Genomic DNA, 258306 nt, shown 5'->3' on the forward strand with positions numbered 1-258306 from the left:
GATTATATATGACCATTGTAAGAACCCATTCTATTTTGAGAGGTCAAAGTAACAAAAAATGTAAAAAAATGCATAATTGACCATTACTTCGGAACAAATTGAGATACATTGCTCAACTTCATTTTGGGTGGAGGTTTGGGCTTTACCGTGTGTCCATTATAGTTGAAATATAGGATCCATAATGTTAAGGCTTTTCTTGAGTTCAATATATACAAGCTTTCGAGTACAAGTCAAATATCGAGTCCTTAATTGTGAGTTCACGTCGAGTTATAAGTTTTTAAAATATGAACTAAAGTCGAGTCGTAAGTCACGAGTCCAAGGCCCAAACCTTTGGAAAATATAAAGTCAGAAAATGTAATAATTGGTCAGACTGAGTTCCACTGAAGTAAACATTATAGTATTGCATTTACTCCATCTGACCAAGGGATTGTCTTTGAAGTCAATATAAATTATGTATTTCCTTCTCTAGGAAAGACGCATTGAGTTCAAGACAATAATTTCTCAGGAGCGTATTGTCCATTGAGGTACATCGTTCCAATTTTTATTTCTAGGACTGTGTAGATACTTGATCTAAGAAATAATAATAAAATCCAGCAGGCGAGTCATATTTTAAAAAAAGGAGTATATACGCATAGAGTGTTATAAAAATTTTAATAGCAAGTGTTTGTGGGCAGCTAAAGCTCATATTAAAAAGGAAAAGGGAAGTACATTTAAAAAAATAATCAATGTGACTTTAGGTTAGGTTCAGCAACGAGCGTGTGTAGCTAAAGCTAGGTTAGGGAACGCTCTAGAGACTAAAGAACTCCCTGGCTCATCAGTCATGACGTAATATTATTAAAGAAAAGATTAGGAGGGTAAATATATTATTTGGAGTAGTAAATATTATACATTCTTTTGAGTGTGGGATTAGTTGTTGTTGTTGGCAGCCGGAAGAATGGTTTTTTTTTTTAAATTTTATTATTGAGGAGAAAACATTGAGGAACTAAGTATGAATATGCTCATGAAAATGGAGAGTAACACTGAGGATTTGATGGGCCGTTATTTTTTATATTAATGAAGCTTAGTTTCCTCGAAACCTAATATCTTCGAGCAATGTCGGGTACTACTACTAGTATAATATTGATATATTTTTGGAGATTAAACAAGGGGTATCTAAAGGAGTTAAAGAGATATCACTTAAATTAATTGCATCCTCTCATGATGCATAAATTCAGTTTAAAAACTATAGTTTCTAAGAAATTGTTGAAACAATTTAACATAGTTAAATCTTATTTTGAATTAAAAATATGTATAGTTTAATTATATGTATATTCAATTAATATCTGAACAAATATTTTGATGAACATATTTAAAGACAGATGGGATTAAATATAACGCTTTAGAAATGGTACAGGTATTTAAAACGATTAACATTGCAGTAGAACAACCTAATCAATCAGTAATCACAAATTCTCAATGTGCAAATCTTACAGTCTAATTATGCATATTGAATAATAGTCAAAGAAATTAAGCAGGTCCGATTTGGCCGTGCAGAGGGCATATGGTAAGGATAAATGTGCGGGCCCCATTTTTATTTTTAAATTCGATTTCTAATTATGTTTGTTTCTTTCAACAATAAATTTTGATTCTTTTGTTTTTAAAGAAAATAATTTCACGCTAAACACCTATTTTTACGTTAAAGTGTGAGTCCTCGAGCAAGGGCTCTCAATGCCCCCTATAAAACCGACATTGTAGGTGGGACATGTGTCTGTATAGATGTATCTAATTTCATCTCATTGTAAGATAAATTTTGAATCACAAATCGTTTTAAGCAGCTTTTATTTGATAAATTGAAATGAACAGTGGTTCTCAAACAGTGATCCTCATACCACTAACTATTTTTAGTGGTACTTAATAAATAGGTTAAGCCTTGGCTATTGTATAATTAGTTTGGATATTAAAATTGTCGAAATCCTCGCGATTGTAAATAATAATAAAAGTTTATGTTGGTAACTTGCATGAGATTAGTGTCCTTATCAATTAGTAGCAGGAGTAACAGATATGGTTCGGAGTTATTAGGCGTTGACAACAGACAGAGATACTTTGATTTATTAATAAAGATAATATGCACTCCTAATTTCTATTTAAATATACTTTATCATCTAACGTATAACTTATAATGATTTAAAATATATATTAACATGACACGCTGATCTTTATCTAGACGTAAGTTGTTAGATTGTTATTTCTTAGTTCAAGTAGTTCCACAGTTTTTAAGATATTATACGCTTATTCAAAAATTATGTATCTTCAAAGTGAGGACTCAAAAATTAGAATCAAGGCCGTCTAGCCTCATTTCTAAAAGTCTGATAATTTTGTACTTGGCGCCATTCAAAAGAACTGACGAAAAGCTACAATTTGATGTTTTTTTTCTTTTGTGCAATCAAAAATGTCACAGCAAAAAGCAAAACCGTAGAGGGTGTGCGATCTCGGACAAGAAGATCTTCACAGTGGACGCTGTTCTGAAGAGGAGAAATGATCGCTCTTGGCTGAATTAAGGGATCAGGTCGAGGGAACCTTCAGGACCAAACATCCAGCTCAGGCCATGGTCCTCGGTGTAGTGGTGTCTACTTCAAGGTCCTCAGGTACCCTGTCTTTTCATGGTTGAAGGGCACGTTCCCCAGGGACAACTATGTGTTTACTTAAGACGACGTCCCGACACACACGTCCAAGAAAGTGCATCATGATTGCAAGGAGAACATTGCTACCTTCTAGCTGGCAAGCTTCTGGACTTTGTCTTCACCCAACGTGAACCATTGGACTTCACTGTTTGGTGTGTCTTGGAGGCTAAGACGAACAAGACTTCTCACCCAATTATCGATGCCCTGAAAGCCATGACCACGGAGGAGTGTAACAACTTATCCTCAGACTTCATCGAGGCCAGCTGTGCTTCTGTTTGTCACCGTATTGAAGCCATCATTCCCAATGGAGAGGTACATATTGAATAAAAAGTGCAGAGAATTGTTTAATTACCAACTTTTGATCAAAAAGTTTGCCATAAAATTGACACAAAATAAAAATATGTAGAAGTGAGATTGGAGTAGATTTTTTTTATATTTATTTCTTTTCATAAGTGCTTCGTGTAGCTAGTATAGTGAAACGTCATGACAGTTAAGCTGCTCACCTCTCAAAAATCCTTTAAATTTTGAGGGGTTATCATGTTAATTTTCAGTTAATTTTTTTTAATATCGGTAAGCCATATTTTTATGTTGTTGTTTTTTTTAAAATATGGAACTTGCTAACGATTCACAACTATAGGGCTCTGCAGGGGATGAAAAGCTTGGGAATTATTGAATAAAGTAGTGATGGGACGATTCCAAAATAAAATTTGTTGCCGATTCCGATTCTTTAATATTTTAAATAGTAGTTAAAAATACCATTTTGCTATCAGGGCCGTTCACAGGACTCAATGTTTGGGGGAGGGGGGAGGCTTGGTTTTGTATTTTAAAAAAAAATGAAAAATTAATTTTTTTGGAAAAAAAAATTCAAATATACAATTTGATATTTAATTTTTTCTCAAAAATTTGCAACTATTCACAAAATTAAATTTTTTGGAAAAGAAATTCAAAAATCTATAGCTATTCAAAAAAATTCAGTTATTAACAGAAAATTAAATTTATTTTATTTTAAATATTAAATTTTCTTGTAAAAAGCAAAACTTCCATATTTTGACGGAGGGTGGGGAGGAATTCTTTGTTTTTATTACTTATAAAGTAATAAATTGTTAACAGTAATAAATAATAATAAAAAAGAATCGGAATTGCAAATTAAACATTATTTTCCCAATGTAATTCCAGAAAAACACCCGATTTGGATTAATTGCCCCATCACTAATCTAAAAGCAAATATAAATAAACGAGGAAATACCAAGGTTTATCATATTTTGATCAAATGGTCTACCAAGAGGAATTTGAGCCTTAATTATGCAAATACTGGTATTTCCTGTCGTTATTAGAAGATATCACACAAGACAGAAAATAAGGGTGTATGCCTAGAGAAGTTCTTGTGAAAGACGGCGCCAAATATTGAGTAGAAATAAACTACAGGCATTTTTTTTCTTATCGCCACTGAGAAAACGAAGCACATAGAAGAATACATAGTTATCATTGTACATACATACATATTATAGAATTCTTAAGAAAGACGCGTATTTTAAAGAAGACATATAAAGTTAGTCAATGATTTTGTAAAATGATGTTGAGCCAATTAGTTTCTTGAAAATTGTGGAAAAGTGAAAGAGTTTTTGTGTGGGGATGTCAAACATCAATCAATTACTAAAAAAATCGTCCCTCCATCGACTGGCCGTCATATTGATTTGTTGTGTATTTAATGTCAATTCATTCAAGGAGTTTCGCTCAGCGTAAATCTCATTTTCCAAATTTGTTTGCTTTATTATTTTAATAATTAATAAGGTGGTCATATTTTGATTTCCAAAAAGGAGATGATTTATTTTGGTGTAAACATTTTGAAATTAATTAAGTTAAGAATAAAATTTTAGATATACACTATTTTTTTTAAAATCGAACAGAACAAAGCAAGTTTTTTTTTCTAAATTCAACATTGTTTTCATCATTGAGAACATTTTTAGTCTTTTAAATGTACCAAATTTACTGTATAAAGTATTATTTTTATTGATTATTCAGTGATACATATGTAAATATTTACAATTAGGGGCTGCGTAACTTTTATAGAATTTACAAAGTTGCATATATCTGCAAAAAAAAAAAAAAAATCTTTTTGTAAAATATTACAGTTATTGGCCAATGTTTTCTATAAAGGTTTATGGAGACTATTGTCACATATAATTTGATGATGGAACTCAGAATCAGATAAAGCCATTCCTAGATCAGATTCTCCCAAAATTACGGTAGCCTTGGCTGATTGTGTCACGTGCTTCAATTTTGTGAGACATTGAGTTTGGTGTGTGATAAGGGCAGGAAACTAGTTGATACAAATGATAAAGATAATAAATAGAGCGAAAACGTGATTAAAAGACCTTACAATTGAATAATTGAAGGTTCAATTAATTATTATATTCTAAAAAATTTATTTTTACTCCAATTGGTATCTGAATTTCACTTTTTTTTGTTCATTGAATGATTATTTTATTTCCAATATAACAGTGCAGCTGTCATTTCTCACCTAATTCAAGTATTTTTATACTTTTTTGTCCCTGGCATTTGGGAACATTACCTTCTTCTAAACGTTCCCTGTTTCCCTCATGTATAACTAAATGTGCAAGTCCGCCGGAATAGGGGAACCGAAGAAGATATTTGGCCTTTTAATTAGGGGTAGTTATATGATTTTTCTGGTGGGGATAATATTTTTGGTCTAGTTTTCCTACTGATATCTCATTTTTTCTACTCAAAGATGAGGTGACTCTTTTTAAACTAAGATATGAGCCTTTTCATTTTTCTTAAAGATAATAAAAGGCATTCATAAATAAGTAATTTATTTCATTTTTAATGGAATACCTTTTTGTAAGAATATCAATGTTTTATTCATATTTTTTAGACCTTTTTTTAAAAAGGTCAATCATTTTTAGTCCCTTTTAATAAACTGTGTAAATATTATTTAATTTATTTCTAAACAGTCTTTATTATAGAAATAGATCAATTTTATTTGTTCAAAAGGTCTTTTTCAATTTATTTTAAAATCACTACGAAATAATCCTAAAAATTCCGATTGAACATTCCATTTTTTAGACTCTAATACTCCATGGGTAATTCCCCGCCCCCTCTACCCGTTTTAACGGCCCTGCCACAAATAATGATAATATATCCTTTTTTTTTTATTATGAAAAGATAATTAGTATTTCATTAATAGCCCTTCATCAATGCAATTTTCCTCTCCAAAGTTTTAGACATTACATATCTCTTGTTGTAGACATATTATCATGACGTGTACAATAGACCAGTTTGATTTTCAACTTTTTTTCGAATTTCGGGTAGTGTGAAAAAGTTGCTATATGGTATAAAACTGACCTATGCAAATTTGCATTATCCTACGTGGTCATCTTTAAGTTGCACATCTCCATCAAATTATGAAAAAGGCAAAAACTCTTCACTTAGATCTATAGATACTAAGAGGAATTTTTTTGTTAATTTGCAAAAAAATAATTTTGTAATTTAATATTTTTTCTACCTATATTAAGTGTTTATAAAGTTTTTTTTCTAAAATAGTCCTACGAAATAAAAAAGAGAAAAAAGTTAGAAAAGTTTGATGATCCACGTATTGCGCGCATCCTTTTTTATACATTTTCAGGAAGGAAAGAACTAAATTTTCTTATATTATTTTATCTTTTTCTTCCAAAGGGTAGCTTTAGAAAAAAAACTTTATTAATGTTTTTCATAGGTTACAATAATTCTTATCATAATTAATCAATGCAAAATAATGATTATTTCTCTATTTTAATCCCTATTGGTGAAATTAAGAATTTTTGGCTCCTTTCAAACACAGAATCAAGATGATTTACCTAAAGATGGCATCGTAGAAAATGAAACTTTGCATAGGTAATTTTTCTACTATATGACAAATTTTTCGCTCCACTCTTATTCGAAATTCGACAAAGTTGAAAATCGAACCTGGCTAGTGTACAAAAAGGAACTTATAGAAGCAAAATACGAGATGAAAAAAACTATATACATTGAATAAATATTAATTATGAATAAATGATTCGTGAGCGTTATTTATTTTTATTAGATTGTTTTATTATTTAATATATTTATTATTTTTAAATTCAAAATTGTCTTTATTTATATTGCCACCCCCTCCAAACTACATACTATTGTCACACCACCTTGCGGATAATATTTATTTTTTTAGTTTGCCTCATGCTCCATTGATATTGGATTAAATCCTTTATATCTTAATAGTTTATAATCATTATTGGTTTTTTATATATAATGAAAAATTTATATTCATTTTATAACTTTATAGAATTTTTAATTTTTCTTTGATTATTTATTTCAAAATTAAATGATCGTCTCAATTTAAATATACTCCTAGCGTACTAAATCAGTAAATTAGTCCTAGTGAGTTAGGTACGAATCAAAAGTGTACACAGCATAATATGTATGTTTAGATATTTGTTTTAGGTTAAGAGGAAGTCATTTTGATAAATAATCACTGAGCAATAACAGTCATATAATATGTTAATATTAAAGGGTCAATTTTTCCCCTAATGAAGCAAACAAATTTCCTACTAAAAAGTTATTATTTTGTAAAGAAAACTCGACTACAAGAAAGGGGGACCATTATCCTTCTTCGATTCAAGTTTACATCCAAAATTCGGTCGCTTGCATGAACTGGTCCATAAAATAAATACTTCTTATGATGTGCAGTCCTACTTAAGAACATATCATGATCGACTAGAGGAAACAACAGCCATGGACTTTGCTCAAAGCACAATAAGTCAAAGAAGTAACTCAATTCGATCTTACTTGGAAGAGATGCACTATCTTATTGTTCCTTCCAAAGGTTTATTTCATGAAAAAGGAGTTCTTGAATTATTTGCAAGGTTTCTACAGGTAAGAGCCTCATCTATAGTTTTAAAATTTAGTTTACCTATATTAGAGTATCTACAATTACGTATTACTAAATATTGGAAGAGAATTACAATGTTTCGTCTCAGGATCCAAAAATTGGACAACAGTATCGTCGTTGTGATTCTACGACGATACTGTGGTATAAAAAGAATAGAAAATCTAGACACTTAAGTCTTTTTAGTTTTTAATACCCTCGAGGTGGTAGGGGTTCTATGGAGGGCTTAGGGCAAGAGCTCCAAATAGACGCTTAAACGAAAAAATAGAGCCCCCCACATTGTATCTACATAAAGGTAGTGGTTATGAAAAACTTTTACAAAATTCGTCAAAAAATATAAATAAGTTGTCTAAAAGTTAGCATAAAACATGTCAAAAATTGAAATTAATGATGCCAATTTTTTTTTTTTTGACAAAAAAATTATTTGGCAAAATTTGTCTTTGGAAAAAACTCGCCGGTCAACGAATTGCTTCCTTTATTTAATGCAGGGTTTCCCAAACTTTTTCCAGCTGGCGCCCCCTTGGCTTCTATATAAGCTTCTAGCACCCCCAGGCCCCATAAACACATACAAGTTTTTCTTCCAAAATGAAAATAATGGGAAGGGTATATTTGGTGTAGGGATAGTAATATTAGTTCCTCCATATCAGGTTTAAACTGACTAAAAAGAAGACATACATATATACCCAAGTTCGTTAATTTTAAGCTTTTAAGCAAGTCACTGAAGGTGCGTTGTACTAAATATGATGTTGAAAAAGCAATAAAATGTATTTTCCACTTATTTCTTAATACTCGATAAAGTCAGATACATTTTTTTTTCTATCTAAAAATCTTGGTATGATATCTTGAGCTTTGGACTTAGCTATGTATATGTAGTTCTGGGGTACGTAGTATAAGCTTGCTGTACGCCATACTTTCCTTTTCCATCTCGAAATTGGAGAAAACGACAGCGGCTAGTCTAAAAATCAATTATTGCGATCTTTTAATGTAATAAAATAACTTCGAAACGAAGAATATATTATAGGAGTATGAAGAGAGGGATATTGACTCCATCTCTTAAATTTGCTCGAATAAGTTTCCCCGTATGATTAGACAATCAATAAAGATTGTCCTGTACATTTCTATTTATTTATGTTTATAGTAATTTTCTGTTACAGGAATTATTGGATTTAATGACATAGAAGCTCCTCTCCATGATACCTATTCGTTCATCCTGTAATTATACAGTAATGTTTCATGGTAGATACAAGAAAAAGTTGTAGCCCTTTACTAATTTAGGTGTAATCTCCTCTAGCCTCATCCTTCAGTCCACGGGTAACCCCCTTCACATAATGAGACTTTCCATTTACTTTTCATGATCCCACTAAGTGCTAATTGTCCAAATATCTCTAAAAGTCAAGCACCCTCTCCTCCTAATCAATGAAATTTTCTTCGCTTTGCGAATTCATTTCCTTATTATTAATTACAATAATTGAATTTCAACTACATTTACAGTATCGTTGTCTCGAATTTCAAGATAAAAAGAGAAAGGATGACGTGCGGGTACACTTACACAATGTACCCGTCCTCTTGATTTGAAATCATTCTTTCTCTACCTCTCTTGTTTCCTCACTGCTGACTTCAAAGAATGGATTGAAAGCCCAGTCTGGTACTATTATCTATAAATATCCTAGTTCAGACATGTATCTTTACAACTCTTCCAGGAAGCAAAATACACTTGAAGGTGATAATCTGATATTTTATTTATTTTATCCAATTCAAAACGGCTTGGAAACTGGTAAAGTTCATGGAGGGCTAAATTTCGTTTGAATAACTTAAGACAGAAGAGTGGAGATATCTGATCTAACTTAGAAATTATTGGTATAATTTCCTGCAAATTACTTTGATCTAATTTTGTGAATATATCTAACAATAAGCAATGTTATCCGTGATGTATTTTAGATCATCACAATGCCCAGTTTTAGAGTCCAACAAAGAATAAAAAAGTTTCAAGAAGTTTCCCTTTGACAGCCATGTAGCTTTTGTGTCTAGTACTAAACGTTAAAACCCTTCCTCATTATCAATGCCAAGCTGTCGAATTGAGGGAATCTACCTGGATCTTATTTACTTCCGTCATAACAGTATTAATTGATTTGCAAAGTCCATCACTAAGATTTTTTATGCTACCAGATGCTGCCTGTAGATTACACAGGACACTGCAAGTACATCAGGTACGACTTTTCAAGAAACTGATGAAGCAACAATGACGACTTATCATGGATGGTGCACCATCTATTGCATCGCAAGAATATTAACATATGCGATGTTTTTCTCTTGGAAAAACTATCAATGATATCAAATACCGACTCTCCTTTAGTATTTATTATAAGATTTATTACAAATATAATTACTTGAACCAACTCTTCATCTTTTTCAAAAACAAAACTTAAACAAGAAGCACATATCATTTCCTAGCATAATGGACTCATCTAACTGCAAGATAAATTATTTTGTAGAAAGAATATAACTCAATTTATTTTCTATGTTTTTAGGTTTTTCATCTATTCTTCCTAGAACTGAGTTATTACTGAGAGGTATAGAATTAATAATTTTGGTCTGGTGACTTTTGTAAAACTGTGTCCATAATCTTTCTTACTCACAATCGTTTAAGTCTGAACATATCTAGATATCAACAAAGATATATTGTAGGAAGCACGCAAACCGTTAGTGGATTGTTGTGAAGTGATCAAAAACATATTTCCAATCATTTTTCGTCCCTTGAACTTTTTTAGAAGCAGCAGACAAATGGATTTCATGACTCTAAAGGACTTGTGGTTTAAATAGTTAAGGAAATATATATATTATTGATTCAAAGAATATTTTAATACAGTTTTATAATTACTGTACGTCCTTTAAGTAATTGCTTGAAGTTTTAAGGTACAGAATTTGGGCTATAGTTTTTGGTTCTTACTTTTCTATGATTCCACGTTTATAACAATAAGTATAACTATTTATTCTAAGTAGTTTGTTTGGATTTGAGAGTAATAATATACTGATAAGTGAGTATAGGATAAAATATAAAGGCACTAATAATGAAGTACATTAATACAATTTCTATGAAACGTACTTCTATAATATTAACCGAATAATATTCAACATATTCAATAATTATGGAATTGAAGTGTACTCGAATGAAATTTGAGGACCCGATGAAAATATTCAAAGACTTGGACTTGTAAACAAATACTTGATACTTGAGTTGGACTTACAGTCTAAGGATTTTCCCCACCTTTTCCAATGAAGCATCAGTGTGTTTTTTACTTATTTGTAGTTTGTTTAAATAGCCCATAATTGTGGTGCCGCATTGAGTTTATTATTCTTTATTAGTGACTTGTATACTTTTATATTTATGGATAAGAACTTAGTCCATCTGCGCCAACTATCGGATCCTCATGTTTTCTTTAGTTTTGAAATATTATTGTACATACATTGTCCCGTTATTTTGAGGAAAATATTAATATCGTTGTAATATTGATGAATGTGTTAATTCTCTTATTTTTAATCGTAAGGAGTCATTTTTGAGGAGTAACATAAGGATATTATTTTTGAATATAATGTGTTATTCTATTAACAATAAAAAAACTTATTTTCCAGTTCCATTGTATTAAATGAAAAAAATAACTTATTGACAAAAGGTACTAATACCACCATGGGAAAAGATTAACAGAAATATTTTTTTTTAACATAACATATTAATAAATATATATTATATTTATTGGATATACTGACCTAAACTTACACTATTATATCCACAGATATATTACATTATCCGTAGGGTGTCGGTAGAGTGATGTTTTTTTTTTAGAAAAACTTTTAAAAGTTAAATTTTTTTTGAAGAGGCTATTGACGACAAATTTCTACCCCCAAGCGCGTTACCCATAGACATGAACAGGTAGTAGTCACTTGGTCCTATGCCCGGACAGTAGGGTAGATGCATAAGAACTTTCCTTCCGAGCTCCCAGAGCTCCTGGTGTGTCATCAAAGATGTGTGCGGCTTTGTCTTGATGATATCTTGTTAAATAATTGATTTTTTTTTTTGCTATCAATTGATTTGATTTTGTAAATTCTCTTCTATTTACAAATGTTGGCCACTTCTGTTTAATCGCCAGCTTCAAACGGTCGAGTTATTCACAGTAGAAGACAAAATTGACCTAAAAAAACAAAACAAAAAAAGTTCCTCAAACCACTGGTGTGCAACAAGAATCGAAAGAGTATCAGCCCCGTATGCATCGGAAATTTTGTTTTGTCGCTTCTGACTCGTTTTTCTTTTTCAGGTAGTAGAAATGTAAAATTGGGGAATTTTTTCCTTTTCCACACTCGGTGCACGATAATTCATGACTAAACCCTGCAAACGTCATACTGTCCAAATAGCTTGTAGAATGCCCTCACGGCTTCACAACACCATATTGTATGATTCAATGTGAACAATAATGAACAAGGTATACTTATTTAAAAAAACGGGCGGGGTAATACGAAATTACTTTTTCTCCAACCTTATATATTGGAAATTAATAATTCAACACCTTAAAAGGCTAGGTTATTTATTTCTGAAAAATATTATTTTTTCTGGTTTACTTTATTTCCAACCCAAAATCGATTTTTATAACGAATGGCAATGGGGACAGTAATTACATTTGAAGAATTGAATTCAAATGCAATTTGTGTAATAACTACTGAATAGTATCATCTCTAAATATATTTAAACAATAACAGACAGATGTAGGTATGTTGAGTTAAATTTAGACACATCTAAGCATAATGATATTTGAGTAAAAATAAAAAACGAACTCGACAATAGACGTAATACATAAGAACAGGGTAAAGAGATAATTCTTTAAAAACCATGAACATCCGATAAGCATGGAAAGGGAAGCGTTGGATAATAACGTTATTTCAATTCATGATGTTAAATATGATTATATTTTATCGAAAGGGAAGTCTTTTTTTTTCTTTGCAAAGGACAGCAGCAACACACTGTATGCTGACTCCTTGGTCTATGAAAATGGGCAAATTTAAAAAATTATCAGCCGGAGCCATCACGAGTTGTAGAAAATACACTCTGCCTTCTAAGTTTGAAGGACGAACGGACAAGCCATATAATCAATTCACCAAAAGGAATTGCCGAGGGTGGGTAATTCACTGTCAAAATTCTAGTGTCTACGGGTTGTATAATATTTAATGATTATTGCAATTATTTTAATTCTGTTGTTCATGATTTTGCTGAGTGCCCTTTTTTGTTGTTATTGAGGAAGTTTGTTGAATCGAACTTAGAAGCTCATATAAACACCTCACCAAACCATATCTCGGCCATAATTATGTTTGGGGTTCCCAAAAGTAAGTTAATTCCTTCGTAGAAAGTTAAAGCAATCGGGTTTGGCAACCTTAACTCTAAGTCTTATATTACAAAAAAAGTTGACCTTGAAGGAACTAACGGATAGTATGGAGTTAAGAAGCATACTTATTGCGTCTGTGTCAAGATACTTGGCTTTTGAATTGAAAATACCTAAGGACGATACATTCACATTCAATTTGGCGTTGGATATTATAAGGCATTTTTCGGAAACCCCAATCAAATACATTAAAATTTTAAATCACATTATCAAGATATTCAGTAGACATAAAAATAGGCAAATCCTAGATACTTAGTTTTGGATTTCTGGTTTTTTTGGTTATATTATGTTTTTCTTTGTTGTTAGGTTTTTTCTTTGTTAGTTTGTTTTTAATGGAAATATTAATATAGGAAATGAATGATACTGCAATTTTTTATTTCTCTAGTTTTAATTTGAATGAGTATATGTATTATGGATATATATTTTAAACGTCTATCTTACTGTACTTATTTAATTTAAATTTTATGATAGAAATAAAACTTATACATATATCAAAAATTGTTATTTTATTTACATCAAGGTGGTGGAAGTGGTCGTTAAAAAATATCTTAGGTTTATATTGAAAACATATAAATTAGTTTCATTCATTCTTAGCTACTTCATTGATTCATACTCATTCAAATTAAAATTAGAAAAATCAAAATCGTACATAAAAAAAATACGTACACTCTGCAAAACACAAAACTGCAAAAAGAGAAGAGAGCTCATCGACTAAAGTGACATACTTTTTTTAAAGTAAAACTGACACTTCTGTTACGGTTGCATAGGTTACCCACGCTTTTCACTCAATAAAGCATCACAACAGCTACAAATCAATTGATTGCGCATCTGGTTTGCTAAGTAATATTTTCCCAGATTCGGTGACAGCTCAAAAAATCTATCTCAAGTGAGATAGCATTATGACAGAAGCCATTGTTAATGTCGTGATAGCTCCATATTTTGTCGAAATTGCTCTGACAGCACTCGAAGAAATCCCGTACTGCGGCGTGTTTACTGGTGGCTGCAATCATGGACCTAATAAAATATTCCCTCGGCTCACACAATATTTTGATTGCCAGAATGGTGGTCTGCAAAGTAAATTAATTTATATTAAAAATACCCCAAAAGAATCAGCCGACACCATTACAGAAAACATCAGAGAAACACTAGAGATATATGGCATATTTTCGAAATGTTTTGCATTTACAGGAGTCAACCGCAATACCAACTTTGGGAGAATGTGGCGTCCTGAGGAAGGGACGAATGTTTTTTCCATCTTAAAAAGGTACTTACAGAACTTTTTTTTAATTGGTGCGGGATGTCTAGTACCATTCTTAGCATTTGTGTTCACCATGGAGCAGCCACACTGGATGTCGACATTGAGAACATCATATTTAAAATGTATCAAAATTTTAATATCTCTATACTGTGTGCAAATAGAACCTGAAGCAGTACTGTGAGTTTGCTGATGTGGAGTACAGAACTCTCCTCTCTCACAGAGAGACACGGTGGCTTTCATTTTTCCAAGGTATCGAGAAATTGTTCCAAATGTATCCATCCTTGAAAGCCTTCTATTTTTCTAAGGGAAACCCACCCATGCTGCTCAAAAAGTTTTTTGAAGATGAGTTTAGTGAGATTTACCTATGGCAAATGCATTCTCTCATGTGTATATTTCAGATATGCATTCAGGAGATGGAGAGAGAGAACAATTCATTTGTGGAAGTTAAAAAAAGTCTTGAAAAGGTCCACATCATGCTTTATGAACGGAAGAAAAACAACTTGTTACCTCTTAAAGTCAAGGAAACGCCGGCACAAAAGCAAAAGAATGGGTTTGGCCAAAGATGTGCCCATTTCAGTGCTGAAGTACAGTGCGTGGCTTGGTTACTTAGAGAGGTGGATGGCGCCCATGGAGGAGTTCTCTTCTTTCATGTGGATGGATCTGAGTGAGATACCTGATTTTAATTATGTTGAGGGTTATATCAGGCACCTAGCTGAAAAGGGGGTGACAATTGATGATTCAAAATTATTCAATCAGGTCACCAATCTTAAGAAATTCATTGAGAGAATTTAACAGCTATGAAGAATTCATTGAACTTCAAGCCCACCAGAGGTGGACCAACTTCTTGGAAAAATCCAAAAGTATAGCTTTTTATTCAGAACTGCTAAAGATTGTACAGTTTTTTGTTTTCTTTGCAACACCTGCTCAGAATGCAAACGTCGAGCGAATTTTTCCATTGGTGCGAGCCCAATGGACCAAGGAGAGGAATCGGTTGTCTGTTGAATCACTGAAAGGGATTCTGTGCACCCAGTACAATTTCAACAACATGACCTGCAAGGACTTTCATACTTATATTATAGGGAATCGCTAACTCCTGGGTAAGATTCAGTCTCCAGAAAAATTTGGACAACCAAACGAGGAGGACGGAAAAGTTTTTGTTTTTTTTAATTTTCTTATTTTAATATGTGCTCGTATAAAGAATTTATTGTTTAGAATGTTTTATTTTTTATCATCATTGACACATTTAAACGCCACAAAAAATATTTGTTTTACATTTGAACTTTGCAATTTTGATAAAGTTCAATAAATAAATGTGTCATTTCATTTGTGACAATTGTATGGATTCACAGGATCATGGTGCAACATGCTATACACTACACCTCCCCGACCTACTCCCACCCTAACGTAATATGCATCATGGAGAGAAACTTCTATGTAATCAAATCCATTAACTCTTGAAACATAAAATTACTAATTCATCTCAGAAATAACAAAAAACGTGTGTAGGTAAAGTTCTGTGCATCATATAAAAAAGAAAAGAAACGGAGAGTTAAAACGGAAATCAAAGCAAATTTTCTCTCTTCATTGACACTTAATAACTATGTGCCATGCCAGGGTATCATATGTTATGATGCAAATCGGGTTTATTTTTTAGTTGGATAACTGAAGAGTGAATTTTCTTTTCCCAAGCTGTTGTCTTTATTATTTAATTCCTTAAGAATGCACTTCCTTTTCTACCACATTCAATTATATTGAAACCCCGATTGAACATCTTTGTGTTCTCTTAAAAGACGAAGACTAACCTTGTAGATTTTTTGTAGAATTATAATTCACTTTTGGACTCAATGTACATAGAATAGAGGATCGACATCGGAGTGATTCTTGCCTATGTCCTTCTGCCCCGTCCCCCTCGTCACAGCTGCTTGTAGCTGATGTAACGAAACGTCATGACAGATAAGCTTTTCTCCTCTAAAATATTATTTCAATTGTCAGCGTTAACATGCTCATTTTTGATTTTTTAACATGACCAAAATGCTCTCGATTTGCATCATTAATCATATGTAACAAGTAAGAACTACTGAATGTAAATTAAATTTAAATTAACAAATTATCCATTTTATATTTGGGTTGGCTATACATAGATCAAAAGTGGTGTCTAAATACCCTGGGGAAGTCCTCGCGTTAAGATATGAAGAGAAGTAATAAAGATTCAAATAAATCGCTATTAGATTATTCAGACATAAAATAAGTATTAAGCATAATCAAAAATCAAATGAATTTTATGTACATCTTTTTAATTGTAGGTAGTTATATACTACATATATAGTAATGCATATTTCAATTCATTGTTGCCATTCATAATACATTCTTTGAAAAGAAGAGGGAACTCTCCTTTTTAAAGATGGATTTATTCTATCACTATCATTAATTATCCGTCACCTGAGAGCTATATATCATAGAGAAAGAAATATGTACATATTCTACCTACCCAAGGTAGAAACAATTTAAAAAAAAATATTGAAACATGTTGTAGTAATATTTTAAGTTCGTACCTATTAATTTTTGGTTTTTGAATAACTCTGTAGCTCGCTCTCTCTCTCGATTTCTAATTCTAGATTAATTATTATCTACCCAAATGGATTATTTCATCCATATGTTTAGTTGTATATGTTGTGTTCAAGTTGCGATTTCCTTACAAGTTTAACTTATATAAGTAGATTGTACAAGTTATACTATGTACGTCTCATTACACTTTATTTCATTAATTAATTTATTTTAATTAATTCTGATCCATTACAATTATGTATTTACAACTAATATAACTGTGAGCATTTTAACTTTATAATGTGACATAGAATATGACTTATCAATTTGTAGTTTTCATCAAAATAGTCAGAAATTACATTATTAATATATCGACTACTATAGTTTCATCCTCTCCACGATTCTAAATTATTCATATCATTTTTTGTTGCAACTAGTACAAAGTGTGTGTACAAGTTACAACTTGTAAATGCAACATGATAAACTTATTGGGTACTTTGGTAGAAGACAGTAAATAATAAGGAGTGGCCTTTGTATCAAACACTTTTAAAAGTTATGCCAAATCATTTTGATGTTGTCCTTAATTATCGACATACGTATGATTACAATTATTAATTTTGTTTAAATACGAATATTTATACATCATTACTATTCCAAAAAATGTTTTAATTTTCTTTATTCAAAATAATAAATAACCAATAGGACTGCAAATGCCTTTTTGTACCAATGGTTTAACGGTATTAAATAATGAAGTGTTGTCTAGGATACCTACCAAACAATTGGGTTGAATGAAGCAATTAGGCATTAAGATATTGTAATAATTAATGAACCAATACATTTTTTTAAAACATTTGTTATTAATTATAATTTATTTGGATAGCATTTATGATAGAGTAGCAGTTGTAAATTGTAATAGATTATATTGCCGATTAGAAGTTGGAACGCGGGCCTACTGAGAGCTCCTAAAAAGTAAAAGACAAATTTAATCGTGTTCTTGAAACAAGAAAGAAAGAGAGCTAGCAAATACAATGAAATCAAGTCGTATTCTTCATTTCATAGTCAGTCGCAGGATTGCGTTTCATATGAGTGGATGACTGAGGTGTAATCATTTTGTAATGAAAATATCTCTCAATTTTATTTGGATACTAACATGTACATCCTGGACTGTTCAAGCATCAGAAATATCGGATGGAACAAAAAAACTACTCGAGAACTCCTTCGGTATTGTACAAAACACCGTTATCCAGGAACCAAGTTCCAAACACCTGAAACAGTATGAATTTGACGTTCCTACGCCAGATGATTTGGCTATCAATCGACTTCTTCTTAAAATTATAAACACAACCGAAAAAGTTAAAAAGACACTGGATAATCCTCAGAGAAAAGTCATCATGGAAAGAGATAATGATGGTTCTATCTCTCGAGGTATTCTCAAAATGTTTGCAGAAGTGAGAGGTGACATTTTTGCCATGAGTAATTCAATAAGTACGTCAAATGCAGAGACAACATTTAAGTCTCTGGCCAACATAGATGATGGAACTGAACTATCTGCTCGTTGGAAGGAAGCATGGAATGAAGTTTTGGTTGTTGTAGGGAAAACAGAGCTTCTCTATTCCTTTTTTGACCAATACATGGGACAAGCAACGCGAGATGAGTTTATTTCTCGTGATACACTCGTAGACTATGCCCAATCTATCATTAATCCACGAGCTGATAATACATCTCTTGTTAATGCATTGGAGAAAATGCACAAGCTCAGCGTTAAGGGAAACGACAATGATGAAGATGATATTTATTCACGGCTCAGTGCATTAGTTACCTCAGAGGTTTGTAATAAAATAGTTTTTTGATACAGTTTAGATAGCTCTCTATACACCATATATAAATTCTTCTTTTTTCCTGCATGTGATCACCGATCAGTGATCTGCGTGTATCTTGTTTATCATCGTTATTAACATAAATGCCATTTATAAGTTCATACCTATCTATAATGATTTAAAAAATAGTAATTTGATCAATTCTACCTGTGTGAAAGTTAAAATTAATAATTCAGTATTGTAATCATCAATGACATTACTCATTACGTTTACTCATTGAATATTCAAACTAAACACAATAAAAAAATTTATTTCCTTTATGAATTTATTACAATAGTATGAACGTAAATTTGACACCTCAATATGAGCGAATAAAATATGATTTATATCTTATTTTCAAAACATGAAAATACGATATTTATAATTACTGACTTGTTAAATTCTGAAAATGACTTGGTCTTTGACCTACTAATTCCCCAAAATTTTCCAAAAAAATAAACAAGTTTTTATTTATAAGAGAATCATGTTTGCCATTTGTTTATTGAAATTGTTAATATAATATTAGCTTCTTAAAAAGTTAATAACATTTTTTTTTTTTTGAAAATAGAATATTTAATTGTAGTAATTTGAGATGGAATAAAAACTCTGACAATTGAGCCCACTAATTTGTTATTTCAACTCTTATATTTGTAATTCACATGAACACAACACTCGTTACAAACATTTTTTATTTGATTATTATTAATTTATTATATTTTAAACGTTTCGTTCTAAGGAAAAACATTAATTAATTATGCATTATATTTTTAATAGAATGGAATATACAGCTGTGATTTAAACCGATCTGTTTATGACTTAACGTGGGATTTATACAATATTATAAGTCATACCGAGAAAAAGGTGATTTGTAGTTTTTTGGCTATTTGTATGTATATCGACTAATTTGACATAAATTAATCATATTTGTATAGGGATATCTCACAATAGCATTCGCATTTCAATTGTTGAGAGAATTTAATTTTGGTAATTATACAGTTGAATACAAATTTTTAGAGAACGTCTTAGCTGTTCAAAATGAGGAAAAAATGAGAACAGTTCAATATATATTACCCCAATTATCACGAGCTGTTCGCAGATGTGATCCACCAAGGCAAATAGAGGGCATAACTTTTCTTAAAATGACTCGTCTTCTTCAGGTATGTAAATGCTATCTAAATCTTGCTCATGTCTACTAATATTACATTAGCTATGTACCTATAATGTTATTTTTATCAGGGCTTCCTCATCAATGAAGTGGATATGAACGAAAAAAAGACTTGTAAAAAGGAATGCAAAGACTATAAGGTTGCCAACGTGAAGGGATGTTTTAACCAACAATTTTGTTCCAAACAGAGTGCTTGTGATGGAAGATTATTCGATTGTACCTTTTATGAAGCTGATTCTTGGGTTTGCATGTCCGATGATGAGGAGCGAAGATATGATTGGGTACATTTCGAAGAGGGTACCTTACTTGGTAAAAAAGACCAAAAATGCATAAGTAATACCACTGATTTTCTACATATTTGCTATTATGTATGGTATATATATATTTTTTTTTTTTTGATAAACAGATAAAATAAAAGTTGATAGTTGGTGGAGATGGTTATTATACCATTGTTCTTACTGTTTATGTAAATGTGACCAACCAGGAGATTTATCCGATAGATATTGGTCATTAAATCCATCTGAGTCTGATTTAAGCAATAATAAGGTTGTTACTGGTGTCCGCTTTGTAAAAAGAGGTCGTGTCCTTGGTCTAGAGATTCAACAAGCCACAGCTTTACCAGAGGCTTTCATTGATGGTCCAAGCAAGGAGTGGCTCGAAAATAAAAATGAGATAGACGTAAATAAGGCTGAGTTGAAAAATGAAGAATTTATGGAAATGTCTTATGAACAAAGAGCGATGGACATTGATATTCTTAATGCACCCGAGGGACATGTCGTAACTGGAGTTCGATTTAGAAATATTGGAGGACATTTAAATTTGGAAATGAAGGTAATATCTATTACTATAATATCTCTAATAATAGCATTTTCAATTATTCATTGCGTAGGTAACTCCAATTGACTACTCAACTGGGGAACTCTTTGTTGAAGGTTCATCTTGGATCGCCAATGATATAACACCTGCCACAGATCCATCAAGGCAATTGGTTGATATACCATATCCTGATGTGCCAACAAATTATAATGGAACATCTTTATTAATTGCCGACAACAATAAATATATTCTGTTCGACACTACTTCCGGGGACAACGATGTAATTTCATAATATATAACGTTCTAGATATCAAATCAATTATTTTTCTTTAGGTTATGCAAACAACTGTACCATTCATCGATGCTCAACCCGTTGAAACGGACACATGGCTCTCTGGTGTTGGAATTTATTATAAAGGAACTGCTGGTTACGGAGGTTATATAGGTAAAAGCTTGTATTTTTGGAATTCTTTTTTTGATAAGTTATAAATAACATTAATGTTATTTTCAGGTGCATCCGTATATAACTATGATTTTTCACAATATTTTACGAAGCTTTAATCGTATCATATCGTTTGATACTCATTCTGATTGTCATCAAGAAACCAATTCGTATACTCATTGTATTAAATAATATATATGTGTTATATGTAAAAATATTTATAATTTTTTTTTTTTGTGAAATACTAAGGAATTACAAATTCAACTAGATAAATTTAAATACTAAACATTTCGCAGACCTCCAGCGGAAGCAGATGATGAAGCCGACAATCCCCCAGCAGCATTAATCAATTTATGAATTCGCGGCTTGCGCCTACGAATACGATATTTAGTCCGGCAATATCTGTAGGAAACGAAACAAATAAAGCACAACAAACAAAAGATCCAAACAATGGACCAATGATCATCAACTTGAGTATCCTCTGCTCCAACCCAATCGACGGAATTCATATCAATGGCTTTGTTTTTAGGAGGTCCAAATATAAAATTGTGAGATTCTCTGTGATTATTCAAAACTAGAGGTGTTTCAATATTTAATGAGAGAAGCTTTTGAGCTTTATATAAATTTATTGGAGCAGTGCGATTTAAAGGACGGGATTGAGCCCACTTTAAATGTGGACAAGACGGTAGAACACGAGCTGAATGAAACCCATCGTCTAATAAATAAGAAATATTTAATTTATTTAAAAAAAATTAATATTCTGAAACTGCAATAATTTTACCTATATTGTTTTCTAAGACTTTGGAGTAGCGATATAATTGATTATTATCCATTCTAAGGGGTAGACTAGTAGAAGTTTGATTCAATAGTTCAGGACCCGAATTTTCCTTTAATATTTTTGGCATAAATGCTGTACTTGTGTATTTTAATATGGCTTCCAAAAGCCACCAGCAATCTTTGGATAAATGTGAGCTATCAACACAGTTAGAATCTCCGTATGCAACTAATCTCCCACCCCCATTTTCAGTTTGATATAGTCCTAATATAGGGATATCGCCTCTAGTAGAAGGTCCTTCGCTGTGTCCCATGAATTCTTTCCCTTGATCCTTCAAAGGTACTGAGGGATAAATTAAGATACCATTTTTAGTTGGAAATTTCACAATGCCTACACCACTCGCAAAATACATATCATGATTCCCAATAGAAAAATCACCTTCGAGTACTGTATCACCAAACGCAATATTCCAAGTGTATAATAGTTCATTTAGTGCCGGGATATTTGCCCCACCTGTTTCTGGTACCCACCACTGACGAGTATTTTCATCGTAAAACTTTGCTTTTTTTATGACACTAACATTATACCAATCAGCCAAGACTATTACACTAAGTCCATTGCTTATATCTCTTTTAAGCTTCGAAATTTCTTCGGGAAAATACTCCTCTTCAGCGTCAACTATCATTAACGTTCCGTATTGTGAAGCATCAAAGCAAGTAAAAGGTACACCCAAAACCTCGACAAAGTACCCCAATGATCTAAGTTGCGTGTACATATCTTTAAAGTTTGTATGAATGTGATCAGCATTCCAATCTAAAGGATCTGTTTTAATTTTGAGGTTATCTCTTGGAAAATAACCTGGAGGGTATCTAAGATTGTGATACTGATCCCACAATATTCTTTTGGAGCGTGGAGGAGTAGAAATTATTTTAGCCCGCACTGGAAGTCGTATTTCTGAAGTACGGGGAGACTTTTCTCCAACTTCGGGAGGAGACTCAACAGTCAGAAACACATGACCCTGCGCAATTCCATCAAAATTGGCTCCTTCTTTAGAAACAGAGATATACACTGCTAAATAACCACTCCAGGGCCAAATTAATTCGGAATAAGAGAACGCAACATCGAGCAAATTTCCTTTTTGTGGTGTGTACGGATGCCAAACAGGTTCCTTGACAATTTTTCCAGTCACACTCATTCCATTTAAAATTGTTACATTAATAATAACAGGAAATGCTCCATAGTAGAGAGGCTGAGTACAATATGGCCAAAAATATTGACATTCCGTCATATCAATGTAGTTAGGACTAAAAGATGCTTGAGGAGTATATGAGCTCAATAATTGATATGCCTTCAATAAATCTAACTTTCCGGCTCCTTGCTCAAAGACTCCTACTCCAGGTAAACGTCTCGCTGAACTCATCAAAGCCTGTTTCATACTAGCTGGATTTATTGCAGACCCTCTGTGAAGCACGCCAGAGTATAATAAAGTAATTGCACCAGCAATAACTGGCGATGCAACACTTGTTCCACTAAGCTGACGACAACCACCCTCTTTATTAGATCCTCTAACACCACTCCCATAAGTTACAATATCTGGTTTGACTCTTCCATATCCGTTAGGCAATTCCCAAGTAGTCATGCCTCTAGAAGAAAACCTAGCTATTTGATCTTCAAAATTGATCCCTCCAACACCTATCACATCCATTTGGTCTGCAGGATTGTTGAGGGTTCCATAAAGAGGCCCGTCATTACCAATGGCAGATACCATAATTATGTGATTTGCTGTGATTTCCCATACCTGAAATCAATGTTGTTGATAGAAATGAGCAGATCTAACTATATTGGGAAAAGGTATTTCATAGATACCTTATCAACGAACGGAAGATCCATAAAATCTGGACCACCGATACTCAAATTTAGAACGTTTATTTTTTTCATGATGGCGTAATTGAATGCATCTAAGAACCATGAAGTGTATGAGATTTGATTATTAGTAAAAACTCTGAATATATGGATTTCTGCATCAGGAGCAAAGCCATAACATTCGGCACTAGAGGCAATGACACCAGCGACAAAACTTCCATGTCCAAGCCCATCATCGAGTGTTTTTTCGTTCGTCCAATTCGTTCTCTCTCGAATCTTTTTTAAAATGAGGATGTGTTTTGGATAAACCAGTGTCAAAGATAGCAACCTTTACTCCTGCTCCAGTGATCCCCATCCCCCAAAGGACATCAGCTTGTAGAATCGCAGTTATTTGACGAGGAACAGCTCTGAGCAATCTTCTACTACTGTGTCTACCTGTCGAGTGCCAGAAAGCATTTCCCAGAGTAAGAGGACTTCTAAATCCATTAGTAAAACTATTCAGAGTTCGAGTGACCCTTCTTTGAGGTGTAATACTCTTAACTAGAGGATGATTTTTAAGAGTTTCAATGATTTTCTTTGAAGAAATGTGATTTTTTATGAGAATAACATCAAAGTCACTGGGATATCTGGACATAGGATTCATCCGTGGTAAAACATCAACTTCATCGGAGTCAGAGAGTGCAGCCTTTAAAAAAAATGACTACTACATCACAATAAAAACTCAAAAATGGGAATGTAGAATATTCAGTTTATATTTCTATTATTATTTGAACCCTGAAATTACTTAAAAGCAATGAAAAAAAGACAATAAGCGGCTAGTGAAAATGAAGAAAAATGTAATTTAGTAGTCATTTATGTTTCCCTGTATGAATTTTTTCCGAGAAGACTCTGGATAGAAGCCTGTGAACTGAAGGATGTACTCATGAGCAAGTGTTTGAGACTCAAAAGAGAATTCAAGAGTGGAGTTGTCCGAGGCTTCCACTCTTCTTTCCCGAGAGAAGAACAGGAGAGAAGAGAGGAAAAGAACAACTAATGGAGTCATGGTCATAATGGCCTCAGAACTTCCAATCTTGTCGACACATGGGACACAGATATTGGACCTGTTGAGATTTGAGCCATTTCATGATACAGTGCATATGAAAGCAATGTGTGCACTGTCCCCACACAAGGGGACAATCGTCGCCGGGAAGTTTGCAATCCGGACAACATCCGTCGAAGGCTACACGACAAATACCACAAGTATCATCATTCGCAACCCACTTCCAGACACCAACTCCATTCCAACCTCGAATCCTCACCTTTAATTTTGTTTTACTCTCCACTCCTCTCTCTTCTGCCATTCCATAAGCTACTCCAAACTAAAATACCCTCCAGAGCTCCCTTCAATCCAAAAAAAATAGTACCCTTTATTAATTAATAATTAATTATAAACAGAGTTCAATGTTTATCTTGGAGGACAAGCTGATTATAACAGGACGTCTCGCACGGTATCGGTCATCCAGCCTCAAACTGTAAATTAAAACTTAAAAACAAATTAACAAAACCAGGAGCACGTGATCAATATTGGTACAATGAAGTAAGTTCTAGCAACACTCTTTTTTTATCCGCTAGGAGCGTTGAATATCACTTATTAGTTATTACTAATAAGTAATATTTTTCTCTTGATTATCATTAACTAACTAAGCAGTCTCCATGAAATTACCTTTTATTTAACTGAACTAAGAAGGTAAATTCTGTAATGAGAAGAAAAAGTTGCATACGCCATACAAATGCTATTTCAGGTAACTTATAAGTTATAACGAGGTTAGTCAGTAACGTTTTTCAATTCTCAGTGAAAATTTACCAGCATAACAGATGACGTCATTGGGATCCCAAAATACAAGTTCGAATATAAAGATGAAGAGTAATTGAAAAACCTAAATATAGTTTTAATAAATAAGGAAAAAAAGTATATTTAAATTAATGAATTCTTTACTTTCTATTAATTACGTTAACCATAGAAGGAAATAATACATTTATTTAATTATGCATTTACCAAACAAATGCACTCAATGACGTCATAACAAAGAGTTATTAAATAAATCCACTGTTTTTGCCATGTGACTATATAAAAAGGACTAAAAGCAAGGTTCATGTATTTCTATTAACCTCTTGATTCCTTTCTAAGAGTTCGAAGTGTGAAACACATCTTGACGGAGTAAAATAAAGTGGACAGAGTGATCAATGGGAAGAAGATCCTCAATGCCATGAAGACAAATGATCGGTGGATCTGCTGGGATCCAGATGAAGTCAGTGATGAAAACGAAGAAACCAGCCTCATTGATGGTCTTGGGCGTGATCAGTAGCGATGGGGACGTCATGTCACCTTATTTCTTTGCAAATGGGCAAAGTGTCAACAAGGACACATACCTGGATAAATGAAGGGGCTGATAAAAGGCCTTACACGTTCCAGCAGGACTCTGCTCCTGCACACAAGGCCAAGCAGGTGCGTGACTTCTTAGCACTCAACATGCCGGATTATTGGGCACCATCATTCTTGCCAGCTAGTTCCCCGGATCTGAACCCTTGTGACTTTTACTTGTGGGGCAGGGCGGAGAGTGAGGTCTGCAACACCTATCACCCTTCTGTGGACAAGCTGAAGGACTCAATCATGAAGACCATGGCCAGCCTAGATCTGCGTGAGGTCGCCAGGCCTGTTCAAAGTTTCCGGCACCGGTTGGAGACTGTGCTCAGCAAGGATTGCTTACATTATGAGTTGTTTATTCATGACATATTAAACTTTCAAATAAATAAATCATAACACAACCTCTTCTTCTTGATCTATATAAAGTTTAACTTTGGGCGGATTTACCTGTACCACCCTGTACTATTAGTTACCCAAGGACATTATTTTCGTTTCATCCCGCCTTCCGTTCAGCGTTCCAATACCAAGGTAGTACCAGGCTTGTACAATATACATTCATAAACTTACACGCTCGTTAAATGAAGCTCTACAGTTTTTGAGGGATAAAAAAGTCTGATACTCCAAATGAGATTGCTAAATTAAATTGAATGTAGTAGAGCTAGAACGCTTTTATGTATGTATTGGGCGCCAAAGCAATACTTGGCTAAAATGTCTATGGGAATCATAAAAAAAATCAAACTCGAGTTTATAACACCGACAAAAAATTACAATATTTTATGTTCACAGAAGTAGAATAACTATGTACGTTCTGATTCAATCATATCGATCTTCTCTTAATCCCATATGTGAATATAGATTAATTAAGTCATAATTAATTATTAAAATCTATTATATATAACTTATGAGCAACTCTTAATAGAACTGAGCCATTGTAATAGAATTGCACATTTGTAGCACGTCAACCCAAAAGGAAGCTAGAATAATTTTTCTCAAAATTGACCATAGAATACATTTTTCAATAAATTATAGTTAATTTCAATGAACAAATGATTCTTCGGAGGCACCGCTAATTGTACTTAAAGTAGCTAAAATTCACCATCACATTTATAGGATTAAGAAATTAATAAATTATATTTCTAAGGCAATATTTAGACAAATTAACGTCAAATAACAGTTAACACTCTCGGGTATTTCAATTCATCCTAGAAATTTGAATTCAATGCCTTTAATTGACTGTAATATCTCTTTGAAATATTGCCTGTCATTTCATAAATATAAATGATTGAACCTTTGTATATGTCATAGTAGAGATTGAAATCTAGTAGAATCGTTGATTCTCCTAGTAGAAATCATGATCGTAATCTGTCCGAGGACAAATCATGATCTCTCCTAGGACAAATTTCAATTTCACTGAGGAGAGATAGTAGTATTGAATATTTGAAGAGGTTCCATGTTTTCGAAAATATGACGCCAAGTCATACAGTCTAAGGTACCGTGACCGGTAACTTCATCCCGTGTCTTTTCATTCCCCGATATTTTATTCCCACTTTGAAGAAGGATATTTAATGACGTCATACGGTTTATATTTCTACACTAATTACTATAGTAAGTAGTTTTTGTGTAGGACTGTAGAGGGGGGCTTGGGAGTGGCCAGTGTTATATTTTTATAATAAAAGTATAGCGAAGAAATGAATAATATATTAAGAATAAGTGAATAATATGCACTAAAACATGAAATTTTCATGTGAAAAATATAAGATCTAAATTTTTCATTTATCTTGAATATAATCAATATGGAGTTCAATGTAATTATTTTCCCCAACATAACCGAATATTTGTCTGGTGATTTTGACTATTCTCCTTAGATATTTATTTTAGTAATACGAGAGAAATCAAATTTTCTAAAGCATTCCCACTTTCATATTGGTTGGAATAATTAGTAATACAGACCAATAATATTTATTCAACTAATAATAGAAAGGATTTTGAAATTTCTTTACCAGAATCTCAATAACTAAATAGCATTTCCATGCACAAAATGAAACGGTATGAATCCATAAGATAAAAAAATAAAATGAGGGATTCATAAATAGGGAATTTAAATTTAGAGAAATATCATTGATGTTCTAATTATTTTTATTTGTTCAATTAATACTCAAACAATCGTATTATTATTTTAATACATTGTAACTATTGTCTTGAATCAAACAACTTATAATTAATTACCTTGTATGGCACAAATTTTGTATTTTTTTTTTTTTTTTTTGTTAAGAATTTAGAACTTCGATAGAGTAATATTCCAATATGCTAAGAAGCAATTTAATTGTTGAGAAGAAGATTATTGACTCAATAATTTTGGGAATTACAAATACATTCAGATATTCCAATAGAAATCTAGAGAAGTTAAGAAGTCACTTATACTTTTTTTAAAACACATAGTCACATAACTATTCCCAATAAGTATTGGGAATGTATTAGTATAATGGAATTGTGCATTACAGACCAAAATATGGAGAAAAGAGGAACATATTTTTCTTAGTGCAACTCTTCAGTTGAATAATATAAGTAGAGGATAATTCGATACAATAACTTTATATGCAATAACAGAATAGAATGTGCAATGGGCATTGTAGACAAAACTATCGGAAAAAAGAGAGGCACATTATCTTTAAGAGTCTAGAATCATCTTCCACTGTTTTCCAATCACAAGAAACTCACAACTAATAAAGAAATCACTATTGAGGGAGGAGGCTTAAAGTGTCCCGGCTATACATACTATATATCTCAAACTCCACCTTATAATTGGAATTGATATCAATGTGATTGAGATTATTTTTTTTTCTACGAGATATAATGCATCAAGAATTTCGACGAAGGAGCTGTGGATGGAGGATGAGAAGTCTCTCTGTTCTCACTGGGTCTTTCTGTCAATTATCCTGTCGCTTTATGGAATTCCAAAGTTCTTATATGTAGAAGAAGACGATGATTCCGTGGAAGATCTAGAGGAACTTATGTATTCTTGTGTATAGATGCAATGATTTATGTCCCTATCACAGAACTTGATGTGATGGGACATCTGCACAATGAAGAATTCTTCCATTAAAGGAGATGAGACCTACCAAGTTATGTACAAAGAGGATCAGAAGACGTGTTTACTAATGGAAAAATATGAATTCTTAGAAACGGGAAGGATGTGGATCCATATATACGAATCGAATGCTTCATACGAAAGATCAATCGAATTCACGATGAATTAACTCTTTCCACAGAGTTTCCAACTCTTCTCTTCTCTCGCCTTTCTCCATCTACTGAGAACTAATAAATAATAATATTTGAAATTTATACCTACACGATCCCAAAGGTTTTTTTAATCAAGAAGTTGTAAATCTCCCTTTAATATTATTATTATTTATATAGTTCCAGGTTTACCTGACGATTTTCTAGTTGCTCGACTCTGCTCTAATAACTTTGGGAAAATGAGAGTGACGTCAACTATGGTATCATAAAAAGCGATATCTTTCGTAAAAATATATAACTCTACGACCCTGTATTAGCTCAAGCTAACAGGCGCGTTTTACTACATTATTTTATAAATTATAGTTAATTTTAAGTAGTTAAGTTTAAGTTCAGCTGTATGTAAAATGTACGTCCCAAAAGACAGATTTATTACTCATTTATTACTTTTCTTTAGGAATGACTAATAGTAATATAGTAATATACTAATAACTCGTAGTACATATTAATTATTATATTATTATACGCAATGAAAGAAAAAAACAGAAAATGTAGGTATCCGTGAGGATAAGAGCAATTAATAATTTATTTATTTAGATAATACACATTACGTTGTTCCTCGCAGGTAAAATCTAAAACATCAAATAAGAACAATCATAATAATATAAATTTATTCATTATAGGAATCTAAATTTTAATTATAAAATCAATATCAGAATATGACGATAATAAATTAAGTAAACACGAAAATATCTTAATAAGACATTTGTGAACATTTTCCGAGGAAGGAATTATTGAAAAATTTGGATAGGGGGGAGGGGGAGCACAAGAGATTTTAAGTCCAATAGAATAACAAATGGCAGATACGATTAATGCATCAATTCTGTTTAACTTCTCAAAATTGATGATTTTTTTCCTATAAAAATTTATATCAAGTGAATAAAGAAAAAATATCCTATGTAATATACAAATTTACGCATTCATGCCTGGTGATACTCCCCCTACAGCCCCAGGAGGATCATCACTATCATTCTGATCTGAATAAACGTTAAGTGAACCTCCTACTACATTAAGTGCTCCAAATGCAGCTCCTCTAATGACAGGATTTCCTCCCGCGTCCAAATGGTCAATAGAAGGATCCGCGGTTGCTTCTGCTAAATTTGTGACTGACTTGGATTTTACACATTGAAAATCAACGTGACGGGACTTATTCTCTTCTTTTTCCCAAGACATATGAATGAAAGGCCTTTGTACATAGTTGTAGATGACCTCAGCCTTGCCTTTGGGTCTTCTTTTCACCTTTTCTTTGTGTGTTGGATGTCCTTCGATACCTAATTTCACTTTTTTAAGACCTCTCTTTCGAAGTACATGCTTTGCAACATCTCTATTTTCAACATATCTAAAAAATCTATACATAGGACTAGAGACAATAGTCTGAGTGTATTCTTCTCCCATTTGAGGAGGAAAGGCCTCATCCCAATCAATTTGATCTTCATCTACGAGTATAACAATGTGGCATTCTCGATCTCCCCTGGTTGCACATATAACCATCTGAGGAAGAATATATTCTTGAAGAAAGCTTTCAAATCTATTCTGAGCTCCTTCATTGCTTAATTCGTGAAGGAGACCCCTCAAATCTCTACATCGCACGGTGGAAGAGGAGAAAGGAATAAGAAAGTAGTCACAAGCTTCTCTGAGCTCAGCTACAGAGACATGGCTTGGACAATGGACGACTCCTGTCTCGTAAAATCCCAGGATGGCTTGAAAGACGGACGCCGAGATTCCTTCTCCCATTTCATACTCCCCATGGGAATTGGGGTGAAACTCGAAGTGAGAAGTCGGAGAAAACATACGGCCTAACATGGTGTCAGGGTGCGTTAAAGCAAAGACTTTGGGGTTCACCACAAAGCGTGTCTCATCCAAAACAAGTGTGATCCGCTCTTCAGATGTTGATCCAGATTTGGAAGCATTTCCAGCTCCTCCACTTCGAGGGGAAGGACCACCCCCTTTCCCAACAAACAGCCTTTTCCGCTCGAACTCTTCATCCTCCGAAGAAGAACCGTTATCTGAGAATGCATCCGCAGACATTCCTTAAGTCCAACAACGGAATTGGATTCGCCCTATACTAGTATAAACTAAAGTGATTCCTGATTTAGAAGTGATGCGTGATTACTGATCAGTGATTAGTGATTTCCGTGCATGCAGGATGGCTCAGAAAATAACAATAGTTCAAACTCATAGATCAAGGCTTGCTTCTTCTTGGTGCGTGTAGCTCACTCTTCTTCTCTCATGACGTCACTTAGGACTCCAATCACGCACTACGCACTCCATTCACTTTCCCCTCTAGGCGCTAGCTCTCCACCAGCGCAGTAAAACCTTAGAATACAATCTACCTCGCGCACTCACTCCGAATCTGAGTTAGTCGCTCGCTCGCTCATTCTCACTCTTCAAATTTCACCATCATTCATCGTGCTCTCTATCTTTACCTCCCAGCTCTTGTCTGTTAGTACGTCTTCTTCTGCCTTTTCTGAGTTCTCCGATGACGTCACAGTCCGTGCCTCATCCAACGGCAAGATTAAATTGTTATTGTATGAATCTACCGGAGACAGAGGCCTTAACACCAGGATGATGAGCCAACAGAGAAGAGGTTTATCCATTCATTGGCTCCCATTTTGTCTCTCACTCTTCTTGTTCCTCACATTAAGCCCCACGACGAGTTCCTCCGGCAAAATCTCATATGTGGAGTCCATCACGGATCACAAAGCATTCAAAAAGTTACTTCGTACAAAGAATAATGTTCTCATTCATTTTTCATCAGAGAAAGAGAACTCAGTGAATGACCTATTGGATCGCTCTTCTGTGGGAATTAAAGGGATTGGTACGATTGGGAGCGTGGATTGCTCCGCGCATGGCAAGCTCTGTAAGAAGCTCAAGATATCCTTTGACGGAGCGGAGTCTTCTTCCATTCTTAAGCATTATCAAAACGGAAAATACCATTTGGACTATAATAGATCGCTTAAGTTAGAGTCTTTGGTGTATTTCATCAAAGACCCGACTGGAGATATTCCATGGCATGAGGATCCTCATGCCTACCATGTTCATCATCTCACAGATCCTTCTTCCTTTAAAAAGTTTATTAAAAGTAGTGAAAACCAAAAAATACTTGTCATGTTTTATGCGCCATGGTGCGGATTCTGTAAGAGACTAAAGCCCATCTACCAAAAGGCGGCAGAGACAGTGATGACTGATATTCAAGGAGCAGCTATGGCTGCAATGGATGTCAACAGACCTGAAAATGCCCCTATTCGTAAGAAATTCAATATAACGGCCTTTCCCACAATATTGTATTTCGAAGGGAATGAAATGCGCTACCAATATCCTGGAGAAAATGATGCTGATTCATTTGTCAATTTTTTAAAGAATCCCTCTCCAGAAGATGAAATTATTCCGAAAAAGGCTATTCAACTAGGATGGAAGGATGAAGATACTTCTACAGTAGTTCATTTGGACAATGGTAGCTTTGATGAAGTCATTTCCAAAGAGACATCTATTAATGTTATGGTAGGGAGAATGAGACTATCCTTGTTGAATAAACATTTGTGTTTGACTTAGTTACTTATTTTATTTATAGTTTTATGCACCTTGGTGTGGTCATTGTAAAAAAATGAAGCCTCATTTTTCAGCTGCTGCAAACAGACTTCACGATGAAGGAGTTGATGGTAAACTTGGTGCAGTGGATTGTACGTCAGAAGACGCATTATGCAAGAGGTAAGGATTTAAACATGTTTGTATATTGATATTGATCTCATTTGGAAATTAAAGAAAATGGGATCAATAACCTTTGTCCAATAAATATTAACTTAAATATAATTTATATCATAAGGCTTGGAGTAAAGGGATATCCTACCGTAAAATATTTCAAGAATGGGAAATTTGAATTTGATTCTGGACATGCAAGAGAAGAAAAAACTATTGTTGAGTTTATGAAAAACCCAAATGAGCCTCCTCCGCCACCCCCTCCTGAGAAAAAATGGTCAGAAGAAATCTCAGAAGTTGTGCATTTAACCACCGGCTCTTTCAAATCCTTCCTAAAAAGGAAAAAACATGTTGTAGTCATGTTTTATGCTCCCTGGTAAGTAATAGTACTAACACTAATGGTATTCGGATTATTCATTGTTAAAATGTTACATTTTTATTGATGAAGGTGTGGTCACTGTAAGAAAGCCAAATCGGAATTTGGATCTGCTGCTGAGTTATTCAGGGATAATCCGAGAACAGAATTTGCAGCTATTGACTGTATCGATGAAAAAACGATTTGCAGTGACTACAATGTTTCTGGGTATCCAACCTTCAAATACTTTTCATATTTCAATAAGAATGGGACCCCCTTAGAGTATAATGGAGGGAGGTCAAGAAAGGACTTTATTAAATTCATGGAAGACAAAATTAAAGCATTAAAAAAAGATGAATTATAATGACGATCCTGGTGCTAATTAGTTATACCATTAATTTATTAATACTCTCCTGTTAATATCTTTTGTTAAAAATAATTAATCTTAATTTTTATATTTACGCTTGACAGACGAATTATATATCTACATAAAAGGAAATGAAAAAGTGTCCCTGTGTTCGTTTTTTATCTTTAGTAGGTATCTAATAACTAATAAGTAATATATTACTATATAGAATTGATCTCGCATAATTTACCGGCCATATACTTTTCTTCTTAATCATTAATATTATGAATGGATGATTCAGTAATGACGTCATGTAATTGAAAGACAAATGAAATAAGAAAAAAGGGGTGAAATTATTATTATACGTACTTACAATGTACAGAATAAGCCAATGGACTGAGTATTTAATATACATATTTATTAGTATGGAGTGCGGGAGAGGGGAAAGAGAGGGCAGAAAGAAAGAGAAACAGTAAGAGAAGATGAAATTATACATATTAAATAAAATAGGCAGCTGAGCATAAAAGCTGCTGCTGCTCCAGGAAGAAGCAAAAAGAAGGAAAGGAGAAAAGTGATTGAGCTGCTAGAAGTGGGTGCTGATCAGCGGTGGACGGGATTCTCTTCCCGGTGGATTCTTTAGGATATTTCTTACTCATTTTCAGTGTACACTATTCTCATTAGAATATGTTGAATTTGTTTACCTTAAAGAAAGAGAAGCAAGAGAATGCATCTGGGGCGTCTGGGGATAGTTGCAGTCAAAAGAAAAGAGCCTCAGCTGCTCAGTTGAGAATTACCAAGGACATTAACGAATTGGAGCTTCCTAAGACCTGCAAAACGGAGTTCCCTGACCCGGATGATCTTCTACAATTTAAACTCTACATTTGCCCCGATGAGGGATATTATCGGGACGGGAGATTTGTTTTTACTTTCAAAATCGGGGCCAGTTATCCCCACGAACCACCCAAGGTTCATAACATAATTTATTATCCTTCATATCACCATTCCCTTCTCGCCCTCATTTGACAATTAGTCATCCCTTTACACTTTCCATTTCATCATAATTAACCGTTTATCTGCGTTTTCATTCCAATACATTTATTTAACAACTTCTTAGCTTCACAAATTGTTGTTATTTAAATGGCTAGAACCAACTTTGTATGAAATGATGGCGAGGAATTCATTTCCTATTTCATCCCAAAAATATATATATATTTTTTTTTCTTAGGTTAAATGTGAAACCAAAGTGTACCATCCGAACATTGACTTAGAAGGAAATGTATGTCTTAATATTCTTCGTGAGGATTGGAAACCTGTACTAACAATAAACTCGATCGTTTATGGTTTACAATATTTATTCCTTGAGCCCAATCCTGAGGATCCACTTAACAAACAAGCTGCGATAGAATTGCAACGAAGTCGACGTGAATTTGAATTTAGTGTGAGATGTGCTATGAATGGTGATCCAATTAACGGGATTGTGTTCGAAAAATGTCTTAGAAATTCCTTCTTTAATTAAAATTATAATTCTTACAAATCTGTTTTTTTTAATATAAAAATCAAATTTAAAAAAATACACACCCCTATAACATATAATTTATTTAGGACAAAATGAGGACGCTAAATATAAACATGTGAATATTTTAATGTTAACGATACTCTACGAAATGAAATAACAAGGGTTTTAGGTAGGCTCAATTATTACCATTACAGACATTGCCTTATTAATGGTTCGAATCATAATATTTTTTTTTCTTTTTTTCTATGATTTGATTACTAGAAATATACGTGTTTCTTACCATCACCTCAGAACTCAAACCTTCAACTAGGCTAATAAATTATTTTATTTCTTTAAGTGGACCACATCTAAATTCCTCGTTTTCCTTATTAATTCTTGGACCCATTAGCTCATTGGATTTGAAGCAATCATTAATTGATGACGACTGAACTTTTTAATTACATAATATAAATATTCGTTCGAAAAATATCTGACCATTTGATAAAAATTAAATTTATTTCAAAATAAATTCATCTTTTCTTCCAAAAATTATTTGCCAAGTTTAATCTAAATTATGTTAATGCTAACTATGTATTGTATCTTTTTGTAAAAAAAGGGCGAGAAAACAACTAATTGACTAACTTCATAGTGCTATAATCTTGTAGGGTTATTTTATAAGGTATCCACTCTTTTTCAGTTCTCATGAATGATTTCATTTTTATTTTTTATCACTCAATGGGTGACTTTGATAAAATATTATTTACAAATATAAAATTATTCATTTTGAAGAAAAATAAACACAGCAAATTAAACACGTTCTGCATGAGTATGATATCAAACCTTACCTATTTTAAAAATTTAAATCCAAATTTGACATCTTGAAGCCATTAACTGTTGAAAATTCTAGTCTCAATTTCAAATGTAGCCAATAATTTAGCTTTACAAAAAAGATTGAACAATACCCATCAGGTTCATTTTAATATTTTCTGACAAACAGTATTTGATAATAAATAAACTTTAATTACAATAATGTGTTACAGGGTGAGAACTCAAAAATTAGAATCCTCTTCAAGCCGTCTAGCTTCAGTTCTAAATGTCTGACAATTTTGTACTTGAAGCCATTAAAAAGAACTGTCAAAAAGCAAAACGGTATGCGATCTCCGACAAGAAGATCTTCACAGTGGAAGCTGTTATGAATAGGAGAACTGATCGCTTCTTTGCTGAATCAAGAACTCGGGTAGAAGGAACCTTCAGGACCAAACATGCAGATCATGGTCGTGGCGTCCAACGGCAGCAAAATGCCTCCCTACTTCTTCAAGGCCAGCGAGAAATTCAACATATGGACGTCTACTATAAAGTCCTCAGGTACCATGTCTTGCCATGTTTGAAGAGCATGTTCCCCCGGGACAACTATGTCTCTACCCAAGATGGATCCCCGGCAAAAACGTCCAAGTAGGTGCATCATTTTTGCAGGGAGAACATGGCTGCCTTCTAGCCGGCAGACTTCGTTCTGACCCGACGTGAACCTCATGGACTTCGCTGTTTGGTGCGTCTTAGTGGGCAAGACAAACAAATTTAAAAAATTGTTGAATTAACAACTTATGCTTCAAAAGTTTGCCATAAAAATGGCACAAAAATAAAAATATGTAGAAGTGAAAACGGTTTCAATTTTCTAATTTTTGTGTCCTCACCTTGTACAGACGGCACAATATTTCAGACATATTTAAGTCAATTGTAGGCTTTGTATTAAAACATTTCTGAGATAAATTGAGATACCCAAAGATATTAACTATAGTTAAGAACCTTGATTTGATTCATGAGACTTAATTAGAACTCGTATGGTCTTACAGGTAAACTATATCAATATCTTCCTTTATCGTTGTGACGGTAAATTTTTGATACTGAAAGATCAATTTTTTGTTCCTCCAAAGGATCTATCAGAATAATTTGTCGATTGAAATAAATAGTCGAAGAATATAAATTTAAATCCAAACTCAAATTTGAGAAACATCATTCGAGTTTGTTTTTATATTAACGAACCACAAATGCATAAAAAAACAAAAAAACAATAGAAGATTAAGAAACAAGTCAAGGATGCAGAATCCGAGAAAATGATTCATGAAAAAAAAATGTGAACCGTAAGTGAGATGTTAGTATTTTTATTTCCAAAACAATGGATCTTAGACAATTTATGCTGAACGCAGTGGACGTCCAAATGAGGCGTTAACAACAGAAAACATAAAAAAAATCTACAAAATTGTTTGGAGGATCGGAAAAGGAAGTTTTTTGAGTTAGCTGATATCGTAAAAATATATACAGAACGTGTTTCCTTTATATTGCTTGATCATTTTCCATGATAAAGCTCTGTTCAATGTGGATGGCGCGTTTGCTCACTGTTGACAAAAAAAAAATCGGAATTTTTGTGTCGGTATGTGACAATGGATAATACATTGATTTATGAATTCACTCTGGAATCAAAACGATCATAGTTTGAGTGGACAGAAACTGGTTAACTTCGTCCAAAGTGCCCGAAAGCACAATATTTAGCTAGAAAGGTTATGACCTCAGTATTTTGTTATGCACATGTCATAATATTCATAGACAACCTTATAAAACCATCAACAGTGAATATATAGCGTTATTAGAGCGTTTGAAGAACGAAATTACGTGAAAACGGCTCCATTTGAAGAAGAAGAAAGTGCTGTTTCACCAGCAAAACGCACCGTGTCACAAATAAATAAATAAAAAATGGCAAAACTAAATAAATTGAACTTTTAATTGCTTCCACATCCATCTTACACTCCAGATTTGCCACACAACGACTACGGGCTGTTCGCAGACCTAAAAAATGCACAACAGCAAGAAATTTTGCTCCATAAAGAGTCTATCGCTGAAACTGAGGACTATTTTGAGGTAAAAGATAAAGTGCTTTGATAGAGCGGCGTTGGAATTATTATCTTGCTCTTGATGGATATTTTATTGATGAATAAAGCCAATTGTGAAGGAAAGAAAACGTGTTTTCTTGTTGAGCTCGGGACTTTTCAGCCTATGTGTTAAGTGATCTCAGTTAGTAGTAATGTCGCTGTTCAAAGTTACAATATTTCGCATAACATTCCCTCAGGTATGGTTTTTTCACTCACCTCAATTTAGCCAATATGCATATCCCTAAATATAAGTAACTTCTTACATCACTAAGTAATATTTCCCAATACTACTGACCATAGGCGTATAAAACAAGGAGTCATGATTTAAAAAAAATGAGTAAATGATTTTCTAACAAAGTAATTTTCGAAATAGAAAGGAATATTATTTTCTATAAAAAAACGTCGTTAAATAAAATACTAATGAACACTATTATAAAAGACAAAAATACTGAAAAAGTGTCATTCTAAAAATAAAATTAGACATTTATTTCTGAAAAAAAACGCCATTATATAAATATTACAAAAATATATATAAAGGTAGCTGAATTTCTATAGAAAAGGGTCATCTAAAAAAAAAGAAAGATCCCTGCATTTTATTTTGTAAAAAAGGGAAATTATTTTCAAATAAAAATTATCCTTATTCAGGCTTGTACCAGTTCACCCTTTTTCCGTTAAATCGTTCTTTTTTTTCTGTTCAATCGTTCATTTTTGAATTATTTAATATTTATCTAGTATAAAAATTCCAAGGTATTGTATTATAAAGGTGTGTCAGACTTTTATGATTTGACTGAAGTAAGCACCCCATTTTAATGACGTCACATAGGTGTGGAAAACACTAGCCCGTACTTGTATTTCGCTTTAAGATTACAAAGAATCTAACTCAAAATGTAAGATGTTCTACTTGCAAACTGGGCCTGACACTATATAAGGGGGAATTACATTTTATTTTCATACTATACCTTTGTAGGTATATAAAAAAATAATAAATAGGTGAACATCTAATCTACGTTTATGATTATACCGGGCCGTGCAAAATTATTTACCAATGATGTAAATATACTTTTTAAGAGGTTTTGTTGCAACAAATCTGATTGTTTCGTATTTTTACTGTTAAAAATAAACAAAAATCCTTCCTGTGAGAGCGTAACAACTTCCACACGTGAGACCATGTAACATAACAACATTAAGGAACAGGTTGGGGCCTCGTTGAAGACAATTTACAACGTTTCCAAGCGCTTGGAGGCTGGGGGTGATCTCAAGCATTCCCCTGGGGCTGGCAGGAAGCTCACTGTCTCAACAAGGCAAGTAAAGGCAGTGTTCAAGAGGCCTCCCAACAGGTCCATTGCCGACATGGCCAGAAAGATGGGAACGTCGACATCAACTGTTTTAAGGGTATTGAAAAGGGCTGGAGGAAAGTCCCTGAGGCGTACTGAACGCCCTCTGCTAACTGAACGTCAGCGAGAAGTCAGACTTGAGCGTGCCAAGAAAACCTTGAATGATATCAAGAGCTCATCTGGACGCATCATCATTTTTTCAGATGATAAAACTTTTACGGTCGATCCTGTTTTCAACAGGCAAAATGCCCGTGTTGTGAGCTTTGGAGATGTTTGGAGATCCAACGGGAAGGCCATGAAGCCGGTACGGTTCCCCACTGGCTCATATTAACAGGGGAGGATTATTTGAAGATTCTGGCGTCCAAGGTCCTTCCGTGGATCAAATCCATAGTCGGCAACTCTCCTTGGGTTTTTCAACAAGATAGAGCTCAGGAGTAGCTCAAGGACAGCATGAACTGTTGACCAAAGACTACTGGCCCCTCAGAGCCCAGATCTGAACCCACTAGACTTCCCTATCTAGGCGCACGTGGAGACCAAGGCCTGCAAAAAACGACACAAGAACAGAAAATGCCTTAAAGGCTGCTGTCAACAAGGCCTGGGCCTCCATGGACGCCGATTACATCTAGCAAGTCTGTGGCAGCTTCAGACGTCGACTGACCAGTGTCATTGAGTCAAATGGTGGCTACATTGATTAAATTTGATCACAAACTATTTTATTATTCTAAATTGTTTCTCAAGTCATTCAAATGTCATTATTGTCCGCGATATGTTCTGAACAAAAATCGGTAAATAATTCTGCACGGCCCGGTAATACAGTAGACAACTATTACTATTAGTTGCCTTGTAGTTGTAAGTTTTAACAATAGCATCGAATAATTTGTGAATATTTTTCAATTTTCTTTAGATAGGATATGTACACCATTATCTTAATATATATAGTATAGTATTATAATAGTATAGTTTTATAATAATATAAAAACAAAACAATCATTATATCGAAGAAATCAATTATATATTAAAAATAAGTGAATATTATTTTTTCTTAACATGAAACGCTCATGTGAAAAAAATAACCTTACAAATAGATCTTAATTTGTTATTTATGTTGATATAGAGTTTATCTTGCTAAAAGAACTGAAGATGATGCATGGAATAAGGCTCTGTTGCCTTCTTATTTTTACTTTTCTCTCCAGAAAGAGATATATATTTCAGTAAATATTTGAATAATGCTCGGGAAGTCCAATTTTCTAAAGATTTCCCACTTTTATATTGCTTGCAATAGTTTGCAAATCAGACTAATAATAGTTCTACAACTAATAATAGGAAGGATTTTGAAATTTCTACTCACCTGACAACAATCACAATAACAAAATAGCATTTACATGTGATGAATATCATTGACACTTTATTATTTTTCAATCAATACTAAAACAATCGTATCATTATATTGATATATTTTAACTATTGTTTTCAGTAAAACAACTCATAATTATCTAGTATAGAAAACATTTAATAATTTATTTATTCGTGTTGAGATCTTAGATCTTTGCAAGAGTAATATTCCAATATCGTGACAAGCAATTTGGTTGTTTAGAGAAGGATTCTCGACTCAATAAGTTTGGGAATTTCAATGACATTCAAATATTTCAATGTAAGTCTACAGAAGCTAAGAGGTTTGTTATATATTTTGTAAGACACATAATCACATAACAGCTCCGAATAACTATTTATATAGAATAGCAGAGTAGAATATGCTTTGCAGACTAAAATATCAAGAAAAGAGACGCAAATTATCTTTACCAGTCTAGAATAATGTTCCACTTATTTTCCAATGTCAAGTAACTCAGTTGTAATAAAGCAATCAGGCGTGAGCTTGAAGTGTAAGGATTATATAATTAGACTGTATTGTATATCACGAAGTCAAACTTATAAATGGAATTGATATAAATGTGATAGGGATGAGTGATTTCTGCGTTAGGTACATCCAGTAAACTGAAGGACTCTTATTAATGGAATAGTTTTCTTAGAGTAAGAGACGAAGTAGAGTTGACTTTCAATAATTTCAAAGAAGGAGCTGTGGTTGGGGGATGAAAACTAACTCTGCTCCTCACTGGATATCTCCGTCGATTATTCTTTCGTTTTATGGAACTCTTTTGTTCTTATATGTAGAAGTATACGATGATTCCGTGGAAGATCTGAAGGAATTTATGTTAAGGGACAATTATTAACGAGATCAGAAGTCACTAGTCACAAGTCACCTTGATATGAAGAGGTACCTGCACAATGAACGATCTTTCCATTAAAGGAGATGAGATCTACCGGTTGAAACAATTGTTCATTGTATCTTGCCTTAAGAGTTGAGATCCCCTGACCAGAGCATTACATTGAAGAGAGTTATATCATCCACCACCTTGATAAATTCTCAATTCACGTTGTTATATAAATACTATTGTTTTAGTTTTTGAGTGAATACAACATATGTGACGTCACTCAGCTCAGCCAATCAGAATGCAGACGCTAACCGACACACATATATTATCTACTGCCTTGATTGTGATACATAAAGCTGATAATCCTGTAGAGAAAAACACGTGCAAGGAGAAGGGGGGAGAAAGACTTATGGTATCATTGTTCAAAATACTGATGTGATTATCAGCTGCCTGCTTTATAATGATTTTTGAGGGTATAATGAAAATATTTATTAGCAAAATGTTTAATGAAGATTTACTACGTATAATTTACTTAGACGTTTTTTTATCCCTTACAGTAGATTTGAAAATGTCCATGAAATTGTAATTAATTATGAACCTTATTCTCAGAATAATAACTAATGAAAAGACAAAGTAGAGTATTTCGAAATATATTTGAAGTTCCAAGTTTAAAAAAGAAGGCTTAAATTAAATATAATCTACATGGTAAAAAATAAACCATCATACATTTATGTTAAATATAAAAAATTTAACAATTAGAATAAGATAACTAATAATAACAATAAATTATAAATACAGAATATTGACATAATAGATTGATCCGAATAATATTTTCTTGTTCTGACATCGGAATCCAGTTAAATATGTCAAACTTTAGGTTGCAAAACACAAACCAGACGTTGAGTTTGATCAAAAAGATAATCACCCCTTTTTCTTCATGTGGAAGTTGCTATATACAATTGTGTGCAAGATAGATGTATCTCTACCGATGAGATCTAAATAATTATTAATAATAAAGTAAATGTCAAAATCATAAAATTAGACAATAAATATACTAATAAAAAAATGTTAGAATTAAATTTATCGTAAAGATTTAGTGCAAAAGCTAATTATCTAGTAATGTCCGGCGATATTACTCCTTATTAAGGGCATCACCCCCCGTTATTTATGCTTGTATAAGAGCATACTAGTATCATGAAGGATACGCACAATTGCTAATTATAATGCTACACCCAATCTAACTAACACCGTTGTTGTGACCATTTAAGCAGTTGTTTTTGCCTTTTATGAGTTTTTTTAACACAATTTCTTGGGGCTTATCAACCATAGCTAATCCTTAAGTTATGAAAAAGTAATATTTATTTACTATGTAATATTGGAAAACCTAATGATCATACCCAAGTCTTTAAGTGAAGAAACTAGTCTCAAAAAAACTAGTTGGGAACCATCCAAAGGTACTACCCCCCATTGTTGTGACCATTTAAGCACTTGTGTTTGCCATTTAATGAGTTGTGTATCATAATTCTTGATAATTTTAGCTAAAATAGAATCATATTTTATGATTAGATTTAAAAAAAAATGAATACTTACTGTTAAATGGTTCAAAATTGAGAGTTCCATTTCGTAATTTGGTGTGGATGACTCTAAACATGCTGAAAATTATCTTATCTTCACAATTTACAATGGGGGTATTTTTATAAATGGCATCATTACCATCATCCCCCATTAGTTAATGATAGTTCCTCGGGAAGGGAAGAATTTACCCGTGTATTTCTCCATAAATTTTTTTAACGTAGGATGATTAGCAATGGATAAGGTTATATTACATGCAATAAGTATCTTTGTGAGATCAAAGTTAATGTCTGACTTGATGTATTCATCGTTAACTTGATTTTGAGTGAAATCCGACAATCTTCTTCGTTTGCTGTAGTCCTCTGTAGAAACTGAGGCTTAGCTTCATATGCTTTACTACGACGTGGAAGATCCGGGTTTGAATGTCTTTTAATGAAATGAAGACCTTGTCAAATTGTAGAATCAAGAATGTAGATTGTTTCTTTTATTATACGATAGAAAATTGTAAACAAAACACATGACGTCACTATTAAAAGCGTGGTGGAAGTCAAACATTAGTCGTAAACACGTTATGGCATAACCTTGTATTTCTATTAAACTTGGGTTTACCTTCATATTGAGAGGATTGTTACGTAAAAATCGGTTGATTGTTTAATGTTTACTGTTACTGATTATTTGATTTACCGAACTTTAGCAATTTTAATCTTGTCATTTTCACTTTTAAAGTGGTTCACGTGTGAGTGCAAATTTGTTGGGTCATCTTCAAAGCAGGCGTATCTGTGGGAGTATCGTTGTAAACAATACCCGTTCAGGAATAATTCTGAAGGGCTTAAACTTTTTTTTATCAACCCCAGGAGGCCACCATGCAAAATTTTTAACTTGGGTTTTACTGATAAACATATTTGGGTTTTTTCATGTTTTAATTATTCTTCTGGAATAAATGCGGTACTTTTACATTTGATTTAAATAAACTAACATAAATTATGAATAACATCATTTATTTGAGTTTTTAAATAATTTGACAGACAAAAACATGGACAATAATACACCACCAGCATTTTGTGTCCAAATGCTTCCCCCCCCCCCATGCGTCCGTGGAACGGGCAGGCTCATACAAGTCTTATATACAAAAAGAAACATTTGAATCTTTCCTTCTCCGCTTTTGCTGCCTAGCAACAGTTTTTGTTTTCTTCTAGCTCTATCTACAATTAAAAATAAGAAGTGAAGGGAAGATTGTGTTAGCCAGTTAATTCGTCTTGCATGAACACTTGTGAGAATTAAATCTGTTCAATAATTCTTCAGGTAGTAACATGAAGGGGAGATTGCATTAGCCAGTTAATTCGTCTTGGATTGCTGCTATTCAAATGGACACTTATTTCTGCAATGTCCAATGCAAATCCAAATGTATGCAGGATACTAATTTATTTGGAGGTAAAGTAATTTTAAAGTTGTATGTCATTGGTACATTTATTAAACGATCTTGATTTTAGGCAAGTTAGGAGTAGTTTAGCTTATTGACATGGGGTTGAATAGGGGTTTAATTTACAAAGATTATTATAATAAACTTTTTATTTGTGATAAAAAAGACATTAACAAAAAAATCAAAAAAATTAGTAATCATAAATTTGGTTTAGCTATATACTGAGAGGATTGTTACGTAGCTATCTGTTGATTGTTTACTGTTACTGATTATGTGGTACCTTTGCAATTTGTTTGTTTGTCTTCTAAGCATGCGTAACTGTGGGAGTTTCGCCGTACACAATATCTGTTAAGGATTCATTCTGACAATATAATCTTTTTTTTATCAAACCCAAGAGGCTATCAAAAATACCTTTTTTGCATTCTTGGATTTTTTAATTATTGTTCTGGAATAAATTAGGTACTTTAAAATTCGATTCAAATAGACAAACATAAGTGATGAATAACATTATTTATTTGAATTTTTAAATTACTTGACCACCACCATTTGTGTCCAAATGCGTCCACGGCCCATGCATCCGTGGAACGGGCAGGCTCATACTAGTATTTATGTACATATATAATATTATTTATTTATCTTGAGGTCTTCGATCTCATCTCTGGTTATTTTTTCTTTCTAAATAAACTTATTCCAAACATCAACTAGCGATAAATTCATATTTTTTTTACAAAGTTTGTATAGTTCGTATGTTAACAAAAAATTAAAACAGCATATTTTTGTATTTTTTATGTAATATACATTATGTAATTTTAGATGTATAATGCAATGATACCAAAATTATCTTAATTGGTTGGATATATCCAGAGTAATTGCAATTTTTCGTTGGAAAAATTAAAACCTTTGCTCGTAATCCTCTCCATTCGTTTATGAACAACTTGTGTATGTTTCATCTATTTGAATCCTAGTTGGCCCAGCAAATTTGAAATGACGTCAGAAATCATAATAAACATGACACATACTTATTATTATTAATAATAAATAAACTAATAAACTTAATGAAAGCACTCAAAAAATTTTAGAAATCTATATTATTCATGTAGTTTAATAATTATTAATTCAGTAATAATCTCTATTTACAAAAAAGTAAATACTAATTTATTGCTTAACTATTAAATATTTATATACATTCTGTAAATTATAATAATAAAAATATTGTAAGATTTAGTTAATTAAAAAGTTTTAAATTTCCAACTAAAACATCAGCTCCTAAAGCAAAACTCTGACATAACTAAATGCTGTTTTTAAATCATCCTTTTTTAATTTTCTGTTCCATGTTTTTCCTTAAACTATCTTCCTTCGATGTTTCCTTCAAAATTTTCCAGTTCAGTTGTACCAACATCTTCATAGTATGTATATATATATTTTTCTAAAATGTCTTGCAAATTTGACACTTTTTGTTCTGATGTCTTCTCAAAATGGAGTATCCATCTTTCCTATATAATGTATAGTACCATTCTTTGAAGCTCTTAATCGCCATAATATATAGTCCATAGTAGCACTTAAAGATTTATTTTTTTATTGCTGGAAACATACCAAATAAGTTCTTCAGCGTCCATGCCATGTTGTGGCACCTTGCCTACGTCATTTCTTCCTTCAATCTTTCAGATAAGTTTTCAATGTGTAATTCAAAATACTTTTTATATTTCCTCTCTAAAACAACTATTGTGGAAGAAATGCAAGCTTTCATCACATCATTGAAGGAAGAATTAATTTTAATTCTTTGAAGTTTACGAAAGGTGCTCCCCATCACTAATGGTTCTCGAAATAAATCATTATTTGATCTAATAAACTCTTTGTTAATCGTTCGAAAACTATTTGAATCGCATCAAGATAGTTCAATTGATTATCATATGAGTTGTAAAATTTCTTCATCCATTTCCCGTCAGAAGTTTGCCCAGCACAGCTAGAACATGAAGTTGGTTTAAACAAGTAGGGTAATTAAAATCTTCATAAATGGAATGTCTTAAGCCTCCATAAGAAGTCCTGGTATTAAAAATTAATCTAAATTTATCCTCATATTCTAAAAGTTTTCCAGTAATATGAAATATAATATGAAGACGATTCCATCTATATCTTGGCAAAATTTTTTTTTTTTTTTGTAGTTTATTTCTATTCAAGAAAATTACAAATCCAGTGGGGTCACTCATCTTTGTATATCAATTTGTTGATGTTATATATTAAATTGGTAGCTATACAATCTTTAAAAAATATTTTTCCCTTAGACTCCTTTAATTTCTTCAAAGCTTCCTTTATAGAAGACGTAATTGGTTTCAGGGGATGTAAATTACAGGGCAGCTCATTCAAAGATTTTCCCCAACCCTTTATTTATTTTTCTAATGGCTGCATGGTTTGAAGGACATCGATTGGTTAATGTATTCTTTATGTTGTTAATTATGTTGATTTTAGTTTTATTAAAAGAAGTAGTTTCATGGAAGAGACAGTAAATTTCCTATAATTAATTTACTGTCGAACAAACATAATTAGCGGAATTTTCAGCCCTTCCTCCCGGTAATTCGTCTACTGCAGCATAAACACAGTTTTCGTTTGTGGTAAAATAACAAAAATTAATATGAACGTCTTCTTGTGCTGTCGCATCAAATCCTAGCATAACATTGGTATTATTTAATATGAATTCAGCAGTTTGGAGACGAGAAATAGTGTAAAAACCCCAACCCATTAATTCTATAATGCTCCCTTTTGGTATATTATTATTATTAACATAGGGCAAAAACCATTTAAACAAAGTTGGAACGTTCATGGTTGGAACTTTGTTTATGATACACCAACATTCTAATTGCTGTTGGGTACGACTGCATATGTAGGACGGTATTAGAATTCCTTTTCCATAAGTCACTTGTTTCTACCTCAGAGTTAAGTTAATGCTGTTAGTATAAATTTTCTGATTTTAATTTATCAATCATAGATTGTCTTTTCCTAAGTATTAATTTTGTAAAGTTGAATGTAGCTCTTGGAACTGTGTGGAGTAATTTATTTTTAGACTTGATTCGATTATACCATATTAATTAGTAATGTTTATTTAGTATGTTTTTCAAGCTTTATTTTGTAATTTGAAGTTCTTTACTTTGTACACTTTCACACAAATTCTTCATTTTAATTTTACAAGTTTTTGTTTTCTACTCCAAGCTAACGTTTTTCTTAGTTAACTCTTTCAATTGAGATGTCAATTCTTTAACTTTGTCCTTCACTTTCTTCATTTCCTCAGTGCAGTAGTCAATTGATTGGTCCTTTGTAGCAAGAGCAAGTTCCAGTCTTTTGGACTTTGCCTTATATTTTGATACTAAAATTTCAATGTCTGGGTGAAGAAAGTGAGAAAAATATTTCATTGAATGTTGTAGGGGCACTTTGGGAAAGAGAAGCTTGGGGTTCATTTAACTCTGAGGTATTTTGAGTTGTTTTGGAGGCACTTTGAGAAAGAAAGATCTGAGAGTCATTTAAGTTTGAGGTATACGGAGAAGGATTTATAGGCCAAAAACTTGCTTTCGTTATTCGGCAAAAAGAACACTTTTAGAACCGTTTAGACTTTCTATTTTTTGCACAAAGAAATTTAGAGTTCAGATTTAGATATGAGACAAAAAAATTGTTGGAAAGACATTGGGCTGATGCTCAAACATTCAAACAACTCCAATAGCATCTCCTAAAATGTACTAAGAATTTGAAATTTCATAATTTTTATTCGATTTTCTAAATCAGCTTCTCAAAAAAATATATCTAATGAATTTTATCAGTTTTAAGCTTCTTGTTCTTAAGCTGAAAATGCTCAGAAACACACGCGTGCTTCGGTGAGAATCCCTAGTTATAGGTCTCAGTTCTTGTTGCACTCAAAGTGTAATTGAGGATCGAAAAAGGAGTAATTCCTATCTATGTCCTTGTTTGAAAAGGAGTGGGCCCCAATAGCTCCTTGCAGCTAATGTAATGAAACGTCATGATAGCTAAGTTGCTCTTTAAATTGTCAGGGTTAGGTCATGTTAATTTTCGGTTTGTTTTATTTTTACATACCCGCAGGTTGTATTCCATACAACTCTATTAATAATACTTGTGACCAATCAAAGACATATTTTACTTCAGGACGTGATTGGCTCACGCAACTTCTTGAAAGTGCATTCTGTTTCTTTAGTAACATAATACAATACATTCATTATTCACTACATAGAATTGATGCGATGAAAATATTTTTCAGTTTCTTCGGTGATCAATTTATTAAAATTATAAGTCACTTATCAGAATTGGTAACTCAGACACGGTTTGTACTTAACTTTTATTAAATTGGGACTTCAAACTCCATGAGGACTCGATTTGGACTAGAAAAAAGAAATTTCATATTCGACTAAGACTCAATGTGAAAAACTCGTAACTGGACTAGAATTCGTTGTTGGATCGACTAGGTTCAGATTTTGATATGCCTCCAGGCTTGAAACTCACGTACCCAAAAACTTGCGACTTGATTTGGACTCGTATTTGGAGATATTGGACTTTACTTTTGAGACTTCTCTCGAACTTATCTCTCAATAATTGAGATTCTACTAGTGCTCGTAAAAATTACTTGTGAACAGTTCCTTTTACGAATATGCATGTATAGATATACTCGTAACGTTGAATTTTTGTTTGATATATGTCGAAATAATTCTAAAATAAATGTTATGCATTTATTATTAATTATTATCTATTGAACCCGTAGTTCCTCACAATTTCTTCTTCTTTTTCCTATCATGTTTATATGATCTATTCATATGGGTGTTACTAAAGAACTCTAGAGAAAGAGCAGTTAAGAGGAAAATTAACAATTCAATCTAAAAACAAGGAAGAATATGTTCCTAATACCGACCTATAATATCGTGTTACTGTTGTGACGTTGTCGCCCCAATTCTTCTTTTTTCAGTAGGAGGGAGACGGCCTGTTCAAACTGGCTGCGTGCGTTGAGGAACATGTTGCAGCTTCTAATTTTAAGCCAATTAGAATTGGACACTACTAAATCCTTCCTTAATTACATTGAGTGTTCACTCTTTGCTTAGAGTCCTTTAGGTATTACTATTTATTGGTGTCTACCTATATAAACCCTTTCATCATTGTATATGATTGTACCTGATTAATAGTCCTTATGTGTATATAGAATATCTTTACCATATTCCTCCACGATAACACTATTCATTCTCTCTCGGTCATTCTGGATTCTCTATATTCCGTTTGTGTCAAGCAACCTCGTCTCTCATCAAACACAATTATTCATATGGAAATGAACTCTCTTTGCTTTTGAATTCGATTTATATATATATGTTTGAAGATAAGTCATTTGACTGATTGAGAGGAAAAAATAACGCCCTTGTTTTATCATGGTTCATCATTTCCATACAAAGTTTTATGGTGAAGACACAACCTACTAGAATTTAATATTATAGTTGTATGCAAGGTGACTATATACAAGTGTGTCGATAAGAGATTTCTTTGCTTTTGTTTACTGGTTATTTTGATGACGTCACAGAGGAGTCAATTTAGGAGGAAATTCTATAAAACAAATTGTATTAAAAATAATATAGTATTTTATTTTCTCATCGAATAATACTATTAGTGTAAATTTTTATCCTTGGCCGATTACGGTACTAAAATTATTTTGTTTTTAATGAAAAATAGGTGAAAACATAAACTTTCAAATAAATATACAAAAATAATGGGAATTTGATAGATTTTTACAGGTTGCCACAGCACAAATAAAGCCTAGTACTTCTAGAAGAAGACATAACTCTTGGAATAATATGAGTTAACACTTAACATAAGTCAGTCAAAACACTGAATTTGGCTCCGTTGTGCCGTCATCAAAAAGTTGTCAGCTAACGTCAACCAGACTGCGTTGCAAGTTTCTTATAAACACACCTTATAAGTTATATATGGTATAGTTACCTTGGTTGTATGTATGTTTGTCCACTGATAAAAAGTGTAGGGTATTTATTTTAAAAACAGAGACAGAAACTGACTTTATCACTGTTATATAAGTTGTTAATAATTCTGAGTTACATACCTAGGGCCGTATTCCATTCTGATCAGACGAGGTTCCTAGGTTCTGGACATCAAGTTTGTTTTTTAGCTAATAAGTTTTTTTTTTTTTTCATAAGTCAACATCGATTCCACATGTCTCAAAGTTTTTTTAAGGGACAAGTTGTCGATTCGAAAGAGCACAAAAAAATTAAAAATCTAAAAATGAATTATTGTCCTAACCGAAAAAGGGAGAACACATATTGAATATGAATTAATAAAGGAAATTAGGAAGAAAATTATCGAGTCTGTCCTAGTACATATCTTTATTATGGCTGAAGGAGGAACACAATTCAAATGACTATGTTGTCTATCGACAAGTTTTACTCAATTCTGGTGTTATTTCAAACGTTAATAAAATAATTTGAAATAGAATATATATGTACGTATAATACGTATACGTGTAAACAAATCAAGCTCTATAATTTATATTTTATACAATTTCTTTTAAGTGGTTGATCCCTAATAACTTCCGCACATCATTGGATAAATCAAAAAATGGTAGTGGTTTATAGTATTCTTGACATTTTGTGACTAATATAATGGGGCTTGCTATATATCCTGATATGTAAAAAACGACTCCTTTACATCTTTAACAGTGTCGTTGATGTGAATATTGGCCACACTTCATTCACTATTTGTGTAAATTCATTAGGATCTTTTAAATGCAATACTACATTATAATAGAGTAGAAGATGGCCAAATGATATTATAACAATAAAAAAATCATCACAAAATAAACACGAAGCCTTGACTAAAAACAACAAGTACTTAAACTAAAAAAATATATATTTACTTGTCCTAGATGAAGATATTAGTTGTTGAAGAAAATAACTAACACATCCAATTATATCAATAGGTTTATTCTTTGTAACTCTGGATAGATACAATAAATATTATTAATTAATAATCATATTTATACTAATTTAATTAATGAGTTTCGATGTAATTGATACTACAAGTATAATAACTAGTGCTAATTTCTTGGAATTACGATTTTCTATTTATGAATCATTATTTTCCAAGAAAACTTATCCATAAAAGCCATCCTCAGAAAGTTTGTAAACATAATATTGTTTGCTTGATTCTAAGCGAATAGTATCAGCATATTTTAAAAATATTAACTATTAATTTTATGAGAATAAAATTAATAGTCAATTAATCCAAACAAAATTGTGTTGTATGAACAGTGAATGGATAATGACCAGAGTTGAAAATAATGCTATCCACCGGTATGTAAAAAAAAATCTAAAATTAACGTGGTAGCCCTGATAATTGTAAAGTGTTTTCAAGAAGAGCAGCTTGGCTGTCATATCTGAGAGTGTTGGAAAGAAAGTACAGACAAATCTTACACTGTAAAAAAAACATTTTCAAGAATAACTTCGGAGTGGATCTTAAACTCTAGTCTTTGTCCCACATTTGTCCCCATTGGTTTTTAAGGAATAACAAGACTATAGCAAAATATTGATGAGGAAACTATATAAACCTGTTGAATTACCCTTATGATCATGATTCAAAAATGTTAAAGTAATTTTAAAGTTAATCTTGGAAAATAAATTATCAAAACAATTTTTAAATTACAAGCTTGGTATACATTTAACATCAAGTAATATACATATAAATTATAATAGTAACAACTAATACAGAAAGGAATAGCACGTAGTTCTTGTAAAATACAAACGCTCGTTTTTAGCGTTTAAATCCTGGAGTAAAAGATGTCTTAGGTATGAACGTTAAAAACTCCAAATAAATTATTTCAATTATATCGTTGTAATGTATACACTCATCCTTAAGTTTATAACTATTACTTGTCTGTTACGACATGCACAATGGTTTCCGGTAAAATGATTGTGGTAAAATGGTTGCAACAAAAACGTTGGGGTAATATCGTTGTGTACATTATCATTGTGTGACAAAAACGTTGTGAGTAAAATAATCGTGAAGCCATATGATTGTGTACAATTTCGTTGCAATTTATATTATATTCGGACGATAAAACTATTGAATGATGAAGAAACGTGCCAGGATGGAACACTTGTAATCTATAATACACCCTGACCCACATGTTGTACAGTTTAAGTGATGGGCCCCAAGGTAGTTTAAACTCTACTGCCACTGCGTTTCTATGCACCAAAGAACCCTTCCAACATACTATAATATACCCTGGCCCACAAGTTGTTTAGGTGAACTGCTGTTCCCAAATGCAAGTTAAATTTGTTTAGCCTGCTTCCTGGAGCATCAAGGACCCCTTCTAATATCCCAAAATACATCCTGGCCCACAGGTTGTACAGTTGAAGTAAATAGGCTCCTAGGCAGTTTAAACTCCGCAGCCTCTGCGTTTCTAAGAACAAAGGAACCCTTCTTATATGCTATAATATACCCTGGCCCACAGGCTATACAGTTGAAGTGCTGGGTTCCAAGGTAGTTTAAACTCCAACACTGCCGCGTTTCTAAGCACCAAGGAACCCTTCTAACATGCTATAATGTACCCTAGCCGACAGGTTGAAATGTTGGACCCCAAGGTAAGTCTAATTTTCTGTGGCCACTTTCCTGAGCATCAAGGTAACCTTCTTATATCCCAAAAAACACCCCAGCCCACAGGTTCCACAGGTGAAGTGCTGGACCCCAAGGCAGTTTAAACTCCAACGCTGCAATCTTCAATTCAGGGATATATTCTTGCACTCTATTGCCGATAGAACCCATTCTCAATTTTATAATGATTTGATATACAAATAAAGGAATACATCATGCATCTGTAAAACAGAACTTTTATTGAAAATTGTGCGGAATAGCTAAGAAGATAAAAAATGATTTATTTAGGATTGCAAAATTTAAAGGGCTAATTATACGAATGAGCACTTTCAAAAAATTTACTCTAAAGTAGAATGTAAAAATCCCGAGTCGTCTCATACAAGGGAGGGGGGGGAGGGGTCTACGTGGAAGCAAGTAGTAAATGGAAGGATGAAGGACTCAACGAATAAAATGTGTATTATTATTGGCGAGATTCCTCTACATACTAAAAAGGTCAAGATGGATTGGTAAAATTATTATAAATATAAATTGTAAGTAATATTAATATGCTACGATATACAAATATCTAAGTAAAAATACATCACACCTGACCTATCACCTATTACTAATTAATATTAGAGTTTTAACCATGAAATGTTCTTTTGTTGCACACATCAAACATAACAACCAAACCCTTAGTTGACATAATATTCAACAAGAATGTATCAAACTGAAACAACCTTGTTGGTAAGTGTGAGTAGATATTCGTATGATATTGAAGTTGCATCACCACGCGAGCTAAATAGTTAATTAGTCAATAAAATAACATTCTAGGGTTAAAGAATTTTTTTATATCTAATTTGGAATAAGTGTGACTATTTATTTTATTCTATTAAACCAATCAACATACTTGTCAATTAAGAAAAATTATCATGTGACACAATAATTTAATTATCATCCACGAATAATCAAGATTTGTCAAAAAGTTACTAAATTATTAAAAAATTCTACAAAGATAATTCCATCTAGGTCTTTCCCAGGTTTCCGATCTATATTGTATATGATAATAATCCATGATGATCCTCGCTGAAATAAATGTTGTTCAAATGAATGCACGCTGTATATGTGTCTATAATTATTATGGCCACGGGCCAGTCTATATTTATATTCATGTAATAATATTGACATTAATTTTTTTAAATCCAAAGTATTTCAATGTAAGAGACTATGAGCTCACTCCCGTGTTTAAGAAAGATTTTACATAGTTTTGAATTGTTTTATTCAAACGTTAAGCATCAACATATAAACGAATTTGGCAAGGACAACCGTTGGGCCGGGGGTATATTACATTATTCAGAAGGGCTCCTTTGTGCTTAGAAACACGGCGGCAGTGGAGTTTAAACTGTCTCGGGGCCTAGCACTTCAACTGTACAACATGTGGGCCACGATGTATTCTGGAATGTTAGAAGGGTACCTTGATGCTTCAGGAAGCAGGCCAAACAAATTTAACTTGCCTTTGGGACCAGCAGTTCACCTAAACAACTTGTGGGCCGAGGTATATTATTGCATGTTAGAAGGGTTCCTTGGTGCTTAGAAACGTGGCAGTGTTGGAGTTTAAACTACCTTGGGGCCCAGCACTTAAACTGTACAGCCTGTGGGTCAGGGTGCATTATAGATTATAAGGGTTCCATTTTGGTACGTTTCTTCATCATTCAATAGTTTTATCGTCCGAATATAATATAAATTGCAACGAAAGTGCACACGGTGATATTGTCTTACAATGAAATTACTCACAATCTTATTATTCATAATGGCATTGCTCCACGATGATATTACCCACAACGTTTTTGTCACACAATGATAATGTCCACAACGATATTACCACGTAACAATTTTACCCCAACATTTTTGTCTGCAACCTTTTTACCACAATCATTTTACAGTGAACCATGCCAATACATAATATTGAAAAATAAAATAATGACAACTTCATACATATTATAACATAAAAGTCGTGAATGTGATACCCTTAATATTTAATGGAACTAAATCCATAACATTTTTTAAATATGAAAACCCCATAAAATTCTTTTAAATGGGCTATCATCTAAAAAAACTACGACGGATTCATATTTCAAAAAACATCAAAAACATGTTTAAGATTTAATTCAGACAATTAAAAGAAGATTAATGAATAATAATAGATAATATATTATGCCAAAGATTGTGATTCGGCATAAAAATGTTATTGTAGCAGTATGGAAGCATTACAATTATCATCCATGTCCTATTTATCTAATATATATTTAGAATTAAATATATTTTGGCAAATATGTGCATGAAGGTGTCCCATAAAATTAAAAGTAATTTTTCAAAAATGCATACCCTCATTTTTTTCTATTTAATCTCAGCTACTTAAATATTTAAAAAAATGTCTTTAAGACAACGATAAAAGGTCCCGACGAGAGCTTAAAGTCAATTGGATAAATGGACCGATAAATTTACATTCAAATGAAGATTAAATCTAAAGTACCTATCATAAATGGATTTTAACTCGTTTGACTATTAGAAAATAGATGTATGTGTGTTGTGTAAAACTTTAGTTTGTGTAAAGTGATAATGTTGAGTTTATCTTTCAGAATTGATCAATAATAGGACTCAATTTCATAGATTAGGATTATTTTTACTTAATAACACAACAAAGTAATGTTTTTGGAACACTTTTCTTTTAAGTGTTTAATTTAACATCCAGGATAGGAACACAACGTAGTAGAAAATGCTTTTGTTCCTCATCCGCTGTAATTAAAACATGGAAGTCTTTTGTAAACTTTTGAAATATATCTCAGCCGTAACATTATCTGTTCTAAGTATCGACAATTTTTTCCAGCTTCAATCCAAGCAGAATTACTATCCCATAAAGATAGAGCTTCACAAAGAAAATAATCTTCAATTTTGAAACGGGAAAACAGATTCATGCTTTTGACCGATATGAAGTAATATATATTTTTTTATCTTAAATCAAATTTCATATAATGATAGACGAGTTGTTAATGAAACAATACATAAAGTTATCACTAGATTTAAAAACATTTATGCTCCAAACCAAGAACCATCAAATGTCTTTTTGCATGTCCCGAGATATTTTCATTATTCAAATTTACGACCATTTTTTCTGTAGCTTCTTGATCGACATCATCGTTGAGGAATGAATGGGCAGTAGCTTCATCAGTAAAATACCATTATTGATAACTTAGTTTCATCAATCAGCTTTTGATATTGTTTCGTCTATTTTTTCGAAAGCTTTCAATAATTTTAACAAGCACAAATTATTATATGGTGCTTTGACTGCTAAAATGCATTGAAGGCAAGGCTTGACATACATTGTTACAATTAATAGACATATATCTAATAATACTATTTTATCGTCTTTATTTATTCTAAGCTGGTAACTGAATAAAAATATTTTCAGAGAGTATAATTTGTCTGGCCATGCAACGAGGTTGGTGCATGGCACCAGGAGGTCTTTTTTTTTTGTTATTGTCTCCACCTAAAAATATAATACATAAATCTATGAGCTCCATGTAATCATCTCCCATATATATATATATTTTTTTTTTTTGATAGTTAACTGCGATAATATTCTAATAAATCTTCAATTTCCGAAAGTGATAGGTTACTTTGTAAGGAGTCTATTTTGAAGGAATCTATATTTTTCCAATTATCTTTTAATTTTTGAAGGAAATGAATATTTGAACTTGTTACATTTTTTATTTTCACTTCCGAAACATTTTTTAAAATCAATTCATGAAGATGATGACGAAAAGTAAATAAAAGTATATTTCTTTCAAATTTTTGCTCCGGCAGCATAAAGGTACCATTAAGACGACTTGTATTTGGAGCTGTGGTATCTATCAACAGTAGAAAACTTGCATATTTTCATTGAGTTCCCAGTCTAGGATTGCTTTTCATATGTAAAGACAATCGGCAAACTTTCTTCTTTCCTCTTCTAGGTATTCAAAGACGGCAGTAATTTTCCATCCCAAAGTAAAGCTACAACATCTGGTACTTTGTCTTTAGAATCAATTTTTAGGGCGTTCCCCGATATTTTCTTGGATCACTTTGTATCCGTGGGATAGAAGATTTACTAATAGGAAATTCATGAATATTCAACTCCAATGAATCAATAGTTGCTTCCGGAATAAAGACTATATCTCTCATACTTAAATGACAACTACCTAATCCAGCTACTAAGTTTGGAGTAATTGTTGTGGGTCAGGGTGTATTTTATGATATTAGATGGGTACCTTGATGCTTTGGAATGTGGCGGCAAATAAATTCAAATTCCCTCGGGGCCCAGTAGTTTATTTACACAAACTGAGGGCCATGGTGTATTATAGCATGTTAGGAGGGTTCCTTGGGGCTTAGAAACGGAGGGGCGATAGAGTTTAAACTTCTTTGGGGTCCAGTACTTCGCCCGTACAAACTGAGAGATGGGGCTTATTTTGGGACATTATAAGGGTTCCTATATGCTCAAGGAAGTGGGAGCGGATAAATTTAACTTTTCTTGGGGCCAACATTTTACCACACAACCTGTGGGCTAGGGTGATTATAGTATATTAGAAGGGTTCCATTCTGACATGTCTCATAATCATTCCATAGTTTTATCGCCCGAATATAATATAAACTGCAACGAAATTGCATACCATAATATTTTCTTGCAATGAAACTACTCACAATCATATTACTTCAGGATGTTAACCACGACGTTTTTGTCCCACAATGATAATGTACACAACAATAGAACCACACAACGATATTACCCCAACGTTATTGTCCGCAACCTTTTTACCAGACACCCATTGTACATGTTTTGTACAATTTAGAAGCTATTCAAAAAATATAATAATAATTAATTTAAACCATTTTTATAATCGTATTTAAAGATTGAAATTGGGGTGAGTGAGGATACTTGTTACGGAGTAGGCATGTTACACTGCCAATAACTTTCAAATATAAAGTTATATAACCACCCTGTTCATATACAATTGAATATCTTCCTTTGTTTATCAAATCAACATAAAATCCGAGTTGTCTTACAGTGATAGAGAATTTCGACATTGGAATTTTTGACAAAAAAAGTAAACATTTTAGGTAAGTGTTTGTTCAGATATATTTGGATTATAAAACATGGGATTTTAATTTTATTTTATTAAATGTCATAGTCTAGGATGTTGTTCATTTAATTAACAGGCTTGTAATATATTATTTGTTTCAATATTTAGTTCCCATTATTTATTTTGATTCCAACACTATGGAGGAGACTTGCTACTCCCCATTTTTATTATATATATTATATTTAATTTTCTTTTTTTAGTGTAATTTCATGTTATAGTTTAATTATCAATCATTGTAAATAGTAGATTTTTTTTTGTTAACTATGCTCTATTTCTGTTAATGTTTTATTTGTTTATCTAATATAAGTATTTGCTTTATGCTGACAAACTGTAATAAAAAGTAAAATAAATGTTTCAAAATAACAAATGCCTGTTTTGACATGTTTCCTCCTCTTGTAACATGTCTCATTGTACTCTGTATCATGTATCCTCCCTCTTACTCTTATCAAGGTTAATAGAAATACAAGGTTAGACAATTATGTAATCGGGCTTGCTAAAATTTTCAATCTGATGTATTGTATCGACTGGCGGACATGTAGGCATTCACGATATACCCATCGGATAGGCATCCTACTCTCTCTTAACAGTTGTCTTTAGGTCATTCTGTGGGAAGTATGATTAAGCTCACTACGCTCCTGATCGCGTAGTCGAGGGGTGACAAATCAGGGGAGGATGGGACCACATTTTGGAAGACCAAAATTGCATGAGGTTCTCCTTACCCCACTTTTGAGAAATGATTGTTTTATGGCCAGGAGTACTGTCTTGTTGGCAAACATACTTCTCCCCCTTGAAGTTTTCATCAATCTAAGGCTTGATAACTAATTTTACGACTTCCAGATATTCTTTGGTCACAATTTTTAGCCCATTTTGGAGCCCAATATGGGGGTATTCGCTTTCCGTTGGAGGCCACTGCCTCGAGTATAGTAGTGCGTTACCCACAAAGTAAGTGAGGTCCTCAATGCTGGCTAAGAGATCATAGATGGAAATTCCCAAGATCTCAACAATCTTGCACTTAGGCACTTGGTTTTAAACAAGATCGGTCACCCTTTGTCTTTTGGACTCCTCCTTTGTAACACTGCTGGTTATGATTATGGTGCAACTATAAAAGTTATGCTACGTAACCATTTCTATCAGATTACGATCCAAGATTGAGAACAAAGTAAGTAATTCAGAGACTATCCCAGACGCAATCGAAAGAAATAATATTAGTTTCGAGTCCATGTCGTTACCGTTATTGCATCTCTCAGCCTTTCCTTTAAAAAAGCTCAAAATCAGTTGATAGTAGTTAGCAAATTCTTTCCATCTTTAGAATTATTATTAAATAATTGTTGGGAATCATTCGGAGGATGTATTCTACCAGATATTGAACTTGGCGTTATCAATTGAATTTTCAGCAATTTAAGAGTTGTAACAATTAAGTCTTGCAAATTATTTTTTCATCGAATATGGACCTACAATTTTCGGAGATGGAATTTAGTCCGTCTACCGATTAATAATTGCTTATGACTGATGTAAAAATCTGGATATAATTAAATACTTTTTCGGACAAATTCTATCTTTACATATATGTATCTTTACCACAACGGATGTCCTTCAAGCTTACATACGCTAATTTATGAAACAAACAGAGCCCCACTGGCAATGAGTTTACTAAAGGGCGTTATTTTAACATAACCTTGTTTTACAAAGGCCAACTTTTTATTTTTAAAGCCGAAACAAACGCAACCTCGCAGCTTGGTAGGAATTTTTGATACCAAGATTGAAAGACCTAAAGCAATAATAAATAATATATATTAATAAAGCAAAGTTTATCTGTCTGAATGTATACCAAAAAGTTACCGGGTGTAACTGTATAAATTGTTCTAGTTTTGATCTAAGAAATAACAATATAGTCATATTAATGAAATACTACATGTGTGTGTACAAATAGCATCGAACACATATACAGGGTGTACTGTATATAGCGCTCTCTGACGTAAAAAAACTAATATTTTTTTATATAAGAAATATTAATTTAGTCGTATTAGTGAAATATTGCGGGCAGGCCTGTGCAGGTAACAAGATCACTGTTTCAGTTTTCTTATTGGTTTCTTACGTATACCATAATTAATATGCATTTTCAGTGTATGTTAAGATTTGAATAAAATAAAAACGCTGGTATGTCACAATGAATTTTGTTTGTTTTGTTAGTGAGGGCTTGATACACTAAAGTACTCATCACTCATCCCATCGTATTATTATTTTTTAAACTCTTATATTATTTTTTCATTCTAGAATTCAATTGATTAGATATTGCTAAAGTTGATAATATTGTAGAGAAAAACGCGTGTAAGGAGAAGGGGGGAAAATACATATGGTATCATTGTTTAAAATAAAGATGCGATTATCATCTGCCTGCTTTATTATGATTTTTGAGGGTATAACGAAAGTATTTATTAGCAAAATGTTTAATGAAGATATACTACGTATAATTGCCTTATCCGTTACAGTAGACTTGAAAGCGTCACACTCCATGAAATTGTAATTAATTATGAACCTTATTCTCAGAATAATAGCTAATGAAACGACAAAGTAGAGTATTTCGAAATATATTTGAAGTTTCAAGTTTAAAAAAGAAGGCTTTAATTAAATATAATCTACATAATAAAAAATATACCATCATACATTTATGTTAAATATACAAAATCCAACAATTAGAATAAGATAACTAATAATAACAATAAATTATATATACAGAATATTCAAATAATAGATTGATCCAAATAATATTTTCTTGTTCTGACATCGGAATCCAGTTAAATATGTCATATCTTTAGGTTGCAAGACGCAAGCGAGACGTGGAGTTTAATCAACCGATGAAATCTAACTAATTATTAATAATAAAGTAAATGTCAAAATCATAAAATTAGACAATAAATATACTAATAAAAAAAATGTTAGAAATAAATCCATCTTAAAGATTTAGAGCAAAAGCTAATTATGTAGTAAGGTCCGGCGATATTACTCTTTATTAAGAGCATCAAAAAAGATATTTTCCCTGTTATTTATGCTTATATAACAACATACTATTATCATGAAGGATATACACAATTGCTAATTATAATGCTACACCCAATGTAACTACCCCTGTTGTTGTGACCATTTAATCAGTTGTTTTTGCCTTTTATGAGTTTTCTGAACACCATTTCTTGGAGCCTATCAACCATAGCTAAGCCTTAAGTGATAAAAAAAGTAATATTTATTGACTATGTAATATTGGAAAACCTAATTATCATACCCAAGTCTTTAAGTGAAGAAACTAGTCTCAGACAAACTAGTTGCGAACCATCCAAAGCTACTACCCCAGTTGCTGTGACCATTTAAGCAGTTGTTTTTGCTATTTAATGAGTTGTGTATCATAATTCTTGATATGTTTAGCTAAAATATAATCATATTTTAGGGTTAGATTTAAGAAAAATTGAACACTTACTGTTAGATGGTACAAAATTCAGAGTTCCATTTCGAAATTAGTAAATATTTTATACTTTTTACTGATAACTTGATCGTCATTTGGTGTGGATGACTCAAAACATTTTTATATGTATTTCTATAAATGACATCAGTACCAAGATCCTCCATTAATTTAATGATGGTTCCTCGGGAAGGGATAGGTTTACCCGTTTATTTTTCCATACATTTTTTGAACTTAAATGATTAGGAATGGATAAGGTTATATTACATGCAATAAGCATCTTTGTGAGATCAGAGTTAAAGTTTGACTTGATATATTAATCTTTAACTTGATTTTATAGATGAATATCCATACTCTTGATATGAGATGAGGATAATGAGTGGCGTGTAATTCTAGACAGGGGACTAAAGGCACATTTATTTCGACAAATCCGACAAACATCTGTTTCTCATCCGGTAGGTAATTCCCAAATTCCTGGGCCTCCATTTTCAGAAATCCAGACAGAAGGCGACGTTATTTTAGACATTTTATTCAGTTCTCTATCGACTATCACCATCTAATATTATATTAATATTGAATAATAAAGGAGGGAATGATAACGTCCTTGATTGATAGAAGAAGATGTATATTATTTAATCAATGATGCCATAAGTATTTCTTCTCTTCTCCTCGCACACTTTTCTATTCTTACCAAAATTATCACCCTTAGCCCTAAGTATTTCTTCTCTTCTCCTCACACGCTTTTCTATTCTTACCAAAATTATCACCCTTAGGTATTGCTTAGTTATGTGTGAGCGTACTCATGAAGGACGGCGAAGTAACACTCATGATTTCTTGGGGAGTTATCTTCCATATTATTTTTAGCGGACGCCTAATTTCTTTGGGCAAGGCCGAGTACTACTGCTATTATTATATACTCACTATTATTTCAATGCAGAAAACGAAACTGTTCCTGCTCCAAAATACTAGAAAACGTTAGACGTTCGAAGACCCAATGCTTCCTGATGTTATTTATTCCATTTTATAATAATAATGAGTAAAAAGACTTGAAAATGAGGATTGGATGATCTACAAATTATGTTAAATTGTTATGGGAACTCTTATTTGAATGCTTAAGATATTTATATTTCCCTCCATTTGGTCACACCTGAACCAAGATAGTTAGTGAAGAACTAGCTAGGATCAATATTAAGAATAATTGTTTAATATTTGAACTCATTATTAACCTAAACGAATGCTTAATAATGCCTCTGAAAATGGGTTTATTTCTACCTTCAAACCCGGGAACGTCTGGTTACCCTAATATTAAGTAATATTATTCGAATAAATTTCAAAAACAAACTTATATTTTGAAGTTCCTGGCCTAAGCTTTTACCAACGTTTTCAACAAATTGGACAAGTTAAGCTCAAACTTTTGAAGATTTTTAATCAAACTTTCATTAACCAAGCTTATAGTGTATTTATGAACTGCAAAGCTTCCTTCTTCCATCTTCTCCCTCTTTTATTGTAATGATTTGATATGTGTTATGAAAATATATGTAAGGTACTTACTTTATAAGTCTTAGTATAAATACCATGGCAGTATTGTAGATTTCAGAGTAGTCGATAATATACATGTGGTCCTTGTCCATTGTCTTATTCCTAAGACGTTCCTCCTGTTTCTCTCAGTAGTCCTGAATTCCTGTTATTAAATAGCTTGTGTCTAACGCACCTCGTCAAGACACAACAAAGCTAATACCCAGCATAGACTTGTTTACTACTCTAACTAAAAGATTGGGGGGAAAAAGGTCTTTGCAGTTTATTTTACAGGATATAAAAATATGTTTGAAATTTTTAAAGCTCATCAAAATTCACATGTTGTGCTTGAGTTGTAGTGGGGTGGGAGGAGGTCATCCCCCATTACAATGAAAATGGTCTAAAATCATGCTTTAAAATAGCACTTTAACTAACTGTATGGAAATGTTGTCGCGAAAATCTATTTGAGAACCTTTGTGCAACATGAATCTGAACAAAGTCATAAAAAAAAAAAAAAAAAAAAAAAAAAAAAAAAAAAAAAAAAAAAATCCTAGTACAAACTTGTATAAAATATACTTGTAAACTAGGTGTAGGTACATATACTAATAACTAAGGACGATGCTAACTTTTATCATTTTGGGGGACTTAGCCCCAAAAATTATCAACACCGTAAAATAATTGCTAACATAAATAGGCTTATTTTTTAAATATATGATACAAATTCAGGGGAAGAAATTTTTTAGAGGGGATTAAACCTCTGTCCTCCCCAAGGAGCTACGGACACCCTGCCCATAACTTTACCAATAATTTAGAATTATTACTCTTGTATATACATTAGAGTGGTTTTTATTTTGGCTTTTTAAAATTGAGGTTCTTTAAAGTCTCACAATGTTCGTTATGGTCTAAAGATATCATTTGTAAATTTTGAGCTTTTTTGAAAAATATTTAGGGATTGCTCAGCGGCCCTAAAGGTTCGAAAAATTACATTTTTTTTTTTACAAAAAGTTATATTTTTGTATTTAGTATCATGTATGTACTACGTATAGCAAACAACAAATTTAATTAAAATCTTTGCTAAATAAATGGAATAATTTTGATAAAGATCCAGTTTTTTTTTGTTTTTTTTTATTCACTGCTCCCGTTATATGTACAAAGCAATTACGTAAATAAATATACATAAATAAACATTATAGTTTAAAAGATCTAGTAGTATTTGACTGATATTTACCATAATTTGAAAGTACGTATATTTTTTACTAAAATAAATTAAAATGGGTGGGGTTTGATGTCGTTTACCTTGGTGAGCTTTATTTGAGGAAAAATGTCTGTATAATCAAATTTCATAAGTAAATCAAAAAACTATGTAGAATGAAAAAAGTATGCATATAAAATTTAGTAACAGTTACTTTTATATATATATAAAAGTTACATCTTAAGTTATTTAAGGTCGAAGTCAAATGTGGGCTATACCAATATATATATATATTTTTTTCCTGAAGGTCTATGATATTTCCATCTTGATAAATATATGTATGGAGAGTTTGGTTCACTGATGGAATTTAAAAATCCCTTTTTTGTTATCATTTCAAATAGACAATAAAATTAATTATAACAAAACGAATGAGAAAATATCATAAAGTGGATTTTTCATCCCATCGGCAAACCTACCTACAGAGCAAATAAATTTTGCGAAATAGGTACATTTCACTATGGCTTGGATATTGACAAGACAATGAGCGCCGTTTCTTCTTTCTGTTCATTTGACACAAAAATCTATTAGCCATTACTATCCTTTGTGTCTTCTTGACCATCTGGATATTTCTTAAGAGCTAAACCCCAATTCGAATTGGCAAAAATTAAATTTAAAAAAATAAAATTTAACCATCTGATAAGTGCTATTCTAAATGAAATATTATATTAAGTGTCAAATTATAGTCTAAATAAGTGTCTAGACTTTCAGAAACCCTATTTAGATTTGAAGACATTTTTAGTAGAGCAGTACACTGGTTCAAAAGAAATGCCATTAAATGAACACTCTGGAATATCTTCTAAGATAACAACATCGTTATATGCGAAATGGAAATTAAATCTCGGGATCTCATAAACGAAATAACTAAGTGGCACATATTTGAAAGAATCCTCAATAAAGCACATGATCTTAAATTGTCTACTTCCATCTTAAAAACATCTAACGCAAGCCTTCGAAAGATATTCATATGAAGAATTGATTAAGTGTGCATGAACGGAAGAAAATATCTTGCAATTGATCTGCTCTATTTTAAAGAACATGAGCTTATTGAAGAGAAGGAACCCGATCAAGAGATCAACCTTATTAAGAGAGAAAATAAACGTAATAGTCCTCATCAAACCCTTCAGATTTTCCCGAAAGTCTTCAAAAAAGAAAATCAGTAAATCTTCTATTCAAAAAATCCATATAGGTTTTATAAATCAAATAACTATAGCTAAAACTCTTGGATATTTTAGCTCATCCCCAAATTTCAATACAACGCCTCTAAATGACTCAAATATAAATTAGGGGTTTGACTTTTGTTAAAGATTGATTATATGTTGACTCAACACGTATTCTGAATTAATCTTAAGCGAAATAATAAACGTTGTGTAATCACTGTGTGAGCTGAAGTAAAATAATTTGCTTTCGCCTTTTGTCATATCGACCTTAACAAATATGTTTTTTTTTGCATATAATAAAGCATTATAATAATATATTGAAAAGTGATTGAATTAAATAAATATTAAGGGAATTAATCAATACTATACTAATTAATACACCACGTGTTTACCTACATATGATTTGGTCTAAAAAACTATTTATTGGGGAGTGAGAGACAAAGCAATGACGTAGTGTTTATTATTTCTCTAAATAACAGTTTTAACTCTTTTTATTACAAAATTATAGATATTATTTCTCTTCCAACATTTTACAGAGAGTGTCGGATTGTGGATTGACTACTGTAAGTATAGGTTAACCGATTGCTATGAAAAAGTGGAGAAACCATAGAGATAAAAAACATGGAGTGATGATGTGAAGATGAAGTTGATACCATAAAAAAAGAGTATCGTTGACCAAAATATTCAAATTTTAGTTGTTATATATACATATATATATAGAAGAAAGAGGTTTTTTTAAAAATATTTGTATATTTAAAACTGTATATTTCGTTTGATTCTAATTTTTTAATGGAAATCTTCAGTTTTTATAAAAGTATAGGATGATTCCGTATTCATGATTACATTTAATTGATGTATAAATAACACTATTATCTATTGTTTTGGTCATTTAACTTTTGGATTTAAAAAAAATTCCTTACTTTTGCTTGGGGTAACTAGTCTATGTAGTTTATCTCTACGGGCACTTCCAAGGTTGAGTAGATTCCTTGTCTTATTAGTTATTAGGAGTACATATCTATAAAATTTGTCTATTTTTTTTTTTGTCAAAGCCGAGCAATATCCGAGCAACGTTGGGTACTCCAGCTTGTATTAAATAAAGCTACTAGGTGTATGATAACAACTAATTTTAATTATATTTAACTAAAAAAGTATGGAGTCTATTTTGATTTGTGAAATTTTATAATTAGTTTTGTATACAAATTCAATTGTTTTCGATATATATTATTTTGGGGTTTTTAAATGCATTCTAAATGCACCCTCGAAAGCTGACGAAAAAATTCATTTTTACAACTACATTATGCATGTATCTATTTGTTTAAATTCTAGTTATTTTAGACGGGAAGCAGCGCTGATTCATTTAAACAAAAAAAAATTCTACGTGTTGACAAAAAGCAACTGGAAAACGGAAAAAAAAAAAAAAAAAAATACTGAAAGGAAGAAGAAAAAAAAGAAGAGAATAATATCGAGTTTGCCTTCCAGTTCAAGAATTTCCTTAGTGCTCTAAGCTTCTCTCTCTCGGCTTTCTCTTAAAAGAAAGAGTGAATACTTATTTAAGACTTACTCCTTACTTTATAGGAGATGAGTATCCCCGAGGTAAACAGACTGGTTCATCCAAGCAATGCTTATTATTAAATTTATAAATATTTTCTTTAGTTTTTAGGTGGATTTACGATTAATCTTGCATTTATTACTAATGGATTTGCCTTGGCCTATCCCACAATTGCATTGAGTCAACTCACCAATAATGGTACTGAATCATGCTCATTTGTTATGAGCAAGGAAGAGGGATCCTGGTTCGGTATGAGTTTAGAGATTGATGTTTTCAAAAAAAAAAATCCTTTATCCTCTTTTTTTTAGCTGGACTTTTGGGCATCGGAGGTATTTGTGGGAGTGTGTTCTTCGGAACTTTGATTGGCCAAAGAATTGGTAATCGAAAGACTCTCCTCTTGGCAGCTATTTTAGACATTATTGGATGGCTTCTTATTGCATTTGCTGTGAATTCTCCAATGATGATGGGAGGACGATTTTTAAATGGTGTTTTTGTTGGCACAATAGGCCCTAGTGGATACACCTTCCTATCAGAAATAATGCATCGTAAACATCGAGCTTCTTGTTCACAAGCAACTTCTGTTGCAATTAGTGCTGGGATGCTAGTCACTTATGGACTAGGGTCTGTGATTTCATGGAACCTCCTTGCGATTGGATGTGGTATTTCTTCAGTTCTGTTCTTTATCATGTTACTTACAATGCCAGACTCTCCATATTGGAATGCCTCTATCGGAAAAATTGAGGAAGCCAAGAAATCTTTAAGTCATTTCAGGTCAAAGAAGGACGATGTGGAAGAAGAGTTCAAAGAAATCATGGAAGGAATACAAAAATCCATCAAAAAAGAAAAGATTACATTCTTCGAGGCCATGAAGTTACTCTTCACGGATGAGACATGCTACAAACCTTTCATAATATTAAGCGTTTTGTTCTTAATTCAAACCCTTTCTGGGTTGTATGCAGTTATTGCTTATGCTATTCAAGTATTGGAAGAGTCCAGGACTCCTATTGATACAAATTTGGGCACAATTATCTCCGGAGCAATGCGACTTTTTTTTGGAACTCTTGCAATTCCCCTCTTCTTTTATCTACCTCGTAAAACACTAATGTACATTTCCACTGGCCTTGCTTGTCTCTCTATTTCCTCTCTGGGCATTTTGGGTCTCCTAGAATTGGAAACAAATACATTTACCACATATTTTCCCGTTGGTGCAATTTCTTTATATATGGTGTCATTTACATTTGGATTCCAGAGCATTCCTTTCCTCTATCTTGGAGAGTATTATCCACCTCATGTGAGACAGCACTTGGCAGGCTTAACCTCCACCTTAAGATTCTTAGGGTTTTTTATCATGCTCAAATTATTTCCTCAAATGATGGAGTTCTTTGGACCAAATTATACATTTATTTTCCTAGGACTTGTATGTCTCTTTGCTGGAATTTACGCCAAAGTAGTTCTCCCTGAGACAAAGGGGCTTACTCTGAATCAAATTCAAGACCTATTCCGAACCAAAAAGGAATGTTCTGATGTAGAAACCAACAGATTATAAGAGGTTCTTCCATTTATATGTGATGTATTCTCCAACTTCTTGGTGCATTTTCATGAGTAGATATCGAAATAATCAATGAAGTTTTTATACAATACAGTTGCAATTAATACTGTTTATATGTTTATATTAAATTTTTTATAACACATTCATTAAATATATATCGGATTTTTGAAGAAGGTTTAAAAATGTTGATAACTTTTGTTTTGGAGATTATAACTTATTTTTGTGATTCGTTAAATTGGTGAAAAAAAGAGCTTGGAGTAATAAAGAAAGTATACTATTTTGCTAAAATATTTAATTTGTTGAATAAACCAAGATTTAGTAAAATTTTACAATTTAAGTATTGTAGCTCAAAAGAGGCATTGCAACACAAAAGATCTCTCAATAAAATTATATTTTCATGACTATAGAGTTCTATGAATGTGTTTTTCTTCATTGAAATAAATAAAGTATACATATCATAAATTGATCACAAAATTTAATATCTTTATTTTGAAAATATGATATATTGTTTGAATTTTCTTCACTCTTATATGCTTGGAAAATTCTTTTGAACCCAAATATTTAGATATTTAAATCACTTTCTAGGACATAAAAGCAAAGTTTGGGGGATTGACCATAGATAAATAATTATGTATGAGTTGGTGAATATCTTGACCTGAGTTTTAGCTTTTAACAAAGAGGAATGTAATAGTAGGGAAGATATGAAGAAGGAGAAAAGTTGGAAAGAAACGACACTCACAGTATATCCTTACAGTTAGTGAATAATGATGTATTAGTTCTTATTTAGTCCTGAAGACTGCAGTCCCGACTATTTAGGTTTATTTTTATTTTTATTTAGGTCTGTTTATTTTGGTCCTAAAGCGTAAAAATTATGAAATTCGGTCCTCGATGACGTCATTCAACTTTATTTATTTTTTTAAATCAGTTCTAGTACTGACATTCCGGAGGACTGGACCGAATAAGTAAGGACGACAGACACAACATGAATTAGAGTCAACAATCCCAATAGGCAATCATTTTTTTCTTCTTTTCGAAATATTGTTTTACATCAATTGCTCATGTTAAAAAATCAATGAGTTGAGTTAACTTGAATAGTTCAAACTTGTTCTTCAAACCAAGGGCATCCCTACTCAATCCATGTGAATAGCAGTTAAATTTTTCTACACGAGCTTTATATTAAAAAAGACGTTTTCGTCATAATGTCAAACGCAATCAAAAATAACATGAAGTATTTTTTTAAATGTGGGGGAATAATATGACAATCAGAGAGTACTTAAGAGATAAGCAGTATATGATATGATCAAAAATTGATAATCCTGTAGAGAAAAACGCGTGCAAGGAGAAGGTGGGGGGGGGGGAAGACTTATGGTATCATTGTTTAAAATACTGATGTGATTATCAGCTGCCTCCTTTTGAAAGTATAATGAAAGTATTTATCAGCAAAATGTTTAATGAAGATATACTACGTATAATTGACTTAGACGGTTTTTATCAGTTGCAGTAGATTTGAAAACGTAACACTCCATGAAATTGTAATTCATTATGAACTATATTCTCAGAATAATAACTAATGAAACGACAAAGTAGAGTATTTCGAAATATATTTGAAGTTCCAAGTTTAAAAAAGAAGGCTTTAATTAAATATAATCTACATAATAAAAAATATACCATCATACATTTATGTTAAATATACAAAATTAAACAATTGGAATCATATAACTAATAACAATAAATTATATATACAGAATATTGAAATAATAGATTGATCCAAATAATATTTTCTTTTTCTGATATGAACTCAGTTAAATATGTCATAACTTTAAGTTGCTAAACAAAAACCAGACGTGGAGTTTAATCAAAAAGATCATCACCCATTTTTCCTAATGTGGAAGTTGCTATATATGCACAGGATAGATATCGATGAGATCTAAATAATTATTAATAATAAAGTAAATGTTAAAATCATAAAATTGGACAATAAATCTACTAATAAAAAAATTATTATAATTGAATCCATCGTAAAGATTTAGTGCAAAAGCGAATTATGTAGTAATGTCCGGCCATATTACTCCTTATTAAGAGCATCAAAAAATATTTCCCCCGTTATATATGTATGCCTATCTAACAACATACTATTATCATGAAGGATACACACAATGCAACTACCCCCGTTGTTGTGCCCATTTAAGCAGTTTGTTTTTGCCTTTTATGAGTTTTCTGAGTACCATTTCTTGGAGCTTATCAACCATAGCTAATCTTGAAGTGATAAAAAAGTAATATTTATTGACTATGTATGGAAAACCTAATGATCATACCCAAGTCTTTAAGTGAAGAAACTAGTGTCAAACAAACTAGTTGTGTACCATCCAAAGTTAGTACTCCCATAGTTGTGACCACTAAAGCACTTGTTTTTGCCATTTAATGAGTTGTGTATCTTTATTCTTGATAAATTTATCTAAAATAGAATCATATTTTATGGTTAGATTTAAAATTAAAAAATGAATACTTACTGTTAGATAGAACAAAATTCAGAGTTCCATTTCGAAATTAGTAAATATTTTATACTTTTTACTGATAACTTTGATCGTAATTTGGTGTGGATGACTCAAAACATGCTGAAAATTATCTCAACTTCACAATTAACAATGGGGAATGATATCATTAACAACATCCTCCATTAATTTAATGATAGTTACTCGGGAATGGATGGGGTTACCAGTGCATTTCTCTATAATTTTTTTGAACGTAAGATGATTAGCAATGGATAAGGCTATATTACATGCAATAAGCATCTTTGTGGGATCAAAGTTAAAGTTTGACTTGATGTATTCATCATTAACTTGATGTTATAGATGAATATCCATGCTCTTGATATAAGATGAGGATAATGAGTAGCGTTTAGTTATATAAATGGACTAAAGCACATTTATATCTACAAATCCGACAAGCCATCTGTTTCTCGTCCGGTAAGTATTTCCAAATTCCTGGGCCTTCATTTCCAGAAATCCAGACAGAAGGCGACATTATTTTAGACATTTTATTCAGTTCTCTATCGACTATCAGCATCTAATATTATATTAATATTAAATAATAAAGGCGGGAATGATAACGTTCTCGATAGAGGATAATGTTCATTATTTAATCAATGATACCATCAGTATTAACTTAATTTATATTTTTAGTCTCCTTGATTTCCAAAATAATATTTTTTGTGTTTTGGTTATAGAATAATGCCCCTTATATGACCTTCCCGAAAATCAGTACCCTGTGTTAGCTTAACCAAATTCAAAAGAGGCATCTATGCATAGTTTCAGGTCCAATGGTGTGGGCATACAGGCATAAAGGGCACATACACAGACCCACACAAACTCTATTTTATATATATGTTACGGGCAATGTGGAAAATCGGGCATTTTTTAAAATGCCCCGGCAATATGTGCAAAATAACCGGGTAATCTATAAAATTTCCAATAGAATGGTCAACGGTAATTTTAACTTCTTTTACATGGTCAGGTGAAATGATTGTGGGTAATTTGATTATGATACAATTTCATTGCAAGCAATTTGATACTCTAGTTTATTTTCATTGGAATTTATATTGTATTCACACTATCAAACTATTCTATGATCAGAAATTTTCACGATAAACTCAATTTTATTTCGCAAAATAACCCAGCCAAGAGGCTGTGTAGGTGGACAGCTGGTCCCTAAGGGGATCAAAATCTATAGCTACCCCTATCATGAGTATCAAGGACTCTTTCTAATATTCTATGATATACCCAGGCCACAGGTTGTGCAAGTGAACCCTAGGTTCAATGAGTGAATCATTACCCACTTCCACCGCTTCCCTGAGCACAAGGATTACTTTTGGTATCCTATAATACAACCCACCCACGGTTTGTGCAAAATAACCGTAGGTTCAATGAGTGAATCATTACCCACTTCCACCGCTTCCCTGAGCATCAAAGATCCCTTTCAATATCCTATAATACACTCAGCTCATGGATTGTGCAAGTGAACAAGTGAGCAAGTCGAAAAGGTGTGTTATTAGCTACCGCTACCACTTCATTCAGCATCAAGAACCTTTGTTATTTACACAACTCAAGGGATTGAACTTTTTTTGGTATTATACTTAGCAGTCTCTGTAAAGGTATGTGTAACTTTGGTGAGGGTTTATGACCGTCATTCGTCTCCTCTGCAACCGGAGGGTTCAAGTGTTTTTTAATACTAAAATGTAAGCCAAAAAGGTGAGTAATATGAATTAACGTGATAAAATGGGTGTATATCAGGATGACTACAGCAACAGGTAAAGAACTAATAAAAGTTTACATTAGATTTGTGGATCCTATTTAATAATATTCGAACTTTAGGGTTGTATATTCCATATTACTTTCTTCAAAATGGTTCTAGGAGGATTCACCATTTTTACCTTGAACGTGCCTGCCTTTTACGTATTCGCCTTGTGACGTTTTCGACTTTATATTTATATAAATATATCATTTCCAAAAATGAATGTAGACCTTCATGGACGAGATCCCCATCTTGATCTATAACTCTAGTGTAATGCACAATTATCTCCGGAGCAATGCGACTTTTTTTTGGAACTCTTGCAATTCCCCTCTTCTTTTATCTACCTCGTAAAACACTAATGTACATTTCCACTGGCCTTGCTTGTCTCTCTATTTCCTCTCTGGGCATTTTGGGTCTCCTAGAATTGGAAACAAATACATTTACCACATATTTTCCCGTTGGTGCAATTTCTTTATATATGGTGTCATTTACATTTGGATTCCAGAGCATTCCTTTCCTCTATCTTGGAGAGTATTATCCACCTCATGTGAGACAGCACTTGGCAGGCTTAACCTCCACCTTAAGATTCTTAGGGTTTTTTATCATGCTCAAATTATTTCCTCAAATGATGGAGTTCTTTGGACCAAATTATACATTTATTTTCCTAGGACTTGTATGTCTCTTTGCTGGAATTTACGCCAAAGTAGTTCTCCCTGAGACAAAGGGGCTTACTCTGAATCAAATTCAAGACCTATTCCGAACCAAAAAGGAATGTTCTGATGTAGAAACCAACAGATTATAAGAGGTTCTTCAATTTATATGTGATGTATTCTCCAACTTCTTGGTGCATTTTCATTGAGTAGATATCGAAATAATCAATGAAGTTTTTATTAAACTAAAAAATAGCATGAAGGTATCACTTGACTAATTTAAACAAGGGATTTTTGGACATTTGAATGCAAAAAAAAAAAAAAATAATCTTATAGATTATTGCATTTGTACATAATATATAAAATTGAGTATTTAACGAAAAATGATGTTTTCCTTGAAAAAATAAATTTGAAGACTTCATATATCTAGCAGAAAGAAGGGAATCATTTTTTTTTGTTGCTGTTGTAATTTTGTGATATTAAGAGTCAATTTTCATCAACATGACAACGTAAACATTAAAGTTGCAATTAATTTTATTTATGTGTAGATAGAAGTTTTTATAACGCATTCATTAAATTTATATGTAATTCTGGAAGAAATTTTAAAAATGTTGATAACTTTTAATTTCGGGCTTATTACATATTTTTGTGACTTGTTAAATTGGTACATAAAAGAGCTTTGAGTAATAAAAAGAATATACTAAATTTGCTAAAATATTTAATTTGTCTAATGAACTAAGATTTTGTAAAATTTTACAATATTAGTATTTTAGTTCAAAAAAAGTATTATATCACAAAAGATCTATCAATAAAATCGTATTTTGATGACTTTGCAGTTAAAAAAATCCCTTAAGTGTAACGTTATATAATTTGATTTTTCTTCATTGAAATAAATAAAGTAGAATATCATACATAGATCATAAAGTTTTATATCCTTATTTTGAAAATATGGTATCATTCTGGGATTTTAATAATTATAAGCTCAAATATTTAGATATTAAAATCACTTTCTAGAACATACAACCAAAGTTTGAGACTTTGACCATAGATAAAGAATTATATATGAGGCAACAAGTTAGGAAATATCTTCATTAGAATTTTAGCTGTTAACAAATAGGAGCCAAATTAGTAGTCTTAACGTTGAATAGTTCAAACTTGTTGTTCAATCCAAGGTAACACCTACTCAATCTATGTGTATACTAATTGAATTCTTCTACGCGAGCTTTATATTCAAAAATTCGTTTGCTTCACAATGCCCAACACCATAAAAATAACTTGGGCTGCACAAGAGGTGCCAAATTCAGTTGAGCTCTTGAAAACTTTGCAAGGAACATGGCACACATGCTCTCTCTTTCAGCTGCGCATGCGGATGATGGGTGATATTGTGTGTGTGTCTCTCTCTCTGACCCTTGATACTCGAAACGTGTGCGAGGGTCCAATCTGTAACAGTATCGTGCGGTGCAGCGTTCCGAACGTTATGTAATGAGACACTACAAAGGGAGGCACAAGACCAGAACTAGACATTTAGAAAATCATACAATTTTCTTCACTGAAAAGTAAATGTTAACAGTATTGTATCTCATGATTGTAGTGAGAAAAACATGTATTTGCAAGGAAATTGTGATCAGATATATATTTGTTATTGCTAAATATAGACCTTGATGATACATTTTAAATAGGTTTTTTTTATTAATCCAGCTACTTTATTTTTTCATGGTGAGGTTGAAATTTGTGTGGAATTTCCCGTTCCTAGATATTCGTTGATATTCTTTACCCCACGTTGCTCGGGCCAAGAAGGGAGAGAGAAATTACACCCGTAATATTAATATTATTTCTTGTTAATGTTTAGACCCATTCGATGCGGGCGAGCATGATATATTATTATGAATTTTTTTTTAAAAGAGTGCAAAAATCTTTAAATAACATACCAACATATGAATAAATTTGTCTAGATGAGAAGTCCATACTTTATTTTTTTCAAGAAACTGTCCGAATAGGAATTCGCAAAGAGGATTTTGAATAAATTAAGAATCACTTTATCATTTATGTTTCAACCCCTTTTCTAGTCTCCATGAGCTCCAAAAAATAGCTTTCGGGTTTTGGGAATGGAATTCCCCCCCATTCTATGACCCTTCCCGAAAAATGCCCCCCCCCCCTCTTAGCCTTATGAGATTCAAAAGAGGCACCCATTTATAGTTTCAGCCTCCTAGGACCAACGGTTTGGACATCCATAAAGGATACATACAAACTCCATTTTATATATTTATACAGATTACATATTAATTGAACTAATAAATAATATTGATGGAATGAATCATCGCTTTATAAGTTAATAGATGACGTGTACTCTTCTCATCCTAAAATTATAGATATTATTTCTCTTCCAACATTTTAAAGAGAGCATACGTACAAAGTGTCAGATAACCGATTTGAATACTATCAGTATATGTGAACCTAACGCAAGGTGGCAAAACCGTAGAGTGATGATGTGTGAAAATTATGTTTACACCTTTAAAAAAAGAGTATTGTTGACCAAATCATTCAAATTATAGTTTATTTATATATATATATAGAGAGAGAGAGAGCGCTTCAAATATTTGTATATTTCTCACTGTGTATTTCATTTGATTATAATTTTCTTTATGGAAATCTTCAGTTTTTATAGCAGTATAGGATGATTCCATAGAAGATCTGGAGTAATTGATTTATAAGGAACACCATTATCTATTTTTTTGGTCATTTAACTTTTGGATTTTAAAAAAATTACTTGCTTTTGCTCGGGGTAACTAGTCTATGTAGTTTATCTCTACGGACACCTACTAGATCGAGTATATTGTTTGTCTCATTAGTAGTCTCATTCTTCATCATTCATAAGTTTTATCTTCCGAATAGAAAATAAATTACAATTAAAAATTGCACACGATATTATTGTCTTGCAATGAAGTTAATCACAATCATATTGCTTCACGATGGTATTACTCACAACGTTTCTGTATCACAATGATAATGTACACAACGATATTACCCCAATGTTTTTGTCAGCAATATTTTTACCACAATCATTTTACAGTGAACCCTATGTATTGTTGAAAGTTTTGTCTATGTACCTTTTGGTTTAAAAAATCTGTCAAGAGGCTATTTTCAGGGGGTCTGGAGACCAGACACAGAAGGAGGGGGGGGGGGTTAGGCTGGAAAAAAATCAATTTTCTAAGTCACAAAATTAATTCATTGAGTTAAACCTTCTGTACCTTATGGGTGAACTCTTCTGTCACAGGCTCCCAGAGTAGGACTGACGGTATTTTTTTCACACTTCAATAAAATTAGGGAGAAGGGGTAATATTTTTTTATTTTAAGTTCTTGTTATTATATAAATTAAATACCAATTTAAAGCTGATTTATTTACCATTAAAATCATAGATAAATCAAGTATGTAGGCCCTTCTTATTAGTAGATATGGCTATCAAAAATAGGCCAACCGCCATTGCACATAAGTTATGGAAGAAACAGCTGAAACGACAGTTTTACTTTAAAGTCTTGGCTACTATCTATCATTTTAACATAAATAATTGTATTTTGAATATACATTGTATATTTTATAGGTCTACAAATTTGGAATTTCGAAATTTTCATTTTCAAAGGAGTCATTTTTGGTCCAAATTGGTCACAAATTCACATTTCTCGGCCAAATGACACAAAATACGGGATTGAAACTTAAAAAATAATAATCTATAGACATTTCGAGAAACCGGGGTCAAATCTTCAACCATGTCTTAAATAAAAGAGTGCCAAGATACATACCAACATGCAGTGAAAATATTTGTTTTATTTTTACGTCTTTATAATTTGTTTTATATGAAGCAAAAGAGTTCAGAATTAATTTTTATTTCTTAATATCCCGGGCAAACCTAATTTAGTAAGTTATTATATACTTGTGCTGTGTATTCAAAAGGACATCAATACATTTTCTTGTTGATCCCTCGATCAACATATATATGTTTCTGGGAATATGGACAATCGGACATTTTGCCAAATTCCTGGGCAATTTATAAAAGTTCCTATAGAGTGTTCATAATGTAAAAAATATGTAGACGAGGTTTTTGCAAAACTTTTCACTCAATATGGGCATCTTCATTATCATTCACAGCCTTTACAAGTCACCTGAAGGTCATACATGAGTTGATAACAAGTTCCTATGAAATGCTGTCCCATGCAACCACTATGGAGGACTTCAGTTAGTGCACATTTGTGTGTGAGGTCCTGGTGGTTTTCCTCTCCAAAATGCCCCTTATAGAAAAGTCCATTAGGTTCAAATCTGGTGAGGAAGGAGCCCTATCTCTTTTGGCCAGAATCGAGCCATGTTATGTGCACAGAACTTTTGGCACTTGGTGGATGTGTGAGAGGGAGTAACCGTTCTCAGTCCACACATAGTTACTCTCCGGGTAGTTGGTCTTCAGTCATGGCAAGATGGTGTACCTTAGCACCTTATAGTAGGCCTCCTGGCCGATTTTCTGTCTTGAAAAAGAAAGGAGGCATCTTCTTTCCATCAGAGGCCTCAACGCCGAGGACCCTTGTAAGGGCCAGATATTTGGTGTGGTACGCCCCTTTGACCTTTTCTTTTGTTTTCGAAAGACAACGGTTGTTTCGGCGGATGTGTAATTAATCAACAGTGAAAATCTTCTTGTCTGAGAAAATTTTGACCATTGATCCATTTGCTTTCATCCATTTTAGGATTTTCTTGCATTTTTTTGAGCCTCCTTGCTTTCATGCTCTCTGTCAGAATGTGGTGTAAGGGCACTTGTGAAAAAAAAATAATCCCAAGTTGTGCTTTATATCTCTTGTGATGGTTTTAGGAGCCACAAAGAAGTCGTTGGCGAGGCGATTCATCGACTTGGTGGGATCCTCCTTTATATTCTTCTCTTAACTTAACAAGACCTTCGTATCCCTCTTTAAATTATACCCTCTCCATTTTCTTACATTCTGGAGAGGTCTTTTCCATTTTTTTCATCTTGACCAACTTAAAAACCAGGATCCTAGATCATTTAACAATGTCCGTAATCTTTATGACATCAACTCCAGCATCTAGGAGATCTGAGATGTGCTGCCTTTTCGCTTGTTGCTCGCTCATGATGATGAAATTACTAAATGATTAATACAGCTTCTTTATGTAAAAAGGATAGCGGAACCGGGGTCCAAAAAATAATCACTAAACACTTCCTTTTATTGAGAAAATAAACATTAATTAACAGTCCACGTTTTGCTACCCTATCCTGTATTATGTATATATATTGGCTATTTTAATATTCATATGAAGAAGTTTTGTCTATCATATAGAAATACAAATGTATAGCTGTACTTTTCATAAAATATTACTTATAAAATAGTATCGAATAAAGTAATATGTAAGATATTAATATTATGATATTATATACCGAACTAATTTGGTCCTCTACAGAAGTTTGGTTTAGCCCAGTCTAAAATAAAAATTCGCCCTAGATCAGTCCTAAAGATCATTCCGTCTGCATTTGTCTGTAACAGTCTAATTTAAAATTTGGTCTAGACTGATTCTCTAGATAAATCGACTCAATTGTGTTTTAAAATTGTGAACATCGAGCTACAATAACGTCAATAATGTTAAATGCGTTCCATAAATCATATTGGTGCAACCCATAAATCAGGATAAAGGACAAAAACGGTTCATAGATTAAGACCGAAAAAAATCGTTTTATACATTGCTACCAATCAATCGTTCTACAATTTGGAAAAAAAAAAATTGGGTCGTCGGCTCGTACAGAAATGTCGGTCGTAATCGGTATTCGACTGAGTCTCAACACTAAATTCTTAAATGTATGACACTAATACTATGTCATTTTCTAAAGTTACCCTACCCTCTCCTTCAGTTAGAATTACAATTTCCGAAATGGTGTTGCTAATGGTGTCTAAATGTAAGTACTCAAAAACGCATTAACAGCTGGAGCATTGATGCTCATGTAACTTGAGCATCAAGTTCGTTCTTTGAATTAAATTGATACATCATTATTATTATGTTGTTATGATATATTTCCTCATAACTAAATACAAAGTTAACTTTTAAAAACTCATAAAAAATGTTATTTTTCAACCAATACATACATATGTAGGGATCCAATTACGACTATCCATATCATCATTAAAGTATAATTAATCATATATATTCTCGCACAAAATTTTAAACATCAATATCTATAATGAAACAAATTAACAAGTGGAAATAATCTAATTGTTTAAAAAATATATAATAAAATATATATCTATTTGAATATAATTATAATATTTTAAGCAGGAAGGGGAGTTGAATGTTGTGATTATTTTTTTTATTATTATGAGGGGGACATTCAAAATTGGAGGGAGGCAATTGGGGCAATAAGTAACTGTACGCAGTGAGACTGGGACTTATCTTTCCCAAACTTCATCAACAAATAATTGATCAAAAAATCGATTCATTTTCAAACAAATGATGGTTTTTTTAGAAATTAATCTTTATTTGACCTTTTAGAAGTCCTTCTCCTAAAGTGTGTTGATCTTCATTTCTGTCTTTTCCGACTCAGATACTCCTTGCGGTCCCCCTCCCCCGGTCGCAGCGGTCTTCACTACAAACTTTTGTAAACATTACCTTTATATTTTGTGGATTGTTACTATTTTTAGAGTAATAACTAACAAGGATTGCAAGTAACTGGGACTGGAAGTGCGAGTATCAATTTATCTTTAGATTAAGGTTGTTGGTTTAAAGCCAGTTTTCTTGCTTCTGTCCCCCACTCACCTCAGAGTACAGGTTCATTAAGTATCTTACATATAGTGTAGTGTCAGTCCTTAGTTTAAAAAAAAAGTCTTCTAACTATTTGAGAAAATAAAATTTCGAGCGATCTTCTTTAATCATATTTATCTAATGTTTTTTTAAGAAACAAATGTTCCATTTAATTTTTTGAATTACGTGCTATGCCTTTTAATGACCATTTTCATAAGTTATGCTCATATTTCATTTAATGACTGTTTTTTAAAAACAATTATTATTATTTTTTAAATAACATTTAAAAAAAAAGTCTATCCTCTATCTATTTTTATGATTCTAAAAAAATTTCCCTATGTCTCATAAAACAGGCCTTGTGTACAGAGTGAGGACTCAAAAATTAAAATCCTCTTCGAAGCTGTCTAACCTCAGTTCTCAAAGAGCTGAGAAAAAGCTATGATTTGCTGTTTGTTTTGTTTTTAATGTTTGAGCAACAAGCGAAACGGCAGAGGATATGTGATCTCCTCCACGCACAAGTCCACCAGTGGACGCTGTTCTGAACAAAATAAATGATAGCTTCTTGGGTGAATTAAGAGTTCAGGTCGAGGAAATCTTCAGGAGCAAACGTCCAACTCAGGTCTGGTCCACGGCTTAGTGGGGTTCGATGGCAGCAAAATGCCTGAACGCGGGATTCAGGTCCAAATTGTCTGAATGGGGGCTCTCTCATTGTCTCCACACATCACCCTCAGTCCAATGGAATTATCAAAAACCTTCTGAGAAAAACCCTACGTTATCGTTGAACGAATTATTGTTTGGTGACTCAAGCTATTAATGGCTCGACCCATGCGTACACATCTCGATGGGCTGTTGCCCGAAACAAAGGAAAGGACATCGAAACAGATAATGTCAAATAAATGGATACCCCAAATGGATGTATGGGCTAAATATTTTGGAAAGTACCTCCTAAATGGATCCCTGGTCGACTGGTTCGACGACTGGGAAAAACTGCCTGGTTTGTCAAAGTAGGTGACGGTGAACTAACTCGCCATAATAATCAGCTTCGCCTTCGACAGTCTCGTTGATTGGGGCTGATGTCGTGTATTTTAATTAAATGACTGATCTAAACCTGTATTTACCTAATGTATTAATGCAATACTTTTAGTAATCTAGCTTTTATTGTTTTACTTTATTGTGTATGTACACGTTTGTGTTTAAACTAGTGTCTTGTAGAGATCAAGAGAATATAATCACCCTTGATCTTTATTCCTTGCCTAGTATCTCTTTTACTCCTCACTGCCACCTCATCTAGGCGACGAGAAATTATAGTAATGATATTCAAATGAACTTAATGGTAATAAACCACAAGTGACGAGGACGTGGGATAATTCTTACCCAATTTGAAGCTCGCTGAGCTCCGTGACGCGTGCGTGGACATGGAATTGGTGGATGATGTATAGGAACTGGAAGGAAAAAAAAGGCCGAATTAGTAACAATTATTCGAGACCACCTGTTTCAATGCAGGTGTGACCCAAAGAGTTTCGATTTTGCGACCGTTTGTCCTACAGTTCCCTCTACGAATGATAAAGAGCTATCCTTGACATCCACGGGACATGTAGGGGTAAGCCAACCTCAACCCTTCGATAGGAGTGGCGCTAGCAGGGTCCACCAGTGGGAGTCCTGGATGGACGAATTTAACATATATGCCTCAATTTTTTCGAGAAAACGTCTCCCACGAAAAAGAAAGCCTTGTTGTTGTACTGTGCCGAAGCAGGAGTGCAACAATGGTTCAAGACCCTCAGCGTGTTTCCAGAGATAGAGGAAGATGAGTGGGAAGCGGCAATTAGGGTGATGTCAAAGTCCCTCTGTCCTACTGAGTCAGTTATGTCTGAGCGGTTTAGGCTGTCCGAAATCAAACAGGTTATAGGGGAACCCATTGATTACTTCATCACCAGCCTGAGACGCCAAGTTAAGTTTGGGAAATTCATATATTCTGCCTCATTTGAAGACGAAATAATTGTAGGGAGTGTCCTAAAGTATATTGTGTCGGAGTACAAGGGACCTAAAGGTCTACACAAGCCGTTCAAGAAGAAGTCAGTATATAAGTCAAGCTCCACACCTAAAGCACGTAAGTGTTGTAGCTTTTGCAACGGTAGACATGTATTTATTAAGTCCGAGTGTCCTGCAACGGGACGTTAGTATAACAAGTGTGGCAAAACAGGTGATTTTGCCATTTGCTGTAAGTCTCACAGGTCGTCGGCGTCATAAATTTCATTCAAAGTATCAAAGGTAGAGTATGAGAGGGCGTATGCATATTTCAATGTTGATGGTCAAAGAATCAAGTTTTTACTGGATCTGGGGTTCCAATGTAAACATTCTTCCGAGTCAATACGTTACTGGAAGTAAAATTAATTGAAAATATAGGGCTTATTCAGGTATTTGGTGGCGGAAAGATCAACACTATTGGCTCTATCTACTTTAGCATGTCAACTGATGATGCAATTTCCGTGGCGAGACGCTTCATGATTACAGAGGTGGGTCAACCAATACTGGGGTTACGTGACTCCCTGAGTTTTGGTTTTGTTACATTACCCAACCACCCTAATATATGCCGTGCCCAACAAGAAGACATGGAAAGAGTGGAATATCTAAGAAAGAAGTACAAGGCTATTTTTGAAGAATCGTGTTCTCATACGAAACATATAAAGGTAAGGGTACACCTTAACGAGAACACATATCTGCGTTACATACGCGCGCACCCCGTACCTCTAGTGCGTGAGCACGTGGCTGATGAACTTCAGACATGGTGGATTGGCGGCACTTAGTAGAGTGCAGTCTTCAGAGTGGGTGTCTCCTATAGGCGCTGTGTTAAAGCCTAATGGCAAAGTGAGTATTGGTGCTGATTTCACAGACACGATCTCTCCCATTGTGGATAAGCATTTATACTCTATCCTCCATTCTGATGAGTTATTTGCGGATCTCGCCGAGTCTAGCTATTTTCCTCAGTTGGCCTTCCCCACTGCTATGAGTAGTACGCAAAAAAGATGTTTTGTTATTAATACCCCAATAGGGCTCTTCAGATACAATGTCCTATCATAAGGACTTGAGTCGGCTCCTGCTTTTGTGCAGGCCGCACAAGATAAGCTTTTTTAGGGAATCCCATGAGTGAAGGTCTACATTGATGACGTCCTCATCTTTTCAAAGTCAAGAGATGAGCACCTCAGGACGTTGGAGGAAGTGTATGGTCGGATTACCTAGGCTGGTGCTTGTCTGAAATTACATAAGTGTAACATATTGAAGAACGAACTGACATATTTGGGTGTCATAGTGTGTGTCAAAGCAAGGCAGGCGGCTGGATCCGTAACTTATTCGTCCCATCTTGAACTTCTCTGTATTTTCATTATGTAAGGAAGTCAAATCCTGCCTGGGTATGGATTCAAACTACGCTCACTTCGTTCCTAACCTCTCTACTGAGGCGGCTCCACTTCATGAATTGTCGAGGAAAGGTGCAAACTTTGAGTGGACGAAGGAGATGCAGGTCAGTTTTATTGGAGTTTTATGCAGTCTCTATTGGACCTATTCTTCTGCACTATGATCCGTCTCAACCATTGGTCTTGTCGACGGATGCTTCCCCTGTTGGTCTGTGAGCCGTCCTTTCGCAGATATTGAGGACTTAGTCCAACCATGCAAAGTGTGCCAAGAACTCAGCTCAATTCCTCCGTCTGAGTTTACTCTGTTCCCTCCAGCCTCTGAGTGGGAAAGAGTACATATCGACCACGCTCAATTTAAAGGTCGGTTCATTATGGTTATGATGGATGGAGGATCCAAATGGATTGAAGCAGACTATATGAAAGATACGTCCACATTAGCGACGCTGAGACAACTGATTCAATGGTTTCTCACGTTTTGGTTTCCCTAAAGTCATACACTCTGACAACGGCCCATAATTTACGAACGCAGCATTCAGGTGAAAATTGTATGAATGATATATTCAGGAAATATTGCAAACCGTATTCTTCACGCAGGGTTTACTTCCATGATTACATAGAACAAGGCCCACGAATCCCCTTTTTCATAGAAATTTGTTCAGTGGGAAGGAAAAAAACAAAAAAAATAATAACTGGAATAAAAATAAAATCACAACCAAGCATGTTGGTGGCAAAACGCTGGAAGAAACTTAACATGGAAGAGGAAGTAATCAATCCAAGAATAATACACTCAACCCCCTTTACAACATGGTCACAGAAGTGGTTTCGGTATAGGCTGGCAACATCCTCGATATACACTAGCAAATCAAATAAAACGGAACGTGAATTTTTTTTCTTGTTTATAGGATTTTTGAATTTTTTTGAAGAAAAAAATCCCCCAAAAAACCAAGACCCCTAATTATTTTGCACATTAATGGATTTCTTAGTTTAACTGCAAAATATATACAGATTAAAAAGTGATTGAACTAAAAAATATTGAGAGAATGAATCAACGCTTTATTAATTAATAGATGACGTGTTCTTTTCTCATATATACAGATAAACGCCGTGTTATGGCTTTTCTTTTAACGCCGACCTAAATAGATTTACATTTATAGGGATACATGTTTATTTATATAAAGTATGTATATTCCGGGATTGTTATATTAAAATATCTGTTGATGTTAGTGAAAACATATTTTTATGTCATTGACATCAAATTGATGATAACTAATAATTACCAATACGATAGCTTACATATATAGTAATATGTGGATCTTATTTACCTCTCAGATAAAGGATTTAAATATAAATTGATTTTTTTGAGGTGAATAAGATATTGACCGGCTTGAATTGAATTGGGGAAAAAAGGAATGATAATAGAAAAAATATTTGAAATGGGTCTGTTTCTTTGGAGCCTTTTTATTGTTTATAAAAGATATATTTTAGTTCAAGACCAAAGCTAAGGCAAGTGGCAAATTAAAGACCACAAAATCCATTTAGTTGACACCGAGAGTACTTTTTTTGTCGGCTAGTGACGCAGAAGTTTTTTGCATTTTTTGTACCTTTGTTTTGAACCTTTTTCTGCTTGAAAAGACTTCAAAAGACTTGAAAGACTTTCTTAACTCTGCATCTCAGCATCGTCATTAGTATTTTTTCTTTGAACACTCTTATAATTTGTGTTGAATATTTGAAGTAACTTTTTAATACAGATTTTCTAATAACACACAAAATTTTATAACTGTCATTCCATTTTTTCCAACTCAAATACCTCCACAACACAGACCTCTTCGTATGGACACCCTAAAGATACGCATCCTTGTTAGATATTTGAAACTAAAATAAATTTGTGAAATAAGGAAAGTGTTGGTGGTATAACCTGGGACGTCCGCAGGGTGTGGGGCTGGAGGTAAGGAGCTTAAAACAAGTTTGTAAAGGCTTCATATTCAAAATAATTGATTAATTGGTATATTTAAACGATATAATTAGATCCTCCGGAATATTAATGCAATATATATTCACACAACCTATTAAATATTCAAAACTAAATTGAACAAAAATCAATCAATTTAAAAGCATTTTTTTTAATTCAAATGTAAGGTATATTCTATAACGTCAGTCTCGATACAATGCACTTGAAGAAAAAAATGTATATATTCGCTTTTAAGTAAGGTCCTTAATTTTTGCTGTGTCTTAACGAAGGTTGACAATAAATAAAAGAATTCTTGTCGCTATTGTCTTGACGATGTTGAAGAGATACAAAATATTTATAAAAGGAATCCAGGACAACCGAGAGAAATAAAGGACAACGGGGTCAACGGGAGAGCAGTCACGTTGGAGAACCGGAACTTCATGGGACGAAATCCACATTGAATGATGTGGTCCCTAACGCGGACACACACATCACCTCTTGTCAATGACCATAGTTATCTTCCATCCTCCAAAAGGCACAAACCATAGTGCTCAGACTTTCGGAGACGGACTAGGAGTCTCCCCGTCGATGAAGAGGATTGTCTAACTCCAACAGGGCTAGCTTTGACGACGATCTCACAGTAGGAAGGTCACGTGATTCTGATCCAATCCTCGTGCCCAATGTGTTTCTTTACTAATCTTGTCTCCAGGCCAGGGGCCAGGAAGATACGAACGTCGGGAAGAAAGAATGAGGCTGGATTGAGATTTAACAAAAGGGGTAATATATTTTATATAAAGATATAATAGACAGAAGGGCTGGCAACATCCTTGTGGAGGTTCACAGACTGAAATTGCATATGTAAAATATCATAAAAGTAAGATAAGGTACACATAATCAAAGAAATAAAAGAGTAGATTTATATTAAGGGGTCAAGCGGGTTGAGTGTGTAGACACAACAATTTTACTCTATTTTTAGTGGTCATATACTTTATTATTAATTGTAATAAAGATAAAGTAATAAATTATTCATTTTTCAAATCCTTTCATTTCGAAATAAGGTACTCAATTGTAGCTATACCCTTAAAACTTGATTTTTTTTAAAGGCTGTCAAGGCCAAACTTAGGGGTTTAATGTTTTAATGGTCATTGTCGTGGTTTACGGCTTAAATAACATTAATAATTGTAGGTTTCAGCCTGTGGCTATTCCAAGACCTTTATTTTGTTGCAAAGTGTAATATCATGAATTACTCTATAACTAACAACGCAACATCCATGAATTTAACAAGTGAATTTCAAGACTAGATGTAAAATTAATAAACTATCTTAATTTTCCCTTTCATAATCGATTCCATAGAAAATTAATTAAGAGATTAAGACTATTAAATTAAAATTTTAGTATCTATTATCTTAATTTAATTCCAATATCAGTGTTTTTTTATTGTTTAATTTATTTATAAAGTCAATTAATGAAGTTACCTCATTTTTTTTTGTAATATATGTCCATTATATTCAATAAATATATCAACTTCATATAATTTATTAATATACAAATATAATTATTGCATTATTATACCTCTTTAAAGACCCAAGACTTGGGCTGGTACTAGTATTTTTCTTTCAGGTTTGAAATTTTATCTATTTTACTCTAATATGAAATGGTAATTTCATTTTTCCTAAAAATAATAGAAGACTTTTCTTAACCTTTTTAAATCGAGTTACGTTTTTTTATGAGAATATTTTTTTTCTTTTTTGTAAAAAGTAATATTTCATATTTTCAAAAGGGCTTCCAAATTAGTTTCCCGAACCTAATACTCCACGTACTCTGCCCAAGACAACAATAACATGAATGAAACTATGCAACAGCATTTTCGGACTCCAGCTTAAGTCCACATTTATTATTGTTATTTAAGTCGTAGAATGATTGGTCTTTAAAGCCTTTATTTAAAAATCAACAAATATTTTTAAGTAGTAAAATAAGGTTTATTCTTTAGTTTTAGCTCTAATACAAAACAATTGGAAAAAATATTAGCTTCAAAATGTGGTCCTTCAATTTACTGGATTTTAGTATGATTGGATACATTTTGTAAGAACTGTATGTAATATAACTTAATAAATAAACTATTTCTTGAATGCTGTAATATTTTTTTATCAGCTGCTATTAGCTTAAATTTTCATTTGTGTAGAAAAAGTACTGAGACTTGCCTCCTAGTAGTAATTAAAATACTCATAACACTGGCCAACACAATTTTTTTGTATGGGGTTTTTAAAGTGAATCTGACTCGATTTTGGGTGCTAATTCCAAATCTGTCATTAGTTTTTGCCTATCACATCAAGTTTTTGAATAACGGGGTGATGAAAAAATACTACAACACATACCAAAATCCTTAATTTATGAGAGAAAAATAATACATTATTTTTGTTTTTTGTGATTTTATTTGCATATTGGCTGCTGATTTCAATGTGTCACTAGTTGTTGGTTAACACATCAGGTTTTTGAACTATAGATTGATTAAAAGGTTTTATTTTATTTTTCAATACAAGACACAACAATCTAATTTTGTTTAAACATACAAAACTAAAAAAAATACAAACCAAGAAAGTACTAACACATATTTGACAAAATTCAATATTATTACAAACATAGAATGTTATATCAAAACATTAGATGCAGGAGCAGTGTATGATTAGTTTGTAGACAAACATATTAGCTCCTGAGCTCTCGTGGACTAAGGAGAAGTTCATCCACAATCTCTTGGTAATTGTCGTTTTTCTTGTTCCCAAGAAGACCCTGCACCACATTAGTAAATGCAGTCCACGCTCGAGATTCGACAGCGGTCATCCTCTCAATGAAATATATGACCCTGAGTAATGTTCTGATCTGGGGTCCATCGAATGTCCCCACCCTTTTTTTTCGCATCACTAAGACTCGGAAAGGTTGAACATATGTATCGAAAACAATCATCATTGTGATCAAGAGCTTTTACAAACTGCTTCATAATACCGAGTTTGATGTGCAGTGGTGGAAGGATGATGTTTTTTCGATCAACTAGTGGTTCATTAATGACATTCTTCTCTCCAGGTACCAACGCATGCCTTGATGACCATTCCATTCCAGTGATCCTTGTCAGCTCTACTATCCCAGTAGCAAAGGAAACAAGGGTATTTTGTGTAACCTCCTTGTTGACCCAAAAGGAAGTTCACCCTTTTTAAATCTACATAGATTAACCACTGGTGATCGAGGTATTTCAATCGTTCAAGTACTATTTTGATGTGTCCATACTCCTCCTTCATAATAATAGGCGAATATTAACGTATTTAATTCATTTAAATTAATTCATTGAAGGCCCAGGTGTTTTGTAATATTGTTATCAAGGCCACATAAAATTTTGATCTTCACTCACTACAGAATATTTCGTACTGAGTCTGCATCAGGTATCTTTCATTAAAGTAAATGGTATGTAAGTATATGCACTAAATATCTCTTCAACGTTTCTCTTTCTTTCTTTTTTGAAGGGGGGGGGGAATCTGAAAAAAAGTCACGAATATTACAATAATGAATTAGAATATAAATTTTTTTTACGTATTTTTTCAAATTATACACCTCATGGATTTGAACTTGAATAACTAGGAATGTCAATCAATTTGTATGTAATGGTTTTTAGCTGCATTTGAATTCATAATTAGTAGGTAAAAAAATGAAATGAAATATTTCTTACAAAGTTTTTCCAATCACTCGCACCGATATTTTTATTGTTGGTACGCTTTTTTGTAAAATCATTACGTGTTAAAAGATATTGTACTCAATTATAAAAGAATAAATTAATATTGGAACACCAAACAAATTAAACAAGTAAATATTCGCCTATTACGACTGTGAATACATAGAAAAAGGAACACTGGCCACAAAGAATGAGAATGTTTGTAAAAAAAAAAAATCTCTCAGATTCATGAAGGATTCACAACCTGGACTAAAATTTAACGAATTTTGAATATTTTACTTTCTAACTTTTAATTTGCCTCTTAAACGTTTCTAGACCTGAACCCTCTATTATTGATGCTGACCCAAGGGCGTCCGCGGGATTATATTTTGAAGAGGGCTTGGTTGTTGGAATTTTTTGAAAAAAATTCAAAAATCCATAGCTATTTCCAAAAAATTAAATTTTTTGGAAAAACAAAATCCAAAATTTTAAAAATTAAATTTCAAATATCAAATCTTTTTAGCTACGCAGTGAGGACTAAATTTTTTAGAAAAAAGATATCGATATTAAATTTTTTTGCTCTGTTGCATAATTTGCCAGAACAACGAAAACTAATTTCTAATAAAATAACAAAAATATTTTACTTTGTGAGGGATACAGCCTCTCCAGCCCGCCCCTTACGGACGCCTTTGCAAACCCAATAGGAAGTAAAATGTATCATATAACTAAAAAATTTGGTTATACTCTAGAAGTAATGTACAAAATGAGTGAAATTGGCTTTTGGGTTTTGACCCCACTAAGTGCCCAGCTGGTATATTGCACAACCTGTGGACAGAAAAAGTAAATAAAGTCTAGAATAAGAGTTTCTTTTGCCAATTACAATGATTTGGTTGTGGGTTATGAACCTACTCCGGCCATATTGAAGTATTTATTTGTACTTTAAATCCCTATTTTTCAAACGTTATTTATTTATAAGAAAGTATAAACAAACGAGTAAAATTATTGCTAATGCAGAGGAAACTCTGATAAAGACGAAAATCTGACAAAAATCATGACGAAACTCTGAGGAAGACAAAACTGTGACGAAAACAAAATTCTGACGAAGACGAAACTCTGACGAAGACGGAATAAAAGATAACTATGACGAGACAATGACGATCTCTGACGAAGACGAAATAAAAGATAACTATGACGAAACAATGACGATCTCTGACGAAGACGAGACGAAACTGAAAATAGCTGACGAAGTTAACAGTGCAACCCATCCACTCTTGTACAATATTAGTAGTATGGGCCACGTAGCTTTCTTGGAGTTCTTCATAGTCTAAGTGACCTCGGGATCACATTTTCCTTCAGCACCATCAAGTAGTAGGCCGCAGGTAACCGGTATCCTATTGGAGGCATTTTTTTCTCCAGTTGAGACCATACCCCCCCCACAAACACACATAATCACAGAGGCCGGATGTTTGGTCTTGGTGACTTTCCTGATGCTGTTGTCAGGCTTGCCAAAGCATACCAGCAGATTATTTTGCTTGTTGTAGACGGGGTCAACATTAAAGGTCTTTTCATCAGAGTAATAAGTTACCCGTTTGCTAATGTGTTTCAGATCACTAAGAGTTGTTGATATCGATGAAGACGGAGTTCTTTTTAAGTTGGGACAGGAGTGGCTTCTCAATTCTACTAAGCGACCTTCCTCCAGCATTTTGGATGGCCTTGACCAAAGTTGACCGATGCACCTTCTTCTTCTTGGCATACTCTGATGTGTTCATCATTGGGTTGACCTTAAAGGCCTCCATTATGTCTTCAGGCTTCACTTTGGTGGTTCTTCCACTCTTGGGTTTGTTCTTAAGGTTGTCCCCATCGGCCAAACGATTTCTGAACCGATGGACTTTGGCGGTGCTAACATTTGAGGTCTTCATGATGTCGGAAGTGGTACTCCCGGTACGGATTAAATTGCATATGATGGCTCTTCTTGCCTCCATCGCGACATATACATAATTTTTGTTCACAACATGTACAACAAGCAAAGGCTTAGAATCTAAGCTATTCAAAAATAATCAGAACTTTAACATTTAATATATTCAAAACTGTACCTTTAGAAGGGCTCATTACTTTTTCTACACCCAGTATATAGATAGTTATTTCATTTCAAAATATGGCTCTGAATTGAAACTATACTAAAAAAACGTTATTTAAAAAAAATAAAGCCTCTAAAGGCCAAACTTTCTGCAATTGAAAATTTTAATGGTTGTTTTCGTGTTCTATGTCTTAAATAACATTTTTTTTTTTTTACAGGAAATCTTTTTAAGTTGTAATATAAGGCTTATTCTTTAGTTTAAGCTATAATATAAAATAATTGAAAAAATATGCAAAAAACTATTAGATTCTAAATATGATCCTTCATTTTAATTGATTTTTGTATGATGAGACACATCTTGTAGGATCTGTATTCAAGAATACTTAATAAGTATTAAATTTTTCGAATTTTTTTTATAAATTGTTGTTAGCTTGAATTTTCATTTACCATACAGATATTCCACTTCAAAATATGTCCTTACATGATTACTACATAAACTCTAAAAATATGAAGAAAAAAAAAGACTCTAAAGGCCAAATCTATTGTAGTTGAAACTTTAAATTGTCATTTTTGTGTTATACAGCTTAAATAATAATAAATGTGAGTTTTAGCAAACGGAGGTTTCTAAACCTGAATTTTGTAGTATAGTGTTTTAATGCATAAATCCGAGTTGTAATCAGCGGTGGAAAAGTCACTCCAACCAGGCCCTTACAATTAAAAAAATCAGCTGCCCTCATAACAAAACCACAATTATGGAACTGTAAATATATAAAAAGATTTCATATCCACAAATCCGCTGTGTAATTTAAGAAAACTTAAAATTTATCTTTCATACTATATTTAAAAAAGGCTCTCATAGTGCATCAAAACATTGTGTTCAAATGAGGCATTTTACTAAATTTTGCACCTTAGTAAATTCAATCTATTTAACATTACACATTATACTAGCTTGTAGAAAAGCTACTTTGATTCCTTAAAATTATAGTTGTTATAAAATTAGACTGAGTCTTCAATTCTATCATTGATAAAATATCAGTTGTTGATATATACAATTACACTCCAAAGTTCCCATAGCTCAAATTTTGATATTTTAAAAACTCTCAATTGATCATTATACGTTGTATCACATGCTATATATATATGATATAAAGTAATTGTAATTCAAAGGCAAAAAAAGTTAAAATTTTGTTGACTAGTGTTATTGATATAAAATAATCTTGTTACCCAGCGTACTGTCCCGAATCAAGCGGGAGCTCAAAAAAAATGTTCCCAATACGAACATTGTTTTAAAAATGCAATAGAAGTAATATCTTGCCTTTTTAAATTAAGTATTTACTTTGGTAACGTCATGTTTCCATCTGGATTAACGTTATACACTCATTTAAAATTAAACGTGTAATATTCGGTGACTTAATCCCAGCCCTAATAAATTTAAGCAAACCTCTCAGTGCAAGGATCGTTTTCTACTTTTCAATCAATTTATAATATCCATACGTTAATGACACCTCTTGATTCTTTAGTCGTAGACAAGATCTCATAATAGAAATTTGGAGACAGATAAAAGATGGAGTTGGACACAGAGTTGTATTTGAGTCCAATTTTTCCGAATCCTAATGGTAGTGTGTTTCAGTCAAGTCCTAGTTTAAATTTATAAGCTCTGGGATTAAGTAAACAAGTATTGTGCGCTTCGTTTTAAAATCACAGCATGACGTCATTTTTAATTTAGGATAATTCAGGTTGAATCGTGAAGCCATAAATTATCAAAATTTAATTTAAAAAGGCCTGATTTTCTCAGCAATGGCTTAGTTTTTATTAATGTATATAGAAAGATATATATTCAGACTCAAGAGAGTCTAATTTATCGATTAAGGCCAACTTGTTTGAGTATGCGGGGATCCCTTTAAGTACACCATACACTAAGAAACATAGAAAATGAGTTGGCTGTAAATATATATTAATCAATCATATTTAATTAAAAATAAATTTTGTAAATAAATAAAATATATAAATGTATGTATATCTCTATGTATAATCATTCTAATCAATAAGTATTTTTTCTTCCTTTGGATGGTTTCTTTGTTTCTTTAGTGGAAGAAAGATCCTGAACAAATAAGTAGAAGAGAGTAGAGAAAGCCTATAGATTTCTTCACAGAAGAAGATGATGATGAATCATAGCTCCAAGGAACATTACAAAAATCATGACCACAAATACATCGAATAAATCCCCCATTGGAGCTTTGACAACCGAATTCCTCCCAGGAGGAATCATATTGAGACATGGAGACACAACTTCGATGAATGGATCCATCTGGGGATGTAATGTTCCTGCAATAAAGCTCTGTTTCCGATAATCCATTATTGGTGCAATCAATGATGTCAGAGATTCGATGGAAGGATGAGTTACCAATATAGCAGAGTGTAGAGGAACCTGTGAGAAGTAAATTAATATATTTTAGGTCAATTATTAACATCTCATGACAATTATGTAAATGGATTAAAGTCAAGAGGGAATTCGATTAAATTGAACTAATAATATATGCTATATGTACAATGAAGGTCCTTGCTAAAGAGACATTGGAAGGAAGACTAATGGGAGCACAAATTAGTATATGATGTACTTCAAATGTCGTCAAGGGAACATAACAAACTCAAAAGGCTTTTGGGGTTATTAATCTTGAATTAATTAATTGCCCAATTATCATTAATCGTTGTGGAAATCAGTGTATGAACGCTCAAGTATTTAGGAATAAGATATTCTAAAGAAAGATTGCTAAAAAAAATAACACAATCATTGTGGAAGGTTAATACTATGAAAATCAATCACAGCCTAGCAATGAGTATTCAAGTCCCCTATGACCCTATGTAGAAGGCTGTTAAAGTGAAGACAATTTTTTTTCCTTTTTTCGCAAATTTTTCATTACTAAATAATAAAAAATTTCCAATTTAGTCAATATTTAGAATAGGACGATAATATTTACAAATACAATTCTCAGTGAAGGTTGAGCCAGATCACTACTGATTCAAACTATCCATGGGCATTTCTAAAGCTATGTCTGTATATAAAAATATTTTATAAGTATGTAGACTTTATGTAAAACTTTTATCAACCTGATTTTCTCTTAAAAGGAATTTAAATAAAACTCTACAAAATTCAAAGTATTTACCAGTCGTCCCCAATTGGGGTTCCCAGGAGCCCTTGTTCTCCATGGTGTATCGTCAATGGAAAAATTACATCAATACTAGATAAAACATTTGGTTAAGAATATTTTATATCCAGAAAGAAATTATAAAATGATATAGGACTCCACAATTAGGAAAAAGGTTGAAAATGACTGGTATTTACTGATAGCAATACCCTGTTATTTATCTTAGAAATCACACGAATATGTTTAGTTAAAGAAGTATTTTTTCGCACTCTTTTGATAAATGGAAGTATAGTGTTTTTTGATGTATCAGACCGCAGAGGAAGAAAAAAACTTGTCCAATTTGTGTGGCGGATCAAATTCCGATCTTGTTAGGGATATGGACAATAATAAATAAATGAGGGGACATTTTTTTCAATCAAGAGCGCGACCTGATGGAAGGTACGGGACTTTGGCAGGGTAAAACAAAAATGTATTTGTAGTCAGAGATGGATGAAGTTATCATGGGGATTTGATCATCTATACTTGGAATTAGAACAAGGAAGGAAACAGTTCAATAAAAATAAAATGTGTCCCTAGAACAGTGGGTCGTCAAGGGATCCAACAAAGATTCAATTCAATGAAAGGTATAACATTTAATTGAGCATATTAAAATATATATTGTAAGATATTAAAAAAATACTATAGGTTCTCACAGTGATGAAAAGGTTGCAACTCACAGTCCTAGAGCAATAAATAACAATACAAAATAAAAGTCACTTTTACGATCCTTGAAATGGGGGATAATTTCTCTCAAAAAACAAAAATAAATAAAGTGCATAGCTCAAACGATACCTTCCTTACCTTTGTGAATAAGAAAGAACAGAGTGAATACGATAATATGATGTCCTCTCATCTTGACTCCTTACATGAATTGCACTAAGGTTACTTGGATTATATATTATGCGGATCTTTCTATCACAAAATATGTTTGTGCTCACACAACAAGGGACAAAAGAAGAATAGGATCCCGAGATCAATTCTTTTGACTACTCACTATAGGGAAAATATAACAATAAAAATGGGGAGAAAAGTCGTTCAAACGAATGATGATGTCTGTATAGTGAACAATATATTATGTGTGTGTATGTACGTCTATGTACTTATCTAACTTATAATTCCCCCTTAAGAAAAAGAAGGAAAATAAAAACATTCCTAAGAGGCTGGGCACTCAGTAAATCGAGGGAAAAGAAAGAACCTCACTTTTCTCTCTATAAATAGTTGATTTTGGCCTTGATCTATGAGGGTAAAACATCCCTAAAATACATGCACTTAATATTGACTTGAATCCTTATAAAAGACATACATAATAATAATCACAAACGAAAAGTTGAAGGTGCATTGAACCTCAATTGCATTCAACAGCAAACATAACATAGGTATACCCTAAAAAATATGACAATGTCAGATTCCACTCTTCTTTTATTTGCAACCGGAACAGTTTTCTTTATTTTCAAAGCTATCATCATTATTATTTTATTCTTGAAGAGAAAACATAGATTTTTCCAAAAAATTTAATTTTTTGTGAATAGCTTTGGATTTTTGAAATTTTTTTCCAAAAAATGTAATATTTAAAATTTTTGAATTTTTCTTCCAAAAACTTGAATTATCAAAATAAGGCACTGTAAAGAGGAGATTTTTCATTATTTAATAAATCTTTTGTCAATAGAAATTTAATAAGGAATATCTTTTCCAAAATATGTAAATTTAAAAAAACAAAACATAAAAATGGTTTTTCATTTTATTTTCTAAAACAAAATTGGAAATTAAATTTAAAAAAAAAAGGGAAAAAAGAACACCATATATTTATCTTAGCCCTGCTGATGTATGAGGTGGTATTTTCTTTTAGGGAACAACAATTGTAATTTTGCCATAATATTAATTATATGTCTTTTTTTTATTTGTGAAAGACGTTTCTTTGAATGACTGTTTTTTTTTTTTTTTGTTTTTTTACAAAATGCAATATCTTGATTTCTTCCCTTCTTTTTAAAACAAAATTAATAGCCCGAATATAACAAAGTAAATTCCCAAATTTCCTTAATTGTATCAACGTGAGTTTGACAAAAAGGAAGCTTTTTATAATATTGTATTGCATAAATGGCCTTATTGTTCAGTTGGTTGTAAATCCCCTACGTTATTCCGAGAGTTGTTAAGAGGAAAATACAAATGTATTCATAATTCTTTTACCTGTCAACTGATTATTAAAATTCAAAATTGAATAAATGCTTCGACTGATACAATTAATATATCCTTAAATTGTCTACCAAATATTAAAATTAAGTAAAAGCTTTAACTCAAATTAACTTTTTAAAAATAATCAAATAAGTAGTTCTACAACTAATTAACCCTATTATCAATTTTCAAAATAACGTAGGGTTGATGCTGACAACTGAATTTTATGGGAATTTATGTGTAGAAGTACAAAGTTGATCTTGTTTAGTGGTACACATTTTATTATTTTCAATTTTTAAGGATTCTCACTGAGCATCACATCAGTATTTATCAGTTGCCTGCTTTATTATGATTTTTGAGGGTATAACGAAAGTATTTATTAGCAAAATATTTAATGAAAATATACTACGTATAATACTACGTAGACGTTTTTTATCCGTTACAGTAGATTTGAAAAAATCACACCCCATGAAATTATAATTCATTATGAACCTTATTCTCAGAATAATAGCTAATGAAACGACAAAGTAGAGTATTTGAAATATATTTGAAGTTCAAAGTTTAAAATAGAAGGCTTAGTATGAAATATAATGTACATACTAAAAAATAAACCATCATACATTTAAGTTAAATTTACAAAATTAAACAATTAGAATCATATAACTAATAATGACAATAAATTATAAACACAGAATATTGAAATAATAGATTGATCCAAATAATATTTTCTTGTTCTAACATCGGAATTCAGTTCAATATGTCATAACTTTAGGTTGCAAAACACAAGCCAGGCGTGGAGTTTAATCAAAAAGATAATCAGCCCTCTTCTTCATGTGGAAGTTGCTATATACAATTGTGCACAGGATAGATATATCTTTACCGATGAGATCTTAATAATTATTAATAATAAAGTAAATGTCAAAATCATAAAATAATGTTAGATTTAAATCCATATCTTCTTCCAATCTTAGTACGAACAGCTTTTAGAATCCCACTTTCATTTATTTCATGTTTATCTAAAAAAAAAAAAGTTAATCCATGCAGTCAAATTTTAAACCTTAATTACTTATCTTAGATATAAAAATAAGACTCCTTTATAATTGATAAGACAATTCAGGCAACCATTCTTGATTTAATGTAGTTTTCTAACATGACATCGTAAAGATTTAGAGCAAACGCTAATTATGTAGTAATGTCCGGCGATATTACTCCTTATTAAGAGCATCAAAAAAAGATTTTTATCCGGTTATTTATGCTTGTATAACAACATACTATTATCATGAAGGATACACACAATTGCTAATTATAATGTTACACCCAATGCAACTACCCCCGTTGTTGTGACCATTTAAGCCGTTGTTTTTGCCATTTAATGAGTTGTGTATCATAATTCTTTATATGTTTAGCTAAAATAGAATCATATTTTATGGTTAGATTTTAACTGTTTACTGTTAGATGGTACAAAATCTAGAGTTCCATTTCGAAATTAGTAAATATTTTATACATTTACTGATAACTTGATCGTAATTTGGTGTAGATGACTCAAGACATGCTGAAAATTATCTCAACTTCACAATTAACAATGGGGAATGACATTAGTAACAACATCCTCCATTAATTTAATGATGGTTCCTCGGGAATGGACGTGTTTACCCGTGTATTTCTTCATAAATGTTTTTGAATGTAGGATGATTAGCAATATTACTATATTACATGTAATAAGCATCTGTGTGAGATCAGAGTTAATTCCTGACTTGATGTATTCATCATTAACTTGATTTTTTAGATGAATATCCATGCTCTTGATATGAGATGAGGATAATGAGTGGCGTGTAATTCTAGACAGGGGACTAAAGGCACATTTATATCGACAAATCCGACAAGCCATCTGTTTATCATCCGGTAAGTATTTTCAAAATTCCTGGGCTTCCATTTTCAGAAATCCAGACAGAAGGCGACGTTATTTTAAGCATTTTATTCAGTTCTCTAACGACTATCCCCATCTAATATTATATTAATATTGAATAATATAGGCGGGAATGATAACGTTCTTGATAGAAGAAGATGTATATTATTTAATCAATGATTTAATTTTGGTAAGAATCGAAAAGCGTGCGAGGAGAAGAGAAGAAATACTTATGGCATCATTGATTAAATAATATATATCTTCTTCTATCAATCAAGAACGTTATCATTCACTTGTGTTTTGTAACCTAAAGTTATGACATATTTAACTGGATTCCGATGTCAGAACGAGAAATTATTATTTGGATCAATCTATTATTTCAATATTCTATATATATAATTTATTATTATTATTTATATGATTCCAATTGTTTAATTTTGTAAATTTAACTTAAATGTATGATGGTATATTTTTTAGTATGTAGATTATATTTAATTAAAGCCTTCTTTTTTAAGCTTGGAACTTCAAATATATATCGAAATACTCTACTTTGTCGTTTCATTAGTTATTATTCTGAGAAAGTGGTTCATAATGAATGTCAATTTCATGGAGTGTGACGTTATAAAATCTACTGCAACGGATAAAAACGTCTAAGTCAATTATAAGTAGTATATCTTCATTAAACATTTTGCTAATAAATACTTTCGTTATACCCTCAAAAATCATGATAAAGCAGGCAGCTGATAATCACATCAGTATTTTATACAATGATACCATATTTATTTCCCCCCCCCCGTTTCCTTGCACGCGTTTTTCTCTACAATATTATCAACTTTAGCTATGACACAGAGCTCCGTCTTGAGTGAAAACAAAGTTTCCCCCGAAATTTTCTTTTGCCTAAGGTAGCATTTTCTTATTCAGAAGTTCGATGTAAGCATCTGCATTGAGACCCTCCTATCTCTCCACAAAAATGGGAGAGCAAACTTCGCCTGTCCTGGCCACTGGATATTTTGTTCTGAAAACAAGTCTTACTGAAGCTGAGACATTGACCGATGTTCTGTTGTGATGTAGTAGCTGTTCTGCTTATTCATAGTGGCATCAACGGGGAAATTTTATGTACAACTTTGCACGAATTTTTGTTGGCCTTGAGAAAATTTAGAATCGCCTTTGCTCTTTCTAACCGTCTCAGCTTTCTCTGTTCAGAGATAAGATGTTTTGCTGTCCTTCTCCCTGACTTTGCACTCAATGTCATTCCAGATTGAAAATAATGAAATGTGTACCACTAGATAAGATACACCCTGTATGTACATGACTATTCAGATTTTTATATAATAACTATTAAATTTTAATAGTCGATCGACTGTTTAAGGAAATGTGAACGGTTCATTAACACTTAAATCCTGCCTTCATATCTCGCAATCTTTTAAATTTTTAACCCCAATGGCAATATTAACATCTCAAAAAAATACACTTTATGTGCATTAGCTTGAATTTACATAAATGTTGTCATCCATATAAAATTCTATTGCGACTGCATTGTGAAGCAGTTTAATGTAGGGATATTGGAGTGAGGCTGGCGCCCCGCCAATTCTAAACTTGGACAAGTACTGTTTATTCTCTTTTTGGGTACTGCTTTGAACCTGTCAATATACTCGTATATCTATATTGTATATGCATTCAAATATTTCAAATCTATTAATATACATTGTATATCATGTCAGCTCATTTTGAGTGACGCTGTTTTCAGCGAGTGCCATCTTAGTTGCCTTTATTCGGGTGAGTTTCTTATCAACGATAGTAATTTCAATGACGTTTTCATATTCCTAAACATTATAAGATGAATAATACCATTTTCACAAGTCATTACTCAACAAAGGGGTGTTTAAAAACAAATGAGATAAGTCTAGTTGGATCCACTGACGCTCTTGTCAGATTGCGAATCAACTCTCTGTAAGTTTCTGCAAAGAGAAGAATTTAAAAATTTAATTGAGTATGATGGTGTTCAAACACTTCCCACGTCGTTACCTCACTAATTTAAAAATACCCTATGCATTTTGTTGTCAGTTATCGATTCCCCCCTCAGACTTGATACGTCATGGCTATTTCATAATTTCTTCTTTTTGATAAATAAACGAAGTCATAAATTATGAATACTGTATCATCAGGTAACACAGTAATTAGGCTATTAAAATGAAGAAAAATTAAGGTTCAATATGGGTATAAACATTTATTTGTTAAAAATCAAAGCATTTTTGTTTAAATTTTAGCTTCATTAAAAAATCCTCCCTTTGCCGCTATAACTGCTTTACAGACTTTTGAAATTCTTGCTGTTAGTTCATTCAAAGTATTCTTCAAAATGTTCCACAACTCATTCTTACTTGTGAGCACTTTTCCTGAACTTTTCTGTCTAGGTATTCCCATAATAGCTCTATTGGATCCAAATCAGGAGATTGAGTTAGCCATTACATTATACATAAGATGTGAGAGGGTTCTTTCTTTTCCAAGGAGTTTTTGTAGAGCTTGGATGTATATTTTGGGTCGTTGTCTTGTTGATAAACAAACTTCCTTTCAATTAATCTATGTCCAGAAGGAATGGTCTGCGTCTTCAGGATAGAATGATAACCATTCTGAAGGAATTAACTACCAATCTCTCATACCTGCCAGAGAAAAACATTACTTATGAAATTAAGGCTGACCAAAACACCTGGAATTTTATAGACAAATAATGGATCTATTTTTTTCATAATATTTTTTATAAATAAAGTCATAAACATTGATGAAAATCTCGAGAAAGTATTTTTTCCAAACTTTTTCTTGCCAGTGTATATATATATTGGTCATTTTATTACTTCTATAAAGACATTTTGGCTATTATATAGGAATATAAATGTGTTGCTACACTTTTAATAAAATATGAAAAAACAGTATTATAATACAGTATCGAATAAAATATAATCTAGGATTTTAATATTATGAAATATATATGTAATTCATTTTAAAAATTGTGGAAAAATAATATGATAATAATAGTCTGGGAGTACTTAAGAACGGAATAGCAGTTGGTGTGATTGACTAATTTGGCTTACTACCAGATGATTTCGGGCCTTTTTTCGGTTTCTTTTTGGAATAAATGTTGCATGATACAGTAAAGGTAACGGCCATTAGTCGTTAAGTCTATGTTAAGGTCTATCAGTGTAGTACCTTCATGAAAAGAGGGCAAACGTTCATTTTAAGAAGTTGAGATAAAATCTGACAAAAACGTAAATTGATCCTGCTAGAGATTCTATCATTTGATTTTAAACACTCCTCTGGTGAGTAATTGCGTCTAATAATGACATCATTCATCATGCAATGTTTATTGTATGAAATATCGCTAAAATGATCTCAAATAAATTTTCACTCTTACCAATAATGTAAGATGAAACTTGCAGAAAATAATCTCGCTCAAATGCGCAGATACGATTTTTAGGATCATAAACCTACATAACATTTAATAATAATACTCTTTCATAATTATCCTTCCTCAAATTTCATATGTTTACTTTTTATTATGTTGTTAGACTTGTTAACCAGTGTTAATTGCGTTTCAATTCTTCTCGTCTATTATTTCGTTAAAAATAATTAATATTTTTTACATTGTTACATAATACATGGTGTTTCAGGTCCCGCATCTTTTGAATTTTGTAACACAGAACATTTGATCAACTTTGAATAATATCTGGTTTTGTCAAAAAAAAATTTACCAAGTTAGCATTAAATTGTTACGGAAGGAGAATCTAGAAAATTTCAATAAACGTAGAAAAATCTGGTACAAACATTTTATTCAGTGGTTGGGTTCAAACGGGTGTACCAAAACATACCTTTTTTTTGTGTATGTAACTTTTCTTCGACCAAAACATTTACCAAGATTTTGATACTGAAATTAATTATGTTTAAGCTGAACGTTTTGTGTAGAAGTCCATTAAAAAAAAATCTTGTCAATTTTATAGTAATAAAATTTCCAGTCATTTATTTTTATAATTTTAACAATATTTTTAGTTTTATTTTACATGTGATGACATTTTTTATTTATATAACTTATTACTTGACTAAGTAATTTAATTTTGATATAATGGGGATTCTGATTGCCCTTACTGGACAATATCGAATCCAGCTCGGGGATTTGGTATTTTCTTCTGGATCCAACTATATGAGGTACGTTTATTAATGCAATCACATCTTCTCTGTAATTGAATCAATCTTCCTTTTTTTTGGCCATTTACAATGATAAATTCCAGATTTCACTATGCAGCTAATCTTGTAACTTTTCTCCACATCTTCGATGAATTTTCCCACATAGACTTCTCCTTCATATGAGATAAATTACATTCGGGATCATGTCTGCAGGTTCCCATTCCTTATTCATTTTTTCCAAAGCATTGTTTACCTCTTTATGTGAAGCTTTTGGGATCAATAACACTGAAATAATGCTATCATTTTGGATGAGCTTTTTTATGAGTGGTAACTTTTTCATCGTTTTTTTTTTTTTTTTTTTTTTTTTTTGCTGCTACGAGATTTTATACATCTTTATTTTTCTTCTAATTTCAATCACTCAAGGGTGTCTTCTTCTGTCAGCACTTCTCGCATTGATTTGTGCAGTGTTATACTCTTGGGATATTTCTGGAGAATAACCCTGAGAATAGTTTCTTTTGCATGAAGTTAAAGAAGCTGAGGCAGCTTCATTATGATTATTTCTGATGATAATAATATGTATTGATGCATCACAACGTTCATATTCACTGGATACAATCCAACGCCTTAAAATCCTGACAATCCCTACATGCTAAGGTCCTTGCCAAAACTACCTAAGAAGACTTGGAAATATAGCTTTGTCCACGGAATTATAGAATTCCTTGCCTATTCTTACGGAATCAAGTTTTCAATATTTACTGCCACGAAACTTTCAAATGCAGAAACATAGACTTTAAGCGGTTGTGGTTAAAAGGATTTTAGTACAGATAATAAATTTTGATATCATTGTCCATAGCAAGTTTGAGAGGGTTCAAAGTGATATGGCTGTTGTGTTTATCAGATGAAAAGAACAGGGTTATCAAGGTCAACAGTTTGTATGATAGAAATAAAATATTGGCTTTAAAGATGCATTTGTCATCCAGGCGGAGTTAGAGCAGTCATAATCATATGGACCACTTCTTGGATCACCACTCATCCATATTTAATAGACGTACTTTCCTTTGTACATAGTGAAACGGAAATTGAACATTCCAGTAGCAGAAACACAAAAGAGAACTCAGAAGTTGGTTTACGAGATGTTATTGATTGCAAATAGGAACTCTTTTACTGCTTCATTTAATAAAAAAAAAGAAAAAAAACTTTTTGTGAAAATTGCCTTCTGTGATGAAATAAGTGGGTTTTTTTTTGTTCTTTTAAATTGCCTTGCATTGATGTCATAATTGAGGGCGTCACCATTTTTGGGAGCTCTAAGTTGATATAGTTAGTTATATATAATGGAAAAATTGCCGATTAAAAAACTACATCAATTAACTCAATTAAGATGGAAAAAAACAAACCAGATGTATTTGATACAACTTGATTCCATTTTAAAAAAAAGTCATATTTGAATTAAATCAAAGTATTGCTCAACATAAATAAATTAAGAAGGGTATTCCCAAAAATAGATAGATTTTCACATTTATTTTATTTTATTTTTTAAATCGATTCAAGAAAAAGTAGGATAATTAGAGAAAAATATAGAATTATCTTCATCCTAATAGTTAATTTATTGGCTACACTATGGAAATAAAATTGTACAGTGATGTAATAACATATTTTCAATAAATTTTAAGGTCAGTTATTATAAAGCTAGCCAATCGAGGGATATATTTGAGATGGATAATAAAGTTTAAGTCCTTTTATTCCTTGGTCCCATTTTGACTTAAAAATACACAGCAATAGTTCACTATTTTCATTAAATGAAAAAAGGATTTCAATTATTTTAGACTTTGGTTGTTTAAAGCCCAAAATAGCTGACTTCAACAATGCTGATGTCACATAAAAAGGCTCTATGGATTTGGCTATTTAAAGAAAGGACTGAAATAATTTCGTTGACTACATGCCATTTCATGCCAGAGCAAAAAAACTTTAATAAAACTCATTTCCTTTTTTAGTGAATTGATGAAGAATGACACACTTTTATATAGGTATATAACCTTATAAATTATATAACATCAGATAAGCTTATGGTGACGGAAGTACAGAGTAAACTGTGTATATATCATCGTCACAAATAGGTGATATTGTAATCTTTCGGATCTATTTTGGAATTCTTAGATGCCAAATTAAATTTGTATCTAATAAGATAGAATTTTTAGGTTGTCAATTGATAAACATTCTGTTGGAATTTCTCTTCGAAGAAATCAATTAACTATGTAAAGATTTGACAGAATAAGTATTAACTAGATCACAGGTAATTGCACTTAACAAAAAACTTTTCAAAACGTATTTCATAATACGAATACACATTACCAAACTATAGCAATGAGTAACTGAAAATTAAGTGGTTTATTACGACCAAGAATTAGAATTACACAAAATCGCGAGAATTTTTCAATTTTCTTACAAAGAGAATCCCTTTTTCCTTAAATTTATTTGACGGTTTAAGCATTCCAAAAAATTTCTCGTTGACGTTAAAGTTTAAATGAAATAATATTAGAGTTTCTTCTATATAAATGTATACTTGCTTCAAACTAGGGGTATATTTCCCTAAAGTTTAACAATTTGTTGCTCGAGAAGCACAAATTTTAAATTACTATTGCCTTGGACCCTTTCCTGCAGAATAATATGGATAGAAAGATCCAGAGATCAAGGACCTGTGGAATCCAAGCTTTATTTTCTAAGAACTTTGATCCATATGATCCACAAGACAGGTCCCAACATAAGTGACTTCTTCTAAAGTGCCAGAAGTGTATGATGGTACGTTATCTTGCTGGAAACGAAATTTCTTTTCTGGATAGTTTTCCCTAAAACCAGGTTAACATATTCCACTACGACATCCACAATCGTTTAGTTTGAATCAATGTAAATTTCGTTTAAAGAAATGATTTCCAGAACCAAAGGGGCAGTTAAGGATGTGACTAAATAAATTATGTAAATTCTAGGACAAGGCATGTTCCAATAGCACCCATGACCTTCTGAGGAAGATTACTGTAAGGATCGAATTTAATTGGCTAGATTCTAACAATATTTCCAATTCACGCACCTTATTATTACAACTTATTTTCATTTACTTTAAAAGTTAAACAATAAAGAGTAATTCAATTATGAATTGAGACTTAGTGTCCATAAAAAATTTCTTTAAAGCAATGGAAAAACAAAAAATATTTATGTAGAATATAACTTACAATAGACTAGAATAGATAGCCTAGATACTATAAAATTAAATTCCCCGTTAAAGGACATATCTTCAAAAAATAATCATTTTCAAACACCATAGTAACAAGAACAATATTTGAAAAACAACACTTGACAAAAAGTAATAATGTGCTTAATCATTTGTTTACACTTATAAGTATTCTATTAGTATTCATTTTCAATCATTACACATTTTGAAAAGACCATAATTTACCTTATCCATACTACTTTGAACGGCATACAAAATACAAATATTATTTGCATCATAAAAAACTTATAAACATGAATACTTTAAAACATAATAATGAGGACGATTATCAATCGAATTTAATACTAAATGTGTAGCTGAATAGGAGTACATATAAAAATGTTTAACATCACAGTCCTAAAACAATATCTAAGTTCTTTAAAGTCCCTCGCGCATATGTTTTGGCTTCAACTCCTCGATTCTCTTAATGAAATCTGCCTTTTCCAAACATCCATCGCAAATCTCGTCCCAATCGTTTAAGATCTTTTTCAAATCTCTAACCTTAAGTTTCTTGAGATTAACGTTCTTAAGATCAATTTGTTTATCTGTAACATAAAACATAAATACACATTAGAGTATGATAGATCCACAAACAATGAATACATTTAGATGATGTAATAAAAGTTTAAATTTACCGTATCTAAGTTCACAAATCTGTTTATCCTTCTTCTGAATTTTGACACAAACTTTCTCTGATGGCATTCCCCAGGAAAGAGGTTTGGACATCTCTCCAAGAATACCTGTGGCAGCATCCTCAGTTCCTCCGAGATAGTAACACTATATTAATATAAAAGATATTCATGTATAAAAAGTTATGAAGAAATAATTATAATATATTATATGACTATCACTATGTAGTGTCATAAATGACGTCTTTTTAAATTTCACAGTTGAGATTTAAGATAAATTCCAAAATACATCGATTCGCCCAGCAGTGACATTTTAAATAAGAGTATAATTGTATGTACATGGAACAGATTGAGCACTAAACTTACAAATCGATTTTCTCTTAATTTGAGAGCACTGCAAAACTTTTTGAACTCCTTTTCAATGATTTCAGGCTTCGTAGCATCCTCTTTGCTCAGAGATGCCCTAAATCGGTCCAAAACATGAATACAAACTGAAAGAAATGAGTACAAATGATTAATTAGAAATCAAAAGATCCCTGATTTTTACCTTCGCATTCCCCTTCTTTGAGGGAAAAGACTTGGGAGTCGGCCACAAACACCCCCAAAAAACATAACAGTGTCGCCCAGAGCATCATGATTAATTACTAATAAGCTAATTAAAATGAAAAAGCTAAGTAGGAGGTAACTGAAGTATGTGAAGATATTAGAATGAGTAAGTAGTTGTAAGTTAAAAGTTAAGAATGAATTTGACAAGCCGGCAGATTCACAGTTTATTACTTTTCAATTTCTTTTATATTATTAATTCCTTCCCTTCCTTCTTTCATGATTTGTACTAATCTGATTGGATGACGTGTAGTATTGACGTCACATCTTTCTAAGGTGATTATTACCAATCAGAAATCATCTACAAAATATATTCAGTGTTACTAGCAAGATCCGGTCACATGGTACAAACAAACTTACTCCAGGTGTAGAGAATATGGAACAAGAAGTTCGATCCGAGATTTACGATGATAACTTTCTCAATAGCCTCTCCTTCAATGTTTTTAATGATGAAGATGATGAAGGGGAGATGTCCTCAGGTGTGAACTGCATGAATAATGACTTTTGTGACAATCTATGCATGCCATTAGCTCCTCCGTCTTTCTTTGGAAAAATACAAAAGATTAATTAATACATTTTTTTCTCCTCTATTCTCTATATTAAGTGTGAACTCCATAAATATTTGAGTGAAACCTTTGAACCTATTTTTTTATATAACCTATATAAATATTAATCCAATTAACAATTATCATATTTTTTTACAAAAAGTTGAATAAATCGAGGTTTGACTTAGTATGCTTATTTTTAGATTCTCATTTACATAGATGTTAACAATTTCTTCATTCCTATCCTATTAGTTGTTAATTTGCACTTAAAACCTAAATTGTCTTTGTTTAATTAGAGAAGATTCCTTAATCATAAGATTGATTCCCATATTAATTTAATATTCTGATTAGAATGTGAGTTTAAACTATTTAACAGTATAGTTTTTCACTTATAACTAATGAAGAGATTGATGATTTTAAATTTAATTTGATGTGTGTGTTTTTTACTAAGTCATTCGAATGATGAACGTTTATATTTCAAGATTATTGATATTGAATGAGTGTTGTTAGAACCCAATAATTAATTCCTTGTCGGTTTATTATAATTTTTTTGATCCATTGATTTGCATAAATTTGAGCACTGATTTATATTGTTTAGATCATCATCGAAGGTCAAACTTTGATTTTACCAACAAATCTGGAGAATTCTTATCGTTAGAGATATGTTAGTAATAATAATACCTGCCCATCGAATGCATTTACATTGTATTATTTTCATTCAGGTCATTATGTGAGCAGTTCTGTGGATTTAGTAGGTCTCCAAGTCTGGCGAGGTGCTCTACTCTTGTCTGACTACATTCTTGATAATCAAGATTACTTTAAACATAAATGTACTCTGGAACTAGCTGCTGGAACTGGAATAGCATCTATAGTAAGTGGACTTTTTGCTGATGAAGTCTACATAACCGATGTAGATCGAGGACAAATATTGGATATCATCAACATGAATGTTAAAAACAATAAACACTTGATCAAATCAAAGGATTTGCACGTCCAAGAACTTGACTTTTTCAATCATTCCTCTTGGAACTCTGATGTTTCCCCAGATATAATCTTAGCTGCAGATATGGTATATGATCCAAAAATTACTTTGGCTTTCTTTCAAACACTCAGATATTTGCTAGTCAAAAGTCCAGCAACAACTGTTCTGTTCGCTTTAGAGAAACGTAACCGTACGAATGAGAATTCAGAAGTTGTTGCTCCAAATTATCAAATATTTATGAATTATTTAGTTGAGCTCCTGAAGGATTGTCCTTATTTAAGCTTGGAATCCATCGAATTAAGCTTTTCAAAGTACTTTCTTCATTACGAAAGAATAAGTGAAATGGTACTGTGGAAACTGTCGCCAATGTGATATTTTTCAAACAAGATATTAGTTCGAATTATTGTTATCATGTTACAATTCTAGTCATATATATATATTCATGGCAGTATGTGTCAAATCTATTTATTTCCGATTTTGAAATGATTTTTAATGTAATGCTGAAAACTGCTCTGGTTTCTTCAGCACCATTCCTCGTGTCCACTCTTCATGTAATAACCTAACATTGATTCTACAACCAATGCTGTTTTTGAATTTCTTTTAAGTTCCTAACTCAAACATATATATTTCTGAACAAAGTGAACCCCATAGATGAGACAAGTTATTTGAGTAGTCACTCTTTTTGATCCAATATCCAGTGCGAATAATAAGGGGACGGTTTTATCGTTAGGAGGTTGGGTCTTTTTTTAATTTAATTTTGAATCTTGTTTTTTATTTTGATTATTCTTCGCCAAATCGTCCAAATTAGGTAACAAAGTTTAACTGCATAATATCTCAGAATTGGCTAAATATAGGGACTTATACCCTTGTAGGTAATAAATTATTTGATTTTAAACTTTATGCACTTTCTTATCTAATTAGTATCAAAATCTTGTAAAACAACTTAGCTAATTCTGAGATATGTGGTTTAAGTAAAATTCTTTTATTTTTTTTGGTTAAAGTACCCAATAAAACTGACATAAATAAGTAAAATAACACAGGTCATTAGCAACTTAGCTTGTTTATTTTGTATATGGCAGCATGCACATATATTCAGTAATATACATGCATTTAGATAAAAATGAATTATTCAGTTTTAAATTATAACATCATCTTTTCCACAGGTACTTTTTACCTATTTAAAATATTCTTTTATTTCACAGAAACACATGTAGTAATTAATAATAGTAATAGTAACAGTAATAAACATCAATCATATCGCGTAAAATGTGTATAAATATTATTTTTTTTTGACAATATTTCTTTGTAGCAAATTTATTTATTAAGCAGAGAAAATGCACAATTACAAAATAAATGTAGGTTTATATAGATATAGGTATATAATATTGTAAGTATGTTCTTTATTTGTTCCATAGACTAGTGTACGAGTGATGGGAGCATAGAGTCTGCATATAGTTAACACTAACATTTAACATGACTTGCTCCCACACCAAATAATTTAGGCTAAAACTGAATGGAAACCTATTTGTTGATTTTCACTTTTTAAAAATATATTATTATTCATGAACAAATTGGGTACATAAAAATAAAATACGTATGAGAAGAAAATATCGTTGTTAATAATGTGTGGTGTAAAATAATGGGTCTTTATCTCTGTATATCTCTCCATTCAAAGAGCAGCTCAGATGGGAGGGAGTTTTTTATCGATTAATAAAAAGGTAGTCATATCGTCTTTTCCTTTGACGACAATGGATCCTCTTTCTTCAAAGTTATACCATTCGCTAAGTGCGTGCATGGCTTTCTCTGAGACTTGAACACGCCCTTCAACACCCGTACTCTCCATTCTCGAGGCGATATTCACTGCATCTCCCCAAATATCAAAAAATAACTTGGTTGTCCCAATGACACCTGCAGTGACATCTCCAAAATTGAAACCAACCCGCAGAATAAGATCAAACTCGATGAGGGATTGATTAAATTCATAAATCGACTGCTGAAGCTCAAACACAAACTCCATTAATTGATGAATATGTTGATATTTGTGAATGTTTTCTTTTCGAATATATGGATTCAAACCTGAGGCTGCCATGAGTGTGGAACCAATGGTCTTTATCTTCTCCACATTGGAGAACTCAGGCCGATCTAGGATTTCGTCAAAATCCGAAATTAGCTCATTTAAAACTCTGAGGTACTCTTTGCCACCCATGTAGGATTCATCATAAAGCTCATTAAAGTTAACGAGGGATGCGAATATAATTCCGACTGCGAGGTGATTTTCTGAATACCGGAGTGACTTCTTAAGAGACTCAGATACATGACGAGGGATAATGTTGTGAAGGAGCCAATCTGCTTGATTCTTAAGATTTTGAACTTTTTTCCGATCTCTCTTCGTCAAATAACTACAATGAAAACTGAGTCTATAGGAAATTTCAAACTCCCTATTCAGAAGACAAATGAGAAAACAGAGCAGAGCCACATGAAGTGACAATTCTGCGATAGTAACACAGTTTGTTGAATCAAACAGCCAGTCTTGGGAGTCATTAATTGTCATTGTAGTAGTTGCTGCTGCTGTATTATTACTATAGTAGTTGAGTTCAGAGTCTGAGAGTAGCTGCATAGGAACCGATTTGCAGGGACATAAAGCTACTAATAAAACAAGGGTGCATCCGTTTATAAGAGCAATAATAGTTTTGACCAATGAACTAAGGGATGAGAGATTGGTAATGTGAAGCAAGGCAGCAAAAAATAGATTCAAATACTCAACGTGAACCTGTAGGCATGCAAAGTTAGCAAATATGAACATTTGTGGTAATGCGAGGAGTATGGAGCCGATAAAGTGTGATGGATACCAACTTTGGCACCATGCATAGACTCTATTCACCCATGGCTCTTGTACATTATTATTATGATTATTAGGCTTTCGTATAGAATGATGTCGATTAATTTGAGTTACGTGATGTGTAACCGAGTGATGATGATGACGAGGCGTATGACTTTTGTTGTCTTGTGACCTATTTTTTGACAAGTAAAGGCCCAGCAAAAACACAAGATAAATCGTTCCCAGACCAAAAACAATTAGCCAATGGCTTGTAATAGGAAATGAGATGAATAAAGACAATGACACAGCGACATAGAAAACAAATACAACAATGGCATCTAATAATCCATTGGATGAGGCTATGGTTGGAGGAGGTTTATTGGTATCATGATGGACAGAGCCAACAACTCGACTCTTTTGCCATGCTGTTCTCCTATAGTCAATCTCCGTCGTCCAATCCTTAAAACACAAAGTAAAGTTCCCTAAAGGAGGTCTTGTGAAATAAGAGTGATGTCCTGGATCTTCTTTGACGCACTGAATCATTACAATGTCAGAATGACGGTGCTGGCTATTTAAAGATAAGGAAGTAGATGAATCAGATAATGACGTTTTAGCGCCAGAACCTTCATTTCCACCACGAAGTAATTCATTGCAACCTTCAACAACCGAAGAACTTCCTCCCAGAGACACTATTGATTCTGAAAAACAAAGATTGAAAGAATCGGGGAAATACATGAATATAATTATTGATATTACTATGTCCTGCGAGTACAGGAAGACTGTTTGAGTAACGACGTCCAAGAATATCAACAGGAACAAAACCTGGCGGCCCATTCTCAGAAAATGATATCTGAAAAATGAGGGAAAAAAGTGAAAAAATTAAACAGACATTAATCAGGTATAATTAACTTATAAAAAATAAGATTAAGTATTGAACAAAAATTAGCAACAAACCTGTTTTTGAAAGTTATTGTTAGAGTTTGTTTCAACTTTTCTGAGTCCATCCTCAACGTCTACAATCTAAAATTGAGAGTAAATAAGGTAATCTAAATAAGAGCTAGACGAATGTATGTATACATACAATAAAAAACATCACTATTATTAAGAGAGGTAACGAATAGCCAGGCAATTAATATGTACATGATATATAATACACAAGTAACCGTTTTGTATCTTAAAATACTTAACAACAAGGCAATATATATATACAAAAAAGATGAACTTTAAATTAAATGACTATTAGTATACTATGCTTAAAAATTAATAAATAAAATTGACTACTTCCGTAATTCCCCGGTCTGACACATAAACATATAGCAAATATTTCTACAGATCCACGAAAATTCCAATTTGCACTGACCTTCAAAATCAAAATTTGATTGCATTATGACCTTAGCTTAGGGGTTTACCGTCGTTTTAGTGACCCCAGTTTTGTAATTTTCAAGACAATGGATAGAAAGGAATTTCGTTAGTTGATTAAATACTGTTTTTTTTTCTAGAGAAAATACCTTACCAGCCAAACAGTGACTTGATAAGCATTATAGGAACTATACACCAGGGATACCAACAATTATTGACTAGTATGCTAAATTTCAAAGCGGTCGTACAAGCACCGATGTTCGTCCAAAATCGGAAGTTTCGAAAAACATAAAAATTGTCCACAAAATAGTTTTAAAAGACCTTAAAATGAAATTGTGTGAAATATATTGAAGATATCTGAAGGTAGTGGCATTACAATTTTACATGAAAATATGGAGATGGGAAGTGGGTGACCAATTTGTTCACGCCGAGCTACAAACAACAACACATTTACGATTCAGAGCGCTGTTGTAAGCTGTTCAAGCGAAATAAAAATGTTTTTTTTTGCGTTCTATGTGGCACATGGATACACTAATACATACCTGAATAATAATAAAACGTCAGCTGAGTGGACAGCAGCCGATGAATCTCGTTTACAAAAAAGGATTTTAACCTCTAAACTAACGGTCAAAATCCAATGCGATTTTGACACGTACTGTTTGAACATAAGTACTAACCGTAAATGACGTCGGTCTGTCAAAAATGTTGTCATATATCTGTGAAATCGGGGGCTTATTTGAGTGATGTGTAAGTTAATATATCAGAAATGGGTTATTAAGTATCAGTCTACTTTAATCAATAACATGTATTGCAAAATATAATTTGTAGTTAATTATGATAAGAAGCAATTCCATTTTATGAAAAATTACAGAAATGTGAAGTATTTTTATAATAAGTGAGGATAAGCTATGTAATTAAGACTGTGGTCATCAAAGAAATGAATGTTAACATGATTAATCGGATGAAGTATAATATAAAAAAATACAAAACCAACCAACAGTTAAAATAATCATGAAACCACACCATAAATTAACAGATTCAATAATCTGCCTAGGTCTTAAAAATCTTACAATATATATTTTCATACTAGGCTAGTTCTTAACTTTTTTTTTTCTTTGAAATCTTGGGAGGACAAAGTCCAAAAATGTTTCTTTTGATAAAAAATGAAGAAATATGAAGTTGTAAATCAAAATCGAGTATTTTGTGATGATTAATTTTTACCTTTAATTAATTAGATGGAGTTGCACTGATAAGTAAACATTAGTATATAGTATTATAATTACTCCATTTGACCTCAGAGGCGACCGCAAGAGGAGAACTGGAGAATTAATGAACTTTTTATTCTTACTAGAAAATGTAATATTTGAAAAAAATTCAAAAAATTTAGTAATGTATTTTTTTTTAGAAATATCTTTGAAATTCTTGGCGGTACTACAAAACGTGAAATACAATTTATCCATCCCGGATCTATGAACTATCCTAGGTGGATTAAAAAAAAAGTGTACGCGCTACATTAATATATTTTATTTATCATTTTTTACAAGAGATTATCATTTTAGAGGAAAATATATAACTTTTGAAAGATTGTTTATTCTTCTAAAATAGTTATTAACTTAACTCATTTAGACTATTTCTATCTAAGAATGATGTATTTCCTTTTTAATTAAATCAAAATTAAAAATGTGTAATTTACAACTACAAAGGCCTATCGCAACCTCTTAACAATGATCAATATCGCTCAAACTTTATATTTCTTCATTTTTTTATGAAAAGGAACATTTTTGGATTAAGTCCGCCTGACATTTCCCAAAAAAATAAAACCAATCTAATGAATACATACCATAAATAATATATAGAGTGAAGAAGTTTTTCTTGAGGATGTTGTTATCGCAAAAGTTCACCTCAGCTGTTGTTGGGGGATTCATGATATACGTATACATATTTTCTCTTTTGTTTTTTCTTCATTTTCAAGTTAATATGTGATTATCATAAAGTGGGGGGAGAACAACAGTTGACGTAGACTTATAGTTATGCAAGAGCAGCAACCTCAAGCAATTTATGCTCATCAATGATATATACGCACATATACAGTGCGTTTAAAAAACCCACGGAAAATTTACCTCCAGGCCCAATTCATAGTTCATTTAAAAAGAGTTTAAATAGATCGTTCAAATGACAGCACATTAATTGGGACTGAGAAAGAAAACTGTCATATCCTACTAATTGTACCATTCTTGGCTCCTGAGGCTGACCCACATGACACTAGTATTCAAAAGGTATTTTTCCCTAATACGTTCAAAACACAATTTATGAAATAAAACGGTGGCCAGACCCAGACTTGCAACTTAGTCCTTCTCCTAACTCTATGAGTTCCTGCAGCTTTTACACAGGGATCTTACCTACGTTTCAGTCTTGCAAATGTCCTTGAATTTGTAGCATTAGCCAAGTGAGCTACAACACGTTCTCGTTACATTTCAGTTTTTCTCGTAACTTAGCTAGAGAAACTTTGATTTCAACATGAAACACCTTGTTATTACCATTTTTAAGCCTGAGTACAAGAGTTATAATCTACGAAACCCTTCATAAATCGGTCAGACCCCAGGAGCCAAGAATGGTTCAATTAGTAGCATCTGACAGCTTTTCCTCTCGACCAAAGTTTCAGCCGCATAGATCCCAGTATATGGTTGCAGCATGCAATTGAATTTGAATCCGTTAATAATACAAAATCAATATAATTCTGATCTCAAGGGATAACCAAAAGTCCGATCTCAACACCTAATGTGGCGTCATTTGAAATATCTATTTAAAATTTATTTTCAAAAAATAAATTCAAATATTAAATTTTTTGAAAGAGAAAAAAAAAAAATCAAATATTATTTATATTAAATGAAGAGGAAAAAAATTCCTTAATTTACCCTCTCCCCCTCCCCACGGATGCACCTGATTGTAAATGCTATATATCCTCTCAAGAATATTATTATTTTAGAAAGAAGTAAACTCTATGCAATAGAACCTTTTTATTGGATCCATTGGATTCACTAATGCTCTTTTTCAGCATGTTCTTTCGCTCATCCATCGTAGCTCCATTTCGGTCTGAAAATAATTTTGTTGTTATGCTTTGTTTGCCATCACCTAAGAACAAAATGAATGATGGGTATTATACATCTTCTAATAATTTAAAATGGTCTTACCGCTTCCTTTGTATGCCATATTTTTGAGAGCAAGGGAAGGAAGGGACTTTGCAGTGGACTTGGGATTAGAAGGCATGTTACTAGTATCCCCATCCTCGCCAGATATTGAATGAACCCGCTTTTTCTTTAAATAATCTATTTCTGGATGTACACGCCCAGTAATGAAGTATGTAGTGATTCCTAAGATAATGATCAAAAATAAGACAAAATTATGCAAGGAAATGTTTAAAAATAATATGTGTGATGTCTCAAGAGAACAAAAATATAAAAAAAAGAGCAAATCCCTATTTATTTTTGGTCCTTCATATTTTTCAGCTTTAAAAATACACTCTACCCTAAAGAACAAGGTCTCTGGATACTCTTCGTCAAACCTTGGGAGCCTTTGTCGAGTGCTTTTACCGTAGGTTGCCTAGACAGGGGCGTCCACAGGATTATTTTTGGTTCATGGAATTTTTGAAAGAAAGAAAAAACAACAAAGTTCAAAAATCCATAACTATTCACAAGAAATTTAAAAACTTAAATTTTTTTGAAAACAAAAATAATAATAATTAAAAATTAAATTTTCTGGGAAAAAAGCAAAAATCCATTGTTATTCACAAAAATTGAATTTTAACGCCAAAGGCAAGGATCTTTGATCTAGTTCTGAGCATTAGAGGTGTACCAGTCCTTATTTTAGGAATGAAAACTGCAGCAGCCACTTCCAGTGCAATCCAAAAAACTTATAAAGTTCAGTTCTTGATGTGCTGACAAAATCTTATTTCTTCCTTTAGTAATCAGTTCTAGTACTCACAGTCTTAAGGAATGGTTCCAAAGGCCAGTTTTAAGACTGGTTTGAACTTGAGAGTATAAATAAGGACCAACACAATACAACACCACTGTGCATATTGAAGCTTAAAATCTGTGAAACTGATATAAGAACCCTCAGCGTTGTAATTTTTTTTTCCAAAAAATTTAATTGTCTCTGAAGAGCTATGGATTTTTGAAATTTATCTCGAAAAATTTAATATTTTACAGATTTTTCAAATTATTTTATATTTTGAATTTTTTTGATTCCAAAATATTGAAGTTTTTTCTGAACAGCTCTGGATTTTGAAATTTTTTTACCAAAAAATTTAATTGTCTTTGAATAGCTATAGATTTTTGAAATTTTTTTCAAAGAAATTAAATTTTTTGAGAATAACTGTGGATTATTATAAAATTATAATTTTTTTTCCAAAAACGTATAATTATAAAAAACCAAGGCCCTTTAAAATATAATCCTGCGGACATCATCGTACTTAGAGGAGCTAAATATATTTCAAAGTTATTTTAACTAACTTAGAAAGGGATCTAAGGCTGTCTGATGTATTTCTTCATAATTGCCTAAAAATGTTATCAGGAAGAATGAATTGCGTCATCTAAGTGATGGAAGATTACATACAAAGTATAATATGTATGTAGTCTGTCTTCTTGATGACTATATCACTTTTATACATGTAGAATGTGATATAGTATAAGGTTAGTAACAGCCCACACTTAATTATTGTTTTTATTATTATTAAGATCTTCCTTTTTAAGTATATTTAGTTTACATAAATTCTATGTATATATTCAATAGAGAAGAGGAACGGTATTTCTATATTTTCCCCATAATAGTTATACTACATATTATTATTTAAACGCTCAATATTAATTATGTATACTCAATAGAGTATCCCATCTCCATTCCTTCAGATATACAGGGCAGTTTAAAAAAAAAAAAGTATTAATACGCTATTTTAACTTCCCGCACTTAGAAGCTGCTCCCACATCTTTTTTAAAATCCCTAGTGACACCCTCGCTGGGAATATTGCCTAAATATAGGTGAGCATAAATATTTAAAAAATATTATTTGTAAAAACAAAATACTGATGGCTCGATAAAAAAAAATATTTTTCTTTAAGGGAGAGGGGGATTTTTTTCCCTCATTCTAATTTTAGATGACTTTTTTCTCCCGAAAATAAGCTAAGTGTCCTTTCATTTCCCTCGAAAACAATATAGGGCCTTTCTTAATAAATAATTTCCTTAAAAAAAATCTTTTTTGGAGAAAAATCAAACCTGTCTGGATCCCCCTTTTACTGGCCTGTGTCGATGCTTATTTTAATGATTTGTTTTTAAAGTAATATTTTTCTCCATTCATAAAAAGTTATTTTTATATAAAGAAGTATACTTTATTTTTCCAAAAGGCCCTTATTTATTTTTTAAAGAGTAATAACGTAAATAATCCGAAATTTCCGACCTCCCCCACTTAATCCTTAGCATTTTTTTACCATGCAGGTTTTTATTAACAGGCTGAAGAGTGTTTTTTATTTTATTTTCTAATGCTGTTGTCATTATTTTTTCATTCTTGAGGAGATAAGATCGGGGGAAAAGTGTAACTACGAGTGCGTAAACTCATAAATGCCTGAGAGTACCGCAAAGGAGTAAAATTGATGATTGAACTACTTTGATAGACGATCTATCTGCTGGTAGAAATCATACTAAAAACTATAGTACTCCTTACTCGCTAATATGTTTGAATTTTTTCAAATTGAAAAAACTAATTGATAAGAGCACTTATGTCTTGCACCTTGCCAGCTTATACTTTTTTTTAAAATGCATGTTCAAGAGGATTTTCACAATTTTCCCATTCCTAGTTATCTCTGTCAGTAGATGTATTGTTTTTAAAAGTTACCATATTTTCTCAGCTTAATTTTTATACTCCGCTCAATTTAGCCAATATTCACATCCCTACGTGTCACCACATAAGCTGTGCCTTAACTACGGCCACTGAAATATATAGATATATATATATATTTTAAATTTCATTCTTCTATAACTACATAATTGTGACTACATTATTAACTATTATAATTATAGATAGTTTATTTTGAATGTGCCTCACAGACCAATGACCTCAGAGGGGCGTAATAATTAACCTTATTATTTAATCATTTCAAATAATAAAGGTCATTTAAGATTTTTCTTAAAAACTTTTATAATTTGTCTTTAATTTTTTTTATTATTTTCTTTCTTTTAATTTATTTAAGACATATTTTTCAAGTAAATAATCTTTCTTTTTTTTAAAGGGAAAAATGAGCTGACCTTAAGAGAAAATACATGTTTTATGATAACCAAAACATCAACCTTTAATTTGTCATATAATAACTAACTTTATCGTTAATAACACAACGATACTAAGCACTTGAATTCCCCTTCCTACAGTTTTGTTTGTGACGTGACATTTTAATCGAAATATAGAATTACTAATTTAATCCTCTGACATACACATAGTTATTATAGACTCATTGTCAGACAAACACTTAAGTTAGAATACATACACATCCAACATAAGTGAATGTAGTAATAATATTCAAATAATTAGTTAATAAATCGTTCCTATTCGTATCTCTAAAAGGGATTTTGATATGATCAAAGATTTAATTGGTGAGTCTATGTATTTAGATACATATTTTTAATGTAGCTTTTAGAGACATCAATCCATTAAAGCTCTTCTCAATTAGTCATATGAATATACTACTATATATACGTACATATATTCAAAATGAGAAACATGATCTACTAATGTACATCCATACATAGTACTTAATTTTTCAAGTCAAATTATAAGTAACAGGTATTATTGTATCTAATGTTTAAACCCGTGTTTTATCGCATGTAGCTCCTCCCTACTAGGTTTTATCTCCCGGGATATACGGGAATTTCTCGGGAAATAAAAAAAGGTATATTTAATCATTATAATTATATATGCATACCGAGTTGACTTTTTGCCCGCATGTCGGGTTGTGGATTTCGGAATTATACAACTCCACCAAAAATTATCTAGCTTACTATTTAAGTTTTTACTGGGCGTGGGATCAGGTTATGGAATTCATAAAAACAGTACCCGTGAACTCTAAAAAAACAACCTGCGCACTATTAGTCATAATTACCGAGAGCTAAATTTTAATGCTCGAGTATTTTTATGTTTATATATATATATAAATAAATAAAAAACTCGAGGAATTCCAAGCTATACTCGTTACTCAATGGAATACACATTACTCTCATAGGTATAAAACTTACAATTTTTGCACAACAGATAATTTAGAAGAGATAACGACCAAAATTTATGAATTTAGGGGGACTATAGTCCCTCCAGCCCACTCCTTGCGGACGCCCCTTATACTACCAAACACTTTCTGCACGCTAACAAATTGTGTCAGTCAAAAAAATCTTATTTTATAAAGGATTATTGAAAATTTGTCATTTAAAAATTGTTTTTCCCTTTTCTAATTGGTAATAATAAGATCCACATTCTTAACCGGCTCAGATGAAGCAACTTTCTCACTCTTGTGGAGGGAAACTTTTTTAATCCGAATATTATTTTTTTTTAAAACGTTTTTAGGATCCTTTGTAAAATGGTCTTGACTATACACATATATAAATTGTAAAAAGTTAAATAAGAACTTTTTTTCTCAATTCAAATTTGTTATGATTCGATCATACGCGTATGCATGTGGTGTTACTAAGTAAAGAGTATTGTTGTTTGTCCATTGTCCATACAGTCAATCATACGTACATATGTACTAATGTACAATTATACAGGAGGAATAGTTTGAGAACGTGAGTAAGTATAATATGTCTGTACATGTGTATAACAAGTGTTACTCATTTTACAACTTAAGTTTAGCAATAAATATTATGTAGGACTAAAAAACACTATATTGCTCATACTACGTTTGTTTATTTTGAGCTTAATCATGACAGATCTCCTCGCAGAGGTGGTGATGACTGATGGTGCATATTCATGTGTTTACTTTACTTATATTTACATATATAAGTCGTGCACAAGTTACAAATAATAAAATGAGATGCATGACTTTAAATGAAGAATTCAAAAGTATGTATGTATGTACTTGTTATGAGGATAATGCAATAATGAATATGACATGAATAGTCGATATGCATATCATCAATTTAATTTTAGACTATCTAGGTATGTTACAAGGTAAAAAAAAATCAGAATATGAATTTAAAAATGTGCTCTTACGTTGTGTATGGAGGGCTTCTTCCAATAAATACCTCAATTATTAAAATCCATTGTCTATTCACTGAGAAATCCGGAGATTCGTGGTCGAAAATTAAATCAGTCTTCTCCTTCGATCACACGACTTCAGAACAATTTTTTTAAGACTGGCTTATTATATGTATATAACGCCCAGAGTTAGTTTATTATCATTTGACTCAAATTATGTCTCTCTTCATTTAGGACTGTCATAGTTCCAATCACGGAACCTACAATTTCCTAGATGTGAATTGTACGATGTTCTGTGACCGGAAAGGAATGAGCATAACACAAACATGACATTCCTCTCATTATTTATAGCGCCAACAAACTTCTTCATTTCATAAAAACTGATTCCGTCAATCAAATCTTATATTTTTCTCAATAATGAATAGACAAATGTGCCAGCTTCCTTAGATTTAAAAAAAATATATTATGTATTAATTAAAAGGGTCATTTTTGGCACAAAATGTCGAAGCCAATTTGAAGATAAAAAAATAGTCCTGTTATTTTATAGCGACTACAAACTTCATTTTCTCAAAAAAACTGATTCCTTAATTGACTTTTATATTTTTTTCACCAATGAATAGAAAAATATGAAAGCTTTCTTAGGTGTTTTTAAAAATTTCCTTTGTCAATGTGTAGGGGTGATTTTTTGCACCAAACTGCCATGCAAATCTGAAGTTTATTACATCTTATATTCCTTAACTATTAATTAATGCTTTATCTCATACAAACTGATTATGTCTTATCAATTTATATATTTTTATCATTAATGAATAGAAAAATTTACAAAGTTCCTTAGGTTTAAAAAAAAAATTACATTAATTAGAAGTTATTTTTGGCCCAAAATGTCAAAGCCAATTTGAAAGTCATTTTAAGTTATTAAATGAAGGTGTATATTGCGATTTTTGTTTTGTTTTGAATTTTTGCAATGCCAATATAATTTAAACCCTATAGAACATTATTTTTGTAATATCTTTAAGAAGATGTCATCAAATATATAATTTAAAAGATCTATTTATGGCGTTTTATGCGTCACAAAACTTCTTATCGATCAGTTGTTTGAGCAATTTAGCACGTGGGGAGAAAAAAGATTAGAGCACTCCCTCTTTTGTAACATACCTAGACTATCTTATGACAAATTGATGAGTATTCTCTGGGAAATTATAAAGTTCAAAGGGTCACAGTTATGCTACTCGTAAATACATAATAACCTAGTAATATTAAAAGAATAAAAAATGTGCTTTTGTTGTAATTACTAAATACGATGATATTAGACATTCAATTGTGATTATTTTTAAAATATGCTTATACAAGTTACAACTCGTACAAAATAACATATATAATAAATTGTTTTTCAATTTATTTGAATTTTACAGTGTAATTTGGACAGATTCTGGCTAAGACGAATCGTTTTTGTATATTATATTTTATATAAGTAATCAAACAGTCAAATGGTTTCATATAATAATCTTTATTATACAAATGACAACAAGAAAAAATAAGGTTTCTTAAATTGAAAGGTTTAGATATAATTAGCAATAAACTAAATAGTTTTGATGGACATTCTTTTATCTATAAAAAATCTAAATTTCTAAAGTCATCCTTTGGAGTTAAAGACTTAAGATAATTTTTAACATATATTTTGATTTTTTCTTTTAGAAAACATTAAAAACAAAATGCGCGCTATACACTGATCATTTAAATTTAATCACACTACGATGCTCCCTCTTTTGGTCTATAGGATGACTTTAGAAAATCACTTTATGAATATGTTTTATACGCTATAAAAATATATATTCAAATGATTTTATACAAAGTAAAGATTTAGGCTATATTTTAATAAATTATTTTACCTTTTTACCTCTGCAACAAATTGAAATGACCATAGGCGGAGGTTTGCATTATACTGAGTGCCTATTCTAGTTAAAACTTTAATCGGGATGTGCAAACTATAGATCACATCGCGGTAGAACAATGTAATTTTGTAATGGTTAGTTTCTTGCCGCACTAATACTAATCGAAATTCGAAAAAAGTTGACCGAAAAACCCCGTCCTATTGGGCTTGTAAAAGGAACGACCCAGTGAAAATTAGTTACAACTTGTGGGACAAATTCTATTACATAATATAATACGTGTGGCCTGTCAACACAAAAGAAACTATATGATTTTTTTCAAAATTTAGTCTGAATTACATTAGTAAAAGAATAATTACCATCAATTTCTATCTTAAAATTATTCATATTACTAAAAAAAATGGATTTTTGAAGGAAAAATAAATTGAGTGAAAAACTATGATTTTTATGCATAAATTTTGATTTCTTAAATTTTTGGAAAAAATTTAAGTTGTCAAATTTAAAAAAAAATAATTTTTAAATTTTTTTTTAAAGAAAATCAATTTTTTGTGTATAACGATGTATTTTTAAAAATTTTCTCCACAAAAAATTTAATTTTTTGTGAATAGTTGTGGATTTTAAATTAGAATTAAAATTCTTGGTTATCTACACACATCTCAGTAATTGAAATACAAAGCCTATAATTGAGCCAAATATGTCTAGGAAATATTGGAGCGTATGTTCAGATATATGAAGTAAAAAAATTAATAGGGATTTCCTCCTTTTCTTGATTTTTGTTCAAAATTGTTTTTAAGTTGACACACCACGCGAATGCATTAATATCAAGCCTAGATAATACTAGTTAACAAAAATGACATCAAGTAAATGTGGTTCTAATAAATATAAACAAGTACTACAAAAACATGTTATACTTATTAATGTATTAAGAAGGTTTCTCTCTTGGGATCACGGGGTTTCATACATAGGGGAAATTCCAAGGAAAAACTTCTTTAACTGGGAAATCCCACTTTTAATTCATTCATTATATAATTATATACAATCTATCTAAAGTTAACATGTTCATCACTTACTATTTAAATTTATATTTTGCAGGTCAGATTGGTTTTTGATTTTTAAAAAAATTTATATTAGAAACTTCTTTTTTTGAGAACAGCTGCAGATTTTTGAATTTTTTTTCCAAATTTTTTAATTTTTTTTGATTTTGGAAAAAAATTTTCATAAAAATAATAATTTTTTATTTAACAGCTATGGATTTTGGAAAAATTTTCAAAAAAATTCCAAAAACTAAGCTTTACTTAATTATAATCCTGCGTACCCCCTTGGTTACAGAATTCAAATAACCTGGATCAACCACGGTTTCTAAAAAAACAATCCATGCACAATTAATAATTATTAGTTTTGTGCCGATCCTTATTTATTTGGACCAGCTCAGCCGAGTCATAAGACCGTTCTTTAGGACACTCAGTACTAGAACTGATTACAAGAAGATAAATAAAGTAGAGTGACGTACTCAAGGACGGAACTTTATAGTTTTACGGACTGAACTGGACCGGACCGAGACTGGACTTGAGTCTTCAGTCCTAAATAAGGACGAACACAACACTAGTCGGGGTAGGACTAAAGCTTCAAAACTAAGTAAGTCTGTTAGCTTGAGGAGACACATGATGATCATGGTTTATCTTTTTCCCCACACAAGATGTAATTTTTATTATACCATTAGAGAATAAAGGCGTTACTATATGATTTTTTGTCATTTTCCCTAATGCCGAACGCAACTTTTTATTACCTTAATAGAATTCACCTTGTTAATTCAGTTAAAAGGGTGAATTCATTAAGGTTGTATATTTAGTTATGCAGCAATCTTCAAGAAAACTCGACGCCCATAACGGATAAAAAAAGTGACCCAACGACCAATAACATTTACAAATATTGATCAACTGCTCTTCCAATAACCTTTTTCTTTTAAAGCTTTACGTAAAAACTAGGTTGAAATAAAATACTTCCTTCTTGGAGTCTAAAAATAAATACTTGAGTTTGACGTATTTATTATTTACGATCTCTAAGACATACAATTTCTCGAGAAATAAGAAATGTATATTGTTTGTCATATTTCTATCTCAAATAAAACAATATAAATATAAACATACAAAGATTCTCAATAAAAATGTTTTTCTCCTTAAATTGTGTGTAGTATCTACATTATACATACATATTATGTTGAGGTATATGAGTTATGAGTGACGAACCCTGACTGGCACAAACTAGACTCTATTCTATTCAATTACTCTACAATCTACATACATAAATATATGTATGTAGATTGTAATAGCAATTATAATGTATGTCTAGAAATAACCCAGATAAGGTCAGAGCTATGAAGCAAAGTATACATATATTTTGTAATTTATAAGGCTTTTTCAATAGATACAATAGACAAGGAGGTACATATTATTTATGTAAGAGAACAAATGGGATAAATAATTATGTTTTTCAAGGTAAATCGTTTCTACCTTGTAGTTCATTCAAGGACAGGGGTAGTGTTGTGTCGGTCCTTCTTTAGGACCTAGGTCCAGTCCGGTCCGGTCAATCCAGTACTGTCTCAATTGTCGGTTCTTAACATGGTGTTAACTCAAAAATACCTTATGGATTTTGTTGTGTTCCTCTTATTTGATACGTGATGACTATTTCATGATTGATTCTTTTTGATAAATAAACAAAGTAATAACTTATACCAGGCCGTGCGAAATGGATGTATCATCACTACTGTATTGCACCTGCCATTGTACACCTGAAATTGTCAAAATTGTTGGGATCAAGAAGCACACCGTCTACAGGGTAGGAAAGATCATGAAAGAGGGGAAACACCTTAAAATCGAGTCCAGAAGTGGAAAGCCGGCCAAACTGACCCCAAACGAGTCAAAGAAGGCGTTTGAGGCCGAATCCACCATGCCCATGGTCAAATTGCCAAAAAGTGGCTCACTCCACCGTATCCAGGGCGATCAAGGCCGCCGGTGGGAAAGTCCAAGAGAAACGTGGAAAGACCATTAATGGCACCTAAGCAACAAGATATCTGTTTGGAGTGAGCGAAACCCTCCTAAACGACCTGAAGCATCATGGCAACTGTGTAATCTTCTTCTCGGATGAAACGAAATTCACTGTCGACCCCGTCTTCAACAAGCAGAACAATCATTGGATGTGTGGGCAGGTGCCCCATCCTGCTGGAAGACGTAGGACTACATTACCAGAGTATGCTCCCCCTTCCGTGGCCACTTGAAGGCCGTCATTGAGAGCAATGGAGGTCAAATTCATAAATAATAGCTGTCATTGTGTGCTCAATAAATGTTTTAAAGTAATCAATCACGTCTGACATAATGGAGACTCAGAAGTAGCAAAAGTGTGCTCTCGCTGAATAGTGGTACATCCATTTCGCACGAACCAGTATTATACTTATGCTCCATTTCCAGAAGGACAGGAATACAATTTCTTGTTGATTCATGATAAGCGTTGTATATATATATAAATATATATTGGCCATTTTATTATTTCTATCAAGAAATTTCGGCTATCATATACAAATAGAAATGCTTAAAATAACATATTACTTGGCAACATTATTATACAGACCCCCTCCCCAACCCCCAAAAAAATAAAAATGTGAAGGCTCCTTTAGGTCATTTCACATTATCATATCACAACTTTTTCGAACTAGCCGTAATCGAAAAACGAAAAAAGTTGAAAAACAAACCAACCTTATGTGCAATATATATATATATCATATTTTTTATTTGGTTTAATAAACCATCGACATTTCTAAGAAAAATTAAAAGTAACTGAGGGCCTTAATGACCGGTCCTAAGACTTGCCTGGAACCAATAAATAATACCGTCAACACAGAAGCAAGCTATAATGATTTTTCACAAGATTGAGAGTGAATGACTTATTTTGTATTGTTGGACGAATATATGTCAATTTATATCAACAATATTATTATTCCGATTAAGCCTTTGGCTGTGTCACAAATTGCCCTTAAAGTAGCCAAAATGGATTGTCAAAATAAAACAATCATAAGTTAAAGAGATTTTATTTGAAAGGGTTCATATCGTGGCCAATAAAGATTCTAAATTATAGATGAAATTATTGAGTATCATAACTTAAGAAATATAATCGTAATTTTTTTAATCCTACATATATTAAAATAATTTATGTCTTTGTGTGTGATGTACGTCCTGCATTGAAAAACAATGATAAAAACACATTTATTTCAAAAACAGAGACAGATACAGACGTTAAACATAAAATAAAAGTTGTTAGAAGTGTAAGGTACGTATGTCAGGCTATATGTTTAATTCTGATGAGACCAGAGTCCTGGGCTCTGGAGGGCAAGTTTGATTTTTTTCATAAACAGTCTTTTTAGGAATGAGTCGTCGATTCAAAAATGCATAAAAAAAAAAAAAACACATGCCAAAAACTAATTATTGTTTTTACAGAAAAAGGGAGAACGAATATTAAATACGAATCAAAAAATGGAATTAGTAAGAGGATGAGCGAATTAATCTTAGTAAATATCTTCAATCTTCATTATGGTTGAAGAAGGAACATAGCAAGGACAATAAATAAATCACAGAGTCAAACATTTGAACAAATTGCTTTATATTTACAATAATCAGTATCTTCAAATATTCAATTATATTTTGCATTTTCAAGAGTCTGAAAAGAGGATTCAGGTTTGATTATATTTACATCAAATGAACAGAACCAAGAAAAGATGTTGTATAGAATGAGGTTTTAAAATAGAAATTTTCCTATTATATAATTATAGTTTATTGTAGAAGTTAAATTGTAAAATTTAATTTCTCAATTTCTTTCCCAAAAAAAAATATTATTCCAAAAACCAAGCATTTTTACAATTAAGAATTTTTAAACCAGTTTTTCATGGGAACCCTTAGTTGTACAGCTTTAAAAACCAATTTATCAGATTCAACAGACAATTTTGTATAAATTCCGTTTACAAAGCGTTGAAAATATCCTCTGAGTACGACCGTCCTGCAGCAATCATTGTCACACTCCATAGAGGCCGTGCGCCCAAAGAGAGCATCGACTTTCTCAAGTTGTCCTCTGCCACCGTGTAGAAAGTTGCAAATGAGTTCAAGGAGTCTGGAGGGATGGAAACACCAGCAAGGAAGAAGGTAGATCAATCTACGTCTAAAAAACGTACTCCGGCCTGTCTGGAGGAGCTCTAGTAGGAGATCAATGACCACTCCAGTATCTCCATGAGAAACCAGACTACATGATGAATGTGGATGAGTGCACAATCAGAAAAACCGTCCATGAGGACCTCAGGTCCAAGAGCTACTTACTCCAAGTACAGCAGATGCTTTTCGAGGCCATGAAGGCCAAGAGAGTGGAAAGATATCAAAAGCTGATTGTCTCTCTCAAGCACTCAGCAGCCGGCCGGAGTAAGTTCATTTCTGATGAGAAGATATTTTGTATTGATACCAAAATCAACAGGAGAAATGACAGGTACAATGCAACCGACCCTGTAACGTCCCAATCATTGACAAGACCAAATTTCCCGCTTCCCCTTCCCTCGTTTCCAATGAGGGCGACGTCATGTCCCCTCGCTTCTTTGCCAAGGGCCAAAATGTCACAAAGGAAGTCTACTTGGAGGTCATGAGAGACATTTTCAACCCCTGGATGGAGCAGGTAGCAGCCAGAAGACCATATCTCTACCAGCAAGACGGCGCACCCACTCATACCAGCCATCTGGTACAAAATTGGCTTTCGTACAATTTGGAGATGTTCTTGTCTAAGAAAATTTGGCCCTCTAGCTCCCCGGACTGCAATCCTTTAGGCTATTTCGTGTGGGGTGTCTTGGAGAGGGAGTCCAACAAGCGTTCTCACAACAATCTCTGAGAGCCTTCATTATTGAGGCTGTGAGCAATATGAATTAGGATAACCTGATCCAGGTGCGTGCAGCAAGTTCCGCGCCAGGTTGGAGGCCGTGGTTGGATTGAATGATTAGGTTCATGGAGGGTCCCTACGTTTGTATATAAATGGATTTGTAAATAAGTATACTAATTTAAGAAATAAAAAGGTTTATGTCCTGGTCTCGAAAATTCTTAATAGTAAAACCGCACCCTGTATATATATAATCCTGCATTGTTTTATTGAATGAGTTTATAGTGCCCAATATGTAGATCTATCATTATATCGATGCAATGGTTGTGGGTGGAGAGCAAGGAAGTAAGAGCGTCACAATAAAGACGAGAAATATATGTTGTACAAGATATATGTAGGTATCACTGCTGAAAGGCGTCTTTAGATGAAGGCGCCTGCTCGGCAATTATAACTATCATATCTGATGGTTGTATGTCCAAATTTATAAATCCGAAAGCCAATGTTAACAAGGTATTATTTATTCATTATTAAGTATACAGCATGTTCATTCTTCTGTCTCGCTTCTCCCTTCTCCTCAATCACTACAAAATGTGAATTTCTAATGTTTGCCATCGCTATCCGTAGTTGGATAAATGCTTTAGTATTTTTAAAGTACTTAAGTGTTTTAGTCAGACATTTATTTTTTATTATAGTAAAAATAAGAAAATATAATCCTTTTCTAATGATAAATTTAATCACATGCGCCGTTAAAAAATCTTCCTCCAAGATTTATTTAGTAAACTCCCCACCCCAATTTAAAAATCATAACTGCCTACTGATTTCAACCAATTGATGTTTCATACTGATTGTATTTACCTGCATTTAAGACATTTATAAATTATGAGATCTAAAATATTTGATGTGCTCAAAATGTACATCATATTTTGTACTTGATTATCCAAAAACAAATTGGATTTAGTCACCTCTAAAAATATCAGAAAAATCAATAGCTATTCTCAAAATAATTGAAGAACTATATATATATTTTTTTTTTTTGAAATGTGACGTGGGCTACAGACCCTCCCCTGCAGACGCCCCTCATAATTGTAGGCAATCTTTCTCAGATGGCAATTTCCCTGAGGACAATTCTCTGCGGAGGATCAAACATATATATTCTCTCTGTGTTTGAGTGTTCAAAGATCAATAATCACATCGCTCAGTCTCTATAAATAAATAAGCAAAGTTGAAATTTGAGAAGAATACATACATCATGCATAACATAGCATCATGATGTATGTATTTTTTCACGATACAAAAAAACAACAACATTTCTATGGTTATATTTTTTGAATCCTCCTCCCTCCCTCTTCATATGTACTTGTATATGTGCATTAATGTATTAAGACATTTGTACAATGTAAATAACAAAATTAACTAGTACCTACTCGAAAAATAAGCTTCAAAAATTACATAAGAATACTTTTGATTTATACTTAAAGCATCGAATCTAAGGTACTTATTCATAGTAAAAAGATCTACTTGTATTCAAATAGTTGTTTCCCTCAGCCTCAAATACTTTTCCATAAAGGTCATAAAAAACGTCATCAAAATTATCACTTTTTTTGTTTATCAGGGGCGTCTGCAGGGATGTTGCCCACCCAAAAAAAAGAAGAAATTATGGCTTTTTACTAGAATTTTTTTTCGTAATTATTTTATATGTGAATAGTTATGGATTGTGGAATTTCAATTTTTGAATTTTTGCATACATTTTTGTGAATAATAGAAAATACAGATAACTTTGTATTTGATGTGTTGCCTTTTTTTTTTTTTTTGAAATTGTTTGGGAATAGAAGATTCTATTTAAAAACGTTACATTAGAATAAAAATGAATTTACATAGAAAGTAATTTCATACTAAGAGAAATGGTTTTCGGACAATTCCGTAAATAAACTTATAAGCTATATACATTCACCCTGATTCGCTAAATAAATATATTATGGGTTTTGCCAAAATTTATATATTGTTGAAATTAATTAATCCAACCTGACTACATAATTCAAAAGATACAGAAGCAATGGATCCCATATATCTAAGTATTTTACATTCAAAATACATAGCATTAAATAAATAAATATAAGAATAATAAATTCCTTCTTACCTTTAACAGACTCTCCCTCTGAGACAAAGTAATCTTCTTTAAGAAAGGAATATGTTTTTTCGGATATATGAACAAGTCCGGGTTTCCCAGATGATTCCATTTTATTTGCTAGAGTAACGTCATTAGACCATACGTCAAATTTAAAGCGTTTTTTCCCAACGATTCCACAAAGAACCGTCCCTGTATGAATCCCTACTCGCATATTAACAGACTCATTGCGATCGTCGTCAAATTCACGGATAGCACGAATCATGGCTAGTCCCATTTCGACACAGTTTTTAGCATGATCCGGTGTTGGCTCTGGGCAGCCAGAGACGCAGTAGTAACAGTCTCCTAGAGTAGAAATCTTTTCGCAGCATGTAGCTGTACAAAGATCGTCAAATCGTCCAAAGAGATCGTTGAGGAGGCCTACGAGCTGGGAAGCAGTTTTATTCGAGCTCATTTTTGTAAAGCCCACAATGTCCGCAAATAAAATACTATAATAGAAGAGAGAAATTTCAAAATTAGATACAAAATATATAATTAATATTAATTTCTAAATAGTGGAAAGAACAAAACAAAAAATATATTTTAAAATAATTCAAATAAACTCTTTTTTACCTAACATTCTCCATTGCGTTCATGTTAAAAGGTCGAAATATTGTACGAATATCACCCTGATTTGAGGATCTTGGAGATGATATTTTACGTATCATGGATCCAGATTCCGAGAAATCATCATCACAATCATCAGAGTCACAATCATCCTCAGCATGTCCTTCTTTCATTAGCCAGTCAGCTACTTTTGGAGGCATCACGGATATAATCATTTGCTCTTTTATTCCTTTCTCTGTGACAAGCTGTTTCTTAACAACTAGAGAATGACCCACCTTCATAAAAGTATCTCGCATTCGAACCTAAGGGAACAATATATGTATATATATAGTATTATAATTTTACTAAAGTAACACATTTTCATAAGTTCAGGAGGGACCTGCATTTATTCTGCATAATTAAAGTTGTTCAGTGGGGAAGAAACAATTCCACATACAAATATATACAATATAAATAATATTCAATATTGTAATACGTATTTGCAGGTAAACCCTTCATCTCTAGATATTAAAGACTCATCACCTTGCCTTCAAGTCCTTTTTTTTAGTATACATAAAAGTATATTATATATAGGGGTCCCCTTCCGGGGGATAGATGAATAATAAATTAACACACATCAACACTCTATGACTCAATCCACAGAACATCATTTATCATTCTACCTTCCTTTTACCTCCACAACCATTGGTTATTTAATGTTTATGAGGATTATGTAATCTTCGTTATTTGTACAATCTTTGAGAGAAAGAGAAAAAGAGAGGGGATCTTATAACTATATATATATAGGTATTGGTGAGTCCAGTATTATTTCATGTGTCCTTTCATGGGCTCATGGACTGATGTCTCGATCAAATTATAAAAAAAGCAAAAACTCTTTACTTAGTCATGCTAAGAGGAAAATTTCTTATGTTATTTTCTCTTTTTGCAGCAACAGTGTGGTTTCAGAAATAAAAACTTTATTAATGTTTTTTTATTGGTTAGAATAATGTCTATCATAATTAATAATGCAAAGCAATGATTATGCTGTATTTTCCTCCTTACTAGCGATATAAAGAACTTTTGTCTAATTTCAAACTTTGAATAAGATGTACTAGCTAAAGATGACATCGTACAAATAATTAAATTTGACACAGGTAATTTCCCTACCACATTACAACTTTTCTTCACTACCCGTAATCGAAACTCAAAAAAATTGAAAATCAAACCGGTCTGATGTACACATCATGGGCTAATACTATATGATTATTTTGGAAGAAGAAGGAACTCTTACTTTAATAGCAATAAGAATAAAAATAGCACACAGAATGAACCACATGTGTCCAAATTGGGAAGAAAACTATAATAATCAATCTATAAATACTTAAAAATGTGTGTATGTACATATACATGGTGGTCCATCTACACTAAAAATACTTCTCTAAATTGAGTTTTTATTAGTCGAAGAATGATGATCAATTTCCATTAAGAATTTATTCTTATTTACCCTCTCGCAAATTACACTTAATGCAGCCAAAATTGATCATCATAATAAATGAATGAGCAATCAAAAGATTTATTTTGAAAGGGTTCATAGTGGTGACAATATCACCTATCAATAAATAAAGTAAAGGTTCTAAACCATAGCCAAATTACTTAAATATTTTAACTCATCCTACAAGTTGAATACCAAACCTATAATTTACCCAAATATGTCTATGAAATATTGGGTCATTATTTACGACAGAAGTTTGCGGTCCGGTCAAGTCCACTCCCACTTGTCGGTCCTTCAAAAGGTAAAATCTATCACCCGTGACGTCATTGAGAGAGAAGGGCCCTTTCAATATTTATTATGTTACATAATAGAATAAATTATATAACTAAGTTAAAAAATATAATCAAATTGTTTTATATTGCATTATAATGATGAAAATAAGTCATTATGCTAGTAATGCATATATCATATGGCTTAATAAACCATTGATATTTTTAGGTAAATTCAAAAGATCGAAAGTTAAGGAGGGTCCCAATGAGTAACTCAAGTCTGGACTAGACCAAATAAATAAAAACTGACGCAACACTGGTATATATATATCCTACATAGTATTAAAATTTTTTATGTGTATGTGAATTACGTCCCGCTAAGAAAAACAATAATAAAAACGCATTTATTTCAAAAACAGAGACAGATACAGACTTAAGACATAAAATAAAAGTTGTTCAGAATTTTGATCAGACCAGATTCCGGGTCTCTCGGGTAAAGTTTGCTATTTCGCTAATAAGTTGATTTTTTTTTTCAAAAAATAAGATGGATTCCTCATGTCTCAATTTTTTTTAAAGTATGGGTTCATAAAATAAAAATCCAGGAAACGAATATCTGCCCTAAAGGAAAAAGGGAGAACGTATATTAAATACGAATGAAAAAAGGGAATTAAGTTAATGAAGGAAGAAGATGATGATTAGCGACTTAGAGTTAGTATGTATCTCCATTATGGTTGAAGAGGGAACATGGCAAGTTAGCAATGACAATGACAATAAATGAATATCAAGGTCAAATATTTGAAAAAATTACTTTATATTTACCACAATCCGCATTTTCTCATGGTCAATTCAAGAGTGTCAAAAGGGGTTTAATTATTTCATTTTTTTAAGTTTAATTATATTTACATTAAATCTTGCATGGTGTTATAAAATTACATTTTATAGTGAATCGTTTTGGTTTATAATTTTAACATAAATAAGCTAAATGTAAATAAAATCCTTTAATTTTTCATCAGTTATCCTTAAAATGGCGTGTTCGTGCTAGTATTTTTTATTTTATTTCTCCTTTTCGAAGGGTTTATTCTTAATTGTTTTTATGTTGATGCACCACAAATATAATAATGTATATTCATATTCCTGCAATATTTTTTCAATGAAATAGACATTTGAAACAATATTTTTGCCTCGGTTTGGATAAAATTGATTTTTTCTAGACAGATTTAGACCGATATTTCGGTTTAGACTCTAAATCAAAACTTAATCGTTTTTAAAACATGGACCTCAATTTTTTATCTCATTATAAGGAACAATTTTTTTAAGTCTCAATCTATGAGCCAATTTTCGCCATTATATTGATAATGTAATTCTACAGACATGGAATATTTATATTCCCACATAAGTGGAATATAGAAGGATGGTTTTAAAAGAAGGAGGATTTTTTTAAATCCATTCCTTTAAGAGGAGAAATAAAGAAAAACAAGCTAAGCTGCATGCATGATTATTCCATGAATTGATTTATGAAAAACATATTTAAACTTCATGTGATGTTATTGTAGGTGGATGTTTCTAAGTTTTGAAACACAACTGACATCATCAATTAATAATCTATGTACTCGGTCTAGGCCGAATTTTAAATGAAACCGATCAAAATCGATTTTTATTAAGGGCGATCCAGAGCAAACTTCTTTAAACTACCGAATTATATAGTTTGGTCTACTAAAAATAATAAGGGTTTCAAACCGAAACCCAACACTAGTCAAAATATCAAAAGTGTAGTAATAAATGTTTAAGAGATCAGTACAGAAACGTATCACTAGTCTAAAATGTTTCATAATTACACCCGGTATAATATGTAGAATGAAGGAGGAAAAATATATTCATTGGACATGTATGGGCTTAAGTCATGCTAGATGTACATATATATTGCCTTGGTATAACATGAATAAATGAAATGCATAAATAAAACTACGTTTGAACCTATTCAATATTTTATAAAACAATAATATGAATAATACAAAGTGCCATTTCGTTTCCATTTCCTCAGGTTAAAGACAAAAAAAGAAGATTGAATGAATCAAGAGCAGATCTATTCAAAGATGATCTTTTATGTATTCATAATTCTTACAAAAACAAAACAAAACAAAGGGAGGGTGCTAATTTAATTTTAGCCCAACATTTCTAAGGACTAGATATCTAAAATCGGCGGCCGAAAATTACTTTTTCAACCATGAATGCGTGTTTTTTAAAATCTATTTTTGGAGTAATTAAAATAAACTAGCGAATGTTGTGATCCATTACAGCCCTTTTGTACTTAAAGCAATAGTTACATAATATTTTAAGTTAATAAAGAATAGTTTTAAGGTAATATTAAAGGTAAGAAAAAAGGTCAACTTCTAATGCATTTTTATTTTAGCGTGTGTACTAGGGTGACCCATTTTTAAAGTGATGTGTTAATTCGATTTTCTGTTGTATTTTGAGGAAAGTTTGTAAAGTTTCAATCTTTAAAGGACAGGTTTTTTTAAAACCTCAATGGCTATTTAAAAACGACTTCTTTTAACAACATTCTCTATTTGTAAAGGGATTCAGAAATTTTAATTTGAACGTTATTTTGCTGAATTTCAAAAGTTTCATTTAAGTTCCTTTTCAATAGTAATACATAAGAATATAATCCTTATTTATCATTTTGAAGAAAAAAAAAATGTAGGCTAACGAAATTCTTCAGACTCTCAAACGATTAGAAACACTGTACTGACCTCCAAATCGAAACAAATAAGTATCAGAGCTCAGTCATAAATTTTATTTCAAGTGGCTAGAGTAATAGAAATTACTGTTATGTGGAGTGTCAAAACAACGGATAATAAGGAAAACTGTTTATAAAGTAAGACAAGAAATGAAAAATAAATTTAATGGAGAAATAATCAATATTGCTGAAGGGGATCAAACTTCCTTGCAAATACCATAACGAGTATTTTTAATATTCGTTATATATATTTTTGGATAGATAAATACAAATTCATTTCCCAGATAGAATCCAGATTAATGATGACTTATTCTTTTAAAAGAAGCCATATTTATCATTGGAATTAAATCGCTCAATATCAACAATTTAATGAAATATAACACTTCGGGGATGATTTAGAATGATTGATTGGTTTTAGTTGATTTATATTCAACTTGCATTGTCTAGGAGAAAGATAATAGTATCAAACAAAAGTAATCACAATCGATCACTATCAATAATTCTATTGAATGATGCCCTCATTACGTTGTCTAAGAAATCATTAAATACCTTTCTGAACTTCTTATGGTTAGATATGATCAATTTTCTGATCATATCAATATCTTCAAACCCAAAGACATATATCCTGTGTCCATGGTCTTGAATGATTTTTTTTCTTCTTTCTAGAGTGCTTAAAATATGCCCTAGCATCTGAAATGTAGGGCAAAAATTGAATTTGATTTTAACGCCACACCCACCCCACTTATATATTTGATTATAACTTAGTGTGTCACAATTATGATTACATGTGAACACAGCATTTTAAGAACAACTGTGGTGTTGTATCGGTCTTTATCTATCTTGTCCAGTCCCACTTGGCGGTCATTAAAGAAGGTACAATCGATCCCTCGTGACGCCATTGAAGATGTTTTTTCCATTTTTGAATATTTCAGTTAAATAATATATTAATTTATATAATTAATTAAAAATATAATAATTTCGTATTACATTGCATTATAATGAAAAAAAATGATATTTTTTGCAAATTTCTGAAATGCTCTTAATACATTTCACATATATCTTAATCGGCTTCATAAACCAAGGATATTTTTAGGTAAACTTCCAAGGCCCGGTCCCAAAACTTGTGATATGACTGGGTTTGAAAGAATAATTAAGAATAGACACCATACTAGTAATAACCAGCCCTATATTTTTGGAAAGAACATTCGAAATTAACAAAACCCCTTCCCCTGTGGTGCCAAGGCTAGGATTATTATTATTTGTTTTGTTTTTTTGGAGGGAGGGAGTAGTGTTGACATTTATACCTCTGCAATGAAGTTGAACAGAATTCGGATTTTTGCCTCTGTTTGTCACTAGGATTTCGACAAAGTTACAAATTGATTTGATCTAGCTTGGTACGAGGAATATATATAGTCACAGTAAGATGCCATTAAACTTTGAGAGGTCAAAGTAGCACAAAACGTTAATAATACATAACCGACAGGTTGAGGTAGACACGCTCGTTACTACACTGTCATTGCTAGTGATGAAAGTCGGCTGTATTTTGGCATGATAAAGAAATTCCAGTCAAATTTAAGTTCCAACCAAAAATTGTATGAATAATTTTAAATGAAGGATTTACAGTACTTGGGGTGAGGATAATGCAGTAATAATTGAATATTTCGTAGATGATCGACACATCAATTTATGACTAATTTAATACAAATGACTAAAATAATACTTATTATGTGGCGCATTTTAAGAGAAAAAATTGTAACTTGTACAATTTGTTTAAACAAGTAGCAACTGGTCCATAACATACATAAATACAAGTAAAGAGATAATTTAGGATTCGTTTAGAGAAGGAGTGAAGCATGAATACGAAAATGGAATACTATTACTAGTATTGTAAACAACGATTATCAATGAATATTATCTAGTTAGTTAGCTTGGATGAATAAGAGAAATGATTCTCCATTTGATGATTCTTCAATATTGTTGTATTGTATGTATATAACATAGTACAATGAATATTTGTTGTCATTAGATTCATTTGTGTCATTTATTGAATAATATACATATAGGTACATACATACATTTAGCTATAAATTACAATCATAATTAGGGAAAAAGGATAAGAAAGAGAGCAATAAATCAATCCTAAGGTGACCATAATAGATCATAACCCCATACTTATAACGGAATTAGATAGCTACTAAGCTTTCCCAATTCTCGGGAAATTGTCTTTACAGTTAGGGCATTTCATTATGTGAACATGAGATACACTTTGAGTATTAAATGAGTTGATACAATTTGACTGAATTGTGTTAAACGTGTTTTTTTGCAAAAAATCTTGCATTTTTTTGTTTTTTTCAAGTCTTTAAATAGTAACATTCATTCAACTTAAGAGCCTTCTAGCTTCCTGAATCATACACCAATACAGTATAAAGAGAAAAAAAGAGAGTATAATATAATGTGTAACGAGCACTGTATAAAATTAATGACATCTTCTAGCCCTTTTAGTTTTACACATATTAAACAAAAGAAACAAAAGGAGGAAGTAGTTTATATCAATTTCAAAAAATGAATGTGGCTTTAGATTAGTGATGGGATAATCCAAAAAAAAAAATTCCTCTACCGATTCAGTTGCGACTCTAGTAAAAATATCCGATGCCGTTTCTGATCCTTTAATATTTTAAATCATAGTTAAAAAATAATATTTTACTATCAGGATTTAAAACCGTACTTTTTCACAAAAAAATTAAACTTCTTGGAGAAAAATTTCAAAAATCCAAATCTGTTCACTAAAAAAAAACCTTTTTTGAAATTTTTTTTTGAGTATTAAATAGATTGTAAAAAAAATCCAAAATCCCCAGATGTTTAAACAAATTTCAAAAATTCAAATTAAAATATTTAATTTTTCAAAAGAAAAATTTCAAAAACACATAGTTTAATTTTCTAGTAATAATCAAAAATTCTTTCATTTAGGCGTTATTTTTTTTTTCATAAGTAAGGAAAGTAATAAATAGTTAAATACCAGTAACAAATAAGAATCAGAATCCCAAAGTTTCCAACATTATTTTAGATGAGGTTTAGCAACAAGCTAAAATATTCATATTTAAAAAAAAAAAAACATCAACTGTAAAACTATTATTATTTTTCTATTCTGAAGGAGAAAATATCTAAGTATTGAGTGAGTAATTATAAGGATTTGTTGGAGCAATATTATGAAAGCAAAATTTGTAAATTCGTCGACCCCAAATAACTCCGGGAAATGAGGAAACAAAAAAGAATACTAACTTCTAATAAACGTAAGATCCTAAAATGATACATTTATAAATATAGTTTAGCCTGTCGTTGACCTACATAGAAAACAATACAAAACAATGACTCCTATTAAAAGTTTTCTTTGAAACATTATTTATTTTACATAAATTTCTGACTGATTTTATAAAATTTAGTTAATATATGTATTTTTCCTCAAATAAAAGTCATAAAAAGTTCACCCAGGCCAAGGTTAGAATAATATGATTTTTTTTTGTTTATTTAACTAAATAATATGCATATTTCCTAATTTTGGTATTAATCAGTTAATTTGTTTGGCTGTACAGAACAGACATATACATAGGTGAAAAGCAACAATTCATGAAATTACAATTATGGAAAAGTATATGTACAGAATTATAATAAAAATATTACTCATAGCAATTTGGTTTAAGTAAATTTGTTATTTTGATCAAAAAGCTGTAATGTGTACTAAATATACGATATCAAAACTAAAACACATTTTTTCTAAAAATGTGTAAAATTTCAAAACTTTAGGACCGTTGAGCTACATCAAAATGTTTTTTTTAAATGGTTCAAAACCAGCCCGTTAGTTTACTTATAATGATAAAGAGATTTTCAAAGTTAATAATATTCATTGAATGCCTACCTTATATCATTACTTCGGGATAGCTAAATTGTATTCCTTCTTGTGGAGTACCGACCAAGAAAATCAGAGATAGTACAAACAAAACCCTATGACCACTTTCCCTTAAATCTGTTTTGTCGTTATGCATTAATTTTTAGTTGAGAAATCCATGCTTTATGTAATAAATAATTTTAACAGTCCCTGAATCACAGTTTTGATAGGGGGTTGGGGCTGGTTGTAGTGACTCTGGATGGACTCACCATAAAGACTACTCGCCGAAATATTGTGCTTCCCCCCGATGATTACGGAATTGTATTATAGTGCTACTTGTATAATGACAAGAAAAAGTACTATTACATATCATTTCTAATATGCATTTTTTCACATTGAACAACACTTTTCAAAAAAAGTGAAGATTTTATGTTACAAAAAATGTATGCGCTATACGCGGAACTTTAATTTTTATTATTATCATTTTTAGGAGAAAACTACATTTTGAAAGATTGTCTATTTATCTAAAATAGTTATTTAGAATAACCCAAAATAAAACTCCAGATTTCATGAAAAAAAAAACTCATATTCGATAATCATATGTCACTAAACCATTTCCAATTCAAAATGGGAATTGTATAATAGAAGTAAAAAAAACACAATAGAGCCTGCATAAGCCAGATTTCAAAGGATCAACATAATTTGTTCACTCTAAAAGAAATCTGCCTAATCTTATCTCCATATTAAATCATTTGGTGCTTTTTATAAATGTCGTTTGAAAAGTATGTGCAAAGTCCGAGAGATGGCAATACTAGCGCGTATCGAGGTTATGTTTAGTTAGTAGAGTCTCTTGGAGGAACAGACACCAACTTTTAGCCAGATCGATCTATCGATCTTTCTGTTTGGTATTCAAACTACCCCCACATGTACACTGTATACAAAAATCCTTATTAACGCTTGACACCTTAACCGAGTTGTACTATAATTCTTAGAAAATTATACATTAATTACAACTGTTATTGTCATAACTGAAATATCATATGAAATAGGGAGTACGTGGAAGATTGGTTTTTTTTCCCAGTAAATTGTACAACATTTATAGTCATTCGTCTACCAATCTGTCCCATCTACAGATGCATCTGGCCTATATAAGGATCGTTTGATATTTGACACATCTGTACTGCCCTAAGCTGGCAAAGCACAGCATCTTCAAAATTTTCATTTTTGAAATTTTAACTTCTTTGGAATTCAGCATAGTGTCTGTATGTTGTGTTAAAATATTTTCATTTATTCCCATCCCAAATGCGATATTTTGTTAATATCAAAACACAACATCTATGGCCTGACATTAGCTGAAAGCAATCAAAATATAGCATCTTCAGGTATATTTTAACTTTATTTGGAAAAATAATAAGCTTAGCACAAAAAAAAAGAAGAAGATAGAATACATGCATGTCATCAGGAAACAATAAGTAAATACCCAAATTTATGATTAGGGATCTCAGGCTATGAACATGTAAAATAATGTGAATTTGCACACTATTATATACTATTTAAATGCTGTGTAGATGGGCGACAATAAAAAAATCCTTCTAGTTTCCCAAATTGTACTATAGACACCGGGGATTTGTGTGGGATAACTATGAGATCTCGAAAAATTACTAAAAATTATACTAGGATAGAAAACTCTAGCAAATTCAGACATAAACATTTTAAGGAAACATTTAAGAGAACAAAAAACATTGACAAGCTCTGGAGGATTTTAGTTTTAATGAAGACCAAATTAGTGTTGAATCTATAAGGGCTTTCTCAACAACAGGGTTCTATCACACGAAATTGATATCCAATCTATCTGAAAAATTGTCTCAGCAGTCCATATTATTCATTTTAAATTAGTTTTATACTCAATTTTCTTTCATTATAATACTCTTTTCATATCTGATAAGCGTATTGCATCAAATTAATAACCCATTTTCATAATATCCAGTTATTTTTTGTTGGAATTATAGTTCCAATGGAAGTGATCCTCCAAAGTGCTAATTGTCGGAATATCTCAAAAAAGTTAAGACACCTCTCTTCCTACACTAATAAAATACTCTTCGCGTCGCTTAGCGAAATTATTTTTCTTACCATTAAAAGATTGCAATAATTGAATTTCATATATATTAATTTTATACTGCATTTTTAAAACAATGGATAACAAAGATTGACAATAATGCATACTTCAAAGGGAGACAACCCATTAAATATAAACAAACAAAAGAAAGAGCACATCGTTCTTCCATTTTTAATTTTTAAAATTAGTTTTTTCATTACAAACCACTCAAATATACTAATGGGCAATGGGAATCTTATTACTAGTGAAGGGAAAATGAGCGTATTCGACGTGTAAAAATTAACTCCTCTTAATTCTCAAGTGGAATCAATCAAAAAAAAAAAAAAAAATGACACGTTTTTAATATATGCTAAAAACCAATCATTTATATATATTCATAAATTTGCTTAAACAATCAAATATAACCAAAGAATAAAATAATTATCTATTAAATGGTTTTTAAACTATATCGATATCTTCAAAAACCTTCAAAATACAGAGATTTAAAAATAGGGTAGGTGGCATCAAGGCCAAAACTTTAGAAGCCTCTAAATCCTGAACCGAAGGACAAAAAAGGCTGAGATTTTGGATTTTTGAGTTTTAACTAATACTAAAATATGTGCCAAATTTGATAAATATCGAAAATGATGCAGTTTTTGAGTCATTAATTTGTATAAGATATTTTCCTCGTAAACGTCATAAATTCAGATTAAAAAAATAAAACGGAAGCGGATAAATATTTTGTGTTTTCCTATGAAAACGTTTTTGTGTGGACGGAACTTGAAGTCTCTTTCTAGATCAAAATTATTTAATAGAAAAGAAGAAATATGGTATGTTAACATAAAAACAATCTTGAACCAAAATGAAGAAAAGGAGAAACTTCTAATATATTATTTTACCTAATTTATCCATACATCCCAATATTTCATAGACAAATTTGAGTCAATTTTAGTTTTTGTATTCAAATTCAATGGATAAGTTAAGAATTTTAGGTATAGGTTGTTTAAATTAAGAGACATAATATGTTGTCACCGCCATGGACCCTTATAAATATTTGTGAATCCAATTAAACTACTTTAAGTGTTATTTGCGGTACACCCAAATAGTTAACAAGAAACATTTGTTAATAGAAATGAATGATAATTATTCATATAAGAATACAAATGTAATCCAGCCTCAATTTTGAGACAAATCCTTCTAGCCTGCAATTGAGTTGACGAGCCACAAATGAAGTAGCCATGAGTAGACCAACTAATGTATTGAAACAATAAAAGACTAAGGAACAACAACATCTTCTACCATGGTGACTACTAATTATCTTTTGTTGTGATGGGTATTACTTCCAGTCTAGTACGTTACTTTCTTCTCGAGTTTGAAAAAAAAAACAAAAAAACTCATTGGAGTGATACATTATTTGTTAATGAAGAAAGTGTTTGTTTTGTTAGAGTTTAACAACACAAATGAATCGGATCAGTTGTTTGATTGTTGCACATTTTGTAAGTATTGGGTAATGAGATTTGTGTTTTGTGAGGGAGGAGAAGACTAATGAGTAATGAATGAGGAAAGAATTACAAACTTTTTGTTGTTGTCGTAGTTGTAAAGCCCTATTTTTCTATTCTTTAATGGCTCAAGTTAATGTTTTGAATTATAATTTTATTAACTTGAAACGGATGAGGAGGATATTATGTACTATGAGGATGTAATGTTTGTATGTAAATAAATACACGAAATAACAAAGTGACAGACTCCTACTATATATATATAAGTTACTAGCTACTTATTAAGACAACTACTCATTATTATTCATTCGTTCCTAATTAATGAACTCACTGAGTAGCTAAATCTCAGGTTTAATTCATTAAAAAGATCATCAAAAAAAAACACTCAGCATTAAGCAGTTAATTTGGGATTCCACAAAGACTCCATCAAACATAGGTTAATAGATTGAGACTCGGACTATCGGTCCTTAGGATAGTCGACACTTAATTTATTCTCAAAAATGTCATCAGTTTATGATGCCATATAAGATATATGTATTAAAAGCATTACACATATCTTGCAAAAAAATAACCATTTTTTCATTATATTGCAATATAATAAGAACATATTTTATTTGTATATAGTTATATAATATACAGCGTTTTCACTGACATCCTAATTAAAGGCAACGCCATTTTTGGGGCTCATAATTGATATTTTTAATCCATAAAATGAACAAATTTTCAAGAAAATCTTGATCAAACTTTATGAAATGGCTTTAAGAATAAAAAAAGTATCAATACTTGCAATAAAATAGTACTTGATGACTAGGATAAACACTGAGATTTGAATTAAATCAAAGAAATATGTAATGTCTTAAGAGATTTTTTTATAGACCTTTGTATCTCAATATCGTGCAATCATTTGAGCAACATTAATTTCAGCTAGTGTCGTCTTAGCAACATTAATTTGAGCAAGGTTGTATTTTTTTGGGTGCACTTCTTTTCAGATTAATTCATTTCAGCAACATTTTCATATAGTGAACCAAGAGTAACTATAGGTACTTTGTTAGTTTATTTTGTCCTGTAAGAATATTGAATATTTATTCATTAAATTGAACTAACAAAGTGATACATGGGCATCCAATACTCCCTTGCAGCTTTTAACAAAAAAGAACAAAATCCATTTAGTTTTGTAAAATCATCCCTCCACAGAAGCTTGCGGAGTCGAGACGAAATCCGAGAAGAACTTCAGTTGCTCCACCTAGATTTATTCCATTAGATTTTAAACAGCGCTCTTGTGAGTGATGAAATTTAATAATGCCGTCATTTATCTTGTATCGTTTACCATATGAAAATGTGGCTGAAATGAACGACACTGAAAAAAAGCTCACCAAAATAAGTAATTGCTCAAGTGAATGTTGCTAAAATGAACGGACACGGTGATTTATGCAACACATTTAACTTCATGTGACGTTAAAGGTTCCGATGTTCACAATTTTGAAACACATATGATGTCATCAACAATTCATCTATAGAATCGCTTTTCATCGAATTTTAGATGAGATGAATCCAGACCGAATTTTTCGCTCGGGCCGATCTATACCAAAATTATTTCTAAAAATAATAACTGTCTCAGACCGATTTAGGACTTTCAGACCAAACCCAAACACTAGCTTTTATCAATGAGTCTTACTTTTTTCGTACTTCCTTCTATTGATTAGTTTTAACTATGTAGGTCGTGAAAGGAGACGTTAGACATTAAAGAAAGACTTTTCCAATGGCAGTCCTTTAAAAAAAAGTAAAAGAAAAACCAGGCTATACATAATATTATTTTCATAATGGAGGTTGAAATAATATGTAGTATATATTCTATAAATAGCCAGCTGAGTATTTTCTGCTGATTGTATCAATAAAGCTATGCAATGCACTTATTTGACTGTTCTAGGGAAGGGGAGATAAAGAGAGATGACAAAATTAGATCGATATTACATTTATTTACATAATATGTCAAGAAGTCTCTAGGGAGTAGGTTGAGGTGGGATGAGATGAAGTTATTTGATGTATTAAGAAGAACTTAATTCAAATTAAGCTTTTACCATTTTTAATACAATTATTACGTAATTCCCAGGACTCCATAAAATAAAGAGTATGTTGCATATAATGTATGACTCTAAAGAAGCTGGCAGTCCTACATACATGCATGCATGCTCATACTGTATGCATATAAGAGTGGCCTGCTATTACAATATGTAAATAGAAATAAAATTATTTTCTCAGCCGTCCTCACTCTCCCTTCTTCTATCGCTAATTAATTGAAATGAGTAAGTAAAATAAATCGCGTGATAATAAGGAACTAATTAAAGGTTTTTTGGCAGAGAGTCAAGAGTTACGTGGATGTATATATACACGAAGCATCACAGAACAGAAGAGACACATTTTTAAAATGAGGTAAAATGTATGCTGTAGATTTTTATATTTGAAAATCCGTCTCTAATAAAAAATAAGTAGTGCATAATTTGAGACTTGACCGAGGAGGGGGAGGGGGGTATACTGACACATGCATGCATACACTACTATATTAATAGTAATAGGTAAACTTCAAAACTACGTATTTTGTATTGATTTAATAGACATCAATAGATTAACCCTGCGGTATGGTGGAGTAGGATTAGGTACTAAATCTACTGGCTGTATGACTTGCAAGAAGAGTAATCAAATGAATAATGATGCACGCAAAGAATGTTTGGGGTAACTCCTTCTTATTTCTTCATGATCTTCAAGGACAGAAGAATCATTTAAAGGGGGAGTTCATATTATAATGAATTCATCCATCTTCTTTGAAAGTTGATAGAAAATGTACTCGACTAATTAATCATATTGAAGGAGATGTTCATTTTCGACATAAATTAAAGGGAACTACATACATAAATATGTTCATTTACATAAATTCATTTGACTTGAGTTCAATAGTAATTGTGTAGTATTACATAAGACTGCATAATGACCTTGGATGTAAATTCAGGGTCAACCATATTTACATAACGCTAATGAGTTATTAAATTTTGAAGGAGCTTTCTTTAAAAGAGCTTGAATCTATTGAGGGATATGTACATACTTACATTGAATAAGAATAATATATAATGTACATATATATATATATATATATTATGGGTAGAGTTAAAAAAAAGGATAAATTAAATTTTTCTTACCTGGGTGGTTATAAGAATGTGACAGCCAATAGCATGTACGCAGAGGTGTAAGAGTATTCTAACGATGATTAAACGAGTTTGCGTTGGTAGAGGTGCGTATAAGTTGACTAAAATTTCATACAACACGGAATGAATGATTCCAAGAAGGACGTTGACATAGAGAGGGAGTGGTATAATACCGTAGAGGAGAAGGAGGACCTCTAGATAGAGAGCAAAGGACCCTACTTGACTTAAGTCCGTTCCCAGATAAGGGACTGAACAAAGAGACAATCCTATCAATAAGGCCCCCAGTAGTGACGAGATCTTAAAGTGATGCTTTAAATAGCAGCCAGTCGATGAGGAGGAAGAAAAAAATAACCAAGTAAATATAGACATCAAAGCAATGATCCCGCAAGGAACTGCAAAAACTAAATAGTGTGGGGTTTGACAAATGGAGTAGTAGATTGCTAGAGCTGTGGAGGAAATGAGGACATAAATGAGTCCTAGTTGGAAAAGGCGAGTCGTTCGAGTCAGTGTTGAGCGCCTGAATGTGTCTTCAAGGATATCGGAGTCAAAGGACGGATTCCACCAGGTTTTAGAGGACCTTTCGAAAAGGAGAGGACAGCAGCTTCCTCGACGTGATCGTCCTGGACCCTCATCATCTTTTCTTCGCTTTTGGCGCCTTCTTATTTCGTCATAGTGAGCCGCCTCTTCATCATCGTCCTCTCGTGTCATCATGGATCCGCTGGATGGACGGTATGTAAGCTCGACAGGAGGATATTCCTCTTCCTTTTCTCCATTGCCATCAGATGACTTCCCCATTCTTAACTCTCTCCCCCTCAGAGTTAGTTAACCCTACTCGATTCGATATATCGGAGTCCTCCTTTTCTTTCTAAGGAACTCTTCTTCTTATCTTCGAGCAAGAAGTCGCGCCTCTTCCTTTTCTCTCTCTCTCAATCCAAAATACAAATACAACAATCAAGTGGTCGTCCTCCCTCGCTTCCTCCAGGAGCTCTCATCCCTCATTTCTTCACAACAAATATGAAAAATACAAATTACAAATTTAACACTCAAAAACCTGGGAAATACAAAATAATGAAAAGGTTAAAGGTTAAGGATATCATTAATACTATACACTTCTCCTTAATTAATAAATATAACAATAATTATTACATACATAGCTTTAGAAGAAACATTTTCAAGGAGTGAAAAGAAAAAAAAGCCACACTCCGACTCAAAAGATTACAGCAGCATATGAAAAAAACAACAACAAATGGTTTATTTTGACACACACTCACACTCAACTTATGAAGGACACTCTGAGTTTTTTTTTTTTTTTGTTTTTTTGTCAATTTCTGTACGAGATTTCTTTTACTCTCTCTCTCTCTCTCTCCTTTCGCCCTTCCCTTACTTACTACTCCTTCCTTTTCTTCTTTTTTTCCTCTCTCTCTCTCCTTCTATGTATCTCTCTCCCTTACTCACTACCTTCTCTCTTTTTAGGCGTTTTGCAAGTGAGGAGAGAGAAAGAAAGAGAGAAAGCCTGCCTTTGCAGCTTCGATGATAATTAAAAAGGAAACAACAACTCGGCCTTATCTTAGAGAAACGGCCTTAAAAAACAAGCTCCTTTTACTATTATTATGTATTGACTTACATGCACAATCAGGAGGAAATGTCCACGGACACACAAGTCCACTACACTACTACCCTGGTGGGAGGGAGTTGCATTTATTTATTGCATAAAAGAAACTGCAATAATTTCTAGTGCTCCTATGTGTTAGTATTAACTAATTTTCTGTCTTTATTTTGTATAATAATATAAAAATAGGACTTTCTATTGTTGACTCGTTAACGATAGGAATCGTGATTCAGGGACATATTTCGCATGAATGAAGGCTCTTTTACCCCAATGGAAAGGGATTAAATCTATATATTTATAGATATACCATGATGATAATTTGAGACAAGGTATATCAGTCATCATTTTTTCTACTACACAAGGGAGAATTGACGTAATGATGATACATTTATTTTATCTACATCACTACGTTGAGCGTTCAATGGCAGGGGATATATCTAGTCCTTTTGATATATTTGTAAGATTTATACTCATTACGTCATAAATTTAGGCCTGCTTTTCAATATTTTTTTCATGAAAATAGTATATAACTTATCTTTAAGTATCTTGGATATTTCATAAATAAAATGTACGAAATGCATTTACAAAACTCGTTATTTCAATTAAAATATTATTATCAACGTTGAGAAGAGGCAAAAAGTAGACGAGCTGGAGCCAGGAGGGAGACGACAACGTCAAAGAAGATGGAATATAGAAAAGAAAGTAAGAATCTTAGAGGAGTAACTATTACTACTACTAACTAGTAAATAAGTGCAGGTCTTAGGAAATGCTTTTTTTTTTGCTTGCATACTTGCTTGATTTCAAAGTGTTTTGGATGGTCTGGACACTTTGGGACATTTTTGTATGTTGTAGTAGGTTAGGCCATCAAAATGATGGCCTAACCTACAGAATCATCATATTGTTCATTTGAATGATGTTTTTGTATTTTAAACAACTCCAGCATTACTAACTATGTATGTAGTAGAGAAATAACTCTGCTGAATTAAAAGGAAACCCGTTTTTAAAAGAGAAAAAACGCCTTCAAAAGTTAGTGTTTATATAGTAAAACAACATTTACTACTAACTCTATGTAGTAAGAAGTAAATAGACAATTTATGTACACAAGTGGTAGAAGAAAGAATGAAAATAAATACAACAATTAATATTAAGTATAATATCTATGTGAATCCCGCCTCCTACTCCAGGGCGGATAAACTTTGTGGCGATTGATGAATAATATATATTTTTTTTTTCATGAAACCTTACAAAAAACAAACAAAATACAGACTGACACGTCTATAACTGTCAAGTATAGATTTAGAGATGTGAAAAAGCTACAAATGCCGGCGAGCGTAAATATACAGAAAAATTGTATAAGTTGGTAACTCGAAAATAAGATTACTCTTATTAATTATTAGATGTATAACCTTGTTACCTTTATTGTATCCCGCAACCTTTCATCCGAAGATAAACCGGCGGAAAGGATCATAATCAATTGGCGCCAATTCTTCTCAACAATTCAATAATTGTTGTTAAGTGTTGAGAGCTAAGCAAGAGTTAATTCAACCAATCAACACTAGTTAGGAGAAAAGAAGCAGACACATTGACAGCTGACAACAAAACAGACTATATTTTTGTATTAGTAAGGTAACATGGTGATGTTGAATATGTTGAAACATCGGTGATTGTAAAATCACGCCTAAGATAATGTCATACAAAGTATTGTAACTTTAAGAGACGACATATCTACTGATCACTATAAAGTATAACAGTGATCTTTACTTGCTAATACGTTTACATTTTCAAAATAGGAAGGAGTAAAGAATATCTAACAAGTTAAATACATACTTTTTTTTATATAAATTCACGCTTTCCAGGATTTCCTACCAAGGAGCTCTATAAAGATATCTGTAAGCAGATAATATGTTGTCCCTCAAAGACACCAATATTTTTTCAGACGTAATTTTATCGCTCACCGGGATTCCCACCTTTTTAACGTTTATAAGTGTAGTACATAGATAAATCGATATTTGCTTAAAAATACTTAGTCCACTATTCCGTCCTTACCTCGCTCGCTCTCTCTTTCTCCTGAGATAAATAACAATCATATGTTGTTGTGTAGTAGTAAGGAATCAAATCAGAGAGTTTGCACCAAATTTGTATTTAATTTTGTCAAATAAATACCACATTAATAGAAAAATAACAACAACCATCGAGGATGGGCGTGTGAACTCCCCAGCACACACGTCATAGACGACACAAGTACCACCTCCTCCACCACCACCACGAATACTACTACTACTACTGTCTACTACTCAAGTCATAAACTACATACATATTTTTATTATTATTATTGATATACACACACAGGCAACGCGTGACCCACTGCACAGCTATGTTCATTTCCAACTAACAAATATAATATCTCCAATATATAAAAAGATGAACAGCACATACATACTATATTGAAGATTTAATTTTTTCATTATTTTGGCTATACTTTGATGGGAGAAGTTGTTCCTTTAGGCGTGCGTTTTTTTCTGTTTCTTGTTCTTTTTATAAATAAGTTTCTTTCCCTTTTTTTGTATGATCATTGCACTCCTTCGCGAAAATCTCGTTTAAAAGGGCTTCAATATTACAAAATATGTAATACTATTCTTATAATGTTTGATTGTGTGTTTATGTACAGAACGATTTGATTTACAATATTATATGTTTTATAGAAATATGTTTGCATATATGTAAAATAAGTAACCTGGTCTCTCTGATCCCGTATTTGCTACAAAGAGACATAAGTTGTTTATTCATATTTTCGGTAACATTACTACTATTGAATTTGTACAAATATTAAAAGGCAACTTAATATTAAGGCAAAATTAGATCAAAATATCATCAGATTGGAGGCAAATATTATGTTCATATTCTACAATTATGATTTCAGTATTATATTTATGTATAATAGGCCGGGGGAATGGAAGTTTTGGGCATGCTATCTAGTTATTCCTTGCTAGCAACCGGTTTATAATATAAATAGACTTGATGTAATGATGTAACAGCGAGAGCGACAACAACTATAATAAATTATAATCCAACTCAAGCACATCGTCATTTTGTTAGTGAGAGATACACCTATGACGTCATTTGATTGTTATACTTTAATTTTAATCAAATATCACATAGGGGGGTATCCAATATGTAGGTTTAGATACGACGGCTTCTACTCTTTGTATGCGTCATATTTGATGGCGATTGGCCAGTCATGGAATTTGCATCCCATCTTTTTTTACATTTTATGTCCTTACATTATTAGCATTGGATGGATACTTTAGTTCATATGTTACTACTATTTGTCACGTCGAAACCTTTCTTGTATCCCACAATTAAAAAGAAAAAAGGCCCAAAATCAATAGGTAGTTTTTCTTATTCTTGGAAAAACTATACTATTATTATTATTTAATGACTCTTGGGATTATTCACAGTTTAACAAGAGCTAATTCGAAAATACCCAATCAGCCTTCAGAACACTAATAGGGGGTAAAAGAAACATGAACGTCGACAACTGAAAAACATTAATTTTTGTGTTTGTAAGATAACACCGTTATTTATAAAGTTACAGATGAACATTGATATCTCAATCAGTCATATATCGAACTCAGTGTCGTATACCCTAAACTAGAAAATAAAAATATAAACATTTTTTTTTTAACTGCAGAACTTTGATCACATTCCAGTGCTTAACAATCGTGTATTACCTCCATCAATTATGTTTTCACCTATTCTTTTTTTTTTTTTTACACTTATTACTAGAAAAGTTACAGATCAATTTTGGAGAAGGTTATATATGTTAACAGTACAGCCCAATTGATTTCTGACAGGTCAAAGGTAAATGTCGCAAAAAACGTTATTTTTTAAAGCAGGATTACAGATACAGATACAATTCGATTTGGATGAAACTTTGTATCAAGGTTATATGTGCAAGGGCTTCTTTTTTTTTTTTTTTGGGGGGCTTCTTAGTTTTTGGATTTTTTTAAAAATTCATAGCCCTTCACAAATATTTCAAAAAGTAAATTTTTTATAAAGTTTTTCAAAAAAATAGTAAATATTATATTTTTTGGGAAAAAATTTCAAAAATCCAAAGCTATTCACAAAAAGTTTCAAAATCCACAGTTGGTAAAAAAATATTATTTTTATTATTATTAGCCAACCCCTTGCCAGATATGTTAATATTAAGAGGTCAATACATTTTGAATAAATTAAAATTTTAAGAGGTCAAAGTTACGTAAAACGAATTAAGATACATAACTCTAATTAGATTCATTTGTGGTTAATTTTTAGGCATAAAAAGGGGAGATTTTTTTTTGGCTAAATCTTGTCTAATACAAAAAGTAACTGTAAAATTTTTCTAAAAAGTTTCTTTCCAAATTTATTTTTCCCTAAAATAAATTTTTACTAGTCAAATTAGGCATTCATACATCAAATGCATTATATCCCAGTTTATCATCAACGCCCAAACCCCTCGTTCCGTTTTAAAAAAAAATTATAAGGGTATTCGTATCGACTCATAACAAAAATAATTAATTAGTAATTGATCAATAACCTCATTCTGGTGGATAATATATTTTTAATGGAGGTTATATTATGAAATAATAAAATGTAGGAGTTTCCGTGGAAGTAAAATCCCGTGAAATCTTGGATCCCGAGAGATAACCCCTATTCTATATCTATGTACATTAAGTTAGAATCTAATTTTATATCTATTAAAAAACTAGCTAGTTAGATATTAGATATTGATTGCATGAGTAAATGATGAGATTAATATTTTTAGAGTTCTGTGAGTTGATATCAATAGTAAACAATCCTATGATAAAAACATTAGATATTATGTCATGTACGCACATACTTATTGTTGCACATTTTACTTGAATGATATCTCTAAGGCTCTCGACTCGACTTGTAACAATGGTATGAAACTTGACTTGAAACTGGAGAATTTCCCTGAAAAATCAGAGCATATAGACTTTAATTGGCTTGTAATTAAGGACTGGGAAGGTAACACATCTGATATGTACAATGTACAAATACTTATTTATATATCGTATATGTTGTATACTAGTTGCGATTTTTACGAGTTATAACTTGAATAAACAGATTATACAAGGTGTAACCAAAAAGGAGATGAAGAATTTACTGAAAAGAAAATATATCGAGTGACAAAATTTTATTTGAGAGTGTTGTTATAACATGTTTTCATGTAAACTATGATATATATATATATATTTGCTTATTGTAATATTGAAAAGATTTTAAAGTTTATATGTATACTAGGTGTGGTAGCCGGCATTACCTGGAGTTATTAAGCGTCGACGAACATACAAATTTCGCTTTAATAACAGTGAAGATGACACCTTAACAGATCCTTGTTGTTACTTCCACACTCAAAAATAGTTAATCATTCAATACTTGAGACATTCTCTCCTGAAGAATAAAATAGTAGACATTAATTAAGCATGCTGTATTAATGTTATATTTTGTTATTTCTTTCTACCCTAGCTATTTTAGAAAAAGATACCAAAACTTTAGAATTAAGAATCTGGTCACACTGAATTTTACTACCTCTACGACATGTGTTCGACATATATTATTGCTTCTGTGTTCCTTCCCTATACTCCTCCTCTTCCTGCTCATAGCCGTAACTTCAATTAAGTAAAAGGTATGGCGGGAGGGACTATTGACAAATGTATAGCTACGCTTTAAATAAAATATGCCATTAATATAGTAGACTTAGTTAATATTTATTATTCTATTTCATCGGTGCGTAGCTATACATTTGTAACCCAACAAAGTTGTTATACTCCAAACCAGTTGGAAAGAAGGAACACAAACTAAAACACAATTATTATATACTTGACTAAATATTCATGTGCGATACATTGTAAACTTCGAATTTTAGAATCTAAAATTAACTCCACTTCTATTATGGCCTAAACTTGAATTTTTCTAGACCCTATAGGTGAAAAAAATAGAACATCGCTATTTATTCTATAGCTCCAACTTAATAAAGTTAAAGAACTAGGCTCTTGCTACATATACACTCCAAAGCTATTAAAGTAAGGGTCTTTTTTGTCAGTATTTCATATGATAAAACAATCCAGACACCCTGAATCTTTACGTTTATTAAGGAGCATTTTAACATTCTACGTATCTTGATATCTAAGCCACGCATGATTTAAATTGAATGAACCTTACAAGAATCTAGCCAACAACTTATCTGATGATACTCCTCTGACCTTAATTGATTCTTTACTAAAACCGCTTTTGTTTTTGCAAGGGCGCTATAGGAAGACGTGGGATGTGATGCTAAGTAATTCATTATCACATTCCCTGACACGTTAAAGGTAGATAAACCCTCTCCTGAATAAAACTTATAGAAATGTTGAAATCCCGATGTGTAAGTCCTCTTAGTTGAAGAAAAAATTAGAAAAGAATTATATTAATTGTCTTAGAATGGAAACCTTGATTTAATAAAGGTCCCTCTAAATCAATCATGCTATCGGAATCCCTAATTCTGTGAGGTACAAAGTGTCTAGGTACAAGAGAATTCTCCTCACTGCCCCCAATCTTAGTGACTCCCTCGATATCTCCTGCAAATGTAAGAACCATTTTACTACTCTTAGGGAGTTATCAGAATTGCTGGGGAGAATTTTTTTCGTCTGCTTGTAACTCTCGGAAGCAGTGGATCTGGAGGAAAGAAGTTACTCTTCTTCTTCCAAACTGATGGAGAACGCATCTAAGGCCTCCGTTTGATCGTCTCTGATCTAAGATATGTAATTTATTTCACGTGGAAATCTTTTGACAAGAAGAAATCCACCATGGGTTAGAACAAACGAGGGGTTATTTGGTTGAATACTTCTTCCATAAGAATCTTAATGATTCAACTGATTCTAATTTAAATTTAGAATAAAATTATTAAAGATCTTGAGATTTTTTGTTACTCTCCAGAGTTATCCCTCTTAGGAACTTATAATATTCTCGAAATGAAGAAAGGAGTCTCATCACTCTCAGTAGCTGTCTCAATAGTTCTGGAAAACAACATTTCCGCAACTTCTATATCCATTGCTTGTTTAGCTTCAGAGCATAAAGGAAGATTGCCTCCGACAAAGGAATAAGAAGTTTCTTTAGATAAGAAGTGTGATTTATAACCATATTAAAAAAATATCAAGTATAGATTTTCTTTTAATTAAAATTGTTCAATTATGTAAACATAGTCCTAGCTTCTGTAGGTAGTTGTAAAAAGTTATCAGACAGGAAGTTAGACCCCAAATCTTAAAGTATGTATTTGAACTACATTATCAAAAGTCTCAAAATCAAAAATATTCATAAATGAGGAATAAATCAACGAGATGTACTTATGTATTCACCTCTTGGAGGCCTTAGATGACCTCTTAGAGTTCCAATTCTTAGGCGGAGTGTTGACCCTAAGAAAGGGTTAGGGTTCGAAGACATGTTAGCCGTTGTCCACCGAAAAGGTATCTTTCGATACCCTGAACCCCTCTATTTTGCATGATTCCAAATATTATTCAACATCATCTTGATTGATGAAGGACCACACATAAGATAACTTGGAACCCAGTCTTTTGATTGCTCCTCCAGGATTGATGTTTTAAGAGACTCTTTAAATGCAGACACTAAAATTATCTTACTAGCGTCCTTAAAGTGCTTCTCCATTCTTCTCCGGCATTGCACCGAGTTAAAAACATATCCTTCTACAGAAGTGAAGTGTTCCATGAAGAAAACATGGAAATTCCGCCATTCCTTTAATTCAATCACATGACCATGGCTCCCAAAACATCTTGGTTTACTTCCTTGCTTGCTGCTTCATCCAAAATATCGTCAGAGATTGGGATTGCATTTAACTTTCTAGAAATGTCACTTATCTCTTCATAGGCCCCCATAATGGGTCTAAAAGATAATATGGAATTCTTGTTTATGTTAGTTAGAGTCCATAATTTTGACACTTAGGGCAAGATCCTAATTTGAGGATTTGTCATCGGAATAGCCAGTTGTCAATCGACAGACTCTTTTAATTTGTAAAATTCATCCATAAAAGATTTGAATTTTGAGTGTGTCATTCTGTGGGTGGAAAACGATGATAGAGAGCTGCAAATGTATCATGCATAGAAGGACGATAGATTGCCTTGCATCGTTATTTCTACGAATTTTTCACCCATGTTTATTAATTTTAATTTAACTATTTATATTGATACGTCTTGACTCTTAAAGGATAGAAATAAAAAGAGGAGGAGTAAAGGGAAGGAACACATGTCGTACAGGTAATGAGATTCAGGATTACCAGATTGTTATCGTAAAGTTTTGGTGTCTGTTTCTAAAATAGTTAGGATAGAACGGAATTACAAACGTATATCTATGTTATGATATAAAAAATAATGATAAGAGAGTGAGAAAAAAAATTGAATATGATTTGATGAGCCAGGGAGCTCGATGCGAAACCTCATCTAAAGTAACATCATTCTTTATAGATTGTATATAAAGTACTTCCCGATTTATTTTCTCTTTAATATTGTTATGTATTGCAATTATTTTATTTACTTTTATTTATATACGAAAGGATTAGTTTTAGCAATCAATGTACCCTCATATTTTATTATTATGAATATTTCTTACATCTTAATCCCTGATTAATATATTATTCAGTCTATGATTGAAATATTGTTGATCCGGTCCTTATTTATTCCGTCCAGACAAGTCTTAGGACCGGTCCTTGGAGTTTTTCATATAAAAATCGATGGTTAATTAAGCAAATAAGATATATAAAATATGTATTAACATTATTGCAAAAAAAATATTATATATTTCATTATAATACAATATAATACGAATATATTATATTTTTACTTAATTACATAATTTATTATATATTTTGGAATATGGAATCTATTATTCTATTAAACAGAATAATTAAAAAGAGGAAAAATACACTTTTTGAAGTCACGAGGGATCGATTTTACCTTCTTTAAGGACCAACAAGTGGGACTGGACTGGTCTGCAGTCCTCGGTCCTAAATAATGACCCACACAACACTAGATTGCATCACCGATGTATTATTTACAAGCTCTGACCATGATACGTTGCTTTCCATAATTAAGTAGTCTTTTTGGAACACTAAAAATATGTATTGAACTAAACGACTGCAAGATTTCATTCATTTTAAACACTACTCATTGAATGTAAATTATGCTTTTTTTCGTTTATACTGGTATATGAATCAGGAGTACTGTACAGAGTGCACCTGGTGACATCTTTTCATACGTTAACTATTTTTACTCTCTAGATGGCTCTTAAGTTAAATCAATATTACTTTTAAAATACTTTTTGACGACAAATAAAAATATTTTTTTTTTTTTGAAGAACAGATGTTTCCCTCAATTCAGTCAAATTATATCCACTCAGTGATTACTCAAATTTGTGTCATGTGCACATTATAAAATGCTCTAATTCCCTCAATGGAACATCCCTTTAGATTAAAGGAGTTGATGTTTTTATAAATACCAAAATAGTGCAACTATATTTAATTGATAAAGATATAAATCTAAAAGTACGCTGTGAAAAAGCTAATATGAACTCATGTGATGACAGCATCATCAACCAGTCTTTTTTATCCATAATTGTGATGAGGAGAGTGCAATGATTTTTTTATTCTTTAGATCAGGAGTGGGTGGGTAATCTACAGTCTATGGGTCTTATGTAGACACCAAAAGGTTCCATTAAGCGTTGAAGTTACATCTTCAATTAGTTTTACTCATAAATTAGATAAAAATACATGGCAATTTTAATTGTGTTTCGCAACCTTTCCATCAAAAAGATAAACAAAAAGATCAGAAATTACATATATGATAGTTATTTGTGTTGAAATTCGGTCTAAGATTGATTTTTTTTAATAGTATCTATCTTAAAGACTACGATCTCAGACTGAAGAATGAAATTTAATGGTTTTCAAACTTTGTATTGATTTTTTCTCTCTCAATAAAATTGTCCTTTTTTCATTCTCAATCTAAAAAACTGTCTCTCCTATCCTCATTTATGAGTTGTGCAAATATGATTTATGCAACTCATTAACGTTATTGGTGGTCGATGTTCACAATTTCAAAACACTTATGACGTCCTCAACCATTAATCTACAGAATCATTTAGACCAAATTTTTAAAGAGACCGTTTTTTTGTATGTCTAATCCAGTCCAAATTCTTTATTGAACCCAATCTAGAAATAATTCTTCTTTGAGAGCATAATTATCCAAGTCAACTAAAAATCTTTACGGTCTCAAACACTTTTTAATTAATAATAAGGAATATAGTGAACTATTGGATGTAAAAATGTGATAACAAAATAAATGACTTAAAATTTACTGTCTATAAAATTTGTATCCCTCTATTGCCTAGTTTTAGTATAATATCTTAGCCTAAAATTTATTAAAAATATATTATTACATCGTCATATATTATAGGTAATAAATTAGGAATTAAAAGGAATAAGATATTTTTCTCTAATTATCCTACTTTTCTCGTACCTAAAATCAATCAAAAAAAAAAATATATATATCCCTACAAATCTAATTTATTGGGATTTCAGAGCATATTAATTTGATTTAATTCAAATATTAGTGTTTATCACTAGCATTAAGTAAGTAGTACTCAATGTAAGTAATTTTGTTTCTTTATTCTAAAGTCATTTGATGAAGTTTTAACGAAAGTTCATTGGAAATTTGTTCATTGTACGTACTAAAAATATTAATTATGAGCTCCGAAAATGGTGTTGCCTTTAATTATGATGCAATTTATGATGTTAGTGAAAATGCTATGTTGAGTGCTGATAGTTGTTATTTTTACTACATAAAATGGAAGAATTTGCCATAAATGTTGATTAAACTTTATCAAATGGTTAAAAATAAAAAAACCCTGAAGATTTGCATTGAATACTACTTAATGCCAATCATAAACAACAGTACTAAAGTTAAATCAAAGTAATATGTATTAAAAAACCATAAAAAATTCTAGATTTGAAGATTTTTTTATTGTATTGATTATGGAAAAAAAAAAAGGATAATTAGAGAAAAATATCCTATTTTTTCCATTGTAATACATATTTCATGTTTATCTACACTATGGAAATAAGATTGTATAATGATGTAACAATATACTTCTAATACATATTAGTGTTTGATATAGAATAAAAGTAGGTATTAGAAGGATATACTTTTGATTGACCGTAAGACTTAAGTTCTTTTATTTGTTGGTCCCATTTTGACAACTAATAGTTCACTATTTTCCTTTATATTAATTAAAAAACGGTTTATAATTATTATAAAATTTGATTGTTTTGGGCCCCAAAATGAAGAACATCAACAATCATGACGTCACTTCTACTTTCTGGTGGACTGGAGAGGTCTTCTCCGTTATTCTTCATCATTGAAAACCTTAATCTTCGCTGCTTCGACTTAAACGTCCAGGAGATGCGCTGCCTTTGGCTTTTTCCTCACTCATGATGACGAGATGTTTATTATAGTTTGTTTATGGACAAAAAGATGGCTGAACCAGAGTGTAAAAAAAAAAAAATACTGAACCTTCTTATATTAATGAGGAAATTAACATTAATTAACCGTCCACGTTTTGCTGACCTACTCTGTATATATAAATATAATCCTTCAGAGAACCCTTGTAAGGATTTTGCAGCACATTACTGGAATTAGATATTCTAAGGGTATAGTTCAATCATTTGTGCATAATAAATAAATAAGTAATTTTAATCCATCAAATTAAATGATAGCATCAATGTATAATTGTTAATTAAAATTATGGATGTCACAAATTAAATTAAACAGAATATGAACTTTTTATTGTAATTGTAGAAGTTATAACTGGTACTAAACATAAGTATTGGTATAATATCTTAAAAAGTGGAAAAGGTCAAACCATTGATAAAGATGAAGATTCTAGTCATTGTTGAGTCATGATTCATAAACTAAAAATAGAATTACAACATATGTATACTTAACAAGTTATATATATGTAGTGTCTCAACACAAAAACAATCTTGACTAATTATTAAAAAAGTAGGAATTCCAAATTTATTTTTCACTTTTTATAAAATAACATATGAATTCTAATATTTCATGAACTATTTTGGTCAATAATGGACTATATATGCAAATTTCTATGATGAATTATAATACCTCATAATGTTAAGTTTAAAATATTTGATTGATTTATCACACTTTATTTGGCTACAATATGCATTTCAAATATCATCTATAACTAGAGTAGGTTTGCCCGGTGTTGTCCGGGACATTAAGAAACTAAAAATAACTCTTCGTCTTTTTTTTAAACAAATAATAAAGTCTGTCAAATTTTAAGAATTATTTTCAGGTTGGTTTTATGAGTTTGGCATTATACAGGTACTTTTCTTTCACAGCATTAGGAAGTAGTTGGTTTATTCTGGGTGAAACGCCCGACTCGCAGTATCACATCCGCTTCCCTAAGCATCAACGAAACCTCTTAATATCCCTAGATACACTTCGGTTCTCAGGTAGTAAATAAAGTTTAAACTCTACCGCTGCCACGTTCCTAGGTACCAAGAACACTTCTAATATCCAATGGCTCTCAGGTTGTATAGGTGAAGTGCTATGCCAAAAAAAAAAAGTTTAAACTCTACTGCCGCCGTGTTTCTAGACATCTAAGAACCCTTCGAAAAATCTATAGTAAACCCAAGCCTACGAGCTTTGCAGGTAAACTGCTGAGACCGAGGTAAGTTCAATTTATCCGAGGTCTCTTCCTGAGCATCAAAGAAGACTCCTAATATCCCAAAATACAACCCTGCTTTCAAGTTGTACAGGTGAAGTACTGGGCCAAAATACAGTTTAAACTCTTCTACCGCCGTGTTTCTAGCCACCAAAGAATTCTTCTAATATTATATAATACACTTTATCCCACGGGTTGTGCTGGTGAACTGCTGGGACCGAACCAAGTTTAATTTCTGCACCATTCCTTCCCTGATAATCAAGGAACCCTCGTAATATCCCAAAATAGCGCTAAAGTTGTACAGGTGAAGTACCGGGTCTCAAGGCAGTTTAAATGCGGCCACACTTTTAAGCGCCAATAACCCCTTCTAATATGCCAAAACATAGCCCCATCTACAGGTTGTGGCTAGCTGGTCCCTGGGGCAGGTTAAATCCTTCCAACACCGCTTCCCTGAGCATCAAGAACAATTATAATATCTGAAATACACCTCGGCCCTCTGGTTGTGCAGGTAAAGTGATGAAAAAAAATCTATTTAAAGGCCGCCAAGGCCCCGAAGGCAAAAGGGGAAAAAAGTTACCATAACCGTTTTGGAGCCTTAAGGACCTACATGGAAAATTTCAGGAAAATCCATCCATTGGCTTGGCCATAATTGAAGGACATACACACACACAAAGACATTCATATTTAATGTATATATTTAGATATTAATAGTCTTCTATTATAACAAGGAATTTTGCAACATTTAAGTGTAATTTGCAGTGCGCCCAAAGTAATAATCAGAATATTTTACTAACTGATATAGAAGATAAAAAATACATTGAAACAATTGCAAAATAAAATTAAGAAAAATATATTCTCCAAATTTTTTTTTTACTGCGTATATATTACGGGATTGATCTTACCTAGTGGTACATATTATTTTTTTTTTCCATTTTTCAAGATTAAAATTTAAAGGAGAGGTTTTGTGAGGACATTTACTTATCTAATTAATTCGAAAATAGTTCTTGGCACAACTTTTATTCAATATGTGAGCCCTCGGCTCTAGTAATTACCTCAATAAGGGACCAAATCTCTTGAAGACCTTGACTATGTAGTCAGACATGAGCTTGGTCTACTCCTTCTTGACGGAACTCTCTAGAGACTGGACAACCTTCTGAGGAATTGTACACATCCTCTCCTCCAGACACACTTAGATATAGTAGTCCAAGGGATTCGCGTCTGGAGAGAATGGTCGCCAATGTTGGGGGTGACAAAAGTCCGGAAAGTTGTCTCTCAGGAAGGCATGGGTCTTATGATAAAGAGCTCCATCTTGAGTGAAAACAAACTTGTCCCCGAACTTTTCTCTGGTCCAAGGTAGCACTTTTTTATCCAGAAGTTCGATGTAAGCATCTGCATTGAGCCGGACTTTACAAAAAGGGGAGGGCAGATTTCGCCTTTGCTGGCCTCTAGATTTTGTTCTGAAGACATTTCTTACTGAAGGCGAGATATTGTTTGATTGTGATGTAGTGCCTGTTCTGCTTATTCACAATGACATTAACGGTGAAAAAATTATCATCAGAAAGGATTAAAACTTTTTCTTAATTTTTATTGGCCTCGAGAAAATTTAGAATCTTCTTTCCTCTTTCCAACCGCTTTCTCTCTTCAGAAATAAGATGTCTGTTGTCCCCCTCCGTGATTTTGCACCAATATAATTCTTGATTACAAATAATCAAATGGGTAGCACCTGGTAAGATCAACCCTATATACATATGGCTCAATATTTTATAGACATATTTCAGCAAATTATTATCATTATATTCAAATTTGTAATGATTTGGGATACTTAATCATTGTAGCTTTAGTTTATAGACTTTATATGACACTCATATTGTCCCCGAAATCTCCTTATCAATTCATCATTCTTGTATTGTGACAATCAAGTTTAGTTTCTTTAAGTGCAATTTACCAAATATTAAATAAGAATAAATTGTTGATATAAATTCACGATAATTTGTCAAAGTATACAAATATAATCCATACTCAATTTTGAGAAAAAATTAATATAGCTTGCTTCACTGTTGACTCATAGATATACAACAATAACCTCAGTCCGTTTTTGAGTGAGTTGGATGCCAATAAAAAACTATCATTAAGAGGCTGCTATATAAATGATTGGGATACCATGCACACACACCCACTTTGGACCCTACTTTTGCTCGGGACCTGTGAACTCAGAAGATAAGTTGATATAGAAACCAGGCTTACTATTCGAAGGGAAGAGGCAACAAAATATGTAATTGGGCATCCATCTTTGATTATATGTAGATATAATATGTATACCAACTACTCAGGATCCAGTTTCCCCCAGATTTTTCGGGATTATCCAAATCCTGCATTTAATTATTTCATAATATAAGTTCATTTAATTTGAATATACGGTTATTATTAATTAAATTGTCAAAAAAACAAAAAAACTAATGGTTATCACCTTTTTTTTTTTTTTTTTTTTTTTGCGAGGTGGATTGGGTTACGGAATTTAAAAAAAAAACGAAAGCGGTGGCACTTAAAAACAAACTGTGATAATTGATAATATATGACTGAGTAAGACTAGCTTAAAATGTACATATTATTTCTTATTAATTTTGGAAATATAACCCCCATTATTTCCGGGTATCCCGGTATTTAACATATGTTTTCCGGGATTATGCTCAAGGACAATTTCCGGAGAAATGGGAAACCCTAGTAGCTATTATGTAGTAAGATAATATAAAAAGTTTCTTCCTTGGTTATCATCGATGATGTTTGCCCACGCAGTCATAAAAGTCATCTTCTTTTTTTTCTTTTTGTTATGGTATATGTAAGTGTGTATGTATATATGTACAATACACATTGGCTCTACATAGGTGGGTATATTAACATCATCACAATGTTGCCATATTTTTTCTTACTTTTAAGGCGATAATAAACCAGTTTGCACCGAATAAGAAGAATAACAGAAATAACCATTTGCATTATTTTCTTATTTTAATCATGTTGAAAGAGATGGATATTTATTTGTGACTGAGGATGCAGGGCCGTCCACATGATTAAATATATAGATATATATGTTTGTTTGTTTTTGCGGGGGTGGGGGGGGCTTGGTTGTTGATGTTTTTTTTCAAAAATATCTAAAAATGAAACTTTTTTGGAAAAAATTTCAAAATCGACAACCATTTACAAAAAAATTCAAAAACCCATACTTATTCTCAACAAATTTCAAAAAATTTAATTTTAAATATTAATTTTTTTGGAAAAAAATTTCAAATACTGAATTTTCTTGTAAAATGCAAAAATTCCTTACTTCTTTTTATGGGGGGGGGGCACAAGCACTCTAACCCACCCCTTCCAGACGCTCCTGGGATGATATATAGATTATATTATGTAGGGGGGAAGAAGCATCTACCTACCAAATATGTGTTTAGAATAGACTGCTCCGTTTTCAAGTTAATATCCCCCCTCCCCTTCCCTGCACATACATAGACTGTTGGACAGAATCGAAAAATTGACTGACAAAGTTTACACAATAATAAAATTGGACCCATAATAACAAGTGATACAAATTGTGTGTTTTTTTAACACACATGTTAAAAAAAGGAAACTGAAAATCAACATGGTCACCCTGACAATCTGAAGAATGTTTTGGAGGAGTTGAGAAGGAAATAAATAAGAACATTGGCAATAATTACTCCGATGTCGATCTTTAATTCATCTCAAAGCCCAACAATGTTTTTTTGGGAAGGAGAGCAGCTACAATCACCCGGTACAAGGAAGGAGGGGGAGGAAAAAAATAAGGAATTAGCCTATGTCGATACTCAATTCTTTTGGAGTCCAACAAGGTTTTAACTCTACAACAAATCCTCTAAGTGACTCTCTATCTTGTATGTGTTACCACAAATGTTTAATCAGGTTTTGAATATAATTGAATCTATTGACTTTGAGGAAAGAAAGTTTACTACTCCGGAGTTAAATAATAAACGGTGTTATCTCGATAACACAAAAATAATCTATGTATTTTGCTCTCTTCCTCTTCTCCCTTGATACGTCATGACTATTCCATAATTTATTCATTTTCATGCATATACAAAGTAATAAGTTATTCTTTACAAATGCTCCGTTTCCAAAAGAACAGGAATACAATTTCTTGTTGATCCCTCGTCGTTAATATAATATATATATATTGGCCATTTTATCCTTTCTATGAAGCAATTTTGGCTTTTACTTCATAGAAATAATATAATAACTCCAATGGTCGGCAGTAAAGCCTTGCCATTGTTGCAGGGGAAATAATCAGAGGTGATTTACGAAGCTTTTGAAGAATGTTTGTTGTATTCAAAATTAGTCTTAGCGAGATCAAAAAGCACGTCTGCTCCCTTAAAGGACAAGTTGCAGCGTTTAGAGACTAAAACATTATCAGAAAACTACGATGTATTATTAATTTTATCACGTCTGGAGAAATTTTTCCTTTTCTCAAACGCCCCATCCGAAAAAGAAATGCCAAAGCCGGACGAAGATTATTTTCATCCGAGAGAAAAAAAATATTATAAAATAAAGGATTTCCACATAAAAAGAGCCAGCCGGTTCCTTTGCTCCAATAAAATCCAAAGATTCATTGACCTGATGTGAAGTTATTTTCTTTTAGCTAGTGGAAAGCTTCCAAATCTTCTTTTTCTTGGTACAAGGCATAACTTCGAAGGAAAAGAGGCTACTAACATACCTCCTTCCCCAACTACATAATATTCGTCTACCTCAGGGACCTCCTCATAGGAATCAAACTCCTAAAAATAATTAGAAGAGATTGACGAACCTTTTGAAGAATGTTTGTTGTATTCAAAATTTGTCTTAGCGTGATAAAAAAGCTCGTCTGCTCCCTTAAAGGAAAGGTTCCAGAGCTTACTGACTAAAATCTTATCAGAAGACGCTGATATATTAATATTGACATTGACATAATTCATTTCTAACTAAAAAGTCAAATAATTAACTCAAATTATCTATATAAATATTTATAAAGACAAGAATATTGATAAAACCTTGTTATCGTCTTCAGTTTAAATGACGTCAATGGAAAATTGACATCTTGCGAAAAATATGAAAAATACTCGCCAAACTATTTCCTCAGACTAACGGTCGGATTTCGTTACTTGATTTAAGCTTTAATGACTACTTGAGAAGGACAATTTAACACCATGACGACCGATTGAATAGTGAACAAAAAATAAAAAAGAGCAACATAACAACCGTTTTTCCTTTTGTAATTGTTAAAGGTAGTTTTTCAACACAAACTACTTAACTCGAATAATAAGATATGTAGGTTATGCATACACCAAAAAATCATTCAACTTTTCTCTTACCTACAGCTAATCTACATATTATTATTATTATTATATGATTTTCCTTCATGGATCAAGGGGGAATTCATTTAAAAGTTAAATGCCAGCCATTCCTCAAGACAAAAGGGTTATTTCATGCAAAATTTGATTATAAATTAGGTTTATTATTATAATACATATATTTAATATGATAATCCTGACCAAAATCCTAATACTCATTGAGGATTCTCCTTGTTGGACAGGAATGACAAACTATTTATATCTATTAAAAGTACATTCAAGCTTATGCATGACCCTATATACATATATTATGTAGATAAGAGCAATTGATTAATAAATTTACGTATAAAAAAATATACGTTCGTAGAAACAAACGTATATTTGATTACTTTATGTAAAAAGTTTAAATTAGGCAGCGATAAGATATACAAGTTCTAGCATATTTCCCATGGTAAAAAGAGCCGTAGTCACCCACAAGAATCAGAGATTAAATTAAATTTCAAATATTAAATTTTTTGGAAAAAAAAAAAAAAGAATCAAATATTAAATTTTCTTGTAAAAAGCAAAAAAATCCTTAATTGTGTGGGGTGGAGATCATGACTTTGAAAAGTAATCAATAGTAAAATACCAATAATGAATAAGAATCGGAATCGCCAATTCAACATTATTTTCCCTAATGCCGATCCTTGTTCCATAAAAAACAACCCATTCCCGATTTTGATTAATCGCCCATTACTATTATTTAATAATTAATAATTGTTCACTGCTTACAAGAAATTATTCGAATTCAAGCCATAAACATTGATTCCATTGATAAGAGAGAAATGAGTTTAAAACCAAAGCCGACAACAAAATGGAGTAAATTTTTGTCTTAGTGAGCTAACGTCGTGTTAAATGAAGTTGTTTGGATAAGATTTTAACCCAGTTAAACAAAAATTTACACTTTATTTTGTTTCAGTTATTGATGTGTCTAATTTTCTTGTTTCATAATGTTTGGAATGTTGATTGGCTGAATTTGAATGAGTTCTTGTCAAGCAGTGAACAATTCCCCAAAATGGGGCATGAACGTTATTCATTTATTAGGAGTTGGTTTACATACCCCAGGATTTATTATTGTTAAAGTAGTTTGCATGCTTATTTGTTTATTAAAACGAAATTATTGCGAAATAAAATAGAGGTAAAGACGCGTTAAAGCAACAAAAATGTACATGGGATTTGATACCAGAAGCTCTCTTTGATGTTGGCTTAGAGTGAAATATTATATTTGATAGGGAAACTGCAGAACTCACTCAAAAAATTGGATACTTCATACCCTCTATCTACATAATATTATTATGTTTTGTCCATCTCATGTTTCTTGAAGGAGGAAACAAAACAAGGGTCGTGGAAGGAGCTTCTGCAACTTTAATCCAAAGAAGATTTATTTTAAGTGAGTGTTTTTATGTCATCTTTTTTGAACAGAGCCTACATACATATATGGAAGTAAGTAGAAAACCTACCTATTTTAGATATTTCCTTATTAGTTTATGGGATGGGGGGGAGTTTGATATTTGGAATTTTTGGAAAAAAAATTATAAAATTATAAAAAAAAAATTCAATTATTAAATTTTTCCCCGAAAAATTTAATAATTTCATACCTTTTCTCAAAAAGTTAAATGTTTTGTGAAGAAACCTAAAAAATCTAGAGCTATTCAGAAAGAACTGAGATTATTTGAAAAAATATTATAAAACTAAACTTTATGTATTCCCAATTTTTTTCAAAAAAATTGGAATATAAATTTTTTTGGAGTAAAATTTCAAAAGTCCATAGTTTTTCACAGATAATTAATTTAAATAAAAAAAATCCAATATTTCATTTTCTAGTAAGATTAAAAAAATTCTTAATTAATTTATTTTTTTGTGGAAGGAGGGATACAAATGCCCCTCCAGCCCTCTGCCTGCCCCTGATCTATGTATACATAACTATTTTTTCGGTTTGGTCTTTACAGACCGATTGGGACTTAGATTTCGATCCAGACCACGATCTCAAACCGTAGACTTGATTTTAATTGTTTTCAAATCGTAGACAGATTTTTCCCTCTGAATCTATGGACCAATTTTCTTCCCTATCCTGATTTATCAATTGTCACGGCGTTGCCTCAGTAAAACAAAAATATACATGGATTTTTTTTTTTTCAAAACGAAATAAAAAACCAAGCCCCTCCCCCAATATAATCCTGAATCCGGCCTTTTTATGTGTGTGTGTGTGTGTTTTTTTTTTAAAGAGGAAAAGCTTTTCTGATAAAATAGGGGTAACAGCATGCTGTACAAATAAGATTTATACTACACATTTAATGTGATATGACGTTATTGTAGTTGGATGTGCACTATTTTTAAACACACATGACTTCATTAAGAATTATTACATAGAATCAGTCTATCCCGAATTTTGAATGAGATTGTTTCAAGCCGATCTTCTTTAAAGGAGCAAATTAGTTTGGTCTACTTAAAGTTCTCGGATCGGTCTCATATTTTCAGTCTGAAACTCAACACTTGATCTGATGTGGAAATTAATGAAGTCTCAACGTACAAACACTCGCTAAGGCTTTATTGAAAAGGAAAGTAACTATAAAATAATGAAAACTACACCAAAAGCAAATACATACAATATATATTAACAGGGAAGGAGAGTAAACATTAGGGTCTACATACTACAAGTTAAAGCATACATAGGTAGCTACAAACGAATATATGATATGCGGATCCCAATTCTTCAAAAATTTTAAATTATAGTTAAAAAATACCATTTTGCTATCAGTGGCTTCCACATGATTATATATATATACCTATATGTTACAGGCAAAGTATGAAAATCCGGCATTATATATAATACCTAGGTAATGTATATAATAGCTGATGGTCTCAAGTACACTATATAATAAACAACATTTTAATCATTACCTAGGTATTATACATAATGCCGGGATCACATGGTGGCAATGTATATAATATATATATAAGTTTCAGACTGTAAGCCAAAGTTTCGTCATTCTTAACTTAGTTATTTTTTTTATTTTTATGGTTGCTTTTTGAACTTTCAGAAACTTGTTCTTGGGTTATTGGTTCGTCATCCTTTTAAACAAACGCGTGTATTGGAGTGCATTGATGTATGTTCTTCTTCTTTTTTTTTCTAGGAAAGTAATTTTAAACTAAAATGTTTATTTATATCTGTATGATGCAACTTTTCTAGATGAATAAAAAAAAATTCAAGCATAGTGCTAGGCCATTGTGCTTTGTGCACGTTAAATTATTTCTTGTAATCAACAACATATTTTCGATTACTTTCTCATCATCGAGCTGGCATGAACTAAAGCATTTGAATTGGGATGCAATAAGTAACTTGTATAAGTCAGTTTCTCCAAATGTAAGAAGATTTTTTAATTGAAAGATGTATGTGTTTGTAACATCAGAGTGTCAGAGTATGTTTTTACGAATAAAATTAATACTAATATAATTATATTATTTTTCTTAACCATATCTACATAAGAGATTTTGAACCAAATTTGGCAAAGGCTCTTTTTCTGTTTGGCTAAAATTTAAATCTTAAAATTTGAAAAATTAAAATTCTTAATAAAACATTTTTGAAAAATTGAAATATAAAATTTTTCAGGAAAAAAATTAATTAAATTTCAAATTTTAGACTTTTTTTTGTAGAAAATAAGTCCTTGGGGGAAAAAAATGTATTACTGTTTTCGCATAAAAAAATCATAATCCAAAATAAAAATGTATTTCTTATTGTGGAGGGGAGGGGGGAGCTACAGACTCTCCAGTCCCCCCTCCCCCAAAGACGCTCCTGTCTTCTATTCCTTATGGTGTCATTTATACAATTTTGGCCTACTATTCAAGTCTACGTGGTTTTATGATGGCTCTTATCCCAACGAGGATTATAAAATATTATAACCCAATTTCATGAAAAATTCCACATTATAACCAAAAAATGTAAAATAGTTTCAAAAAACGTACTTCATTCTCTCTGCACACAAGTGCACCATGCACAAATTACAAGAAGCTTTTCTTTTTTACAGCCGATTTAGGGGTGGATTTGAAATCTCAAATTCATATCTATTAAATATTATGTTCTTATCAATTCGAAAATTCTAAGTTATAGATGTTAACATAATTTACTGAAATTGTACCCAGATGTAACTAAACTCTAAGGGCACTCAGTCGAGCACAAAAACTCCGCCTAAAATTAAATTGAGTTATATATCTCAATTCGTTTCAAAGTTATGGTCGATTATTCATTTTTGACGTTTTGTGTTACCTTTACTTTGACTTCTCAAAATCTCATGGCCTCTTATTTTGGCCATATATAATGTACGTACAAAGTTTGATCCAAATTGTTCCTTAAGATTTGCTCTAAGCCTGGTTAAAAATCAAACTAACAAACAAACTAAGTAACCATCAAAAAAAAAACAATGGCTAAAACAAAAATTCCGTTCAACTTCATTAGCGGAGGTAATTATTTACTCCTCAAGCACACTCGATCAAAATATGACTTAGAAAATAACTTTTCCAGAGTTCCATTAAAATATAACTATAATTTTTATCTACAAAAATCATATCCCTGACTTGGACAAAGGAATTTTATACCTATTAGTATTCGAGGTGATAATTTTTTTTTGATTGGTATGTTTGTTGCTTCTTTCCTTAGAATATATATATGCCAGTCCAGTTAAGGCGGGTTACCACATATATCGTCATTGCACATTTAAACATATATATATATATTAACTAGTCTTGTATCGGTATAAAAAAAACTAAAAAGGATGCAGTCCCTCCAGTTCCATCCTAATTAAATTTGTTAGTCCTAGGACCAGTCTTATCTGTTTTTTATGGGTACTAAAGCAGCTGAAATTATATGGTTACTGGTAAAAACGTCATTCGAGTCACTGAAGATTCATTATAATTCATAAGCTCTTTCTTAGAGAAAAGATACCTGAAGTTAAAAGTAGGAAGTTCCCCAAACTTTACTATGCAAAGGCCCCCTTGCACTAATAAATTTTTAGCTGAGGCACCCTTTATACTATGTATGTGTAGACGGAAAGCAATCCTCAATTCTCCATCTTCCTGCCCCTGCTCTTACAGCAGTTCCCCTTTGAAAACCATTATCTTAAGCAACCTTAGTTTCCGAAGGCCCTGCTGGAACTTGGGGCACCACGCACTCTGTGTATAAGGTAGCTGCGGTGCTGTTTGTATCTAATATCCTTTCCTGGACTCAGATTTTCTAGCGATGCCTCTTGTTTTAAGTGCCTATTACCAAACTGTATAAAATAGAAACGAGTTTGAAACCGTTGATATGAAAGAACCGAGATCAGGACCGATGGAACTGCTGAACCTGAATCGGGCACACCCTTTAAAACATGTCATTCGGGTTATGAAAAACGGAGAAACACCGTGGGTTGAGAGCCAAATTGTCGTAACTCAAATATTTACTTTACATAACTCAGCATGGAAACTCCATTTTTTCTTTAATAAATAATTGTGTTTTCCAACTTTTACAATAAAATGGAACGGAGAAATTCATTTGAAGTATGAATTTCTTTCTTTTTATATATTAACATACAATATGAGAAATCTATGATGACAATAACAATATATATAATACTAATATTTTTAATTTTTGAGAAACGACAATTTGAGCCTCAGTCCTCAATATTATGTTCACAGAAGTTCCCGTCGAATCTCAAAAAGTTATAGCCAATTTGACAATTTAAATACCAAGAAACCTACAATATTGATTTCTTTAAAATATGTAAGAGGCTCTTTACACCATCAGAAATGTTATATATACATAGTAGTTTGATTTGTAAGCAACTTCTACGAGTATGAAGAAAAAAACAAGAAAAAAATAGTATCCTCCAAAAATTAATTAATTCTTTATTTGCTGTTGCCACTTCTCAGCAAATGGATTTATATGAATAAATAAATAAAATTGTCAAAGAAGAATACAAAAGTGGTAATAATTTCCATAACAAAATAAACACCATCGCTGGGAAAATATTATTTGTTACAGAAAATAAGGATCATATTCAGCAAAGTTATAACTGAAAATATGATCAAAGACAAATATCAAAATTGAATGGTGTATTGTAAATATTTATCAGTACATATTTGAGAGATAAGTCTACTATCATTTAATGTAATATTTTCTGTTAATGTTGCTTACCCATTTTTTTCAGTCATTTATATTCGTTTATCGGGTACAAATGATTATTTATCGGCCTTACTATTTACTTACGGTCTTATTCCTTAAAATTTGTAATCAAGGTCTTTCTACATCATCAAAAATATTTATAATGTTAGTTATTTTGTAAACAACAACTACTTTGAGTGAACGATACACGCCAAAAATTAATTATAAATTTCGGAAACAATCAATCTTTATTTGCTGATGACACTACTCAACAAATGGAGTTTGAAGAAATAATAAATAGTATCATAGAAAAATGTAAATATTCTTTTAGTTTCCGTAGGAAAGCAAACATTATCGCTTCTGTATTTATGATAAATTTTGTTACAAAAAAGAGGAATCCTGTCTGGCAAAAAAATAACTTATACACGAAAAATTTTGATAAGCAAGATTGTACTGCTGACTAATGAAAACGATCAAAATTAAATGTTGCATTGTGAATGTTTATTAGAATTTTCTGAAAAATAAGTCTAAGCCTCTTCTATTTATGTTGTTTTCCTCAATTATTGTCAAACCATTATCGACCTTAGTATGGATCTCATTTATCGATAAGTTTTCAAAATATGACGACTAATGTATTTTTTTTTAAAGGGCTGTTTCATCCATTGAGATAAAATACATTTAGTAATCATACTGTGCAAAAAATAAGGGAAATTCTTTGTCGTCGCAAAAATAGACAGTTAATCAAAACAATAAATCTTTCATAGTGAGTAGAAATGTGGTATCCCAATCCGTTAATATTATTTATACCTTGGGAAAAACAAATAAATCCCGTCGTTACTCCTCCACTTCTTCATCGTCTATTAGTATTACTACTCGGTTATAGGTTGTTACGCCCAAGGCAGTTTCACCCTGGGAAGTTCTGCACTGTGAAGATTCGCCCTGTAGAAGTTTCGACCTCATACATATATTATAGCATAAATGTATCTTCTACATACAATTTCAGATTTAAAATAAGTCTCCCTTCCCCCTCCCAATTGAAGTCATTTGTAATGCAGTTTTGCATTCGTTAGTGTAAAATGAGAGTATTTAATTCAATTTTAATATATTTTAAAATAGAACATATCAAACATCAATGTTGCACCTTTTTTATAAAGAGTTCGAACCGACTTCTTTAAAAACTTTTATACTTCTGATGAGAGAAAAGAAGAAGAAACTCTATAACCAAATCATGAGATGAACTCTTAATTTATCCTATCGCGCAGAAGCTCCTGCTGGGAGGCTTTTCGGGGAGGACCCCTACCAATAAGAAGCACAACAGATCTGGCACTAGGAATTGCATCATGACCTTCTTAGTGAGCCATCAAATCGCCATCAGTGAATCGATTAATGACCCGGACTGGTCCACAGGTCCTCTACAACAGATCGGTTGTACAATTTCTAAGTGTTAAAGCTGAATCAGGGTTTCTTGAGGCTATTAAGAAGCACTAGTCCAGTAAATCCTTGGGCCTCTTCTTGTCGCTCAAGCAGGGTGTGTCTCATTTAGGACAAGAAGATCTCCGGTGAAGCCACGGCGTATCATGAACGACAGGTGGCTTGCGTAGAATCCTGAGGACGTGCTTCTCATAGACAAAACTAAGTAACTGGAATCTGAACACATCCTGTTCGTCTTCCTCCAGGAGGGGCGAGGGGCGTGTCAAGCCACACATAAAGCTCGGATGGTAGAGCCTCTCAACTCCTACATCTGCGGCTTGAATAAAAGGTTCCAACAAGAGTAAGACAACTGACCCAACGCAATCAATCTTCCTCTCCTCTTTCTTAACATATTTTGGACAATCAATATAGTTTTAAAATTGGTTCAGAACTAATTCATTTTCTTAAAATGCGTTATGTAGGATTTAAATCCAAACACATATTCTCATTCCATCGTTAGGTCTTGAAATGTAGTTTCATCGTTTACATTGGACTCCTATTAGTAAAATGTATAGATTTTTATTTACTTTTTTCTACTCGAATACAGTTTGGTTTATTAATAAAATGATTTATTTTTAAATGCTTGTTTTTATTAGTTTGTACAATCCAATTATAAAATCGTTTAAATAGAACTCGTGTTATGATATGAAAAAAAAAAAAAGTCAAAAATGCTAGATGACTTAGAAAGAGGTGTGGAGTTGGATTCGAATATTTTTGATCAAAGATATTTAAATCCACCTAGTCTGAGTAATTAAATTATCAATAACTGGAGACACGGAGCTTTAAATTGTTGATGTAGAGTCTTAATGAATAAGATGGATACTTCTGTTAAAATCTTAATAAACCTTGTTTTCATTTTCATTGCTGTACAATTACAAAAGTAATACGTATGCCGGTATAGTTATTATCTTTTCATTCATCAACTATTATTAAAGTTTCTTCATTTTCCTCATCATCTTCAGATGAACTTTTGCAACATTTTGACTTGCCTATTGTATAACTGACGTTTACGCCTCTTCCTATTTAAAAACGAGAAGAGGCGGTCGAAAGCTTGTGGATGACTGCAACCACATCTATAGAGTAGCTTATAAAACATCTCACAAGACCCCCTCTTTCGATCCGGTACTGATAGTTCATTTTCAAAGATTATGCAAAAAAAAAAAACTTAAAATATGCGATTTTATATTTATATTCTATTCTAACGAGGTATTATTCGTCCCGGTACAAAATCTTAGTCTTAGTTGTGAATAGAATGAATAATTATCGTTAATATTGTAAAAACCTTCCTCTCCTTGACGGTTTATGTATGGAGTTTTTCCCAAGCACAACCATATATTAATATATAAAATCCCTTACGGTATACTCAAAAACGTCTCTGTTACGTTATCCAATGGCCACTGGAAGCTTAGGGCTACGGTCTACCCTGATCTTAATTTGCCTTGAAAAAGGTACCTTGATTTAGCTGCAAAATATTAGAAATTGAATATTTTACATATCTTACCAGGTATAAGTCAAAGGGATTCTGATAATGATCGTTGCAAGTCTCATCCTATTTAATTTAAACATTTAAAGCCAAAAAGTTATTTACAAGCAATAAAGTATTACAAATACTCACAGTATATGTTAAAAAGTGTAACAACTTCTTGAGTAAAAGACTAAGAACATGTAAAATTAAAGTAGTCCTCCTGTAGCAACACTTACTATGTTCATTCAAAATTATTCATTTGTGATCCTTCTTCCTCTATTCCCTCAGCTTAAGTACAGTGGTAGAAAAAAAAGGTTCGAATTCATTATAATAAGAAACAACTTTTATTTCATATTAATTACTCAAATGCCATAACTTCATAATTAATTACAAAGGACTTCAAGTTGAAAAGATAGATTTATGCTATAATATATATATATGAGAGCGAAACTTCAGCTGAGCGAAACTTTCTAGGGAAGAACTTGACAGGGAGTAACTTCCGGTCACGTTACTACTCTCTCCTACTCCTTCTCATCTATCGACAATCATCAATTTCAGAATCCCCTTTTCTCTTCCCTTTCTCTTTTTACAATTCAAATATCCCTTCTCCAGGATCACTTACTCCCCCTGCATCAAGCTCAACTTTGAATTGAATCCTACAAGTTACCAAAATCATCATCATTCAAAGATCATACTAGGACTTGTAGTAGATTTCTAGAATATGTCATTCAACTGAACTGTGTTAACAAAAGAACTGAATACTTTACATATTAATCGTATTTCGTTCATTGAGGTAGCAGTTTACTTGAGTCTACTCAAGCTATTGAATGCAAAAATTATTCAACAGACGCTTCCCCGAGCATCATAAATTCTATATAATATCCAAAAATATATCCCGGTCCACCGATTGTGCAGGTTTTCTTAATTAAAGATCATTTATTAACTAAAATGAACCCTTACGTTAATATTGGGTTAACTAGAGGACAAGTTAAAGAAGTTATATCCTTATTCATGTGATATGGAAGTTTTAGGATATAAGGAATATTGAACTGAGCCCAACTAAAGTCAACTAGCTTGTATTCCTTAATACTAATTTGAATTCAGTGCAATTTGATCCAAATTAATACTATAATGTAGTAATCAATGATACACGATATATTTCAAATGTATATTAAATAAATTTATATTTAATACTTAACAATTTTTTCGTTACAATTTTTTTAAATTTTTGCATTATTGTTTATCCATATTTTTTAAAATATCAGTTTGAATCATTCCAAAAAATGGTGGCAAAGTATTTTAATTGGAGGGGAGGGGGGAGGGTGTATCCTAAAACTGATTGATGCAGTGAATGAATCTTTTTAGTGAACTGAATAAAGACCTTTGTCAATATCAGCTGCCTGCTTTATGTTTTTTGATGGAGAAAAGGAATAACTGCAATAAAGAGGAGAACCTTCATCATTTAAAATAACATTAGTGCAACGAAAATATAATAACTATATTTAATCAAAAAACTTAATTTTTTAAGAATAAAAGTGGATGTTTGAATTTTTTTTCCAAAAACATTCTAAAAACTAAGCACCCCCCCCCAAAAAAAAAAAAATAGAATCGTGTCGATGCCCTGTCACAGAAGCTAAAAATGCTTTGTGCAGGTTAGGGGGTACTCGGGTTAAATAAATATTTTACAAGTGGTACGTCATTGTAAAAAGCTTGAGAATCCCTGGCTTAAATAACAATGATAAATGTGGATTTTAGCCGGCAGACGAAAATACTGTTGCATATTGCAGGGATAAACTGTAGTATATGGATTGTGCTGATTTTTGTAGCTACTACAGAATGAACGCTACTGTAGTTTCCTTTCTTTTCATTTGTATTGTTTACTTCGTTGGAGGGGGTTGTGTACATGTGAGCTCTGATAATAATAATTTTTGTTTTATTTCCTTATATACTACAGTTTATCCCTGCAGAGTGTAATCAATCTATTTATATAAGTAATTATATTACAGGGTTGATAATTTTTGAAGCCAAGTCCCCAAATGATGAAAGCGAGCAATGCCCCTGTCGAAAACATATAAAAATGTGAAAAATCCAACCTTGATGTAAAGTTTATATTAAAGAAAGTGATTCTTGCTATAAAATAGCTTCCCTGAAGATTCATGCGGAGAGAGCTATTCAAAGATTGATTTTTTTTTTTTAATATTGTTAACCTGGAGAGTTCCATGATAAATAAAGTGAATAAAGTTATTGTAATTTTATAATCATTGATTCTATAAAAAGAGAAAATAAAAGTGCCTATAAAATTAAATAACAAATTTAAAAATTACTTTTATAATTTAATTTATTATTTCTGAAATTTCTTATTCTATATTTAAAGATTATTAGTAAACTACTGAAATGCTGGAAGAATTACATTAAAGAAAATGGTTTCCAATTTTATAAATACAGTCTAAATATACAGTTAATCAAATTGAGCAATAAATTGTTGTAAAACCCTTGGGAAGTAGACATAGAGATGTGGAGTTTTTGCACTGGCATTTTGTGTACACCAAACAGTCCCTATAGCTCCCTCAAACAACAGCTGACGTTAACTTATGCTACAACAGCATTTTCAAGTAAAACTTCGTCACTCTATTGGAAGAGGGAGTTTGTGCGAAGATTAAAAAATTAGACAATACGCATAAACTTACCACAAACATTGATCCTTGAAGATAGTTTAACCTTCCTCCCACTTCTGGTTGAACGGCCTCTCCATGGATTGAAGAGAAAGCTATTTATTTGTAACTTACATATTTAATATTATGTTCAATACATGCAACTATCATATATGATATGAATGTATTTGTATTTATCTTTATTGATCAAATAATACCTATATTGTTTATAGATATTTACTCCTATGTCACAATACATATGTATGAAAAGTTTCAAAACATAATTATAAACGTACAATCATAATAAAAAAAAACATCTGAATAAATCATAGCTGTTAGAGCTTATGGAAAAACAAAATTGAATATATTTTTGTACATATAAAATCTCTATTAATAATAGTATATAAATTGTAATATACTTTTTCCGTTCATTCCTTCTTTTCTTTACGTGTCATTCCTTAATTTCTTTCAGTTATTTGTATAATATTTAAAACAAAACATCGATTATATATTTTTATGTCCAAATTTAGTTTAGATGTTCCTTTTGAGGTACCATCACAGATAATGTTACTTTATCCTTCCTAATGACGTTCCTTGTACCTTTGATATAGGTATACAATCTTTTCTTCTTTCACAGTGTTACTTCAATAACACAAAAATACACCACGTATTTTGTTCTCAACTGTCGATTCCCTCGTCTCGCTTGATATGGCACGTCGTTACCTTTATTGTATCATGCAACCTTTCTTCAAAAAAGAAAAATTTTAAAAACCCGAAATCGTCCAGTAGTTAGCCAAATAAGTCAATTATGCCAACTGCTATTTATATTTTTAAGTAATCCTAGCCTATCATTGTCATATTAATTATCCATTTTAATATTATAAATTCATAATATTAAAATCTTACATAGTATTTTACGATATACTGTATTATGACACTACTTAATAATATTCAATTAAAAACGTAGCTATACAATTGGATTTTTATATGAAAAAAATTCATAGAAATAATAAAATGGCCAATATATATATATGGAGCATTTCACGTTAAGTGTACACACTTTTTTTTGCAATTTATGGTATGATCAATACCGATTTTAATGATTTTTGGTGAGCTGGCTTTTCTATTTAAAAGAAAAGAGAATGTGAAATATTAGGGCCCCTGACGAGTTTAAATATAGAAGAAAAATACCAATATACCAAAAAAGCAGCTCTACATACTCTAGTTAATGCTCTCATTGGAAGAGATCCCATTAAGATCCCACTCTGAATTTTGGATATGTTTGAATACATATATTGAGACCTTTTCTACCAAGATTAAAACAAAATCAGCTTTGCTGCTTGGCAGGGCCGTCATTTTGACGGCCGCGCCAGAGCCCCAAACTTTCATTTTTGATTAGAATAAGATTATGATTGAATATAAATTATTGTTTGGGTTCAGTTGCATCTTTTGACGTAACTTTTGTTAAAATCGAGCCACGATGAGAGTAATTATGGTCTTCTGAACAACACTGGTCAAATGCATTAGGCCAACTTTGAGAAGGCCTAAAGCAGCCCAGGTGAGTTACAGAACTCTAAAATATTTCATAGCCTTTTTCTTTACAAATCATCAAAATCGGTGATGGTCAGGCCGTGAGGTTGTGTACAGAATGACCCGTGTTTATTATATACGACGAAGGATCAACAAGAAATTGTATTCTTGTCCTGTTAGGAACGGAGAATATGTATAGAACAACTTATTACTTCGTTTATTTATTAAAAATAATAAATTATGGAAAAGACATGAAGCACCAAGTGAGACGAGGAAAAGGAAAAGTGTCTAAATGGAAAAAATGGCAAGATTCTTTTAAACTGATATAGTATCTATCACCAATATAATATATAATAAGAGAAACGAAAAATAAAGAAACACGACAGTGGTTCCAATGGAATGAGTACTAATCACTTAATTCTCCGTAATTAATTACAATATCATTAGACATGATGGAGTATTCATATTGAACAAGATTCCCCAGGCAAGGAAGGAGTAGACTCTTCTCTTTTGAGGCTTTGCTTCGTTTGGTTTTCTTCTTCGGAGAAAGTTTCAATCTGCCATCATTCCCGTAGAAGTTGAAATTCAAGCATCTCCTGCTGAGGATAAAGTATCTTGGATCCTTCCTTTTGTACTAATTCTTTGACAACATGGAAGTACTTCTGTCCTTAATTAAGGAAGATCCATCTAAGCATATGAAAAACACTTCTAAATTAAAAATGTGTTGCTTCATTTATCCAATTGTTTGTGTGTATTATGTTTGATATGTTTCAACATTAAAGTAATAACTAATATATCATATTCATGCTGTGATAATCCTAAGTAAACATATTTATTATATCACAAATTGATAGATGTAACTTTTATGATTTTTCCCCATGGAATATGATCTAGATTATTTGAAAGTTACGCATTTTTGAAACATCCATAAGCCGAAAATAACGATTGAAATTACTAATTTGATGATAGATATTTTATTCATAAAACGAACTTTTTAAGGGCATTTGAAAAAGATATTAGTGTATTTATGATTAACAGAAGTGGACTTATACCCACCTTGACCAAATAAATTAAAAAGATTGTATTTCTCTGTAATTGAAAGGTAAACCTGAGTTAAATAGACACAACAGTTTCACAAATGCCAAACTTTTAAAATACAATATAGTTGAGAGAAATATAAGGCACTTGAAATCTTTGAGGGCCTAAAACCTTCCTATAGAGTTGGCTATAACTATATGTACCAAAATTATCAAAATTAGATAATGACATGAGTGTCGAATAAATTTTTTAGAGCCGTTTCTGTCGTAATAAAAATATGTATTTATATTTATTCAATAAATAAATTAATTGATGGAATTAAACATTGACAAAGGAATTTACATTGATATTTTTTTTTACAACAAGTTAATGAAATTGGAGCTGCATTCTCATTCAAAATTGAAATGAGTGAATATATTGAGCTATAATATATATGAAATCAAAGGCTATAATAGCTTAGTAAAAATTCTCGGCGCTGATGCGAAACCGAAACATAAAACATTAAATTGATCAACTTTATTTCTCAATCGAAATCTGAAAAAACGACGATGGCCAGGAATTTTTTTAAATGAATTATATGCATCAGATAAATCTAAAGAGCATTAAAAAAAATCTTTGTCTAGCCAAAATCTTAATTGATCAACTGATTCTAATTTAAATTTAGAATAAATTATAAGCTTGTTAAAGGTCTTGAGATTAATTATTACTCTCTATCAAGAGTTATCCTTCTTAGGAACTGCAAATATCCCAGAAATGAGGCAAAGAGACTCTTTGTAACCTTTGTGCTACTTCTCTATCTATAGCTTCTTTAGCCTGTGGACATAAAGGTGAATTAACTCCCACATTTGAATAGAAATGTTTTTTTGGAGAAAGGATGTGGTCTGTAACAACATTCAATAATATTAAGTATGAATTCACTTTTGGTTACAATTGACCAATTATGTAAACATAAACTAGTTCTACCCACTGTGGGTAGCTGAAAAAAATTATTAGATGGGAATTTAAACCCCAAATTTGAATTGTTTTATCTAAAGTTTTAAAATCAAGGATAATCCTAAAGAAGGAATACATCAAGAAAGTGTGCTTGAGCTCATGAGCTATTTGAAATAATACTAATAATGGATCATTACCTCGCCTCTAGCCTCCTCTTGGAGGTATTCCGTGTCCTCTCAGAGGACCCATAAATTTATTTGGTGGAGGTGGTGGTGCTGACCCTCTGGAAATACTCAGGTTCGAAGGCACGTTAGTAGGCGTCAACCCAAAAAGTATTTTCCGAAATCCCGAACCCCTCCGCATTGTGTTAGACAATAGCCTATCATTCTTATCGTTGTCCAATATAATTTTCATGGATTTCGGACTGAACATTAAGTGGTTCGGAGCCAAACCTTCAGCCTCCTCCTTAAGAATTAAAGACGTGAAAGATTCCTTCAGAGCTGAGACTAAGAGCCTCCTTCTGGCATCTCTGAAGAGGGTTTGCATGCGTCTCAAGCATTGGGCTGAATAAATTGGGCTCTTGAAATTTTCCCATTCTATGAGTTTTAGAGACATGGCTTTAAAAGGGTCTTCTTCCTCCATTGTCTATCTCCTCTAGAAGGTATTTAGCGCTCAGAATAGATTCCATCATCCTCGAAATTTCACCTGTTTTTTATAAGCCACCATAAGAGGTCTAGAAGATAAACGAAAATTTCTATATAGGGCAGTGATAGTCGTTAACTGAGGCACATTCCCAAGATGTCTGATTTTTGGGTTCGCTAATGGGATGGATAGTTACGGGTTTACCGTATTGGACAGAATGTAGAACTCGTCCATAAAGGCCTCGAATCGGACAAGAGACAACTTCTTCTTTTCAGATAAAAATCTTATCCTGAAAGTACAGAAGTGTTTCAGAAGAAAATACACCATTTTCCTCCTTCTCACCAATCGAACAAAACATTTTTTCGTGAAGAGATCTATGACAATGGGGTCTTCCTTCCCCATCTGCAATGCCCCCTCTCTGGTAGAAAGGACTTATGCTCTAAAGGTTCTTCAACCACCGAGGGACTGGAGGTGTCCTTGCAGTAGCGGTTTCGCCAGACTTTCTTGATTGACTGGCCATATGAAAAAACATCAACTGAAAACAGCAATGAGTTACAAATCTAGCACGGAAAATAGGAAGCAAATTTGGGTTGACCTCCTACTTAGCAAGATTTATCACTCATTTTGTATTGATAATAATTAATTCAATTCTGATATGCTAACACTTCAAGGGTATAAACAGAAAGAGGATGATGAAGCAGAAATAAGACATATTGTAGAAGTGGGGAGGTTCTGGGTGACCAAATACTTATTGGTAAAGTTTTGGGACCTGTTTCTAAAATATCTAGGGTAGAACGGAATTACAAATATATAGCTACGCTATGATTTAAAATATACAACTAAACTTTTAATACAATATTACTAGGCAATATTAAAATACAATATCGAATAATGTAGGATTTTAATATTGCAAAAAATATATATATATGTTATTCATTTTGAAAAAGTGAAGAAATAATATGACAATGATTGTCTGGGAGTACATGAGAGATAAATAGCGGTTGGTATGATTGTCTTATTTCGTTAATTATCAGATTATTTCTGGCCTTTTTTTTCTTTTTTAGGAAAGGTTGCTTAATACAATTAAGATAAAGATGTACTAGCTAACATAAAAATATAAGGTGTATTTTTGTATTCAATGTTTCTATTTTCAGAAGAAAAGTTACGTGATACAATGAGTAAAGAAGGGATATGTGTAAAGAAAAAACTAAATATAGCCATTCGAAAGGGAAAAACGTTCGATGTGTGCTTTCTCTTCTTTTTTTTCAATTATTTAATCAGTTTCCCCCCTTCCTTTATGTATTTTTTTTTTCATTCCAATCATTTTTACCATACAACAGTCCTAAGGACTGATACATCGGTCTTTCAGTGCTAGCCATCTTTTTATTTTCTTCACTCATAGTAAGATTGAAGAATATAAGAACTAAGAAACTAATCAATACTATCTAAAACGTATAATAATACGTTCTAGTCATACATTTTTCAACAGGTGTCTTGTCCTTTTTAAGAGTATTATATAATGTAGCTTCAGCGACTCAAAAAACGTAGTTAGTAGTAACTATGTCATTTTATCTGTTGTAATATCTACAAAAGACCGATAAGAACTGGTCCTAGGACAGATAAATTTTATTAGGCCCGGACTGTAGTTTTTTTAGACTGATCCAACACTAATCGTGGAATGTTAACATTTCCCTCAAAAAGAAGTATTGTCGCCTATTTTTCGTGCAAATTGATTTAAAAATGCATTATAAAATAAATGTATAAGAATTTAGATATCATTATAGAATGTTTCCTTCACTAATGCTATTTCTCCTCTTTATAGTGGTAATTTATTTTCTTCCCTAAAAATCCTATAAGAGGCAGTTGATATTAATAATGGTCTTAATTCATTAATAACATTTGTCTTGCTCTCGCCTTTCCCTCTTACAAAAATCTGATCTCTTCGCATAGAGTAATTCATAATACACCCAGGGCCAGTGAAGATATTTGAAACATCGCTAGGTTCTTTTTATTTTTCAAAGCTGTTATCATTATTATTTTATTCTTGAAGGAGGAACAATAAATATAAAGTAAACACTAGTGAGTGAAAGATTATGAGTAACACTGGGGATTTCTTGCGGAGTTATCGGCGCAAGTCCTCATTGGACTCAAAGTAAAATTCAGGATCGGCATCGGAGTAATTCCTTCCAATATCATTATTAGACACGCAAATTTGTGTTTATTTCCTTCATATTATAGTTGCTCGCATATACATTTAATGAAACGCCATCACAGCTTAGCTGCTCCCCTCCTAAACATTCATCAAATTGTCAGGCTGATCACGTTAATTTTTAGCATATCGACAATTAAAAATTATTTCCATCACTGCTTAGCACCACTTTATGGATAATAAGTATAATCGTAGTCAATAAAATAATGAGACAAATTGAAACTGTGGTCGTCGTTTCGCCATTTGCTTTCACTTCTTAAAAGGGATATTTGGAGAACAATAAAAAAAGAAGTGAAAAAAAGTACTCTGTTCAAAGATTTTTTGGGTTAATCGTTAAATCTTTTCTGGTCATGCGTTTAAACATTTAAATAGAAAGCATGAAGGGCGCTCAATTTCCACTCAATCTTGAAGCCTGCATTAAACACAGGTCTTTTCCTTGAGGGAACCCCATCAGATATCTTTAGTAAAAGGTTTAGATGTTCTACAAATTACTTAGCTTATAAATAATAGCTCTGTAACTTCAAAATATATGTATAATACATCAACAATTATTCAATTTATAGCACCTTGTTATTTTGTTGTAATCTATTATTTTGCTTAGAAAAAGGTGTTTAGATTTAAGGGCTGAAAATTAGAATTGAAAAAAAAAATCAATGTTATTGTTATTCCAATGATAACAAATGTCCATGTAATAAAAGATAGATATTAATTTAAAAATTCACTGTTTTTAGTTGATATTTTTGATACTTTGATTACAATTATTCTTAGAGTTGTATAAATTAGGATCTGCCTGTATATATAATAAAAGAAACCGAAAATTGACGAGATCACTTTAATAATTTAAAGAAGGCTTGGGAAGATTAGCTGCCATTATATTTTATTACATAAGCTGTGAGTAGCTTTGAGAGAAAGATAATAAAGACAATCCTTACTCTGTATCTACCAAGAATATTTGCAGGAATTACTCCGATGTCGATCCTCAATCATACCCCGAATCCAAGGAGGACTTACGCTTATTACTTCCTAAAAATCACATTTTTAATCTCCATTATCCATGAGCGTAGGCACTCGTGATTACCCTTAAATATCCTCTCTTCAAGAATGAAGGAATAATAACAACAGCTTTGGGAGATAGAAGACATTATTCAGATTACCAACCAGAAAAAATATTCTTTAGGTGCTACTTTATACAACTCTAATTAGCTACTATATTATGGTTTTCCTATAGAACGATTAAGCCACTTTTATCGCGTATATTTAGATAAGCCGCTACTGGTTAGTATATTCTAAAGTACTCTAGGTAGTGGACAATCAAGGCAACGAAAGTAGGGTTTAATAGTTCTCAATTCTGATTGGTTTAAAATTAGAAGCTGCTAAATGTTACTCCAGGCACGCAGCCAGTGAGGGAGGGGGGAGTTTGAACAGGTCGTCTCCCCCTGGTGAAAAGAGAAGAATAAGGGTGACTACGTCACAAAAATAGTAGTTAAATTATTTATAGGTCGTTGTTACGAATATACTCTTCCTTGTTTTGTTTTTTTCCTTGAACCGCTCTTTCCCTAGAGTCGTAAAGGTTTTTCTCTTTATTTTATTTTCTCTAAAATTTTAATTCCTTGTAGTAGAACATAATATAAGAAATTCTACCTACAACAGCTAACTGCAAAAACATGTTATTCTTCTCCCTTTTCTTTAGCTTAGTCACTCTATTTTTCTTTAAAGGTTTTCTTTATTTTGGGTCTGTGTTATTGTATTTTGAGAAAAAAAAAGTTTTAAATTTTTGAATATTTTATCGCATAGCTCAGTGACACGTAGATTTAAGGGAATTTCTTGAGAATAAAATAACAAAATAAAATATCTAAAATTGCACTTATATGGAAGAAAACATAATTCAAACGTAAACTATAGTTTTTAATTAAGCCTTAACCTCATTACAAATAATTTTAATTTGTATGTTTGCAGGGATCCTTAACATTTAGAATGTTTAACAGAGAAAAATAAAAAAAACACTATTGATGTTGCCAATTACAAAAATTATCGCACTCGTTTCAGGTTATATTTTATTAAACTCTATTCATATGTACCTAATTGATGGCAGTTTGATAATTTATAGCAATTAGGCTCATTATTTTATTTTTTAAATTAAGAATAATGCTAAACCGTCTTTTACATGTAACATAAGATTTTACTAAATAAATACAATTGCTAAACTAAGGTACTTTAATTTTAGAGAAAATGATTTCTAGAGGGTGTTTTAAAATTTAACACTTATTTTAAGAACAGATAAGAGGGATGGGACCGATTTCAAATACTATATTAAGGATCAATATAAGTTATATCAATGTATCAATATATTATATTTACATTTCGGAACAATTATAACATTACTACGCAACCTCATCTATTAATTTACATAATAAATATTATAATATTTTCCAAAAATATTTTCCTCAAACTAACATTAATAAGGTTCTTTATTCTTTCTATTAAATTGAAGGGTTGATTATAATTTCCTGGTAAGTTATCTTTCCTCTTGGAATTATATTCATTCATGGCCAAAGTTTCTTGGTTGGGTGAATATTAATTTTATTTTACTTGTTTTGGTAATATTTTTGCCCCGTATCAATTCTTTTCAAAAAATAATAAACAATCTTTTTGATGAATAATTTGCTCTTTTTCAATTCAATGAGACATTTTTTTAGAAATTCATATTTCTATTTATTTCTAAAAAATGTCATTTTTCTTGAATTATATTTTTTCAATTAATTTAAAAATTCCTAACAACATCATATTTTTTTTTTCGACTCTGATACTCCAGATTCACTCATGGACAAGTACTTAAATTCATGCTCAAATATATTTTTGTATTTTTAAGCAGATCAAAAACTTCAGTAGAAGATATTAGGACAATCATAATTTTACTAACCTTCTGAAAATCACTTATGTTAACTGCAAATGTGAAGATTTGAACTCGAGACTTTCAATTCGAAATTCAAAAAATGTTTGGAGTTATTTCGAAAAGAAAAATATAAATATAACTATTATCTGGATTTATTTAGACCAATATGGTTGGGAGATAGGAGAGGCAAAATTAGAATAGATAAATAATTTTGGGATAAAATATTATCCCAATTGATAGTTTGAAGATGTAGAAATTGTTCAGCAGCAATACTTTTATTTCAATTATGTTAAATTACACCAAAAAATTAAAAAAATCGAATATCGTAAATTTTATTCGTAAGTTTTGTGGAACAGTAATGGAATAATTTCAAATGAACCTTAATTTAGTATGAAAGCCCTTCTTTTCTTCTTTTAAGGTGACGATTTTAATATTATTTTGATGACTATTTTTGATTTTTTAGAAATGCCATTTCAAATATTATATTATTTGAAAAAAATATTTATCAGTTATTCATTATTTGAAATGTTTAATTGTATTATTTATTTTAGAGAGACTACTATTCGATGTTGGTTTTTTTTGTTTTTTTTGTTTGTATGATTAACATATCTCCTTCCAATTTTTTCATTTTTAAATCACATGAGGTTGATCAAATGCTAAAAAGTTAAATTGGTAATATTCCGATATCCGAAGCCTTTTACATAATTTTACATTACATAATAAATACTGTTGACAAGAAAATAATTAATTTGGGGCGGGGGGCTACAGCCCTTCCAGTACATTCATGCGGATGCTTCTGAATCCTGATTATGTAGATATTTGAAGATAGGTATTTCACAAGACCAAAAAACAACTGCTTATAACCCCATGATTCTTTTTTAACATAATTTTTGTATACCCCCCTTCTACCCCCATGAGGAATTAGTGGTTTATGAATGTCTCCTTGTTCAAAACATTAGTTTTGTCAGCAAGATAATAATTGCATTCAAGATAAGTGACAAATTAAGATCTTACGTAGTTGGACATGTTTTTTTTTGGGTTTTTCATAATTCTGTTTAATGTTTATTCCTCAATATGTACTTATCATTCAACATAATACGTAATAATTAGTGGTATGTTTAATAGAAAAAAATGCAAAATATGATTGGAGATGTAAATCGTATTAAATTTTTACTCCGCCGTTTTTTTGCAATTGTTAATCTGAAGAATGAATTTTCTTTTCCTTGACAGTTGTCACTATTATTTAATTCCTGAGTAATGAACTTCCTTTCCTAAATAAATTCAATTATATTCAAGATCTGATTGAACATTCGTGTGTGTTCATAAAAGGCAGATGATAACCTAGAGGATTTGTGGTGGTTACAATTGTAAGTCCTAATTGGACTCAGAGTAGAATTTGGGATCAACATCGGAATAATTCTTTATGATTTTTGGTTTCTTTTTTTAACATGCCCTTTATACACACGATTTTCATTAGATGATGTATATCAATCATAGTCCACAGGGCTGGATTTTTTTATTTTTTTTGCGGACACCCCTCTGTGTATCCTCTAAATTGTTAACAAATCATTTTTAAGACTTTTTTTAACTAAATATATGTAATGTCTCCTAATTGCTTTGATTTATATCTCCACCCTTAGTTATATTTATGAAAATAGAAACTAACATCTGTATTATATATGGCCCGTCAACACTAAACAAGTTAAAATAAATTTTATCATAATTAGGTCTGGATTATATTTGTATCCTATAATTTATTATCTACTATTTATGTTTCAAAAAAATTCTGATTAATCCTTTCAATTTTAGAGGCATCACCAATTACATATAAAGGTCGCAAAAATTCCCTCTCATAATTTGTGTTATATAAAATATGCCCGAAAACGAGGGGGGCCGTTTGTAGTTGCAACATGAATAGGATTTTTAATTTTCTAAAGCTGTTATCATTAATCATTATTATATATTTATTGAGAAAGGAACATTTAATTATAAAGTAGTAACTAGTGCGTGGGATCATGAAAGACGGAGAGTAACAATGACGGTTTGCTCGAGGTTGTTGGACTCGGAGTAGAAGTAATTTCAGAATATATGTACTAGCTAATAAAGGAGTGGGATTTGTATTTATTTCCTTCTTCTCTTGGTACCTTGAAGCTGATCTTATAAAATGTAATGACAGTCAAGCTGCTACCCACACAAATATTCTTCAGATTGTGAGGTTTTAATACTTTAATTTTCAGGTTCATTTATTTTTACATACCCGCAGGACATATTTTATACATTCTTTTTCATAATTTAAGGAAAAGTAATATGATAGGTTCCATCTATTTGAAAGGTCGTATAAGGGTCAAATAATATCTCATAAAAATTTTGAAACATTATTGGCTATTTCATATCATCTCATAAATTTGAATATCAAGCCTATAATTGACACAAATTATGGTTATGAAATATATTTGGGTATGTATATTTAGAATTTAAAAATTCAAGTATAAATAAAAAATGTCATTTCAAACTAGATAACCAGTATACCCTTCCTCACCCCGATATAAATAGTGTTGTTGGATTTCTAATATTTTGTGTAATTAAAGGACAGCGGTAGTTATTAAAAATGAAATGTCAGTCATCATAGTCACGACTCTACGCTAAGGTGGTCAAACGTCTCCGTTTTGGTTGAACTATTAGTATTCAGTTGTGAGTAGACAACCTCTAACCAAAAAATACATTTTAAATGTTGGGGATCTCACTCATTTCTTTGATTTCAATATTTCAAAAATAAAAGCTAGTAAAAATACATCCAAAAAGTACTTGTCCCAGTTATTAATTTCATAATGATAATATTTAAAGATTTTCACCGCCGCATTGAAAATATCGCCGGTTATCATTTAAGAAATCTAGTCATTTTACATTGGTCTCTAAAAGGATGTGGAGTATCTCTCCTTGGATATCTAGGTAGTGATGTAAATCCTGTGTATTTTTTAGCTGGCCCGTTTTTCTTTTTTGGAATTGGTAATCTGAATGATGAATTCTCTTTTCCTCAGCAGTTGTCATTACTTTTTAATTCCTGATCGGGTAGTGAAATTCCTTTCCTAATTTATAGTTCAGTTATATTCAAAACCAGATTGACCATTCGAATGTGTTCATAAAACACAGAAAGTACCCTACCCTTGAGGATTTATTGTAGAGTTAAGACCTTCTTGGACAACAAAAAGAATTGAGTATTGACATCGAGTAATTCTTGGCAATGTCCATGTTTGTTTGTTTTCGTCACGGCTGATTGTAGCTGCTCTCCTTCAAAAACATTGTTCAAATTGTCAGTGTTACAATTTTGATTTTTTTAAAAGCATTCTATATTACACGCAACTTTCATCACTAAATATTGATCTGTTTACAGAATTGGTCCTAGGAGTTGTCTTTTGATAATTAAATAATGAAATTGTGAATTTCCAAGTGATTTATTATTTTTAGTTTTAAAATAACTCAAAATTTTGTTTTTTAACGATAGTAATATAATTATGATACATGTATATTTGTGTGTATTGTAGATTATAGATAGATAGATAGATTTTTATTGTTATAATAATTATAAATATTCATACAAAAATAAAATTAAAATTGTATCTGATAAGAAAGAGTGATGGAGAAATAAAATAGAATAGGGAAAAAATTATCGTTTATTTTTATTTTTTGAGAATCGAATTGACGATGTCTTTGTAATAAATATATTTATATAATTTTTTACAGGTACGATAACCACAATACTTAACACAGACAAATTGGAGAAAAAACGTGCTGATCCTAATTATAATAATTTGACTCCATAAAAAAATGTTGTTGATATATAATTGAATATTGAAGAAAAAAAAGTGTGCTGCTTTTGTATTGTTAGAAGAAAATAGACGAAGATCCAAAATTGTATATAAATAATGATACATAAATGATAAAATCTACATTAAATGAAAAGAGTTGAAATTCAGGCAGAAAAACTTAATTACTTAAAATAATAAGAACATCTTTTTCTTTTTAATATGTATATTAATATTTATTATGCTTCCTAGATCCTAGACTGTGACATATTCATACGCATAATAAATTTCTTTAAAAAAAATAGATATATATTTGAATTTCAGGAGTAGTCTTACAAATAGAGAGTTTTATAATTGTAGTACACACTTATTCATTTATCTTCGAAAAAGAGAAAAAAATAAGAGGTTCATTCATTTATCAAATTTATAATGATAATAATAATAAATAAATGGGGGATTTGTCGAATTTGGAGAAAGAAAAACAATGTTTGGAGCATGAAGAACAAAAGCACCTTTTTCACATAAACACACAAACTTTTCAGCCTTTTTTAATAAATGAATTACAAAAAATTAAACAAAAAACACGTCAAATTATATGTAATAGTCATCCTCTCTGAAGAAACCCACCATCCCAGCCCCCTTTCGAATAACTCTTTAATTCATTAAAAATAAATATTATTTGTGTATAAGGTGGTAGTGATGACATGGGCAAGAATAATTATATATTAATTTTTTAGGGCCCCATCAAATTTGAAAGGGAAACTAACATAAGAGAACATGATTTAAAGTCTTTTAGAAGTTCAATATTGTGTGTAGAAGTTGTGTGTACTCTAAATATTGAGTGTGGTTTTTTGTAGGGTATAGAATTTGAAAACGGAAAGAATTTACAGTGTCGGTTTTCAGTTTGAAGATCCTAGACCGGTCGAAGACTGTAATGATTTTAAGTGAACCCAACTAGTCCGGTCTGGAGCGCTCTGTAGCAAAAATTTGGAATGGATCTGTTTTACAAAAAAATGGTTCTATACAAACTCTATAGATGACGTTTTATATGTGTGTCTTCAAAATCGTGAAACCCGGCACATGCAATAGCGTCATATAAAATTAAATGTGTTGCATAAATCATATTTGTAGAACTCGTAAAACAGGAGGGGAGAAAAAATCGGTCTACTATTTGAAAAAGATTAAATTTTGGTCAACGAAGATCAGTCCAAATCGTTCTAGCAAAAACCGAAAAAAAATTCGATCTTGAACCAAGTCTCAACACAAGGATTTACACAATCTTCAAAAATCAAAAAAGTACTAACATGCAAGGGTGGAAATATTTTTATATATTAATAATTATGTATATATGAGAATCTTTGGTTGATATACTGTAAAAATTATTATTATAATGAGGAAAGATACAGCAGAAATACGGATTGGACTCGTTCGTTCTTTCTTTCATTCTTTCTGAGGGTAGAAAATGATGATGAAAAATAAGGATGATAAAAAAAGAGGGATATCATAACATGAGCTGGGAGGGTTTTTTCGTATTCTTTAGGCAAACACAGTATTATTCATTAATTTTAAATTTGTTAACAAAAAAATTCACCGATTAGCAAGAGACAAAAAAAAAGCTCCTAATTTGTAGAAGGTTCATGGGGAATATAAAATATATATATGTGTATACACTATATGCAATAATAAATAAAAATTTGTATGTATCTAAAAATATATATATATATATTAGTAATTGCTTGATTTTTTCTTAAGAGAAGGGAAAAAATAAAGATTTTATTGATAAAATATATATTTGTTTGTTTATAGAGAGATATATTTTCTGAATTTAAAAAATAAATATATTTACTGAATGGAATCCAAAAATGCCGTTATATCCAATGTTATCAAAAATTTCAATGACCTTATTGCTTCTTAGAAAAACAAAATTAATTTTTAAAAAAACCAAAAAAACACGAACAAAATACAATTTTCTCTATTCATGGTTATGAGTAGTTAAGATGTATTTGCAAAAAATATATATTTGTGAGAAGTAAATTTTTCATCCTTTTCTTTAAAAAAAAAGTTTTTATTTTGAATAATTAAATTTAATTTGTTATATCCATAAAATTTTGTCAAAATACTAGACTTTTAAAAAGACTTATAGATGATTCAGGCAACTATTCAAGCTGTTGAGGGCATATTCATACTTTCGTTTATCAAAATGCAAAAAAAAAAAAAAAATCAACAATTATTATAATAATGTTTTAAGTCTTATTTGCATATAGATCAATAACTATTAAAATATATAAGTTTACCGTATTAAAATTTATTACTATAGTCCACCTAGCAAGCTTTCAAAGCTGATTAAAGACTTGATCTGGAAGTAGAGCTCTAAGATCAGACAAGGAGTCTTCCGAATCTATCTGAAAAGAGGAAGGGTACTTAGTCTTACTGGGTTCCGGAACAATTAGGGCATTATCAGCATAGACAGAGGGTAAAACAGGATTCTTTGTATGAGTCACAGAATCGCTTGATTGGTTACGTAATCTAAGATATCTATTTGCAGGATTTGGGATAGAAGTATCCGGGACTTTTTTGGATGAAATTGAAACCGAGGACGAAGAAGAAGGTTCCTCAAGCTTGACCTTTGGAGATAGATCGTTAGTTGGCCTTAGAAGGGGCAGATCAGATCCAGAATCGTTAACTAGTTGTGAAATAAAAGAATCCAAGTCTTGTTCAGAAGAAGAATCATTGTATAATATATGTGCCAAGCCGGGAGAAGGCACTGGTGAGTATCCTATGTTTGACCCAGTAGGAGGACTATATCTAGGAGATGATTTTTTAGGAGATTTTTTGGGAATTTCTGGAGTTGCACTTAAAATTGTGTTAGAAGGCGGTGGGACTATCAACTTGGAATAGAGTTCTACACCTGATACGTCTACTGTAGGAGTAGAAGTAAATGATGAGACGACATTTTCAGCACCGAACGTGAGGGGCGGCTCGGTTTTAATCGAAGATAAAGAAATGGGCTCAATAAAAGGAGTCGGTTGTATTAAACTTTCCCCTCTCTCAAGGGGTTCTTGTTTAATCAAGATGGGAGCTTCAGTTTTAACAGTTGTCAATGTGCTGCTGCTGGGTGGAGTATGGGGTATTTTAGAAGTTGTGAAAGGATGTGTCACAGAACCTGCAGCACCTACTGCAGCTTGAGGCACTGAGACATTTTGAAATTCTAGAGGGTGAGACTTCTTTGCATGTCTGACCATATGGTCTTTACGTCCAAATCTTTGAGTACAATGGTGACAAGGGAACTCACGATCTCCTGTATGAACAACACTATGACGCTTCAAGTCTTTTCTAGTAAAAAAGCGTCTTTCGCACTGGTCACAGGGGAACTTTTTCTCCTCAGAACTTTTGGCGGACCGAGATCCGTAATGCACTTTAAGGTGATTCATGAGAGCTTCACGATTAACTAATTCTTTATGGCAAATTTTACAATCTAATGCGCCCAGTTCAGCTGAGTGCATAGCTTGGTGTTTCCTATAGCTCGTATACGAGTTGTAATTCCGTGTACAACCTTGATGAGAGCATGTATATACAGTTTTACAGGCTGAATGTACTTTTTCGTGATTTTTAAGATGATCTTTTCGACGAAAGGGCCTGTTGCAAACCTCACAGTGAAATTGTTTATCTTGAGAATGAATTAAAACGTGACGTTTTAGCTTAAAGCGAGACGTGAACTTTTTATCACAGGCCTCTTCCAGGCATTCAAAGGGAGTTTCCCCACTGTGCGAATAACTATGTTGACGCAGCTTTCCAGGAGATGGAAAAGTTTTATCACATTCCGGACAGGGATATGGGGATTTGAGGAGGCTGTTTCCTGTAGATGATGACGGACTGTCAACTCCACCACCACTGAGACTCTGGAAAGGAGCAGTTAGTTTGTATTTTATAGAATGGTTGGGTATGTGCATGAGTACTCACGGATCCAGGACGCTGATCCTCTTGATAGGTGTGATCGAGTGTAGGATATTCCGTATTTCCTCCACTAACAAGGTCCTCCTCATCGTGAATCTGCAACATTATTCTTGGCGAGGCTGTTTCGGGTTTCTTTCCTCCTCTGCTCCACCACCATCATTCTCATCCCCATCCCGATCATTCAATGTCAAGGGCGTTGAGTAATAACAACAACAAAAACAACAAGAAAAACAAAATAAAATCTCTTCTTTCTTCTTTTCCTCCTCTACTCCTCCTCTACTCGTGAGCTCTTCTATTCCTTCTAGTCACTAGTAGTTAATACTCTTCTTCTAGCTTCCAGGTTCAATGTAATAGTAAGAGGAAGAAGAAAGGGAAAGAAACACACGAATAAAAAAAGAAGGAAATCATCCGATGGACTAATCCCTCGATTCCAGACTAATAATAACTAAGCAAGTACAAATGGATAGATAGGATTGTCTTCTTCCCTTCAGTCTCCCACAGTCCTAGTAATCAGTATTATTATTACTTATTACTAGTAGTATTCCCTTGGATTTTGCGTACTGTACATCAAATAAAATAAGAAGAAGGAATCCTCATGTAATATGGAGACCCATTTTGGTGATCTCGCGGCGTCTTCTCTAATCGTGTGTCTCTATACCTTCACTTTCTTCTCGCAATAAAAATAAGTACCAGCCTTCCTGGCCCGTCCCTCACTTGTGTAATAATATGTTGTGTCAGTAGTAGTTGTATTATTTATTTAAAAAAATATTCGACCAAATACGCGAGCGTGTGGAATAATAATCAATCACGCACTCTCTCTCTCGCGTCCACGCACTCACTCACTCTTTTTCCCTTTCTTTCGACTAGCCTATTCAATCCTAAGTACACGGAGTATTTACAAATTACAATACCATGGTGCTGGGAGTCTCTGCTTTGCACTCTTATTATGGATGATCCCTCAATATTTATTTATTAATTATCCATTGTCTGTAAATACATGAGGAGAAGATCCAATAATTATTTAGTAAATCCATTGTACTGTTTCAACAAAATCGACATAGGCTATCATAGCTAGTTAGGTAGAGAAAATCCACTTTACTCATTCCTGCTCTATAATTTCTCTCTTTTCTTTTGCAAAAATCGTCGAATACTTATTTGCTAAATACATTTTTTGCCATTTCTTTCTCTCTTTATTTTTCCATTTGCTATTGGCTTGGCCTGCCCACGCTCTTTTCTCTTACTCACGCAAGGAACGAGCGAGAGAGGCAACGCAATAGTTAGGAAAAAATAGTATTTTTTTCCTTTTGACATCCGTCCATATGTACTTACGTGTGCGTGAGTGCGTGTTTGTTGATAGTGATTTCAATATTTCAAATACTAAGCCACGTACTCTGACGTCATTTTCAAGAATTAATTTATGATATTTTTTTTCTCTCTCTTTCCTATTACTTTCCCACCCTTTTTCTCCTGCTGCTAATATTTTATGTTGAAAATACTTTGCCTACACATGTGAGCGTAGACGCCACCATCCCCTCATTCAAGCCCTGTGCGTTCGTTCGACAAGAAAATATTATGTTGTATTATTATTGCGTAATGCCTCTTGTAACTAAGGAGAAGAGAAAACTCTAGCAGCATTACTCTAGTACATGCTTATTTTATTAGACAAAGGAAATTTTTTTATAGTGTTTCTTCTTCCCTGAAAATTATATTTATTTCTACACATTTTATGCTTGGAAGTCATGTTAAGTATAACCGGTTTTACGGCTCTGAGTGGGGAGAAGCTTGAGTTTCGCAGATTTTTTAAGAGAATTAATATAATAATAGCAATATGAGCGTTGTGTTGTGGCTGGTGGCTTCTTACTGATAGCTAGTTGCGTATTCAAGATAGAAAACACTAAATTATTAACTTATTACGTGCTTTTTTTTTATTATCAAATCAGGTGAAATACCTTATCAATTGGCGTGAAGAAGAGAGGGAGAGAGAGAAAGTCAAAAATGTTGTAAAACCAGCTGTTTGTACATGTATGTAGTTCCTCTCACATCTCCTGGAATATCATCATCTCTCGTAATTATATACTAGTATTATCTCCCTTCACTGCGAATAATTTTTCTGCCAAAAGGAAGAGAAAGAGTTGCTGTGACATTTGAATAGTATATTCAATATTACTATTGAAAAAAATGCTAAGAAAGAAAAATCCCAAATTGCGTAGTTAATTATTTGAGGAAAACCGATGTCATGACTTATGAGTACATTAGGTGCAATATTGAGATTTTTTACTACTCACATTCAGAAATACATATTATGTGCCTGCAATATGTGGCTCTTCAACACATAAGCAAGCAAGAATAGTTTTCTCAAATACATTTGTATTATTCCAAAGGTATTTCTATCAGCAAATCATTCAAATGCACCCTTTATAGGCGTCGCAAATTGTCTTTAAAGTAGCCAAAATTGATTATCACAATTAAATAATGAATATGAGTCTCTTCAAATCAAATAAAAATTCTTGGATTCTTAACTCACCCACAAATTTGAATACAAAGTCTATAATTGACTCAAATATGTCAATGAAACATTGGCTTTTATGAAGTGAATAAATAAATTGGAATATTTTCCTTTTCTTGATTTATGTTCAAGATTTATTTTATGTTTACGCACCACAAATTATGTACAATATTGTGTTTTTGTACTTCTATGAATATACACATTCCCTAAAATTAAATTGTGTACTAATAGGAATGGTCATATGCCCAAATGTCTAGAAATGGACCGAAACAAAAGTTATTTCACATTCAAAAATACTCCACTAAACAAAAACAAAAAAACCAATCATAATTCATAATTTTTATATTTTGTCCAGGAACTTTTCTATAAATTCAGAAAATGTCTGGTTTTATGAAAGACAAATGGCACTTGTTCAGTGTTACGAAGCAATGTTGATTGGTTGAATTCGAATTAGTTATTTTTAAGCTGTGAACAATTTACTGGAATGATTGAGTTGTACCAAGTGATTTTGGGCCTGTTTTCTGTTTTTTTTGTTTTTACGATGACATGTTGCGTGATACAATAAATATAATGGCGTGTTCAATAGAAGAATAACAAAATTCAGAATATTATCTTTGAAAAACAAAAATGTATGTTATATTTATGGCAAGCCCTATCGCTGTCGCCTTCAGGGGAGTGGGTGATACTAGTAATTGGCTCAGATTTGTAACAGGCACTTAAAACAAGGGGTGTCGCTAGAAAATCTGGACCCAGGAAATGATATTAGATACAAACAGAGCCGCAGTTACCTTATATACAGAGTGCGTGGTGCCCCAAGTTCTGACAGGAGCTTCGAAAACTAAGTACATACACATATTTCAACTAAAGGGTGCCTCAGCTAAAAATGTATTAGTGTATGGGGGCCTTTACATAGTAAAGTTTGGGAAACCCTGGCTTTAAAAATATTATATTTATCATATTATAGGGCCAAGACAAGCTTAGTAGCGGACCTGTATCCATAATCCACCCCACCCCTTCCCTCTTTTATTTGCACCGTCTGGTCTCTAAAACCACTTTTACAGATTCATAAAAAGCCCTTAGTTACTTGGAACTCAGATACAACTGTATCACCCTGGTGAAGTAAAAAAAGCATTGGAACATACTGCAATTTTACAAAATAAAAGCTCAGAAATCAGAATTTATCGATTTAAGTGAATATATTTTTGATAATATAATATTGTATTTTTTTATATATATTCTATATAAAAAAACAACACAAGAACCGCGAACGATAAACAATATATTGTGGTCTTGGTTCGACTCTGTTGGTTCTGTTTCTTGCGGTTCAAGAACCGGAACCACTAGATTGATAAGTGCACAACCTTGGATTTCCTTCAGAAAATTTGATTATTTCAGTAATTATTGGAAAAAGGAAATGTCTTTCAAAAATACGACATCCCAATGAAAAATCTTAGCGATAGCCCCAGTCAACCTAAGTTGTAATTCAAAAGAAGATCCAAAAGTGAACATACTATAGAATACCTATTCCATGTCAAAGTACAAAGCCCCATACTAATAGTTTGCTGTCAATTATCTTTTGTTGTTGTCCCAATTTTGATGTTGAAATTTTTTGTATTCAAAATTGAGTCTGTTAAGAAATTCGTTTTGTCAAAATGATCAAAAATAAGTTATATTCCTGGCAAAAAAATATAACCCTAAAAAATAAAAATAAGTAAATATTTATATTTAATTCGTTATCTGATAAAATTTTGTCTCTTTAAGAAATTGTATCTCTAAATTTTGTTTATTAATATTAAGTTGTTTGTCAAATTTTGTCTTGTCTCACTTTTCTAAAATAATTGACAAATTTGACATTTATATATATATACACATATACAAGCGATACTTTTATATAATAAAAGCGATAACAATGTATCAATTCCCTGGGGACACTATTGTCAATCCCTGCAGTTTTGCTCATCACCATAACAAGTTCATAGTTTAGGTCAGAATAGACATACAATATATATTAATATTAAATATGTTATTCTGTATAAAAGAGTGGAATGTAGTTATGTACAATTTACAACAAGTACAATTGAGTTGTTGTTGATTCATGACTTGGCAACATTGCGTCTGGGTACTTCCTTCTTTTGCATTTGAAGCAAGTTCATCAAAGAATTCCCTCAAGACATTTATTTCACTTTCCTCAACAAAGAGAAGGCGGGCGTATTTAGACTTTAGATAGAATGATTTGTTAAGACTGAATGTAAGTAAGTGCACACTACTTGATATATTATTTATGTAGTGTTGTAGTTGAGAAGAGTACTTTTAAATGATGAGTTTGGAGTACTTGTGAGTTGTGTAGAGGATACAGCAATACTTGAATATTCCCTGGATGGTCTATATATTATGAATGAGTAATTTTTTGATGGAAATTACTCATTCATAAGACATATTAGAGGGGCAACCCCGTCACTACAATATTATACTCCCTTGTCTTAAAACTTGATACAAAACCACAATTTTATATGTTGTTGTCACACTTTTGAAATTGAACAATTTCCAGTATTCCAAATTATGTTCTTTATAAAAGAGTTTATCTTTTCTTTAAAAAAAATTTAATTGTCAAAATTATTGTAAAAATATATTTTTTTTCAAACCTGTCTTTTCTATGTAAAAAAAAGCTCAAATTTGATTTTAAGCTCGGCAATTTTTCTATTAGTCTTTTCAAAAAAAAAAAGTAAACATTCTGTTAAAAAGCTCAACCAAACCCATAGAAAAGTCCTAGTCACGGCCTTGTCTGAGACATACTATAAAGTACCAATATCTGCAGTTATAGTACTCTCAAATACATAATAACCAATTAACATACTACTAAAACTAGAGTGGCACTCATTTGAGCGCCAAAAATCAAATTAAGTTATATATCTCAATTTTTTTCCAAAGTTATGGCCGATTATACATTTTTTACGTTTTTTGTTAGCTTGACCTTTTAAAATTTCTCTTATTGTGGCCATATATAATCTTCATACCTAGTTTGATCAAAATCGACTTGTCTCTTTTGAAGTAATCCTGGTGACTAACAAAGGCACGGAGTCAAAAACATTACCTCCGTCAAAGGTAATCAATTAGTAGAGCCGTAGCAACCAGGGGCAGACGCTCCCTAAAAAGTTCAATAGTAATGGCATTAATTATATATCATGACTAGTGGTCGGAAGAAACATCAAAAGTTTTTCTAGAAAAATATGGTGCGAAAATGCTTAGAAAAATGTCATAATATTTGACAATTAGTTCACATATTCAATTTATTTAACTTTCACAACATAGGATTTTTTCTGTACTTTGTAGAGTTCATCTTTGGAATTCAATTAAAAAGGTGAATTCAGATTGCTCATAGGGGGATTCATTATGTGCTCAGTGCCCTGTAGTGAACAAAAAATATTAATGTAAATTTAGAGATAAATTGATCAAACTGTTTTATAGCTTTGGTGAGTTACACAGACTGAGTGGATCAGTCTGGGCACCCAGAACTTTCCCTAAACATATGTAAGTAGAAAGTCTCACAAATTTTGTATGTACTATCAATGGCAACATCTTACATTTTCTCGCCCCAAAAAGTAGAATTAGGGTATTTTTCCCCAAAAAATTGAAAATATGTTGTTTTTCACCAAAATCCAAAATATATGTCATCACCACATATTTTTCTACGTTCTAATCATGACTAGTTCAAAAAATATTTATCCAGAGCCCCCCTTGATAGAAATTGCATCTACAGCCCTGAACATTTATTGGTAGTTAAAAGGACTCGTGTTGTAATCAAATAAGGCATTTTAGGACGAATAATTTTTGTATTCTACAATTTGCTTATACAAGGTTCCAACTTGTACAGAAATCGCAACTTGCACACAACATATACATTATGGATTATAATTTATAATCTTTAAACATGGAATGAAGTACTTCAATTTTTAAATCACGAGACCGACATTGGACTCCTCAAAATAGAATTAATACAATATCCATCATTCAAAATGTACACCTTTTGTAGAAGGATTATAATTATTAAGCCAGCTACATAAATAAATGCATAAGAATACTTTGGGCGCACACATTAAGTCATTCTCATTCATCAAAAATAGAAATTAAATCGAGAATCATTAGTCTAATAATAGTAATGACTCACCTCTTCAAATGGCTTGTTGATTGGGCTTGTGATTGGAAGAAGAAGAACATGAGAATAAAAAGAAAATCAATTTCATAGATACAATTGACCTTTAATATAACGATGTTTTTCTATTTTCGAATTCATTATTACCAAGATATGAATTATTTTATGGATGTGTTTATCAATATAAAATTAATTGAATTTATTGGCATTCATTACTCTGTTGATATTATTTATTAACCAGAGGGAGTACTGAACATTATTCGGAGTTACTAAGCGGCATCAACAGACAAAATGGTGTTAACTCGCTAATATAAAATATATACTGTATATTTTATTATCAGCTGTAAGGGCGTCTGCTTTTTTTCTCCTAATCATTCTTTTTAACGTTGATTGGTGAAACTACCAACGGATTTTCGGCCTTTTCTGTTTCTTGTGGACGAAAGGATGTGTGATACAATAGAGTTGGCGACGTGACAAACATAAAAACTTTATTTATATAGAGATGCAGTTTTCTCTTTTTTTTTTTTTTTTTTTTAATATGACGGGCTGAGCTTTAGCTACACACGCCCGTTGCTACATTGTTATTTTTTAAATCAAGTAGTCACTTCAATATAAGGTACTCACTCAAAAATGAATCCTCTGCAGATCGACAATCTTTCTTTATTAATATATGTACAATTTTTTTTTTTTTAATATTTGTGTGCAATAAATCCAGTGATAAATCTTTTAAATTTATGTGCACATTCAAAAATGAGTTTATGGCTTGACAAATAGACACGATCAGAAGATAAACCCTTCATTCTGTCTCCAAAACCACAAATATGTATTGTAAGTGGAAGATAGAAAATGCAGGGATTACTTAATCCCTCATGCTTAAAGTCCTATGTAAATGTTATCACTACAGGTGGGGTTAAGGGGAGAGTACCCCCTCTTTAAATAAAACTTTTTTGGCAAGTTAGAAATATTATGTGTACTGTCTAGTTACTAGTACTGCGATTGTTATTAAAAATCGAACTTTTTTCTCATTATTTAAATAAATTATTTATTGTTCAGTTTTTTTTTTTTTTTTTTGCCGTAATTATGAATGTCATAATATTATGTGCTTTAAAAAAAAGTCATTTCAAAAAAAATTCCTTTTACAGAGTAAAGGTAATTTAAATTTGTTAACATTCTATCAAAAATTGTAAAAATATTTAAAAGACAAAAATATCCTAACACGCCCCTTTAGAAAAATCCTAGTCACAGGCTTGTATTTATTTAACTATCCACCCAAGTAAGTTGATTAATTCTACCAATGTTTTCAAACTTTTTACATTGCGTACCAACTGAGAAAGAATCAAGTGCCACCATTATTTAATATTTGATATTTGTCTGACTGAATATTATGCATAAAATTAAAATTACCTTTATTTATTTTAAAAAAAAAAGAAAAAACTTTTCTAGTCACATCACTTCATTTATTAAGCTAAACTAAAAAAACATAAATATCCCTAAGATGGCGCAAATTTACTAAGTTGCAGTACTAAACACATAAGTATACAAACTACTAATGCACAATAATTTATCGCATGGTGGCGCCACTATCCTCGGGTATGTAAACAAACCACTAGTAACTAAACAACGCTCAAGCCGCACTGTAGTGCATTTATTCAATTCGATTACATATCATTTATTGAGGGATTTTAATAGCACTGAGTTAGTTATTTCCGTTCTGGTACCATTGGTAGTGAAGACATAGATGTATGAGGTATAGGGAAATTTCCTTAGCATTTTTGGCAGACTAAACAATACTCAGGCAATCATTTTGTTATCTCAAACCAATTTTTTGTCCATTTTTGTATTTGTTTTATTTAATAGAATGACTCTTGTCAAAGTTATTAATATTTTATCATTTGAAATTCATTTATAAAAAGATAGAAATAAAATTAATGTGGTCCATAAAAAAATGAAAAAAAGTTCGTCCCAGTTGCTTCAAATCGGACGTTTGCCTTACGGCCAAGTATCCTGCGTTTTTAATTAGTCCGATTTTTTTCGATATCCATCATTTATCAATATGGTACTAGTTAATCTTTTTTTTTTTTTTTCACTCCTAGCTAAGATAAAAGAAAATAAAAATCAAGAAAAGAATAATTATTATACATTCTAGGCACACAATTCCTACTTAAAACTTTAGATATGATATTTTATGTCTTTAGGATTTGTGAGCAGTCGTAAGTCGCTCAAAAAATTGCTCACTCTGGCCTTTTTGGAAAAACTCTCCTGGTTTTTTTGAAATTTGCTCATGTTTCTAAACTGGTATAAAATAAATATATAAAATTTTGTTCTAGTTAGATTACACAACAGCTTATATGGATATTTTTCGAAGGAAAATCCGCCTTCAAAAACCCTCCTTGAATCAGCTCTCTTTTTGGAGGTAAAAATATGTATGAGAATATGATCGGATATGAGTAATAAATCAAAAAGTGACTGGTGTCTTAAAAAGTAACTATATGAATAAAGACGTTTTCTAAATTTATTCAAAACCAAAAAAGTTATCGACAAAAAAAAGAAATTGGTGAAAATTGCAGTTTTTTTTTTTTTTCATGCGCAAAAAATTAGATTTCCAATGTAATATAGACATGTAATCGTAGACAATATACAATTTGTAGATATGTTTATGAAAATTCGTTTGGATATAAATATGACATATAAAAATTGATGTTTTACTTAAATATCTGACATTTTATGAATAATTTTTCTCTTTTCTTGGTTTTTTTCTCTTTTTTTCATCAGACGTCAATTTTCAATTTTTAAGAAGAAATACCAAAAAGCGATGCATTTAGGACCTTAAAGGTTAAATGTGTAAATAGTGTTTTCAATCACTGGAACATTTTATTACATAATTTTTCCAATATTTACAAAAATGAACCAGTTATCGGGGTTATTTTTTCAACGACATTATTCTCTATAACTTTTCGGTTATGTACGAAAAAAATCTTGGTAGGTTTGTGTTCCTCTTTACAATTAAATAAATGCTGTTTACTTCTTTTTTTAAATTAGTACAAAAAATGTTTTTTGCAAATTTCTATTTGGCAATTTTTTGACAAAATTAAAAGATGGAGTTCTCATATAGACAAAATTTTCATGCATATATATTGGTACGTTATTTAAAGTTCTTTTTTTTTAAATTCATAATAATAAATATGTTATAATGCTCACCATTAAGGGTTAAAGGGGTCTAAACATAAAGAAGTAGTAATATTGACCATTGCCAATGTGATTTCCCCTCCCTCTCTGGTTTCAGTAAAGCCGGGTAACCCTTTGTTAGTACACTATCAAATGAACGAAATCTCGCAGGCGACTCATATTAAAAAAGAAAAAAGGGAAGTACTTTATATAAAATTTGAAAAAATGAATGTAACTTTAGATAAGGCTTAACAACGAGCTAATGTACTCCTTCCTTGGCTCTTCAAATCATTTATTTTTTCTTCTTAAGCTATCATTATTATTTTATTCTTAAGGAGTGAACGTCTAAGTATTGAGTTAGTAGCTAGGTGTGAGTGTGCTTATAAAAACCGAAAGTAGCACAAAGGATTTGTCAGAGAATACGCCTAATAACTCCGAGCAAGCCCGTGTACTACCGCTAGTACAAGGTTAATAGAAATACAAGGTAAAACCAAAATGCTTTTACACCTGATGTGTGACTTCCACCACGCTTTTTAATAGTAACGCTAAAGAGTATAACGCTTACCATGAGTAGCTATATATTGCCTTCCTTGACTGTTACTGTTAGGTACCGCTCTTATTCTCAATGACGTCAAAATGTGTTTTTCTTGCCCAGCAGTCGGTACGGTACATCAAATTGAAAATTACAGCAAGCCAGATTACATTATGTCATAACCTTGTATTTCTATTAACCTTGCTGCTCAAGAATTCACGAGCACTCTCACGCTCTTCTTCTTCTTTTTTTTTTTAAATCAGTGAGTACAATCTCACTTATAAATCTTGGCCGAAATTTACTAAAGTTGCAATTCAGCATTCTGGATATGGAATTACTTGTTCCATTGTTGGTAGAACCGTATAGTCTATTACAACCCCCCTCCCTAGACACTCACACTTTTACGAATTTTTTATCATTATCGTCATATCGTTTTGTCTGAAAAAAAAAATCCTAATTGCCTAAGAACTTTTTTTTTAATTTGATTTTTAACTCTCTTCCAAAAATAATTTTAACTCTTAAATTTTTCGAAATGGTTTGTATCTTCTTGTAAAAAAAATTATTTGTCAAATTTGGCATTTAAAAAAAAAGAGTTCTTTCAAAATTGCCGTGCATACCTCCCTAAAAAATAAATTCTATATACGCTTTTGATGACGTCACCATTATTTAATTTTGCTCTTCCCACTTGCAATTATATTCTACTGCCGTTGCTGTTTTATATTTATACATCCCATAATTTAAAATGAATTTAGAAAAAAGACAAATTTAAGTTAATTAATTAACTGTCCATCATGAACCCTCATCCTGGAACCGGATGTTGGATACAAAATACAATTTAAAACATCAGGGGCGTCCGCAGGTGGTAGGCCAGAGGAGCTGCAGCCTCTCTTAAATTTGATTTTTTTTTCTTTTTACTAGAAAATTAAATTTTTGATGGTTTTTTTTTGGAAAAATTTAATTTAATTTTTAAAATTTTTTTTTTGGAAAAATTTAATTTAATCTTTAAATTTTTGTTTGCAAAAAAATTTAATTTTCTATCAATAGCTATGAACTTTTGAAATTTTCGTCCATAAAATTTCTAAAAATTCTATATTTGAAGTATAATTTGTAAAAAAGAATTTAATTTATTTGTGAATAATTGTGGATTTTTGAATTTTTTTTTCAAATAACTGAATATTTTAAATTTATTTTTTGTAAACAGCGGAGGATTTAAAAAAAAAAATTCCAAAAAATTAAGTATTGGAAATTATATTCATGAAATTTTTTTTACAAAAATTTTCATTTTACGATTTAAAAAAAAGAAATACCTAGGCCCTCCCAAAATATAATCATACTGAACATACATATTTGATATTAGTACATGACGCTTTTTATTCACCAATACATAACCTTTTAATTGTTAAATTCATCATATTATAGTGCATGATTAAAAGTTAAATGTACTGTTCCTCAGTTCGAAAGATTTACATTGTATATTAGTATAATATATATATTAATATATGTATATTAAAAATACACATTTGTACATATAATTAGGAATTGCATAACATCCTGTATGCTTCATATGTACTACAACTTGTGTAGACATCGAGAAAAAAAAGGTTCAATACACATTAAATAGTACATTGTATTAGTATATTATAATATTTCGTTGTCGTTGGTTGACGTTGCACTGTGCTTCAACTTCGATATAAAAACACGAACTAACCCGGAATTTAAGGCCTGCTTTTTCCATAAGTAGCTGAACAGAAAAAGAACAATCTACTGATATACTATATTATAAAGACTCGACATGGTTAAATACATATTTATTAATGTGAACATTTTAATTACATACAAAATGTACCTGAGCATAAAATATTCTTTGAATTCGCAGTAGTTATTCTATCTGCATGATACTCACGAGAAGAAAAAAATGACAGTCATTTAAAAAGAGGCATAAAACTTAATGAACTTCCTCTATAAAATATTATTATTTAGCAAAAATAAATTTTTGCTAAATTTGTAAATATTACTTTAATAATATTAGCCTTTCAAAAAGTGGAAAGGTTTTGTGGTTTTGTTTTAAAAACTTGCGGATTTAAAGATTGCATAGAATTGAATTAAAGTAAAACAGATACCAACATCATAATTTACGTACATATTATTTAAAATTTCTACCTAGGTACGTAGATACTTTAAATTATAAGGCACTAGCTTACAGATGTGAGATGACTTATCTTTATGATTAAAAAACAACAACAATATGTACTCTAAAATAAAGCTTTTTTAAACGAATTGTATAAAATATATCAAAACTATCTATTATTTATATTTATCCGTCATGGACTCTTTTTATTTGGACAGTTCATTAGATGTTACGTAATAAGTGTATTATTTACACTTGTTTTCCAATTTTTATTATTTTTCTGGGTATGTTTAAGACTCTATTCTTGTCTTTGTAAGTGAGTAAGTTAATTAAAAGTCGCTTTCGACATATACTTATTATCGAGATGTTACAAACAATGTTTTAACAAATTAATCAAAATAGAGTTTCACTCTTGGTCTCGATAATTGTTCTTAAAAGTTATCATTTATCAGCTATCACAAGTCAATGTTTTTATATCATATTTTAAAACATAAGACTATAAGTTTAATAGCTAAAATACTTCAATATTCTGAGTAGGTTATTTTGAATCAACATTCATGATTTGAGTTTCATAAATTGTAGAAAAATGGGAAAAAATCATGAAACAAACTCATCTACTCACTCCAGAGGTAGGGACGTGAGGCCACAGCAAAATCTCAATTTCAAGACTTGCGACTTGACTTAATCATGCAATGATTTGGCATCAAAAATCCTTTCAATTTTTTCACTGGATATAAAGTAATGTTTGATTATCTTTATTTTCTGAGGACTTGAACTGGACTTGGTGAAAATATTCAAGGACTTGAAATCGTGAGCAAAGACTTGAATATAGTCTTGGACTTACAGTAAAAGGATTTCCCCCCTAACTCTGACTCACTATATCATCATATTATTATATGAAAGAATATAATGATTATAACAATATATTAATTTAAAGATATGTAGATTAATACATAAGATACAAATTATATATTTTCATCTTTTTCAAGACATAATTAAATAATTAGATGTTGTACAATTTGAATATGGACTACTTTGGGAATTCAGGCTTAAAGCCTGAAACAAACAAACCTTTATAATTCAAAAGGAAAACAATCTTTTTAATGATGTCTTTATGACTTTTTTGCAGTTTCATAAATAAATGACATCAGACATGGTAATTTACAAAGGAGGAACAATAATTATCTGATTGAAGCAAACTTTTCCATACTAAAAACCATCATTATTTATTAATTTACTTCAAAAAGTCAAACTAATTAGTATATAAAATAAATTTGATACAATACATCTGCATTTATTTATATTATGTAAAGCCAATATTATCTATTTTTAATTGAACTTAAATCCATTATAAGTAGAACATACTTCAGTCTAATATTGTATTTATAAAAATTCAAGAGATCGTTTGCAATTATAGGATATGAAATAAAAGAACAATTATCTGAGATTTTAAAAAATCGTAAAATAATAGTCTTACACATATAAAGAATTTAGGTTACTGCACAGCCTCTCCATGTTTGGAACGAAATTATTGGAGGATTTGAAATAACGTTCTTCGTTCAGTCAAACTACGTTTTATTCCATTATCTGCCTACGTTGTATTTTTATTAAAAATTGAGCATTATTGAAGTTCAATTATTTTTGTCATAACGTCGTCTCATGGAAAAGAGCTCAAAATGAATGTTGGGTAATATTTACATGGATATCTCAATTGGTAAAATAATTAAATTATATGATATTTTTTTGATTCCTTCATTTTAAGGGTGAATTTACAGTTTCCTGTTGTTCAAATTTGTAGTTTTTTCTTTAAAAAAAAGGTAATTTCTTACTTTATTGTGACAGCCCTGGATACACCAACATATCAGTATTATTTAGATAAGAACTGGATTTTGAGCAAAAATAGGGGATGGTTATCATTAGCATACGAGCTGGTAGAGAGTTGGCAACGAGACGTGAGTGCCGCTCTAACCTTAATTTTTTCAGTTATTTCTTATGCGATAATATATTCTCGTAGGCTTGACATAAAAGATCCGTCCAGAAACGAATTAAACTCGTATATAAATGAAATACCTCTTTTATTTCGAAGAATAATAATTATATTGTCCGTTTTTATATTGATGCCACAAAATCTCCCAATGAGATTCAAGTTAAGGGAAGTTTAAAAATTAGTTATCAGCTTTTCTAATGTAAGGAGAAAATTGACCAAATGGAAAGTGGTTATTTAAAACTTTTATCATCAAAAATGAATAAGTAATAATTCTTCTTCTTTAAACGATAATATAGATTATATTATATTGAAGGCTATTTCCCAGTAAATGGTGCAAATTAAACGAAGCAACGGATTGAAAAAAAAAAAATGGACTGGGTGAAAGATTAAGAATTTATCTACAATAAATATAAATAACGTCAAAATGATTTCCCTCATTAAAATAATAAAAATCCAGCATTTTTATGGGAATACTCGAAACATTTCTTGACGTTTGCACACTGCAAAGTTATTTTCTCTTCGTAAATTGGCAATTTGGAACATAGTTACATTATTTATAGAGCATAAGGGAAAATGAAAAAAAGAATAAAGTCATGTCATCTTCATCTATGGTTTTATAAAAAAACAACATAAAATTTAAAACAAAGTAGGGAAACGCGTCTGTTATTAGCTTGAGAAGATACATAGTCGTAGATATATTTTTTCCTCACGCAAGATATCGCTTTGTATAATACCATAGTCTAGATAACGTCACTTATTTTTTGTCATCTTGCTTCCCTTATCCCCTATGAAACTTTTTCTTTTCTTTGCAGAGTTTACATTGTGTTTACAGTTAAAAACGTAAATTCATGGAAGATGCGTAGTTAGTTTTGGTCTATAGATAAAGGACTCAAATTTTGAATCCTTTAGCTATGGAGTTTAGCAACGCTCCTAGGTGGGAAATTTTTTTTTTGTCCCGACCTCAACTAAATGTTGATCAACTGATCTTCATGTTGCCACTAGGTTTTAAAGCTTTAGGGGGCCCGCCAATATTAACAGTTCCTATACAATTTGTATTACAAGGAAAATTCAGACTAAGCCACAGTTAGACTAGACTTGAACATATAATAAAGACTTGAGAGTCTACTTGGACTTGCAATATATGTAGGTACTTTCTCCCAGGTACTTTTGCTTCTTCAAATTGTATTTAAACCCAATTTCTGTTCTCTGAACAAAAATATCCACTTTTATCTCCTTAAGTATTTTAATTTTAGTTAAAAGTACGTTATAAATCAAATGTTTGCAAATTTAAAAATGCTTTGTATTCAAAATAAGTTATTTTGTTTAACATAAATCTATTCAAATAACAACTTCAATTTATCTGAAAAGCTATTGTGGACATACTACGTACGGGTAATGATGATTTGATTAAACTCTTATTTGTGTGTTTTTAGTGTGTCATGCAAAGCATACCTTTTAAAATAATATAATACAATGCAGAAACAAGGTAGGTACAACAGGTAGTTGTGAGTTTTTGAAGTAACAAATCCATGCATAGATCATTGTTGCATATCATTTAATAAACGTTTGTGCCTTTCTTCCACTGATAGGTTACTCATATCAAGGTATATGATTTATCAGAGTACAAAATTGGTAGATCTAGATATGTACAGTGATTCCCAATCGTGGCTTTGCGGAGAACCAATGTTAATAAGCGCCTTTTCTAGCCCAAATATTGGGGTAAAAAAATATGCTTAGGAGCTTCACTGTGATAAAAAGTTTAGGAATTACTGGAGTAGAAAAATAAATGGGGAATTTTGATTTTGATTTGAAATTTTAACTGATACATAAAAAAGTTGGTGATTACTATCAAAAAGTACAAATTATCGACTATACTGCACCTTAATGACAAATGGTCCGAATTAATTTTTGTAGGATATTATGCATTTTATACGTATAAATAAAAAAGTAACCTTCAATTGTCCGGAAAAAAGATCCTTCATAGATGCATTTTGATTTGAATATCTGTAAAATATCGGGAAAAATGATTTTTCATATTTTTCATTTAAAATTATCGAGTTAAATCGAGATATATGATTTTTTTAAACTAAATATTGCAGATTAGAAGTATATCTTTGAACGATATTTAAGAAACATTCCCCTAATTTGCCTCACGTTATGAGTAATTTAGTCCTAAAGATGTCACAAGTAAATATGGTAAATATACTTTGTTGGTACTGCATATTACGCGCATATATATACATATTTTTTTTTTCTTCAGTTTTATTACACAAATCTTGTTTTTTTTATTCCAAGTGTCGAATATATTATTCTCAAATATACCTCTAGAGTTTATTTAAGCCAAATAAGAAACACTGTTGTAGCTATTTATCATTTTAGACTACAAAAAATTTTTATAAATTCTAATAAGCCCCCCAGCATGGGCATGTCATGCCAGATTTGGGCTGTACTTTGGCAACCCCTGTGTTAAAAAATGTTGGAAATTTGTCAATTCACTATGATAATGTACACTATAAATAGAGGTGCTAGGATACTTTGCCAAATGCTATTTAAGCGAAAGGACACTTAATCATCAAATATATTTATAATTTTGATCGACTTGTGCGTGGAAGAGCTTGTTGCTCGGACATTTTTGATAGCCGAAAAACAAAACAAACATCAAATTTTAGCTTTTTGTCAGTTCTTTCGAATGGCGCCAAGTACAAAATTGTCAGACTTTCAAAGCTGAGACTAGACGGCCTCGGAAAAGAAGATTTTTAATTTTTGAGTCCTCACCTTGTATACTATATATACCTATCAATATACATGTACATGCTCGATAGATGTCGTAACCCACTTTAACACAAAAATATACAATGTCAGCCGTCAATTTTTGGATTTCTCAGGTGACTATTTACGTGGTTCCATTTATTGTATCACGCAACCTTTACTCCAAAAAGAAACAGAAAAAACCCTAAATCATCTTATAGTTAGTAAAAAAAGTCAATTATACCAACTGCTATACATCTTTTAAGTACTCATGGACTATCATTGTTATATTAATATAATTTTTGAAATGAACAAAATTATATATTATATAATACAGGGACTGATTTAGAGTCAGCACACTTCGTCAATTCATGTATTACAATTAGGGACGCTATCCACTGTAACCCGATTGATATTCCGGCTCACGCGTTGTGTTGGATGGCAACGCTACTATCAAACGGGTTGGAACCCACTGTCAATTCATGTAATATAATCAGAGACGCCATCCACTATAGTCCCGGTTGATATCCCAGCCCACGGATTTTGTTACGTGCTAACAAACGACTTCCAACCCAGTGGACGTACTCCATATCCCATGAGTCGAGCATCAATTTGTGCCCCTGGAAAGGGTCTCGGAAAATAGTGTGAAATGTATGATTTCAATGATTTGATCCATTAACAATCTTTTTCAGTTAATATGCACATTAACGGTCTTGTTCAGTTATTATGCGCATTACCTAGTTATTATGCACAATAACGGTCTTGTTTAGTTATTTTGCACATTAACTAGTTATTTTACATATTAAAGATTTCTTTCTTTAACTGTGACATATTTCCTTCAGAATCTGTCTAACACTAATATAATAATTAGCTCCGCTTAGTTGTCTATACCAGCTGAACCTTCCCTCTATACTGTTGTCTGGAATATGGCAAGCAATATGTAGTCGAAGTCCTTAAGAAAGACTCAAATACAGCTCATTTCTTTAATTATATTTTGTATTTAGAATGTCTAATTAATAATTATTTATAGAGGATGAAGAGGATCTATAATGAAGATTCAAAATAACTAATGATAATTATGAATATAGGTAGTACGAGTATAGTATTATATCTTAATATTTGATTTCTATTGCAGCAGCCTCATTCATCAGTAGACTGAAATTTAAGAATAATATATTTCCCGCCTTAAACGAGAACTACAGCTAGATCCGGACATTATTTACTTTTCCAAATACCCGGAGCATGAGCAATCAAACTTTGCCTGAACAGAGGGGAAAGGCGGACTCAAATACAGCTTGGAATAATGGATCTAATAAATCTTTACTCTTTTTTTAAATTCAAAAGTTGAGTATTTACTACATGACCGTTACAATTTTGACTTTATTTAGAATTAATAATGATTTATGGAATATGAAGAGGATCTAAATGAATATGTAAGATAATTAATGAAAATTACGAATATTGGTAGATACGAGTATATTTTAAAAATATATCTTAATATTGGGTTTCTTATATTGATTGTACTATCTACGTTTTATTGATGATAACTTCGACGAAAATTATAGAAGCCTCATTCATGAGTACATATTTAAGTATTTCACTATAAAAAAATTCTTGTATACCCTGAATGGATAACGTAATTGCTCTTGATTTATTGATTGCATTACTGTTTTCCTCAATACTATTGATACTGGATTGAAGGGCTTGGCGTAGTAATCAATCGTTTGGGATCGCTAGCCCCTTTTTAGGAATATCAAGCCCCCCTAATATTATGAATTTATGTAGTTCAGTTTTCCTGTGTCATTCTATTGAAATCATAAAATAAGTTTAAGATATAAACACGTACGTATCCTTAAGCCCACCTAGGAACACTGCTCCCTCGCTATTTCATCAGCATCAAAGAATCCATGTGAAGTCACGAAGGCAAAAATTTTGAAATGAAATATAAAAGTTTTTAATTCAAAAAAATTGTGTAGGTTAAGGTTTTTGACCTGAGAGTGCTACAGATATTACCTTAAAAAATTTTCTTTACGAAAAAGACAAGACGAATGATGGAGAAGGTAGAAAGCCTACAAAATAATCGAAGCCCTAATTGGACGTCCATACAATTCTGGACCGACGTACTAGTGTTTCCTCTATGGGAAAAAGAAGTAAACTGGATAAATATCTTTCCCCTGTGAGAGAGGAAAAACAGTCAAAGAACTCTGAGTCTGGTATTTCTTGATTTATTGCCAAACTCTCCTGTTGTCTTTTTCTTTTTTCATTTTATACTTTTAAAATGAAGCTTTGAATTAAAAAAATACTAAGGTAAAATTCAATCTGGTTGTTTATATGGTATTTTTTTATTTGCTTTTAAATAAGGCAATGCGCTCAAACACAAGTCAAACAAAGCTTTATGAGTAAATATCAGTATGAATAAAGATCTGGACCTGTTATATTCTTTTAATCGAAAACAGACCAAAATAACGGATTTTTATTTGGAACCATTATCTAATGATTTTAAATCGAATATGGGTACTAAAAAAATACTTTCTTTAAACATCAGGGGCGGAAAAGATAGGAAATCGACGCATGCTTTAATGAACCATCTTCTGTCTATGGATCCAGACATCATGTGTCTTTAGGACATAAAATCAAAAGTTTCATCCTCTTGCAATCCAAATCATCCTCTCTGCCTTCAAAAAAGTTTCATGCCTTTTTTACTGGAGATAACAACAGTAGATGTGCTCTGACAATAGTCACAAAAAAATTTAATGATGTTATTTTTGTAAAGGATTACTGTGGCAAGAGTTACTGGAATAAAATATGAATGACACATCAATGGAGTGGCGTTTTCCGTGATTAATGCATATGGACCAAATGAGTTGCCTACTCCTTTTTTCCAATCAATCATCAATATTCAAAAGTAAGAGCCGTTTCCCTTTATATTGATTGGAGACTTGAACGTTGACCTTGACGGCTTGATAAATCAGTATTCAAATTCAAAAGTCTTAGGTGAGCTTTGTGTGATGTTTAATTTGGTGGACCTCTTAAAAAAGCACTGTCCAGAAGAGGAAGTATCCTGGCAAAGAAACAAAGAGTCTTCTCGGATTGACCTGGCGTTGATGTCCTACAACCTAAACAAAACTATAGACAGTGCAATATATATACCTGAGCCATCATCTGATCATAAACTGATAGAGATCCGCTTCCATTGTCATTTGAAACGGTTTTCATTTATTTTATCGAGATGGATTCTTGGCGGAAAAAAAAAATTCGAGTTAAAAATTTAAAGAATCATATTCAATATTATAAGTCAAAATTCAACGGAATGCAAGCAATACATGTTCTATCTCGAGCTATTTAAAGTTCCGTTTCAGAATTTCTTCGGGAAAGGAAAAGGGAAAAAAGAATATATAAAAACAAAGTAGAAAAATTATTGAACTTATTTACTCGAATCTTTTCACCAGATACTGTTAATTCATTTAGAATAACAGAAATAGCAGGGAAGGAGATGAATGATAAAGTTATGGATGATAGTGATTCAAACAGAAGACTTAAAAATTTGCCCAGACAAAAAAAAAATACTCAGCTCCTGGGATAAAAAAAGGTTATTACTAATGGAAAAGTAATTACAACCCCAAAAGATGTTTTAGAATATTTTCAATCAGGTGTCCAGTTAGAGAGGATATTTTTCTGTAAACAGCGTGGATATGGCCTAGATTATAACATTAATTCAATAAAAAATATTAAGAATTTCACCATGAAAAAGTTTAAAGCTAACAAGGCGGCCGGTCCAGATGGAGTTTTTGAAGAGCTTTTTACCATGTGCCCGGATGAAATTACGCCCTTTCTGTATATAATGGGATGTACGATGGAAAAGACAGGTGGAATGCCTGGATCATTCACAAAAGGAAGAATAGCTTTGATTCCTAATAAAGGAGATGGGACGGACTTCAATCACTGGAGGCCTATTACCGTATAGAATACATCTTACAGAATTTTATCGGGAGTTTTGGCTGTCCAAATAGAGCCCATATTAAATAAAAATATTCGAATGGCTCAGAAAGGCTTCTTGAAGAAAAGAAAAATTTCCGATGTTTCATGAAACATCCAAGTAGCTATCGAATCAGTCATTATTAGAAAAAAATATTGAGCTATATTCGAAGTTGACTTTAGTAAGGCATTCGATTCGATAAATCATTGTCAGGTTTTTAAAGCTGTTAAGAGACTTCTCCCAAAACTATTTTTTAATCCTGAGTGCACTTTCATATAATGTTTCATCTACTATTTCATTAAATGGAGTAGAAAGTGAACCAATTTATCACAAAAAAAAGCTGCAGACAAGGCTGTCCGACTGCGCCTCTTTGATTGATTGTATCCATAGAAGAATTAATTATACATATTCTAAAATAGTACGGCGGGATTGGTGTTTATTTTAATGACAAACCGAATCTTATCGATGCTCATGCAGACGATGTCACTTTAACAGTAGAAGCTAATTCAGAGTCACAGCTTCTTAAAAGAATAAATATCCTGCTGGACTTCTACGAAAAGTATGAGAAAAGATCTGGTTTAAGACTCAACAGGCTAAAGACCTCCATTCTTCCTCTGGGTGCTTGGAAGCCAAGTAGTGAGGATCAAAAAGTAAGAAATTATCAAGTTAAAAATAAAATTGAGATCTTGGGCATGATTTGGGAGTATCAAGGCGCCCATATTTTGAAATGACATTCTATAAATTCTGCTATTTACCGCAACCTCGCTAGGTGGAGAAATTTGAGAGAAGAATTGATCTATACCACACAAAAGTAATTCCCCTAGTTATATACAAAACCACTGCTTCGCCTCAATTTGCTATGAGGGTGATGAAAGAGGAACAAGATTGGCTTAAAAGGCTATTTCACTAATACTATTTGACCCCCATAAAAAGGCCTAAATCACTCATTGGATGCGGAATTGCACTTCTAGTGAATATAATTATGAAGATATACATAAAATTATGAGCCTGTCCGTTCCCGGGACACATGGGGCGGGGACGTATTTGGATAAAAAATGATGGTCAAATAATTTAAAAATTCAAATAAATAACTCATAACTTATGTTTATCTATTTGAATGGAATGTTAAAGTACTTACTTTCTTCCAGAACAATAATTAAAAACCCAAGAACGAGAACAAACAAGGTTGGATAAAAAAAAAGGTTATGTTTGTCAGAATTACTCCTAAATAGGTATTGTGTACGGCTTATAAAAATCAGCTACACATGCTTTGAAGACAGCACAACAAATTGCAAATATACCAAATAATCAGTAACAGTAAACTGTCAACAGATAGCTACGTAACAATTATCATAGTATTATTAATAAATTTTTTGAATCACAAATAAAAAGTTTACTATAATAATCTTTGTAAATTAACCTGTGTTCAACCCCATGTTAATAAGCTAACCTACTCCTAACTTGCCTATAGTGAAGATCGCTTAATACATGGACCAACTACAAAACAACTTTAAATTACTTTAGTTCCAAATAAATTAGTATCCTGCGTAATATCCAATGCTTATGGACCATAGATACTTCAAAATATTACTAAAGTAATATATCAAATTAGTTATACAATGTCACTATTTGGCTATATTGAACAGATTAAATTCTTTTAAGTGTTTATTTGAATTGCAAAAATCCAAGACGAATTAACTGATTAATGTAATCTCCCCTTCATGTTACTACCTGAAGAATTATTTACCAAATTGAATTCTAATAAGTGTTCATCCAAGACGAATTAACTGGCTAATGCAATTTCCCCTTCCCTTCTAATTTTAAATAGTAGAATGAAGAATAAAAATTGTTGCTATGCAGGAAAAAAATGGGGGAGGAGGAGGAAGATTCAAAAGTTTATTTTTGTATATATAAGATTTACGTAATTGCTTTGTACATATGAAAGGAACAGTGAAAAAATAAATAGTATTTTTCCTACTTTCCTTTTTCTTCGTAAAATGTAGATTTTTCTATTAAATTGGTTTTATATTTCATTTCTTCATTATAATTCCTGTTGTAAAAAATAAGGGTATTTTTTTATATAAAATCATATTGAATCCTTGTTTTCTCTGAACACCTGACTCTGCAGCGATAGCTGTTTTGGTCCTCTGCCATGACACTACATAGCTCTTTGGCCCCTACTCTCCAATAGGTTGCCGACCTCTGATTTAATATATAAAATTATTTTATGAAGTATTATTACACGAACTATAATTTCAGATATTTTATTAAGTATTCTGAAATTTTTTTGTAGTGTTATTATGTAAAATAATAATAATCCAATTATTGCTAAACAAACTGATGGGAGATCTCCTCTTAGAAAAATATTTTTTAGAATATACTCAATTTAATTTGATATTCAAATATTTTAATGAATTATTATTCCATAAAAAATTACGAGTAATTAAAATAAAATACCAAAATATTAATGAAATAACTAAGCTTACTAAAAGCATCACATTCAATTTGGTTAGCAAGATAAACGATCTAGGTACATTTTTATCTACTGGAAAAAAATAGATTATCAGCGATGAATGTGAAAAGGCAATTATACTATTATTATTTAAATCAAAATTAATTAATAATATTCAATAAAGAAATGAAAATGGCACACACATCTACTATAATATTAATATTGTTTATCAATTAATGATAATTCATCCTTGCAATCCTCTTCTTAATTCTATATTTAAGATTTACTTTATATGTATTGTACATCCTTTCACAAAAAGATTATTCCTAACTTTAATGGAGAAAATGTTTAGGATAATAATTTGTAGTATTCCGAGGTTGAAACACTCCAAGGTGAGTATATGTAAGAGATAAGAGATTTCTTTGCTTTTGCTTACAATTGTACTTGATATTTTGATGACATCACAGTGGAGTCAATTTGGGTGGGGAAATTCAAATTCATAAAACAAATTGTTTTTATATATCATATAATAGTAGTTTATTTTCTTATCAGACAATACAACAACTTAGTATAAATTTTTACCTTCTGACGATTACGGTAATATTTTTTTTATTTAACTAGATTAAAAGTTGTTTAAAAAAATTAGACAGAACCATAGATATAAAAAATACTTTAAATCTCTATGGTTAGAAGATACATTTTCAAATAAATATAGTAAAGCGAAGAAATCAATAATATATTAAGAATAAGTCTATATTATTCACCAAATATGAAATGCTCATGTGAAAAACATAAACTAACAATAAGATCTTAATTTCTCATTTATCTTGAATATAGCAAATATATATTTCAATGTCTTGTTATCATAACCGAATATGATGTCTTAAATAAGCCTATTTTGCCTTTTGAATTTGACTATTCTCTCTTGAGATATATATATTTTATCAACACTAGGAAAATAGCATCCCCACATTCATATGGCTGGAATAGTTTTTAATACAGACCAATAATAGTTCTTCAAATAACATGTCCATGTCGAAAATAAAAATAAATAAATCAATAACATGAAAAAATTAAATTTTCGGATAATTCTTAAATAAGGAATTTAAATTTTGAAGAATGTCACTGATGTTTTATTATTTTTGCAATCAATACTAAAACAATCGCATAATTATTTTGTTACAATTTAACTATTCTTTTCAGTAAACCAACTTATAATTAGTTAGTATGACAACAATATATTAATTCCTTTATTTGTATGCAGGCTTATGAGTGATCAGGGAAAAAAATGCGATCCGATCAATAATATAGCAATATAACGATCAGCGATACAATTAATTTAATTATAATTTTATTCAAATATATTCAAGACAAAGAGCTGTCTCGAGAACTACAGCACTATTACATGATGTGTAATTTTGTACAAATTGATAGGATCGCAATTTTTTTTTTTTTTGCTATTTCTGTTGCGATATAGTGATATAAAGATCAGCACGGATTGCAATACTGCGATCAGCGATATGATATCACCATATAACAATTGATTGCCGATCAGAAAAAAATCCGATCAACAAGCATGTTTGTATGGAGATCCTAAATCTTTTGCGAGTGTAATATTCCAACATACTGACAAGCAATTTAATTGTTTATAAGAAGATTCGGTACTTAATCAGATTGGGAATTGTATTGACATTCAGATATGCCACCAGAACTCTGCAGAAGTTAAAAGATATGTTATATATTTTATAAAACACACAATCACTTAAAGTTCCAAATAACTGTACCATCTGTAATTAAAGTATTTGTGTGGAGATCCTAGTTCTTCGTTAGAGTAATATCCCAATATGGGTACAATCAATTTAGTTACTTAGAACTGGATTCCAGACTCAATACGTTCGGGAATTGCAATGATATTCATATATTATTTCAATATATATATTTCCTTGTAACTATTTGTTTGTAATAGTAGAATAGAATATGCTTTCCAGACGACCAAAATATAGAGAAAAGAGAAACACATTATCTTTACGAGTATAGAATCATCTTCCACTTGTTTTTGAATGATAAATCCGACTCACAGGTAATAAGGAAGGCTTAGGAGTGTCTAAGTCGTATAATTAACCAAATAGACCGTATATCACGAAGTCCAACTTATCAATAGGATAGAAGTAAATATGATCGAGATGAGTGATTTCTGCATTATATAAATCAAGGACACTGAAGGATTCTTATTAATGAAATAGTTTTCCTAGAGTGGGAGACGAAGCAGAGTTTAATTTCAATGATGGAGCAGTCGATGGTTCCTCACAGGGTTTTTCAGTCGATTATTCTGTCGTCTTAAGGACCCCTTTAGTTCCTATATATAGAAGTATACGATGATTCCGTTGAAGATCTGGAGGAATTTATATATGAATATGATTAACAATATCCGAAGTAACTATCACATACCTTGATGTGATGGGGGCATCTGTACAAACAAGAATACTTCCATTAAAGCACAAAGAGGCAAGATCTATTGAACAGGCTGTGACATGGAAGACAGTAACAAAAAGCATGTAGATTGGATAGTCAAGCGGTAAAATAAGAATTCCTAGGAACGGAAAGGATGCAGATCCATATATTCGATTGCTTCGTAGGAGAGATCCATCCAAATGATCATGAATGAAATATATTTCCATGCAGTTCTAACTCTTCTCCTCTCTCACATCCTTACATCTGCTGATTGCTGAGTAATCACTAATCAAGGGCGTCTGCACCGAGTGGGTTGAAAATTTTTATTCGAAAATGGGGGGAAATATTTTTTTTAATGATTTCTTTGCTTATAAAAAAAGGTAATTCGAGCAAATTCTGAAACAGTAAAATTGAAAAGTATTCAATATTTTTTTTTTTCGAAAAAAACTAATTTTCTATGAATAGCTATGGATTTTTCCAAAAAAAAATTAATTTTTTGTCAATACCTATGGTATTTTGATTTTTTTTTCCAAACTATATTAAATATTAGAAATTTAATTTTTCAAATTTTTTTGTGAATAACTTTGGTTTTTTGGATATTTTTTACAAAAAAATTCCATACGTCAAGCCCTCCCGCAAAATTTAATCTTACAGACGACCCTAGCAATGAAATTCAAAGTCCCACCTACACCCGTCGAAAAAAAATTGTGAAAGATGTAACAAGTGCCCCTATTTAGCTATGTTATTAATTATTATCATAGCTATGGTTATTATTTGATTTCCGAAAAAGTTTAATTACTGAGCCGTTAGATGTCTCTTCTCTAAGTCAAATTTGTTTACATTCCTCCTTTTGAGTACAGTTTTATTATTTTTGAGTGACAAATTTTGGAACTTACTTTGAAATATAAAATATTTAATAAATGAAGTGACATTGCACGTTCAAGGAACATTGTCCCTGGTTCCTTTAATATATATATCCGAAATTTGCCTGCTTCTTATTAGTTCATAGTTATTTTGATTAGAATTCTGAATAAGTAATCATGGATCCTGGATCCTCCATTTTTGGAGGCGTTCCTACCTTAGGGAAAAAAACTGTGGACAAATTTGGTAATTACATTACTTTGCGTATTACTAATTGCTTTGACTGAGTCACATACTTTATAAATTCTATGATATGTAAATAATGTTTCTTTTCAGAGCCAAATAAGTTTTTTTCCTCCTCTACCGCTGGGCCTTCAACTAATTTATTCAAGTCCTCTGCTTCAGCATCCATTTTTAGTACTCCGGCTTTGGATGATGGAAAAAGCAGTGGATTTCTCTTTGGAAAAAAAGTCATGCCCCCAAATGAACTCAAAGCTCCGAAAACGGATTTGGAAAAGGCAGCAACGATTGTCTGTGATGATGTTCCGGAGTCTTTTAGGAATAAAGGCAGTCTTGAGAATCATTTTCGTAAGTTTGGAAGTGTCAAAGAACTCTCAATCAAGGATAAAATTGCTGTTGTTCATTTTGATAACCATGATTCTGCAATAAGAGCAAAGAAAGAAGGAGCCGTAATCGATCCGGATGCACCACCTATCAAAAATATTTTTTATTCCAACAAGTCTTCCTCCACCTTAAAGAACAAAGAACCTCCTCCTCCTTTGTTCCAGCAGCCTCCACCATCGCTATTCTCTTTCTCTAAGGAAAGGAAAGAAATTGTAGAAGAATCGAGCTCTAGGGCATCTAGTACGTTTCTCATTTCTTTATTGATAAAAATACATTTAATTTACTCATCTTTGGTTCTTAGATCCACCACCTTATCAACAAAGTGTGAAGCAAGAAGAAAACATATTTAAGTTAGAGGACACAAATGTCTTTAAACCGAAGCGAAGTCCCTTTTCTTTTAAGTCACAACAACCTCAGCAAACATCCACGGCAACCACCACCACCACCACACTCACCAACAATGCCATGAGTGATCAAGAACGTTATGAATTCCTGACTTCAAGAAATTCGCAACTTAGAAAGTCCACTGAGTCGGAAGGAAAAGTAATTTTACGTGGAAATTGTCCAGATATATGTCCTGAGACTGAAAGATATAGACGTACTATTCAAAGTCGGCTTAGAGTCTATGAAAAACGTCGTGATGGATCTGCAAATCATAAAGCTATTGTTAAAGAATACTCTAGATCATCAGCAGATCAAGACGTTCCACTCAGTGTTGAATTACGACCAGGAAAAGTTCTTAGTCGTACAATGGATCATATATTATGCAATATTGTGGATAGAATCGATATAAATAGGGGAGCTATCTATGACTGGTTTGAATATTTGGATAAAAATGGCACTTCAAATGGATTTCAACCATATTCAGATGTGAAGGAAGATGTTGGAGAATGGTTTGAATTTCTTTGGAGTGCGACTCGAGCCATTCGGAAGGATCTTACCCAGCAAAGAATAGTTGATTTAGTAGCAGTAGATTTAGTGGAAAAATGTGCAAGATTTCATATTGTTTGTTCTGAGAGACTTGTTGAAGCCGAGTTGAAGGATTTTTCCCTAAAACTGAACGATGAAAACTTAACTAAGTGCTTACAAACCCTACAACATCTATACTACGATCTAGGATTGGAAGGAACTGTTTGTCCAAATGAATCTGAGTTTCGAGCTTACGAAATTTTAATGAACGCAAATAATGGAGACGTTCTTCGCAAGGCCTCCACGTTCCATAATAGTGTAAGACAAAGTGAGCCAGTGCGGTTTGTTTTGAAGATTGTCAATGCTATTCATAGCAATAATTATGTTCGGTTTTTTAAATTGATTGATGAGGCTACACTTCTTCAAAGTTGTATTCTTCTTCGGTATTTTAACCAGATTCGATCCAAGGCTATAGAGACCATAGTAAAAGCTTATTGTCCAAATAAAAATGAAACACAATTTGAGCTTTCAAGCATAACAAAAATTCTCGGGTTTGAAGATGAAGTTGAAGCCTCAGACTATTTAGTCATGCACGGTATGAACGTTGATGGACATATTGTATGTATGAGCAAACCCAATTTCATGTTCCCTGAAGAAATGCCTCAAGTACGGAGACCTTTGAATAAAATTGAGTGCAAAAAAACTTCAGAGTGGTCTAAAGTGATTTATGGTGGATCTTGTTTACCTCCAAATCCTTATATTTCATATACTCCTCATGATAGCTTTTCTGGATATGGAAGTGTTCAACTTGAGGTGAGGGATCCTGGGGATTTGCGTTTATCTAAATTAAAAGATAAGTACAATCAAGAAAAGGAAAATCAACTCCAAGCTCAACGAAGAGACTCACTTTTAACAGATTTGAGCCATGAAATTGGAGAAGAAATTATTGATGAAGTTTGTGGTGATGAAGTTCATCAAATAGCAAATGAAATTGTTTTTTGGGGAAATAAAATCAATAAGGGAGCTGAAGACATATTTAGAGATCTTATGGATGAAGCTATTGTGGATACAGTTAAAGAAAGTATAAGAAATGCTCGAAATGAAGAATTACAGAGAAGGATTAAATTAGAGAATGAAATCAATGCATCGAGTGAACTCCTTGAGGAATATGTTGGCGAATTTATTGAAGATTTTTGCTTCAAAATTGGTGAAGAAGAAATGGAGTCTGTAGGAAAGGAATTAAGATTTAAAAGTTTACTTTTAGAGGGAGATCATCTTATTCAAGAGATTGTGGAAGATTTTGTTAAATCCAATTGTTACAGCATTGCTTCTCAATTGATAAACGAGGCAGAGTTTGAGAGGGAATCAAAGGTCAAGGCAATGATTATGAAGAGGGAAAGAAATATGAAGAAACATTTCTTTCTAATTTGGAAACAAATGGTTATCAAGGAAAAGAAAAGGATGAAAATTTTAGAAAACTTTCCATCTACTCCATGCCTCTTTCAAAGTCTTGAAAACCAAAATAAAAAGCTCACTTCTTCTGGAGCATTACCAATAATTAATATTTCAGAGGCAATTAAATCCATGAAAGACACAGAAACCCTTTTTAAATACACAGAATTAGAAGATGATTATTTTCGTAAAACTCTATTAGAGCCCATAGATTTCTCCAAAATAATTCAGCCTTTATTGCCTGATGATGGTTCTATAATGAAGGTCCTTATATGCTCAGGAGACATAAATAATGAATACGATGATAAAATGTTTTTCGAAATAATTAAAAAGAAATATTCTTATCAACCTGGATATGATTCTAATTTATTAACAGAATATATTTCTGAAAAAAGCTCAATCATCGTTCGTTCTTTAACACAAGACAATTTAATGAGGGAAATAGTCTACGATGAACAATCGCGTAAAAAATTTCTAAATGGAACTAGTGGTATCATTTTCTTTTACTCAATGGGAGAAGATTTCAATGACGTCAAGAGCCGATTTAATGTTCTTCTGAAAAATCTACCAAAATCCGTTGCAATTCCTTTGGTAGTACTCACAAATTCTTTTAACGAGAGTTCCTTCAGACTCGAGCTTAAAGATTTAATTGTGACTCAAAAAATATCTTGCTCCAAGTTTATCCATTTCTCAGCAGATCCTTTTGATTTAGAAACTCCAGTACTTATCCTTGACGCCATGAAATTTATTGCTCAAAATTATCCTAACAAAGGGCTCTCTAATGCTTTAAAATATGAAACTCTCCTAAGCTATCTTGATAATGTTATCAATGATAAATTTTATAAAGAGCTTTATTTTGATCTCCGCACTCGGAAAGTACATCGATCTCCTAAGATTATTATTGAGTTCTATAATTCAGTCATTGATTTCGTAATTGAAGTAATTCGTGATCCAAATCTCAGAAACATATCTTGGCCAGTACCTGAAATTTATCCTGATATTCCTATTTACTGGGGTGATGATAATTACAAGGATAAATTGATCGAAGCTATTAATTTTGTCAAGCTTCCACAAATAAATGATACTTCTTTTGATTCTGATGGAAATTGGGGCAACGCTACTGCATCTGTTTTACAATATTTCAATTTATTGACCAGAAGTTATGGAGATACAACCCCGTTTTTGTCGGAAATCAGACGAATATTGTTAAAAAGCTATAACGTAAATGCAGCTTCATGTATCCCCTGGACTAATATTCTTCGCTGTTGTATAGACTATAAAATATCCCTGACGGATTCTATTGACCCCTTTGATGAGTCTCCATTTTGGAAAGGGGAACTTATCGTTGTGTACGAAAACAAAACAAGGCCTTATTCTCCTCCAGACTCGTGGCTCAAAATAGACAGACGAGACTCGACCTTATCCCCATTAAATGAAACTACATCTCTTACAGCAAATGAAAAATCAATTGACAATTTTACATTAATGAAAGACTCAAGCCTAACTATTCAAAAAGAAGTTGAAGCGTCCAACATATTTGAAAAAAAGTTATGCAATATCCTTCGAAATAAAAAGGACTATGATGTGTCCCAAAAAAGTGATATTTCATCACTGAATAGATTTTCCGAACAAAATGAAGAAGATTATGGACTCCGTAATTTGTATGACAGAGAATATGTTCCAATAGTCTCTTATTTAAGTCCTAGTCTAGGAGCGGCTGTTTCTCCTCATAACGTTACTAAGAGATTAGAAATTATCATGACCGGGAAATCTCCTAATTTCTCGTCTCCAAGGATGAGGAAGGTTGAGAAAAGAAAAGTTGATGACATTATGGACTCAAAGGAAAATATATATTATCCAATTAAAAAAATGTCAATCGATAGGATGTTGGAAAACTTGCAGTCAAAGGTGCAAAGAAGTTTAAATGACTCCAAGACATTTGAAGAGAAACTATTGAACGCAACAATGTGAAAAAATTTCATAGAATTCATATTTTTATAAATTAATTTTAAGTTTGGAACGTTATTTAAATGGATTTTCATTTATTTGAAGAAAAGTAAAATATTTAATTGTGTCTCATTTATGGCAATAGATGTATCCTATTCGTTAGCTAAACATACTTAGAAATTAAAATATTCTAGAATTTTCTTGCCTAGTATTAATTTTAGGCTGTTTTGAACTCAAGTGAGAATACTTTCGGTATTTTACTCTTTTTGTCAGTTCTACCAATTAGGATTCAACAATTTCAGCAAACGTGAAACATCATATTTTAGTATACAATAACTAAACAATCTATAAGAAGATTAAAAAATGTTCATCAAAAATAGGTTTAAAACGTATAAAAAATGATTTTATACACTTACCACCAGATTTTATTGCAGGAGAAAAAGAATATGAGATATTAAAACTGAATCCAGATGAGTGTCAAATTGTATTCATATTCCGTAAATTATTATAATTTTCTTGGAATATTAGTGTTGTTTATTGGAATTTTTAGGGGAGAATCTAGGGATATTATAAAATTATGGGTGGCATCCCTGATCAGGAACGTTAATAGTATATGTGGGTGGGGGATGTTACTCTTTTGACATAATGCTTTTTAAAACATTTTTTGACATATCTTTTTAGAAAGGATAGATAGGTTGGCGAAAAAGTAATTTCGTATTTTTCGCTTTATCTCAATGCTTTATAAATTATTAGAAGTGTTACAATCATCCAATTCAAGTCAAGTATGCCCCGTTCTGCTCAATAACTTGTTCCTAACGAAAATCCAACTTCATACTGCTCTTCTCGTAGAAGCCCTTGTCTATTGGAAAAAAAACTCGGACAATCAATTTTCATAGGCCTCTATTGAAGCCAAATTTGTACCCCCAAACGCGTTGGCCATAGACAGGAACAGGTGGTAGTCACTAGTTTCCAGATCCAGACTGTAGGATGGAAGCAAATGAATCGAAAGAGTATCGGCCCGAATACATCGCAAATTTTTTTTGGTCGCTTTCGACACGTTTTCCCTTTCAGGTATTTAAAATGTAAAATATGGCGAAAATATCTTCCTTTGCTAACTCCATACTCAACGCACGATAACTCACGACTGAACAAGCCAAGCGGAATACTCTCCAAAAAGCGTTTGTAGTATACACTCACACCTCTTACAACACCTTATCGTATTATCCAATGTGGCCAACAGTGAACAAAATAAACTTAGTTTAAAAAACGGAACGGGAAATCCGAAATTACTTTTTCCCCAACCTAATATAATAAGACTATGTTAATTATATGAATAGACTTTTGATAGAGAGTAAGGTTGTAAGTCTTTTTATTTGTTGGTCCTCTTTAGATGCCCAATATTTAACTACTTCGAATAATATTAATAAAAATAAGTTTTGTGAAGCTGAATGCTTAAGTCACATGAAAAACTCAATTCTCTAGTTAGTCGATATTTTATGAACGTCTTTTGATGTCTTGAGTGACAAGATGATTTTGATGAAATTGAAGTACTCCCATTGATAAAGTAGTCGGGTACAGTTTCAATATAAACTAAAATAGGCACTCGGTAGAGTCCAAAACCTCTTCCTAATATCAACTTCTAGGTTAATAGAAATACAAGTTTATGCTATCATGTAATCGGACTTGCCAGAATTTTCAATTTGATGTACCGTACCGACTGCTGGACAAGACAGACATATTTTGACGTCATTGACTATAATAGCAGTACTCTACCAGTTACAGTATAGGAAGGCGATATTAGATATATAGCTAGTCTTGGTAACAGTTAAACTCTTAGATGGCACTATTAAAAAACATGGTGGAAGTCAAACATCATTTGGAAAAGGGTTATGGTAGAACCATATATTTCTATTAAGCTTGTTTAACTTGAGTGATGTATCTCAATTTGTTCCAAAGTCGTGGTCGATTATGCATGTTTTACGTCTTTTGTGCTACATTGACCTTGCTTAATGGCCTCTTACTGTGACCATCTATAACTATCTTCGTACCAAGTTTGATCCAAATCAGCCCTTAACTTTTGCCGTAATCCTGGCGACTAACAAACAAACAGATGCAAATGTTTTGGTGAATATTTCCAGTAGGTCTTCTCTCTCATCCACCCCTAGCCCCCTTTAAGGAGATCAAGCTTCATTTTAAGAGTGCATAATGCTTGATTATTATTATTTTTTTTTTTTTTGGATTAAATACACAAAGGAATATATTCATTATTTACAAATCTGATTTAATAAATTAAAAGATCAAAATTACAAATCATCGTGTGAAAGTAAAAAAATAGTAAAGAAAAATAAGGTTATAGAAAAAATGCAGCCATTTTCCTTAGAAATATATTCCTTCGATACGAAGCAGCCTCTAATAGTATTTCATCATTGTTATTTGTGTTGATTTCTAAGTTATTGATGGTATCCAAAGCTTTTTTCTTCCTGCTGTAATCTCCCTTCTTAGCATGCATTGTAACTGCATACTCCAACACTGTAACGTCCCACAAGTAAGGATAAAGTCCATCCATGGCGTCATTGTTGTTATTCCTCTCTTCTAGGCTTCTAAAAGCACCTGAATAATCACATCCATCAATTAATTGGCAAAGAATGGTTCCAGTAACATGATTTCCTAGTTCAGATGAACATTTAATCATTCGGTGAATAAGTCTATCGTCCTTTTCAAATGTCTTAAGAAAGTAATGAGAGTTGGATATCAATGTCTCCATATAAAACTTCATTGCACGAGGAAACTCCCGTTTTGAAAAGGCAAGCTCGCCCAAGGCTTGGCTCCAATTTCGATTCTTTAACTTCTTTGGAGCTAATGATCTAAGAACCGCTGATACTAGCTCTATATTGACAGCAATTCCCGGGCTTTCTAGGGGAAGTATGGGTAAAAATGGATTAAATACTTCCGCATCTTCAACTCCCGCATTATAAAAATGAATCAACATTTGTCCAAGAATCGAGATACAGTGGGGTTGCTTTATTTTTAAAACCAGCTGTAGCAAATGGTGAGATGAAGATTGACTGCTGTTATGTGCCTGAGTTCCGGTTGATCCACGTTTTTGTGGGGGTTTGGCTGTAAAGATAATCGCCATTATATCAATGAGTGCTTTACAGTGTTTTACGACTTCTACCGTAGGTGCCCATGCAGTTTGATTTGTTGTTGGACCTGGCGTGTTCAGTGCAATTAGGGCCAAGTGTCGACTAAATACGAAAATAGGCCTGTTTTCATTCATTTTAGGAGATGTCGCCAAATAGTCCCACTCCCAGTGATTTAATAGTCTTGAAAGTGAAAGGATCGTTAAATTAGTATCCTTCAAATTGTTTTTATCAAATTGCTCTTTGCAACATTCAGTAAGTAATTTTGCACCACGATCCCCATCTGGAACTTCTTTCATCAACAATTTAAGAGTTAAACTTTCACACTGTACAATATTATTGGGAATAGTTACTAGTGACTTCAGGTAGATATACAGCTCATTGGCTCGGCTATATTCGCCCATGTTTTTCAATTGAGTAAGTTTACAGTTCAACACATATAGGAAATCTCCTAATTCGTGATTCGTCTTCAAAACAGAGTCACGCATAGCATTGTTATCATCAGGGATCCATTTACGACTCAAACGGTGAATTGATATCGTCTTTTTATGATTTTTGTTAATATCTCGAATAATTGATAATATTTTTTCAGGTTCTAATTCCCTAAGAAGCTCAGATATCAATTCCCGGCGTTTAACAACGCTCGACTTGAGAGAATTACTTTTCGTAGGATAATTCTTTTGACTTAAGGATATCGTAGACGCCTTTTCAGTCAAATTTAAACAGGATTGGAGAAACTTTGATGACGACGAGCCTTCTGGAAGTAATTCGATGGTTTTAGAAAGTTGATCAGACTCAACATTCCTCAACAGGTCCATGTTGAAGGGCACATTCGACTTGCTTCTTAACACAATATTATCAATGTCCAAAGCATCCGATTTCAACTCTTTCATAATAGTATGATAACGAGGCGTTTGTTGGATAACGTCAGGAGTTTTAAGTCCAAAAGCAACACGATAACCATACCACCTCTCTTGAAAACAATCTGAGGGTGGAGCATTCCATTGAGAACAAAAATGTTTACTCTTCTCATAATCTTCAATGAAAAAATAATAACTGGTAAGTTCTAGTAAAATGGTTTCTCTCAAACTGATCTTGGGTTTAACTTCCGGGAGGTTGAATGTAACTTCAAAACTTGGATCCAAGTTGATGGAATTGTAGCTTTGAACTCTAATGGATTCAAGAACTGATGAGTTTTCAAGTAATGCCTCTAACTTCTTAACTGCCAACCCTGCTTGATTCGTTACTCTCTCGATGATTGCATTTGTATCAATTTGGAGGACTTTGCTTTCCTCTAAATTAAATTTAGATTGAATTAGAATGTTTATAAGTAAAATTAATAAGTATTAATAAATAATGATTGGTACCTGCAGTGATTTGTAGATAACTTAAGGGAGTGTATTTGGAAGAAGGGACTGAGAGTTCCATTGACGTCTTGATGACCCATCGACAGTAAGTGAGTGTCACATGATTGTCACGCTCAAAGTCTGGAACTTCTCCAAACCAGGATTCAAAGAATTTATACTCAAAAGCCAGACAGAACTTCTCCAGTTCCCAAGAGTAAATGCAAGCCCCAATACGGAGTAAGGCCCATCGGAGCACTCCGCACTTCCGCTGATTTCCAGTCCCATTTCCACTAAAATAGAGCTGCTTACTCAAGTCCATAAATATTTTGGACCAGTCCACTTCATTTGTATCTTTTTCCTGAAGCCTTTGAGTCAATATTTCTGGTCTGAGAACCACAGTTAGCCAATCTAACTCCTCCATACGTACGGCAAGGAGGGCCTAGGATCTACGCCTGCACCTTAGCAGGGGAACAATTCTTTTGGATTGACCTACGTACTTGTGATCGGAGTTGAGTTGTGGTTGTGCTTGACTTCAGTTTGTGTTTTGAAGTAAGTGGCGCCACCTCGAAGATTGTGTAAGTAATCAGCTAGCCCCTAACTCTTTCATCATCCCGTATCTCACGCAACCTAATATCACTTTACATGTTATACCCATATTTAGTTCACCGTTCATTGACTACATAAATAATATTTTAAAAATGCAAGACTGAGTTTAGATCATTCATTCATTAGACTTCATTATGATTTTTTCTTCTAGTCACTCTATAATCGAGAGAACCTTGTTTTTCTTTTTAAATAATGTAAATAAGAAATATTTGAAAAGAAATTTATAAACTATACAAAAATTAGTTTTTGATAAGAATAAACAACAAATTGAATTGTACAAATTTTTTTACAAAGGATGCTTAAATCACATCTAAAAAATTACCATTCTAAAAATTGATTTAATTGTGACGTCGATAAATACTGTTTAGAAAAGCTTTAAACAATTGAGGAGGAAGTTTAATGCCTTGATCTCCACCAGAAAGTTGATTAATATTAGTTTCTATTGCTTTATACGTATTTTCTTCATAAGTAGCATAGATCTTTGGGATTTTTAATTCTTTGTACACGGACTTTACCTTTGCAACATTTTCCTCATCCGTTGAACCATAGCAACTCTAAATAAGTAATGTGTTATAAAATGATGAGCTTCAATAGTAAATAAATAAATACCTTAAGGATTTCCTTTTGTTGTCTGTTGGCCCTCTGGAGAGCAACGACGACTAACCATGAGCATTTAGCATCTTGAATATCAGTGCCTATTTTACCAGTTTGTTTTGGATCACCAAAGCAGTCAATATAATCATCTTGAACTTGAAAATAATGACCCATTTCCAAAAGAATCGTTCTTGCTTGTCGATAAAGTTCATTATCGTAAACTCCACACTGAAATCAGTTAAAACAAGTATTATATAATATGTGCTTTACATAAGTAGTTCTCATTTTAAAACTGCATTTTTTAAGTTCAATTATGCAAGAAACTTATCATCATACCATTTTCATACCCAAAGCAACTGGCAAATAAGTTGAATAAAAAGAGGTCTTGTATTTGACTAAAGAGATATAACGATTCATATCATACAGCTCTAAGTTGGGTTTTGAATCCTTATTTGAGGTCATGATATCAAGAGACTGTCCAAAAGTGGTCATTCGGTTCACCTAATAAATGATAATAATTTAAGTGCGAGGATTTTACTTTCCATGAATGATTGTACCTCTAAAAACAAGTCGACACAGTCTTGATAGTATGGTTTGGATTTAAAATGATTTCTTAGGAGCTGATACACACACGTCTCTAGGAGGAGGGCATCATTAATAGCATTTAAACCGATATTGTTCTTCTTGTACCAACATTCATGTTGCCTCCGTGTCGTGGATCCGTCCATAATATCATCCGCAATAAGAAAATAAGCTTGCAGCTATTTGTTAAAGTATACATATAAGATAGGGTACTAGAATGATTGGATATTTAATGGAGTAATGTTTTGATGCATTTGCATCAGTGTGTACTTTCTTTACCTTATTGTTAATAATTAAATAAAAAACACATGCAAGAAAGGATTTTATTAAAAAGTACATCACGTGAGGGAAATGATTAAACTAACTTACAAACTCAACACACCATCCCATGACGATGGCTTCTTTCAGAGATACATTCGATATTTTGGTCTCCGACACAAGGTGTTTATAAGTAGCGAGAACAGCGAGACCTCTCGTCTTCTTTCCATGCGGAACATTGTACTGTATACATTTACTTAAATGCTTGCTTACATCCAGGGGAAGATGCCGTGAAATGGAATCATCAAAGGTCAACTCCCGCACCAAATTTGGGAACTCTGCCATAAATATCCGACTATCTTCTTTTGTAAAAAGCACATTTGGAACATTGATTGCAGTAGAACAAAGGCTTCGTCGAAAGAAAAGATTCCTTAATAGCAGTGCCATTTGAAGGGACGGCGGTTTTATACTTTTAAAGTATATATATATTAGTTATTACAATTTAAATAGTTAAAATCACACAAAAATATGTGACTCACAACTCCAAAATGAGTGGAATGTTTTACAAATTCAAATTGACAACGAACAATGTTATATTAATAAAATGTGTGACACTTTTCAAAATCAACTATATTTTTATCATCCCTAAGCTCACATGTCCTCCTTGGAGAGTGGGAAGAAAAACTTTCAATAAAAGAAGTTTTTTTTTTATCTACTACTCAGTCATATACAATATTATATATGCATCGACATAATACTAAGTAAAAGATCTTTCAATATATTTTGTATTATATAGAATAGTCTATGAGTTGATCACTTGACTACTAGGTATGTGAAAATAACAGCAGTAAGGTGAAAATATGACGTAATAAATGGTATTTGAGAATATCACCGCTAGATGATAACCATTTGAAAACTTGCATCAGAAATTAGACACCAAGCTAGGAATTTTAACCATAAAGCTAAATTATATATAGAGTGCTTACGCTAAAAAAAAGCAGGGAATTTTTTTTTAAAGTCGAATGTTATTTGACCAAAATAATAGAAAATAAAGTTACTTATACATCAATCACTTCGATCTCGTATGGAGTCATTCTATACTTTTATAAAAACTGAAGAGTTCCATAAAGAAAAATATAATTAAATATAAAATACATTAAGTATCGAACATAAAATATTGGAAGCGCCATCTATGCTATTTAAATAATACAATTTGAATGATTTGGTCAACTACAACTGCCTCAATTCTTCTTCACATAATCACTGTTTTTATCACTATGACTATGAACAGAGGAAGTATTATTTTACAAAAATTGATTTTGGCAGTTGGGCCCCCTTAAAATATGTACTGAGGCCTTGTGGTTTCAAAAATATAGAGTTTTTTTTATCGATCCCCTTGACATACCCCCCGAAGTTTTGTCTCTCCGGAGTCATCTTTATATTACATATTACAGTTGATTTCTAGGTTTATACTTCTTTTTTATATATTTCTCTCTCAACCAAGAGGCGTCCGCAGGATTATATTCGTGGGGGGTATACAGCCCCTCCAGTCCACTCCCTAAGGACGCCCTCTAACCTTTTGTGTACATTTAGCTATTAATTTATATTGGATTATTATTACTGTTTGAGAATGTGGAATTTGTCTTAACAGATCATCCAGCTCACAACTTCAATATGGATGAACTTTTAGACCATTGTTTAAACTCTGAACACACTCTGTGCTCCTTTAATCCAATTTTTATGCTCAATCGTGTTATCAGTATCAGTTATCACAAGGCAATAGTCTGAAGTAGAAAGAACGCTTGGTAGAGGTTAAATATATTCCTATCATTTTTTTAATGTAACAACATCAAGTGTCAGTGAACAAGCCTTAGTCTGTTTGACTCGCTTAATGAGCATGACTCTGATCAAACGTTACGTAAATTTTATGTCCACATTCCATTAAAATTAAATAAGTTAGTCAGTCTCAAGGATCAAAAAACATAACATTAGTTAGTTACAATTAAAGCGTTAAAGTTAATGTTACTTTACCGCTATAGTTACAATATACATAACAGAAAAAAAATACAACATTTATTATCTAATATATGTACGAAAAGATGTTGCATCTTTTCTTCTTAAGTATTTAACTAATCAGCTAGCTTGTATAGTGAGATGATTTACCGCTATGTTATGTGGAGGTGCCCTCATTGGACTACACTTGGTTGAGCCTTTCCTTTCTTTTACTACATTGGCTGAAGCAACTTACAACAAAAATATTACAGCGTTCCAAAACTTACACAGGGAATTATTACTATTAGATATAGATCCTTTACTTTTACTACAAGCAGACAACCAGCATTCAAGTTTGTTTCCTAGAAAGAAATTCCATAACTGAAAGTATCAAGAAGAATGTTGCAATACTATACTTGATGTAGCAAGTATATTTAAACCTGAACTTATTAAACTACTTTAGATGGTACTTCCTGACTTAGCCAAAAGATTTTAAAAGCACAAAGGTTTATATTTTTGGCTTTGGTGAATATGATCAGTCTACTTAGTACGCAGTCATATTTATATAAAACCCCAAAAGTTAGAAAAAAAAATACTCATACACTGTTTTAGCGCTGAACACAGCTTAGGCTAAATTAACTATGAACTTTACAGAAGAGAAGCTAAGCAACTGAGTTGTGCATCATCATCCAAATTCAAGGCAGATCAATAGATTTAATTGATAAAAGATCGTTAGGGTCTTGTAGGAACTATGGAAAGCTTGCTAAGAAAGGTGGGAGAATAACCGAAATTATACTAGAATGGGGTTTGAAAGAAAACAATCTTAAAAAACAAAGAATGTTAGATAAATAAATTGCCAATTTTACAATGGTTCGTAGGACAAATACTAACCTAGAATAACTTTAAAAAAAGACATAGTCTATTCACTTCGGGCGATACAATAGAGGAATATATCCGAGCTAACAAATAGGAGTATAAAACTACAAAACATATATCTTGAAGTCCACTATACCCGAAATACATCATCCTCACTACCAAAATCAAGTGATATTTTTTGCCTTATGAGAAACCACAAGAACCCTGAATACTTATGCAGTAAATTTCTAAGTGTTTTTCAGTAGCGTAACTTCAAAAATATTAATATTCCTTTAGAAGATGTTAGTCAATCTTCAGCTGTTATTTTAGATCAACAATTGTATTATAATCATTAACCAGGGCATTCCAAGTGGAATAGACTGACTAAATGTGAGGCTTGAGTAAAGGATAAATGTGCAGAGCCCTTTAAAAAAATTGAGTTCGTTTTAAAAAAAAAAAGTCATATATTAATTTTTTTTAAATTATTTTTATCTAAATAATAATTGACAGGCTTCTGTTTCTTTTTTTTTTTTTTTTTTTTTTTGCTTTGTTAGTTTTTTATCGCTTGGGCAAGTGCTCCCAATGTCGTCCCTCGTAAAACCAACCCTGCCTTTGATTGAAGATTGTTTAATTTTTGAGATTTTATACAAAAATCCTTTGAATAAAAAATAAAAAATTGTCACCTAATCAACTTCCAAGAAAAATCCTAGTTGTCGCCCTTCTTTCCATAGAATTTGGAGTGCCCTTGTTTTTATAAAGTCCTGAGTACGGAGAACAACTACTTGTAAGCTTGTGATAAAGACAATATAATTATTGGATTTTCAATCCTTCTAATTTTTGACATATGTAATGAAAATTACGACTTTTCTAGTAAACTGGATCACAATAGTGATAGTGCAGAAGTCAAGAGGTATATCAATATTACTCGTAAATACATAAGCAATGAGTTCTTATACTATTTGGAGAAGCACAAGCTCCAATCACGCAACATATTGTGGTGATAATCATCAATTTTTATGACAAATTCATGTTGGTAAACACCATAGATTATCTATGGTAAACTCATATTATCCTTCTCCAAAATAAAAGTGTAATATTATTATTATAATATAATAGTTTGTCTGTGCTTTATTTCTTAACAACATCACGTGGTGTTTTATTTAACTCTTACATTTTGGGTTAGCATTTTTAATCCCCAAAAATTATTTTTGAGGCGAAAATGAAAGACTCACTTTGCGTTCACAACTCAAAATCAAAGTGAATATTTTTTAAAAGGTTTTCTAAGTAAATTGTCAAAAAATCATTTGACTAATTATTTAAATGGATAAATTTGCCCTTCAAAAATAAACTATCAACTTCAGTTCGTGTTTGTACAAGATTATGCAGTATCAGTTTAATTCAAATGATATTATATTTATTTAATAGATATTAATTATGTAATAATGAAATAATTAATTCATTATGGTAAACAAGTTTTTGTATATTGGGTGTCGAACTGGAGCCGATAGGAGAGTACCTTCTGGCGTCTAGTAAAAGAACTCATTGACATAATAGGGCAAAATATGACATCAATAAATAGTTGTTAATTAAAATGGTTGATATTATCCCTAATTAAATAAGACATTTTATTTCGATTAATAATTCGCAACTTGTACAATCTGATAATACAAGTTAGAACTTGTAAACAAGATGTCCTTTATTTTGTTTTTTTCCGTACAAGATGTCGCTACTTCTATAAAGGACAAGAAAAAAATAAATAAATACAAAATAAAACATAAACAAACTTTTTCCTTCAAACGAAAAATTACTAAACAATTAGTAAATTCAAAATTCTGACTGTAATTAGTAGTAATTACAAATGATTAATTAATAAATGTATATTCAATATTGTATATACTATAATAGTCTCTTACTGAAAAGATGAGCTATTGTGGAGTGTGTTCCTGGAAACTACGTCCAGGAGAGAGTTCCTACTCTTTGTCTGGAGATCGTACATCCCTGTCCAATGTGAGCCTCCTCTTTAAACTATTTGATTTATTAGGACTTGAGCTCAGCTACGATGGACTCATTTGTCACTCCTGCTATGAACTCATTGAGGAAATTGACTTTTTTGAGCACAATGTTGGACGCTCCAAGGATAAACTTCGATCTCGTCTACCTCTAGTGGGCGATGAGGAGGATGAGGAACTCGAGGATACCACCGGGGAGAGTTCAAGTAAAACGGGGAATGTCAAGGGGGAAAGGAAAAGATTGAAAAATAAATCTTCCTCAACTGTTATCATTACTCCATATCAATTTGATCTCTTTAAACTCAGGCAAATTCATTACTCGAATCGGGTTCTTTATTTATCCATTTAGTACTAACGCAATAGGAGTATGCGTTTATTTGAAACAGCAACAAATTTAATTATAGCTCAGTCTAACCCGCCTAATATTAACAACACATACGTTTATTACGAAAATGTTACTCCACTCGATTAAAAAAATATGTATGGTCCATCAACACAAAATCAAGATGAATAATTTTCAAAAAAGTTACAATTGTATTTTAATATAATTATCTTACATTTATTTTAATACATTATTTCGATTAATCGTTCTGCATTAATTGTTCTTAATGATCGTAAAAATTATCGATCAGTTACAGAAAAAAGATCAAATCGAATATATTTGAAATATAAGGGCCATAGTTAATTGAAATAAGTCAATGAAATATGTGGCTACTTATGTTTATCTGTTAAAAGAATGTATTTGGAATTATTCATTTTCTTGATTTTTTGTTGAAGATTGCATTGCTGTTTATGAATTAAAAAAATTGCTTATTTGAAAAAGTTGATCCTATTCAAATTTGACTGTATTACTAAATATTATGAACTGATCGAGTTTTGAAAATTGTGGGATTTTTTATTTTGGTTAATTTAGATGTCCTCAGGATTACTTGGCAGAAATGAGTGAATTCGAGAGCACGATCTGCCATCTATGTGAAAGTTCAAGCTTCCCTTCTTGGAGAGATAAAATAAGTCATTATCTCAAATCTCATAGCACTCAACTTCCCTTCGTATGTCCAATTGATAACGAGTGTAAGCAATTTTAATAAATTTTAATACTTTTTATTTTATTTATTTATATTTTGAAAGCCTTACCCGATCCCTTTGATTCTCATTTTATCCATGATCATGGACTAGAAGATTGGACATCAGAATTTTCCATCTTTAAATTACTCGGAGAAACAAAGACTTCCCTTCAACCCAATCACAAACAATGCTCCAAATGTGGCCTAATTTGTACTAGTGAAATGGCTTTTCTGTTTCATTCTAGGTTTCATCATCAAGTGGACCCGGAGCCATTTGATAAATGTCTTTTCTGTCCAAATATATCCTCAAATTTCAAGGATTTAATTACTCATGTACTAAAAAATCATTGTGGAATTATTTTTAGTTCAAATAGCGTTAATTGTGATACTTCTGACTTGGAACAATGCTTAGATACACCTGATAAATTTTTATGCGATATATTGGAGATTAAGAATGAGGAGAATGTGTTCAACGAAAACGATCACCTCAGTCAAACAAAAATTAAGGAAATCCTAAAGGAACATTTGGAGAGTCTGACTCAGATTCCAAATGAAATAAATAATGATTCCGAAGGCGACGCTTGGGATATTAATAAATTAAAATGGATTATTGATGATCCTAGGACTGAGGAAAACATTCAGGTTATTGGTGAAAGGAAGTGTTTTTCTTGCAAATTGGAATTTGAAACACATATGAAAAAGGTATTGTGATGTGAAACTGATAAAAAAATAAAATAAATTATGATTTATATTAGATATGTCATAGGTCCGAAATTCATTCTCCAATTAAAGGTCCTACTTTTCAATGCCATTTTTGTTTAGAGTCCTTCTCACATGAATCCAAGGCTACAAAACATATTAACGAAGAGCATGGATTCTCGACTCATCATCCCTGGTACCTTTCTCAACAGCAATCGCAAGGTTTGATTTCGAACTCTGAGGGCAAAATATCCTTGGGAAATGGAGGCTATCAGTGTTGTATATGTAGTTTAAACTGCTCAAGTCTGACAAATTTTCTCATTCATAAAATATCCTCTCATTCTTCCAATGCTCAAGAGTATGAATGTGATTACTGCTTCGAAAAATATCTTTCTAAATCAAACTTGAGACTTCATGTTCTTATTGGCCATGGAAGCTACAAGTACCAGTGCCCTGTTTGTAGTTTAACCTTTGATAAGTCTATTGAATTTTGTGAACACATTAAAAGTGAGCATATTATGATTAGAAGGGAGTCTTCATCTAAGTTTGAATTTCAAATCAAATCATCTTCCTATGAGAAAAAGGATGCACTAACTTGTCATCTATGTCATCATAATGTTCGGGGACCTCGTATGCTTTCAAAGCATATGCAGTCCATCCACGGAGTAAAACAAGAAGTAGATTGTACGAAATGTGGGAAAACATTTGATTCATATCAAGAACTTACAAACCATAATCGATCCGTGCATACAAAATCTGCACCTTGTCAGTTTTGTGGAAAGTTGTTTGAAAGTCGCCAGACCCTAGATGTTCATATTGCAACCATTCATGAAGGGAAAACGCTCATAAAAGAATTCATGTGCGAAAATTGTTCGCGTACGTTTTCAAGTAAACAGCTCCTTCAAACTCATATGCGATGTCATTCCAATGACAAGAAAATAACTTGTAAAATTTGTGGAAAGGCTTTTAAGTGGGAATCATCCTTAGTGAGCCACACTCGTGCTGCACATAGTAGTATGACTCTGTCTGTTCAATATGATTGCAACTTCTGTGGTAAATCATTCAAAGATCGAAGCAATTTGAAAAATCATGTATATACTCATACTGGAGAGAAGCCCTATCAATGTGATAATTGTGGAAAAGGGTTTATCCGCAAAGATTTGATGAAGTCTCATTCAAATATATGTCCTAAGTGAAAGTTGTCTATAATATCCTTGACCATATAAAAGTATTGTATGAACACCAATTTAGTTTAATGCATAGTTGGTCATAGGTCGAGATCATTAGACAAAATACTCATAAAATTCCTTCATTCTATTCAATAGTCACTTATACATATTAGTTATGAGGATAATCTATTACCTTTTTTAGGAGGTGACACTGCAGGCAAGTGCCCGGGCCGCGCTTTATTGGAAAAATAAGAAATTATATCCTTACGACTGAGAAGATTGAGGATAAATTTATTGTATAAAAAGTTCATGTTAATATTTGATTTGAAATACATATTGCAGATTCTCTGTGTTGAGGGTTAAAATCTACAGGACAAAGATAATTCTATATATTTCTTGTAGTCCTGATTTAATTATGTGTGTTTAAAATCAATTATTATTATATTGTCTATATAGTCTCATATTCGCATATTAGGTAAATATTCTTATAAAAAACCTTCTTGCTTTTAAAAAGAAATTTATGCTGCATTATTGTACTAGAAGAATTCAAATGAGTAAGAACATCAAATTTGGATCGTGGATGATAGTATTTGAATAACTAATTAATATACATATTATATTTCTTATCATAATAATCAGTTCCTAATAAAATTATGACTTACCAAAGAGTTTTGAAAAAAGAATACTATGAATAATTACCAATTGGTACCCTAAAAAATGTTATGAGAACATGTCCTGTAGTATTTTTTTTTTTTTTTTAAATAATTCAGTTACAAAAAAAAAATGCTTAGTTAGTTGACTTGAGCATATGCCGGGGTAAATCTAAATCTATTGACCCCTTTCATTTTTAACAATAAAAAAACTGTAGGGAATATAAATTGTATCATATTATTTAAGTTTATCTTACTAGAAACAAAATGAAGTCATCTGTTGACTATAGTCATTCTACACTCATTATTATTGGTGACTTTATAAAAATTAAAATGTAAAGAAAATTAGTAAATGATCCGAATTTGAGGACTACCCTGAAAGGTTGTCACAATTGTGTCTCCAGTCCAGCTTCTCTCTATTAGTCCTTGATTTGACATATTTATTGACAAGAAGTATTACATAATTATTCTACTAAAATAATTAAAACATGTTTTTATTTCTGAATATATAAAAAAAATGGATCATACAGATTTGAATGAGTGATTTTGAGGTTCTGTTCAAAAATATGTACGTAGAATTATGGTGAATAGTTACTAGATAAATATACAATTCAAGAACAAATATATTTTCTCCTCATCACAACCACACTGGGGAAGTCGAGAAACCTCAACCTTACGAAATAAAATAAATATTAATTAGTATAATGTTTTTATTTTTTTCTACAATATTAAAATTAATCGAATAAGCTTTGAGGTTTAAGTAATTTGTTTTATATCAGAGTTCTTTTTTTTTTAACCAAAGCTACAGCAAATGAAGTTACATTCAGATGTAGAAATGTACGTAGTCAACCAAAAGAAAGTGAAATTTACACCTTAGAATTTCGGATAGTTATATCAATAATAGTATAAGCGATTCAAAACCACTTTATATAACATATTTTACTTTCAACGAAAATATATTCGGGAAGGGATGACGGCATTATATGCTGGAAACTAAACTACTGTTTCTGTTAGAAGGAAAGCAATTGCTATTTATTACTATACTATCTATAGTTTATGAAGCTCTAAAATGCTTAGCTTCATCTCTTGACAGAGAGAGAGGAGTACGATTATTATATTTTTATGTTAGTTGTATTGATCAATCATTGATGATGTTAGGTTAGTACGATGGCTCGGAAAAAAGGATATTTTTATTATAATAATTATATGTATATTGTATGTGATAAAAAGTATATTTAAAATAATAAGGACGCGGAACCTTCAGGCGTGTCTTTCTACGACGTATTTATTTCATTCACTGTAGTAGACTACTTGAGCAGCTTTTCCACACTAACCAATCACTCTGCTATATACGTTTCTACGTATTTAACATTTATAGTACATTAATTGTCAAAAAGTGAAGTGTTCTTATAGTGGAGAACAAAGAAATGAAGGTAATTTAAGAAGAAGCCTTTTGGAATTAAAAAGTGATTAAAATCATCATCATGGAAATATTACCAGACGAGATCCTTCTTCACATTTGCTCCTTTCTGGATGCAAAGTTTATAATTTCCGTGATAAGTCGATTGAATAGACGTTTCTATATCTTAGTAACGGACCCTACTAACTATAAAATCCGTTTGCGACGGCGTTGGAAGAGCCAGTATCCCGTAGTGGAAAAGGAAACAGACTGGAGAAAAGCTTGTGTGTATCGTGAGGAAGAAAATCGCATATGGAGTAATTTGAATGAAACTTTAAACAAAGTTGAACTTCCCACTTCTGCTGGAATCTCTGTGGACTCAGTTCTTATTACTTCAGATTTAATCATTGCAGGCTCAAGGGATCGGAGTCTCACAGCTTGGAACATTAATAACAACACAAGCACTAAACCTATGCAAACAATATGTAAAGCACATGATGGATGGATATGGTCATTATGCGCTTCTGAAACTGATAAAGTCTACTCAGGATCCTGGGATACAAAAGTTAAACTCTGGGAATTAACTCCTTCAGGCCTCGTGTCATCCACTTTTTCAAACTTAACAGCGCTGTTCTATCTACGGCAGCATCCTCAAGTCTCATTTGTGCTGGAACTTTTGACAAAAAAGTCGTTCTCTTTGATGCAAGGAGTCACAAAAGACTAGGAACGGGTTGTTATCATAAGAAAGCGGTATTGGCTCTAGCCATCTCTTCTGACTACATCATATCTGCTTCTGAAGATAACAACGTTATATTTTTTGATCGAAAAACTCATAGAAGAGCTCAAACTCTTAAGTTTGATCATTATATCACAAGCCTTTATTTATACGAAGATGCTCTCTACTGTGGAGATAAGGCGGGAGGCATCCATGTCGTTCATGTCAAAACACTAAAAGTCATTCAGTCATATCCTAGTACTCACTCTAATCAAGTGACTGGAGTACATTGTGGCCTCGGATCCGTGGTCTCTTGCTCAACAGATGGAACTGTTAAAGTATTTCAACCAGATTTATCCATGGAAAATATTAACGTAATCGAAGATACCAAAGAGCAACAAATGACAGGAATTTGCTATGATGAATGTAGAAATGTCTTAGTCTCTGGTCAAATGGGTTCTGTTCACTTGTGGCGTCCCAAAGTTGTCAACTAGTCGTATATATTGTTATTTAGAAAATTAATATATTAATTTTAGTATTCATATATTAATTATTATAATATGGATTCAGTATTGTATGAAACATGTTTCTAACCCTTTTTCAAATCCTCATAAGTCTATAATATATTATCAGTTTTCACACATATATTCAATCAGAAAATAAATATCTACGTCTATTTAAATGTACGTAAAATTAAAAATGAATTATGAGGCTCAATATACCGTTTTTATAAGTGGAGGGATCAATAACTATAATGAAATAAATAACATTTTTTTGGCTGCTATATATGATAAATGATAATTATAAATTCTTACAAAAACCATTCACCCCCCCCATCCTGTTCTAAGATATATTAAGTGCAATAAAATGTTTTCACTGACATAATCAGGCTTGTAAAGGGAACGCAAAATTCATCGGTAACTTTTTAAATTGGAGAGGGACCTAAAGCCTCCGCCCCTGCAGACGCCCTTGATATTAATATTCATGTAAATATGAATTAACTACTCTAAAAAGTATATAATTATTATTTATCTCCATTTTACGCAGTAATAATTTAATTTATCTTGTACTCATTGAAACGTGGTTTCACGTTCTTTATTTTTGGCTGTTATTTTTCGTATGAATTTAAAGTACTTCACATTGAGTGGATATTTAAGTTAAACATTATGTTTAACGTTACTGGCTTCAATCAAGGTTAATAGTATTTCTATTAATCTTTTCTGCAATGTATTTTTTCAATGTCGCCTACATGTCAGGGTTTAGTTAAAAAAAACTATATATTTTTATGAAAAATATACGAATCATATATTCAAAGGTTCAATCATTTATATATATAAAAGGACAGGTAATATTACAAAGAGGTCAATTATAGGCTTTGAATTCAAACTTCTGAGATGAATTGAAATACCAGTGTTAACTGTAGTTTAAAAACTCCGTATTGTCTACCTAACTTATTTTGGCCCAACATTGTCTTAGAAATATAATATATTAATTTCCTACTTCTATAAATGTGGTAGTGAATTTTGGCTACTTTAAGTATAATTAGCGGTGCCTCCAAAGGATAAATCAGAATCATTTGTTCATTGAAATGAACTATTATTTGTTGAAAAATGTATTCCATGGTCAGAAAAAAATATTCTAGCTTCCTTTTGGCTATTTTATTACAACGTCACTACTAATAAGTGTTATAATATATATATATATAATAGATTTTAATAATTAATTATGACTTAATTCATCATATTGACATATGGGATTAAAAATAGATCGATATGAATCACAACAAACTATTCAATTTCTGTGAAAATAAAATATTGTTATTTTTAGTCGACTATTATTGTTTTGAACTTTAGTTTGATTAATTTTTTTTATGATTCGCATAAAACAAGTGATCAAATTAACTTAAATCATGTAATTGTAAATTAATCACAATCTATGGATTTTAAAATAAATAACTTAATGGGAAAAAAAAACTAAAGAGGGTATATTAATTAGAAAAGGATTTCACACATATAAAACAAAATAACATCTGGTTACATACTCATATTCTATAAAGAAAACAAAATTAAAGTAAGAAGGATATAAATCAATAGTATTTACTTCACAAATGCTTGGAAATTTACAACAAATTCTAAAAAAAAAGATATTTCCACAAGAGATCCGAGGGGTCATTTAGATTTCTATTAATTGTATGAGAGAAAGTCTTGATCGATGTTGTCGTTGTGTTTATTTAGTAATTGAGAGTAATCATTTCTCCATAAAAAATGTATCTTGACATCCGTGAGAATGACTTCTTCAAACACCCCTTAAGTTCTTCCTTCATCCATCACTATTGTCAAAAAGTAATTCACGAATGCACTATATAAGCATATTATCTCCACAGTTTCAGGATCATAGATACTTTACTCCTTATATGGAACCTACTACTTTCGAAAATAGAGAAATAGACTTAGTGGAAATAAATTTAATTTCATCAACAATAGAAGATGAACTTCTTATAATGATATATGTATATATATATTTTTTTTTTTGCATTGGTTACTTTATCGTTAGAAAATAATAATTGTATGTTGTATTACAGATATTTATCCTGAGGTAAAACATCCAAAGGAAATAAATACCAACATACAAATCCAACTTGGAGTCTATCAAGCAGAAATAGAGGAATTAAAGAAGAAGTTTAAGGAGAAACATGTCAAAATTTAGTACGCAGAATCAAATTTCAAGTCTTTAAAAATGCGCATCTCTTCGGTATTTTATTCTAACCATATAAAATTTTTAAGTTGCAAGTCTTCACATTCCAAAATCCGCCTTTGGTCCAATAAAACCATTGAGATTAACTTCAGTTAAGATTCGTTAAGGAATTATACGTTGTTCAATTAATCTATTGTGTCAAGAACTGTTTGGATCAATTTGCAAAAATAGAGGCTTTATTTAAATCTCATATAAATCAATTCAAAAAAATGTAAACTCAATAACTGAAGTAGCGGTTCCATTAATTAATTCGTTCATAAATATCATAAATATTTATTTTCCACTGTGTCTAAGTGGATTAATATAAGAATGTACATACATTTACGAATGCAAACTGCGATTATCAAAGAAAATAAAATAGTTTCTTCTACTTTCAGAAGACGATGAATGTGTATGCGAAATTAAGTAAGTTAAAGAAATTATTCTTAAAATAATTATTCCATTTTTTCATAATAATTAAGCTCAATAAAATTATTTTTTTAGTATTCATTTATTGTATTAAGTTCTTTTTGGGGCATTTGATATCTGTCACAAGGGGGCGCTGAAATCTTGTGACGTAACTCTTCTTAACGGTTTCAGGTACGTACCAAGGTTAATTAACCTTAGTACGTACAATGTAATATTCATAATTTTAAATAAGTAATAATACGTATAATTATATAAATTATTCTTGTCTTAAATATTTTATATTTACATATTATTATAAAGCATATTGGAAACAAATTACTCCAAAATAATGGGTAATTGCAAAGGATTTAAAAATTTTATCCTTTTATTCTCATGAATGGAAATATAGAAAATCAATACAGTTTGACCGATGTTTGCAATTGTTCCTAATAATCTTGTTCATCCCAATGATTATTAATGCAACATTAATGGTAGAATATTTCATATTGTTTGAATCAATCTTATTCTAATTCCAAATGTATTCAACTCCATGCGTAAATACATGTGACTTTAATAACTCCCTGCTCAATTAAATGTAATTACTTAAAATTACATTATTTTGATTAATTGGGGATATGAGTAATCGACACAGTCTGCATGAAGTTTTCTATTCGGCAACCTACATATAAATACAAAATCATCTGATTAATTAATTATATTATTATTCAAAGATCAGTGAAGGATATAATATTTCATATTATATATTCGAATTAAACTTACTACATATTCTTGTACAAATCCGATCTGAAGTTGACAATTTATTTTTGAAGAGCAAATTCATCATTTTAAATGATTAGTTTAATAAATTTTTTAAAGTTTACTTTTAAAGTTTAGTATTGCGTCAGAAAGGCCGAATCGTATTCCTCGTAATGGAGGATTAGCCAAGAAAATCAGAGGTAGCACTATAAATCCCCATAATCACCTCATTTTGTATCTTATCAATAGACTATAACTATTATATTTGCTACTCATATAATGATAAGAAGAAAAAATTAGTCCTAGTTGTTATCCATTTTACTAAAAATAGTTATATATTTTGAAAAACGCTTTTCATAAAAAGTCGAGATCTTATGCAATACATTAAGGACAAAAAAGTGCGCTTTATACTTGGTATAACAATTTTTCATAAAAAAATTATAATTTAAGGGGGAAAATATAACCATTAAACCTTTAAAAGATTATTTATTCATATAAAATAGTTATTCATTATACATTGCTTTATTTTGACCATTTGAAGGTACAAATGTATAATTTATATAATTTAGAAACTTCAATAAACATTTTGGACTAAAAAGTCATATTAATTCAGCACTGTTCATTATAAAGATGGATATTTCAAAATTGAAATGGAGGAAAAATGTCTGAACTTATTGATTGCTCCATTGGATTAATACCGCTTCACACGCTCATAGTGAACCATTTTAATTTATGGTGTCAGATATCAAAAATGATATAATAAATTTCAAACAATAATATAAGAGACAACCATTGCTCCAAGGAGATTTTAACAGATTAAAATATCGTAAAATTTAATTTAGTAAATTAAAACATTAAAACACAGCTATATTTCAACAAATTTTGTTAACTGAGCATATAAAAATCCAGTGATTAATTAGTAATTACTAATGACATATGGTAAACGATTGAACACAATTTTATCCTATTAAATAATATTTAGGTACTTAGATAAGAAGACAAACGACTGAAGAATGAGGAGCCAAGTCCTGGTTCGGAGCTATAACCGAAAATTGATTACTATGATTATGATGTATCCGATATTTACTCCTTGAATTGAATTCTAGATAATTGCTGCGAGAGTGTCTATAAAGAGATGAATGAATTTGAGGAGCAATGTCTTGAAATCGACCCCTAATCTTTTCTTCGTCCGCCCCTGGATTGACCATTATTTCTCTTACAAGGATCGTTGTCTTTAAACAATTTCTAGAGGAGTAGTTATGGTGGAAACGTCATTTCATATAAATGAGACAAGAGTATTATTTATCTATCTATCTCATTACGAATGATTAAATTAATAATTCTGAATTAATATTGATTTCTGGTGGTAAGCACAAAAGCAGGTATCTTTTTTCCTTTACTATCAAGAACGCAGGAAAATAAATATACCTAGTTAGAAACTAGGTATAACAACCTTTAATTACTATTAAAAAGTTTGTTAGGTATTTATTATTGTTTATTAATACTAATGGACAGGGCGATCCTGGCTTTCATTATTTGGAGGGGGGCTTAATCCTTATAATTATCAACACCGTAATATAATTACTTATATAAATAGTTTTTTTACGGCTTCGCTCAATTTTGCCCTCAACTGTGAATAACTCAACCGTTTGAAGCTGGTGATTGAACAGAAGCTGCTAGTATGGATATACCTTTGATGACGTACCAGAAGCTTCGGAACCTATGATGGGAAGTTCCTATGCATCCTAACTACAGTCTGGACCTGTCAAAAAGTGACTACTACATTTTCCTATCTATGGGCAATGCGCTTGGCGGTTACAAATTTGCACACAATAGAGGCATGTGAAAATTGGTTGTCCGAGTTTTTACCAATAAGGCCAAGGGCTTCTACGAAAAGGGAGTCATGAAGGTGGATTTTCGTTGGCAACAAGGCATTAAACGGAACAGGGCATACTAGGCTTAAATTGGATGATTGATAGACGTTATTTAAACCATTGAAATAAAGCGAAAAATACGAAATTACTTTTTTGCCAACCTATATTTCATAATATTTAAACTTTACATAGTTTTAATATTATTCATTATACAGATCTTCGAAGATGAAATCCGAGCCCTCTTTGGATCTATCTGAAACTAAATGTCGTCGTCATATAATTTTTTCTAAATCTTGGGTCATATACAGTCAAACCACATTCATTCATTCTAATTTTGTACCAATCGAAGAACAATACTCGAAGGTGCCAGAGATTCAGTTCACAGGTGAGGAACGAAGATAGTTATGTGTGTAATTAATCTACCTGCAAGTGATGGAAAGGATTGTGATCCCCTAGATGGTTGTGTCTTGAAGAGGTTACTATAGACAATCTTTATTATAAGAGGAATCCAGGACAACCGAGAGAAATGAGGAGGAACGCGGAGGAATAATTCCAAGGTAGAAATTACTGGGAAGACAGATGGATAATTTTGTCTGAGATACCTTGAAGAACACACTCATATACGTACCTACATAACTAGGACAAATCTGTTAGTTGCCATCAAGGAGCACTTCGCCTCCTTGCCAGGGACCTCTTCATCAAGGCCTGCTCCCACTTCAGAGGCCTATTGAGGCTGAGAACAAATATATCGAGTAAGCTTTAAGTCAAATGACCTACAATTACTTTGTTTTTTCTTTCAATTAAAAATTACGAATTTTATGTTGTTTTATGGAACCAATGAAAAAAGACCATGGAAAATAAACATTGCTTAAATTGTGATTTACCAAAAAGATAAACGATTTATATATTTTTTATAATCACAGCAAACACATTTTTTTATTGTCTAAATTAATGAATAAATGCTTTCAATATTTATCTAAATAGAATTTCTCAACTCTAACAAAAAACAATTCAACGCTAAAAAAAAATCATCAAAATAAACATATCCTAATTATTTTATTTTCTTTGCAAGGTCCATCTTTTTTTGATTGAAGGTATTTTTAATTTGAGGACAAGATCAACTTTTAGGTTTTTCTTTTTTATTATTATTTAAAATGGCTATAATACATTCAAAATCGATTTAATAAAAATCTTGTTTTAAAGAAGGTTAATTTTCCTCAACTTTCATACATCTATGGTGAATTGCAGGTATGATTCGGAAAAATTTAGGTTTTTGTCTATCGACTTTCAAAATATTATATAAATTATATTAGATGATATTAAAATTATAGGAATTGCAAAATTTTGACTTTAAACAACATATTTAGTTAGTTGGTTACAAGACATTTGATTTTAAATAACAAGATACAGAATCAATAAAAACACTTTTATAATCATAAAAACGCTTTTACAATCATAAAAAAAAACTTTTACATAAGTATTTTCAATATTTTACTTTTGATTTGATGATAGTCTTAATGGTAAAAATTACTCTGAATGATTATAGTATTACTATAATCCTAGATATTTTTGAAACCTGATCCGTCAGAGAACAATTGAGATTATGCACTCAAAGATAAATGCTATTATTGGCTTCAATTCATTAGTGCAAATTTTGACCCTATAATTGTTCCCTTGTGAAATCTATTACGTAGTTTTATTATATATCTGGCCCTAAAATGCATTAAAAATATGTTACTACATCGTTAAACAATCTATTTCCATAGTGTAATTAAAAATTAACTATTGCAATGGAAAGAATGGAAATATTTTACTATTTGGATCTTTTTTTTAATTTAATATTTGAAATTTTTCGGAAAAATGTAATTTTCTAATTTAAAAAAAAAAAATATTTTCAACTTTATTGCCAAACAATTTAATTTTGTAATTTTTTTTTTTTAATCCCTCCTCAAAATATAATCCTGTGGAAGCCCCTGACAAGCAACGAATTCTTTGAAATAAGTACAAAAAACTGAACTAAACTTTATTACCAAGACAAACAAACTATCCCTCCAGAGCCAATGAATATGGTCTGACCAGAATGAAACATAGCCTTTGGTACATAACTCAGAATTCTTAACAAATTTTATTTCATGTCTAATGGCTGGATCTGTCTCTCTTTGTGAAATAAATACCCTGGTTAGAAGTTTTAATTAGCGAACATACATTCATGTATTATGAATTTATGATATGATATTATAGACAGTAGATGTAGCTATGTAATCCCTCTCTTGAGGATAGTTCCTTTCCTCCTTCCACCTCAGTCATTTTGAAATAATAATGATTGATTATAATTTATAACAATGCGAGTGAGTGATAGCAATTATCCTTTTACAACTTAATTGTTGCTGTAGATTACTCCGTTGTTATATCTCAAAGAAAGATTATATCAATAAGAAAAAGTCAACACGTCGTCCCTACGTACATATGTATTGTTATTCCAATTTCCTAATATGTTGGGGTTGTTTGTTTGCTATTATGATAATAGTGGTTGTTTATTGCTGTTTCCTCTTTTCCCCTTCTCTTCTTATGAGTAATTATTCCCTCTTTCCTCTCTTGTAGGAGAATTAACTAACAGCAGTCAATAAGTACTCTAGCTTCTTTTCTAATTTTTCAAAATGGTATGACAACAGCTGCACTATTCAAATGATCCATATTATACATATATGTTTCTAGCTAGCTAGATGTGCATGATTGATCTAAATAGATTAAAAATTTACATCACAATTTTATAATATATTATTGTGAAGAAAATCAGTATTTTTGGTCAATTTGAATCTTTGAAATATTGTAGAAAAACTAGCATTTAGGAGTAAAAGTAATTTTTTAGTGCAGTGAGTTTTCATTGTTTTTCCTTTCATTGCTATCATTTGAGTTTTAACTATTTTGCTATCAGTGGATATAATTTTATCAAAATACAAAAATCATTGAGACTAAGGAGACATTTGAAATATTGTACCGCGCAGTACAAAGGGGGACGGGCAGTCGCAAAAAGTACTTTCTGAGGGCAAATTTATCCGATCAATAATCCAAATTACATTTTTTATCCTAATCTACACCTGTTTACAACAAATTAAATTTTTGGAAATATCCTTCAAATAATAAATTTTATTGAAAAATAATTCAAAAATCCATAGCCATTGGAAAAAAATTCTATAAAAAAGCAAGAACTATTTAATTTTGGGGGAGCTACCGCCCCATGAGCCCACCTCCTGTGGACGCCTTTGATATTTGGAGGCTATATGTCAAATCAACTCGTAGTAATGTAGACCAAAACAAAAATGTTGCAACTCTCCCGATCTCCCCTACTACTCGTGTAACATTCTTCATCTGATCCGCTGAGGCACTAATTTTGCTTCAAATGATGTATCTGTTATTATATTTTGTGGATGTTATGTATTACTTCACATATTTTGTAGGATAAGGATCTACTATGTATTATATTATCTAGTTATAATATGTTATACGCCAGGGAGAGAGTCTTATAACGTTCTCACAATGATTATGGTCTATGTTGATGCCACTCCAACAGCATTTATCTGTCTTTTTGTGTACGTACCTTCATAGTATAATTTAAATGAAATGTTTTTCACCATACGACGCTCAGGGTCGTAGGAAAAAACTTATAAAATTCCTGATTATATGAATGAATTAACCTTTTTTGAATTCTCATCATGATTAACTAAGATAATATTATCTCATGAGGATGATAAGAAGGGGATTTCATATATACAAACTTATAATCAGAATTAATGAAGGTGAAGGATATTTTGAAAGTGACCTTGAGTTTCGACCTTAAATAAAATGTCATAATAACTACATACATTTCGTTGTTTGTTAAGTGTATTATCCCTATGAAAGAAGAGTGGCTTCGACTACTTCTCTAATCTCTACAAGTCAGTGGCGCCAAAATCGGAGGACCATTGTGTGTGTGGGGGGGATATTTGAAAAAAACCCAACAATAATAACGAGTGGTCCATTAAAATCTGAACACTTTCAATTTTAAATTTCACAAAATACAATTTATTAATTAAAAATAGAATTTCAACAAAATTAATACTATAAATAGATGTTTGTCTGAGCTCTCTTATAATTAATGTAGCCGTCCTAAGCGGCAATGATGGCTTCCAAACAGCGGTGTAAGGCCTGGCAACGTCGAAGATGGTTTCTTCACCTTCACAAGGCTCTTTCCATCCACTTTTTTTTTTATAGATCTCTGGACAGTCTGGTGGGAAATCCCGAGATCTCTTGCATGAACACTTTGGACTTGAGGGGATTGGCCTGGTTATTTTTTAACTCCTCTGGTTCCAATTTGGCCTTCTTCCTACATTTATGTATTTCCTTCGAAGTCCAAACGTTGATTATGGTGATTATTTCCAGGATACGGTATAGCTCGAATAATTTTTCGAACTGAATCTGGCGTTGAATTTATATGAGATTATCCAATGTTATCGCCGGGAATTCGTATATTTTCTCCATATACCAGTTCTGCTGGGGTAAACTCAATATCGGTTATTTGATTGTTTCTCATCTGTAACAAGCAAAATGGAAGATTTTCATTCCATTTACCATCGTTTGCTCTTGTTAATTCCTTTAGTTTTCTATTTCTTCTCTCTAGTAATGGATTAGCTTCTAGTCTGTAGGAAGGAGTAGTAGTTTTGTGTTTGATCCCAAAATGTTTGATGAACACTAACAAATTGTCGACCTCTATCCGAATAAATAGTGTTAGATACTCCAAAATTTGATACCCATCACTTCATCAAAGCTTTAACCACTTCTTGTGAAGTTTGGTTAGACATTGGTTCAACACATCCATTTGGAGTATGAATGAATGCAAGTGAGCAAGTATTTTTCTTTATCTATTACCGATAAAACTGGTTTTTCAACTTTAATAGAATTAATAGGACGTGATGAAAGGTCGGTTATAAATTTTTCAGAGCCTTTTTTTGTAACTCAAATTGGAGATGTATTCTGAAATTAGAGAGAAATATCGAGTTCGTATTATACGCGTCAAATTTAAGAAACATGCTTTTACATATATGTTTGCTATTATTTAAATGTATTTAAAGGCTACATTTTCAAAAGCAAATATTTAGTAATGTGCCACGAAATTGCTTCTGGATTTGTATGAAGTAAATAAAAAAGACACAAAAAACTCGGCCTGTGGCTAGTAAAAGCAGAGAATTATAATCTTTGTTTGATTTTTTTAAAGACTAGCAGGAGTAATCGACATTGCTTGGAATTACATCTAAAAACTTTTATTTTTTGATACAATTATTATCATTACTATGCATTCATAATAATAAGCATCAGTGATAAATCAGTTACAAGTTGTAACTGGACTATAGTAGATTTATTGAACAAATATAATGTTGAATTACGCTTGTGAATACGGTTCAAATCTATGACGTCAAAATCTGTCTGTCTTGCCCTGCAGTCAGTACGGAACATCAAATTGAAAATGCTAGCAAGCCATATTACATAATGGTCTAACCTTGTATTTCTATTAACCTTGGTAGGACTAGTTTTTACGAGTGCTGTCATCTTCACATTGAGGCCCGACACTTTTCAGCCTCCCCTCACTCACAAATGAGCAGTAAAAAAAAAAAAAAACATAAACCGTCCTACATATTCGATGCTGCACTCAGACCCCTGCATTGTTTCATTAATACGACTAAGTTGTTTTTTCTTAAATCAACAGTATGTATATGATATACATCAGAGAACACTAAATACAGTGCACCCCTTGACTGCTCTTAAAATATTCAGACAGACGGACAAACTTTCCTTTATTAATCAATTCATGAAATGTCCGGGCTTTTATGGCACAAAAAGTTGAATCTTGACTTAAAATAATAAAGAAAGACCAAAAGTCAAAATTTAAAAAGAAAGATCCAAAAAATCATTTTGAAAATAATCTAAATGTAGTCAAAAGAAATCGTTGAGAAAACCATTATTTTCAATGGATATATATTTTTTTCATTAATGTTCTCATCTCATTAGCAATCAAAATTGTGCTTAAATGACGGTTGGACTAGACGATTTCCATTATTTTATCCCCATGTTTGACAATTTGCCTTCCAAAGCGTGTCTTTGACATCACAATTACCCGAACGAAATCGACGAAACCAAAATTGTACGTAATTGACTATTTCAATTTAAGGACCATAAATACAATTCACATTTTCAGCCGTCTGGCTTACGTTTTCGTCTTTATCGAAGAAAAAATGTAAAATATGCTGTGTTTTCTCTTTGCACGTGACTACGTCATCTAGTGTAAGCTGATCGAACTTATACAACTTACTAAATACAAATTACTAAAGCAAAATAATGAATATCTTCTTTCTTTTTCACCTAAAACTTATCAGGCTACGCTTCCTCTTTTTTTCAAGTGGTGTAAGGAAGCCTCAGCCCGGGGTTCAATGTCACAAAACCCTAAGGATAGAGAGCTCCGAACTATCAAAAATTGAAAGTCTTAAATTATACTTGGATATTTATTTTTAAGTATTGCCAATGCTTAGACCCTTGAGATTCATTTAACATTTAATTAATATAGATCATTAAGAAGATAAGGAGTCCATTGATAAAAAAGTTATTAAGAACCACAACCATTAACACATATTAATATGTTTAAAAAACTCAGAACTAAAAAAACAACCAGTTTGTTCCATGAACCCAATACATGCTATACATTCCATCTAAATATGAAAATGTATTGTATATACATAAATGTTCATGCAGTTAGATTATTTTTCATTGTGAATTCCTTGGGCGTGAAGTGGAAATGTCATGTGGCGAATGAGTTCCTTCTTTTTGAGTTGGAAAGAAATAGGTAATTCTTATAGATGAAAATAATATTATGAGGGAAGAGGGTTTTTGTAGTTGCTACCTGAATAAGCATTTTTTTTAACAAAGCTGTTATCATTATCCTTTTATTCTTGAAGAGAGTACATTTAAATATAAAGTAATAACTAGAGCGTGAAAGACGAAAAGTAACACTGAGAACTTATTGCAGAGTCCTTGTTGGACTCAGAGTGGAATTGGGTATCAACTTCGGAATAATTCTGCCTATATCATTGCTAGATACGGAGTGAGTTTGTGTTTATTTCCTTAATCTCATCACTGCTCGCAACATGACAGCTATGCTTCACTTCTCCCAAACATTCTTCATATTGTCAGGGTGACCACGTTAATTTTCTGTTTCCTTTCTGTTTTTACCTAACAGCTAGATCATATCATTTTCAACTATAATAGAGATTGTGTTGGCACTATTTTATTTGGATATCTCCTCAGATACGATATATAATAAATAAATAATTCAAAAGTAATCATACCTGGAATAGGCCCCACATATGTGTATGTATATAGAATGTAAGATACAAAGTAACCGCGAAAATCAAAGTAGCTGACAATGACCTTTGATTGTCGAGTATTATGTATTGAACATTATTTTTGGCTGGAAAAACGATGCTTACAAATTTGCATGTATACACTTATGTATTTATGCTAATTTGCAAAGGTATAGGTACAGTAATTCCGTGTGGCTTCCTCTACAATTCAAAAGTCGTTCTTAATTCCATAGAGAATCCTACAAAGAGAAAAATGA

The 258306-nt window shown here is 31.8% G+C and overlaps 16 protein-coding genes and 6 long non-coding RNA genes across 39 annotated transcripts; 8 read left to right on the plus strand and 14 right to left on the minus strand.

The window, feature by feature from the left end:
- Positions 1-4099: 4099 nt before the first annotated feature.
- LOC121114765 (uncharacterized) lies at positions 4100-21361 on the plus strand. Of its 2 annotated transcripts, XM_040708824.2 has the most exons (9): positions 4100-4399; positions 7268-7568; positions 19440-19526; positions 19598-19822; positions 19902-20163; positions 20237-20661; positions 20720-20926; positions 20980-21091; positions 21158-21361. In XM_040708824.2, exons 1-9 carry the CDS (start codon positions 4293-4295, stop codon positions 21205-21207), a joined length of 1776 nt encoding a protein of 591 aa, XP_040564758.1. In that variant the 5' UTR covers positions 4100-4292; the 3' UTR covers positions 21208-21361. The 2 variants fall into 2 exon arrangements, with proteins under 2 accessions (XP_040564758.1, XP_040564757.1); XM_040708823.2 differs by lacking the exons at positions 4100-4399; positions 7268-7568 and adding an exon at positions 17708-18635.
- On the minus strand, positions 21084-24498 carry S1P (membrane-bound transcription factor site-1 protease). The gene is given in 4 exon segments (XM_040708825.2): positions 21084-21803; positions 21870-23661; positions 23730-24008; positions 24010-24498. Coding segments are annotated over 4 exon segments (2865 nt in total). The 5' UTR covers positions 24370-24498; the 3' UTR covers positions 21084-21369.
- Positions 24499-29914: 5416 nt separating this feature from the next.
- mri (BTB/POZ domain-containing protein mrityu) lies at positions 29915-31452 on the minus strand. Its single transcript, XM_040708827.2, has one exon. The coding sequence runs from the start codon at positions 31450-31452 to the stop codon at positions 30337-30339; it is 1116 nt and encodes a 371-aa protein (XP_040564761.1). The 3' UTR covers positions 29915-30336.
- A 537-nt stretch (positions 31453-31989) lies between these two features.
- On the plus strand, positions 31990-33981 carry LOC121114768 (protein disulfide-isomerase A5). Its single transcript, XM_040708826.2, has 4 exons — positions 31990-32925; positions 32996-33132; positions 33248-33496; positions 33569-33981. The coding sequence occupies exons 1-4, from the start codon at positions 31990-31992 to the stop codon at positions 33837-33839; spliced, it is 1593 nt and encodes a 530-aa protein (XP_040564760.1). The 3' UTR covers positions 33840-33981.
- Positions 33982-34337: 356 nt separating this feature from the next.
- UbcE2M (NEDD8-conjugating enzyme UbcE2M) lies at positions 34338-36975 on the plus strand. Of its 2 annotated transcripts, XR_011779331.1 has the most exons (3): positions 34338-34787; positions 35047-35506; positions 35599-36975. XR_011779331.1 is itself a non-coding variant. In XM_040708828.2 (2 exons), the coding sequence occupies exons 1-2, from the start codon at positions 34506-34508 to the stop codon at positions 35335-35337; spliced, it is 573 nt and encodes a 190-aa protein (XP_040564762.1). In that variant the 5' UTR covers positions 34338-34505; the 3' UTR covers positions 35338-36975. The 2 variants fall into 2 exon arrangements, 1 of the variants encoding a protein (XP_040564762.1); XM_040708828.2 differs by having other exon boundaries at positions 35047-36975.
- A 3976-nt stretch (positions 36976-40951) lies between these two features.
- LOC121114772 (uncharacterized) lies at positions 40952-42011 on the minus strand. Its single transcript, XR_005863334.2, has 2 exons — positions 41833-42011; positions 40952-41769 (listed from the first exon to the last, which is right to left on the minus strand). It is a non-coding gene; the product is annotated as an uncharacterized lncRNA (long non-coding RNA).
- A 407-nt stretch (positions 42012-42418) lies between these two features.
- Positions 42419-44389, minus strand: LOC139904965 (uncharacterized). Of its 2 annotated transcripts, XR_011779333.1 has the most exons (3): positions 43966-44376; positions 43375-43882; positions 42419-43322 (listed from the first exon to the last, which is right to left on the minus strand). It is a non-coding gene; the product is annotated as an uncharacterized lncRNA (long non-coding RNA). The 2 variants fall into 2 exon arrangements; XR_011779332.1 differs by having other exon boundaries at positions 43375-44389.
- A 167-nt stretch (positions 44390-44556) lies between these two features.
- On the plus strand, positions 44557-69501 carry LOC121114774 (facilitated trehalose transporter Tret1-2 homolog). 3 transcript variants are annotated; one of them, XM_040708830.2, is made up of 4 exons: positions 44557-44787; positions 67268-67534; positions 67595-67739; positions 67799-69501. In XM_040708830.2, the coding sequence occupies exons 2-4, from the start codon at positions 67520-67522 to the stop codon at positions 69034-69036; spliced, it is 1398 nt and encodes a 465-aa protein (XP_040564764.1). In that variant the 5' UTR covers positions 44557-44787; positions 67268-67519; the 3' UTR covers positions 69037-69501. The 3 variants fall into 3 exon arrangements, with proteins under 3 accessions (XP_040564764.1, XP_071743319.1, XP_071743320.1); XM_071887218.1 differs by lacking the exon at positions 44557-44787 and adding an exon at positions 66364-66504; XM_071887219.1 differs by lacking the exon at positions 44557-44787 and adding an exon at positions 66368-66504 and having other exon boundaries at positions 67277-67534.
- On the minus strand, positions 61367-62716 carry LOC139904852 (uncharacterized). The gene is made up of 3 exons (XR_011779101.1): positions 62036-62716; positions 61844-61983; positions 61367-61780 (listed from the first exon to the last, which is right to left on the minus strand). It is a non-coding gene; the product is annotated as an uncharacterized lncRNA (long non-coding RNA).
- A 24328-nt stretch (positions 69502-93829) lies between the features above and the next one.
- Positions 93830-96142, minus strand: LOC121114775 (uncharacterized). Its single transcript, XM_040708832.2, has 2 exons — positions 95879-96142; positions 93830-94320 (listed from the first exon to the last, which is right to left on the minus strand). The coding sequence occupies exons 1-2, from the start codon at positions 95928-95930 to the stop codon at positions 93977-93979; spliced, it is 396 nt and encodes a 131-aa protein (XP_040564766.1). The 5' UTR covers positions 95931-96142; the 3' UTR covers positions 93830-93976.
- A 10716-nt stretch (positions 96143-106858) lies between these two features.
- Manf (mesencephalic astrocyte-derived neurotrophic factor) lies at positions 106859-108050 on the minus strand. Its single transcript, XM_040708840.2, has 4 exons — positions 107764-108050; positions 107583-107707; positions 107223-107364; positions 106859-107132 (listed from the first exon to the last, which is right to left on the minus strand). The coding sequence occupies exons 1-4, from the start codon at positions 107849-107851 to the stop codon at positions 106966-106968; spliced, it is 522 nt and encodes a 173-aa protein (XP_040564774.1). The 5' UTR covers positions 107852-108050; the 3' UTR covers positions 106859-106965.
- Positions 108051-108195: 145 nt separating this feature from the next.
- On the plus strand, positions 108196-109794 carry LOC121114778 (methyltransferase-like protein 22). Its single transcript, XM_040708839.2, has 3 exons — positions 108196-108298; positions 108963-109028; positions 109087-109794. Exons 1-3 carry the CDS (start codon positions 108196-108198, stop codon positions 109716-109718), a joined length of 801 nt encoding a protein of 266 aa, XP_040564773.1. The 3' UTR covers positions 109719-109794.
- A 685-nt stretch (positions 109795-110479) lies between these two features.
- Positions 110480-151473, minus strand: Ac13E (Adenylyl cyclase 13E). Of its 8 annotated transcripts, XM_071887220.1 has the most exons (11): positions 151074-151417; positions 150855-150994; positions 150442-150582; positions 147413-148419; positions 132274-132569; positions 131674-132149; positions 116715-116894; positions 116537-116655; positions 113119-113184; positions 112921-113014; positions 110480-112862 (listed from the first exon to the last, which is right to left on the minus strand). In XM_071887220.1, the coding sequence occupies exons 4-11, from the start codon at positions 148211-148213 to the stop codon at positions 111028-111030; spliced, it is 3867 nt and encodes a 1288-aa protein (XP_071743321.1). In that variant the 5' UTR covers positions 148214-148419; positions 150442-150582; positions 150855-150994; positions 151074-151417; the 3' UTR covers positions 110480-111027. The 8 variants fall into 8 exon arrangements, with proteins under 8 accessions (XP_071743321.1, XP_040564770.1, XP_071743322.1 ...); XM_040708836.2 differs by lacking the exon at positions 150855-150994; XM_071887221.1 differs by lacking the exon at positions 150442-150582.
- Positions 113708-114193, minus strand: LOC139904966 (uncharacterized). The gene is made up of 3 exons (XR_011779334.1): positions 114066-114193; positions 113900-113998; positions 113708-113844 (listed from the first exon to the last, which is right to left on the minus strand). It is a non-coding gene; the product is annotated as an uncharacterized lncRNA (long non-coding RNA).
- Positions 151474-162493: 11020 nt separating the features above from the next.
- On the minus strand, positions 162494-166777 carry LOC139904967 (uncharacterized). The gene is made up of 2 exons (XR_011779335.1): positions 166639-166777; positions 162494-164185 (listed from the first exon to the last, which is right to left on the minus strand). It is a non-coding gene; the product is annotated as an uncharacterized lncRNA (long non-coding RNA).
- A 25047-nt stretch (positions 166778-191824) lies between these two features.
- LOC121114780 (uncharacterized) lies at positions 191825-197020 on the minus strand. 3 transcript variants are annotated; one of them, XM_071887223.1, is made up of 4 exons: positions 196583-197020; positions 195931-196257; positions 194265-195869; positions 191825-193589 (listed from the first exon to the last, which is right to left on the minus strand). In XM_071887223.1, the coding sequence occupies exons 2-3, from the start codon at positions 196027-196029 to the stop codon at positions 194304-194306; spliced, it is 1665 nt and encodes a 554-aa protein (XP_071743324.1). In that variant the 5' UTR covers positions 196030-196257; positions 196583-197020; the 3' UTR covers positions 191825-193589; positions 194265-194303. The 3 variants fall into 3 exon arrangements, with proteins under 3 accessions (XP_071743324.1, XP_040564778.1, XP_071743323.1); XM_040708844.2 differs by having other exon boundaries at positions 191825-193674; positions 195931-196830; XM_071887222.1 differs by lacking the exon at positions 191825-193589 and having other exon boundaries at positions 194001-195869.
- A 21978-nt stretch (positions 197021-218998) lies between these two features.
- On the minus strand, positions 218999-222744 carry LOC121115464 (uncharacterized). The gene is made up of 2 exons (XR_005863525.2): positions 222017-222744; positions 218999-221960 (listed from the first exon to the last, which is right to left on the minus strand). It is a non-coding gene; the product is annotated as an uncharacterized lncRNA (long non-coding RNA).
- Positions 222745-222795: 51 nt separating this feature from the next.
- On the plus strand, positions 222796-227929 carry xmas (RRM_XMAS2 and SAC3_GANP domain-containing protein xmas). The gene is made up of 3 exons (XM_040708845.2): positions 222796-223126; positions 223217-223744; positions 223806-227929. Exons 1-3 carry the CDS (start codon positions 223060-223062, stop codon positions 227834-227836), a joined length of 4626 nt encoding a protein of 1541 aa, XP_040564779.1. The 5' UTR covers positions 222796-223059; the 3' UTR covers positions 227837-227929.
- Positions 227930-230072: 2143 nt separating this feature from the next.
- Positions 230073-232880, minus strand: IntS8 (integrator complex subunit 8). Its single transcript, XM_040708846.2, has 2 exons — positions 232320-232880; positions 230073-232246 (listed from the first exon to the last, which is right to left on the minus strand). The coding sequence occupies exons 1-2, from the start codon at positions 232717-232719 to the stop codon at positions 230163-230165; spliced, it is 2484 nt and encodes an 827-aa protein (XP_040564780.1). The 5' UTR covers positions 232720-232880; the 3' UTR covers positions 230073-230162.
- Positions 232881-233110: 230 nt separating this feature from the next.
- Fpps (Farnesyl pyrophosphate synthase) lies at positions 233111-235448 on the minus strand. Of its 3 annotated transcripts, none has more exons than XM_071887224.1 (6): positions 235397-235448; positions 234450-234807; positions 234056-234259; positions 233835-233999; positions 233514-233726; positions 233111-233458 (listed from the first exon to the last, which is right to left on the minus strand). In XM_071887224.1, the coding sequence occupies exons 1-6, from the start codon at positions 235402-235404 to the stop codon at positions 233243-233245; spliced, it is 1164 nt and encodes a 387-aa protein (XP_071743325.1). In that variant the 5' UTR covers positions 235405-235448; the 3' UTR covers positions 233111-233242. The 3 variants fall into 3 exon arrangements, with proteins under 3 accessions (XP_071743325.1, XP_040564786.1, XP_040564785.1); XM_040708852.2 differs by lacking the exon at positions 235397-235448 and adding an exon at positions 234994-235172; XM_040708851.2 differs by lacking the exon at positions 235397-235448 and adding an exon at positions 234878-235017.
- Positions 235449-238878: 3430 nt separating this feature from the next.
- On the plus strand, positions 238879-242509 carry LOC121114783 (uncharacterized). Of its 2 annotated transcripts, none has more exons than XM_040708847.2 (4): positions 238879-239500; positions 240108-240265; positions 240323-240960; positions 241014-242509. In XM_040708847.2, exons 1-4 carry the CDS (start codon positions 239106-239108, stop codon positions 242151-242153), a joined length of 2331 nt encoding a protein of 776 aa, XP_040564781.1. In that variant the 5' UTR covers positions 238879-239105; the 3' UTR covers positions 242154-242509. The 2 variants fall into 2 exon arrangements, with proteins under 2 accessions (XP_040564781.1, XP_040564782.1); XM_040708848.2 differs by having other exon boundaries at positions 238980-239400.
- Positions 242510-244260: 1751 nt separating this feature from the next.
- LOC121114786 (F-box/WD repeat-containing protein 9-like) lies at positions 244261-245384 on the plus strand. Its single transcript, XM_071886850.1, has 2 exons — positions 244261-244768; positions 244822-245384. Exons 1-2 carry the CDS (start codon positions 244261-244263, stop codon positions 245382-245384), a joined length of 1071 nt encoding a protein of 356 aa, XP_071742951.1.
- Positions 245385-258306: the final 12922 nt, after the last annotated feature.

Source organism: Lepeophtheirus salmonis, chromosome 3, assembly GCF_016086655.4.
Source record: "Lepeophtheirus salmonis chromosome 3, UVic_Lsal_1.4, whole genome shotgun sequence".
Classification (NCBI taxonomy): Eukaryota; Metazoa; Arthropoda; class Copepoda; order Siphonostomatoida; family Caligidae; genus Lepeophtheirus; species Lepeophtheirus salmonis.

Excerpts from the sequence above, each read along its gene's own strand:
- LOC121114783 (XM_040708847.2), top strand. The coding sequence starts at position 239,106 with ATGAGCTATTGTGGAGTGTGTTCCTGGAAACTACGTCCAGGAGAGAGT. Across the intron at positions 240,266-240,322 it reads ATGTCCAATTGATAACGAGT|CCTTACCCGATCCCTTTGAT; the intron begins GTAAGCAATTTT and ends ATATTTTGAAAG. Across the intron at positions 240,961-241,013 it reads TTGAAACACATATGAAAAAG|ATATGTCATAGGTCCGAAAT; the intron begins GTATTGTGATGT and ends GATTTATATTAG.
- LOC121114768 (XM_040708826.2), top strand. The coding sequence starts at position 31,990 with ATGATGAGCCAACAGAGAAGAGGTTTATCCATTCATTGGCTCCCATTT. Across the intron at positions 33,133-33,247 it reads GAAGACGCATTATGCAAGAG|GCTTGGAGTAAAGGGATATC; the intron begins GTAAGGATTTAA and ends TTATATCATAAG. Across the intron at positions 33,497-33,568 it reads GTCATGTTTTATGCTCCCTG|GTGTGGTCACTGTAAGAAAG; the intron begins GTAAGTAATAGT and ends TTATTGATGAAG.
- LOC121114786 (XM_071886850.1), top strand. The coding sequence starts at position 244,261 with ATGGAAATATTACCAGACGAGATCCTTCTTCACATTTGCTCCTTTCTG. Across the intron at positions 244,769-244,821 it reads CTGGGAATTAACTCCTTCAG|CATCCTCAAGTCTCATTTGT; the intron begins GCCTCGTGTCAT and ends TATCTACGGCAG.
- LOC121114778 (XM_040708839.2), top strand. The coding sequence starts at position 108,196 with ATGGAACAAGAAGTTCGATCCGAGATTTACGATGATAACTTTCTCAAT. Across the intron at positions 108,299-108,962 it reads TGAAGGGGAGATGTCCTCAG|ATCATCATCGAAGGTCAAAC; the intron begins GTGTGAACTGCA and ends TATATTGTTTAG. Across the intron at positions 109,029-109,086 it reads ATTCTTATCGTTAGAGATAT|GTCATTATGTGAGCAGTTCT; the intron begins GTTAGTAATAAT and ends ATTTTCATTCAG.
- LOC121114765 (XM_040708823.2), top strand. The coding sequence starts at position 17,925 with ATGAAAATATCTCTCAATTTTATTTGGATACTAACATGTACATCCTGG. Across the intron at positions 20,164-20,236 it reads AAAAGACCAAAAATGCATAA|ATAAAATAAAAGTTGATAGT; the intron begins GTAATACCACTG and ends TTTGATAAACAG. Across the intron at positions 20,662-20,719 it reads ATTTAAATTTGGAAATGAAG|GTAACTCCAATTGACTACTC; the intron begins GTAATATCTATT and ends TTCATTGCGTAG.
- UbcE2M (XM_040708828.2), top strand. The coding sequence starts at position 34,506 with ATGTTGAATTTGTTTACCTTAAAGAAAGAGAAGCAAGAGAATGCATCT. Across the intron at positions 34,788-35,046 it reads ATCCCCACGAACCACCCAAG|GTTAAATGTGAAACCAAAGT; the intron begins GTTCATAACATA and ends TTTTTTTCTTAG.
- mri (XM_040708827.2), bottom strand. The coding sequence starts at position 31,452 with ATGTCTGCGGATGCATTCTCAGATAACGGTTCTTCTTCGGAGGATGAA.
- xmas (XM_040708845.2), top strand. The coding sequence starts at position 223,060 with ATGGATCCTGGATCCTCCATTTTTGGAGGCGTTCCTACCTTAGGGAAA. Across the intron at positions 223,127-223,216 it reads AAAAACTGTGGACAAATTTG|AGCCAAATAAGTTTTTTTCC; the intron begins GTAATTACATTA and ends GTTTCTTTTCAG. Across the intron at positions 223,745-223,805 it reads ATCGAGCTCTAGGGCATCTA|ATCCACCACCTTATCAACAA; the intron begins GTACGTTTCTCA and ends TTTGGTTCTTAG.
- LOC121114780 (XM_071887223.1), bottom strand. The coding sequence starts at position 196,029 with ATGTTGCAGATTCACGATGAGGAGGACCTTGTTAGTGGAGGAAATACG. Across the intron at positions 195,870-195,930 it reads AGGATCAGCGTCCTGGATCC|AGTCTCAGTGGTGGTGGAGT; the intron begins GTGAGTACTCAT and ends GCTCCTTTCCAG.
- Fpps (XM_071887224.1), bottom strand. Across the intron at positions 233,727-233,834 it reads TTGCTTTGGGTATGAAAATG|TGTGGAGTTTACGATAATGA; the intron begins GTATGATGATAA and ends AACTGATTTCAG. Across the intron at positions 233,459-233,513 it reads AACAAAAGGAAATCCTTAAG|AGTTGCTATGGTTCAACGGA; the intron begins GTATTTATTTAT and ends TTACTTATTTAG.
- LOC121114774 (XM_040708830.2), top strand. Across the intron at positions 67,740-67,798 it reads GGAAGAGGGATCCTGGTTCG|CTGGACTTTTGGGCATCGGA; the intron begins GTATGAGTTTAG and ends TCTTTTTTTTAG.
- IntS8 (XM_040708846.2), bottom strand. The coding sequence starts at position 232,719 with ATGGAGGAGTTAGATTGGCTAACTGTGGTTCTCAGACCAGAAATATTG. Across the intron at positions 232,247-232,319 it reads TTATCTACAAATCACTGCAG|AGGAAAGCAAAGTCCTCCAA; the intron begins GTACCAATCATT and ends AATTTAATTTAG.
- Ac13E (XM_040708833.2), bottom strand. The coding sequence starts at position 148,213 with ATGGGGAAGTCATCTGATGGCAATGGAGAAAAGGAAGAGGAATATCCT. Across the intron at positions 132,150-132,273 it reads AACGCAATGGAGAATGTTAG|TATTTTATTTGCGGACATTG; the intron begins GTAAAAAAGAGT and ends CTTCTATTATAG. Across the intron at positions 113,015-113,118 it reads ACAATAACTTTCAAAAACAG|ATATCATTTTCTGAGAATGG; the intron begins GTTTGTTGCTAA and ends CTCATTTTTCAG.
- Manf (XM_040708840.2), bottom strand. The coding sequence starts at position 107,851 with ATGATGCTCTGGGCGACACTGTTATGTTTTTTGGGGGTGTTTGTGGCC. Across the intron at positions 107,365-107,582 it reads AATTAAGAGAAAATCGATTT|TGTTACTATCTCGGAGGAAC; the intron begins GTAAGTTTAGTG and ends ATATTAATATAG. Across the intron at positions 107,133-107,222 it reads GATTTGTGAACTTAGATACG|ATAAACAAATTGATCTTAAG; the intron begins GTAAATTTAAAC and ends TTTATGTTACAG.
- LOC121114775 (XM_040708832.2), bottom strand. The coding sequence starts at position 95,930 with ATGAGAGGACATCATATTATCGTATTCACTCTGTTCTTTCTTATTCAC. Across the intron at positions 94,321-95,878 it reads GTTCTTTCTTATTCACAAAG|GTTCCTCTACACTCTGCTAT; the intron begins GTAAGGAAGGTA and ends TACTTCTCACAG.